This window comes from Rhipicephalus microplus, chromosome 3, assembly GCF_043290135.1.
Source record: "Rhipicephalus microplus isolate Deutch F79 chromosome 3, USDA_Rmic, whole genome shotgun sequence".
NCBI classification, from domain to species: Eukaryota; Metazoa; Arthropoda; class Arachnida; order Ixodida; family Ixodidae; genus Rhipicephalus; species Rhipicephalus microplus.
The window spans coordinates 23,368,579-23,656,936 of record NC_134702.1 but is presented as its reverse complement, the minus strand read 5'-3'; the positions used below and the strand labels follow the sequence as shown (position 1 = coordinate 23,656,936).

Sequence of the window (288,358 nt, the reverse complement as noted above, 5' to 3'; positions counted from 1 at the left end):
CAGCAACTAACGTATTGACAATAAGGGCTGCAGCGCGAGCACGAAGGTGCTGGAAGAAAGACGAAAGGCGAGGCACGGAAGGCAAAGAGGACAACACGAGCGCTGACTACCAACTGAATTGTATTATTCGCAGCACACATGATAATATATACAACAGGCAGCCTTTTAACAGCAAACGTGAGCAACGTGACATATTCTGGGGAATGGTCTGATAAAAAAAGGTACAATGATAAAATGGCTAAACCTTATCTAAAAGCGCGAACTCTTTGTCATGCAAGGCCACCGAAGGTTGGCTCATGCATCCGTCACTATGTTTTCTAATAAAATACGCTTCAGCTGTTTCACGGGTTAACTTATCCATGGGGCGTGCCAGCACACTCATGCCCGGAAATCGAGGCGCTGCAACCCTTATTACCATGAATTCAAACCAACTAGCCCAAATAGCCATTCTTTTTTAACGTATTGACGGTGCGCCTCAAATATGCGTAATCTTCGCTTTTTGATTGACAATGTTCACAAGTATGACCGCAGCCACCAGACCAAGATAGTTAAGCCAGGCTTTAAACCTTCGCCGTTCCAACCTAGACACCAAAACTTCTGTGTTGAAGTATCCCAGAAAAAAAATATTGTTTTTAAAATAGCTCTGTGACGCGTGGCAGCCTCGCCTGGTCGTAACACCGCGTTGCCCGTTTACTCTGGCCTCGAGAAAACTGGTGGCCGCGATTTTTTTAGTTCTATAAAAAGATGGGCTCTGACTGGGCTAAACAGAGAAGACGCGCGTTGCGTTTGCCTGTAGTCCGGCCGAGGTGGTCAGTAGCTTGCCTCGTGGTGACGAACTTAGCGTCCAATCGGAGCAGCTTTTCTGGCTGCGGCGCCGCTTTCTTTTGTTACGCTTTCACCGTTAACTACGGCCGCAACGACAAAGCCTTGTTTAATCATCGGTCACGTGTGTTATAGTCGTCGGAATGGAGATGTACCGACAAGCGTCAACGTGATTGCATCCATGCTAAACGGTGTTACAATTGTCTACCACTGGGCCAGACATTGTATCTTATGTCTGTACGGGACTGTTTCACATATTCTAGGTTTTGTTTTTGTTTTTATTTCTTGTTTTGTGCGTGCGTTGTGTCGTGCGAGCGGCCACTTGAAGGGACCTGCCTCCTTGTTTATGGGTAGCTGCATGCGATCGGCGAGCCTCCCAGTGCTGCGGGCGCCGGGTCGGGACAAAGGCGGCAGCCCCGCTTCATTGCACTTTGCGAGTTCTGATGCAAGAGGGTGGTGGTGGTGGTGGCTAGAAGATGAGAAAAGGCACCTAATTTCTGCATCCCGGTCGGGAGCACGGCGCAGTGCCTGAAGAGGGAGAAACACGACACTTTGCGCATTCGTGGCCTGCAGGACGTTCGACACTGCTTCCCCGAGTGGGGAAGCGAAGGACCTCATCCTCTGACTTCGTGGAACCATTAGTGCACACGTGTGTGTGTGTGTGTGTGTGTGTGTGTGTGTGTGTGTGTGTGTGTGTGTGTGTGTGTGTGTGTGTGTGTGTGTGTGTGTGTTGTGTTGTGTTGTGTTGTGTTTGTGTGTTGTGTTGTGTTTGTGTCAGCGTGTGCGTATGTGTGCTCGGACCTGTGGTCGAGAGAGCAGAGCGAAAAAGCGCAGGAAGAACCAGAGACGGAGCGAAAACAGCGAGCGAAGTCTTGCGAATCGCGAGCGACTTGAGCGGTTTTGCGTTGTGCGATGTGCGGTATAGAGCGGTTGTGCAAATAATATTGTAACCTAGTTTTTTTTAATTAAATACAAGCATCTTTTTACATGTTTTAACAATGCGTAAGTTGTGTGTTGCGTCTTCTATCATATTTCACCTTTTTTGCGGCCATATCTGCGACACTAATATTTAACAAAAGCGGGATAGAGGACGCTAACATGTCAATGTACGGGAAACATTCGACCACTTTGAATTTAAAGTTTTCGTCACCCCGCATCTGCAATGCAGCGCAACCGCAATGGATCATAACGTCTCGAAAATTCAATACAATTTTACTGGGTTTGCGAAGTCGGCGTCCTGCGTGCATGCAGCCTAAATCGCAGAAATCGCTGTCGGACTCGCTGGACTATTCACTTATGGTTGTTTACGTGAACCCAGTGCGGCCGACAACAAAATGACAGAGCTGGTGCTATATAGCACAGAGTTTCCTAAAATTAAGTAGAGTGGCTCTGGCGCTGCGATCGTCCAGCGACCATCCGTGGGAATGATGGGTATAGTACACGAGTTTGCCTATAGTCTTGGTACTTGCGGGCGGCGAGTCGCACTTGCGGCTTCGTTTACTGCGGTGTTTCGGTTTAGTTTCGAAGGAAAGAACGAACCCTTTTGAACTACGTGACCCGATTCGAAATCAACCTGAAAGAATAAGGTGGTGAAGTGCAACCGCTGAAAATTTGCTGATTTTTGTTTGGTGAGAAAGTAGCTCCAAGCTACACGAACATACACGGAGCCAGAAGAAAGAAGATTAGACTACTGTACATGTGTACTACCCATCATTCCCATGCTCGCTGAAGCGCCGTGCGTTGCAACTTTCGTAGGCACTAGCGCCAGAGTTCCCTCTATAGGAAACTCTGTGGGTGCTAGTACTTGGCAGGTTGTAGTCTCCTTGTGGCGTCAGACTTATGTTGACACGTCACTGCGAAGCGGACCCACGTAACTGAAACCGAAAGTGCTTTCTTAATATCAAAAATATTCTAAATGCGTTTCCAAGCACTACAACACTCTTATGGTTCTCGACAAGCGTGTTTTTACTTGGAGCAACAAGCCAATGATATCGAGATTTCGTGTCAGTACTCCTCCGATGGTAGTTAGACCTGGCACACAATGATTATATCGGCTGTTGCAGTAACATATTTTTCGTTCAGTCGCGACGCACTATGGGCGTTGCACGTGACGTCAGACAGACAGCCTCCCACCGTATACTGTCGATCCAATATGGCGGCTGTAGGATCGTATGTGTATAGTGCGTCATATCCGACGGCACCAGCAGCCTGCTTTGGTGCTGTCACAGAGACGCAACGCTGGTGGCTTGTTGCCGAGAACTTATAGAGCAGAACGGAAGCGCCCGACCGCAATACAACCAACTTACTGACATTTCTGGTCCTCCAACATGGCGGCTGACTTCAGTGCAAGACGCTCACGTATACACAGACTCGACAACATGAGTGTTTCTGGTCCTACAACATGGCATCGGTGCAAGGCGTAATAGCTGGTAGATTTAGAATATAGCGTAAGGTAAAGCTTTGTGGTCGCTTGCTAGCTTGATCACTTTACGGGAGCCCACAACATGTTAGAGCGCGATGCATCCGAAGTTGCTGCAAGCTCAAAAGCAAGGCTTTGCGTATGCGCCATTCTAAAACTAGAATATTCTGTTAGACACAACGTGAGTTGGTTTACTCATTTCAATTTATCTCGGAACAGGGGGTCCTGAAGTTTTCAGTGCGTGCGGCAGGAGGTGGGTTGTATACGGTACGTGTTGCGATTCTCGTGGCGCTCACTGAAAGCAACCTTTGTTGTCTGAGTCTGAGTGGTCCCCCCTTTGCCCTTCCATCGATCAAGCCCCACGTTTTGCCACACGCGTGAGGACCGTCCCAGCACTGTAGAAGTGTGAGGAAGCGGGCCCGCTCCACTTATTCTCAGCTCGCCACGAGAACAGCCTTCTTTTACCGCTTTGTTGGTTCTTTATTTAGGTTTTTCTCCGCTGCACGCGCGTGTAGATAAGTGCAATATGTTGTTGTTAGTGGTTCATGAGGAGAAGGAAGAAGGCACCTAATTTCTGTCTGCCTACAGGCGACACGGCGCAGTGCCTTAAGTACTATATGGGCCTGGAAGCGTCTACATTCTACACCTGTTCCCCTCCCTTCGCGTCGTGTCTGGACACGCGCGCCCATATTTCTCTCAGTTGCCCGTTTCGGTATCACACGCCATCGCCCTATAGACAATCGTTATCTCTCGGCCTCATCGCGCTATCTATATATACCAGAACTGCACGACGCACGACTAACTATACTACACACTACCCGGACGGTCTTCTCGCTCGATGAAATCTCGCCCGTGGGATGGATCGCGGGCGCCGTATGCACCAGATTCGGTTCGCCATATATTTTATTCCCCCTCCCCCCTCCTTGTTTCTCCGTGTACTTCTCTTTTAAAGACTGACCTCCAAAGTGGGCGCGTGCGTCGGAGCTCGTGTACTTTTTGAGCAACGCGTGCTCTGCATCCCTCTTCTTTAGATATGCACAGTTTCCTTCGTGCACGGCGGCGTCTTGGTCCCTTTCTTGCTCTCGCTTTCTCCTCTCTTGCTACACTGCTGCGACGCAGGGCAAAACGGCGAAACCCAGCCGGCGGCAGGTCGGGCTGGCCGATGCTGCGCGTTGCCCAAACCGACCGCTCTCTCGCCTGTGTCTGCGTTGTCTGTAATCTGGTTTTTCTAGTTGAGAGTGGATAATTAAGGCGACGAGCACCGCTGCACTGCACTGACATCCCCCCCCTCTACATTTTTTTAGTCACTGCCCCTGGGCCACGTGGCTCGTGGGACCGCGGGACGTGGCGAGCCGCCACTGCTGCTGCTACTTCGGCGGCTGTGGCAACGCGCTACATTGCAAGCCTATTTTCTTTTAGCGGAGGCGATCGTCACGGCCGCCAAGCCAAGATCCTGGTTTATTCTTTGCGTTCCCGGCTCGTCGGAGTTACCACTTTTGTCGCGGTTTTATTTCGTTGCCCACCCCCACCCCATATTTTTTTTAAAAGGCCACATGGTTAGATGCTTTATGAAACACGAAAACTGACCGTCGGCGTCAACACGAGTGATGAAAACAATAGAATCGTCTGGTGACGTCACCCTGTGACGTCGGGGTTGCGTCACGCATCGCCCGAAATTATCTCGTCGTCGTGCACGCACGACGCCATCGCATATGACTTCACGGGTGGCCCGATCACGGACGCTTTTGAGGTGCTGGTGCTGATATAGTTTCCGAAAATAAACCAGAGGGGACTGCAATCGTTCGGCGACCGTGGAAATGTTGGGTAGGACATCGATTTGCTTAGTTTTCGTTCATCCGGGCTTCGAACGCAGTTGTGGATTCGTTTATTGCACTGTTTCGGTTTTGTTTCAAATGAAATAACAACCGTATTGAACTTCGTGACTGGATTCGGAATGGCGATGCTAAAAAATGTAGGTGGTGAAGCGTAGCTGCCGAACATTTCCCAATTGTTGTTTCGTGACAAAGCAGCTTCAAGCCATGCGAAGCCAAGCGGAGCGTAAAGAGCGAAGACTAGGCAAATCCATACACTACTCATCATTTCCATGCTCGGTGAAGCGCTCATGAACGAAATATATCCTCGGTGTACTGACCGTTTACTGAACGCACCTATGAAACCCTTGCATTAGATGCTAGGTACTGTAGTTTCATCTACATGTCGATTGCCTCGTATTAAACAAAGAAGAAAGAGAGAAAGTAAACAAAAACAGGGAGAGGGAAGTCTCACATGATGCGCTCTAGGTTGGGTTATCAAAACATATTGAATCAAGGCTACCAGCGCCAGCCGCTAGTTAGTAAATTCATTTTCGAGTGTAGACTTTTGAGCGCGCTTTCGCGAGTGTACCTGAATTGATATCTGAAAAGGAAAAAAAAAAGGTACACTTAACCGTCACCCCCGGAAAATCTTTTCAGGCCTGCGCCCAGCAATTTGACGTCATTTCCGGCCGGCCGACTCTCGGGGAAGCCGCAGCGGCAGCGAGCGCAGCGCGGGCGGCGGTGGTGACGGTTCGGCGGCGTGGTGTTGACGGTGTTTCACGTTTGTTGCTTTCCGTTGTTGTTTTGCGGCAATTTCGTTTCCGTGCGTGATGCTGGAGTGATGCGACAATGCCGAATAAGTGTTGTGTACCCGGATGCACCGGCAACTACAAAACAGGAAAGAAGATACAAGTGTTTTCCTTCCCTAAAGACGCCGACGCTCTCAAACAATGGCTACGCGCCATTCCTAGGAAGGACTTCGTGCCGACTTCGTGCACTAAGGTAAGAATTTGAGATGCTCCTGTTCTTAGCTTGTCGTTGCTTGTTCGGGTAGAAATCACCTATGATGGGAAATACTTGAGCGTGTGGCCGCCGGGCCTCGCGAAGCGCTGACGCCAGCAGCGTTCGCAGCAAGGATGGTCAGCTGCGCTTTGTTCACTAACAGTGCCGTGGTGTCGTCCATTCTTGCAAGCTCTCGGTGGAAGCGCTTCGTGGAGTGCGGTGACATCACGCTCCCGTGTTTCCTTTCATGTTGCTTGTACCGCTTAGCGCAGCGCTTTTATTTAGATGCTTGCGAAACGTAGGTAGACTTTGTTTTAGCTACACGGACTGTAAACGCGGTCATGCAAACGGGAGCGCATTTTTTTCTTTTGAGAAGTGGCGTCTCAGACGTTCTTGAAACGTTTTTGCAGGTGTGCGCGAATCATTTCGACGCTTCATGCATTGAGAAGACGACATCGTAGACGGATCCAAGGACAGGGAGAGTTATTGAAGTTGCACTCCCAGTACCACGGTTGCGTCCTGGATCTGTCCCAACGGTATTTTCCGGCTGTCCGTCCTACCTATCAGTACGAGACCAGAGCACGAGAGAAACCCCTGACGCCAAGAGGAGCCGACAAGAAGCCTCCCAACTCGCCCGTGCTGTAGAAAAGTCGCTGGCGTCATATGAAGCGGAGCAAAAACGAGACCGGTTTTCGTCCCTCGAAGAACTAAGGGCTCGCCTGCAAGGGGTGTCAGTGTCTCCAAAGTGGACTGTGATTCATAAAGAAGAGTGCTCCATGTTTTTGAACATTATCGACTATCGTGAACCTTGTTTGAATGCGTCATTGACCGTGTTTGCAAACCTTGAAGTCTTTGCCTGCTATCAAGGTTCACCAATCAAGAACCTTGGTAGCGCTGTTGTACCAGACTCAGTTCAAAAAGTAAGTTCCTTGTTGGAAATTTTGAACAACCTGTCGATGCTGTCTGAGGAGCGCTGCACTTATTGCCACCTGGCTCAAGCAATACATTCCCTTGTTTGAGCCTTGTTTCCAGTTTTGTATCTCTTTACAAGTTGTTAGCTTTTAAAGGTGCTGTACTTTTTTCTTTTTTTTTTTAACTCGAACTGCCTCGGTGCCCACTGTAGCAGTTGTACAGTCCGTTTTGGTACCTAAGTTGTGTACACTTTCCTTGCGCACTCTGTGTACAGACATGTTGTGCACTGTGATTTGTTTTTTTCTTAGATTTTTGTTTGATTTTTTTCCCTAGGACATGCACCTACCTGTGGCAGTACAATTACTTTTCTTTCTGTCATTTATCATGCTGTGGACCACAATTTAGTCACCAGTGTTCTTTTGTATTGTATTTTTTGGCAAGTGTTTGAACCTGATACCTTGTGTTGCTACTGCTACTATGATAAACGAATGGTATGTTTTCCTCTAACCTACAATTTAAATGAAAGTGTGCTTTTTCTGTTCCAAAGCTCGGGGATGTTTTTGCTGTTACAATCTGTTTTGTTTTCTGAGTTTTATGTGGCAAGATATTGTGTTTTGTACTTTTGGCATATTTTCAGCATTAAGGGCAACATCTTGTGTTGCCTGTCGTCTGCCTGGACCGAGAACAATGTGCACTGTGATATTTGTACAGACGGCGTCTGGCTGTGATAAATAAATACGCATTATTCCATTCACGATATTCATTATTTCTTGATACCTTGATAAGTTCCCCCGCAACGGTGGCTCAGTGGCTAAGGCGTAGCGCTGCTGAGCACTAGGGCGCAGTTTCGATACCCGGCTGCGGCGGCCGCATTTCTGATGGAGGCGAAAAGCAAAAACGCCCGTGTGTACGAGATTTCGGCACACAATAAAGATTCCCAGGTAGTAAAACTTGATCCTGAGCTCTCCCCTACGGCGCGCTTCATCGCCTGCGTTGCGTCGGCGCGTTAAACCATACAATCAATGGATACCTTGATAAATCGTGCGGACATGGTGTCAAGGAACCTCGCCCGAGTCGGTAGGCGTGAAGGGCGCTCGCGGCTGGCGCAGCCACCCAGCGAAGGGCGGCCGGCCGGCCGGCGCGATGTGACGTCGTCGACGTCACGTCACGTGACGCGTAGGCCTGAAAAGCTTCCGGGGGTGACGGTTTAACAGGCGTGAAAAAAAAAGAGAAAACTAGGAGGAAAAAAAACAGGACACAGCGCTGTAAATACGCTCGATCTCTCGCTCTCCATTTTTTTTTTAATCGAACACATCTTTATGTGGTAAATGCCTGCGCGCTCTCGAGCGATCAAGGGATTGTTTCGGCAAGGATACACCAAGTATGACACGCACGACAAACGAAGCAAAACCCGGGCGTCGTATCTGAAGTGCTTTCTTCACACTCGCTCGCTGGATTCCGTGCCGACCGGTTGTGCCCCCGCGATCTCCGGACGACAGCGCAGCTCTGGCCGACTGGACTCGCCCTACGCCATCTCCTGCCGCCGACATGAGCTCTCGATGAGTGGTGACCCGTGCTCGGGACGCCTGCGACCGTCTCCATCTTTCCTGTCTCCTCTTGACTTCCGTCGCTCGCTGTCCCTTTGCCTCGCTCTCTCCTTCCTCTCTCTGTATATACCTTTTAATCCCTCCTTACCCCCATCCCTTGGGAGCTACTGTTGAGGTGTCGCACTCTGATTCGGACAGTTATGGGGCTCACTTTTTCTATTCTTTTCCTTTTAAGAATCACATAAGAAGAAAAAGTCTCCTGCCCTATCTTCAACGTACACAAGAAAATGGGGGGGGGGAAACGTCCAACTTTCGCCCAAGCTACGTGGGAATGTGAATCGTGGCCCCAGAGCAACGATTCCCCCCTTTTGAGGATATCATCTCGAATACGGCCGTGAGAGACCTGGCTTCTTAGCAAGGATAGGGGGAGCCAGATGTCATGGGTGTCACAGGTGGTGGGCACTCCCCCAAAGTCACGCTAACACTTGCCCCCATGAAAGATTCCCTGTCGGTTTTCTTCACATCGAATGAATGGCGTTCAGCGTCATTACGTGTTACGATGTATGGCAAACGCTGCCATACCATGTCACTCAGCGCGATTCGGTATACGTCTTGGTAACGACGCCGTAAAGTGGCCGATGGGAACCGAATTGTTGTTGTTTACTGTCCGCCTCGGTGGAACAGTTGCTACGGTGATCGGTGGCTGAGCCAAAGGTCCCGGTCGCGTTTCGATGAAGGCGGAATTGTAGAGGCCCGTGAACTGCGTGACGTCATTGTACGTTAAAGAACGCCAGGTGGTCGAAATTTCCGGAGCCCTCTCCTGCGTTGTCTCTCATAATCATATCGTGGTTTTCGGACGTGACGGACGGACAGATGAACTGTATTTGCGTCCTGGGAAGAGAAGGTTCATAAGAACCCACCGAGGGCGGAACCCTCGGCGGGGTCGGGAACGCGGAGTTGTTGCGTAAAGTCTGCGATGCATTCAAACACGAGCCCGGATATTATCATTATTGTGCTGTTGTTGCTTGTCCTCTCGCCACGTAGCTCATATAACCATAAAGGGTGACTGGTCACAGGGGAGGTGATAAAAAGAGAGGATGCTCCTAACGAGGGAGGGGGTACTATATAAAGAAAGGGCCTTGCGCAACACGGGCTCAACGTTCCATACGTCTTTCTATCGCTTGTTTCTTCGTTCTTGTCGTTCTGTTGTTTCCGGTTCTTAGCCGCTGTCTTCCTTCTCGTTGTTCTCTTAGTAATGGGACCACGTGAGCCTGTATATAGAGATGAACCGGCTAAATGGGGTGAGAGGGGAGGGGGTGTTTGATGATCGAGGGCGACTAGAAAATGCCAAGAAAGGAGGGGGCGGGGTGACCGTTAACAGCAACGGGTGACCATGCTTCTGGTGGAGATGGCTTGCGGAGGGAACGCACACGTGGAAAGTGCCAACACTACCACGATGGAAAAAGATACTACCCGAGGGAGGGATTCAGCACCTTTCTTTCTTTTTCATTCTTTCTCTAATTTTTAACGGTCGACCGTGTCCTGGTTTATTGCTTCTCTTCCTCGACCTTCTTTTCTTTTGTCACCGTGTTTTTTATTCTTTTTCATTTATATAAACAGCTTTCGTTTGCTGGGACGGTCGACTGATGCGACACACTGACGAGGCGATGCGAGCCCCCCCCACATCAGCCCTCCTGTCAGCTTCTTTTACTTGAAAAGGGCCCGATTTTCCGGCTCATCTGCTCGGGAACATACCCTAGCCTCGTAACCTATAGCCATTACTCCGATATTTCAGAACTTTGTCCAGACTGCCAGAATCGCAGTGATTTTAACCACATGCTCTGGAGGTGCCCCTCTTTACAAAGAAAAAATGAAGAATTTTCTGAGAACTCCTTTCATTTAATGCTCACGAGTCCGGTTCTCATACAACAACTCAAGGCTGTCCAGAAGGCCCACGATGCGGCGGTGAGGCTGGGCCTCCCCGTCCCAACGTGGGAGCGGCCCGCGATCCTACCCCTATAAAACGGGGGTGGAATCCTTCAGGACCCCAATAAAAGTTTTTCATCCATCCATCCATCCATCTGCTCGGACAGCGTGTCCCGCCATTGTTCATCATATTCGGGGACCTTGTTCCCCGAGGCATAGAAGCAATTACTTTTTGTTACGTTCTTCTTCTTCGTAGCCTCATTTTCTTTCTTATTTCTCTATCAAGTTCAAGGTTCTGCCACCTAATTGTTACGGCGCCCGTTTCCATCGGTGCAGTAGGAAGCTTACTGGCCGTATATACCTCACAGCACGGAGACGCGAAATGCGGCGTGAGGCATTTCCGATCAGAATTGCTTGGTCTGCGACGACGGCGAACTCATTCATGCAACGCATGCTACAAACACTGGTGGATGAGCGCACTTTGCACGCTCTGCAGCTCGACATGGTTCCACTTGTGGTGTTGCGGAAGGCAGTGCCGCTTTTCAGCGTTAACTCCCTTTACTTCGTAAAAGGTGTAGATAAGCGGTGCTGATATATATATATATATATATATATATATATATATATATATATATATATATATATATATATATATATATATATATATATATATATATATATATATATATATATATATATATCGAAACACGACACGAGAAGCGGCTGATGGGGGTGAGGAGAGTGAAAAAGGAGTTTATAGACAAAGATGGAGTCTCCTTTTTTCAGTGGTTAAGTGAACTTTGACGATCCGTAATGTTCCGCCTTCTTCGTTCAGCCAGCGAAGGAGGACAGCCTGGTCCAGGAATGTCTCTTTCGCGCACAAACAAGGCTTGTACGTCTGACGACGTGACGTGCCCGCCTTTTGCGACTTTCAAACGCAATTCAAGGACACATATCATATTATAATCGGGAGAAACATTCTCGATTATGCTGCCATAGTTCTGTCTTTCTACGTCCAGCAGTGTCTTGTCACGTATTCTATAGCCTGTAGCGCTCAACACCTCCCCTCTCCCCCACCCTTACTATAATTTTCGTTTTACGTTTTGTGTATGTGTATATACGGGCTCGCATGCAAACAACGCGTAATGGAGGTTACATTCACCCCCCCCCCCCCCCCCAAAAAAAAAAAAAAAAGTTCTGGCTACACCTTTGGGAAAACTGGTACCCTCCGTGGTGTTGCGCGCTACAGAGCGAGAGGTAGGACGATTCACGTCACACGCAACGGCACAATAGTGAGAGAGCGAAAAGAGGCGCCAACGATGCGCAGTAGCAGCCTACAGGGAGCTTTATTCTGACACCGTGCTATACAGGGCGGCCAGCAGTGAAAGAAAGAAATGGTGGAAGCGGTCTCCCTTGAGCGCCCGCCCAAAGCGTCTCCCGCGTTTGCGTCTTTTTCTTTCTCGGAGCACCTTCTCGCTGCTGGGCGATCGTGTAGCGGCGCGCCTTTCTACACCGACTGCCTCGCTGTCCGCGGACTCGGCTCATTTGTTTTCACGGCGTGTCGAGTGCTGCCGACATTTCTGCCGCTGTAGCGTGTCCCTCGCCGCGGTCTGTCGTCTCCGGCACACCGGCCGGCCGGCCGCTCTTTGTCTTGGGCGAGCTGTGACGCAAAGCTGCTGGCTTTATTTCGCGCCGAAGCGGGTGCCAGCGCGAGGATGACTAAAGAAGGGCGCGACCGGGGCATTTTCTGTGGGAAAACTCGGAAAGCAGTTCGGTATCGTCGTATGTGCATATGTCGACGTGCTACGTAAAACCTGATGATGTGTGGGGTTTAACGTCCCAAAACCACCATATATGATTATGAAAGACGCCGGTAGTGGAGGGCTCCGGAAATTTCGACCACCTGGGGTTCTTTAACGTGCACCCAAATCTGAGCACACGCGCATGCAACATTTCCGCCTCCATCGGAAATGCAGCCGGGATTTGAACCCGTGCTACGTAAAACCTCTCGTCGAAATGCAGGCGTAACTGTATGTGACTCTTAGGAGCCGTCTACACGGTAACTATCGAAGCGTTGTCTTCAACGACATCCCGCGGTCAAGGAAGGGTCTTTAAGGCGAAGACGCGAAAAAATCAAACTCGCAAAATTTACCGTCGGCGGCGTCCAGCGGTGTCGGCTTCAACGCGGGTCGCGCGAAAATCGCCACCTGTAATGACGTCTCCGCATTACGTCGTCATGATGTCGCATGCCGTCAGAAATCGTGGCGACTTCGTGACGCCACAAATCACCTTCTGTGACGTCACACGATGGCGTCATTGAATGACGCCCTTGCTTGGTCATGGGTGGGCCCTATCACGGAGGCAATGCGAATTTTTTCCCGCATAACTTTTGGGTGTAGCGCCGCGTACAACGAACTGAAATACTAACTAGCTTGCATAGAAACGCTTGTTCAGCTATGCAAAACTTGGTAAAGTTGAAAAAAAAAATTGCGATGCCTCCGATGCTTAGGCCAATAAGAAAATCACGTTGGGGGCAACCATTTCTCGCAGGGAAGGGGGAGTTCGATGCACAGACTGAATAGAAAACGAAAGTGGCTTTATGCGCGACCCTGAGAATTTTTCGTCCGTTGCCTCCGTGTTCCCCTGACCTTTTGCCTTGTGGGGATTTAGTACGTTGTTATGCCACAGACATGTTCCTCGTTCGGGAGCACGTCTCACGAGATCGAGCGCTGTTCCGACGAACTGTCTCCCCCCCTCCCAGAGCCGCCTTCCATGCAGGAGAACCGTGCAGTTCCGGGGATAACGTCGCTTCCTCCGCCGAACCACCTTGCAGTTCCGGGTATGGCTAGGTCTCCCCCTCCGAGCCCGAGAACTGGTCTTAGAGAAAGGACCAAAGACGTTATTTAAGGCCGTGCCGGCCCCATGTTAGAGGATTTTGCCCCAGCCGACGTTGTCGTGCTGGACGGCGCTGTACACACGACAACCTGCTACAGTAAACGCTCCTTCTTGTTGCTGTTTTCAAATCGGATTGCCTCCCTGCTTCGCCTTCGGGCAAAGGCTTCGGCGAAGTCCGCTCGACGGCTCGCCGCTCTTCGCCACCGCTACCATCGCGACACAGTAAATTCCTAACAACGTCGGGCATCGGCAGTATCAAGGAACCGACAAATTGTCGTTGCAGAACAGCCAGAAAAAAATAAAAAAGCCCGTCTTCTGGACAGAAGTCTAGGCTTTTTTTTTTCTTAATGTAGTAGCTGCGCACCCCCCCCCCCTTTTTTTTTTTCACTTGTTGGGAGCCTTGTTCGAGCGTTTGTGTTTTGTGGGCGCGAGCCCTTTGTTTGAACACCTGCCGAGGAGCCTTAAGTTGAAAGGTGTGTAGAGTCGCTGGACCGTTTCTCGGCGAGCTTTGCGTGAGCGCTGCCTTTTCCCGGAATGCTATGCCTGAGGCGTTTGCCGCAGCCTAATTCCCCCCCCCCCCCCCCTATCTCTGTTTGTCTCGTTCTTAATAATTGTTCGGTGCTTTTTATTTGTTTCAACTTCGTGACCTGCTCTCACAATACCGAACAGTCCGCGTGTTTGTTAACGCAGAAAACCCCGCGTGTTCCGCTTCCCTCGCCCAGCACGTCCCCTTTCCCCTTTTTTTTTCGAAGGTTTTATTCGTGTTTTTTTTTTTGTTTCACCCGTGTTCGTGTATTAGCCGCAGATGTATGATTGGAAGTTACCATTAGACGTCACACCGCGTGCATGGTTGTCTTCAGCAGCTATGTGGTGCGTGACCAACCGTTCAGTGCGGAGAGGTGACGTCACTTCCCGTGCTGAGATAAAATACTTTACACACGCGCGTACGATAGTAGAGAGAAAGACAAACAAATCAGCGGAACTATATTCGCGCTATAATTCCTTCAAGATTAAATTTCTACAAGAATTTTCACTAGAGATTGATAGGCTGCTGAAGTTCTTTTTGCTTTCCCTCCCCCACCCCACCCCCACACACACACTCCTGCCACCAACATTAGGAATGGCTGCTTGCGTGGAATGAGGCTGACGTGCGCTTCCACTGTTGCCCGTCGTGAGCATTCGCAACGTGAAAGCTTATACAAGTCCACACAGGTCTTCAGAGAAGCCTCCTCCTTTGCTTTACGGCAGGAGCCAACGTACTATAGCGAGTACCGGTGTCGTGAACTTCATTGACTCTTGGGCAATGCGGCGACAACACGTAGGCCGCCTAAGCTAACGGCAAAGGCGAAAAAAAATTCGGCAGATCCCACGTACCTTGGGAATCGACGTTATGCGAAGCATGCAGACGGAAAGTGACCGTTTTACAATTTTTTATCGAGTGACACGTCACGAAATGGCGCTAAATATATTTATAAATGGTGCGGGCACATATATATGTGGAAGGGTTGTAGGTATTTACATAACTGTAGTTATTTGCACTTGCGCAACGATGCCAACAGGAACATGAGTATTATAGCAACACAATACAGAAGCGATAAGCTGATATGTAGCGCTGGCGCTCGCGAGTGAGGTAGCCCTTGACGCTGCTACATTAATCAACTTCAGCGCGTGGCATCCATGGCACCTGTAACTGCAATTGACGTCCCGACGTGATGGCTGTGTCATAAGAATACATAAGTAATGTTTATTAAATTGGAGCAACCTAATTTGACGTTTCACAAACATTAGGCTCTATTTGAAAAGTATAGTTCCGAGACCTCGCGTGGCTCTTTGGTGGAACGCTCGATTTCTACGCAGAGTGCTTGGGTTCGATTCCTGCAGGGACCTTGGACATTTATTCTCAGCATTCATCGTGTCAACGCTGCTGATAACAGGTTTTCCTTAACGCTCACATTTTTATATTGCGCACGTGTGTTCTCCTCGTTCCTGGGTATATACTGTAAGTGTCAACCATCGGTTACCGCATACAAGTGGCACATACCCACCCGCGGGTATGTGCCACTGCTTGATGGGAAGTGTTTGACGACTTACGCGACGGCATGCCCCGCCGCGGTGGTCTAGTGGCTAAGGTACTCGGCTGCTGACCCGCAGGGCGCGGGTTCGAATCCCGGCTGCGGCGGTTGCATTTCCGATGGAGGCGGAAATGTTGTAGGCCCGTGTGCTCAGATTTGGGTGCACGTTAAAGAACCCCAGGTGGTGAAAATTTTCGGAGCCCTCCACTACGGCGTCTCTCATAATCATATAGTGGTTTTGGGACGTTAAACCCCACATATCAATCGATCAATCAATTACGCGACGGCATAGTGGCATTATCCATGCCTTGACCAGCGCGTCATATTCGTCACACCAGCTTACCCACCCAATCTAATTTCGGTTCAGACCAAGTTAAGGCGGTGACCACGAGAGCACTCAGATGCAACCGGGCGGATGGGTGGATGTATGGAGGGATGGCAGCTAGCTTACTATACGCGTTTTCGTAATGCACAATGCACGGGAAAATATCTTTCGTACTAAACACGATCGAATGACGTTGCGTCGTTTTCACGGTTTCGCAATGGCGGTGCGTGATGTGCCAAGGCAGGTGTGCGCGAATTCCGTTATCGGTGGTGGCTGCCTGCCGAGTATCACGCCGTTCCATATACCTCTCTACAGGGCCGGAACCTGCGCTCCTTAGAACCCACGACGCAGCACCCCCTTCTCGAGAATAAGGGTGGGCCTATTATTGCGCCGGCTCCGAATGCGTGGGGATTTCGTCCTTTGTGTGGTCGCCACGAACAAAGACGACGACGACGACGCTTCTTCCCCGGAGACCTCCTCTCTTTCCGTTTTTCTTTTCCTTCTTAATTTCGAGCCCACGCGTGCTCTCTCGGGCCTCGAACACGCGCACGCTGACGAAGCTCGGGCTTTCTGAACGCCCGGCCAGGCAGGCAGGCGGGCCCCGGCGCCAGGCCAGGGTAGGAGTGGTGCGGGCGGTCGCCCCGCGGTGCCCAAAGCAGCGCGAGGGGAGAAAAAAAAAGGCAGCTATTCTTTCGTTACGTTTTTCTTTCTCGGCGAGTGTGAGTCATGCTCGTTTTCAAAACCAGCGCTAAAGGGGGTTGATGCAGAGGCTTCTCGCGCGAAAGTGGTAGTGGCGGCGGTGAAACAAACTCCCTCCCTCCCGCTATACGAGCGTGCCTGTGCGTAAGCGAAAGGGCTACACACACGACGCCGGGTTTCAACCCCGAGCCAGATCTCTGCGAGAGATTTGTGTGTGGACTCGCCGTTGTGTGGCTCGGGGCCTTTCCTCCTTGCGGGGTCGGAATGGGACGCGCAGAGTGGGTGTGGAGTGGAGTGGAAAGGAGAGACAAAAAAAATCTCGAAATGAAAGAATTTGATGGTGAGGGAATGCAGAGAGAAAGGTGGCGCATGGCGCGTGCGTGTATATACCGTCTTGTTCTCGCTTACAGCCCGCGTCCGTATAGTGATTTAGGCTGTACCCCCTGGGCTGGTATCGTTGAGGAGCGCTGTTGTGGTATGCGCGAATAAGAAGCGTCCAGAATTTTCGTTGATTTCGGGACGGGGACGGGGGAGTGGTTAAACTGCCCGTTAGGTATGTTTGTGCGTGTATATGTGCACGTACAAAACGAAAAATTTTCGTACCCGAATGTGTAAAAGCGGTTGCGGGACGAGCTCTTTGTCTCGCCGAGGTTCTTCGGTGTCATCGTTTCTCGTTCTCCTCATCTACTTTTTTTTTTTCATGCTCTCCCCTCATTTTGTGGGTTTTCGTTCTAAGGCTTGCGCAAACAGTTGTTACACGAACATGTTGCGTTTTGCAATAGCGTTTTTTGTGGGACTTGGAAGTTGTAGTATCTCGCGAGAAAGTGCCACTCTCGGAACACTAGGAGACAAACACGGTCGAACCAGGGCAAGACCTATAGGGCGGTTTTCCATGGCTGGCGTCGGTGGCGTGATAGAAGGGCTCGGTTGCTGTTCTCGGCGTCGGCGATGTTCGACTCACCACGAGGGATCCACGGGAGACGACTTGCGGTGTCGTCTACTGCTCTGTTTGTTTGTTTTTTACTCGCGCCTAAGTGTTGCCCGGCTGGTCTTTCTTGATGAGGACCCTTTGTCAGACGCTTCTTGCTCGCCACATAAGCCTCCGAGATGGCCATCCCTTTAGCGTTACTTAGTGGACGTCAGTTGTTCTCAGCCATGGATGGGGACCGGGAGAAGCCATGAGGGACCCCTTGCTGTGAGAAATTAGGGGAAAAAGAAGGGGATAGGGGGGGGGGGTCATAATCACTCGTTCTACATGCCGCGTGAAGTAGGTTCCTTTATTTTTCCCTGGCAAAGAATGATTCGAACTGAAGTGTTACGTGGAAATTCGATCTCAACAGCTCGTCTTTGGGGTTTGCGGCCACATTCACCCTGATTCTAGATATGTTTGCTCTTAAATTAAGCGAGTCTGGAAAAAAGTGTGCTCGCGTGCTGATGTGAAAAACTGCAACAAACGTTTTCCAGACATCTCATGAAGATGGGAAAATATGTCAGCTCCACCGCGATTCAAATGTGTTATGCCGTGAAGCATAATGAACTCGAAAGGGACCGCTGTCGCAGAACTAGTGTACCCCGCCCCCCCCCCCCTACCTCCAAAAAAAACGTGTTATTATGATTTTTATTTGTGTATTGATTTCACGGACCCGCAGAAAGGGCTTCTTGTGCTCCCTAGGGTCCGCGAAGCCCCATTTCAGATCTACTTCCCCAATTTTATGCTAGTTCTTCCGTCCAGTGGTCCATGCCACGTTTCCAAAGGCCCGCGAAACGTCCCATCTTCTATCGCTCCGTGCCATGCGGACGACTGGACAGCTGCTGTGACGTCTTTGTTACGGTTACAGGGCGCTTACGATAGGCTATCCGTATGGCCATTATGTTCTGTCAGCACTGGCAGAGCCATACTGCTCCTTGTCGTCCACTTCGTTTCACTGCGCCCCCAACACGGATAATTGGCGCACCTGACCTTAAACTATGAGCAATCATTGAACAGGTGACAGTCGCTGTAGCCCTCGTTTCGATAAGAGAAGTTGCCCTCGCCAAGTATTGTTGAAGCATTGCCTCCAGCGACATATCCGCGGTTTAACTGACTATCTCTCGTCGCTCCAAGCCTCTTGTCTTCCTCTGAAGTTTTCTTTTGTTTGTAGTTCTGACCTCTGACGGGCCCTGCAACACTTCTTCAGCATGGTCAGAAAACGCTGCCGATTAGCTGACAAAACGTCAGCCAAACATTATAGTGCAGCACGCCACCCAGAATTTACAATTTTTCTAGAAGTCAGCCGGAAATCGTCCTTTTTTTTCTCTACAAATGATGTATGAAAGCAGAGAGAAAGCGCTTCAGGCGTGCAACTGATTCCCGTGATTCTGCTCGTACTTCACGGATTCTAAAATTGGAGAGGATGAAAGGGGAGGGGTGGCAGCCGATTTAGGATGCAATCAGCTTTTTTATTAAAGCCATCCTGTAATTACTTGGGAAAGTGATATGGGGGTTGCTTTAAAGGGACACTAAAGTGAAAGTAATCGTTAGGGCTTTTGCAGTAGTCAGAATGCCACCTTCACGAAGTCATTAAGGGCTTCCTCAGAAACGCTATATAGCCTCGAAAACGAAAAGCCGGTGGCAACGACTGCCATACGTTGCCGGCGCTACCGTTCACCGTTTTGCGTCTCATATATTTTGTTCACCTTGCACTCGGTTTTATTAAACCTGTTTGCGCCTTACCTTACCGTCAGAGCAGAGTCGCTTATTTGGTAAAAAAGCGAGGACTTGTGTACCTAGTTTCCAAATACATAGGACCTACATGGTGCGTTTTACTTGGAGCGCACCATGCTCCCCCTGTTTGCCCGTTTCCCTTTAAGGTATAGCTCTGCATTAGACACGTAGCACGCTGGCGTAAGTGGGCGAGACCCCCCCCCCCCCCACTCCCCTGACTTCCGATGTATCGCAGGTGTATATATAGAATGCAAACGCACAGACACGCACATACGGCATTGTTGAACACCCCCCACCTCACCCCCCTCAGAAAAAAAAACACGACTGGTGGCGCTACCGAGCCCCGCCGCGGTGGTCTAGTGGCTAAGGTACTCGGCTGCTGATCCGCAGGTCGCGGGTTCGATTCCCGGCTGCGGCGGCTGCATTTCCGATGGAGGCGGAAATGTTGTAGGCCCGTGTGCTCAGATTTGGGTGCACGTTAAAGAACCCCAGGTGGTGAAAATTTCCGGAGCCCTCCACTACGGCGTCTCTCATAATCATATGGTGGTTTTGGGACGTTAAACCCTACAAATCAATCATCATGGTGGCGCTACCGACGTGGTGTTTGGAAATCTGCGAGTGCATGTATCTAAAGGCTGTTGATCGGCAACTTCTTACTGACCTATTGTTCGCCGAAATAGACGGTACCCACTGCCGTCGCTGCTGGGGCTAACGGGAGCAGGCGGCGGTGGAGGAAGCTGCAGGATGGAGTGGGTGGCGCCGTTTTCTTTTGGGCAAGGAGAGAAAAACCGGTTCGTTGGGCAATATTGATTTCTTGGAGGGGGGGGGGGAGCAAACGGGAAGCAGCAGCGTCGTCGTGTTGTGCCGCCGCGCTCCTTCCTGTCTGCGCGGCCCTCCTCCTCACTGCCCAAGCGTCCCTACACGAGGGAGAAAGGAGTACCTCCCTTCTTTTGTCCGGAACGTTTTTTTTTTACCTCCTCCGTCGTCATTCTTTCCTTCTCGCCCTCGGGGGTATTTTTCATTCGCGCGTCCGCTGATGAATGTCCGCCCCAGGCACCCTCTCCTCGTCCGTGCTCGGGCAGATCGGTCCCTTCGCGCCCGCTTGCCGCCATCACCGCGCTGTGGCGCTGCTGTTCTGTAGAGCTGGCTACTGATGCGGACGCGGTAGGCCTGCTCGCCTCTCTGTTGCCTCGAGCGCCTCGCTTATTTTGCCGCTTACCTTTTTTTTTTTGTTTCAAATATCGGAGTCGCAACTGCGTGGGCAGCTGATAAACAAAGAAGCCTACTGCTCCTCCTCTTCCCCACGTGCCTCTCTCGCCTTTCGCATTGCGAGCGGTAGATATGGGCGGCATAATGGCCGCGTTTCCCGCTTGCTTGCCTGCTTGTCGTGGCATTCTAGCGCCTCCTAACGTGACTCCTGGAGCCTGATTGTGCTGCTGGGAACGTTGTGACTCACTCTTCTCGCGTTGCGCATGCACGGTTTGAAAGTCTGAAAGAAAAGGGCGTGATCTTTTTTTTTTTCTTTGTGTGTGTCGACCGTTACGTTCTCGTAATTAGAAACAGCGTTCCTCGCACTCCCTTTCCCTCTCTAGAACTTGCGTCGCTTCCAGCTGAACTCAAATGTGCATTGTGATGATAAATCTTCGGATGTACGTCGAGCGAATTCGGAATTCTCTTATCTAATTAGCCTGCAGTTCTGTTCTGTCGCACTTTTTTTTTTATTTGATCGATCGTGTCAGTGTGTTCTGCTGTTATTGTCGTAACTGACTCGGGTGCCTTGCATTATTAGATTGGAAGCGATAGGCTACCTCCGCTATATCGACCGAGATAGTCTTTATATATATATATATATATATATATATGTGTGTGTGTGTGTGTGTGTGTGTGTGTGTGTGTGTGTGTGTGTGTGTGTGTGTGTGTGTGTGTGTGTGTGTGTGTGTGTGTGTGTGTGTGTGACGCTATGATGAATGGGAGACGTGGCCTGACCCATACGCCATAATATTCTATTCTCTGACTTCTTCCTCAGCCTCTACCTTCAGTCATTACCTACTTACGTTGCACGATTCCCCTCCCCCCGAAAGAAGGCATGAATTATGAACAAGAAAAAGTAAAAAAGGAGAGGTTAGAAAGTCACGAATGTCAAAAGTCACAATTGGTTCTATGCTGCAGAGGAGTTCCGTAAACTTTCGAAGACTTCAGTGGAGACTGCAGCAGTCCGGTTAACGCAGGAGTTCTGGTGGGCGAGGCTGACTGTTGCGTTCTGGATGGCATAATCACACCTCTGTGATCTGCACTGGTGGTGACATGGGTTGAGTTCTTGCGAGGAACGGACAAGAGTGGGAGTCCCTGTAGCATTTGAAGTTCGGATGTTGAAGGCGTCGAGTTGCGTCTCGTGACGGGAACAGACGGTGTGCTTCTAGTTTGCATGTGCGATGGTCGCAGCTGATAAAATCAGAATGATGTCTTGGTCTCTGCGTTGTACATATGGTGCCTTCTCGTCTCTTTCGTCGTTTTCTGCTGTTTCGGAGCTGTATTCGTAGGCGCAGTCTTGATCTCTTGCGCCAAATGCGTTTCTGGCGCTGATCCCTTATGCGAAGATGCCTGACGTCTTGAATTTGTTTTAGGAGGCTTACTTTGCGTCGTCGTCCTTGTCGGTGTATCCGTTGGAGTGTCTGCGATTCTTGGACTTGCTTTTGCTGGCGTTGTTGATGTTGCTGTGGAACACATTGCGAATCCCTTATTTATTTATTTATTTATTTGTTTATTTAATACATACTGCGGACACTAAGTGGTCCAAGCAGGAAGGGCACGTCACGCATACCACAGACGTAATGACGTACATCATACGAAAAACACACTCTGTTTTACCCGCTACAATACACGTCGTTATGTAACAACATCACGCTTCGCTCTATACACTACAATACTTCTTGAACATCGCGCTGGTTTTCTTCACAACTTGACGTGGTGCCCAGTCGGCAGCTGGTGGTCTGTGGGCTGTTGTCATGCGCTTCGGGCAATGAATATAATGCTTCAGAGTTGGTAGAAAGTTCTTCAGAAGCTTCTTCTACCCTGTTCACTACGAGAGGCTCTTGCGCATTGCAGCGTGCGACGTTCGATGCGTCTGAGCCTTCGGTGTTGCTTCCACTGTCGAGTGAGTATGCATCGGATGGCGATGCATGAACCCGTGCGGAAGGAGCATGGCTCGACAGGGTATTTTCCCGATGCGCCAGGTCATCTACCATGAATACGGCGTCCTAAGGCAAATGGTGAGCGTTAGGAGCGCTTGAAGAACCGCATGATGAAAACCCAGGTGGTTGAGCAACGTCTCGGGTCATATGCTGAAGCGATGTCTTCGCAAATGCCGACTTTCGTACAGAAGGGAAGCGTGCTCGATGGCTGTGTTTTTCCCAAAATACGCATTGTCGTCTGCCACTGAACTCGTGTGCCACTTCGTCTTGTGCCAGAGGTCGAATCTTGTTGTGCGTTCGAATGGTTGAAGACTGCCTGTAAAATTGACTACTGAGTGCGGTTGTCTGTGGATGGTGGGTTACAAGCAAGTCTTCGTCGTAGTCGTCATTGTATTCTTTAAACCAAACGATCATTTCTTGTTTTATCTTTTCCCGTGACTCGTCGTTTTGAAATATGTGGGTGAGGTAGAATTTGAAGGCCTCACCGGAGACGTAGTCGGTAAAGTTGGCGACCATCTCCCGTTCCGACCATGATGCAGCGGTTGCATGGTGCTCGAACAGGTCGAACCGGTCCTGTACAGGTCCATCGTCCGCTGCTCCGGTGTACATGGGGATGTCAAGGTCGGCCGATGAATCAGTCATGGTGCTGGTCGCTGTGTGCGGTCAGGAGACGATTCCGTAGTCGATGTATGGTCAGGGCGTCTTGTGGAGAACTGTGTCGACGATGAGACACTGGATGAAGTGGCTGGGAGGTCTTCATCCTGTCGGCTCGTGTGACGCTATGATGAATGGGAGACGTGGCCTGGCTGATGCTGATGCTGATGACCTCTGATGGATGGCGCTTACCCACAAAGGGGGATGGGCCAAGAACCGGGCGGCAGGATACTTAAATGAAACTAAAATGAAAATGAAGCCAATCTGAAAAAGTAGCTTAAAATAATACTACCAAAAAGCAAAAATGTTGGCTGAGCAAGCGGTCAAACCATCTTTTGTTTTTGAAAGACATAACTACGAATTATAAACTAAAGATCTGAAAAGGTAGGGGTTCACTAGCATGGTAATCTTTTAGTTGCGTTGATGTAATCAAACACAGCGGAGCATACATCCCTGTGGCAGTAACCAAATGAAGTTCCGCCAAGTGATAAAATTACTGGTAGATTTCATACCGCCATGGTTATTCTATTCTCCGACTTCTTCTTCCTCAGCCTCTACCTTCAGTCAATACCTACTTACGTTATATATATATATATATATATATATATATATATATATATATATATATATATATATATATATAGTCCAGCCGTGGAGTCCTATACAACCTGAGATTATGGAGTAATAGCTAAGCGGCTCAGCGGGCCTAGCGAACGAGCGGAGACGCAAGCTGCGCGGCACGCTAAGCGAGACAGCTATTTTACGGAGCGAGCCGCTCGGCCGCTCATTTTGTCTCCTCAGCGAAGCGTGCCTAGCGGACCAGCATGCGAGCGCTCTCCAGACAAAGCCTCTGCTCGATCCATAGCCTCCTAAATGGCGGGCGCGCGGTGGATCTCGGAGGCCATGCTCTATCTACAGTAACTTCAACCGTGCTCGACAGGTGGCGCAACCATGCGCTCCGCTGTAATGCCCCTAGAACTTTACGCCGCCGTCTTCGCTGAAATAAGCGGAGCGGTTGCTCGGCTTTTATTTTATTGTTCATTGTGTCTTGCGCTCCACTGGCTCTTCCGCAGGGCCCGCGGGCCGCTCAGCTATCACTCTCCAATGAAGCGCAAGCTCCGCCCACAGTCGTCGCGATGCCACCGCTAAAGGATTTGCATCCAATCACATTCGCTCGTTTCTGTGACGTCGAATTTTTTCGCGTATTTCAGGTTGGTCAGGTGCCCGCGTAGGCACATGTTGGCGTCGCCTGTTTCCGGCCAGAAAACTTCAGCTCCCTGCCAAATTTCAGTGATCATTCTGACATCGCATATATATATATATATATATATATATATATATATATATATATATATATATATATATATATATATATATATATATATATATATATATATATATATATATATATATATATATATATAGTAAGGAATTTTTAATGTTGCATAGTAACTACATTTACACTACCACCGAAAGTGTGCTTACTGTTCGAATCAAAACCACTTTTTGCATTTGTTCGAATGCCATTCAGCAGTTCAATGGCAGGCGCGGCGCACGACACCGTTCTGGCGGAGGGGGGAGGGGGGGGGCTATGCCTTCTTAGCTTGTACCGACATTGATTGAATATGAAGTACAAAGCTTCAACCCCCCGAAATTTGCACGTTTTGTATTTTAAGTACGCAAATACGGTAACTTGCAAAAAGCCTCCCCCCCCCGGTCCGCCTTTTCTGCTCCAAATAATTTAATCGTTCCGCACCGTGGCCATGTGGCAAGAACCTCCGGCGTCCTCAGTTTTTTTTTTCCCCTCGTCAGTGTCAATATAATATATTCAGACTGGCATTATATAAAGTGGGGGAACATGATTCACACTGACTATAATAATAAAGTCTGCAGAAGTCTCAATGTAACCGCCTGTTGCCTGTTAAGTCTAGGACTGCGGGGTTTCGATTTATCGTAGTAAGTGTGCATGGGGGCTTGCTCGGTTTAGAACACATTCTCTGGCGCTGCTCGGCAATGGCCGGTGCGGCATCTCGCGGTGAACAGTGGTGGCAGCGAATGCTGCACAGTGACGCGGTGGCGGACCAACTATGGGCTCTCCAGAGCGCCCGTGCGGTGGCAGAGGGGCTCGGTCTCTCTGTCCCGACGTGGGAGCAGCCAGCATCAGTCCTGGAATGATCCTCAGGACTTCAATAAAGTTCTCCATACCATACCATACCATATAATAATAAAACAAAAAAAAAAAAGGTTTGGAGCTCGCGAAGGCCACCGAAGGCGGATTACACTGCGTAGTCGCCGGTTCGGTCTGTGCCGGTGGCAAGTCATCTTGTCGTCCGCTTTTCTTTCTTCACATTTGCATTACAAATACTTCTAATAACATGCCCTTTTCCTTGGCACAGTTGTCTGTTAGCTCTCATTAATATTGTGTCCAGCAAAGAAAACGATTTATTGATTATTACACTTCTTTCCTTCATTGGCGTGGTGATAAGCGACTTCTGGGAAAATGTATAGGGCGAAATTGAAGCTTCTGGACATGTGTATTTAACAAAGTATTACTCTGTTCTGATGCGCACGTTGTAATGGATCGCTGCTCTCTGGTTTGTCGGGAACAAGGAGTCAAATAATGATGGTTTAGTTTGGCCGCGTTGTTCGTTGTTCGGGCTTCCGGCTCATTCAGCTGTTCGATGAACGAAGGGAAAACAATATCAATGAACGTAAAATAGATGTAACATCCGGTTTATTATTTTAGCGCTTCGATCAGCGAAGCTTCGACGACGTGGCGGTGTAAGCGATAGCGTTTCTCTCTCTCTCTCTCTCTCTCTCTTTCTACGGCACTGCTGCTTTCCATTGCGTATAGGCCGTTTGCTGCTGCTATAGCCTTCGAAAAAAAAAAAAAAAAGAAAGACGTTCCGCTGTCGCATGCAGATTGCCTTCGCTCAGCGCACTGGTTAACGATTTGGCAACTCGTCACGGTTCTCATAAACCATTTTTTCTTTATCTTTTTTATGTTTACTGTAAAAAAAAAGCACGAGAGGAGTTCTGTACTTGTTCAGTTTTTCATTCGCTGCAGTTGAAAGCTGTTAACTTGAAGCAACTCGTTCATTTTTTTAAATTTATTTTGCTCGTATCCTTCGGTGCTTCTTTATCGGTGGGCTTTCAACTAGAAGTAATTCGCTCCTGTTTTACGCTATCAACTCTCCGAACTTGTCGCACGCATTCGTATTCCATCGTTTTTTTTTTCTCTCTTCGCGTTTTTGTTCTTCCAAATTTATCGAGGAATTCCACTCCCGTCTGAAATCGGTTTGTTTGACCATTTCTTTCCATCAAATTTGGTTCGTCTAGTCGAAGTAGTGATTAGGCTATAACGTAATGTTATCTCGAATGTTCTGCGCTTTTTCTTATTTATATTCGTGTGGCTGTTTTTGTTCCTTAGGTTTTGACACCCATACGCAAACTTCAAACTTTCTTTGTCAAGTAGGGTGAAATAGGCTATACGCGCGTTTGAGAAGCGTGGGGCTTAATATTTTTTGGGACTTTGAAAGTATACGCACCTCAGCTCACCTTTCTAAAGGGCATAGATGTGTTATATGTTTTATTTCTGTCCTTGAAACGTATTAACGTTGAATGAACACTCACCAGTGGTGCATACTATTCATAACGTGAAATCAAAGTTTTTCTCTATATAATATATATGTCGCTTATCATGAAATGGCTTTTACTAAGCACAATGCGTCGTTTATCCGTAACTTGTACAAGTGTAAACGCTCTTTTGTTTATTTTTTTTTTTTTTACTAAACGGGATTTCGTCGAACCCTGTGTTTTCAACCTGTTCGCCGCTGCTGCGCCTTTGACGCTCCTCGGACGCATTTTCTGCGCTCCCAGCAGGTTTCAGCGGCTGCAGAGAGGGAAAGGTCGGCTGTAAAACGTTGACTGTCGCGCCCAGCTGACCTCAGAGGAATTTACGTGCATACGAAATTTAATTCGAAGTTTTAAGTGAATGCTCGAGCTCATTTTTAGGCCAGTGTTGTGAAAGGCGACGCTCGGTCCGAGCGTGATCAGTCAGTCCACTCTCCACTGTCGTCATGAAGGAGCAGATGTCTCTTTTACGCTATTGTTGGTCCTCAAATCGAAGTGAAATGGCAGAAATACTGCGACATGCGACGGAGACCTTATCGTGGTGATCGCCAAGAGTATCACCTTTTAGTTCGACGGTTCGTGAACTCTGTGAGTTTGATGCGAAAAGTAAAATGTACAACGCAGCCAATGAAGCGGCTGAAGTTGTCGCCTGCTTGGCGGGGGCAACGGAGGTCAAAATGTTCGCCGCGAGAATCGTTGCTACCGTTACTTGAGAACTGCGAGCTCTAATTCTACTTTCGCAGGCGAAAAGGAGCATCAGCTTTTCAAATTTATCGGGAGTTATGTCTGCAGTGATGAGTGAAGAAGAGGATAGGAAATGGTGCCGATACTGTCACAAAAGGTCGCACCAATTGCACAACGAAGAACGGACGGGCAGGCTCAGCATCAAGACCAGTGAAAGTGTCCGACACATGGACCGAGAATTGCGTTTGGATCACACCACTGACAATTAATTAGTAATCTGTCGAGTAGATTTCCTTTTTGTTGACCGCTTTACCGCTTGCACGATTGTGACTAAAATGTTGGGAATTCGCATTGTGTACTAGCTGTATACCTAACATGCGTACCGACAGCTCAAGCAGCTAAACATTTACAGGCGGCGAACTTCTATATATGCAGAGATACTAAAGACATTGGTGCAGTGGTACGAAAAATGGTTAGAAGTGCAGGGTGATTAAGTAGAAAAGTGAACTATGGTTTTACTAAGCTCGCCAATAAAGACTTTTACTAACGAATATTTATTTTCTGGGGACCAAACGGCCTTTACGTTTCGGATGGCCCTCGTATGTCTGCCTTGGTGGAACACTGGCTATGGTGCTGCGCTGCTAACGCAACACTCTTTAAAAAAAAAAAGTTTGTAAAAAGCTTGTAACCACGAGCAAAATGTTAGTTACTGCAGCTGTTACTAACCTTCTTGGGCCATTACTAACATTTCACGATCATTTTGCTACCAGCGTTAGCAAATGCTGGAAGGTTGCAATGATTACTACGTTTTGCGCACGTTTAGTACCTTTCCGTCATGCATGCATTTGATAAACTTGTTAAACAAACCTTAGAGGTTGGTACTACGACTGTCTAACAACCTATTTAGTAGTACGGGCATGCATTCAAGTTCATTGAGACAATATATGTAAGCTTACTGCCCAATCTTATGTCTTGTATATTAGACTATGTTGAGGAGGTATTATGCAAAATAGACATAACTAGTTGTTTTTTCTTAATATGCTTGATTAAAAGTCCTACACTATGTTACCTCGCGCATCCAAAAAAATACGTTTTACATATGAAGCAGTCTAACTTAAATTATACATTCTACAGCATAGCCGCCCACCGGCATCAGGTGCATTCCCCAATGTTATGGCTATAAATACTCCGGAAATCGCTTATATTTGTGTGTGTGTGTGTGTGTGTGTGTGTGTGTGTGTGTGTGTGTGTGTGTGTGTGTGTGTGTGTGTGTGTGTGTGTGTGTGTGTGTGCTGTTCTCCTTTAAGACATGTGCGTAATTACTCAGTGATTCATCAAAGTGTTGATGTTGCCAATACGACCGTTCTAAAACAGGTGATTCGTGAGGCAACGTGATCGCGTCTAGTACTATTTTTTTTTGCTAGCAACCACGTTAGTAACCATTACTAACTGCGTTAGTAACGGTGGAGGTAGTAACGGTTACTAAACTAACTTCACTTACTAATTGGTTAGTAACATATGTGACAAGTACGTAGTACACGGAAGTTTGTAAGTACTACAACCTTCTTTTTTTTTTTTAAGAGTGAAAGAACGTGGGTTTGATTCCTGCCGCGGCGGTCGCATTTCTATAGACGTGAAATGGCAGAGGTCCGTGTACTTTAACCTACCAGTGCACGTTAAAGAACACCAGATGGCCAAAATTTCCGGAGCCTTCCATTTGGCGTCTCTCATAATCATATCGTGGTCTTGGGGGTGTTTAACCTCGGATAATAAATTATTAATGTCCTCGTTCCTTCTTTCGTTCTTTGTTTCGTTGGTTCTTTCCTTATTTCTCTTTCTTCTCCGGAAACGCAAACGGTAGCTGCGTGTACCGCTATGCCGCACACGGCACGCATGTCGCGTAATTTATTTTAATGGAACTGTGCTACACGGGCCGCGGTTTGAACAGCAAGCAGCCTGCGGTACCGCCTCTGTTTGTTGAGGGAGAGAGTGCACATGTCTCGCGAAGAACTATCCCCGTGCGCTCCCCGCGATGTGGCCTTTCTGTGCGAAAAATAAGAAGCAGAAAACGGCACAGAGAAAGCTTATCGCTCGTGGCAAAATGGGGTACGAGTGATTTCGTGGGCCGTCTTATACCATGCTGGACGACGGGGCTTTATTATTTCATTCATTTATTGCATCCTTAAAGGCCCGAGGGCATTACATAGGGGGGGGGGGGGCAAAAAATACGCTGTGAGTGTGTATAATTCAAGTTGAACAAATTATTATAAACAGTACAGTTCTAATATGGTAGTTTGGTAAAAAATGACAACAAAAATTAATCAAATAACACACAAAGGAAACGCTTTGGCTGGGAATTAGAGATGGTTCACCGTTGGCCCGACGTGACGTTCAACCTGCCAACTCCAACCGGACGGCATCCCATACTGTGAGCTGATTTAGCTCGATCATTGACCCGCAAATAGATGGTCAAGAACCCGGCCCCGGTGCGACTAAAACAGCTGCTGCTGCGTGGCGTGGGCGCTTTCAGCTGTGTATAGAGATGGGTGCGTCATTTGCCGTGACGCGAGCGCCGCGGCCGGAATGGATGGACGTGTCGTGCCGCGTTGTATGACTTCGTTGCGTCATCTTTGAACGCGTAAAGGCGACGTTTAAGCTAAGGTTGGGTGGCTATAGTACCATTCAGGTTGGGCACGTAGCGGTGATAATGTGGACGCTTTCGAAATTAGCCATATTGACAAACTGCATAATGGCGGAACTTCAAGCCAATAAGAGAAGCTGTAGCAGCCGTCTGGGCCCATCGGAGATGGCATCACAATAATGATATGTGGTGTTTTACATCCCAAAACCAAGATATGATTATGATAGACGTCGTAGTGAAGGGCTCCGGAAATTTCGACCACCTGGTGCTCTTTAATGTGCACTGACATCGCACGTACAGAACACACTCCTTCACCGTTTCGCCTTCATCGAAATGCGAAGGCCGGAATCGAACCCGTGACCTTTGGGTCAGCAGCCGAGAGCACCTTAGCCGCTGCTCCACCGCTGCGGACGGAGATGACACCAAGTGGATCATCCACTTGTTTTTTTTCGCGACGCGATTGCGCATGCGCCCTTCCCCTAGCGGCGAAGTCGCGAAGCGCCTCTTGATCTCGGAGGCTTTCGTTCTGGCGATAGCAGTTGTCTCGGCCCCTTGGCCAGAACTGTAGATGGCAGTTTTGGAAAATGAAAAGGGCGGATTGGACACGATCCCAGATTTTTGAACGTGGCGTGCACGTGCAGGAGTCTCTTTTAGACTTGAACAGGTATGCGCCCGCCCTCTCTGCCGCGGCGTTGCGTGCGGAGTCGAGCGCGAGACGCGTCCGTTGCGTGACTCGGTGAAACAGTTTGACGAATGTCCGTCCCCTCGCCGCAGACGATGATTGCTAGTGCGAGCTGCCCTCCTTTCGCACTGGCCCGCCCTAACGAGACGGCGTACCTATTTACTATATATCCCAGGACATAACTCGAAACGTGAAGTGCTGTTACGTTAACGGGTGGTTTTGCTAAAGAATACTGCCAATAGTGTTTTGCTGTCAATTTGAAAAAAAAAAAGATTCTTGTGAATATTATATCACTGAAGATAGAAGCGAGAATGTGTTCTTGTGCGAACGAGCTGCCCCTTTACGTTATTGGTGGTCGTGAAATCGCGGTGAAATGACAGAAGTGCTGTGACTTATGGCCGTGTGTAACATGTGAAAGGTAGACGTGAATGAATGGAGCAAATACGTGTTAAGAGAACCCGATCTGAAAGCCTCGCCACGGTGGTCTAGTGGCCAAGGTACACGGCTGCTGACCCGGAGGTCGTGGGTTCGAATCCCGGCTGCGGATGCCGCATTTCCGATGGAGGCGGAAATATTGTAGGCCCGTGTGCTCAGATTTGTGTGCACATTAAAAGAACCACAGGTGGTCGAAATTTCCGGAGCCCTCCACTACGGCGTCTCTCATAATCATATGGTGGTTTTGGGACGTTGAACCCCACATATCAATCAATCAACCCGATCTGCAATTTCTAAGGATGCACATGCTCTGCGGTTCAGCTGCAAGCGGTGAAGTTTTTGCGGCTGACTAGTAGTCCTGACAAGCGACGGGCTGACAAATGGACCATCGAGCGTCTCAGTTTGGACCGTTTACGTCCAATATGAATATGTTATAGCGATGCTTTATTCTATAAGAGCTGAATTCTTATCATGCACCACTCGCGGCCGGCTAATCCCGTTCATAACGTGGACGGACTGTCGCTGTTCTGGCGACAAGCTTAGCACGCAAAGGCATCATATCAGAAAACACATTACTTCAAAAATTTCGGCTCAGCTCAAACGTGGTTCGACCCGTTCCTTTGAAGGCATAAGTGGGCGTGCTGTTCTCGCGGGCGCTGCAGCCGTGTTTGCGTAAGAAGCCACTGTATTTGCTCTGCTCTCGGGGTCTCCCCAACTGCTATACTCGTATACATCTTTTATTTATAGCGAAAAAGCACCTCCTCCTCGCTCTGTCTCCGTGCGTGTGCACGAGCAGCCGCCGTGTTTCTTTTTTTTTTTTTTCTTTTTTTGTATCGATTCGAGCCACGCGTCATATACTGCAGAAGCCCGGTCTTGTTTCATTGCGGGCAATGCGACCTCCGATTATACAATCCTATTTCATGTTTGTGAACATGGGTTGGCGCCGTGGGCATACTGAGGCGCTTGTAGCGACTAGAAGCGAAAGTTCGGCTAGTTGGTGGTTCATGACGGACGGCTCGTCCCCGACGCGCTGTGCTCGGAGGCAGTTTTGCAGCTGGTGTGCCAGCTGTGACGTGATTATAGAGGGTGGTGGCGAGCGTTGGGCTTGGTGGCGTTACGGCTTGGTGGCGTTAGTTAGCCACCGCCCGATCTAAAGGGTACAGCCATATCAATCAATCCATCCATCCATCCAGGGCGAAGTCTACGTGCCGCGATGTCGCTAGAAACGTCTCAGTATGCCTATGGTGCCTACGCATGTTTAAAAACATGGACTATGTCTATGTTTACACCCGAGCAGCATATTTGTACAGGCAAAAAACAACAAAACTGTGTGATGCTTTTATACGGTCTTCTGATCTGCTCTTATTGGGCAGTTTATGTATCGTATACATTAGGAAACTCACATTCCAAATGAATACAGAGGTATTTGTATTTTGATGAGGCAATATGAAGCCAGAATTTTTGTGCATATGTGATGATGAGGATGGCTATGAGGCAGCACCTTCTCTCTCCCTGCTTTTGCACTCCCTCCCCTTTCCTAACGCCGAGTAGTAGGCCATAAAATGGATGCAGGCCGACCTCGCAGCTTTTCTGCTACGATAAACATCTCTCTCTCTCTCTCTCTCTCTCTCTCTCTCTCTTGCGTATACATGACCTTATAAGGTTCAACTTGCATTCATGCATGGCAGCGTGCCACTATATTTTTGTACTCTTATAGGGTAGTTGCGGTTTTATATGGACCCTTGTGTAGGAATTATATACGTTCACATGTGGCTATATATAAAGCGCATAAGGAGCCATGTATGGTACCTTGGTATGGGTTGAGGTTTCTCAGTCCTGGAATCGCGGGCCTGTGGCATTGAGATGCGTGCGATTACCTGTTTGTATGCTCGGCACATGCGCTTCGTCTGTCGTGGAAAGAGTCAAATGCGAGCGTGTTGTGTTGTCTTCCTGCAGCCCGAGGAGCCGGAAGAAGAAGCAGCACAGCGGCGGAATAATCGCCTTCTTCTCCGGCGGCGGCCGCTGTCCACCGCCGATGGGGAGCCATGGGGAAAGGGGGAAGCCGGGCGGCTGACGCGTGCTTCTCGGACAGCAGCCCTCTTCTGGCGCCGGCCGTTCGCCGGTGAGAACCCCTCGCTCTCTCTCTTTCCTCCTTACTGATCGATGGTGTCGGAAATGGTCACAGAACTCAGTTTCAGCAATGGTAACGTAGTTCAAAAGAAGAAAAAAAGTGCCGCCATATCCACGAAGTGAATGATGATGAGTGGGCGAAGCTCCGGAGGTAAACCTGGTAAACCATGAATCCTCTGTACATTTTGCCCACTCGATTTTATTACATCGCTCCCCCTAGCGTACGTCGCCGCACTAAATCGAACGATTGCCTTCAACCAATGACACGCGCCATATGTGACATCATTCCTATTTTATAAGATCTCGCGTCTTTCATCAACTACAAGTACCGCTTTCTAGTTTATAACATCTTGCATCTTTTCATCATCAGCTACAAGTACCACCATCTAGTAAACACTACAAGAACTAAACAAGAGGTGGCTACATACAGGAGACGGTACCGCCATCTAGTGAACACTGCAAGAACTAAACTAGAGGTGGCTACATACAGGGGACGGTACCGCCATCTAGTGAACACTGCAAGAACTAAACTAGAGGTGGCTACATACAGGGGACGCACAGCCCACGCCCTAAGGAGCTTCGCCCCTAAAAAAGAAATGGGGCGGGTGAGGAGGGGAGGGGGCTGGCGTGAGAGAATCGGGAGGGGAACAGGCACGCGGAGTGCTAAACCGCTGGCTATTTAAGTCCTCTATAGAATGTATCCCAAAGCGGTGCGCAATTTCACAAAATATCGTCCTTCATCGGATCATCCCTACGATCCCATCTGATTGGGTCACAGAATTTATTTCGAACAAGACGTTAAACCTCTAATGACCTAGCGCAAGAAGGGAAAAAAGGGGGGCGGGGAAGTGGAAATGTAGAGATTGAAAAGTGGACGTGTAAGCGGAGCCCTGAATTTCGGACTGTATGCTTAAGCGGCCTACACAGTTGTGCGTAAAAACGCTCTGCGCAATTTCACCCGAGTCCCTCGAAGAAGTCGCCCTTCCGATCCCATCTTGCACCCAACAAAGCATGCCTCGGCTGGCGAGAGGGTGGCGTATGCGTCACTGATACATAAGGCTACCCGATAGCATCTTTACTTCCATGGCATTTTTTTTTTCGAATAATCCTCGCACTGTAACATCGTGGCTTACGCCCGTTTCGGTGTGCAGGCAAATGTCGGCTTCGTGTTTTATCCCGAGCCAGGATAATCGGCTCAGCCAAACTGAGCACGCCCACACGACGAGGGTGCGTGAGCTTTGGAGGGTGCCCCTTGTAACACATTCTACGTCCCTCGGGTGTTATAGTGTCAGCTATGTGCTCTGCTTGATGATAACTTTACGTATAAAACGATAACATGTGCGCCGTATTTGCGTTTCCGTGCTGCCGCTGTATTCACCGTCGTACAATGTGCAACCGGTCACTACCCGTCTACGCTGCCTCGAAGAGGCACTTGAGCTACGTTTGCCGGGATCATTCCTTGTAACACCTATTCGTTAGACACAGTTCTATCGCGCGTTCCGTTAATGCTCAAATCGCTCGTAAAATGCCGTGCCGTGCGTTTTCGGTGCAAGCTAGCTTCGCCACATTGTCTTTCACCATGCAGCGAAGCAACATTTACAGGAGCGTTGGCAGGCCGCGAGCGCCGGCACGTTTCGGAAACCCACTAACTTGCGCACTGTAAGGTCGGGAAGACTATTGCTGACGTTTATCGGTGTACACGAAAAGCGGGATCGTATTGAAATGCTAATAGATTAGTTCGGGATTTTTTTTTTATTTTAGCACTGAGTTTTGGCTTTCTCGTCGCCGTTTCAACTTTTGAGCCGTTCTGTCGACGCCTCATGCGTGCGCACAACGGGAGAGCTGCGTGGAACGTTACCGACTCCCACTTTTGGGCAGCCTGTTGTGTATCTATAGTTTTACAACTTGCAACTGGCTTGCGTGTACTATCTGTAAGCAGTCGTGCAGTTATCGTTCGTGCTGTTATCGCCCTTCAGCTTCTTATGCCATCCCCGGCACGCTTACACTTTTGCTTATGAACAGGCCCTGACACTAAACGGCCGGGAAGGTCGTGTTGTCTCTTAGTCACTGAGCTGAATATTCTTGTCAATGGCCCTGATGGATAGACGGATTGCAACATTTTGGAACGATGCGTGTGCTGACCGTGGTGTTGTGTGTTTTCTTTTAGGCACCATCCCGGCTGAACCCTGGAGCTTCCCCTGGAGCGGCGCATGCCGCTAGGTAGCGGCGGCGGGGGCCAGCCGCCGTCGGGCGTAGGCGGTGGTGGCGACTGCTACGGGGCCCCACCGACGAGCAGCGGTGGTGGCCCGGGGGCCCCCATGCAGAACGGCGCCTACTCGTGGGTCGGGCCGCCGGCGGCGCTCAGCCAGAAGAGCTGGCCGCCGGGCTACCAGGCGAGCCTGACCAACCTGTTTCTGAAGAAGAACCCGCTCCACTTCGGCACTGGCATCTCGCAGCTGGCGGCCGCGTCCTCCTACCTGGAGAAGATGTCCACACTGGGCGCCGCCGACCACCACCACAAGTGCCCGCACCCGGACGCCAAGGACAAGCCGTACCCGTGTGACCTGTGCCACAAGTACCTGACCATCTGTAACACGCTGCGTGACCAGCAGCAGCCGCGGCCGTCGCACGGGGCCGGACCTGGGGGCGCGCCGCCGCCGGGAGTGGGAGGGGGAGGTGGGCCGCCCCCCCTCGGTGCCGCCTCGGCACTGGTCGCCGAGCGCAAGGGCGGGGGACCGCTGCTGGGCTCCTCGGCATCGGCGCAGCAGCCACCGCCAGGACAACAGCAGCAGCAGCAGCAGCAACAGGGTGCAGCGGCGCTGACGCCGGCGTCGCTGCTGGAGCGTACCAATGGCCATGGCCACCACCACCACCACCACGGAACACACCACGGGGGTGCTGCTGCAGCGGGGACCCACGGCGGTGTGCCCCGGCCGCGCCCTCCGCCCACCAAGCAGTTCCTGTGCCCGGTGTGCCACAAGTACTTTACCCAGAAGGGCAACCTGAAGACGCACATGATGATTCACACGGGCGAGAAGCCCTACTCTTGCCAGGTGTGCGGCAAGAGCTTCACGCAGAAGGGCAACGTGGACACGCACATGAAGATCCATACGGGCGAGAAGGACTTTGGCTGCGAGGCGTGCGGGAAACGCTTTACCCAGAAAGGAAACCTGAAAACCCACGTGCGGAGCGTGCACACGAAGGAGAAGCCCTTCGCGTGCGGCGTCTGCGGCAAGTGCTTCTCGCAGAAGGGCAACATGCAGACGCACATGCGCACGCACAACAAGGAGGACCGTTTTCCGTGTACTCTCTGCGGCAAAACGTTCTCCCAGAAGGGGAACCTCAAGACGCACATGCAGCGTCACACGGGACAGCTGCCGCCCCGTCGCTACGGCTCACGGGGCTCACGCGCCACCCAAGCTGTCACCGGGGGTCTCCTTCACCGGCCTCATTTGGCCGCCGCCGCCGCAGCCTTTGCCTCACTCGCCTCCACGTCTGCCCAGCAGCAGCAACCGGGCTCGTCATCATCGCCCAAGCCGCACTCCGGAGGAGACAAGTCGCCCGCGCGGGGCAGCGGTCCTCCGACACCGCTCAGTCCCGACCTGCGCCGCGGGCCTTCCGAAGACACTTCGCCCGGCCCTCCCGGTGGACCTGACCCGCCGCGGCCTTTCTATTCGGCGCCGCCGACGCCGGCGCCTCCGCCGCCGCACTCGCCACGCTGGTTGGTGCACCCGCGCCACTACGACGGTGGGTTCCAGGCGCCTCCTTACCCGTCGTCGTTGCACCATCCTCCGCTGGCATCGCGGCTTGCCCTTCTCGGCGCCGGCTCACCGCAGCACCAGCCGCACAGCGGCGCCGCGTCACCCGATGACAAGGCGCCGTCTCAGCATTTGGGCTCCACCGGGAATCCTAGTGGGGGCGACTCGTTCCACTCGCCGGCCAACCCGGACTTCTCGCAGCTGCTCGAGTGAGAAGCCGGGTGATGACCAGAACACATAAGAAGCCTGCGCTGCGTTCGACCTCCGAACCCTTCTACATCTCCCGAGGAAGGCGTTCGCGGCCAGCCCTGCTCAACAACAATCGCCACACCTTTTCCCTGCCCACACTCCTCTTCGGACCGGGGTTTCTTTCTCTGGCCCTCCTGCTGTGGCCATTCCTTGGCACCTTACCAATCACCGCCACCACTACAACTGTACATACTGCTGCAGTGTGCCCTCCTCTCTCACTTCTTTGTACCTGTCTTCTCTTTTTTTGTTTTTGTTCTTCTGTCTCCTTCCTCAGTTACTGACCTTGTCCTCACGTTATCCTCTAAATTCTACTCTCTTACGTGTGTGTGTGTGCAGCAGTCTGTCTGTTGCCACATTTACAGCATTGCACCGTGTACTCCCATTTCTCCTGCGCTACCCGACTCAACCATCAACATGCTCACTAAATGGTGCAAGGGTCTCAAATACTTTAAAGGATGTCTTCGAAAGAAATCAAAAGAAGAGAATGCCCGGCCTGTCCCAATTTTTAATGGGTTTCACTTGCAAGCATACAGAGCTTCTTCGCACAAGTGCTTAGAGGTGAAACATTTCTAAACCACACAGTGGGGGCAATCAGTCTTTTGGCTGGTGTTGTTGGATGCCTGGCCTTTCAATCATTGAGTCATTCATTACTAGCATTAATTTTCGTAAGACACTTGCCAAATTAATTAGCCACCTTTTTTTTTTTTGCCTCACAAGCGCCGACCTACCGTGACATAAAATGGGGTGCTCTGTCTTGTCTCTCTGTCCAACACAACCGAGTTGCGATCCGCGAGGTGTTGTGTGTATGTGTATGTGTGTGGGCAGAACAAACAAACAACAAAAAAAAGGTGTCTGTGATAGTCTTTTTCTTCTCTTTACTGTCACAACATTGCCCACCATTCTACACTCATGCCTATATTTTTCAAAAGGTTTCAGGGTACACTCAACCTTGTTAGCCTTTCTCCCCGTCTTTCACTTTACTTCGACAACCATCTATTCATTTCAGTTGGTACTTGTGTGTGGCATAACGGTACAATCTTTCTTCAGCAGTAAATGACTTCCGGGAGCACTGGTGTACGTGGGCAGATCTCCCATTTCTCTAACGGCACATTGAGTTTGCGTATTTGTACGCATGGTCTCCTTGTGTGAAGGTATGACTTGTTTTTCTAATTCAGAGAACATGATAGTGGATGAACTGTAGGTGTGTTCCAGCAATGGACACATATGGAAAGTTCTTAGGCGATGGGTCACTTGGGAAACATATGCCGCAGAATGTGCTATGTGTGTTCTAAATACTAGAACATGCACATGGTGGAGCCATTTCTATGTTCTGAGCATTTGGAGGAAAACTTGAGGCACATCGTTTGCTTACCAGCTTGGGCAGCTGACTGCTACGAGCTGGTCTAAATCTTGCACAATGTGCTCCTTATTGAATATGCTATTTTATAGAGATTATTTCACTTGAGAATAAAATGAGCAGTGTGCAGTCCAATTCTTTGTAAAATCAGTTTATTTATGTCGCAAGTGATGTGTGTGTGTACACTGTGTGAAATCCCGTAGTTGGGAAACTTAAAGCTTGTCACTGTGTATCGTGAAGCTTGGTACGCTGCATCGTCATGACGCTGCCGAAAGCACCGTTTGCCACACACAACTGGCTTTGTGTCTTTAATTTAATTTCCTCTGCTCTGGAGTACATGCTGACTTTGTATCGCTGTCGTCTTGCCGTAACTTGGCGCTGTCACAATAATGTTCCAAGCCACAGCACTCTTTCCGATATTAACGCGCACCTGCCCCTGTCACCTTATCGCTTTGTTCTTGCATGCTCAATGTGCGCCCTCATCCCCATCTACTGTGTTGTAGTCTGTCGAGCCACTTTTGAGCTTTGCGTTCGCTTCACTTCATCCATTGCTCTCCGTCAATTCAATCTGCGCCTCGGTTCACTTTGTGCCTCTGTTCTCAGACTATCAGTTACATTTTCTCGCCCTAGTTATCTCTCTTGGATTCCTTGAACACTTGAGCTTGGCCATTTTATTTCCCACTCTGTTTCTTTTTTTATTCATCTTTATTCCTCTGCATTTTTCTGGTCTCCAAATGCTCTCTCTATGGTGCTCTCTCACACTTTCTCTCACATTGTGTCCTGCATACGTACTTTTGGATCTCACAAGTCATGGCACAGACTATATTTTTTCCACTTTTGTCCTTTATAGCATGCTTCTTGGCTTGCTGTTTTTTATGCTTTCTGCCGGGGTTTTAAAGCGGTGGTGTTCTTTATAAATTCCAACTCCCATGCTGTTTTATGTACATACAGGCTTTGTTCATCGCGGTTGTCACTTCATGGCACCAATAATATGGCTTGCTATTTCTTCATCTTTCTAAATTTGTTTGTTTTTGGGCATCATTCCTTTAAATCGCGCATGGTGTAACAAGAGTTACGGCCGTGTTTTGACCACGTCTCCCGTCGTAGCTGAATTCAATGTCCCGTACATGTCACTGTTGGTGTGCATATTGGAAAAAAAAAAGAGAAACAAGAAGTGGCGATCAAAATAAAAAATAGTATCGTAAGATATATACATACATATATATTATATATATTTACATATAGATTGCATCTCATTGTTTTATGTGGCCCATTGTCAGTCTTCTCATCTGTATCACAGTGCACCTAGTGTCATTGTTTCTTTTCTTTTGTTCATTTCTGTTTTGTTTTGAATCCCTACCTTATTCTTTGTGGGAGACGATTCTCAATCGTTCTAACAGTAATTTTTTTGTAGTATTTAGCAAATATAAGGCTCAGATCTCTTGCGTGGCTTTTGTAATAACTCCACGGTTAGGTTATAATTTGTCACCTTTTTTTCAGTCTTCTTTTTGTAATAGTTTTTCCGGCCTTCTCATGTATGAATCTGAACCAGCTCGTCCAACTTTCTAGTGTGTTGTATCTAAGTTAGCCATATGACCTTGTTGAAATCTTGAAATTTTTGCTTTTGATTGGTGTTTAATTGGTTTAATTAATTGGTAAGCTGAGTGCTTTGTTGGTAACATCTAAAAACTGTGTATTTAGCATCAATTTTCTGTTTGTTTTTTTTTCCTTTGTAGTATTCAGCCCAAAGGCAAAGAAAGAGCTAATGAAATAGCATGTGTAAATTTGAGTAAGCTTTATAGCGTGAAGTCTTTTAACATAGTTTTTTGCTAGAGACATCAGGATCATCCAGATGCAGCATGTGAATAACATTACTTTCTGATCTTACAATTAAAGGTTGTTGAGCATCGCTCACCTCAATAGCATTGTCTCCTACCTGTTACTAATTTTTTTTGTATTCGGTTTTTATAGCAGCTTTTCTGTTCAACATTCATTTCAAGTTTCTCTGGCCTTCTGTACACCATTACTTGTTCTGTTTCTTTTTCTTTTGAATTTGGTTTTCGTTCATTTCTTCGTGTGAGTGCTTACTGATGTCAACATCAAGCGAGAAACCTGTTCCACGTAATCACAGCTGTCCGTGCAATGTGGGAAAGCGTAAATCTGTCGTGTGCTATCCTTCCTCATAGCTAATTCAGCGGCACATCTTTGAACTGCGAGTGTTCTCAGTGTGCCAGGACATGAGTTGAAAGACCTGCACGTTTCTGACTTGTCGTAGGAAATGAAATTGATTTGCGGGGCGTTTGAAAAAATTTTGAGGTCGAGTGAGAACTTTTGGGGAGGAAGTGTTCACAAAACGCAGATGGAAGGTAAAAGTTTCTACCCGGAAGCAGCGCTGTTACACCTCAAAGAACAAAAAAAAAAACAACAGTGAAATGGAAATTTTGTTTCCATTCTTAGAGCGTAGTTTTGCGACTCTGTCCAGCATTTCTTTCATACCAAAAAAGTAAGATCTTACTGCGGCAGAAAATGCAAGCAAAGTTTCACATTTTCAGTTTGCGACCAGATATGCGGCGCTGGCAACGTCACTACAATGTCGCCTAATAAAAGATATACTTTACTTTAAAGACCCAGACTAATGTTGGTTCTTAAGTTTGCATTCAATGCAATATCAGTTATCTTCATGGCACCACTGCTCTTCCAAATTGTCATTACATTTACTAGTGTGTAATCATTCACATGATGTAAACGTGCTCGGTAGTTTGTGTTCCTAGTTGCAGATCGAATGAGCTAATGCATTCATCTATCTGTATGGTAGACATTTTTGTACAACTGAAATTAAGAGCTTGAGCTGCCGAATTTTCTTTCATGAGATACAGCAGACTCTCTGTAAACAGAAATACTTTAAACAGGAACTACTGCCTAAACGAAACTATTGCCTCTGCAATGCTTGGTTTCGGGCTTGTATTCTGCACCCATGTTCACCTCTCAGTAAATGTAACTCCTGTTAAATGAAAAATATTTTCCCGGTCCCCTTCAGATTCCGTTTAATGAGAGTCTACTCTACTGCAGTATATAGTTTCTTATTATTCATTCTACTAGATGATTGCATTCTACATCTTAATTCGTTATCACATAGGTTTCCATATTATTTCATATTTTCAATATTTTCATATTATTATTATCTTTAATATTAGCCCAAAATTTTTTTCTAACAACATCTCTAAAACAGTCTACATGCATCTAAAATTTAAATTTAATTAACTGAGCACATGATAATAAAGGGAATCAAAAGCAACCAAGAATATGTTCATGCAGCAAAACGAAAATGCTCAATGCAAACTGTCATCACTTTTGCAAGTAAGTTTTCATCTTGCAGCTTGTGCAAATATGGCTTATCTTTAACACATGGATACAAAGTGCAATGACATGTCAGTTCATTCCTAGCGTTTAGAAAGCTTGAACACTTCACCTATACTGCAGTTCACAATAAAAGAGAAATTCTTGCCTTATTATGCATTTATTTGACTTTGGACAAGCTGGTCATACCCTGCAAGTGTCAGTTAAAAGCTTCATTGCAGCATTCCACATGTACTTGGACATTCTTATGGAGTCGCATTTATTAACATGCCTGGTTGGCTGTTCATTGGCAGCTCAGTCTCATAGCCAGTTGTCCAGTCTATAGCAAAAGGTGCAGCAGCGCTGTTGACCAAAAAATGGCCACTGCGATTTGCAGCAAGAGTTCAGTGCTTCTGAAGCGAAACCATATAGACATTAAAATGCTTATTGAAGAGCCACATAATATGATCACCGTTTGCAGTGCATCTGTCGCAGGCCTGCCAAACGCATGGAAATACAGCTGACTTAGACTTGTGTGGACTTTTCTCCGAGACCATCATGGCACACTTTTGAACACCCGTCACATGATTGTGTGTATTCGTGCGTGCCCCTGTGATGTTGTGTCTGTGTGTGATGCGAAAGGGAGGAGGAGATGTCTTTTGATGGTGATGATGATGAAATGGTTTAGTTGTGCTACTCCGCCGGGCGCGCGGTGGCTTAGCACAGCAAAGCTGTCATCTTCTCAATATCTTCCTTCCCTTTCGTTTTTCTGGCGTACCGAATGTATTTTTCATCGTATCATTTTTTTGCCTCCTTCGACAATTTCCAATTGTCAGCCAAGTTTGTTGTGAGAGAAGCAGTACAAAGTTTAAGGGAACAGTCATGGCGCTGTTCTGAAAGTTGTTTTTGTTTGATTCTGCGATCTCTCCTCTTCATGTGCGCACTATGGAAGCACGTAGCACGTGGACCTCTCCAGCGGGGCTGCGACGGAAAAAAATTAGTGCAACTCAACTACGTTCACAGGAGACTGTGAGCCGAGGATGCAAAGTGTAGAAAACACGCACGAGCTTATACTGATGTGTGTCCTCTCGGTTAATTTCAAGCGAAGTCGTCTACTGCGCTGCCTGTCGGATGATCCAGTCGCGCCTCGCAGTTGCCCGCTGCTGCATCAGCTCCTGGAGATTGGAATGTGCACGTTGCTCTCCGAGTGCGTGCATGAAAGCAACTTTCAACCTATAGATGGATTTTTTTCTTTAGCTACACTCTCTCTCTTGAAATGAGCGTTTCTGTTGTAAAGGGACGAACTTTCAATGGGTCTACGCTTTATGGCCGGTGTCTCGCAGAGCCATCCTCCTTGATTGCTATCAACTTATGGGTCCTCCCCGACAGGCGGCGCCCTATATTTGAATTTTACCACCAGCGACTTCGATTGAACTCAACGTGCGAATGTTTTCTACGCTAGCTGCGCAGGCTCTGTGTGCCCGTCAATTTCCAGGTAACCTTTTTTATTTCTTGGTGAGCCACAATCGCAGACTCATTGAAAATTCTCTCTTGTCTGTCTTATGCTGTTTATTTTGACTGCAGTGTTCTTGTTTCTTGTGTAATTAAGCGCTTTTCAGTTTTCTTTTCAGAAATTTTGTCGCTGTGCTCTCCTTTCTTCTAATCTTCATTTTTATTTTTATCATTCATTGGAGTATGTGCAGCATTGTGCTGCACTTGGGATGCCTCACGATTCCATCCCCCCTCTTTTTTTTCTCTCTCTCTCGTGTGACTTGATGAAGTGGCAGAAGGTGATGCAGTTATTTTGCTTGTGGGGTTACTCTGGTGTTGGTGCAGCATTTTGTCTATGGGGATATTGTACCGATTAACTGGCCCGTTGAAGGGCAATGTGCGTTAGTTTGTCGAAGGGGCGGGCCATATGTCAGTGGTTTAACCGGGCATGCTTTGTCGTCGTCTAGGCATCCCTAGGCAAGGAGCTAGGTAAGCAGGTGGCGGAACGACACCGTTGCTGGTGTAATTAGGTGTTCTAATTTACTTTATAAACAAGCATTCTTTCTTTTTAAGGGTACATAATTCTTCACCTCCCCTTTTTCCAATGTCACGAAGAACCTGTGAGATAAAGGAGAGGCACAAGAGTATAATACAAGAGCTGCACATAGCAGGTGAGCTCTCGCGAGCTGACGAAATGCAATAGCCGCCCTGGTGTGTTGGGTGGCCTGTAGTGATGCGCATGTGCTGGAGCGCTGATGTGTGATGTGCACTTGCTGGTGAGGAGACCTTTCTCTCTCTCGGACGAATACCTGCTGGTTGTGCTGCTGCTCCGTACAACGGAAGAAGTTCGTCTCGCTGTGGACGACGTCGACCACCAGAAGTTGACAAGCAGAAGCTAGTGTAGGGTGGTGTCTGTGAGTGCCGCGGTCTGGTGGCAGGCGGGGACTTGTTTGGGCTGCCACGAGGGTGTCGGCACGAGGTGGGACTCTCTTTCCCTCGTGTCAGTGAGACGCTGCCCTCGTTCCTCCACAAGAAGAGTGCGAGGGCAATGGATTATTTGCATACGTACGCGGGACGTGGCGGTCTGGCGACTGTGCAACGCAGATGTGGGGCGGGGAAATAAGGAAGGGGAAGAAGAGGAGCTACAACATTGTGTGTGTGAACTGTGAGTTCGCGCTGCCACAAAGCATTGTGTCAAGAGTGTTTGTTCGCTGTCTTTCATATACAACACGTGGTTTTCTTTCTTTCCCCATGTTGTTATCTCACTTATGTTAACACGGTTGTTGGGTGGCTGACCTAGTAAGACTAGGCTTCTTCCGTTGGTTTCTTTACCCACTCTCTCTCTCTTTTAAAGGATTTTTCTTGCTGTGACCGTCTTTTTTTCTCTTTCCGAACGTGTGTCGTCCGTCAAGAAATGTGTGTGTCGTGGGGGCTGCTGCATTAGCAGCACTTGTTTCCCGTGTGTCCGGCCCGGTGGTCTTCTCAAAGAAGGAAAATGAAACAAAAAATGAAAAAGTGTGCTGTCAGTAGTTCTCGCAGAAGCTGTTGTCATTGTCTGCAGAATAATAATGTGCGCAGTCGCCACCGAGTTGCGTATCAGTTCGTTCTTCCGCACCCTCTTTTCATTTTTATTGAGAAAGCTTTGCCCGCTGAGGACAAGAAAAATCAACCCCTTGCACTAATTAGCACTGCAGTGCCTACTGTCTTCACCTAGAGCAGATTCTGCATTGTTTCTGGTTAACAAGTTGCTGGTAGTAATGTGTTTATTGGTCTTGTTTTGTTAATGATGTAGGTTCTTTTTTTTTTGATCACTAGCATTTGAGATTTATGGATACTCAAGCCGTTTGACTTTCTAGTAGTATTTGTTAATATTCAACTGATCTTTAATTCGACTGAGCCCAGTCACACACAAGCTCCTGCCTTACTTTTATTGAAATGATCCCGGTTTCTTTTTCTTTTCTGTTTTTCCATGTCCCCTTACCCCCTCTTGCTGGCTTTTTGTGTATTTTTACGTCCTTCTTTTGGCACATGTTTTCTCGTTCTGGTTTTTCACCAGGTGGTATGCAGAGACAATGTTAAAATGACTTTCTTTTAACCTAAGTTGAATGTATTTTAAAGAAAGAATAAGAGCAAAGCATCAAGGGTTGGCCCTCTGTTTTCTTCTCGGTTCGGCAGTTCCTATCGAGCCAGATTCTGTGATAGCCGCAGCAGCCCTGCAATTTTTTTTTTGTTCACCTAGCATTTCAGTCAATGATGTACAAGATAGAAAGTATTTGCTAAAATCGGCGAGGCACTGTGCCTTGTCGGTTGCCGGTGATTGTGTTCCCTACAACATAATACAAGCGAAAAGGGGCTGCTTGCGATTCATTCCAGCAAAGCCGCTTCTTTCCTTGATTACCCCTCTTCTGTGGAGAGGTTACTTCCCCTCTCCCTCCTTTTTTTTTTTGTCTGTCACTGCTCAGTCAGTTATTGCGAGTAGTGACTGCTGGTTTGGGTTTTTTTTTTTTTTTCTGGCGTCTTTTCGGATGACACTATGCAGGGTATAAGCGGTAGTAGAAAGGTGCGTCTCGAAGGAGGAGAGACTTTGCAATCTAGTCTTGTGACGATGCGTTGATTCTCCGACCGATCCCTCGTGGATCGCCCCTTTTCTTTGTTTCCCAAACCTTTTTTATTGCTTTTTATTTTACTTTTTTCTCTCTCCCCTTGGGCAGTCACTCGCCCATTTTTGATCTCTTACGTTTTCGTATTTACTTTGTGGTGGCTGACTGGACAAGTCTGCTGACGACATAAACACAGATGCATTTTTGTGTTGTCTGAGCCTGTTGTGCCGAGCATGGATAGAATGTGTGAAAAGTGTGCTAAAAAAGTACGAGTGTTTTACCGTGCATCTGTTGTAGCTGGTTGCTTTGGTTAGCGATTTCTCATTTTCTTCACTCTTTTTTCTATATATTTGTGGTATCTTACACTGCTTAGGCAATGGTAAAACTTTTTATTTTGATTATTTAGGTAGCGCCCACTAGCTCAGTAGCCAGCCTGAAATTGATCAATGTGCCAAGAAATAAGTAAATCAGTTAGTTAATGAATACTGAAAAGGGAGGCTGATGTTGTGTGGAGCTTGCTTTAAGCTTGCAAAATACTATTATGTCGGCATTTTTTCTCTTTTTTAGTCCGTTTGCGAGTTAAGTGTACAAAAATTACATATGAAAGTTTTGGCCGTAGTCACACCAACACTTTCAGCTGCAGCTGCTAAAATGAAAACGTTTGTTTACAAGTACCAGACATGGTCGATGCGTGGTTATCCCATGCTGTCTGCCTAACAGGTTTCTTTCCAAGTCTTGTTCGGGCTTGGAAGCTACACAGTGTGGTTAGTTCTGTTTTTTAGCAGTGCTAAAGTTAGCGTATACAAAGCTATGTCCAGAGTTTCTTTGGGCTGACGTGTAGGACAGATGTAAAAACGTGCACCTCGTGTATCCTTCCATGTGCAGTACATGTTGTGCGCATTTTTACATTATTACATTCTTGCTTCACTGGACGTTCTGCGCAGCTGCTCAAACAATTCCCAACCAGCTAATCCGTGTGCTTTTGATCAATATCTTGGAAGCTCTCTTATCATTCCTTACACAAATTTAACCCTTCTGAATCTGTCTCTTTCTTTTTTGCTTAGTTTTTTCTAAACGCTCGTCTTGCTCGTGGAATGAATCCCACCGGATTAAAAAAAATGAGAGTATGGTTGTTTGTAAAGATGCTTTTGTTTTTACTAGAGTGCCCTTAGGCATGTTGGTTAGAGGTAAAGGTGACATACTGCAATCCTTGTCTCGCGCCGAGTGTACGTCTATGTAACAGACAGTAGGTGGTGAGGAGGACGAATAACAAATAAAAAAAGCCACTTCCAGTGTAACTAGTGGAAAGTATGCGCACGATGTGGCAGAGGGCTCGTCGTCAGAGCCTTCCGGCATTTGCCTCCTATGGCCCAACAGTGTGTTTGTGTGCATGTCTGTATGTGTGGGAAATATGCAATGGTACTGTCGGAAACAAAAAACAAAACAGGCAGTTGTTTTTGGATGGCCCGCCACCAAGCAAGAAGAAGACTGTGATGAAACAAAACAAAAAAGATACAACCAAGCGAAGCTGGAAAGCGAAGTTCGCACTAAAGAGAGAACGAATGTTTTCCGCTTTTCTGTTTTTTGCAGATTAAAACGAAAAAAAGGAGTTCTCTCTCTATCTCTTTTTTCTCCTGTGGTCGCCCCTTCTCAAAAGAGGGCGACCTCTTTTTTATGTGACTCATGCGAGCGGCCAAGCCGCACCCCAGTTCTTCTGCTTGCTTGCAACTTGAGTATCGTGTGTCTCTCTTCCATGCTCCCCGTAACGTGGTTGCCTCTCTTCTCGACTTAAAGAGCGCGGCTCTGACATTTGCATTCTATCTTCCCCTGCAAACTTGCATATCGCTTTCCTTTTGGGAACGCTCCTTTTGTTGTGACGACCGAGTCTGTCTGTGTGTGACCATGTATGACAAGAGGAGGAGTGTTTTCAAAGTAACGGTGCGTGCAAAAGAAACCTGTGACCCCGGTGCGTTGGTACTTGTCGATGTGTGATCGAATCTCGTTATGTCTCGAATCCCTCCTCATTATTTTTGTGCGATTTGTTTACACAGCAGTGGAGGAGTGTTATTTGAAGAACAGAGAAAAAAAAAAGTATGTGAGAACATGTGAAGCGTGAACAGTTATTTCATTTTGCTGCCTTTCTGCCTGGAAATGTTTGTTTTATTGCACCTCTCTAACCACCAGTGTCTTTGGTTCTTGCCCTGATTACGCGACCTGTCTTATTCCTGCTATGCCGTGGTCTGGGAACTCGAGAGGAAAAGGATCTTTTGCTCACAGTCATCGAATGTAGGAGTACCTGCACCTGTATATGCTGCAAGGCCATGATGTCATCCGGGAACGTCTAACTAGATCAGGTTTTCTGAGACCAGACATGCATTTCCCCCAAGAATGCCATCACTGCACCGAATTCGCTCCTTCCACCTTTGCACAGAAGTGCTTTGCACCACTGCACTGTCACTTTAAGGAATTTATCAGTTATTTCTTTGCCATGTTCTTTTGGCAATAGATGCTCTGGGAATGCGAGGCTAAAGCGAAGTGTATTATTCCCGATGTTCTTTCAGCGAGGTGGGAAGCTGCTCTGTAGAGCTCCAAGCTCGCTGACCAACTCTGGGCAGTCCTGCAGGCCCGTGAAGCGGCGGAGAGACAAGGCCTTGACGTCCTGACATGGGAGACTTGAGCCCGGGCCACTAATTTGCCGGACAATAAATAAAGTTTTTCCACCACCACCACCACGATAGATGTGGAGATCATGTAAAATTTTAACACCGTGACAGCGGTAGTATCTCAACCTTCCTCTTGTGGCAGAGTGTGTCAACACTAATTATCGCATTGACTCGCTTAAAAAGATCCATGTGAAGTCGCAAATATTACTTGTCCCTTTAATATAATGTCTATGCGTCGAAGTCTCAGTTGCCAAGCCTGCCTTTTCGCAGTTTGGTAACATTGGCTGTTATCAGACCATTTATGTCGCTGCTGTGGCTTTCGCAGCTCTGATGCTTTAGAATAAATGCTCGTTTGCGCAGGGGTTTCAGGGTTATCAAATGCGGTGATGTATACATGCGGTAGTGCTCGATGTTATGGATGGATAACACTTAGCCGTCACTACCCTCGGTTTCCCAGACCATGGCATTCTCAGAGGATGGAGGGATAGCCCTGCTTGCTTTGATCTGCATGTACTTGTCTTCACGACAGTTGCACGCGTGCACACGATTTCCGCAAAAGTCTACCAGTGGTGGGCTCAGAGATGAAGTTGGGAAGTGCATCACATCTCGCGTGCTCTGTTTGAAGCTGCTGCCCTGTGCAGTATCGGTGATGACATGCTTTGGTTTGGCTGCCGCGCTTCCACAAACCGCCGAAGATCTGGCTGCTCGCCCACCCCTTCCCCGGTCGTGCCACATCGCGGTCGAGACGGGATGGTGGTCAGGCGAGTGGTCCGTGCCGCTGCCCTCCATCTCTACACTTCTGTCATTTGTGTGCTTTGATGTTGCCGCTTGATAACTTTCTGCCCCCCACGCGACTCTTTGGCTGTTCTCATAGTCTCCCCATCCCTATTCCTTCGACGGAAAAAAATGAACTCATTTCAAATAAACTTTTTTTTAGTTGAAGTCTGGAACAACTTGTCATTGTGCCTTTGTTTGTCAGCTTCACAGACACCGTGTGGAAGGGTGAATGGATTTTGGCAATTGAACGCTCAGCATCTCTGGAGGTGGGAATACTCTTTAAGTTCATCGTCTAAGTTTGCCATGTGTGATGCCTTAAAACACTGAAAGGTGAAATAAAGCATCCAGTAGATGGCTGAGACATTCCTGGCACTTATGGAAAGAAAGAAAATAGCATGCACTTAAAACGAAAAATTCCTCCTTCAAAGCACTGGAAAGGCATCAATTGTCTACATAACAAAGTGTAGAATCGAACAGCGAGTGACTGGCAAGGCCAATCACATGGGATCTACAGATATGGGACTCTGAAGATACTATGGTGTAAAAGCAGGTGGCACTCTGTGACCTATAAGCTTGAGTTGCCAGGAGATACTGTGAACCAGGGGCATTGCCAGTTAGTGAAACATGCACATCTCTTCCTCCACCTAAATTTCTGCATAGGATAGGATGTTGGCATCAGGAATGCTACTTCTTCAGAGGCCCCTTCAACGTTCATCCAATCGCACCTTGAGGTCAGGGGCGTATCGAGAATTTTTTGAAGGGTTGGTGGGTGAGGGTTTAATAGTTCTTTATGTTCGCGCGTACGCCAGAAAAATTGAAACTTTGCGGGGCGTGAGGTGGGGGGGTCTAGAAAGCCCCCGGTTACGCCTCTGCCTGATCAGTCCAAGTTTGCAGTAAAGGGCCGCCTTGTAGATCGGTCTTTAATTGCAGGCAAGGAAGAGCAACTGTCATAGCCGTTGGGTAAAAAGATGAGGGTAGAAACGTGCGTTTACATTCAGAAGCCGTGCGCCGGCTACCACATGAGCCTTTTGCGGTGAGCTGCCGCGCCGTTGCTGTGCCAGACCCGTTTGAGTAACTGTATATGCTACTATAGCCCATATTCTTGCTCATTCTATATGCTACCTTTACAGTTACTCTACGTCATCCTAGAGTTACTGTATATAGTAACTCCACTTAATTCTATGTTGCTGATGATGATGATTTGAGGCTGATCCCTTTGTATCGGGCGGGCCAGATTAATCTGCCTTAGCCAGAGAAAAAACATTTTAAAAATAAATAAACAAAACACTCCACAGGCGTAAACACCCGCATCTGCACGCCTTCAGTTTTGTCCTCATAAATCATTACCGCTGCATCGCGCGCCACCACTGCACCAGCCTTGTCTTGGTGGTGCGTACTGCCGCATAGTTCACTGTGCCAGCTAACGTTTTTAGGTAAAAACGTTGGTGCCAGCCGCTCCATCGCCTGCGGGTGGCCCCGGGTCATCTTTGTGAACAAACCCCAGAGCCTCGGGCAGTGTGGTGCCCTTTCGTTGGTGTGGGCCCAAACACGTACAGCGTAGCACTAGATGGGGGATGGTTTCTTCTTCCTGCCCGCACACCCGGCACATCGCACTCGTGTCATCGGTATTCTCGTCGAATCGGCGACGGTGCACAAGGGTTCGTTGTGGCCCAGCCCGCTCTTCGAACAGAAGACCACTACCGCCATTGTTGTCGTACATGCGCTCCTTTTCCATTTCATTCTTGCAACTTCAATATACCGTCAAGGTTGCATTGGAACGCATCGCCCTCCGCCACTGCTCGTTCTCTTCCTCCCGTACCTATTCTTGGACGGCACGGGCCCATCCGCACTCTGTGCTTGCCTTCACGGGATTCGCGAAGAAACCAAACTTTCGGCGCAGGGTGCACACCCGCGCAGTCCACTGTGTCGTTATTCCAGTCAGGCTGGTGTATTGGAACAAGCGTCTTGCCCACCTGTTGTCATACATGAGACGCAGGCGGCCCTCGTAGGCTATCTTGCTCCTGGCTTCTCGTGCCTCATACGATCCATCCAACGTCTCCACAGAACACCTACAGAGTCGTTATTAGCCGTCTCCGTCTACTTGTTGTTGATGATGATTTGATGCTGTTACCTTTTTTTTAGCGGGCGGGTGTAGTGGCACCCTAGCATATAAATCGGTGAAACACACACACACACAAAATCACGCTCTGCTCGAGCTCGTAACCACTGCTACACTGCACTGCGCCACCCAGTGCTTTCGCTCGCTGTGAGACAACTACTGCCCTGCAGCGCTCGCGACGCCACATCGTCTCCTTCACTGCTTGTGGATTAATCACACCATCCTCACCCGCAAAGACCAGCGCTGTGTGCAATGGCTCTGTCCCCGGGAGGCCTATTGGGCCGCACTCGAGCACAATGTGCGCAATTGTTTCCTCCGCACTGCCACACGCGGACACAACACCGAAAGCACCGCGTTGTCGAACGTTCTTCTGTATGCGAGGGTTTGGAGCGCGCCTGCGCGAGCCTCGAAAAGAAGTGAGCTCCCGGTGCCATTGTCGTACAAACGAACTGTGTCGATGGTGTCCTTGTAGGTTCGGTATAGTTCGAGGGTGGCTTTGACACTCATTGCGTGCCGCCACATTTCCCTCTCCTTCTCACGAACCCGCTCTCGCACTTCCTTGGTATATCGTCTTGCGGTTTCAGCCTGTACAGGTTCCTTAAAGGTTATGTACTTCTGTTCCAGGTGATACACCCGGTTCCCCCATGTTGTTTGTACGGATGCACGTTGTCGAAAGGTATTGAAATACCCGCCGTGCCCACCGGTCTCGACTCATGAACTGCAGGTGGCCCGGTACGTTAGCTTGCTGGATGCCTCCCGAGCTTCAAAACCAGACCAGCTCATGTCCCCCTGGACTGCCTCATTTGCCACCCTTCCATGGCATGCGAGCGCCGTGCGGCCTACTTCTCGCTGTCGCCGCTCTAACCGTTCCCCAGTTGCTGCCGTCATGCAGACTACTGCATTTGCGAACGTCAAGCAGGTAACGTGGACGAGTTTCCATAAATCCCGGACCATGATGAAACAGTTGCAGCCCCACAATATGCGGCGCCGTAGGATGCACTGTGTCCGCAGCGCGACTTGGCGGACATAGACGTCTTGCTGGCCGTATATATGTCCTCGGAGCCCAATAGCACGCCAAAGTACTTATAGGCAGTGTCAGTGGCGATGCTCTCACCTCCTAGCTTGAGGTCTGCCGCCTCAGCCATGTTGCCCACGAATGGTACAGCCTTGGTTTTCTTGGCGTTGAAGCGTAGTCCCAGTTCAGTCATCTCTGTGACACAGATGTGCAGGAGAGCCTGCAGGTCCACTATGGTCTCCGCCATTAGAACTACATAATCCGCAAATGTCAAGCCAGGCAGCCGTCGATTTTCGTCGATTCCGCTTGTGCTATACTTCAGACGGAACCCCAGGCCGGACTCGAGCAATGCTTGTTCCATGCCCGACACGTATAGCAGATATAGAATCGGCAAAAGCAGACATCCCTGACGGAGACCCCTGCAGTCACCTACCGGCCGACTCTCTACATTGGCGAAGCGTGCAATGACGCTATTGCTGGCGTATAAGCGTCTGACTGTCGCCAACAGCTCTTTCGGCATTCCCGGTGGCTCCAGACGTGTGAACAGGATGTCATGTGGGGCGTTGTCGTAATCTTTCTCCACATCCATGAAGCAGCATAGAAGCGTACACCCTCCTTTTCTGGCGATCTCCACACACTGCATGAGGACGAAAAGGTTATCCTCAAGTCGTCGAGCTCTGCGAAAACCGTTCTGCAGTTTTGTCAGCCACCCTTTAGATTCAGTCCAGCCACTGATCTAGTCCTTAAGCACATGGGTAAAGAGCCCGTACATGGTGCTGGTGACTGTGAGTGGTCGGTAATCTTGAAGGTTCTCTGCCCTGCCTCCACGCTTGATGATGAGTGAGACTCTGCCCCGATGCCAGTCGTCTGGAATGGCCGCTCCCGCAACGATGTCGCTGAACAGGCCAGCTAGCTGTTCTTTCGCACCCTGCCCCAAGCACTTAAGTAAGCGAGATGGGATGCCATCTGGCCCCGAGGCTGTTTGGGCTCGGAGATGGGACAAAGCTCGGTCTATAGAGATATGACTGAATTCCCATTTTAGGGCTTCCTCTGGGGAATCCTGTTCAGTCCTCTATTAACCACACTGGGTTAATAGAGGGGGTCTCCTTCATCCAACTGGAGGTCCCTCGTGCACCCCCGTGAACCATACGGAGCCTCGAGGTGCCCCGTCAAGGCCTCCTTCATGTCCTGGGTAGGGTTGTCGTTGCTGTCTACAATGAACTGTACAGACTGCTCGCTCCGGCCCAATGTTCGAACGCAATTCCAGAATTTCTGGGCCACGTTCCCGCCCTCTGCCTTCAACTTCTGCAGGAACAACGCATTGAACCTGGTAAGTTTAGCCTGCACTAGGGCCTGCATGTCGCGCTTGAACTGAAGGTAGCGCTGCCACGCGACGTCAGTTTGTACAGCGTCCTTCGTTTTGACAGCTCGACGATGAGAGCGATTTGCTTCCCGCCGGGCATTCCATGCTGCGGTTACTTCTTTGTTCCACCAGGGCTTTCTGTGGTGGCGTGCAGGTCTTGTGCCGCCACAAACCTTATGCATTTCGATGATGCGACATAGCTCTGACACATACTCTTCGTATGTCTTAGCTTCTTCTCTTTTCGGGCTCGCCTCGAATTGCTCCGCCACTGTTTGAAGTGAGTCGCCCGGCAGGTACCTAGTAGGAGTCACCCTTCGTTCTGTATTTGGTGCTCGGTGATAGGCTTTAGAGAAATCCAGCCGAAGTCGATTGTGATTGCTCCCGATGCTGCGCGTACCCTCCTCATCTATGTGGAGTCGCTGGAGGACTTTCAGCAGTCCATCAGATGCCAAAGCGTAGTCGATATATGTGGCGCTTCCTCGAACACACCAAGTGGTTTGACCATGGCAACGCGGAATATTGTTCAAAATTTCCAGCTGAAGACGTTCTGACAGTTGGATGAACAGTTTGCCATTCATCTGTATATCCATCCAACTCGGAAATATGGCCATTTAAGTCGCCCAGAATGCGCACTTCCCTGTAGCCTGCAAGGCGCTCCGCGTCTTCAGGAACACACTCCAACAGTCGCTCGTTTTCTGCATAATGTGCTCCCTAGACAGCCATATACACCACACACACTGCCGATGGTATCCCCATCAAGTCGCCCGTCATCCACATATGGTCGGCACAGTCCCTGTCCTCTCGCTGCCATTGCTGTTCTCTGTGCCACAGGAAGCCCACACCACCTCCTTTTCTACCATGACCAGCTCTGTTTTTGCCCTCCCATCTCCACTCGGGGTGGATGAGTGACTCCTCAAGTTCGCATAGAGCAGCATATGCTCTGCGCATAGAGCAGCATATGCTCTGCGGTCATAGTACAATAGAGCTCTTCCCATTTCAGCGCATGTCATGCACCGTTCATATTTAGGAAGCCCACTCTACAGAGCAGTTGGTGCTTTCGATTCTTCCGTCGACATCGCACACGCGGTCGCACCGCTCCGTCGGCCCCCTGTACGTCATTCACAGAGTGGGCCATTTCTTGGAGAGCACCTTCTCAAGGGTCTTCTCGATGAGCTGGGTCAGCCTTCCTTGCCCCGGATCTGTCCTGTTCCCTTGTCGTCCGACACGGCAGTGCCGCGATACGGGAGTTCACCGCAAAAGGCCCTCACTCTAGCCTTGCTGTTCTGTGGGGTTACAGTGCACTACCATAGCCTCCATAACCTTGGCACCTCGTAGGAAGGAAAGACCTTTCCTTCCTCCGTGGACTTTTCCTTCCTGACGGACCTTTCCTTCCTCCGTGCTTGGTACACTGTACCTTGGTGGCCATAGATACAGTGGCTGTATCTATGGCCACCAAGGTACAGTGTACCATAGAGTGAATTTAGGAAACTCTATGACCATGGCGAAGTGTAACGTTGGCAAACAGTGCATTTTACATGGCATTCTACAACACTTGCCTGATCAGCGCCCCGCATCCCACTTTCATTTTTAGAAAAAATAAAAAAAAATGGATTTGGTATTTTGCAAAGCGCAACCTAAATCTAAATTGCCAAATCTGCGTATCAGTCTGGAGTGTATTTGCATTATGTAAGAAAGTAAGCTGACGTTGCCCGTGCAAACGTAATGTAAGCACACTCGTTCCTTCAGTAGGGTGCCGTTGCTCTTTTACACACACCGTGAGTGGCAAAGGCGTAGCTTCAAACTTTGCGCCAATTCAAGTTCCATTGCAGTGGTATCAAAGTATTTAAAAATTACTCATTACTTTGCGTCTAAAGTTATAAAAACAAAAATTAAGTAGACTTACGACGTTTGTTTACTTTGTTTTTGTGCCATGACAATGCCTTCTGCCAAGATTACCTAAGGACTGTCGTAATCACCCACATTGCCAGTGCATCACCTCGCTTCGGTTTGTTGTCGTTTTTTGTTTTCTACTAAAGTAGATCATCCGTGCTTATTTGTCCGTCCGGAGTTGTTCGCGGAAGTCCCTCTTTTTCGCTGAACCAGTCCCTGCTGCAGGCCTGGACCTATACATTTAGAGAAGCAGCAGCTACCGAACTGTGTAAGTACCTCCTTAAAATATGTATTCCGCTCGCGAGCACCACTTCTCCACAAGAAACGCCAAGTCCGCAACACGGGGTGTAGTTGTAATGTAATCGCAAACCTTGCTTCCTGACACGTTCGTTTGGGAGGGAGCCGTACGTCGTTGAGTTCTCTCAGTGACAGCAGAATCGCTCGTGTACTCGAAGAAGTCGTCGGTCGCTTAATAAAACCACGGCTCGCGATCGACCGCGATGTCGAAATGTTGCAAACATGCCGCCGACTTCCTTTTGCTTAGAGTTGGTCAGGCAGTTCGAACGTTGTTTTGCGCTACATAACGGTGCCACCAGTCGACTCAGTGCGAGGCAACACGGCGAAACGGCAGTTCTCGACACCTGAGAGCCGTGATCGCGGCTGAGAGACGGCGCCGATTCGAGCAGCTGTGTCGTCGCCGTCGCTTCTAGGCGTCAAAAACAAAAGCATAATGTAAGCGGCTCTGTTCGTTCTCTCTCGCGAAAACTCGCTGTGGCATGCGCTGAAAGCCTGTAACCAACTTGTGATGTTTTAGAGAAAGCGGTAAATAGTGTTGTGAGCTTCGTTTTTCGCAATGCTTATCTGCGGTTCGTTGCGGTACCTTACGGCAATCTCGGGAACGAAAATCGCTTGCTCCGAACGAGTCTACGGAACACTTTCCCTCGAAACGTTCTGCTCTAGTTAGTACACGGCTAAGGTTTGCTTCTCGCTTCCGAAAAAAAAAAAAGTAAGTGTTAATATGTTGTCGATGCGATCGATTACGCGAACATAACTGTCCGCCACGCATAATGAATTGCCACTTGGCTTAATGGTTGCTCGAAGAGAGCGGTGAGCAGTCGTCGCGGTAGATAAATAGCGCACGCCCACGTCAGAGCGTGAGCCTCCCGGTGTCGCATATTCGAGGTGTACCTACGTAAGTACGACATGTTTGCGCCGCTCATTTCCTGTTCGCACTCGTCGGAAAAGAATCGGAGAATACCTAGAGTTTGACGACGTTTTCTTCTCGAAAACGCGGTGCTGGGAATTCGGAGCATTCAACAGGTGACTTTGGCGCCTTGTATTCCCTGTTCACTCGACAAGTGTATGTGTGCGAGATAATGCTGTTTTGGCGTGAAAACATTTTTTTTCTGTAGCTGCGTTATCCAGAAATAATGGTGCATCTCTCGCAAAGGCTTTTAGCTGATCTGCACAAGAAGTGTACTGATGTCAAGTACAAAAACTTGTTGATTATAAAACCCAACTATTGCGACTGTATAAGCACATCTCTGGGGTGCATGTATGGGGTGCTTTGCAGCCTGGAGACCTTAAGCACTTTTGTTGTTCTGATTAACGACCTATACCTCCAGCTGCGGTGGCTGCATTTCCGATGGAGGCGGAAATGTTGTAGGCCCGTGTGCTGAGATTTGGGTGCACGTTAAAGAACCCCAGTTGGTCGTGTCTCTCATAATCATATGGTGGTTTTGGGACGTTAAACTCCACATATCAACCAATCAGTCAATGACCTAGACCTGCAGCCGTATTTCAGAGCATATAAATGTCAGTTTTCTTTTTGTTCTTTTTAAGGTGTTGCTCTTTTTGATGGTAAGGTCAGTATGTCTAGCATGAACACAAAGTAGCTTTATGTTGCTGAAAATGTTCGAGAGACAGCGCACTGTGTCAATTTCATGCCACTCTTTGATTTCATAGTCACAGGAAACAAGAGTATGGCATGCTTGCGCCTATGGCTCTACTGTGTAAATGAATAAATTATTGTAAAAAGCTGCTGACATGCTTGAATTCGTAAGATGAAATGTTGCCATTTCTTGTCGCTGAAACATTTGCCATGGGAGGGAAACATAAAATTCTTTGACATCAGCTATTTCGCTGTTTCTTCCTTGTATTGCAGCCTCATTGACAAAATAGCCGTCATAAAACTTGCTGTGGTGTGTCTGTCACTCCCTTTGAGCACTGTGTCGTCAATGTACTGGTAAAACATTACATGGGCCCTTGTAGGCACAAGTTTTTTTGTGTGAACCTCAATGCAGCATTGTAACCTGTATTTTTTCTTGATAGATTGTCTTGCTTACTAATTGTCTTCTTGTGGCGAGAGTTGCATTTTGATAATATAGAATGGTCATTTTGGAATTGGAGAAATGTTTCTTTTTTTTTTCTATTTACTGCCCCTTTAAATGTCTAGTTCAGCTCACGCTTCACATACCTGCAGTGTCACGCCACCTTTCCCATAGATAATGTTAGCCGGTATAACTCGAAGTCTAAAAACAAGATGGCAGTCTCTGTCTAATTACCTATACTGAGTACCCCAGTACCCTTGTGCACTATTCGTACAGTACAATTTCCCTTATCTGTTTGGGTGATATTTATGCATCTGGTATCAAGAAACAGGTCAACTGCACACGTTTGACAATACTCAATTTTCTTTCTTATATACAATAATGATCTTGTGCTTGTGAATTTACTGCCAGAAGAGAACAATGCTGATGGTAATTCACTTAATGCTAACATCGGACTACAACCACTGGATGAATGGTGTAACTGGTCTACGGACATAGAACAAATACTAAGCTTCAACTATCACACATTATGATATGATGCTTGCCTCAGTTATGACGAGGATTTATTTTGCTTCTTGCGGTTTTTGGTGTTATTGGAGTCTCAGTGTTGTTCCTGCACTATATACAGTTGGTGTTGTGCTCTATAGTTAGCATACATGCCTTGATTTCTGTGCAGTTTGATATCTTATTAGAGATATGCATTCATTTTGATATCAAACCACCAGGGTCACGATCCAGATAACTGTTTTGAAAAGTATTCTGATTACTTTCTGTGATTTATTGCTGTTTCTTATATGAACTCTTGCCTACATTACATGTTGCTATCAGTGCCTGTTTTCACTTTGACCTAGGCAGTTTCACCTTTATGTGTACAGGACATGACTCAACTCAGCTTACGGAGATTAGATTTTATCAGTGCTTTCGCAACTGTTGATTGGGGTGTATGCCATGGTCAAGCTTAGTATTGCTCTGCTCAACTTCGGAGACGCTCACTTCAAATCATTGCATCAGGACAGCCATTCAAGGATACAGTGTAGCGGAGAAGCAGCAACAAAACAGCTTTGCACATCTACAAATCTTTTTTCCGGATTGTCAGTGGCAGAAAGAAACAAAGAAAATACAACAAATTTCACTTGAAGCTATCGTTCATCATGATTGCAGTACATGAAAAGCAATGAAAGAGCGTGCACCAAGGTTATCAGTGAGTCACAAGTGTTGCGTGTAGGCTAAAAGATAGCAGGCGTTGTAACAATAGCCTCCCGGGCACATGAGCTCGCTTTGCAATTTCTGTTTAGACCACATTTTCTGGCACACGTGCATCTTCCTTGTGGTATTAACTAGAGCATCTATGCCACACTTTCTAGTTCTTTCTCACATTTTCATTTCGTGCCACTGCTTTTCATAAGCAACTTGTTTTGTTGGAGGAACCAAGAGAGCTCTCTGCTTAGTACACATTGCTGATGAAGAGAGCATACAGGGAAGCATGGATAATGGATCGAAGTTGGCATGGCAAAAATGGAGGTTATGAAGTCGTATAGAAGTGTAGATTCGTGATGATTGGACGTATCTCTTGTTGAACTACTTTTTTTTTTGAAGGTCGTGTCATCATCTGCGCACTATAGTGTGAAACATGCTATGGCAGTGTTGACGTACGAAGTATAGGAAATCGGCGCAAGCATTGGCATAATAAAGTACTGCAGCACAAAAAGTGGCACAGGAAAAGGCTTTGTATAGGGTATGTGCAAACACCACACAGGTGTACACAGGCAAATAAACAAAGGCCACATATCCTTGAAAAAGGTCTGGGATCATTTCAGAGGTAACGGAATTGCCGTAGCCACTGGAAAATAGAAAACTGACTGTCGTAACATGCCAAAGAAATGCCCCCCCCCCCCCACCCCCCCAGGTGAACAATAATCCGACCAGATTTCGAAAGGGGGCACTTGCTTGGTCCTAAACCGGTTATTAGCGCTTGTTTGGCACTCACTTCAGCTTTTCCCCCCGCCCTCCCAAAAAAGGGAGGGGGGTGCTTGCTCGGCATTTCACGGTAGGCAAAATCGAGGACGACAGGCAGATTTTGAAGAGCGCCTCAAGTAATCTTTGCAACTAGTGAAAAGAGTCGAGAGACGATCAACTGCAGCATGTCTAGCTGTGACAATCTTTCTGAGATCCAAACAGTGCAGAAGCGAGGAAAGATGGAAGAATAGATGAAAAATTCATGAACAGGGAGTGACTCTGGAGCCAAAGTTTTGACAGTAAACGCAATCTGGGTGACTCTTTGAGATTGTTGCATTATCACTTATTGGTTGAGTGTTGTGGCATATTGATAGAGAGGATGGTGTACGCAAAGGTTGTTGCACCAGCAAAAACTGTGCTGGTCCTTTCCAGATGGCACAAAACCCAAGTGGGAGCAGGTGTTTAGGGCTGAGCTGATTGGTGGTGACACTTGATGGCCAGTGGGCCCTTGGGTGAGGAGGAGGGAAGCCGATGGGGTGGCTGGGGGGGAGGAGGAGAGGAGGATGAAGATGCTGGCAGTGACATCACCATGGACAGCACAGCCACGAGCCTGGTGGGCTGCCGACCCCGAAATGGCTCTCTCAGCTCCGAGGCCCCTTCCGAGGCTGTCCCGGACAAGTATGGCTTCCTAGGTGGATCCCAGTACACTCGGCCCAATCCGTGAGTGCCTGCTTTTCTTACTGTCCGCATGCTTGCGTGTCTCAGTGAAACTAGGCTTTGTAAGCCTGCGTTACTTTTTATTTTAGGAAGAACCGACTTAGCTTTTTTTTTGTTTTTGCTGCGAATATATATCAAGCGAGCAGTGTCTCCACAATTATTATCTTCATCTTTATGTTGCATGTGTACCTTGATTACATTGTACTTACTTGTTATATTTCTGTTCCTGTAATGACCTCTCTAAGCTTAGCCCTATCAATAATAAACAAGCAAATAAACAGTTTGTTTAGTATTAATGCTTCCGTGTACTGGTAGAGATTTTTCTTCATAAGATTTGCTTTTATACCTAATTTCTGTCCACCAGTTGACATGCTTTGACCAATATTTCCCGAGTTGGTGTACGCACAGCAAGGACTTCGTGCACAGCACACCTCTATATTGTGGAAATTAGGCACATTTATTCCTCATTTTTTAATGCAGTACTCTGTAGAGAAATAGTTATCTCAAGTCGTGAGACTGAGAGGTCTATCCAACTTCATTTTAATTGTTGAGCTGTTCAAGCCAACTGTTATTCGTCTATTGCAAACAGAAACCTATCACCACTAACACGAACCAGCACGTGATCATTTCTTGTCTTCTTCATGCCTACGTGGTACCCTGCTTATTAGAGACATCTCATATAAAAGACAAGAATCGCTGCCCGGAGCATGCCTCTTATAAATGGGTACAGAGAGAGAGAAAGTCAAGATGAAGATAGACTGCGAAACAAATAGAAAGTGAAAGAAATGGAGATAAACAGGGTCAAAAAAGACATACACAAAACACACAGAGAAGAGAGAAAATGTAAAAAATAGTGGAAGAATGATAGAGAAAATTTGTATGACAGCAGCAGCCAGGACTCCATGCCCATCAGCTCCACTTTCTTTTTAGCATTGGACCTCCACTGCACACTCTGCAAACAAAAAAAAAAAAAAAAAAAATCATATGTATACTTTGCCCCGGGCTATCTCACATGTGTTGAGGCTCAGCTTGACATTTTCTCTGACGTGCCCTTTTCTGCGGCCGCCCTCTCTTTATTGTCTCAGCTGGCACAATGAGGTCAGGCTATGTAATCAAAACGGATCTACGTTGGTCGTTCTCGCACCCCCACGCCGCCATACCCAGTTCATTCTTAGGTTGGGGAAGCAACACTAGGGGGGCTGTTGGCTTTAACTGGTGGACCTATAAGGACGTTTAACTATACTGTATACCAAGGTTTATATAGATCCTCTCAATGAATTTCACTCTTCTAATGTTTGTACACAACAAACCCACCACATATACTTCATTTTGTTTGTAACGGAAAAACAAAAAGAGATATACATAGTTGAATTTGCCCTTATTATTAGTTATTTACTTGCCAATGTTTTGGGTTGCAGTTTTTAGTGTATATTTTAAGTTTTTATTGTGTTGTTTCATTTCTCTTTTGCATTGCTTCTCGTGAGGCCGATGAGGTATTCCTTAAAAACATAAACAAGTATTGACAGTACTAGCCTGATTCACCATTGGTCTCTGCACTGACATTATGTTCCTCACATACATCAGGCAGGGGTTTTCAACGTTTATATATGCAGATGCAATATGGAATATAATATGTTCTAATGCGATTGATTGTGTTAAAGAGCTCATTTCACAGAAATTTTGGCATCTGCATTGGTGACAGCATCGTTGGTTGTGAGCAAAAAATTATCTTATGCATGACCACGGTCACCTGGATCTGGCGCGCGCGGCGGTGTTTTAATGGTCGTCTCATTCGGACGGAGGAGGCGTAATTGCAAAAGGGTGCGTGGTCGCTCCGTTCGCGGCATGGGGGTGCGTGCCTACTACCCCTCCTTCCCTTTGCCATCTATAGGGGATGGTTTGCAGTGCTTGAAAATGTCGCTTTATAGAAACCGCAGATCGCTGGTTAGCTGTGCACTTTCTTTCCTCCCCCCCCCCCCCCCCCCACTGCCTCAAATTAAACAAATAAAAGAATTGATGGTGGCTGGCGCTATACTCTTTCTTTTTCTTCATACCCCAACTGCTGTCGTGATGATAGTGACCGAATCGAAGACATCCGTGAGCCAGTTTTCAAAAAAGTTTTGGTGCCCTCCTGTGCAGCACATGAGTAGAAAGCACACTGGAGAGTAAACTCACCCGGCTGACTTGTTAAAAGTTTTTTGTTGACTGCTTCCAGAAAAAGGAAACGATCCTAAGGATAGCTGAGCTGCATCGTGAATGTTGGCAGAAGTACCTTGATGTACTGAGGCTTTCAGTGCGCAAGCTTAGCTGCATTACTTGCAGACAACATTTTTCAGCAATGAAGGGAAAGCTACGGGCGTGGAGCTTCCTGCAAATGTGCTCTTACGGGAAGCAGTCTGGTTTGGCACGCGTCTCATAACTCTGTGGAAAATGATGGCTGAGAGCAACAAGCATTAATTTGCATACAGACATAGACCACGCTAGCGTTTGAGGTACACGTAAAAGCCGTTTTTTTTTTCATGCGTGGAAAAATGCAGTGACACAAGAACACGCACAAAAACACACACAAAAACACGCGCAAACACCCCCACACACACAGACAAATGAACACACTCACATACAAACACATTCGCACACACTCACTCACGAAAGAGCGCACACAGACATGCATTCGTACGCACAAAAAAAACACGTGCGAGCGCGTGCACTCCCCCACACACACCTGCACGCACTCATGCACAAAAGAACTCGCGCACACGCTCGCACTCGACTACACACACAAGTGCGCTCACACGGGCAGACAAGCGCACGCTCTCACGTACACACACATTTGCACACGCTCATGCACAGAAGAACACGCGTACACACTGCACGCATGCACTAGACCTCACACAAAAGCACACGCACACACATACACATATGCACTTACACACGGAAGAACACCCATTCAGTCGCCTCCCCAATCGCTAGCACGAAGCCCTCCTTTCTCGGCGGAGATCCACACTTTACCGTAAGGAAGGCCAAAGTGCAAACACCATCTTCATTGCCTCTACCTCGAATTTTCGCTCACGGCCAACGCAGCTTTTCCGCTCACACACAGATGCCGACGACATAATTTCTGCGAAACAAGCTCTTTAACGTCGCGCTTTAAAAGGACAAGATTCACCTAAACGAAAAAAAGTATTTTGGTAATGAGGTGACCGATCCCTGGCACCCTATAATTCGCAGGCGACTAGCATTGCCCATTATTTTCACTTTCATAGTCTCCTACATTCGGCCTGCGCTTAGATGAGAAAGTCAAATTCGCAACACTGTCGTACCGTGGGAACTTAGAAATTCCAGATGTCGTGCCCACAACAAAATTTCCCCGATCATCGTGCATGGGAAAACAACTGTAGCATTACCAGCACTACGTTTTAGTATTCCAGCAATGTGATGCAGTGACGACAGAGCTGGACTGCAAAACATAGCTATATATGCAGGATCGATGTCAAAATGCATTTCTTCTAAGAGAACGAGGGCGTCTAAATTGACACGCACGATTCAGGGGGCAGTGGGAGTAAAGATCCCTAAAACAAAGAATGAAAAGCGCGACAGGTCACGTAGTCAGGCACCTTAATACATGTGTCATGGAGGCGAAATTTGCAAACAAGCTGTGCCACACGAAGTCGCCTCACGCTGCTTGGCTCTGTCTCGATCATAGCATGCTACAGAGAACAACACTTACTGTGTCAAGCCCGATTAAGAACACATGTTAGCGTTCCTTTGTTCCAGCCACCACTTGAACGACGCCGAATGTGCATTTCTCCAAGCATGTCTACGGTGCGACGCAGTCGGCGTCGTCTGCAGGGGAGTGGGAGAAGAGCGTCGCGGCGTGACCAAAAAAGCGAGAAAGATGCAAACAAAATAAAAAAATTTATAAAAATATTGGTCCGAGTGAAGATCGAACCCAAGTTGTTTGCATGGCAAGCAGTTGTTCGACCATACAGCCACACGTCTGCTTGGAAATACAGTGAAAATAACTTCTACTGGGGCTTGCAAATACACTGCAGTAACTTTCATGCTAAACACGCGTTCTTTATACATGCTTCACAATATAACCTGTAATATCACAGTAATAATGTGTAGTACAACCGTACCTTGCCATCTGGCGATGGAACATGTGATTATCTCAATGACTTCCTGGTTTAAATCCGGTCACATACTACAAAAGGCACACATGTTACTGCGCCTATTTCTTTAAGGCCATGTAGCAGGTGCATAGCTAGTTCGGAAAGATTTCATGCACATAATTGCCCCTGGTTTAAAGCATGCTACTCATTACACAGAATGCAGCCATTTGCGAAAACTTCACTGGCACAAGCCACTTTCTAGTGGTTGAAGTACGCATTGATGACAGGACATCGCTATTGCATTCAACTCTTAAAGACTAGGATTAAGGGTCCCCCATTTCCGCTAGGTACCTACTGAAGATATCTGTGGTAATTTGGAAACTTCTGCTGTAGTGGCAACAAGGATTGGCTCTTATCAACTACTGTCTGAGGACCAAATATAGAAAAGTAATGTTAGTGTTGAGGGGATTTTCACCTATTTGAACTTAAATGAACATTTGTTGTTAATTTTGAGCACAGCTTAAGGATGTGCAAATGGTACCGAGGTGGCTGTGTGTTTTTTTTTGCTTGTTTGTTTTTCTCATGCACAATGCCATAATAATGGGCGGGAAAATGAAAGGAAATTTACTATTCCAAGTGTGTACATCGATATTTCTACTAGACAATTTGGTGAGGCCAAGTTTTCTGTGTGGAGGGTTAGGGTAACTTACGTGGAGTGAATTCCATGCCCCTGATGTGATGTGCACAGGTCATGTCGTGTACCCCTTCAAGTTCAGTGGAAGCGAGAGCTTAAGTGGAGGGACATGCTGGAGAATTGGGAGCGCTACATGACCAAGCACTTCAAGAAGGTGAGTCAATTGTCACATTCAGGTACATGTCACCTACTGTGGTGACACTGGTTGGTTGTTCAACTGGTGGGGACGAAAATTACTCATTTTCAAGGGACTGTGAACTGGCCAGAATTTGTGATTATACTAGTTCCTGCTAGGAATGAAAAGACTGTGAAATATAGGGACATATTCCAGCGTTCTTTTACAGTGAAAGCTGTTATGAGATCAGAACACGGGTCATGTGTGGTGCTGTATGTCTGCCACTGTCGCCGGTGTCCATAACAAGTATCACAAGAAATAAGAAAAAGAACTGTCAATAAAAACACTCCAAGGACACAATCAGATTCGAACCCGGGTCTGCTGCGTCCCAGCCTAGTATTCCACCACTGAGCCTCGTCAGTGCTTGGAACTCGTTTCCAAACTGGCCTTAGGCAGGCTTGATGTTGGGAAAGGAATCCTTAATATGAGTAATATGGTGTTTTAGAGCAGCAAAGGAACAACCAGGCAACACACAATGCGAATTGCGCAATGAGTGGGTCATCCAATTTTCCAACCCATTAGAAAACATTGTGCTTGATCACCTATTAACTGTGGCACATGTCCACTTCAGGCATCATTCTTCATCGTCGCCAGCCACTGCATAAAAAAATTGCCCGAAAGTCCTAGCAAGTGGGTGAGGGATCACACCTCTTTGAGAAATGGGGAAAGATAGCATAGTGAATGCCGGCCTACTACACAAAAATTATGATTACTTATGGTGTAGTGGGTCCCCAGATAGTGTTCTTGTAGCTGTTACCCTAAGAGTGTTCTGAAAAGGCTCTGAAAGGCAGCTCTTCCAGCTTTCACTGTGACTGTGCAGGCTTTGGCAATTATTATGTTGTGACTAGGATTTATGTTGTTAATTGTGCTTAAAAGTAAAAAAATAAAACATTAAGTCACACAGCCTAGTGGAAGGACCTTGAAGCTTCATTATGGAATATGGAGTCTATCGCTTTGCTGTATGCAGTCGCGTAGTCTAGTGCTGTCATCCAGTGATGGAAGTGCTGCTCCAATTTCTGCAAACTGCTCCAAAAGAGAAATGCTGCTCCATGCTGCTCCAAAGTGCAATATTTGCTAGTAACTGCTCCAAACCTGCTCCGAAAAGATGTTGGCAAACTAAAGAAAAATGAAATTCAACCATAAGACCATCCTGTGAGCATAAGCGAAACCAAAAGCAAGCTGTATACACTATCGTCCTAGTATGCTACTCAGTGGCGTAAATCCTGAAAAATTTCAAGGAGTGACGTATATCAGGCCTTGGTGTCCATAATTTTAATATAGGTTTTACATTTATTTATATAGGAATTAAGTCATGCTCTCAAATAAAATTAAAAAAAAAAACGAGCATGGGGTCTGAGCTCGAGCAATTGCATAGTTCTATTCAGTCTCTTTTTTTTCACCTTTTTTCTATTTCCATAGTTCACACAGCTGAGAGGCATTTAACACAGGTATGCATGAAGATAAAAAGCCTTTAAAAAAGCTGATTATGGTATACTTGACTGTTAACGGTTATATCACATGCTAAAGCTAAATCTGCAGTGGGACACTTGCAAGGGGTGCCCTCCCTAGCCTCAACATACTCTCTTGACCCCCCTCCCCCCATCCATGATTTACGCCAACTATACTGCTTGTATACTAGCTGCACACTAGCGTACGGCATGTTTAATAATAATTATATTTATTACATGCTTAAGTGATGTTTTATACTTCAGGAGTCATTAGGAACATGCATCTGCTTCGAAAGCACCAATAGCAACCCTAAGCTATAGCATTTTTTTCTGTTCCGAAGACACTTAAAGCTGCTGCTCCGAAACATCAATTTTTCTGCTCCGAAAGCTGCTCCAAAAAGCAAAATGTCGCTTTCATCACTGGTCATGCGAGCCAGCCCTCAAAATTAGAGTATGTATGTTGTTGTTCAGCCTCGCTCATTTGTGCTGCTTATGATGCGAAAGGAGTTGAACGATGTAGAAGCACGGCGTTGCCTTCGCGACCGTCGGGCACTAAGTCGAGCTGCAGCGCATGCCTGCAGAGTGCATGCATGTATAGTAAGCCATTGCGCTCGAAAAAACTGCCCCCACCGCCACTGTTTGCAGCATGCGTGTATACGACTTCATATTCGCCACAAATAGAAATATGCTGTTTACAAATACTTCACTGCGTTTTCCACCTTACCATTCCGGTAAGCTTTCTGTTGTGCTAAAAAAGCTGACACCATGAAAATTAGTTGTCGGTTCCTTTCATGCAACAAAAACAGCTTAAAAGAAACAGACAGACGGGGGACCAATGAAAACAGCTGCTCAAGTGACAGCGTCATACCTACGTGCCCCTTCCGCACTGCTTACGTAGCTACAGAATATAGGCTAGCCCAATCGGACACCTTGCTTGTTTTAAAGGTCACTGAGCTGCAAGTTGGCAGTGGTGAGTCGAGCTTTTGGAGTTGAGGTGGCATTGAGCCATTTATTTGTGGAACAATAATGCTGCATTTAAATGGTCTATTTCCAAAATTTTTAAAATCTTTATTGAGTACTCTATTTAGTTTATTGAACTTGTACCACATTGGTACATGCACTAATGTGCATATGTGGCAAAGGTTGATGAGATAAAACCTGCATTTAAGCTGTCTCATGAGCCCCACGACATCACAAAACAAAGACGGACGAGGGCAGCAGTATAGTAATGCGCAACGTGCAGTCAAGCTATGTTCTATCATATCTGACAAGCACTGTTTACATAGAATATCTAAAATAAGCACTACGCTATCAGTTCAGAAATATGGGACCAAAAAAAGAGAATATTGTGTTAACGTACGGAAGCTTTCAGCGACTTCTATTCTTATACATAGTTTATTTCATTGCATTGTTTGCTGCACAAGCTGCTTGTTTTTGTTCACAGTATATACTAAGTCCGTGAACGATATGGCTTGTCTGCATGCTAGCGTATTTATGATTCTGGGGGTATGGATTTCAGGTTCGTGACAGATGTCGCAAAGGCATACCCTCATCAATGCGCTCCGTTGCCTGGATGAACCTGTGTGGGGGCCGGTTTTTGATGGAGAGCTATCCGGGGAAGTTTGCTGTAAGTGTGCTCAAAGCTACTCGTTGCCAAAAAGTTCAGTATTCCCCTGTTATGTGTCTGTGGTTGCAAGAAGATTCCATTTCCACATGCTTCCCCTATTGGCTCTGTCAACAGAGTAGCAGTGAACTCTGTTGCAAAACTGGTGACTGGCTGTTACTGTCTTTGAAGTGCTAAGCTGTGGTATACATGGACAGCTTCACGCCATGACAACCTCCTCGTGTACTGACTATAGAATGGTCAGAATTTCAGACGCCTTACAGAGTATCACTTTGCGCATTATGTTTCACATACACAACATATTCTAGCAATGGGCGAACAGTAGACTTGTAGTTCGAAGTGAATTTGAAGGGAATAGTGATTACGTTGAATAATTTCGAATCAAATAGCATATATCACGTATTGTAAAAAAAAGACCTTTTTTTTTTGTCGTGACTCAACTAACTTCGACAATATTTTTAAGAATTGGAGCTATGGGTCCGAATGTGTGAATGTGTCACTTATCTGTAAATAAGTGGGAGCAAGATCAAATAATGGCATGATTTAAATAGTTATAGCCCCCAAGTGATAAGCGATACAATAAGTTGTGTTCTAAAATTTGCTATACTTCATGCATATAAGGCCTCCTAGCATGCTTTTAAACTTGAAAAAAGTTGATCGATGTGCAGATAGTTACATACTATTAACTTTGAAGTGTGGATTTGTGGCAGTGTGGGTTTTTTTCCTGGAAAGATGGTTTCACAGTTTTTAGAAGCCCCACGGTGCTGTGAAATCACCTTTTCAGGGAGTCACATTTGGTCAAATTTGCATATTTTGTTTATTTCAAATACTGCAGTATTCCTTCCAATACTTGAAGCACTCAAATATTCGCCCATTCTTACCACATTCTAATTTGGGTACCGAATTGGTCTATTGCAGCAGTATTTTATACAGTTTAATACATTGTCGGCATGATTATTGGCTGTGTTGGCAGCAAGTTAGATTCATGTCTGTCCCTGCAGGAGCTTGACAAGCATCCAGGTGATCCACGGTGGGTCGACGACATCCGGAAAGACCTGCATCGACAATTTCCGCAGCACGAAATGTTTGTGAAGGACCACGGCCATGGGTAGGTAACTCAAAGCAGTGTCTTTGCCCAATGATAAGTTAGGAGAGTTCTCTTGTATTCTCCTTATCTTATTGGAAGAACAAAGGAACGCAATGGTGTGTGTACGCTTTGGGGTCTACTGCTCTGAAACACTCTAGTGCCTTCTCGGACGCTCAGTGTTTGATTCCATCTTTGTATGGCACTTTCGTTTGTAGGCAGGAAGACCTCTTCCGAATACTGAAGGCTTACTCTGTGCTGAATCCTGCAGTGGGCTACTGCCAGGGCCAAGCGCCCATTGCAGCCGTTCTGCTCATGCACATGCCAGCTGAGCATGCCTTTTGGTGTCTCGTGGCTGTCTGCGACAAATACCTGCGAGGGTACTACAGTCCTGGACTGGTGAGCGCTGTGCATTGTGGCACCAACATGGTCACCCAGTTGGCACTCTATGTTTTGAACTGTCTTGGTGCACTTGGTCAGGTTTCTACATTGTGGCTGTCATAATTACTGTTAAATGGAGGCCTTTGTAAGTGGTTTCAGTTCGATAATTCAATTATGTGAACTTGACTGTCCGTCTTCAGCGATGCTCCTCCTCTCTGGAACAGTTTTTTATGTAATCAGAAAATGCTCCTGGTTGGTAGTTGAAGCTTGTGTAAACATGTGCGCTAAACATGATAGCGCAGCAAGTGGCCGGGAATTCGCAATTAAACTTTAAAGTCTGCTAGAATTTGCTCGCTCGTTTCTCGGCAAATATCGCCATGGACTGTCCAGACTACGACCTGCTATGACACAGCCATTGGCTGATTTCTGCATTCGTGCGGAGCATGTTTATTGTATCTGATGTGGGATGTCACCACGTACGCACGCCACGGTTGGCGACGCTAGAACTACATGGTGTAGAATGATACTAGACACAAGCGTGCTCGCAATCACACTGAAAGGGAGCTGACACATTTAAAAGGAGGGGGGAAGAAGAAAAGAAAGTGGTCAAAGTCACAGCGTACACTGCCATGCTTTCACCATGCTTGTTTGGGACAAAAGATTACAGAAAGCGCTTTAAGCATGCAACTAATACCTGTAACTCCACCCGTAATGGATAGATTCTAAAATTTAACAATTTATTCATGAGGCAATAAAATTCAATAGTGATTTTTAGGCGTCTGCAGATATTTGAATTCTTCGATTTGAACTTAAAATGCTGAAAATTTCGAAGTATTCGAAATGAACAAATAGGGGTGTATTAGTCCGCATGCAACCCATTGTGAAGGTGGTTTCATGGCAGTGGAGGAGTGCTAAGCTGTGAAAACATCAATACAAAAGAAAAAGAAAAGTTCGTGTTGCCAAAAAAAAAAAAAAAATCTGGTTGCCGCGAAGTTTCTTTTCAAGGTTAAATGAACATATTACCCTCTCAGCGATCCATCATTTTTTGAGCTTGAAAGCTTGTTATACCGGCTTAAATGCTCAAAGTGTAGTACTAAATATTAAAACGACATATTTTACAGGTTATTACTAGCATTCTAGTGAAAGTCAAATCCTGCTACTTTTCAAGGTTGTTTCCACTTCCTTTGAACCAAAAAGAGTGGAATTTGCACAGGTCTTGTTTTAACTTTGAAAAAATATTGTGCAGTTTAGTTGGGTCATGACAAATATGCCCATTTTTCTTTTATAACATTTGACATGTACTATTTGACTTCGATTCGCAATTATTCTACCAAAATCACTCTTTGCTTCGAATTGCACTTCGAACCTAAATTTGCTATTCGCGCAAGCCTAGTGATTTTAAACCTTTTAGTTGCAAGCGAGTGGTCTGTGTGTGTGTCATTTTCTGTCCTTGTGGTGACGTGCTATGCAATTTAAAGAGATGATTGATTGATATGTGGGGTTTACCATCCCAAAACCACCCTATGCTTATGAGAGACTTTGTAGGGGAGGTCTCCGGAAATTTAGACCACCTGGGGTTCTTTAACGTGCATCCAAATCTGAGCACATGAGCCTACAGCATTGTCGCCTCCATTTAAAATGCAGCCACCGCAGCTGGGATTCGATCCCGTGACCTGTGCGTCAGCAGCAGAGTACCTTAACCGCTAGACCACCACGGTGGGGCACTATTTAAAGAGGCACTGAGGCACTGCAACACTTTTTCAAGTAGCCATGGGATGGATTCACTAAAGGAGGTTATTGCCTCATGAATTTGCTGCTGGGAAAATTTCAGAATCTGTTCAATTCGAGAGAAATTGCAAAAATTTGTCCCACGCAGCAATTGCATTCTGTTGTCTCAACGAAAGTGCTGGAAGCTTAGTAGAGAGGGATGGCACGGGGGGAAAAATTATGTCATGCACGCCTCATGACCTTGAGCACTTTTTCTCTCTCTCTTTTTTTTCCCACAAATACGTGGCTTTTCAGTGTGATGACATGCGCACGCTTGGACAAGTCACGGCCTTCTGTGGCGGCCCCACTAACGACCGAGCGCGCCATGCTCAAATCAGCCAACGGCTGGTACAGTGGATGTGACGAGTGATTTCTGAGCATGTAGTATCATTTGTCGAGAGAATAGAAAGCAATTTTTAGCTGACTTTGAGAATTTATTATGAATTCCAGGCTGCGTGCTGCGCTATAATGTTTGGCTCGCGTGTTGTTGGGAGCCTCTACTACCGATCGGCGTTGTTTTCAGACCACGCTCGAAAAGTGTTCCGGGGCCCCTTTAAAATTACGATTCTCAACCAACTAGCCCGGCAACATGCCTTATTCAATAGTGATGTCATCATGTGATTACTTTCAAAAGTGTTGCAATGCCTATTTAAACTTTTGGGGTCTCGAATTGGCGAGAGAGACGCTCTTGGAGTGAACGAACACAGCAGACGCGATCAGTCCAAACCAAACGATACACATTTATTTAACTTTTTGAGCAACGATATCGTCAGTCGAATTATTATGACATCAACCGTGATCAACACGGTAGGACATCATTACACAATAGTAAACAACACTCAACAACATGACAAACAAGGTGGTGTCGCTAACGCCTGGCTCACCACACGGGCCCACCCCAGACAGCCCGCGGTGCTGTCCACAGCAGACCCACCGCTGGAGGAAACCGTCTGCGCCACCGCCCGACGCCAAATGAGACTCTCTCAACTCTCTTGCCCGCCACCAAGGCATGCCTTCAGCCAGTGGTCACCGCCGGCGCTACCGCTCTACCAACCATGATGATGATAGTGGTGATCACAGCTCGCGAACACACCACCACCTATGGCTCAATAGTTGTCACCCCCGAAATACGGCTTCTGTGCAAGACACGTGCGCCACGCGGCGCAAACAACTTTACAGGGAGTGTCAGCACCCCCACATTCTCTTAACCTTGATTCAAACCATATTTCAAAAAGAGAAGAAATTTGCCACACAAGCTCTAACAAAACATGGCAACCAATGTCCCTACATAATGTCCGTGCACAACACCGCCTCCTGTCGACACTGCTGCACTGTCTGGCTCAACGACTTCACATCAATACCGGTTCCGCAACAGCAACATTGCCGTCGGCGCGACAAACCGTCACTCGCGCCGACAGGTCTTCCGGATGTGACGAGCACTCACGAGCCTTCCGGACTGCAGGCAGTTGCGCAGGTCCCAGGCATGTCCATCGCCCAACCACACGACCGCATTCCTGGCCAGTGGCGCTGACGATGTGCAGAAGACAGCTTGACAATAGCTGCGGGTTACATCACTCCCGCTGCGAACATTCCAAAACACTCGAAAGAACAATGCAGTAGGCCAAAGAGAAGGGAGCTTCGGGCTCCTCGCCTGCATGGTACGATGGCTAATACATCGGCGACAGCGGAGACGCCTATCAATTAAACAAAAATCACTTTTTCTTCACTCGTGCATCACGAGATGAGAAAAAAAAAAAGTGAGGGAAGCAAAGTGCAACACCTCCACGCCACGATCCACCTAGTTGTGTGACTGGCGGCTGCGCAGAGCCTTGGGCCTAATGAGTCGTTTGACAACAACCGGCATCCACCCAGCCTAGGCGCAGAAGAGGCAGCCGCAAGGAGACATCCACTCCTAATGTGGCCCTATCACTCGCCGCACACTGCAGCTTACCGAGCGATCGGCCTCTACCGTCCCGGACAATGTCACGATGCCCCGGCGTCGAGCTGCAATACTGGACAGCAACGACGCCCGACTCCCTGAGTCCAAAGAGATAAAAGAAGCTATTTACTGAAAATAGGACCACCCACGAGGCTTCCGTACTCACTCGCTTCGGGCTTGGCCTACAATCCACGTGCTCTTAGCCTTGCTCACACCAGGATGCAGACCACATGGCTCTCATACTCAACTGAACAACATTCTTAAAAACCAGCCACAGCAACAACAAAAGCACTTGCAAGCAGAAAAAAAAATACAAAACTCGTCAGCTGACAAGTTCAAACATGTTACCAAAGCCGATATCCTCACTCTCAACAAAGCACACCGCCGACACTAGCAATGAGAAGTCCCCCTAGGCCTACTCTACCCCGGCTCTTAGAAAAGCTTGTACCGAACCACGAAAACTGTCGTCCGATGCTCCAAGAACTCCATGTTGGGCAGCCAGTGTGGGGTCTCGAATTGGCGCGCGCCACCACCACGCTCTTGGAGAGAACGGACGCAGCAGACGCGGTCGGAACAAACCAAAGAATGCACATTTATTTTGCTACTTTTTGATCGACGATATCGTCAGCCGAATTATAACATCAATAGTGATCAATCCCCTAAGACATCCTTACACAATATTACTTCAGCATGTAGCCCCGCCGCGGTGGTCTAGTGGCTAAGGTACTCGGCTGCTGACACGCAGGTCGCGGGTTCGAATCCCGGCTGCGGCGGCTGCATTTCCGATGGAGGCGGAAATGTTGTAGGCCCGTGTGCTCAGATTTGGGTGCACGTTAAAGAACCCCAGGTGGTCTAAATTTCCGGAGCCCTCCACTACGGCGTCTCTCATAATCATATGGTGGTTTTGGGACGTTAAACCCCACATATCAATCAATCATTACTTCAGCACGTAACAACTTAACAAACACCAGAGAACACAAAAAGCGCTGTCGCCAACGCTTGACTCACCACATGGGCCCCCCAGCACATGGCCCACGGCGCCGTGCACCGGGACACCGTGAGAGGCAACCGTTCGTGCCAGACGCCACGCGCAGAAAGAAAAGAGACTCACTCAACTTTCTCACCCACCACCAAGGCTTGCCTTCCGTCAGGGGTCACCGCCGGCGCTACTTCTCTACCAACCATGATGATGATAGTGGTGATCACCGCTCGCAAACACGCTGCCTATCACTCAATAGTTGTCACCACTGAAAATACGGCTTCTGTGCGAGACACATGCGCCACGCGGCGCAAACAACTTTACAGGGGGTGTCAGCACCTCCACAAACTGATGTTATCAAAAAATGAGTAAGTAAACAATAAGCTTACATCTTCCAGGTCACAGATTCTGCTTTGCTTGCCAGAGATGAGTTGGGGTCACCAACTTGTTTGATTCTGGCCCCTTCTCCGATTTTTATTTTTTGTATTCATTGCAATTTTTTGCTCTTGGACAATGCTTACTTTTCACCCACAATCAATGCTGCCAACACTGACACCGGAATTTTTGTGATGCAGTTTCCTTAATTATGTCCAGTAGATATTATTGTGTGCTACTTAATGATGCATCATTGCTGTGTCAATTAAATGTGAAATTTCATATGCTCTTGTGTGCATTACTGGTAATAATGTCGAGCCATGTGCTGCTACTAATGTTGTGTTAGCTGGAATTGCAAAGCTTCTGTTTAATGCTTCTTTTTTTGTCATTGCAGGATGCTGTCCAGCTGGACGGTGAAATACTTTTTGCGCTACTCAAAAGAGTTTCACCATCGGCACATCGTCATTTAGTGAGTATCAAGTTGCCATCTGTGGGTGCAGGCTTTAGTGGATTCTAATCTTGCATCGAAACTTTCCTTCAGCCGTCTTTGCCGCAAATTATAAAAATGCACCTTTTTTTTTTTCCTTTTGTGCAGAAAAAGCAGCGTGTGGATCCTATCATGTACATGACTGAATGGTTCATGTGTGCCTACAGCCGCACTTTGCCCTGGGCTACTGTGCTGCGTGTGTGGGACGTCTTTCTCTGTGAAGGTGAGAAATCGCAGTCACGACTTTTCTCATATGTTTCATTTCATTTACTGCTTGAAATGTATGAGGGAGCAAACGTCAGGAAGCCTGAACACAGTGGAAGATCCAGAGGGTTTAGGGGGGGGGGGGGGGGTGATTTTCCCTTCTACTCCCCAAAGCTTCTGCCAGCAACCCCCTCTCTGCAGTGCTTGTCGTCCACCTCCAATCACCGATTAGGACAAATGAGTGGGGCCACTGTGAGAACACGTTAACAGTATTTACTATACAATGGTGGCATTTTTGTACTAGTAAAGACAAATAAATATGTCATGACCCTGCCTCCTCTCCAGTGTTACCTCAAGCACCCCCCCACAAATGAGGGGGTACTAGATCCACCCCTGCCTGAACATGAACATCACGTAACAGGTAGTCACAGGACTAAAAAATTGGGGGACGCTTAAACACCGCCTTTAAGAGTTGACCACGATACGACATCTTTACTCTAGTGTGTAGTTCAACTACTCAGGGCATACTTTTTATTGTATGGTGTTAAATTGTGGAGTACTAAAATGTAATGAATAAAGTTGAAAATGTCTTCTGTCAGAGAAGCTTTAGCACATGGCTGCATTCTGTTTAATGGGTAGCATGCTTTAAATTACGGCGGGTCTGCGGTGGGCGGCACCGCGGTACGTCTGCCGTGGGCCCTCAAGGCGGGTCAAGCATTGACGACGACGCCTTGTGTCTGTTATGTTGTTGAGTGTTGTGGACTATTGTGTAACATTGTTTTAGCCTGTTGATCACAACTGACGTATTTTGATGCAGCTGACGATATCGTCGCTGTAAAGGTAGTTAAGTAATAATATCTTGTTCGGTTCGGTCCGACCGCGTCTGCTGTGTGCGTCCGTGTTCCGAGAGCGGCATGCCTCATTTCGAGACCCCACACAATTAGTCACTCAAGTAAAACCACGTAATTTCACATAAAAACTATTCTTGTGACATGGTCTTGTCAAAAACCACGTAACAGCATTTTATGCGATTAAAATCGCATCACGTAGCAGCTAGTCCTTGTGACCTGTTCTCGCCAAAAACACAAAAACACCTGTCTAATGTGGCCAACCGACTGAAACCAGAGTAGAATAACCGAGCCTTGCCACTCCTACTATTACTCGCAAAAACTTTGCATCTCTAGCAATAGCTTGGCATTATTAGCAAAACTTTAGAATAAGTAAGGTTTAACACTGGCCTCGCTACTGGCTCCACCCTTGCACCATTAGTACAAACTGCACACATTTTCTTTTTATACTTTGCAAGCTTTCTTCAGAGTTTAGAAAGAAAAATCAACTAAAAATGTTGTGTAAACAGCTTCACTGAGCATATTAATTACAAAAGCATAATTGCTTCTCACTTTAGACGTCTGATGGTTGTTTTGTTATTTATTATTTTATTAAAGTGGGTGTTCCCTGGTTTACATTTTTTACAGCAAATTTAAATTTTAGAGGAAAGTACTTTTTTACATGCGATAAGATGCAATAAGAAACTTTAGACATAAGCAGTTACATACTGGTTATACATACTGGCTGTTATCTCACTTTTTTCTAGGCGTGAAAGTGCTTTTTAAAGTTGCTCTGGTGCTACTGCGAGGTGTGCTTGGTGGTGGAGACCTCGGCAAGCGCTACCCAGCCATGTTCGAGACCTTGGAAGCCCTGCGGTCTTTGCCCGAGCCACTTGTTCAAGAAGACTATCTCGTCACACAGGTATAATGACTGGTCCCTTCTCTTGATACATTTAAATGCGAATGCATTTGTTAGTCGGCACATGTCAGGCATCTGTCAGTGTCCGCACACCAGCAGGTGTTATCTCTCCGCTCTCACTCCCTCTCCCATAGCAACAGCTGCGGGCACGCGCGCTTGTCCTCGTCCCTAGCAACTGCAGCAGGTGGAGTAGCGGAGAGTGAGTGGAGAGAAGGAGAGCGCTTTGGCGTGAGAGGGGGCTTGAATCGAGGGAGCTCGGCAAAGCTCCCGTGTGTGTGGAGAGAGTGTAGGTGCTGTACTTTGCCGCTCGCTCTCTCGCCATTCGCTTTCTCTCCTCTCTGCGTCCCACTCTCTTGTCTGCTTGCTTGTATGTATATTGTATATATGAATGAAGTAAAGCGCACACCACACTCTCTACCGTTCACTGGCTGATGATTGTGTAAATATGCTTATGGTACAAATCCTCGTCTTGTCATTAATTTACGCCATTGAAATTACTATGCCGTGTACTCTCCACGCAAGAAATGCATTCGCATTTCCTCGCGATTCCCTTCGGGGAGGTGGGGGCAATTTTTTTTTGTCTCTGTGAATAACGAGCTTTTTCTTCTTCCCCGTCTTCCAGCGATCGGCCGCTCCGTCGTATGCTCTCGCTAACTTGCCCTAACATGCATTCACACACATGCGCATAGTAAATGGCTGTCTCATGGTAACGCGTTCCCACACTTAATATCATTTCTTTCATTTCCTGCATTGGTTTGTTTTACGTGGCTGCGTTCCATGCTCTGCTGTTTAAATCCTTTTCGTGCGAAGCAAAATGTCTCTGTCGGTGTGGCCGCGGAACAAGAAGCAAAAAAATGACTTGCGTAACTCTCGCATCTCGTTCACATAATTGGTAAGGTCATGGCATCACTAACGTGACGTGCTTGTGATTTGCGTAGTGTCTAATGGTAATAATATGGTTTGTGGCACGCAAAACAACTTTCTTCGGTCAGAAATAGTTCTGACGATGCGTGGTCTGATGGTTTGTCTCCACCAGGTGTTGAAAACGTGATTGGAAACATATCAGTTTCGAGGTTTAGGACTTATCTATACATAGTGGAGAAATGATGTAGGTAAAATACTCGAAAATACAATAATGAAACTCGTAAGGTCCCTTAATTGCATTCCCCTAGGACAACATTTCACGACATAGTTAGAAGTCCAAATGAGTTATGAGTTCTTGTTTCGACTTTATTTAGTTCTTTTTTTTCTATGCATTTGCACACAACGTGCATTCTCTCAGCTGCGTACGCTGTCTTTCTTGGATTCTAGCTTGTTCAGCTGGACGTCACCAGCCACGACATGATGAAGGAGCACCAGCGACAGATTGCCAAGAGGCGGCTTGCGCAGCTCTCCAAAGTGAAAACCTAGCGTAGGAACTTGTAAGAGAGTCATTGGTGCTGCAGCTACCTGTTGGTACCCAGAAGCCAATAGCCACCCTGTCTAGAGAGAGAGCGAGGCTTTCTTGGTGAAATATCGTTCTGCTTTCTCTAAACAAAAGAAGAGAGAAGAAAAAGAAGCGCAATATGACAGGGTTGCCTAAGGCAATTCGAGACTTCTCACAGCATGTTGAACTACATGAAAGGGGATACCTCGGTGTAAGGGTCGCACATCGGGTTTCACCAGAAAAGTGCCTCTCTATTCAAAACTTAATGCCGTGGCTAGCCTCGGTCAGTCACTTTGGGAGCTGTTTTTTTTTAATGCAGTTCACCATGCATTGTGATGTTGCACTGTAGCGCTGGGCATCCAATCGACACGTTGGGGAATTTTTCCAATGCGAGAAAAATGCAGCTTCAAGGTATAAGATTTCCTTGGTCACACCTATATCCACCTGGTGCAAAGTGGTGCACACAGATGGCCTGCAAGGAATGTAGTTCCGGTTATTTCCTAGCTGTACACGATAGGTGGAAGCATGCAGGAATTTTTTTTAGCGAGGGAAAAGCATTGACAATAGCTGAGGATTTGTGGTCACGTGGCACTGCAGCCAGCATAGTACTAGGTTGTGGAGGTCAGTGCGTAGCTTAACAAGAAATTTGTGGTGCAAACAGAGGACTGAGAAAAAGAAAAAGACCATATAGGATTTCTTCTTCTAGTTCTTTTTAATTTTCAGTTCACACCACAAATCTTTTGTTTAGCTGTAGCAGGCGTATTATAGATGGAGAGAGAATAGTAATGCAGCAGCATAATTCTTTGTAGTGAGATGTAGTGGGAGAAAATGAGAAACTTTTGTGGAAGAAACTTCGAAGGCGTTCACATACCTTTACTGCACTACCTCTGTTTTAGGCACTTTCCACCCTTGCGCATTCTAGATTAGCTGTACCAGGTGTGCATGCAATGTGGCCTTAGCTCTGTTGTGCATTCAGAGTTGTGCCATCAAGTCCAACTGTTCACTGCGACTTAGCCAGCACGTAAAGCTGGCACTTGGTCAAAACGGTAGCACATGAAGCAGAGCGATAGTTTTACAGTAAGACTTTGTGTTGCGGCTGAAAAGTGCTTATAGCTGTAGCATTTGACCAAACAATAAGAAGTGTTTTTCGCTAGAAAGAGCCCAGTAACGCACTCCCAGGAGGCTGCTTTGAATCATGTCTGGTTTTTAGAACTTCTACAGAACAATAGCTTAGCTTAATATCTGTGAATTCACTGCCCATTACAGTGAATTCAAGACTATAGTATCACTTGTGTACTTTTGCAAGTGATAGGTGCAAAATATTTTAAATATATCACTTGTTGCCATTTATTGAAGTCAGTAGAAGACCATAATCGAGGCACAGACTTTGCCAGGCAGGTGCCCTTTACAACAATCCAGCAGCTTAAAAGTCTAGTCATAATAAAAGTCGTACAAATCGTATCATATATTTTGGCTGAAGTTCCCATGTAGGCATGGATAACAAGCTGTATCTGTGTCTCCGTTTAATATTTACCTCGACTACAACTTGACGTGAGCTTTAGTCCTTGGAGAGTTTCTTGGAACATGCATAGTGTATCACTAGCTAATAGCCTGAAGAGTGGTTAATAATGCCTCTGATAAAGGAAAGACGGTAACACAGTGTGTCTTACATATTTTATGTTCACACATATAACCTGCCTCGTGTATAAACTGCATAGCTTATCATGGCTGTTAAGGTCTTTAAATTTAAAAGCAAGTAAAGACCGTTCTGCCAGCACAATAGCCTGCCACTGCAGTCCTTCATTGAAACTGCAGTGTGGCTTTGCCGTTAAACACCATATTTACACACAAATTTTTCCTGCAGATGCGAATTCTAGGCAGCGTTTCAGCATTGATGTGAATCCGCTTGTGCAGGCATATGTAACTCTCGTATTTTTGTTTCTTGTCGTTAACAAGCTTTGAGCCCCTGTTTCACAAAGCAAAAGCATCACCATTACATACCAGATGCTCATCATTGGTGTGCTGCAGCTGCATTTCCCAAAACACTGAATAATTCCGGATTTCACGTCCACTAACCTGTTGGGGTAAACCAATGTTGCGAAGTTGCACTCTAGTCTTAGCCTCACCTTTCTCTCTGGACAAAGTTGGCATTGGCTGATGTGGCAGCATTTTCAGAAGTTATGAACAAAACCGAAACTTACTTCGGCAGCAGCTGAAATGGGGACCCGTGAACTACCGTGAAGGGACCAACTCTTCCATTGCCTTTCACTCTAGCACTCTTGTAAGAGGGCAGCAATACAGAAAAGTACTTTTCATACAATCACGCTGGTGTTGAAGAATGCCTGGTTGTATGTGGACATTGATGAAAGTACTTTCTCTCTATTTCTTTGTTGTGTAGACCGTTTATTGTAAGTTGACATTGGTCGTACCTTTCAGACACTTCAAGTGAGTTGTCCTGTTCTACGTAGATTTCAATCATAGAAGGCCCTCTTTAATGGAATGGAAATTTCTGTGCGATGGCGATGGGCCACTTTTCTAAACATGCAACATTGTTTGGGTGAAGTTATTTTCCTTGTGACTGTGGGGTGACATTTGCCTGACTGGTACACCCATACAATTGTATTACTGTGACCAACTAAACTATATTACTTACCAAGTTCCTGGTAAATATTAGTATTACAGGGTCAGCAGAGGGGCTGTGGTCATGTTCTGACTGGAGTTCCAATCTATTTCATTTTTTGCACCGCATCGCCATTGTTAAATGACAGTGTTCCTCGCAGTGTTCTTTCAGTGTCTTTTGTGTGGCTATAAAATGGTGGTGCTTTCTGGAACAATCACTTATCTGAGATTTTTGACCTAAAAGATGCTGAGATTCTGCCCGAGCATGTGGACAAAATTTCACCATGCCTGATGCAAACTTAACTATTAACACCCACACGAATTGTGCCACCGTACTTAGCTCTGCTTTACCGAGTGAGATAATGCAGCACACAATGATCAATAAAGACAATGTGCACTGTTAAGGGGTCCTGAACCACTTTTACAAGTGAATAAAAGACACAGATGCCGAGCAAAAAAAAAAGGAAAAAAAAAACAACGTACTGATGTTTCGAATTAAATTTGTGAACAAGGCTCTTATTTCGGATGCCAGAATGTCAGTACATTGTTTTTCTTTCTTAGGGTCGGCGTCGTCTTTTATTCAACAACACTTCCCAACCAGACGGGTGTCCGTCAAAGCCTTAATATCACTTTTCCAAGTAATCATCGAATGACCTCAGTGTCGGAGCTCATTGCCTCACGAAACGCTGCCGCAGGAATTTCTCGAATCTGTCGGCAACTAGCAAAGTCACAATTGTTTGTCGCACGCTTCAAGTGCTTTTTCTGTTCCCGACAAGCACGCTGGCCGCTACGCAGGTAGGGATGGCAAGGGAGAAGGAGTTGCATCAGCGTGCATCGTAAGCACGCACGACACCCGATCGCTCCCTTCCGCTGTGGTGTGTGACTAGTAGCTCACTGTATTGACCTTGGTGCTGGCGTATGGTGGCAGCACAGGGCTAAAAGCGCATCTGAACTAAACGCAGCTCTTCATTCGTGCCCACTGTTCGTTAATAGCATGCTGTCAGCTGTTAGACGTCAAAACAGTAGCTCTTCCCACCAAAGAGTGAGGACCGGCCTGTGTGTGAAGATGGCTCACTTGAAAAAATGGTAACTTTCACTCTGCTTTTCAGTTCTCTTTTAAGTTTTCCAAGATTTGTTTGAGCTTCTCGTAGTAGTGTCTGCGTTCCGCAGGATGTGGTGTCCCACCAAGCCTTATGGGCGGTTCATGACCCCTTTAGCATTTGCATATATTATCGCAAGTATGATCCACTCTACTTGGTTACAACTTATCTTGGCAGTGTCGTACACTCTACTTGATTACAACTTATCTTGGCAGTGGCATAAAGGCTATGAAAACAGGGCATCTGCGCATTGGTGTTACTAAGCGAGTAGTCCGCCAGTGAAACTGGAAATGGAATCCACAGCAGTGATTTCAGTTGCAGTTTTGGTTTTGCTTGCTCACAGCACTCGTCCACAATTCTGGTTGACGACTTCTTACCCAGCATAGACGTTGCAGATAACTTGCTTGGTCTGTTTAGACAGCCACTTTCCATCTCATTTTGGCTATATCTTACTCGGAGAATGAAAGCCACACATGGCTTAGCTGGATTTGGGGACATCATGTTCACTGCGAGATCAGGTGTGCAGAAAAAGTGGGGCTATCCGAGAAAAAAAAAAAAGTTCGTGTGCAGTAATTTTTTTCCACAACAGCTTCCCATACTTGTTTTTTTTTTATATAATGAAGAAAACTTTATTCATTTGAGCTATGTGACTGAACATATAGAAAATAAAAATGGGTACTGTTTGTTGAGCAAACTGGGAGCGTGGCAACACGCAACAGATGGAGGAACAGCGCTCGTGCAGTGTGGTTTTTCCTTTGTGTTGTGGCGCCCCCAGATCATTGAACAGATATGAACTACCAACTTGACCACCTTTCTATCCTTTTAAAAAAATTGGTGCGTGCGTGCAGGCCAGCGTTTTGGTTTTGTAGCTTCCCCAGAGCTTCCAAGAGAAGTTGTCGCTGACTATAGGCAGCACACTTGCGCAAATAACTCTCGGGCATCTCAAACTAGGCTATTGAAAACCTTCTGCCAGCAGGTGTCCTTTATGGAAGTTGGTTCATCGTTATAGAATGTGCATCATGTGGAATTGCCTCCAGCAAAAGTGTCTGTTCCAGAATACACAACCCATAGTCATCATATGGCAGCTATAACATAACACATGGAGGGAAACTACTTGGGTGTCATTTGTTACGAGTAAAGTGTGGATCAAATGTGTGCTTTGCAGACAGTGCAGCGCCAACTGCACTAGGCACGAGGACATTAGATAAAGTCAATATTTTGAGTCTAGTTGTTGAGTGAATCTGTGACTTGTGATTAAAGGGACACTAAAGAGTGAAAGTAAATTAGCATAAGCAGGTTGGTTTATTACAGAAGTTCTGTTTGTTTATACTGTGAGAAGAGAAACTGAGGCAAAGTTTTCTGTGGGTTCTTTATGCCCAATTGACGTCTCAACCATCTGCAGTGCTGTTCTCACATCTTGTGCTTGTCATGTTTTGGTCACTTGATGTTGAAATATTTTGTTGAGCTGCTGCTATGTGGTTCTTCAGTCTTGATACCTTTTAAGAAATGTTGCATAAACTTTTTTCATGCACAAGCAGAGATCTACCTGCAGAGTGCTGGTTCTGACATATCAAGGCATTGTTGCCACCCGCATTTCATTTATGCATCATTGTTGGCTTGTCAGGCCAGAAAAGATATGTGGAGCAGCACTGACCTAGTTAGTAATTCAATATACCGACCTAGTGTGTAGTGGCTGTTTGCCTGTCCAAGCTTGACCTATTACTCCTCTGTAGTGTCCCTTCAGCACTTCAGGCCAGCTCGATTCAGTCGTTCATTATATGTAAGCCTCCATGCTGGTTTGCTCTTTCATGTTGTCATTTGTGAAGAATTAACTGAAGTCATTTTGGCTCGTTCTCACTCTATGGTTACCAGATGTCTCGAGATATCTTTGCAGGTGCTTGTTATGCCTTGATGCTTCACAGTTACAGATTTCCCTGGCTGCAATTGTCCTTGCTGTAAGTGACGGAAGTGAACAGTGATGGGAAGTGGTGCTTTTATGTGCACAATCACTTTTTGCTGGGATATTAAGCCTAACCTAACCAATGGCTTCCTGCCGAAAGATGGTGTGCTGCTTGAAAAAATGTTTTTTCTAATGAAGCCGAGCTGTCACATTCTGGAGCTTGAAGCTTATTGGCGTTAGCTGTGTCTTGAGAAAGCACTCGATTAATGCTTGTACAACCAGGAAAATTTGCTGTCGCAGCTGGGCTCATATCATAAATTAGAATGCACTTAGGTGGCTTTCTTAGCACGTGCCGAAGCTTGTCAGTCCTGTACCTCTCTGAACATAATGCAGGACGGGTTGCAATTCACGTAAATATGCTGGTGTACTGCCGTCTTAGTCTCTTTTTAGACCGCTAGAGGGCACCATAGTTTGCACGTTGTCTCTGCTAATGTGCATTCATCTCGGATCTTTGGCTACATTTAATTCTCAAAATGAACAAAGATACATACATCGTCTAGACAGAATTCATGATTAGTCAATATGTCAGGCCGACCAACTCATTAGCAAGTTTTCCCTCTTAAATTTTCAGGGTTAAAGAACAGGTCCTTGCTCTTTGTTTTAATATTATCAGCCAGCTATAGACGTGTGCAATGGAGAAGAAGATCCCTTATTTTCTGGGCTGTTGCACAAGAGTACAAAAGCTGACGTCACAGCTTCGGCCCTGCATTTCTGGGAGGGGGGGGGGGGTCACGCATGTTAATAACACTGGTTAACAACAGCCCAAAGGGGCTTATGGCGGCACCCAGGGAGCCTTCAGTAAAAAGGTCTATACATACAACATTTTGTATTCTACACTTAATATGAAAGTTGTGTTATGTCGAGATCTTGGCTTACAGATGATATGTTAAAAAAAAAACTTTATCGGTGTGGGCAGCAGAGTTTTTAAATTATTAAGTGTATGTGTATTGCTTCATGCTTTCCGGTGTACTATATTTGTTGTATGTATTGTTTCAACACTCAGTAGCAAAGATCTCCGATCTTTTATGCTTTTTTTTTCGCACACTGGTTTTGTCTGTTTATGATGACACTTTTTAATTTTTATATTCTTGTGTTTTCTGTTGCTGTTTTAAGAATGTGCCCATTTTGTTTTTCCTCTTCTTCTTCATACATTTCATGTCATATATCTCGTTTATTTATGGCTTACGGGCTTTTGTTGCTGTTGAAACTTCCCTCAAGTTGTATTTAATACGCAAATTCTACGTTGTTAGCTTGTCGTGGTTTTTGGGGCCAGAATTAGCCAGCTCATACTCTTTTCTGCTTCCTCAGCACATTTTGTTCATTTATTTAGTATCTGCACTCTGTAGATGTCGGGTCATATAAATTACTAAGAAAGCCACTTCCGTGCCAGAACCCATTTTAAACATTTTGTGGTGACGGTTGAAATTATGACATGCTTTTGGAAACTCGCTGCTCCTCTCGGTGCTTATCTAATGCCTCTGTTTTGTGCGCACTTTATCGATGCTGCATCAATTTTCTTGCATGTACTGCTTAGCTTTGCATCGTTTTAAACTGTTGCTCTTTTTTTTCTTAAGGTGCTAGACGTAATGTCTTTGCTTTGTGCGACTCTGGTGATGTTTCGCATTTTGGCCACAAGTGCAAAGAACAACTAATAATAATCGCACACCGATTTTAAAACTGCTTCTCCCTATCTTTTTCCCTACATTCCATTTGCCCTGTTTGTATTTTTCAATTTAGGGTACAAGCTCTTTGGTATTTTAATAGTTTTAACCGTCGCAAAAATTCAGTTTAAATTCGTATTGGAATGCATAACAATTTCCTTCCGCTGCATGCATATGTGTAGGGTCTTGATGGTTTACGGTCTTTAATAGGGACATCTACGCCGCAACCTGCCTTATCTAGCCTTGATTGGAATGTATACTTCACCTTGCCTCCTGAATTATCAGACCTCAGTCTAGATTTCTGTTGATACTTAAATGACAAGTGCATCATTGTTCTGTAGAACTTGCCATAATGTAATATTGCATTTCTATATGCAACACTTGCAGCATCTCTTACTTTGAAATAGCAAAAGACAAAATTCAGTTTTTCTCATCCATATGATTTGGCACAAATAGGCTATTTGAACATTGTCTTAATAAAGTAATGTCCAAGTCTGTAAACATGGTTAAATTGGAAATTTTCCATGTTGCGCTTGCATTGGGAGGCTTGCGACATTCATGGCAGTGAAATTTTCGTTGATACACTTCTGTATAACATAGCGAAATTCTTTTTTGGCACATCAAAAGGTGCCACGAGAACTTTTTCAGTCTATGTGTCCTGACTAGCATGCAGACAAAATGGCAATCATCCAGCGACACAAGTCACATGTTTCGTGAAACCATGAAACACATGCATTGAAACAACTGTGTGGTTCTTTTTATGCAGGGAAGTTTTGAGAATGTCTGTAATGATCAGTTTTATGGCCCACAATTCTGCCCTGGTGTATGTCATGGTGATATAGAATCTGCTGATTGCAACATCTAAAGCATATGTAATTGTTAAACATTATAAACTGTCTCGGGCACGGGCCATTGTTTTGAGAATGGCATTTTCGCAATGCATTCTTAAAAGGTTCATTGATTTCACTATTTACTATTGGTATGCACATCATATCTGTCTGATTTGGAAACATTTTCTGTGGGCAGTTCAGTTAATTTGTGTTGTTTTTATTGTAAAGTGATGTGGTGCTTCAGTTTCTCAGAATTTAACCAATATTTGAAAACCTTGCTAAATTAGAAAAATAGGTTTCAAATCAATGTTCTGCATTCTACATACAAAGGAATAAGAATATAACTTACGGTGATGAAACAAATCCGACACCAGTTTGATATTATCTTAAAAATGCACTTGTTTCGCAGGTATTTTATTCGTAAGAAATATTTAGTTAAGATTAAGGTAGTGGTGCTACTTCCGAGTAACCTGAATGAGATATTGATGCAATCGCATGAGCCGATTATTTGAAGCGATATGGAATGTGTGTGCTGTAGTTGACATAGTTTCAACTGTGCACTTCAGGAGTCTGTGGTGTGGAAATTAACTGCTTATAAGTCGCTATGCCTTTTATTGCCTCGTATTGTGAACTAGGAAACTTATCTTTTAGTTATTGGTTTGCTGATAGGTAAAATCTTCAAAGCATGGATGTGTTTGACATAAGCTAGTCACAATGGCTCCACTAGCCTGCTTGCATATGTGAATTTGACAATGCTCTGGACCACTTGTGGCGCAGTGATGAAGTAGCTAAAATATTGTCAATTTTAACGACTCCTACAACCAGTCTTGGTGCAGAAAAGTCTGCAACATAAAATTTGAAAAATGGGCGACACTGTGTCGCTTGTTTTGAACCTGAGCCCTATTGTCCCACATGATCATCAGACAACTTAGTGAAGAGATGAGTCAGGTTATACCTGAGAAAATGCAGTATTTGAGTGTTTATACAACACATGGAAGGACTGTGAGTATAAGGGTGCCATTCTGATGTATTGTAGGCCTCTGGAACTTATATTTATGAAATCATGTGGTGAGCCTTACATTGAAAACTAGCTAGCCTGCCTTTAGAAATTTAAGGGTTGTTAAAATAATGGAATGTATTTAACCATCTGTCAGTAGAACAGATAACCAAGCCTAAGCGTCATCATGTCAGGCGTATGTTACAATTGTGATGGTATTTTTGTTGCTGGTCCCGACTTCCTTTAAAGGACCCCTGACACCAAATTTGGAAACTCGAGATGGTTGTGTGGTTCGACAGTCCTGCATGCGGGGCCACCTCTGAGCGATTATTAGCGGTGAGCGTTGCCTAAAAGATATTTTAATTTGGTTCTAAAGCAACGGTGCGTGCATGCTCCTCCAAGTATTCAGGTACAATGACATTTTCTGTGGTTTCACATAGACTGGGGATCCCCTCGTGACCTTATAGAGGTCAAGAACATTTGTGGGGCGTAGACAATACCCTTATGGGCACCCGGGGAGGACTATCGTTCGTCACCCCTCTCGCTTTGCTGTCCGGCTGCTCTCCAGGTGGTCTTGGCTGCTTACTCCACAAATGCTTTTATTTTTTCTGAGGGGAACACGCTCAAAGCACCCACATCGTTTCATTCTTCAATGCCCGCGGTTACCCTCTATTTGAAAACTGCGTGTTTCAGTGTCACCGAAGCTTGGGGGCACGTAGTCTCGGGCCCTGCTCCGCTATGGGGTGCTAGTTCCTCATAATATTTAGGCGGGCGTTTCGAATTGGCGTGAAATCGTTCTGAATTAAATTAACGCCACTAGCATTAAGTATAGGATACGTTAGAGCATTAGCAATATAATTTTGGCATTACCAGACGCAAAGCTACAAATTATTGTAAAAAACTTGCAAACACAAGTTTTGCTGTCCGAGGTCCTTTAAATGTTCAAATGTGCTTCAGAACTTCATGATGTCAAATATAACCAGCGGCCCTTACCAACACCTGACACCTCATGTCGGCTTCAGGCACAATTGCAGAGGGCCAGCTACTTTTTTTTTTGTTCGGTATGAATGGTAATACTGTATGGACGGTATCGGAATTGACTGCTACGCACTCAGTTACACTGCAAGTAGGTATATTGGCTCATATCAGGGGCCATATTCCAAGACATTTGAAATTTTACATTAGTGACAGTGTTGCCAAAATTAAGAGACAAGCCGGATGTGCTCTCCATGCCTGTAGATGCTGCAGGCCAAAACATTGTCGCTTATAAAGGTAGGCATGCTAGAACTTATGACGTGATATCTCGCGAAGGAGTTGCCTAAAGTGATTGTTTCATGATGGGGCCCAGGATGATGTAAAAGAGGAAGTTGTGCACATATATATTACCACTCCTCTCTTGACAGCCGATACGGTATGTACACTTGACAATGACACCCTGACATATCGAGTCATTTTTCTCGGGCCAATATTTGCACGCGTGCAAATGCCTTGTAAAGCAATCTTAGCAGAGTATTATTTTTGTGTGACCCGGTCTGCCTGCTTGGAACGGGTGCATGCTGTTGCACATTGTACAGAGTCTAGTGCACCGAGTATTTTTGTATGTAGATGCCTCTCCTTTTTGAGTCCCTGTTAAATCCATGTGCCTCGTGTTCTTTTGCAATGGTGGCAGTAAAGCTTCTCTTTTATTTGTCAAATCTCTGTATTGTACTTACTGGAGCACTACACCTTACAGCGATGTCAGTGTTCATCATAGTTGTCCAGTGGCTGCACCGTTCTGCTAGAAAATGGGAGCTTGCAGGCTTGATTCCCAGCTGGGATGGATGACTGCACTGCACTTGGGTGCCCACTGAAATCTTGCTAATCCTAATTATTTCAAGACTTGCTGTGTTCCTATTCTATGTAGAACTTGTATCAATAAGTTCAGATATTTAGCCTCTTTTTAGTGTACTTAAGAATAGTGACGTTCGGCAATGGTGTGCAGATTTAAATCGCAACGTACTGGGGCAACAAGGCTTCTCAACAAACCTACTTCTTTACTTCACAATATGATTGATGCCCTCCCTAGTGGGTACCTTGCAACTGTGCTTGAAGTAGTCACTCTAAAAGAGAGTTTACAAGTTTCCATGAAGGCTGCTTCTCCAATTGACATTATAACTCGGCCAAGTGCTACACATGAAGCCTGGTGTTCTCTAATAGGTTGCAGGCTTTAGGCGAGGCATGCTTATATCACATTAAATACTTGAAAGAGCACTACAGGGACGTGTGGTATGTGAAACAGATGCAGAGGAAACACTAAACATTATGCCTGATGCGCTTGAAGTTACCTACATTGGTGAAGGTATATCACCGAAGCCTGGAACTTCGAGCGATATACTTTAAGTGATGGTGGTATGTGAAATAACGTAACCTCTGATGACCAACTATAAACACTTTTAAGTAGGCTTGTGCGAATAGTAAATTCTAGGTTCGAAGCAAATAGACTATAAAGAAAAATTAGCATATTTTTCATGTCCAACTAAGCTGCCCGATATTTCTAAAAAATTGAAATAAAGCATGTGCAAGTGCCACTCTTTTTGGTTCAAAGGAATCGCAAGCAACTTGGTATAGTAGTGGGATTTGACTTTCAGTAGAGTGCGAGTGATTACCTGAGAAATACGTTACATTTTAAATTTACTACACTTGAAGCACATAAGCCTGTATTAGGACCTCTTTAACATAATGAATAAAAAATCATTAGAAGGGTACCGTAAAGTGGGGTTTCGTGGCAGTGCAGATTTTTTTTTTTTTATAGGTATGTTCACCGTGCAGCATTCCTTCACTGCAGTGAAGCCACCTTTACAGGGGAGTTGCATGCTGACTACTATGCATTTATTTGTTCGTTTCGAATTCTTTGAAATTTCCAATAATTCAAAATCTTATCTAAGAGAAATGGAATACTGTAATATTTGTTCTAACATTCAAAGTTCTCGAATACTCATATAAGTCTACTTTTAACTCCTTCACCGTCAATTCCTGTTATACTTGTTTGGCCTCTTTGGATCGTTCTCTGCCACTCGCAAGACACATCTTGCTAAAAAAAATTGGGTGCGTCCGGTTGTGTATGGAGAGATCATAAAAATGTGAAATATAGGCAACAGATGGAGTGCATGCTTGCGCATCAGGGTCGGTTCACGTCCTTTTGCCAGCACCTCAGCAGCACAGCCATGGCGAGTCAGCATGCCACATGTGCATGCTATTTGACTAAAGAAGGAATTCGGAAGGTCTTCATGAATTTGGACTTAGAATAAAATTTATAATTAGTGTCTCAGTGACTTAATTAGTTATTACTGCATAGTTGCATTATTTCGTTAAAGGGACACTAAAGGCAACTATTAAGTCGACGTTGATTGTTGAAATAGTGGTCCAGAAACCTCTTAGTGTTACTTATGTGCCAAAAAAGTGCTTATTTTGAAACAAAATCACATTTTAATGGTACACATTGCGTTAGCGCACTTCAAATCTCTCGCCTGAAAGCGGTCAGTCTCGCGTCACTGTTGCCGTGCACAACATTGTCCGACTTTACTAGCCTGATAACTGCTCGAGCCCGGTTTACCATTTTACAGGAGACTCCTAAAGCTACATGCTGTCACTGACAGCACTGTCACATTGAAATTCAAGGCAGCAGTTTATGCTTTCAGTATTTTTTCTGTCAACGGTGTGGTACATTCGAAAGTGTGACATAGCTGTACAACTGCCTGGCACACAGCCAGTAGCACTGGTGGACGATTTGGTAAATTTACTGTCCTGTCATTGGCTGGACGGTCACTAGTGCTCTCTATTAGTGGCAGAATTTAACCAGCATGCAGATACACGAATAGAACTTTTCAAAACCTTTTTTTTTTCTCTACAAAATTTTGAATTTCAAAGTGGCGATGCAGTCCTCATGTAGCCAGACCAGTAAAATATGGTGAACAGCAAGCACATATCAGAAACACAACATCCTGGTTCCAATGTTGTCGTCGAGCTCGTTCCATCACCATGAAGATTCTTTTCGCAACCTTAGCAACAGGCTGGGGCTTTTCTAGAGTTCCCCACAGTTGTCTGGTCTCGTGTGTTGTGTGCCACACGAGGCCAGACCACTGTGGCGACATGCTGTCAGTGGGAAAGAAGAGAGGGATGACTTTTGGACATTTTAATGCGACTGAAAGAACTAGCATTCAGGAACATCCAGGTGCATCAATGCTAGGTAGACTGTTAAAAACACTTATTAAACAATGCATACATGTTGAGCAAGCGAGGGGTCTCCTCTCATCCTGCACAAATGCAGGTCATAGTTTTCTTTTTCTAAATCGATTTAAGGTCACATCACTTCTCCGCTTCAAATTTGTGATTTAGGACAATATGTGCGAATGACAGTTACACATAATCGCAAATGCTTTTCAGTTATGGGAGGAGTGAAATGACAAAACGTTGTTGCAGCTTGGCAGCAGAGCTTTGAATTTGGAACCGTGCGTTGAAGTTGATGCAGATAGAAATCATCGGATTCATACATTGGCTATGAGGAACCTTTGTTTCTATCCGCAACTCCCATTCGCAAACACTTGTGGTCCATTGTTGTATGCGCAAGGCAGCCCACATCTTACATAAAATTTACAGCAATTATTTTTATGCCATTTATCACACACTTTTACTGCTTCTTTACAAGCCCAAACAATAAGTTTGAAAATTTTTTTCCAGCCTTAATAATGACATCGCTCAACTTATATGTAGCAACAGTCTCCCCTCAGCAATATGAGTAAGGACCATCACAAAACTAAGTTCACAGCAACGTGCAAACAGCAAGCACATCGTAAAGCTTGGCAAAAGAGTTTTGTAACTGGACATGTAAAGAACACACACCGTGCTAGCTGGTGACTGTTCAGCAGTCTTTGCGAGTTTACCTTTCATATATTTTTTCACTACAGCATTAACCTGAAAGCCTCTACGGTAAACACCCTTCAGGTGATGCTTTAATCACAGTACGGTTGTGACCGAGAGGTCATGTTGAAGCCTCGATCGGGCAGGAAGCATTCATTTCTTATCCAAGACATGCCAATCTTGCATCCGCTCTACTGTAAGCTATGCACACTAGAGGACACAAGATCTTTTTTAACAGCATTCGTCGTAACACGTTATTCAATTTGTATTCGCTCACGAAAAAAAAAAAAACAGCCATCGAACACACAGCTGTCTCGAAACAACACACTTCCACATGGTGTGGAAGTGCACAGCGCAGAGTAAATATTTCGCTGCACAACAATGCCCCTCGTCAAAACAGCAAGCACGCGCACCTCGATAAGCTCTGGTGTTTCGTTACGTCGATTGAGAAACATTCATTATGTGGAGCAGTGCGAAATGGACCACCCGTTTTGCATTGTACACCATCAAAGGCAAACTGCAACAAATTATTGGGGCTTGTAAAGGTCCAGATTTAAATAGGAGAGACACAAAGTGGTCTGCGTACAATGTTTTATGTTTAGAATACGAGTGCATCACGGGAGACTCTCAAAAGTAAATCGAGATATCAACACTTGGAAAAATGATGCCACCATGGCTGATGATCGCTATGGTAGTGACTGCTCACCGATTACAAATTTAACCAAATAGAAGTTTCATTGCAGTAAGCCTTTCAGTGTCCCTGCTTTGTTAAAGTGAAAACTGTGCGCACGCATCGGCCAAGTGAAGTTGCTGCACACTTCTTCAGTAATCGTTGTTCGAACAGTATTCGTTAAGCAAGTACATATAAACGCTTATAAGGTGCCCTAAGAAGGCTGTGCAGGTAGCAACACAATCTTTGTACAACCATTCTCATTTACCTATTTTTCAATGAAGAAGCACTCTCGTCAAAACACCAGATGTGTCCCGAAAACTTTGTTCGTGTTTAAATGCGGTTGTCCCACTAAATGCCAGCTCCACGAGTTGGCACCAACCTTTAGTCTGTGTGGCCATAAATTACCAATAAGTTCATATTTTCGAGGCTCATTGTTCTGGAAGCCTGTGAACTGCACGTGGCTATGACAAATTGCGTTTGAGCAAAATGGGGAAAACTGCAGCCCTTCTTGCGATGAGCCTGCGGCCACTTTCAAATTTCACAAGAGCAGCCGCTGGCCATTACTAGCGAGCCTTTGGAAGTGAAAGCCGATGACAGTGAAAACAAGCAGGAACTTTTGCCTACTGCCCGGCCCCACATAGCGGCAATTCTTGTGGGTGTGATGCTTTTTCAGGTTCGGTGCATCAAATATTCCTGCAGATCATCCTAAAGCTTCTAACAGCGTCAACATACAACACCATGCAACTATTTTTCGATGAATCTGCTTGGGATGATGGAATAATGTGAACACTGACAAGTACAGACTTGACTGTAGAAGTCTGGCAGAATTCACATCAACATGGAGAGGGAGTATTTGCTTCAGTAGCAGAACACACACTGCCAAAACTGAGTAGCTGCAAACTTATTCACAATTTGTCCACAATTAAAAGTACCAAAATTTGGAGCAGCACTTGCAAAATATACTTGTAACGTTGCCACTACAGTACCAACAGGAGCTTTCGTAACACTGCACTGCACAAACAGCAAAAGTCAAATGCGCATCCGCTTCACAATTGTTCAAGTGCATTGCGAACAAGCTCAGCTTGTTGCAGATGGTAAGACGTCTCGACTTACTTCACCAGCAGCAACCACAAAGCACGCAATGCGTGCAGAACGAAGAAACTGGCGAGTTCCTTTCGTGTTTCCCCAACACACTTCAGAGTGGCTGGAAACGAAATCCAGCTCCAGGTAAAAGCACATTTAAAGAACCAGTCCTGGCATTTCCGAGAAACACGATGACAGTGCCAAATGCCTTTCAGACGAAGGAATAGGTATTCTCAACAGCGCGGCCGTGCGGCAAATGGGCAGCTTGCAAGTTGTCCAGCGAGGACGAGTGAAGGCGCACAGAGCCGCCATAGGTGAGTAGCTCTCCCTCATTGCCGCCAGTCGCACCAGGGGCAAGCACAAAGTCCGTCAGCGTCACGTCCGATGAGCCACCAGACTCGAGCGGTATAGGGTGCATCCGGAAGTACTCCAACATGTCGAAGATGGTTTCGAACCACAGGTGCTGTACCCGACACTGCTCTTCCGGGTTCAGCGTCATGCGCAGGTGCTGTGGAGGAGGAAACTCAATGATGGCTGTGTCTCTTGGCCACAAATACCACACAGCACTATTAATTTTGTAGTAGAGACTTCCAGCTTGACTGCTAATTTTTACCATTTGCATAATACCAGCTTATCAGAGATTCAAACACGAGCAACCATATTTGCAGGGGCAGCTGGTGGCACAGAGCCAAACTAACTAAACGCAAGGCTATTTAAACATGTGCACTGTTTCCCATTGTTGTCAAGACATGCTCACCTTGGCCCTGCCCTGGAAGTTGAAGGTGAGCACACACTCTCCCTTCCGCGTCTCGCTCTGCCGCACAAGGAACACGCCGTGGCCGAGGGGACCCTCGCGCAACACCAACTGGGCAGCATCGCTCCTCGACAGTGTCCCATGAAACCAAGGGTATTCGCGTAGTGACTGGTACAAGTCGCCACCTTCTCCGCCAGACAAGGACGCACCGCCATCAACGGCGGGTGGCGACGTTGCCGCGGTCTCCCCACTGCCACTGCCGGTTCCTCCAGCCACGGCTACGACCGGGGTGACGGACGGTGGTAACGCCGTGACGCCACCGTCACTCCCACTTCCAACGGCACGAACTACAGGAAGATCGCTCGGAGTGACAACGGTAGTTGCCTCGGCAGGGCCTTCTACAAGGAAGGGCAGTAAACGTCTGCGTGAGGCTCTTGTAATACAACAAAATTCTTTGCCGATGGCCCTGGTGATTCAATGTAGAAGTGTCAGTATAACAGTACTTGTATTACTACCAGTGTGCATTTGATTTTGTCCTCATTTAAAATTCTGTGCCATACTTGAATGTTAACCAGCACTTTCTGTCACTTGTAGATGTCTCCATAATGTTCCCTCATTTTGTACTGCCTATGTCCCTTGTCTTGGCACTGATACCACGAGAATAGTCAAATGCTGGCAATAATTTACCAGCCTTTGACTGGCAATGATTATGACTGGCAAAGACTGGTAATACATTTGCAAAAATTTGTAAAACTCGGTTAATAGCTCGAAATGCTAGCAAAACAGCCATGCAGAGAGGCATGGAATGCAGGAACAGTTAGCAATGCAGTAAGTCGTGAAGCTATAATTTCAATGTTGACATGCCACGAAGCAATCGCGTCGGCCAGTATAACATAACTTTATACCATTTTGTTATTATTCCAGATCTGCAATCAGACAGATATGGAATCAGACAACCAATTGTCTTGCCTGATTGGTCAAGTTGGTAGAGAATTTTGCAACGATTTCTCTCACGAATAAAGCGGTAACTAGAAACCACATGAACCCATGACCTCAAAATGACGACTGCACATAGACTGTGCTAACTTATGCCAAATGAAATTGAAAAATGTTTGAATAGCTGTTGACTGCCCGTGTGACAAAATTGAGTAGGAAACAGCGATGAATTTTGAATCTGGAATAACAAAAACAGCTCAATGGCCATAATACAAATATAAAAATTACAGATATACAGAAGTAATCTTGCTCGCGACACCGGCTACGAGTACCCAGCACCACAAATAATTGGCAAGTGGGAATCTTCTACTTTAGTTCAAAACAAACCACTCTCGAAGTACTCCAGAAAAGTTTGTTTCACTTGGCACATTAATGCACTGTTGGACGTATTAATGTGGCGGAGCACTCTCACTGTTTTTGTTGCATCCCGTAACAGAAAGTGCCATGGGCATGAGCTAAAACACTTTTAACGACGACGAAGTGATATCGGTGGAAACAAAGTTGAACAAAACGAAAACAGTTCTATGTCATCATGCCCCTTCACTCACGGTAAAGGAAATCTGTTTAAAATGCAAAAACGACAACCATTACAGTGCTGCTTACTTTTGGTATTTGCATGCTGCTCTCGAAGCCTCGCCAATGACTCGGACGGTGATGTCGTCAACCTTGGCCTTCTGCGAACACAGCAGGACAAAATAATACAGCATGAGAGAAGCAGTATACTAGCAGCTCTCTTATCTTGACATATACATGCCCACTGGCACCATCGTCAACATGACAATCAATTTAAAGTTATGTTGGCCATTTCAATCGATCAAGTTTACTTCTAGTATAATAATTGGGGGACCCCAGTTGAAAAGCGGCAAGATGCAGCTTAACGTTGCCTGGTGGACCATACACAACGCAGCATGCATATACATTCATGGGCGACATAACCATACACAACAAATAAAGTATTTATAGTAGTACAAAGAAAAAGTACAGTAATGACACATAATACAAGTAAAGAGAAGAGATATATGTATACATCATATACATGTGTATATGTAAAAGAAAACATAAAGAAAAAGAATTTGCATATCAAAAAGTAACTACACCGAATTGCAATAATCACCTTGGTACATTTAAACATGTGCGAGATTAACATGTTTATGCCGCGTCAAAACTTACATGTTCTCATCAGCTGAATCACCTAGATGCTGCATAGAGTACCGGATCGTGGACAGCCATGACTTCATGCTTTCGGCATCGTGTGCTTCCACAACGTACTCAATTTGATGCTCAGCCTGCAAGAAAGAACACGAAGTGCAACTATCTGTTAATTATTTTTCACTAATGAGGTCAGAACTTGTAGAAAGGCAAGCATATTCATATGGCATGCCTAGTTCCCTCCTGCCTGAAGATAAGTACTGCAGATTTCACTGGAATCTCAAACCTGGATACTTCGAATAGTGGAAATAAATTATACAGTAATATATCAGTTACTGCTTTGCTTATGACTCGCACATTCGACACCAAAGCAATAAATTTTGTTGCAAATTTCACAATGCAGATTTATGACGCTGCCAAGTGAACTTTTGCATTTGCAGCTAGCACATGCGAGCTTTCAGAGGTTGCACTAGCAGGATTTTGAGTGCAAAACCTCCACATGTAGATGTGAAACTGCCATTGATGATCGATGTATTATGGTCAAGTCTTGAATGTCTAAAACATTCAATAGGACGCCTAAATTGATTTGGGTGGCAAACCACTATAATATAAAAACATGGAGATACCTCGTCAGAGAGAACAGGGAGAGGTGGAACAATTTCTGGCGTCTTCTAATACTTAAGGTCTTTTGTATCATGCAGCATAACATACATATGTTCTTTACTGATCAAAAACAGTCGTGCTGAATATGCATGTCACGCCGATTCTTCCGACTACCAGTGATACAACATGTATGCGTCTTTTTAGGCACTTTAATGACACAATGCTGCATCCACATTTGCTAAATGTTGCCTGTAAGTGCATCTGGGAGAGTAATATACATGCTCCAAAGGTCAACTGTGCTCTTCACAGAATACTAAGGAAGTTTTATATCAAGCCAGTGGCTACTTCAAGGGCACATATCCTCCGTGTATATTACTTCCAAAATGTTACAAGCCTGTTTCATAGGTATACTGAATATTTGTGTGTGCCACGAAATTTTTTTAGTTGCCACAGAATTCTCTGTGTAATCTTCTGACACCCATAGATATAACCGATTTCCAAATCAGCACTTATTGTTGCCAGGTGTGTTCCAAAATGAAAGATACATTATTGGGGTGAATAAGCGCTATGCTTAGCGATAAAACCAGAATCCGAGACACGCAGACACAGTAAAACGTTTCATCATGTTATAATAAAACCGATAAACTAGTGTCGTGTGATGGCTTAATATGTAGGTGTTACATCCTACACTTTACTGACATCTTACGGCAGTTTAAATACATTTAACGACAACTTTTTGCTAACTGTAGCAAGAATGGTCTGGATAAAACTGGTGCTTTTCTTGAAAGGCGACAGCTGAAACACAATTATACAACTTTTAAACAGCAAATGATTTCATATTTGCAGATACATATGTCTGATCTAACCACAAGCATGATATTTGCAATGTGCTCTCTGCAAGAGCATCGAGAGGGTAGTTGCACAGATTGTTGTTGCCTTTAGTAAATGATTAAAATGCAGCACAATTATAAGAGGGCTAGACGCAATCGCTCTGCAACACACCTTGAGCACAAAGGTGTTCTCGTGGTCCGGCATCTCGAGAGCAGTCGTCTCCCTGGCGTCGTGGATCAGGTAGCAAAACACACCGCTCCGTGGCCTTAGGGACTGTAGCAAAGCGAAAAGCAGGAAGCACAGCATGTACTACTTTCGCAAATCAGTGTCCCTAAATTACTGTCTTTTGAGTCAACCGGCAAAAAAAAGAAAAGAAAACGTTCGTTTTTAGCGTTTCATAAACCCTGGCATGAAAATTTCGTGGTGTGCATCTGCCAAGTTATGTGAAGTTTTGCAGCTGTTAGATGACTGATATAGTCACACCGGTGACTCATCAGTTAACCACGCCACAACGCAGATGCACATTTTTGGAAGCTGGAATTTGTTATTAGCGTGTTTTTTTTTTAGTTTCTCGCAGTAGGTTAGGGACAATTTAGGCGTCGTGTTACTCCTAGTGCCTTATCGCCGATCTTTATATCGAAATGCTTTTGCCATACGCGGAGAGGAAGCAAACATAGCGATCAAACTGAGCTGGTTAACCGGATCGCGACTCGGCGCCTGTACCGTGTTCTTTTCAACTATCCCTTGTAGCTTGCGCCGTTCAAGATCGCGAGGAAGTATTTTAATAACGTGTGCGCGAAAGATACGCTCCGACACGTAGTTTCTTCACGACGACGCACAACTTCGTTCCGGATCTGACAGCTTCGACCTAGTGTGGTGTCGCTACAGCAGGTTGTTTCACATATTTATCTGGCCGGACAAGCCAGACCGCGAATAACGAGTGAAGCTCGCACCATGGGGTCGGTCAACAGTGGCCGCCGGCACGCAAAACGCAGACAACTTGGTCCAAGAGATAACGTCCGACCCTGACGCGCTCATTTGTAACTCTGCTGTTTCAGCTCATTGCCACAGACGGACGAAAACACAAGATATAAAAGAAAGAAAGGAAATGGTAAACAACCCAATGCGACACCACACGTGCGCATTGCAACTTTCGTTTCACTCGCGCCAACAGTCAAAGCATCCGACACTCGGTCACAGCACGTCCGGTGCGATCTCCATGTCTCCACGGTGATCTGTTTTTTTTTTTAATAACTTTGCGTTTTTTCCTGCGGCGCCCCGCCACCGCTTGGTTAACAACTGACGCGAGGGCAATCGCGTTCTCACAGGCCGCTCACCTTGGGCGGTGCGTAGAATTCGAGCAGGTATCCACCGACAGTTTTGACGAGCACCAACCGGCACTTCTCCCACTTCTGACGGCCGTCTATGTTTTCGCCGCTCACGTAGTTGACGAGCCCTTCCTTGACGTGCTCGACGATAATCTTGCTCAGCTTGGCCTTGTCGTGGTGATGTTTGTCGCCTTTGCTGCGTCGCTCTCCGTGATGGTGGGGCGGCGCGTGCGACGATAACTCGAGCTCGTCCGAGTGCTGCTTGTGGAAAAGGCCCTTGCCACGCTTCAAGCCCTTGAACGAAAGACGCCGAAAGAAAAGCCGATGGTGCGCCTTGGGCGACGCTTCTCCTTCGGAGAGATCGCTGTAGTCCTCGTGGTTGACGGTGGCGAGCGAGCGCAGGTTGTCTTGCGAAGACGTCGCGCTGCTCGGCGTCTTGGCCGCAGCCCTGGGCGCCGCGGCTGCACCCAGCGGCTCCTGCGAGCCGCCGCCGTTGCTGGCTGTGCTCAGCGGTCTCGCTCCTTCGTCGATGCGTCTTCGCACCTCAGCCTCGAAGTGCTCTTGGAACACTTCGGCGAAACGGCGCCCGAATGCGGGAAACTCCGCCGACCGGGCCAGCTCTTGGTGATCGGCCACGAAAAGCTGGTAGTTGTGGGCGAATTCGGCGGCGGCCACTCGGGCGTGCTTCTCGCAGAAGTCCGACCAGTGGGGCCGATCGTCGGCGCCGCTCGGTGAGCTTGCCATGCTGCTAGCGGCATGCTCCCTGCGCGTGTAGTCCTACCTGTCGCCCGGTCGGCCGCTTCCGCCGGTGAGACGAACCGCCGCCGAGGCGCAGGCTGCACCAGTTCACCGCCATTGTGTCCGTCGTATGTTGTTTGTGATGATTGTGAGGAGACGCTTCTGAAACCCAAGAGCGAAACACGCGCATAGCGGAGCGGAACCGAACCGCAAAACAACTCGTGAATCAGACTACAAGCACCTCAGCGCCAGTTGTAGTTCAAAAACTTCCCGTTACATGCATGAAGGCTATGCTGTGGCGCTACAGGTTAACCAAACCGCAGTCAACTTGTAGAAAGTGTTACTATTTAGAGCGCTACATTGTATTGAATAAAGTGCATGCTTATTACGTCGCGGCAAAAAGGGGAAACACATTAAGCGCAAATGAAGAGGTGGCACTTGCATGAGTGGTATTTTCCGCAGTGTCGCGTCGCGCGCGTCATCAACGCTCGTCGCGCACTTGTTTCTTCGTTGCTTCGCTAAAAATGAACCACCCGTTGAAAGTTGTTAGTTTCTTCGCAGAGCCATGTGGTTTTTTTTTCAGTAAATAGTCAAGCGGCAGGTTCCGGCCGCGTGCGCGGGAGTATTTTGCGTGCGTTAAACACAAGACATGTCTAAACACAATCGTTTTTGGTTTCGATATCGAGTAGGGTTAATGTATCAATTGTTTACGCTCAGTGATGCTCCGCGAGAGTGCAGGCAAAGAAAATGTGAACAAAGAAACATTTTTTTATTATTTTAAGTGCCATTTTTGTGAAACCGGCTCCGTGTTTGTCAGTTATGGGTGGTACGACCGAGCGGCGCCTGTCAACGCTGTAAAACGACTATCACGTGACGTATTTCCGTCTGCTGTTTCCGTTCTTGCATGTCGTCGATTATCCAGCCTCGTCAGAGCAGTTGGCTCGTGAATTAGCTGCTTGCATGCAAGAATGGGCGAAAACATGGCTACTCATATGAGTGTGGTAAGACTGAGTGCACGCTTTTCGAAAGAATTGCTTGAGCAATGTTTTCTTTCCTAAAAGGCTGAATCAACAGGTGGTCCCGTTGAGCGGAGGCTGCCGCGCCCATTTCTGAAGGCCTCGTGTCTTTGCAAATGGGCGTTGCGTATCGGCACCTGTTCATCATGCTGTAATGATTTGCGGTAATGAGTCAATGCGTTAAACACATTGGTAAGTGCGGTGTGTGTGTACTCGTGACAACGCTGTCGGATTAAGTTTTTTTTTTTCTTTCTTTCCGGGGCCCCTGTGTTGCGCAATGTTTTCGTGTAGAAACTTCCACTGCGCATGGCGCTAAAATTCAAGTTGCATGATCGTGTGCATTGTTGTGCGTGTTTTGGTTTCAATTAAGATGGTTGAGCTGGTAGCACGACAAGTTGCTACTGTATTGTTCGACGCTTCATAACACGCTCGCGTCAATTTAACAATCGCGTGTCTTGCACACCTTAAAAAACGTAGAAAATAAATATGTTAAAATTAAGGGCTATCGCGCGCAATGAATATTTGGTTTGGTTCGTGAGTCCAAAGAGCTATGTCGCTTGAAAAGATGTGTGTGTTCAAGCAGCCGTTACGAAGAGTTAACTTCAACGCGGGTGGCACCACAATCGCTTTTTGAGAGACAGCTTCTACGCGTTGTCGTTGTGCTATGCGACGAAACACGCGAATTGTATTGCGGTGAAGCACGTGTGTTGTACAGTGAAGCGTCTTGGAAGTTGTAAGAGGGACACGGGTTTTGTGGAAAACCGCAATGTGGATAAAAATTCATGTAAGGGAAGGACAATCACTGATAAAAAAAAATTGCGAAGCCGTATGAGATTTTTGTCGAATAAGAAAGTTTCTTTCTGAGAAATACGTGAGAAAAATGGTGAGGGGGCCTCTCTACGGGGACTAACACGTTAATTGTGCACGCTGTCGCCTGTCATATCCTACAGGGTCTTATTCGTAATATTGATGTGGTGTGGGGAAGGGTGGTGCAAATGTATAAGTTCTCTGGTCAGAGCTCGCTATTCCTAGACATGCGCCCGTTTGCACTGCCTTTTCTTCTTTTTTTTTTCCCTGCAAAACGTCACTCTATTGTGGCGAAACGCTGATGCCAATGCTTCGTGTACTTGTTCCCTAGCTCCATCCGTGATTCAATGGGAGCTGTGCGGACGTGCATGTTGTGTCTGATGACCTTATTCGCTATTGCCTAAGTGCCGCATGCATCATCTGTAACACCCTACTAAAAAAACAAAAAAAAAAAACCAACTACGTCATTGACCTAAGACAATTCCGCACAAGGCTGCTTGCCCACATTGTGTAAATGCGTGCGGTGAAGCCAACTTATAAAAAGAAAACGGAAGGTTGAATGGTTGGATAAAGCTTTTCTTGGTGCACGGGACTTACTTCGAAAATATGTTAGTTGAGGCGTAGTTCCTCATCTTTGCTGTCTTGAAATTGTGAGAAATAAATACAGTTCCTTGTATTTGTTTTTTAAAAAACACGTCACCCCAGAATCGCGAGGGCAAGCGCTAACAGAAGTGTTTCAGGTATCCAACTGCTTGAGCACTGCCAACGAGAACCATGCTATTATAATCGTAAGTTTGTAGCTACGCATAGGAGTTCACAACATTTAGAAGACGCTGATGGTATCTATCGGGGCCCTTCACTGCGGCTTTAGTCTTAACCCAACTAGTGCTGATGTGGTAGAGCATCGGCTTTTAATGCGGGAGGCCGACGCTTAGTGGCAGTGGTGAGAAAGCATATTAGCTACTCACTGCGCCATATATATCACTTTCATCGCGTGATTATTTCGACAATATTCTTCTTTGAACTGCATCCACTTCTGCCGTCCCATCTAAACTCCCTGGTCCCTGTTCCACCCGTAAGTGGCCTCCGTAATTTTGTGAATAAATGAATGTCCCACGGGGTCCCTTATACATTTGCCTAAAATGAAATCGAAGCCAAAAGCTGTCGTTCAGATAAGTTGATATCTGCGCCAGTTGGTTCATGATACCAGAAGAAAGCCAGGAAAAACGCGGGGTGCGGAAAATGGGCAGACGCAAAGACCGCTGGAACTGACAACTGTGACTTTATTGATAGGTCAGTAAGAAATCCGATAGTGCACTCTATCATAACCCGGGTGACGTGATAGGCGATGTGCTGCACGTGCGTTCTGAGGTTTCCTGGCTAAATGCTTCCGTTCAACTAAGTCACAGTTGTTAGTTCCAGCAGTGTTCGTGCCTTCCTCCTTTTCATGTCCCGTGCTTTTGCTGGCTTTGTTCAAGCAAAAGCTATCGCCTTTTTTTTTTGTCATTCGATTGCATTGATCGCCCCGCTCCCTCCCTATAGAGCTTTCTGCAACTAAGCGTGTTTTTGCTTCCGAAATCGGAGACACTGCAAGCTTTCTGTACTTCACGTGCCTCCGGGATCGGCCCGCCTAACGCAAAGCGACGATGTTGTGTGATGACGTCACCATGTGACGACACGTTATGTGACGTCACTAGGATGACGTTATGGCGTCACATGTCGCGAACCTACGACGCCACAATGACGTATAGGTTGAAGTCACCGCAATGTCACTTTTTTGCATCACTCGCGTTGACTGCCGACGGTCACTTTTTGTCTTTAATGTGCCTTCTCCTTCCGCCTTAAAAAAACACTATATATATATATATATATATATATATATATATAAAGTGTGAATACACTTTATAAGCGACCCCAAACCATCTACCGCCGTCGGCGGCGTCCGCAGTCCCCCTCTCTCTCTCTCTCTCTCTCTCTCTCTCTCTCTATATATATATATATATATATATATATATATATATATATATATATATATATATATATATATATCGGTGTCAGTAACGCGCCTTATATCCAGATGGTAGCGTTGCCTCCGGGACATCCATCGCACGACCCGCTCTCGACGGGAGACTGAGAGAGAAGGCGGGTGCGCGAGAGAGAGGGGTGCGCGCGCAGCTGCAGCGAGCGAGGAGAGCGTCGCGCTGCGGCCCGCCAAGTCCTCTTTCTTTTAAAGATAGAGAGAAGACTGCGGACGCCGCCGACGGCGGTGGATGGTTTGGGGTCGCTTATAAAGTGTATTCACACTTAATAAACGTTATCGGAATCGAGTTGTTGAAGCGCACCACGACAACCCGCAGGTGGCGCTCAACTTCAGCGACGACGTTCGCACCATCGACCGTTGCGGCCCTTCTCTGGAGCGGAGCGTCAAGTCGCGCCTGGTGCTGGACGGCCGCGACCCGCCGCACTTTCGAACTAGCGTCGAGCTTCGGCCGCGGCACGTGGAGGCCGAGTACGGCGTCACGCTCGTGCTGGACACGGCCACCATGGAGCCGACGGCGTACCGCGAGCACCTGCTCGTCGTACCGCGCACCGTGGCTGTGAGCCAGGGCGAGTCGGTGTTTTGCTTCCCGCCGCTGCCCTCGCACACCGTCTACAAGAGCGCGCTGGTGTACGACACCCGCCGTGCTGACCTGTGGTACACGAGCACCGTCGACCTCGCCGTGGTTGGTACCCTGGGCCTGCCCGTGGACGACGAGGAAGACGAAGTCGTGGACGACGCTGCTTCAGCTGGCGACGAATGCTTCGAAACTCTCAACGGCGCAGGCGTCGACTCTGATGATGATAAGTCGTCTTCGAAGCTGTGATCTACCCTTAGGGTGTTCTTGTGACACCGCCGCCCAAATATCGCACCGCCGTGCTCACCGGGACGCTTAGTCGCTGCGTTGATTGACCGAAGCGGTGTCCCTGTGCGATTAAATGAAGATGCTATTAGTTAACCAGGTAAACGTTTGTACAATATGGAGAAACAAGACAAACGAAGCGGGGGCGTAATCAGGGGCTTGCTGTCATCTGCACATGATCGATAGATGCCTCATTAAATGTAAAATTTGACCGTTGGCAGCGTCTACCATCCTGCAATGTAGAGAACAATAGATGCATGCAAAAAATAATCACCACGAGATGACGTGTCATTATAGCGTCACATGATAAAGTCATATTACATCGCACCCAATCCTGGCTGACTGGCTGGCTGGCTGCCTGGCTGGCTTATTGGCTACGCAAAACGGCATCTTTAACCGGGGAGGCAATGCATAACCACATTAGTTGCAGAAAGCTTTAGGAGGGCGGCAGGATGAACACATAGACTGATTGGAAATAAGAAAGGGATGGCTATCACCTTCGAGTTGTCTTACGTGAATGCATAAGAGACCTTGGATTATTATTATTATTATTATTATTATTATTATTATTATTATTATTATTATTGTGTAGCTGATTTACACATTCTCTTCATGTCAATGTTATATTTACTGAAACATGATCGAAAAATCTATGGGAATACAAACTGTTTAGTGTTTTATATTTCCGAAAAACAACATGTACGTGAATGTCGATATCGCAAGTAATTTAATTAGACTTAGGTGCACGTTAAGTAATCACAGATCGTTGAAATTTCTGAAGCACTCCACTACGGCATTCTTCATAATCATATAGTGGTTTTGGGATCTATAATTCCCGTGATTATTACATTTAGTAGTAAGAAATTGAGTTTTTGTTGGCTATAAGAAATTAACGCAATTTTTTTTTCATTGTGATGTGTTTTGACATTAGGACAGGCACTGGAAAGTCTGCGTACTTTGATCATCAGAAATCCTGGTGCATGTTGTCATCTGAGTCCACACCTGATGCTAAGAGACATGAGGCTTTGCAGGTCTAATGTCAATTTAGTGACTCATTAGGTGTGCGTTAGCTGCACATTAGACTCTCAAAATTCATTTTCATAAGGGTATACACTGCCGGCTGCTCTTCAGGACTCTGAGCCACACCATGCATTGGAGATGCTGGGGTTCTATTCTCTGCATTATATATGTGTACCCAATAAGGGTGTACGCGGGGCTGCTTGCAGCGGGTCATTTCTCATGTTCCATTGCAGCTCGGCAAGCTGGTGGGTGTCCATGTGTGGTGGCGTTCGTCACCTTTGTCGCGCTACAGCGAGACTAGGCGCGCTGTCTGTTTCAGGGGACGCTGACTGGTTTGCCGACCTCTCAGCTCCGACTAATCAGCGCGTGCTGAATCACATGCACTAACTGCACGTAGTAGATGGGTCGGGGACATTAACGTTCAGTGAAAGTGGGAGCAATTGGGGTACATACTTTTTCAGAGTTTGAACAAACGTGCCCTACAACAAGCACTTTAGTGAAACATTCCATGTCTTGATTTTTGAGAACATATAGATTCTGCAGCTTTATATCGAGTTTGAGAGTGCACAACGCATTTGTTTACAGAGCGACTTGTTACAAAAATGGTAGAAGATAAATATAGATATGTGTGTGTGTGTTCTATTTCGTACATTTACACTGCCCGACCGAGTATATACTCCACAAAACGCGTAGGCGGGGGTTTGGTTGGGCATTGCACATGTTTTTAAAACTTTATACCCTTGCTATCGCTCGAACGTTACTTGCTTGGCACATTCCACTAAATCCCTGTGTGATGAAGGCGAGGCTTCTTACACGTACAGTTACCTGCTTGCTCTTGCACGTTTCTTTTTTTTAAACAACGAAGATGTTATATTTGTGTTATGTATTTTTTGGGATGCCTACAAAGCTTCATTCGGAGTTCTGCCCTGTTCAACTGTTGTTATGTTGTCGTTATTTTTATTCATGCGTGTGCTGCAATCGATAGTATACTTGTCTCAGCTGGAGGCATTTGTTGAGCATTGCAATGATCAGATGTACAAATAAAGGCGCTTCTAGCTTTGTTTATTTTTTATCTCTGTGTTCTACGTTGTCAAACACCGCAATGTAAAGACATACAAGGCAACTTTAGCTCAGCCCAGACTTTAGTTTGTGCGTTAAAGTATACTTTTAAATTAAAACTTAAGCTGAAAAACGACAATGAAGAGTTTAAGTGTATGTAAAACTGAGATGGGTGAGGGAACTGTTCGACCGATTTAGATGAAGCTGGCTACTGCTGAAAAAATTTAGTTCTAGTGACTGTAATGCAGAAGTTTTGTTTAGTTCCTGGATTTTTTTTTTTAAACGAAGCTTCGCAGAATATTGGTGAGCTTAAAGAAACCGTGAGCATCACGAAGCCGTTCGTCTGCTTCGCAAATTGAAGGTCAGACTGCGCAGCAGTGTAGGCGAGTAAACTGACAACCTCAACGATCTGCTTGGAAAACCTCACAGAGAACACCACAGGAAGAAACGTCAGTGACCCGAAAAACCGCAAAATTGGGAACGCCGGGGTTTCAGAACAGCTCTGAGTGCGACACAGATGACAGTGCCCATGCATGCTGTTTGAGCAAACATCGCTGCTCTGCCACAGGCGAAGAAGATTACAGAGGTAAAAACGCTGTAATCTATATGGAGTCACTAATGGGTCATCTCACTACGTCAGTGCTGTCGGATGTCGGTCATGAATAGCCGTTACTAAAATGTCGCAATATTTCAGTGGAATGCCTATAGCCTTCGCTTCAAACGTGGTGACCGCCCCGCCGTGGTAGTCTAGTGGCTAAGGTACTCGGCTGCTGACCCGCAGGTCGCGGGATCGAATTCCGGCTGCGGCGGCTGCATTTCCGATGGAGGCGGAAATGTTTTAGGCCCGTGTGCTCAGATTTGGGTGCACGTGAAAGAACCCCAGGTGGTCGAAATTTCCGGAGCCCTCCACTACGGCGTCTCTCATAATCGTATGATGGTTTTGGGACGTTAAACCCCACATATCAATCAATCAAACGGGGTGACTTTCGCAAGTTAGCCGCACCCTTCACTTTGTATGTGTGAGGCTGGCATATGTGATAACTCTATAGGCTTTCGAATTACTTAATAGATTAGTCGACTAGCCCAGCTAGAAACATTAGAACAATTTAATTCCATGTACTCGAAAAGATTTGCATCCTCACCTCAACTGAGTGCGTGACCCAGTCACGTTCCGCAGGACAAAATAAAATTACTTTTCTTTCTTCTCATCTCATTTACTCAAGCAACTCAGATTTTACCTAATATGTCTGCCTTAATACGCTCTACGGAACTTACGATGGTGCGGTGCACTCCGGTGCATTCATCCTCTTCAACGAGATAGAAAAAACAAGCAGAAAACAGTACAGAAACAATACAGAAAACAACGAGAGCACGCATAGAAAAGTTTATTTGCTTTCACCGGACATCTTTATTGTACACTACACGTGTAGTACAGTACAGACGAAGCATGGCACGGTTAGATGGCACTTATATGGCGAAGACTGTTCACAGCAGGCACGCGTGGCACGATATTTGGCTGTTTATGTAGAGTCATGTTTGCAGTGGAAAAAAATATGGCACTTGCAACAGGACGCGCAACAACACAAAGCATTTCGTACACGCTGTTTCAATTAGATTATAACAAAAAGTATTAAGTTCACATAGAACACAAGCGTACAATAGTTGCCGGAAACTATATTTTAAACCACGCTAGCGCACTTATGCTTTTTATCTTCGAAAGTTGGTATAACATAGTTGTTTATTCCTACTCATACGAAGCGCTTCTATTGTGGCACATTAGATTTTTGCCGTGATGAAATTTCGCGATTTTGCAACTTCGTTCAGTGCACTGAATAAGTTCTCAATCATGAAGGTTCGCTCACATAACAGATTTCAGCGTGATCAACTTGTAACGGTTGACTTGTAGCAGTTCTGTGCTTCATAATAGCATTTGGCACAGTTCAAGTGGTGTCCTTTGAGAGTAATCGGCTCGTCAATTTCATACCAGGCAAACATAAAGTAGGGACTGTTCTGCTGGCAATCATGTATCGCAGCAGCCATTAATTCTAAAGCATATAGGACCCAAATACCTCTTGTAGTGAGTATTTATTGGCAAATAATTCTTTCAAAAAGAAAATTACGTTAAGTACTTTAGTGAAACTGAACAGTGTAGCTATACCTGACGTAACGAAATGCAAGATTTTGACCGAGGTCTGCTGTAAAGATGACTACGCTGGCTTTAATAAGGCGTGCATGATATACTATGTCATGTACAGCTTGATCAAGCGCACACGAACGCACTTTATAGCTCTAGCACTGCAGTTAATATAGTAGTTATCCAAGGAAACTGGCTGGAGAAGGCGGCAAAGTGGAGGCGAGTGGAAGAAGAGGCAGAAAAAGATGAGCGGAACGTAAATAAATGGATGATAGCAAAGTGCTTTAGTTGGAACTTTATATTTGGCGCAGTCGACAGGATCCGGAAGATGTGGGTAACTTTCTAGCTCACAGAGCGGGACGGTCGTCGGCTGATTGCAGGCTACGAACTGGACAGCGAGAGCTTCGTTGCGGGGCCGGAAGAGATGACAACACGGATCCGAATCGATTCCATCGCTACCAGCTCCAGGGAGCCAATCAGCAACGTCATCGCCAGAGGTACTGTGAAGATTAATATACCTCTCTCGGATTTCGAAACCTGCAAAAAGCCAAACTTCAACGAAAAGCAATTGTCAAGCCAATCCGGTGCAATCGCTGGTACGACAAGTTGGTCGAACGCGCTTTGTCAGTTGGCTATGTTGCAAAAGCAACAAGTACAGCAGCAACAAGCCCTCTTGACGATGCTGGCATCAGACAGAACCAATCACATAACGGTAAACCCAGACGCCTTTGACGGCGGTTCAAGTGTGGATTGCTGTCTGAAAGCATTCGAGTGTGTATGTGAACAGAATCGTTGGTACAAAGATTGCGACAACATACGAAATATGCGGGCATGTCTTTCTGGCAATGCCAAACATTAATTTGACTTGCGTTTTGCTAAACATAAAACACGATAAATGGGAGTCATGGAAGGACAGCTTTGTCAGCGTGTTCAGAAAATGGTAAAGTCTGGTTTAGTGGTCAAGATTATCCGCAAGAAACAACCTATGGCGGAAGAGTGGAAAAAAACGATATCACTATTTAATGAAAAGGAACTTTGATACACGTCATCGATCAGAGATCCCCGATGTGCAGACTGAAAGCACGGCTCTTGGGCGCAAAGGACTCGACTTGAAGTCTTCATTTGCTAGTCCTTACTTCGTCACGAAGATCGCGAAGCAACAAGGTATACTGAAGATCATATATTGCGAGGGACCTCGGGGCAAAGTCGAAGAGGTGTCCCTCTCAAACGTACTTCCACACCATCTATGGAGAGATGGAAACGGGAGCCTGGGATGATGTAGTGATCCAAGGGCACCAGCTGGAGGAGGCGGCAAAGTGGAGGCGAGTGAAAGAAGAGGCATAGGAAGATCGGAAGAACGTAAATAAATGGCTGACAGCAAACTGCTTTAGTTGGGACTTTATAAATATCAACGATGTCTTGGAGATTGTGAAAGATATATAAAATTTCTATTCGTAATTTCAACGTCAGGTCGAATATAAAAGCAAAGCTCCCCCCCTAGAAAAGTTAGTAGGGACAACGGACTATGAGAGCACAACCAAGAAAAACTGTAGTTAAAACCACTAACCTTGAATATTTATGACAGGACTTTGCGCTTTGTGGCCTTCATGTAAACCCGTAACGCCAAGGAATATCACAGGAACGTACTTACAGCATAATGTCTTCTTATGGAATGCCCTTCGGCGACTTTATAACGATTGACGCCGATCCAATAGGACTTCAACCTCCACGAATTTGTTTGCCTTGGATTGAAGTAATATGTGCGACAAGGGTTAGGGGGTGATTGTCTCAGAAATAGTCCTCTTCACATATGTGTACGAATTTAGCTAGAATGATGTCCAAGCATTAAGTATTGGAATTTACCCGTTCTTACTGACGTTGGAATGAAATAGCCTTGTTCCTAGATATAGGAGTGGGGCGGCAAAGTGCTACCGCAGCGCCCCCTTCTCCCTCCAGCTTTTTCTACCTCCTACTATACTGTGGCCCTTACGAAAACAACGCATTGTAAAGACGATGTATTAAATTGGGTGGGGATGCCGCGCCATCTCGCGCCGTGGGCCCGCATATGTTCGGGCACGTACATCCCTTGACTTTGTTGAACAAGAAACTGAAGGGGTTGATGACCTTTGTAATAGTCAGTGCTACGAGATGGAATTTCGCAGCCTTTTTTCTAATGGGAATTGTCTCCAATTAATTGCGCGCAGTTCAAGGTAATGAAGATATGTGGGCAATTTATTCATTGCAATGTACTGGAAACGGCACCTGCATTCCCGGCTGCGTAATTTAAATGTCATAGTCCCGCCGAATTACGGCCAGCGTGCCTGAGTTGACGGTATTTAGGATTGCACACATTTGCGTCAGCGCAGTTTGTGTTTGTAGGAAAGTTTGCGTACTGTATTCGTTCGTTACCGTACCTTTCTGTTCTTTCGGTAACGTAGGGCTGTTCTGTCAAGTGCGGCTGTTATCATGATTTATAAGTACTTATCGATGTTTATCAATGTTATCACGAGCATTGAACAATTTGACAATGAACAAAGGCGACTCGCTTTTTGTCAAGTCTGTGCATAAGTATTTGCGGCATGCAAAAAAAAAGAGAACTGGTACAAAACTAAAAAAATAGTAAGCAAAATGTACAAAGTGAGATTTGTTATTGTCAAAATCAATAAAATTGAGCATTTGCAGAAATGTCAGGTAACTGCAGGAGTTTAGAACATCGTGTTCGTGTGACCACCAATGCTGCAACAATCTCATCGCATAAGTACAAATTTTCGTTGGCTAAGCCTTAGTACACCTGTAGTATAACACAAGACAAGCATTCACACAAGAACTTCTAAGGCACGGCGTTACAGAGAGCATAATATTATAAAATAATATAGCACCCTCTTAAAGTACATTGTGGAGTATTGTATAGTGTTCTGACATTACCTCGGAGGTTTTCGCTCTTCTCATTTCTGGAGAACCTGATGACGTCTAAGTAACGCTTTTACTGCGTACTGACAATCAGCAGAACGAAGAGTACGGAAATATGGAATTGCAGCATAAGTACTAGCACATATGAATGTTGTTGGAGGGTCAGCACTCACTTCGGATTAATTACCTCACTGCTGCATACTTGAGGATATGCACGCAAAAAGAAAAGAGAGAAAGAAAGGAACTAAATATGAATAGCCATCACTTGTGTGCACTTTCATCAGGTGCTTCTGTACATCAAGAGTTAACTGACCACCTCGAAACAGTTAGCCTAACCAAAGAAGAACCAATAATGGCTTCACGTCCGATTTCTCGTTGGCGCATTAGTTTAAGAAGAAGAAGAAAAAGGTGTTTAATGAGGAGAACGCTCTATGCTAATTTTTTTCGACAGATGAGAGGCGTTAGCATTCACTCATTAAGAAGCGCGTACAAAGAATTGAACAGTTCAGAAAGTCAACCACACGATGTATCCACTATGCTTTCTTCTGGTCCCACTTCTTTTGGGCAACAAAAGGCACAGTTAAATACTAAAGTTATAGCTTCACATGGGAACACATAACAAGGTCTGTCAAAGCAACGATTTGTATATGCAAGCAATTTGTTAGGAGATTCGCTGCAAACATCGTGAGTCCCTCCACTTTCCGTCCGCTCGGCACATTTTCGATACCACAACTTCTTTTTAATAAAAAAGAAAAAAAAAGAAGCTTCCGAAAGCGTCTACTTTGCAAACGAAACGCCGTCCGTCTCTTTGAATCAGTACATAAACGTCAAACCACGCATTTGCTTCTGATTTTTTTTTCTTTTCCTGTTCTCCTTCACATCAGTAACATTGGCACTTGAGCACATAATGACAAGAGAGACAATCTCGTAAGATAATGCTTCCCTAGCAGGTAAACGAAACACTACAGCAAAAATTTGCCATACGCGAAACCCATGGCGATGATAAGATTCACACCTGTTTGTGAGCAGCGGCTAACGAGCTTGAGCCTCGGAATTCGCCAATGTTGGCACAGTGCACACGCGATTAGATCATACTCGACAGTATACGTTAGCGTGCGTAACATGGCACGAGGAATCGTAGTGAAAGGCTTGATCAAATGCAATTACACTGCTGTGTAAACGGTCACATCTTTAGGGGACCACCTAGCGTCTAAGTGAATGTTGTACGTCTGCAAAACATCCCTTATAGCGTCTTGTATCCCGTGGTGTAGGCGGGAGTGCTTTTATACACATCGCAAAGCTACAGACCTTAGGCTTCCGTACCATCTCTCAGCGTTAAGGATCCCCTTGAACCGTACTGCACATGGTCATAAAAGTACAAGTAAAAAATAAGAACACCCTAGAAAAATGAAACTAAGCTAAACGTTTTGCATGAGGGTGTGGTCTTTGACGTGGGGACGACGGTCGACATTTGGTGAGCGGAGTTCACTTCCTCTTTCTCTGCCCGAATGCAATCAGCTGGAAGTATCCGGTAGCCGGGTTCTCGTACAAGGACGGTGGCGTCGTTAGGTGTGGTAGGTCCTGGAAGGCGTTCCAGATAGGCGCGCACACGCGGCTGTGCCTCGGCCAGTCAACGAAGGAGCGCACGTAGTTGCAGCGACGGACCACCTCACCCACGCCCTGGACCAGAGACTCCACCGAGGCCAATTCCTGCGGCCATCGGGTAAACAAGCAAACACACACAAACACAAAGGCGTACGCACATGTAACCTTCCATGCTCAACGCGTACTTGGGTGCCACAGTCTGTCATCACATGCCATAAGAGTAAAGTTCAGTTACCACAAGAACGCTTTGCTGTGCTGATCACTTCTATTAAAACACCTTTTAACGGTTTAAGGTTCGCGTAGGATTCCAAGTGTATTTATACTTCCTTTACAACTGTCCATGGTACAAGTTGGTTCTCTGTTACATCTCGAATGAGTCCAGATACCTTTAGCACAATTGGATATGACACGAGTAGTTTCCAAGTTGATTCATTAGTGAGTCCATTTACATCTAATGCAACATAATAAAAGAACAGAGCAATCAGTCATAGCACCAATAGGTTTCAAGTTGGCATGTAACAGGAGCCAGCTGCTTCGATTGCTGGGATCTGTTGGCCTGCTGGAAACAGCTTGGTTTTAGCTGGAACCAGTTGCAACATTTTCACCTACAGGGGTCTCCACGGAACAATCACTTTCGTTATTTACCCGGAAGTAATAGGTACAACACGTGACCTCTGAGTACCAGTCGATCATAGCTGTAGGGGCCATCGTAATTTATCATGCAGTGGGAGTGTGCTTTGACTTGGATATCCCGCGTCGAGACGATATTTCTTAGCTTCAGTGTGGTCGCGCTATGCGCTGCCACTTACTTTTCCCATTCTTCTACGAAAGTAGCCGCCTGCTCCTCTTGAGCTCAACATAGGTTAATAATTGCCTATCTCGCCTTCACCTTCAAAGGCTGACTCGCTTGTTCTTCCAGTATACTGATACGAAATACTTACTGGATGCCCTAATAGTTTTTCCTTTCGGGCAACCTCCTGTTTACACAGAAGTACTTAGACACGCATATCTCTATGTCATGCTAATTATTAAACCACTGTCGTATGCTAGGAGAACTATAACACGTGGAACCTGGAAAAAAGATGGTTCGAAGTGTAGCTCCGTGTGTGTATACGTCTTCAATGTATCTTAGTTTCTGTGCGCTACAACATTTTCTAGAGATTCCATACCAACACACCCTCATCACAACACTAGCCGATCTCAAAGGCTATGTGTTTGCGGGCAGTGTACACCGTAAGTGGTTACGCAACCGAAAAAAAATGTTATGGTAGCCGTGTTTTTTAAGTACCTGTTAAAAGTCCTTAGTTCGCCGGTTCCTAATAAGAACTAGAATGATAAAATGTCACATTCAATTTTGATTTGGCCACTACTGGTTTGACTTCCACAAAATTGCGGGGCGTAGGCATGTGGTGGCACATGGTGGGCGGCCGTGGAACTTGCACTGTGCGGAACGCAGCCCCCGAGATTATCAGTGTGGCTCGCTGCTCAAGAAACACTAAATGGCTTTTGACTGGCCAAGCAGCTCCTAAAATTCAACTTGTGTCTTTATATTGATGTAAAACGACAATTAAATATTATTGTAGGTATAAGCACGACGTCTACAATTCAATATGACGCCCTCAGCCTTTGGCGTCAGTGCAAAGCTGTGCATATAAACCTGCAGTGACGAGTTCGGCTTTATTTTCCCAGACTAAATGTTGGATTAGATTCGAGCATTCTTATAGTGTTTTTGTTTCCAGTCAGACACATTTGTTCTGTTTCTGATTTACAATGCTCCGTGTTTGCTCTCATTTGGGTATTGCAGTCCTGTCTTTACAAAAGAGTGAACAAACGTCATGCTCACCCCGGTGGAAGTTGCCAGCTGTCCTATGCCCTCTTTGTCTTCTATATTTGTTTATATGTGTATGTCTTCATACCACGTAGTAACCCCAATAACCGAATGTAATAATGCTTGCATTCGAAGGTATTCGACAGGAAGTAATTCGACAGGAGTAAGGTATTCGACAGGAGGGCACATCAATATAGGGGCTTTCAATGCCACACTGAGGCCAAGATAAAGTACGCAGTGAAAGCTCTTCTTTTACTGCGTGCGCGCACATTGGTTTCACTCCCTTTACAATCTCTCCCCGTTTTCTTCCTGTCATTTACGTGCTGCTTATGGCGGGGAGTCTACGAAATGAGTATTTCTACAGTTCTACAAAGGCCTATGAAGTGTGACATGCGACTTCCGTACGTTTACAAGAAAACTATCAAGTAGCTGTTGTACATCTGTTTCCTGCGAGGCGTTCTTCTAGACAACCCTAAACCAAAGGTTCTTGTTACTGTGGCCACTTATTCCTAAGCTAACGCACAAAAAGAAAAGAAGATGCCATGGATTTTCACAGTAGTGCTGTTCATTGAGACATGGGTAACCGTTAGACTTCGTGTACTTGTCAGGTGTGCAGTGCCTCCCAGCTTTCCGCGTTTCGTTTGTTTGCGCAGACGGAATCACACTTGGAGCACACGGCTGTGAGTTTTGTTGCTCTCTGCAGCGGCTACCTCACGTTATAGCTAAAAGCTTCTTTTTATGCTTGAAATATAGCAGAAGGACCTAGCATGTAGTATACTAGCATGTAGTTTCATTACGGTGCCAGTCTTGGCATATTTCCGCTGAAAACGGCAGCTGAAGCCGCCGGCTGGGCGCTCTAGACAATTGTGATTCCGTCTGTACCTTCTTGTATTGTGAAATAATTCCTTCCCTATTTTCAGGCGTATTTACAGGGGTTGCAGGCCGAATTCACGGCCGCGCTAGCCGAATCCACAAAGGAAGGTCACATGGGACTCCCAGAGGGAAGGCATTCGAGGTGACGGAAATTTTGTCATGGTCCGGAAACAGAACCCAACGCTTATACTGGGCGGATTCAAAGCTACCAGAGCTAACCATAAGAGGCTAGCAGATGTTCCGTGTCCTTCGAATTTTTGATCAATTCGCATTTGCGATTCGATTTGCTAGCCTCTCGGTCAGCTCAAACGAAAAGATAGCAGGCAGTCCTGTATAGACGTTAGTCCCGGAGCAAGATTTTTTGCGAACTAAGAAGATTTTGTTCTGAGAAATATCTATGGACTTTGTGTAGCATGGGCCTACTTATATAATCTTGCAAGAAGTGTCAGCCTACCGTCTGGCAACCCCTGGCCACGGGGGAACTCCTGGGGACGGGACAGCCCTCCAGTACGCGAGGTCTGCTGGGAACCTCCAGAAAACCCTTGGTCACGCGGAAACGGTTGTGGCTCAGGAATTGGGAAGACTTGCTGGGGTCCGGGGATCAACTGCTCGGGGCCAGACAGCTGGTCGGGACCTAGGTTACGCTGGGGGCCTTCGGGATAGCGTCGCTGAGGGTCACGAGACTCCTGATTAGTGGGGAAGCGCTGGGGTCCTTGGAAGCCTTGGGTCGGTGAGTTGCCGCGTGGCCCCTGCTGGTTTCCAGTGGAAACTACGAAGTCCCCAGGACTGGGCACACGTTCGCGATGAGGGAATTCTTCGCGACGATTAGTTCCTCTGAGAGGATCACCAGAGTTATGGGGGCCTCGGGGGTACTCTGGTCGACCTCGGAAGCCTTCTTCGTCACGACTGCCCTGACCTCGAGACGGGTGCTCGTCCTCGTGTTGCGGACGATGTCTGGAAGAGGATGAACCACGATCTCGATCCCGAGGACGCGAAGCCGAGCCACCGGGGGAATCGGATGGACCGCGATCGTTTCGGGAAGACTCTCGCCCATCGTCGTCATCGCGCGGGATGTCGTGAGGACGCGAGGAGCCGCCATCACCGCGCGGGAAGTTACCGTGCTGGGGACGACGCCCGGAGGAGGATGAACCCCGGTCTCGGTCTTGGGGACGCGAAGGTGAGTCGCCGCGTGACTGGGAAGGACCACGATCGTTTCGGGAAGACTCCTGCTGATTATCGCCATTTCGTGGAAAATCATGAGGTCTCGAGAACCCGCCGTCCAATCGCGGGAAGTCATCGTCGTCGTCGTCGTCATCATCATCGTGTTGAGGACGACGTGCGGAAGAGGGGGAACCACGGTCTCTGTCATGCGGACGCGAAAGCGAGCCACCGGACAACCGGGAGGGATCACGATCGTTTCGGGGAGAGTCTCGCGGGCCTTCGTCATTTTTCGGGAAGTCACGTGGGCGCGAGGATCCAGCATCACCTCGAGGGGAATCTCTGCCTGGGTTCGGTCGGGAGCCTCGGGGACCGGAAGAAGAGGGAGAGGAGCCTCCGGGTCGCGAACTTCCTTGGGGCCTGGACGAGGGACGACTCCCCTGCTGCTGGCGCCGGTTTCCTCCTAGGTCGCCACTAGGTTTGCGATTCGGCTTCTGACAATGATAGGGACGGGGGGTTTGGTAAAAGAAAGGTGAACAAGGGTGTTGCACCAGTGCTTTCACTTTCTCTCTTTCGTTCCCTAAATCTCTGGCATGCAATCAAGTAGCCATCAACCATTAATTGAACATAGCAGCATTGCAGCATTGAGTTGCCGGAAGATGCCAAAGGAGCCCGAAGAGGAAATTTCACCGGAGGATCGATTGGTATAAAGAAAGGAGAGTGGGACGAGTAAAGGGACTCCACTCAATAAATCGAGAAACTAAGAATGCATAAGATATATATATATATATATATATATATATATATATATATATATATATATATATATATATATATATATATATATATATATATATATATATATATATATATGTATATATATATATATAGATAACTGGATAGATAGATAGATAGATAGGAAAGTCAACCAGACGCCGAATTATGGCTTTCTACCCCCTTGTGCAGTATAGAAATAGGAGTTGGAAAGGTTACGAATAGTACCGCACGTGAAGGCAAGACACGTGTCGTGGTTTGTCGTGTTTGTGTGTCATGTTCTTTGATTCTATCATTTTACTGTTTCACTCAGATGTATTCAGCACATCACAGTGTCATCTGCATTAATATTCAATTTCTTTTTTTTCTAAGTGTGGATGAAGCAGTTCAGTATGCCTCAAAGAAAAGCAGTCATAAGAGCATCATTAATCGTACGCAGTAGATGTTTGTTGTGTGGCTTGAACTTGTGATAAGTAATGGACAAGCTAAACAACACGCCCGTTTAAATTGCGTGTATCAGCACCGCACGCATGGCGCATTCGAGCCATCTGATTATTTCACTTGAGACACAGTTTACTTGCTTGCTCCGGAATTTATTCCTTCATTGTCCATACCTTGAGCAACAATCACTCGTTGCCAGTGCCACGAAGGGCAGCGGTATGCCTGTCAGACTGCAACGCATTGGCTCCACCTGCATCTGGAGCAGGTCACACATACTAGTACACCGATGCTGTAATATTTATGTGCCAAGTAGCGTAGTACAATCAAGTGAAGAAGATTTCTAGAAATCTCTGATCTCTAACGAGAGCGCATGGCTACACAGCGCACCGTTCTCGCGTTCGCAAAATGCCACGCCACCGGCGATAAGCCTGCTGGGACGACTTCTGTTCATTGCGTGAGTTCACCACGTCAGTACAACGTAACCACGCTCTCCCCCGTCAGTGTGCAGTTAGTGTTTCTCTCCCAGTATTGTCGCTTAGTTTTTGTCGAAGTCAAGCCCAACGCGAGGTTGAGTTGAGTGTATCACAATGTCCTGTCATCTTTCCCGTGCCGCTTTGTAGTGCTAAAAGGTTACTGTGGAAAATGGACAACCAGTCCGTCGACACATATTGAACACGGTGTATTGCGTTACAGTGTCGCTTGTTGTACTGTTATCGTCATAGTCGTCGCTGTCGCAAACGTTTCAAAAAGAAAAGAGAGAAAGGAAACTAGAGCCATCACCTGATGCGACGACTATACGTCGTATCACCTCGACGTCACAATACCTGGACGTCCGTGGAACACGCTCGGTCGTAGACTACACAGACGCGGACTTACCCTGAATCGGTCGTCGAAGCCGGATTCGCGGAGGATGCCGTACGAGTCGTCGGCGTCCTGGAGCTGAAAGCCAGAGAAAGCGAACCTTTCGAAAAAACGCATCCAGAAATAGAAGGAAAACCTACCTATAGTGCACGGTTTTATACCTTCCCATGCGCTTTGATATGGCTCGTTAAAGTGAAACCATTGTTGGCGTACAGCTTAAATCAAGCCTCTGTGTTCACCTCGGAGACATAACGTCGGATGAAACCGTTTTACTCAGTTATGGCGAGCATTTGTTCTCGAACCAGTGAGAATTTCTAGCGCGACATTTATTGTCATCACTGACTATTGCTGTTGGGCTAGTCGGCAGCTCGTATATTGAAGAAGACTTGGCGCAACTAGGCATTGCGTCACTCACGCACACATTCACGCACGCTTACACGGAAAAACGCTCCCCGCGACAGTGCTGTTTGAGGTGTGTTCTTACGTGCACGTGTATGCGTCTGTGAATGTGTGCGTGAATAATGCAATGCCAAGTGGACCTAGGTTTTCTTCAATATCACTAATAGCACCCACTTTAGGGCAAAGGCATCTCCTGTGTTCCGCCAATTAGCACAGTCGTGTGCTTGCCGCAGCCACTCTATACCTGCAAGCTTCTTAATCTCATCGACCTTTCTGTTTCCCCTTCGCGTGTTTTTGCCTTGCCTTGGAATCCAGTCTGTTAGTCTGTATGAAAGGACGTCATCTTGCCTTTGTTTATGCCCTGCCCATGCCTATTGGTTCGTCTGGGTATCGACGTGATTAATTTGTCAAACTCAAATTTTTGTTACAAGTTCACTCTTACTTCTCCTGGGCTCGAGCGTCGTCCTGGGAAGGTGAGGGAGTGACTGAGTGAGTATACGCTGTGAGAGATCGTAAACTGGTCGGTTTGATTGACGCTGTATTAGTGGATCACCGAAATTTTGCCCTTACTCTGGAAGGTGTGCTCAAAACACGACTACGGCGGCCGAATTTCGATGAATGCAGAATGATAGAGGCCCGTGTACGTATAGATTTGGGTGCACGTTAAGAAACCCCAGGTGGTCGAAATTTCCGAAGCCCTTCGGTACGGCGTCTTTCACAATAACATTGCGATTTTTTTTTAGATGTAAAAGCTCCCCAGTATACGAATTACCAATTTAGTCGATTCTACTCCAACGCCCGATTCAACCCGAATCCTATACACCGTCGTCTTGATTCATCGGCCACTTCCTTCATGTAGTCACGTGAACCCGCCACACGCGTCGCCTTGTCGCAACGGGCTTTGATGGATGTAGCACGTAGACGACGATCACTGTGTCACTTGTGTCACGGAGCACATTCGCGACCGGATGTTTCACGGGGCTCGTGCGACGTTTCTTTTTTTTTTTTTCTTCTCCGCGTATCCGATCGGATTTGTCGACCGGACGCATGAGACGACCGCAGTGTGTACGTGTCCTCTGCACGACCGCAGTCGGAGAGGAACGGAAAAGCGATGCCCCGCCACCATCTTTTCCTTTTCATTTTTTCCCCCTCATCAACAACGATTGAGACGTGAGCGCACAAAGGTGGCTGGATCACGGAAATCCGTGCACGCAGTCCCGTGGCCCTGATCAGCTTGTCGACACCTGCGCTGCAGGTGGTGTAACATTACGCCTTTCTAGTGGCCGCGAAGGGAGCATCGAAAACACTCTGTGAATCAGTGACGTCAGTGAATCAGCTAGTTGTGGCATGCGTAACTCCATTTTAGTTGCGTCCAAACGGATCGCATATGTAGATTCAAAGCGCGGGTTCACATAAAGGCGCCGGTTAGTGCTTCATTAAGACAGGAACTAACAGCGGGATGATCCTATAGAACGACAGACAGGCCCTGATGTCTGTCGTTCGTTCTATGATCGTCCCATATCTGGCGCTGTTTGCTCTCATGCAGATTTAGGGCCACTCTAGAAATTCTCGTGTGATCAACGAAATTATTCTGGTGTGCCCGAGTGCGGCACGTCTGGTAATAAGATCGTCGTTCTTACAGAGGATAAACAATCGTGATTTCGCATCTCGGGGATCTCTTAAATGGGGCTTCCTTGAAACTATCGGCGTTCTCTGAAACGGAGTTGCTCTAAAGTGCACCTATAGAAATCGATACAAGAGTGGTCTTTCATTGCCGACTCATCCGAACGCGGCCACGTGACAACGTCGCGAGAACCAATTTAGCGATCAGCAGAACTGCAGACGCGTTCACAGCTGGAAAATTGAATATCGACCATGTCAGCTATACATATCTTCGTCAGCCTACAGCGAATTGGAGTCCGGATGCTCCAGTGGCGTAGCATGTGAACTCTGAGTCTGCTGAGTTTTAAATGAAAAAAAAAAACAAGAGCACTGTACGAGAGTTGCTTTTTGAACGCAGCTAGGCCTATTTAACATCTGCAACTTGACACGCGGATTAACGCCTGTCGCGCCACCTGTGGTTCGCTGGCACGACAGACCGTTGACCCCGTATTTGCGCGGTAAGAGGTGTGCAGCAGGAAATGCAATGGCAGCACCGCGGCTGCTGTAGTTTGTATTACGACTCCATTTGTTGCATTTTCCCCTATCCTCACACACCTATACACACACAGAGACACTGTGCGTAAATGTTGTTGAAGTGGCTCAGCCTGCGACTGTCAGTGTATTTTTGCGAATCCAGTTCACGATGTCGAGCACTGTCACGTTAAATGTGCAGATCTTCCCTATTGAAACGATCCGTATGCGATGTCCAATAATTCCGCATGTTTCCGTAAGAATCTTACGGAAATATATGGAAAATATATAGGAAACATATGTATTCATACGGAAACATACGGAATTATTGGACATCGCATACGGATCGTTTCAATAGGGAATTGAGCAACCGATGTGCTGCCGTCGAGGGAATCGCGATTGGCAATGGAGCTTAGCATTATGCGCTGACGGGCAAGATATGCTTAGGGGCGAATGCTTAATGACAAAGCAAGACGAAAATTGTTTGTGAAGAAGGAATTGATTGATTAATTTAAGAGAAGATGGACAATAGCAACGCTTGCCATGCGCTCATTACGGAGTCGTTATCTTCGCTTTGTAATATTTTTTAGTGAAAAGGTTCTGTTTTCTGCACTTCATACACAATCTATCCACGAAAACCGAAAGCGTGTTGAACCTAATGTAAAAGTAATTCCTCGCTTCAATCGCAGCGACATGCATATGGGACACGAGTCGTAAAACTAAGCCATGCGTCTTATCATGTCAAGCACAAACAACACAAAAAGGGGAAATTCTAACAATAATGTACATTGCAGGTACGAACTATACAAAATGCCATCGTGCTTCAAGTTAAAGAATTAACCGCAACCTGTTCCGTCATGCCACAGAGAAAAGAAACCCAGAGAAAAGATGACTGAGCAGTATAGAACGGAAACATTGAAGATGGTTAAGTTTGAGAGACGCGCCGTAACAGAAGTCGCGTGCAAAGCAACCGCATTACTCACCGCACTGCAGAGCACTGTCTTTGCAGAAGTTGTTATCGGCAGAAAGGCAGCAGAGAAGGTACTTCACTCATGAACATGAGACCCCAAGACATGCTCTCGAGAGATGCACCGGAGGGGCACGCTTCTTTCAAGAATCCCCCAGGACTCGTTGAGCATGACAAACGAATCCGTCGGGTCGCTAGACATTGCTCTCACTAATATTCGAGTCAAGCGTCATTCCACTATGCACAGCAGCAACCCAATAATATCGCTCAAAAAACATCCTACCCTTGTAAGAAACTGTAGCAACAACAGTTTAAGTGCCACTTGGTGAGGCATATTCGAAAATTTGCTTAAAAGAAAACTATGGTAGCTACCAAAGTGGTTTTTTGTTGCCTAAATCTTTTCATGGCCCATAAAACCTTGAACGGCCCCTTTGAATGGGACGTTGGACATTATGGCTGACGTTCCTTGTCACAGTGCACGGCGTATTGAGTTTAACGATGCAGCAGCAATTTTTTTTTTCATTTTACAGCTGTGGTCCTTTACAAGAAGTATACGGCTTCACTGCCATCCAGTGTCCAGGACAGCCATTATGATCCATTGCCATATATTGGCTATATAGAGTGACACACGCTATCTATAGATAACAGTAAACCTATAGAGCTGTGACATGACCTTCACTGCAATTGAGGATGTTTTATCTATGTCTCAAGGCGTACGAACGCTCACAAACAACACTACCAAAATACATTTCCGTCAGACGAAAAGTGCCGCCGCATTGACCCTCCTTAATTAGAGCTAAAGGAAGGCGAGGAAGAGGACAGTGGTTTGAAGTATGCCGCATATCATCGCATACAAGCCAACGCATTAGCTATTCCAGAACAAGGCTATCACAGACGCAACAAAAGTAGGAGATTAAAGTGATAAACAGGCGTCTAAAGTGTTTGCTACTTTCTGCTTTTGATCGAAAGACACTGTCTGGAATGGCTGCTATAAGTTGACTTATAAGCGACGACGTACAGAGTGAAGAAGAAAGAGCCATGGACGCAGGCATTTCGTCAAACGAACATGTCCTTTATTGAGGAATAAATATAAAGATTGCTATTTTTATTTGATGCGATCTTATCAATCTGTCCTTTCTTTTTTCCCCCTTGTTGTATTCTTTAAAACATTTTGATGCTCAAAACGATGAACAGCGAGCGAACAGGCACAAATGGAGGACCGGCAACCACGTGGCATTCGTAACAACAAGTTCAGTGCGGCATGTACTCGTATTTTGACAGCCAGTCATCGATAGCTTCGAGCAGGTAGGCGAGCTAACCTCAAATCGAATCGTTCTTGGTTTAGCCAGCTTGTACAGCGAATGCATCCGGCGTATCTTGCAGACAACTTCAGCGCCCAACAAAAGCATCTCAAGCTCTTTCATGCTGTAGGCCAGACTCCTAGGACTACTCGAGTTGGTAGCTTACACGTGACGTCACGGAGGCAAGCTTTTAACGTACTGCTGCTCCCACGTGGTGGCTCTGATGACGTCAAAGCCGCCTAATCACGGAGTGGTTAATATGGTGTAACGTGGAAAGGACGCCGCGGGAACGTTTTTAGCCCATGTTCACGCATAACAAAAGTACAGGGGCCGTCAAAAGTTTTGAGAACGCTATCCCATGTACGACTATGGCAGCGTGGCCTGGGAATTTCTGACGGCCCTTTTACCTGCATGCGATCCACTGGTAACATCTCGTCTCAAACTTTGTGTATCAGCATGCTAAAGCCGACATGGCGGTCTCAGCGATGTCAGCACAAGCCACCCATAGCGTGTTGCGAACGCTCTCGATTTAGGGCTAGCTCATCATCGCTTCTAGCTGTGCTCCTCGGGTGTTGCTGCGAAACTCGCTCAATATTTCTATGCGGTGGTTGCTACGGCGACTCACGCACTCAACAACATCTTAACTGCGTACACGTGAAAAACAACAACAAAAAACCGCGCACTACTCTATGCCGGAACGTGTAATTAAATAACCACTACAAAGTTAACAACAGCAACAACAACGATATAACAATAATCAACACCGGACGAAGTACGATCTGCAAGGGTAAAACGAAACGACTCGCGAGGAAGACGTCAGGAACTGAGAACACCCATACGTATGTATAAACACGGCACCGTTTCTGCGTTCACAACGCGCCGCAAAAGCACGGAAAACTCACGCGTGCGTGCAAAAACGAACAGCACGCAGTCACATGGCATCCGGAAAGTCACGAACATGCCTCGCTTTCATAGACCACAGCTTTCTCAAAAGTTATCGAACGTTTAAAAAGAAATCTGGCAAGATAACGCACCATTTTTTCACGCGTTATGAAACGGATGACATAATTACCTGACGGTCGCGCTTTGTAAACTGTGAAGAAACAAACATTTTAAGCACACTATATCGCAACTACGTTGAGGTTTCAAGAACGCTATGAGTTTAGTTAAACGTGCTTTTAACATTCTGTGAGAGGCAACGACGAAACATTCAAACATTCAGCTGAGCTTGCCTTCAGGTTTCCACATTCACATTTATATCCTATCGCAACATCAAGTTATATAGCCGTGTGTGTTCTGTTAAACAAAAAAAAAAACAAAAACAAAACAGGACACGAACTCAGAAAAACTACACATGTAAACACATTCTCGCAGTTCCAAAGGCTTTACAGGAGAATTAAAGCGGCAGGAACAAAAAAGTTGGACAGTGATATTTCCCATTCTCTCAATCGCACAACCCATCAGCTTACCACGAACGATTCAAACGTGTTAACTTTTGCACCGGGAGACGTACGACAAAGTGAAATAGAAATACGACAAAAACATATGACTCATTGACTATAACTCAAGCGAATGCCTGAAACTTCGACCCCAATTGTTAAGCGCCGTAACTTAAAAAAAAAGGGGGGGGGGGCATGCAGGTACAGCTTAGATAACAACGAACACATTATTCAAGCAGGCACCTCAAACTTGCCGCCGAAAATACCACGTTTTCTGGAAGTTATGTTACATGTTCTGGCCCTCCCTACCAACTCCGCTTATACAGCAGTAACTGGTTCGTATACCGTTGAATAGGCTTGCTCGTCAAGCTTGTTCCGTATATCGGATAATTCGATACAGCGAAGTTCCTTCGACGTGTTTGTTATATATACGAATCTGTTGTTTCCAGGAGGCATTCCATTGATGCCGGAAACAAAACTACGCAATATAGATAATTAGACAGCAACCTTTCTTTACCTTTAATCCTTTCTCATCGTCAGTGAGATGATGCACGGCACAGTGTTTTGGTCTGCTTCGATCGGAATCAGAACATGTACTGCATCTATCTCTGAGCGACAGTCTTGAAGTGTTGAACGATAAATCCGCAGAAGTGTTGCAGGAAGTTCTATGCATCGGATGTTCCGTTCTCCATCAAACAGTTATTATTACATTAACACTTGCCAGCAAAATTTCGCGCGTCTCAAATAGAGAGTAATTCGCTTTATCCGGCTTCGTTATATTCAGTCCGACTGCACAAATCTCGCCCACTTTATCTCTCCGTATATTCTACAGTTACAAAACCCCGTTTTATGTGGAACATTCTACACGATCAGCGGACAGCGAAAGCTAACGTATTCGAATATAAAGGCTTTACAGCTTTATCCGTGTTCGTTATATCCGACTTCGTCTGTATATAGCTTCCCAACGTTCTTCGCTACGTTTGTATGCTTCATTTTGTGTTTAAGCTCGTATCTATAGGTATACGCAGTGGATAACCCACACGCGTAAGCGCGCGCTGATCTTGCTACTCATATTGATGCTTTTTTTTTTCTTTTGGCACTACGGAAGTGCGCATGCACGGTGTTTTGCTTCTGGAAATCCTGACGCACCTTTCAGCGTATATGTGCATGCAGCAGCATAGCCTCCTAGATTTTCCTTGCCTGTCGGATGAGCGCGAAACGCCGGTCATCTATGGCGGCGCTGCCTACGTACGGATAAAGGTCTTTGTACTCAGCCTTTGAGATCGGTAACTTCGACATTTGCTACTAATTTCAGAGGCTATGCCTCGTATTGAAGGAGTTGTCTGTTGAATGACGGCGTCACTTACGTAGGGTTAATTATAATTACGTTTACGCCTTCTAAAATTCTTTACGTTATTTTTGTTGCATATAAGTTCGAAAAATGTAAAAACTTATTTGAAAACACCCCCTACTTAGGTGGCGCCACCACCATAGTTCCGATGACGGCCGCTTTCGAAGTGACCGCCGATAATCCGGCAGGCAAGGGAAATCTAGGAGGCTATGGTAGCAGTGATATGTTGCAGAATAAGTGTGATGTGAACGCACACTAATGCACGAAATTGTTTATAAGATATATACGTGTTCATTGTACCCTATACGCTATAGCTCATCGGTGCGGCGAGACAGTGACGGGAGGACGGGAATCTATTGGCAAGCAGCTGAGTGGAGGATGCTAAGGAAGTGGAGAGATAGTGAAATAGCCTTCCTTCCCCAATCTTCTTTCCCCCAATTTTGATTGAATTATCTCACCGATTTCACTAAGAACATGTGCCATTGTCGAGGTTCGTGTTACGATAAGAGCTGTTGTGATGATGATTCTCCCTTTATGAACTTTACTTGGAATATAAAGACAAAATTGAAGAGGTAAGGGGGTGGGGGGGGAGAAACTTGCATGACACTTTTTTTCTAGCCGTCGACGCAAGAGTGCCAACTGCATCAAGATTGCACTTACTTCATAAAAGCACTCGCTTTACCCAATTTTAGTGTCTTAAAAGCCCGTGAATGTATCGTTTGAAAGCCTGATAAATCCGCCTTTCGACGACAGATAAAACTGTAACAGTCATTATTTCTAAGGTCATTGTAGGGAATAAGAGTTTTCGAAGGGCAGTGTGAACTTCGACAAGAGAAGGAAAATGAAAGAAAAAAAAGATCATGAAATTCTTGCAGTGATCAACTATGCCTGCTATGGTTAGCTGCATGGGAGCACCCGTGGCACGTCGCAAGAATAGAATCGCGGGCTGGTTGCTTCACGATGACGGCATGCAAATTTCGGTCTATAGCGCGGTTTATCTGGGGTATCATTTCATGTCCTGTCCTGTATGGCGTTGCTGGTTGCCGTGATTCACGACGGCGAATGATTTTGTGGCGAGTTTTCCAGTCAAGAATAGCTTTCCCGTTGATTAAAAATTGCGATGTCAATCTATAAAACGAAATAGCATACAATAAACATCGAGCCGCGCTCTAGATCTGAATTTAAAATTTTCTGACGTCACAGCACATGCCGAAAGGCGCATTAAAATTTCTGAAGTGAGTTTACTACACAGGCGTCGTTGACTAGTCTGGGAGAAAAAAAATTAAGTGATCATGCTATGCAAAGTAGACCATGGTTATGCTAAAAAAAAACAACCTCACGCCTGTTCAAAAGAAACAACAGCCTCCCAGAAAAACTCGTAATTAACAAAATACGCCAATATTCAACAGTATTATGCGCACGTAATCTAAACATATAGATGTGCACGAGAAAGTTCTTCTTTTAGCAGTCCAAGTGGCATGCAGTGTTTCAGCGTTTGTCCACAACGAAAGGGCGTCAGACGCGATCCTGGCCGCATTCCAAAGACGTAGAGCCGCGGTCACGTCTGTGTGGAGCACAGCGAGCAGCCGGTTCTTGCTGTGCGGGGCGAAACCTTGAGGCAGTATCGGGCCCTGACGTGGCCAGCCTGACAACTAGGCCGAGCATGCCCCTGATACACGACGTCAGAGCCCGAAACTGCCTCGAGGTGTCACGCCGCAGAGCAAGAACCGGCTGCTCGCTGTGCTCCACACGGACGTGACCGCGGCTGTGCAGTCGCGTTCACCGCGACCTGCAAGACAGGAACGCGTGGCCTCACCGGACGAAAGGACGCGCGCGGCTTCCAATATGGCCACTATTTCAACAAATGAACGCGCTGCGCTCATTTGGAGATAATCTCCAATAATAATATTATTTTTTTTTTACAGGACGCTACGTTCCAGTGGCGAACAATTAACTGCGCCGGATACGGGGAAAGAAAGAAAACGGTACCGTTACTCGCCAACAGTTTAAAACGCGCCGTCGTCATAACCAGCATCTGGAACAAGTGACGTGGCACGGTTCGTCACACCGATCCTCGTACACACGTATATCACAAACTTTTTTGACGGGTCGACCGAGCATCCTTGCACACGGCGTCGTTGCAGATGCAACGAGATAGTGTTAGAAATTGCCTAGGCAACCCGAGCAGCTGAAGCAACGACGAAGATTGCCTCAACGAATTGCCTTGATTTGGGCACCATCGAGTGCCTGGTCGATGACGTGCAGCGGCCGTCGGCTTATTTAAGGAGCGGAAAAAATATAACGTCCCGAAAAGTGATTGGCGCTTAGAACTTCCATGTTCTAAGACAGGCGTACGCAACACGTCACAGCGCTGTATTATCAGTGTTCTTTTGCGAACGGCATGGCTCGGAAAGATCGACGATGACACTGCGAACGACCGTAGAAGAACAAGATCTGCGTTCACGATGGTGGTGCCACCTACTGTACGCGAGAACAACTATTAACGCTATGTCCTACGAAACAGTCTAGCAGGTAGGCAGGTCTGCCGCACGCAGAGCGTCTTTGCGTGTTTGTTGTGAGTGTTCGTGAGTGTGCGAGAAAGCGCGCGGATGACCAGATGCGAATTGGCGTCTGAGGAGGAGGAGGAACAAGAAGAAGCAGCGGCGGCCACCGCACCCCGAGCAGTAGTTCACTTGCGCAGTAGCAGCATCCGTCCACCACCCAAGGCAAGGAGACAGACCAGTACCGAAGGGAAACCCTCGGGTCCCAGGCCCGGGGCCGACGAAGGGAAGCTCTTGAACACGCGTCGACCGTTCAGCGGGAACGTGGGCCGGAAGTTGTCCACCAGCTGCGACGAGTTCTCGTCCTTTCCCGTGCGCAGGAGCCGGACCTGCTGCAGCTGTAGGGAGGCAAAGGTAGTACGAAGGAATGCATCGTGTCTGGAAAGGTATGTACACGTACTGCATGGCTTGATTAATGACGCGGTTAGGAGAGGCACCGCTGCTTTAAAACAGCCAGAAACTAAGAAGGTCGGTAGTTATGGAGGATTGGCTCCTTTTACTTTCATTTCATTTTGAAATCGAAAGACTTATATGCCTCATGACGGAAAATATAGCAATACAGACGTAAAATTAAGCGCCCTTGCGGGCATCACATAGCAGATACTGTGAAACCTCGGTGGTACTATCACGGCTTATTTGAATTCTAGGGTAACACGAATTTCGCTGTGGTTCCGGTGAAGGCTCCTTAGCCTCCAGTGTAATAGAACGCGGTTCTTGCGAACCTTTTTCGCCCCACGAAGTTTGATACGAACTTACGCTACCGCGCAGGTTCGAACAGGTGCTGCCGAGGAAGACACGTCGATTTCGCGGGGCTGCAGAATAGGCAAGCGCAGACACTCGCACCGCGCAGCCAGTTAGTCACGATCCGCCATGACCAGCGCGTCTCGTCCTCCGAGATCGATGCAACGGGTACATGTGGTCAGGTCTTAATGCGTCGTTTTTTCCTCCTTAATTCCCGACGCGAGTGTTGTTGTTCTCGAGGCAGCGATGTTGTACTATATTCGCACCTTCCCGCAGTGTTCTCGCAATCAGAGACCCCACAAAAGGCGGACGAGGGCTGAAAGGGGAAGGGAACGGTCTAAGAGAAGGAGCGAGGCCTCGCAACATGCACCACTGTTGGGAACGCGCGCGCCTTCCTACAGCTCTCCGATTTGCTGCTGACCCGCAGGTCGCGGGTTCAAATCCCGGCTGCGGCGGCTGCATTTCCGATGGAGGCGGAAATGTTGTAGGCCCGTGTACTCAGATTTGGGTGCAAGTTAAAGAACCCCAGGTGGTCTAAATTTCCGGAGCCCTCCACTACGGCGTCTCTCATAATCATATGGTGGTTTTGGGACGTTAAACCCCATATATCAATCGAAGCTCTCTGATTTGCACGAGGTACGGAAATTTTCAACGAACTTCCCGATAGTGGCGGCACGGCTGTAGAGCTCCCGAAAATATTTGAGCACCATCGCGATAACAAAACGACAACAAAGAACAATGATGATCATTTTTTTTTGTATTCATTTATAATGTGCAGAACGCTCGTTGGGTCATTTTCCTGGCAGAACTGTAGCGTCATGCAAAAAAGCGTACCAAGAATAGGAAGGGGTTATCAAGATAATTCTGCGCATACACCGTTTGTGTACGAGTTACAAGGACGATCGTTGACGCCTAGAAACTTTACAGGCAATTATTGACAGCTGTTCATGATGTTTATTTGACCACGAGAAACAGTAAGTAAAAATATTGTTACGCCAGCTTCCTTTTGTTGCACACTGATTTATCATGTTTTCTTGTGATACGAATTCCGGATAATACGAGCATCTTTCCTTACCCCGCGAGATTCGTATCACCGAGGTTCCACAGTAGTAAGAAGAAAAAAAAAATCCCATGGTCCTTTATGAATTTGTCTAAAATGACTGAAAGGCGAAGGCCCTCTGCTCACTTTTGTTCTCGGTGGATGCATATTTATCATCCCCCGGTTCCCTCCTAAAGATTTTTGGTTCTGCAATACGTCCACTGCACCCAGGATCTTAGAGACCGCGCGCTATCTGCACCTAACCTCATTTTGCATTGCCTCCGTGATAAGCGCACCTTTGTTCAAGCGACGATGCCACGTGATGACGCCATAATAGGACGTCATAGTGACATCATGATGAAGTCACAAATTTCGGTGATCTCTGACGTCATGGTGACGTTATATTGTGACGCCATCTCATGGCGATCATTTTTTGCGTCCTCGGTTTTGACGCAGATGGTATATTTTTGCGTCTCATAAGGCATCTCAGGTTTTATATTTTTTCTATTTACATCTTTCCTGAAACTCAATTTGCAGTGGAATTACTGCAGGAGGGTGCATATACAGTCAGTATAGCCAGTGACATTTCAGTGATAGTACACCAAGACATAATAAAAAGTAACGTGTGACGACATTTAACAATTACGGTATGCAAACAAAATTTAGGCACATGGAAAACAGGTACAAAACGTTTAATACCCGAGTCATAATTTCTGAACGATGAGAAAAAAAAGCACCGTTGTCCCTCAAGTTTAGCGTATCCTTGGGAAGTTCATTCTGTCCCGCCGTGGTGGTCTAGTAACTAAGGTACTCGGCTGCTGACCCGCAGGTCGCGGGATCGAATTCCGGCTGCGGCGGCTGCATTTTAGATGGAGGCGAAACGGCTGTAGGCTAGTGTGCTCAGATTTGGGTGCACGTTAAAAACCCCAGGTAGTCGAAATTTCCGGAGCCCTCTACTACGGCGGCTCTCATAAACATATAATGGTTTTGAGACGTTGAACCCCACGTATCAATTAAATCACAATGAAATCAAGTTCATTCCACTTTCTAATTGTTTTTAAAAGGAGTTGACAAAACTAGTGGTTTCACAGGAGTATTTTTCTATTTTACGTGCTGGCATCTCTTAGAGTGATATGTTGGTGCTAATAGGTATTTCGACTTACCAACTCCTGTTTGGTTACAATAGTTGCTGTGCAAAAGTTTTAATTTATGTTTTCGTCTTCTAGAGTTTCCCAGCCTAATGTGGCCTTCATTTCTGAGATACTTGCGAATGGGTCGTAGTTATTGCTGAGGAATCGGGCAGATTTTGAACCTTTTCTGTTGTTTTTGCGAGATATATCTGAGCCAGGTCCCAGTTAACACACGCATAGTAAATTATTGATCTTACAAGCAGGAAGTAGAGAGGCTCCTTTACCTTTTTTTTTTGTGGCACAATGAACGTTTAGGCGGATAAGAAACGATATTCTGCTAGCCTTTAAGATCATTTGGTCTTCGTGTCTGGAAGGGATGAAGGCAAACTCTTTTCTCCCCTTCGTCCCTTCCCCAGTACAGGGTAGCACACTGGATGTGCATCTGGTTGACCTCCCTGCCTTTCCTTGCATCTTTATCTCTCTCTCTCTCTCTCTCTCTCTCTCTCTCTCTCTCTCTCTCTCTCTCTCTCTCTCTCTCTCTAATGCAATGATTCCGTCAAGTTATGTTCTGCATAACGCCGTTATGCAGAACACATCACACATGCTACTAAATATCGACTCGCGCGTACCTGCTCCTCGCTGATTGGCACCGGGGTGGTCATGACCAGGAAGGTGACGGCCTGCGAGCACGGCGGCGTGGTTAGCGAGCCCTGGTACCGGTAGTAGCTGCTCGTGACGCGCGGAAGGAATCGGTTCAGCACCACCGGACTCGCCATGTTGAATCCCTTCTCGTCGCTCAGCCGCACCTGCTTCAGGGCGTCCATGACGGCGCTCAAGTCCTCGTTGGGCGTCGGGCTCACCTGCGCACCACCCGAGCAACGCCGAATTAAGATCTCGCAGCCCCTTACGCGTGCGCTTGGGTGAAGGATGTGGAGCAGGGGAAGGAAGGGTCGGCTTGTAGGGTTGCGGGTCATCGTGAGACGCACGTCATCGCTTCATTTTTTTTTTCTATTTATTGTCGAGCATGTTGTGTTTTGGACGAAAAAAAAAAATTGCGCACGTCCGTGGGGAATAACCAAACACCGTGGAACTGACGATAGTGTTTGTACGCGACAAGTTCAAGTAAGTCACCCGAAATAAACACAACGTGAAAGTGCAAAATTAAAAGAAACAATAATAATAAAAAAACGCGTGTTACCATGAAGGTGTGTTTTTCACAATATCGCGAAGCAATACCGTGAAGCCAACTTGCGCCCAAAATTTTTTATTGAAAGTACAATAATTTCAATAGATGCTGTGCATCGAATCGTCCTATATATCTTAATAATTCTCCCCCTCCCCCCCTCCGAATTCTGTAAGTGCAGGCTCGACTGTACTGTATATGCAAAGTCAGTGCTCGTTAAAAAAACACCAGAGGAACAAAATTTCCTGAGCCTTGTACAGTGTACTACTTCATGCCTTATAATAATATCGTGGTTTTGGGACGTTAAACCTCAGATGTTATCATTATGCGGTCATAGTTGCTGCCGGTTGCTTTGGGGGTTTCACCGTGTTAAGATATCTGCGACTGCATTGGTCGCGTTAAGCGACTGAGCCTTCTCACGGCAGCCGGATGCCACGACGACGACACAATCAGAGGAAAGCATGCACGAACGCACGCATTCACAGCACCAATTGGACCAACCTCAAAGAAGACGGCCACGACAGCGAGTCCGTCCTCGTACTTCATGGATTCGGCGGCAGAGCCGTATCTGGCGTTGAAGTGCACAAAATGAAGCTGTAACAACAACAACAACAAAAAATATTAGCAACGTGTGGCGATTCAGGAACAGTGAACATTGCAGCGTAGCTTCATCAAATATGGCTGACCGTATTGCACAGTCACCTTACTATATCGAAATACGGCTCACTGTTGCGAAATTTTCAAAACACCAGGGGTGCGCGTCTATGACGTGACAAACGCACTGTGATAACATGTATCGGGATTCTGTAAGTGTGTTAGTTTATATGTGCATGGTAGAAAATAAGAAGTCATCGCGATAAGAGCAATAATCCATCGTGGAGTCACCCGATTTTTTTTTTTGCGGCCATTCGGTAATTGTTTTGTCTAAACAAAACGTACAGTTGGACCTTCTTGTCTTTTATGCAGCAAACGTCGTTAAAATCGCCTATATGGTACGCCAAGCATTACGACTTGAGAACTCTGATTTTTTTCATGCATTCATCTTTCTTTCTTCTTTCTCTATTTTTCTTTCTTTCTCTCTCTTTCTTTTTCTTTCTTTCTATTTTCTTTCTTTTTCTTTAATTATCTTTCTTTTTGCTTTGTTCGTTTGTTTGTTTGTATGATTCTTTGTTTCCTTTCTTTTTCTTTGCTTTCTATGTATGCTTAAAGATATAGATAGGATGGCACCTACCTCTAGCGGGTACTGGAACCCACGGACCGTGTGTTCGGACCCTCTGCTCGAGTTCGCACCCCAGTGGAGATGGAACTGGGCGAATTGGAAGCGGCCCGGAAGCCGAGCCCCCTCGATGAATCGGTTCGAGTCCTCCGTCGCGGAGATTTGAACTGGATCAAGAGAGAGAGAGAGAGAGAGAGAGAGAGAGAGAGAGAGAGAGAAGATGATAGAAAAAAAAAAACACTTGGAAATATCCTAATGAATTTACATAATTCGCATCGTTCGAAGCTGGTGTCAAACATCATTGACTCTTGAATGACCACATTTCTAGCGTTGTTGAAGCGAGAGATGCAACTTTCTCATCAAATGCTGGTTTTGAAAAACGTGACCTCTGACGCCTCTGACCGTGGAAAGAGGGTTCGAGCTAGCGTAGCACTCTGTGTGGAATTCAAGAGTTCGATAACACAGTCATGCCAGTGATTGAAACCGCTGTGAAAAAAAAAAGAAAAAGACCCTACGTCGTTGTCATGTCGGTAGAGAATTGACGTTACAGACGTAATACTGCGCGGCAGAAGCGTACAGTTGCACCGGACCTCACAGAGTCTGAATTTCGTCACGAGACAGTTCTGTAAAGCTTCTCACCCATTACAAAGCACTCGCGATAATTCATCGTCATCAGCCATAAAATCAACAAAAATGGCCTTTCAGAGGCGTAGTGGATACTTCGAAAGGGTCCGCATTCTTTTGAAAGAGACATAAGCAGACAAAAGCACAAGGTGAGGAGCTCAAAGGCTCGACTCAACAAGACACGTCCTTGCTCGTTGCGCCTCAAGTGCAGCCAGGCTTTCGCCTTCTTGTGTCAGAAGATCGCAAGGACTGCCGAATTTTGTTTTTTCTCGAAGGCGCGTATACCTGTGTGTCCATTGTTGACGATGTACGGGTTGTACAGTGGCTGGTCGTAACCGTTGAAGCTGATTGCCCCAAGGCCGGAGTCGAACTCCGCGTAGCGGTCGTCCAGGTCCACGGGCGACTGCAGCTTGTCTCCGCATTGGTTTACGTTGGGACTCGTGTCAACGTTGCGCCAGTTGTAGGGCCCTGCGATCAAAACAACGATAGACTGCAGGGCGGGTGGTGCATCAAGGCTGTTTGCGTATACGCAAGTCGTTACGTTCCTTCTTAGTCTTGACATGCGGCTGGGAGCACAAAAAAGCGCAAGAGCATGCTCACTCTTACGTTATACGCACGCTCTTGCGTAACATTGCAATCTCCTTGTGTGCGGCTAGCGAAGCGCGAAACAACGCGAGGATCCGGTGGAAGTGCCCGCGCTAAAGCTCTCTGTAGTATTCTTGCCGCTGCGCTTTAGCGGCTGTGACGCTGCGTTGATAGGCACGAAGGTGCGCGTTCGATTCCTGGTTGCGTGGAGAACATTTTGATGCGTACGAAATTGTAAAGCATCAGAGCCATGACAACTAAATGTCCATCGCAAAGCAATGAAAACACTACAACACTTCGTGTGAAAAGACTGCAGCATTTCCTGCCATTCGCAATGAGTGCCGACTGGAAGACGTCGTGTGCGTATCGTATTTGCGGTTCTTTGACATTGGCGAACTTTCTTGCACAACCCCTAATTTACTTGCGTTTGGTTAATTAGTTTATTAAGCTCCCATGATTTTAGCACGCATTAAAGGGGCCCTGCAACACTTGAGCATGGCCAGAAAACACTGCCGATCAGTAGTCAAAGGCTCCCGACAACAAGCGAACCAAATATTACAGCACAGCACACGGCCTGGAATTCACAATAATTATCGAAGTCAGCTAAAAATTGCTTTCTCTTCTCTCAACAAATAACGTTATGTGCCCCAAGAGCAGACGTCAACGACCCATCTATCAGCCATTGGCTGATTTAAACTTGGCGCGCTCACTCGTTACAAAGATCGCCACGGGAGGCCACTACTTGTCCACCGCGATCACTTTAAAAAAGACGCACATTAGAAGGGGGAAAAAAAGAAGAAAAAGCTCAAGGTCACGAAGCACGCCTGACGTTTTTTCTGGGGCCCTGTCATCCCTCCCTGCTTAGCTTCCAGCGCTTTCGTCGGGATGAGAGAAGAGAAAATGTAATTGCAGCACGCGACAAACCTTTGTATCCACTCGCACTGGATGCATGGTTTCTTAAAATTTTTGCGGCGTTAAAGTCATGAGCCAATAAGCTCTTCCAGTGAATTCATTCCATGGTTACTTGAAAAAGTGTTTCAGGGCCCCTTTAAGATGCCGATGCAGTCCCATACTACGACTACACCAGGCCTCATATTTATATCTTGATTTAAAATTCCAGAATTCAAATATTTAATGCGTCTTAACATCACACTGCTTTTGGGACGTTAAACCCTACATAACAATCAACAATAACACTACACTGCACACCAAGTAACTTTCGTTGCCAGGACCAGCTGAAACGTTGGTTGGCAGCGGCCTGAAACCGACGTGCATATTACGCTCTACAGAAAGCTTCGCATCGGGTGCAGCCGACACGAAAGACATAGTTGTTGCTTTGTCTGTGTCCATTGAATAAAAAAAAAAAGAAACTGGCTTTACTGGCGCACCAAATAATGCAACCTAATACACCTTACACGCTTAATAAAAAATGTATCCAATGATTTATACAGACTGTTGGCACAGGTCTTCATTTCAGTTGTAACTGTTTTTTCGAGGTTCAAACGTATTAAGCTTGCAACTTCTTAACTTCACAACAAAGGCGGAAATTGAAAGTATGCAAAGTGCTTGAAATATAAAACTCGCGGGATCGAATCCCGGCCGTGGCAGCTGAATTTCGGTGGGGGCGAATCGATAGAGGCCCATGTGCTTAGAAACAGGCGCTAGTCAAAGAACCCCAGGTGGTCGAAATTTCCTGGTACCTGCACAATGGCGTCTCTTTTGGGATGCGAAACGCTCACACTTATTGCTATATTAAGTCTGAAAACTACATCTGCTCTCAAATGATGAAATCTGTGCTTTGCGCGTAAATATAGGCCAACCGAACGAAAGAACACTCGAGAGAGAGAGAGAGAGAGAAAGTGAGAGCAGGAGAATAGCAAGAAAATTCTCGTTGCATTTATTTATTAGCGTGCAGATAATAAAGAAAAAAGGGATGGGTGGCGCGAAAACACGAAATTATATGCGAAGATTTCACTTAACACACACACATACCAACGTGCATGTATATACATAAGCTCATACACACATCTCAGCTGCGTTTGCGCCATAAAATGGCACCTGCTTTTCTGCCACACAAGTACGAACGCTCAGAAACGTCGGCTTATCATTCTTACCTGCCAACCTATTTTCCGTTCACTTTCAATAACCACTATCACGTGAAGAGCTCCAGCATTTACCATTATTATCTTCGTCACGGAAGTCAGCGAATCTCCGCACGCGCTATGGTACGTCTATCTTTATTATTATTATTTTTTGCATCAACTAAATGCTGCAGGATCTCACCGTTTCGACTATTCGCTAACTAACACGTTGCGACTTGCTCCTCATCGTCGTGTATATATAATGGCGCCTGGATGTTTTTCAATTGATAAAGGACCTTGGTATAGCGCCAGTTGGCACGAGATAACCAGATAACTGCGCACACACATCAAGACTGGAGCCTGGAATTATACATACCAGACGTGCTTTGTTTTTAATAATTTAATTATGTTAAAAATATATGAAAAAAAAAACATAAACGTCAGGTGAGGCATACTACACAATTCCACTTCCGCGGTTGTATTATTTGCCGAGCTAATTGTTACTTGAAGTACGAACAGGCGCTACAGTATATTGGTCAGTTGGCCGCATGAATATTTATAAATGAAAGTTATGTTTAATTTGCTCATTATCATTCAATTTAGTGCATGTAGGTTTTCACAGCTGCTGCAAGTCCCGTTCATATGGCGGCAATTATCAGGCTTAGCCTTGGCTTTGAGATATGTCCATCCACAAAACATATTTGGAACCCGGAACTCCAACATCTGCTCAATACTACTACTACTACTACTACTACTACTACTACTATATGTTGTTTTAGCCAAACAGCGATTGTAACCCATGTGTACAATATAAGTATGATTTATTTTTATCTGTGAAATGTCTCTTATTTTGATAACAGATTAGTGCGTCTTAAAATAAACTAATCGCGAAATACACGCTGCCTTGCGCAACTAATATTCGAATTTACGTGGTCGTTAAACTGGTCTGTCACATGTGTATCTGCCTTTTTTGTGCATTTTTACACATGCCTGCGTCACTTTCATTCTTCTTCTTCTTCTTCTTTTAATCGATTAGTTGGCCATAGCTTGTTGTGCCGCTGCTCTTCATCCTGCGGAGCGGTTCCGGAGTGCCCAAGTGATCTCTTATCGTAGACTCCGAGATCGCGGGCGCTTCCCGTGGTTTTTCGTCCTGTTGCAATAATCATCATCATCATCATCATCGTAATGATCATCATCATCGTCATCATCATCGTCATCATCATCATCATCGTCATAATCATCATCATCATCATCATCATCATCATCATCATCATCATCATCATCATCATCATCATCAGCCTGACTAGGTCCACTGCAGGACAAAGGCCTCTCCCACGTTCCGCCAGTTAACCCGGTCCTGTGAATGTTCCAATGATGAAGGAGTCCAATCCGCATCCTCCTATTTGTCGTCGCCCGTTGAACGGCGCGTGTGTGCGCCGTACGACATGCCTCCAGCGGCGCGCACCCATTTGTTCGCCGCGCGGAGACGTGGTCGCTGACGCAGGAGGAGGAGGAGGAGGAGGAGGGGGGAGGGACTGTTTGCAGTGCGCGCCGCCGAGCAACCGCAATTTATTTGTCCAGCCTGTGGACGCAGCCTGCGTCGTGTGTGCGTATACTATAGCGCGTGGTCACTTCGTGCAAAGACCGCGCTTTTGTGCACTGCATGCACACGCACACTCTGGCGCACGTTGTTTGGCCGAAGCGAAACGCGCCAGAATCAATCGACGTCGAGCACGACACGACATCGCTCATTCGTGGGCAGAGAGAGAGAGATAGAGAGAGAGAGAGAGATAGAGAGAGAGAGAGATTTGCCGAGGCTGACGCGCTTCGCGCTCTCTTGCTTACGCAGCGGAATCCATTTGGAGGTATGCACAGAGCACGCTAAGTGCTCGGAGCTTAGCTACAGAGCAGAAACCTGGAGACTTACAAAGAGGGTTCAGCTTAAATTGAGGACGACGCAGCGAGCGATGGAAAGAAAAGTGGTAGGTGTAAGCTTAAGAGACAAGAAGAGAGCAGAGTGGATTAGGGAGCAAACGGGGGTTAAGGATATCATAGCTGAAATCAATAAGAGGAAATGGACATGGGCCGGGCAAGTAGCGCGTAGACAGGATAACCGCTGGTCGTTAAGGGTAACTAACTGGATTCCCAGAGAAGGCGAGCGGGATAGGGGGAGACAGAAGGTTAGGTGGGCAGATGAGATTAAGAAGTTTGCGGGTATAAATTGGTAGCAGCAAGCACAGGACCGGGTTAACTGGCGGAACATGGGAGAGGCCTTTGTCCTGCAGTGGACGTAATCAGGCTGATGATGATGATGGTGATGACAGAGCGCGCGGCTATACTGTACGTCGTTTCTGATGTTGCCCAGCGCACCGACAACGCGCTTACCACGCGCGCTTATCGTCGACTCCGCGTTTCTCACGAATGCTCGGCGCATGCGCTTTTTCCCCTAGCGGGAAATTCGCGAAACGTCTCTCTTTATTTAGCAGGCTTTCGTTTTGTTTCGGTGGAGGCGAAAATGCTATAGACCAGTGTGCATGCTCAGATTTTGGCGTACGTTAAAGAGGCCCAGGTGGTCGAGATTTCCGGAGCCCTCCACTACGGCGTCTCTCATAATCATATGATGGTTTTTGGTCGTTAAATCCCACACATTAATCATTCAGGCTTTCGTTCTGGCAAAACCGGTTGTTCCGGTCCCTGCCAGAACCGTATTAAAAGGGTAGCGCGCTGCACAGCAAAGTGAAAATGGAGGATTGTCGCGTATGTCAGAAAGGGATAAAGTGCAGCTCCGAGTCGTCCCATGCACTAAAGAAGTATACATCCCTCCAAAACTGTATGGATTGCGCCAATTAAATGACTGGAATCAATGCTGCACCGAGAAGTAATCGATTTCTCGGTGAAGTTGATGCACATCAGGAAAGAGAGAGAGAGCTGTAGAGAGCGAACAAATAGTCATCTTAAATTAATTTTATTTAGTTTTATCTTGTTTCTCTGTTCATGGCATTTAAAACAGTGTTTGTTTTGATGACTGAGGATGTTTGGAATGTAGTCATTTACTTCTGTAAACTCCATGATCTCGAAATGTGCCAAGATATCCAAGGAAGGAACGAGAGAGAAAGGAAAAGCAGGGATGTTAACCAGTCTAGAAGGACTGGCGTGCAGCTCAACACTGAGAAAAGGGATCGACGAGGAAGTTTTAAAGACGGAGATGTCTAAGCGTCGTATTCTTGTTAGTGCAGCCCATTCAAGGCAACAAACATTGCAGCTTCGAAAAACACAGAGGGCATAATTTTTACGTAGTTTCAAAGCGCAATGTTGCAGCTGACATAAACGCAGTTGCAAAAAAATGGGAGAGGAAAAAAAAAAAACCCTGTGCCGTCGGTGAAGCACGAACCCACCACATTGGAATTACTCGTGTGGCTGCGGGCCGCTCAAATGAAATGAGCCACTCGCACCCCCCCCCCCCCTTTATTGTTGAAGGTGAGTGATGTGCACTTGAGACTTCGTAGATTACTTTCTCCAAATATTCATGCATCACTGCCACTTCGTCTTCACAGCAGACACTGTTCAGCCTGACTCTTTTGTTTTACTACGTTTTTACTTTTAGAGGGCGGGGGAGACGACGCTGAGTTTAGGGCGCCACTTCAAATAACAGCCCCCCCCCCCCCCCACGACCAGGGGCGTAGGTAAAAATAAAAATGTTCTTTTTGGGGGGGGGGGGGGAGGGGGGTTACCTCCTTGAAATAGTTATTTTTTGTTCTGTATGCCATACAAAAAAATTCGGCGGGGGAGGGGGCACGGGCCAGTCTGCCACTGCCCCCCGCGCACACACCCGCGGAAGCGCATTTATAAATGTATCTCTGACATCTCACAGAGGGAATATCTTTGAACCCATGGCGCAGTTAGAGCCAGCGTTTTCGACAAGTGGTCTTGCTGTCAAAGCAGAAAACAAGGCCACTCGTAGAAACGTTAACTTCATCGCCAACCCGGGTTCGAGAATCTTCCAGCCTCCATCTTCTCCTGAATTCTGCCCTTTTAATTAAAAAAAAGCGAATATGTGCGCAAATATGAAAAAAAAAAACAACACAGGCATACGAAGAGACCAAATTCACTCACGGTAGTGCACGCACCAACGATATAATACCGTATTTACTCGATTGTAGCGCGACCATGATCGTTATATGAGGGGTGACTATTTGTTGCGTCCAAGGAGCAAAAAAAGGTTATTCGAGTACTAGACTGTAAAATGAGGGTCGACTTTAGACAGCATAATTCTGAAATTAAAAAAAAAACGAACTAGCGTTACATTTGAGTAAATGCGGCAGTCACGTCCTCAATTTTTTTGTTTTTTTTTGTCGTAATATGAAGCGCTGTTGTTTCTGTACTCACCGAATGGTCCACTGTAGCCCCATTTTGCATTGGCAGAACCTGCGCGAGAGAAGACAAAATATATATACATATTAGCAATACTAATATCCATCGTTTTATCGTTTTACGTGTCAAACTATACGATATGAATATGAGACCCTGTAGTGAAGCGTTGTGGGAATTCTGACCATCTGGTGTTTTTTTTTTTTTAACGGGCACTGACATCGCACAGCAGACGGGCGTCTAATACTTCGCCTCTGTCGTAACGTGACCGCCGTGGCCGGAATCGAACCCACGACCTTCGAGTCAGCAGCTTAGCACCATAACCACTGCTCCACCGCAGGTGGACAAAGATGCACATTAGTGCACGATCGACTATAGGCAAAACGCAGTGACAATAACTGCTCGAGTTCATCGTTTTGTTTTTATTGACACGATATATAGGGAGATGTTGGCGCACAAATATGGTGCCGGCTACTCCTTAGCCCTCGAGTGAAACTTGAACACGTATCTTGAAGTAAAACATACAAAGCAGTGCATGAAAAATAGAACACTCGGGCACAGATATGCAAAGATACACTAATACGCACATATCACAACAAAATGGTAAGAAAATGTTCGAAAGTCAAAGAATTAAGTCTCAGATAATGTTGCTCGTTAATATTCGGTCCAACCAGCACAAAATATTCGGTCCAACTAGCACAAGACAGCAGAGCACACGCCTAGTCCTTATGAAGATGTATTTGCTCGTGTGTACATAATAGTCGACATGATTCACTTCAGTACACACAAACGATGGGTGTAACGTGATACTGCACATAGTGAGTGCATGTGTTATACAAATAAAAATCGTTATTTTTTAGTACTTGTAAGAAACGTGTTAATGCTTTTAAAGCGTGCGACTGTAAAACTCCAGTTTGCCACGGGCCCAAAAGTTTCTTCATGCTAAATGGTCTGCGGTCTTAATGTGAACAGTTTCGATTTAAGACTGCGTCTCGGCGTGTCATGATGTGGAAAGTCTATGGGAAGGTGACATACGTCTTCATCTATAAATCCACATTCACATTCGGGAGTTTCAGCTCTGACAATTCTGTGCAAACAATGTTTTGTGTATGCGGTGGCTAGCCTCAATCGGTGAATTAGAGTTTCCATACTTCTATCTGTTTGTCAGCGTAATTTTGAATTCAATAAATGGATCGATGTGATATAAATCACAGCTCTTTGTACTTTGTTCAAACCAAGCAGTTTTGCTCATTCTGAAAGTTGTAGTCTTTATAATACTACGCAATTTATTTTTCGAAATTGGTAAAGAAACAATAACGACTTTACGATTCATCGCTTATAAGACTAGTGACAGGAAGAATGTCCAGCCCGTCAACAACAACGGCAACGATACATCAACGACAGCTACAACAACGACGACGACATGAAAGACAATGACAAGGAAATACGCAATCCACCCGTTAGTACAGTTTTACCAATACTGAATTAACGATTCTTCAAAAAAAATCAAATGTACAGCCTTTTATGGTTTCGATAAACCTTGTACATACATATACATGATACTAAGGAGATGCCAGGAAAAGGAAAAAAAAGGATGAAGGAACCAATGAAAGAACTACACCGCAAAGACATGTAGGCGGCTCGAATTACAATCGATCTTATATTCAAGAAACAACTTTTTTCTTTAGTATTACGAAGCACGAACTTGTCCGACAAGTCACCCTTACGAAGTATACAGGTGCTATGTTGGTCTCGATGGCAACATATAGGTGAACTGCACGGACATGGGGCAAGAAAGTGCGCTCGTCTGTCACCTTACTTTCTCGTCCCGTCTTCACGCAGCCCAGCATAGTCCACTCTCACTAATTATGCTTGCTTGCGCATTACTGAACCTCCGGTAGTTATTCTCTGGTTCCCCACTAATCATGCGGGTACACAATCATACCTGTGGGGCACAGCCTCGTGGGCAGCGGTCAGCGAATTCTTCTTCACAGCTTGGCCGAAACGGGTTGAGTGTCAGTGAAAGTTAAATAACAGAAACCTGAGTTATTAATTTGAGGTTCACGTTGAAAGCCGGGGTGCGCAAAAGCGGACACACGAGAAGTAAAGAAAACAGAAAGGCCCGCGTTTGAATTGTTCTGACTTTAGTGGATTAGGTGCGGGGAGCGGGAGGGGTTGAGGGAGTTAAAACCTCCAGAAATCTTCCAATTTTGAATGCGTACATTCACGCACACATACAAACGCACGCGCGAACATATATACATAACGTATGATTAAAATACGCCTGCCCTCTTACCCCTCCATTTTTTTTTGGGGGGGGGGGGGTGTACGCTACTGGTGATTTATTTTGTTGGATGGTTGTTCGCATGCCCCTTTATTTCAACAGCAAACTTCCGTTCAAACCAGGCAGGCCTTTACAGAACGGATAGCGCTAGCAACGCGTTCCCACTGAGGAAACAAAGCAACTTCATTGGTGTCGAACCATTTTCTGCGAATGTATACACAAAGCCGCCCGAATGGGCCAAGTTACAGAGGTAGAGGAATAATAAACAGACTGCCCATTTACGGACACGAGCGAGTCTATGGGGGCGTTTCTCGCGATGCTAAAACAAGCGAACGGACCGAGATCGGAGAGTATAACCGCGAACAGGAAGAGTTTGAAACGGTCGCGTATAACCTATACACCGCCCTGGGGCCGGATCAAAAATAAGCAGTCGCCTTCGAAACAAACATCGCCTTGCTCTCCTGATGACTGCTCAGCTGCGTATACTCTGGAGCACCCCGTCGGCTTTGGATTCGGCTTGCTACGAATACATACAGCGATATCAGCGGCCGATTGGAGCGTTCAAACCAGCGCCTCCCGTCCGCCTCGAAATAGCACCCGGACTGGCAAGCCCTGCATGCCGATGCCAGCCGGCCCGTCTAGCACGGTAAAGGGCGGGGGGGGGGGGGGGATTTTTGCGAGCTCGTACGATACTGGTCACGCTTTTTAATTTCGGAGCAGGCACGATTGCCACTGCCATAACATTTGCACCAAGTCGCCCACAGTAATATGTCATAGTAAATGTGAATCGTTGGGCGATACTGACCCCCGTATTCTAGAACCTCCCTTCACTCAACGCTTCACCTTCACTTACGAAAGCCAACGGGAGCGCCATCTCTAGGTACGGCAAGTCACTGCATATCCGCGATAGTCTGCTGAGATTCTTGAGTAACGCAGCGTCATTTTCAGCCGAGTGGTGGCGCAGTGCTCAACTCTGTCAAGTGGAGGGTGAAAGTCGAGTCAGGAGCGTTTGTGAATACGGTGGTAAAGCAACAGAACAGACAAATGCTTATCGGTAGAATAGGTAGTCGCACTTCTGTTAAATGCGAGCTGTCTCCCACTACGTCGACCTAAACGGCTGTTCCCTCAATCTTTTACCTCTTGTAATCAGGCTGGTAATTAGTGCGCTAAAATCAAAGCGTGGCGAAACACCGCAAACGGGTAATAACGTCATAATCGTGACTGCGGGGCACAGCCTCGTCGGCAGCGGTCAGCGAATTCTTCTTTACAGCTAGGCCGTAATGTGTTTGTGTCAGAGCAAAAGCTTTTTTTATTTTTTTCTTATTTAAGCCTAATGACTCATTTCAGCCGCAATTCTTCACAGCTGCTTTACGCGTGATGCACTTTATCACTCCGACTGAATAAATATACGTAAACCACTCAGACACCAGCCCAGTAGGCCACTTCCAGGGAAAAAAAAATAAAGCTACATAAATATGGCAGCAACGGACGTCTGCATTAAAAGATTGAAGCTGTAATAATGACACCTATAGTGGCTGATTATGTTCCAAATTACTAGATGAGATATCTAGGAGGATTCACATCTCGAGGGATCATAAGGGGGCTGTGGTGGCTTGATTGATATGCGGGGTTTAACGTCCCAAAACCACCGTATGGTTGTGAGAGACGCCGTAGTGGAGGGCTCCGGAAATTTCAACCACCCGGGGTTCTTTAACGTGCACCCAAATATGAGCACAAGGGACTACAGCATTTCCGCCTCCATCGGAAATGCAGCCGCCGCAGGCGGGATTCGATCCCGCGACCCGCGGGTCAGCAGACGAAAACCTTAGCCACTAGACCACCGCCGCGGGGTGGGGCCGTAGTGGAGACCGCAACAAAATGAATCGCACATTTGTAAACAGTCAATGGCGGGCCCTATAATATAGGTGCAAATCCGTCCTCTACGTTCCTCCTCGGAATGCGGCCTCCACGTTCGGCGATCGAGCCCTGCAACCTATGATCAGGGACGGGGCATTGTAGCCAGCCACTGAGTCACTATGGCGGATTGGATTGGATAAACTTTTATTTGAGTCACTATGGCGGGTCACGGCTAAAATAGGTAGTGAACCTTGAGAGTGATCGAATGGGGTGAGGGGATTAGGTATTATAGCCTCCATGTTGGGTTCGTTAAGCAGCTGCCTTTCCTTGCTGTAAAGACTAATTTCAGTCTTCTTTTGACAAAGATAGCGGATGTATTGCTTGAATTTGCTGCCTCTCAAGCAGCTCCACTCCGTCCGACGCCTGGTATAACATGTTCTAAATTTCTTGAGCCCTCCACCACAGCTTGTCTCACAATCATATCAGAGTTTTGTCACGTAAAACCTCGCGAATAATAATAATAATAATAATAATAATAATAATAATAATAATAATAATAATAATAATAATAATAATAATAATAATAATAATAATAATAATAATAATAATAATAATAATAATAATAATAATAATAATAATAATAATAATAATAATAATAATATCTGTCCTCCTGGTGTTCTTGACGGCGAGGAAAGAAATGATGGCGCACCTAAGTTAGTGAAAAATATGGTAAGGGGTTCTTCTCGAGGCTGTTCGACCGTCGTCTTGGCTTCGTTCGCTTCATCAATTGTACTGGCGCTGCAGGTTAATTGTCATGCCAAGCAGCGTCCATTTTCGTATGCTCAACGATCCGCGCCAGACGTCTAGCCGTCTCGCTCCCTTCCTGAGAATGGGCGTCATCAATTACGGACACAAGGAAAAATATAAATGTTTTTTTTTTTATCTTCGTGGTCGCGTTTCACTGTCTTCTCTAGTCGCTGTTAGCCATCTTAGTTCTCGCTTCTGGCTCGTATCGTAAGGTCGAGTATTTGGAACGAAGCTCCTGTTAAAGGTATAGCTTATACTTCGTACAGTTCATCTCACTTTTTCATCGGAACTAAATATTCTCTCATTGCAATCACGATCTGGATGACGATAATCTACCCTTGAGACGATTTCTTAGACGGAGGCCGTTCTCTGCTTGACACGGCATACAATTGTTCGGTTGCCGTCAGGGTGTCAGGGTACCTCACTCGCCAGCTATTCGGGTTAAAACAAATAAAATACTATAGAAATGGTCAGCAACGACAGAAATTAGTGCCTGACGCTGTGACTCTCCCGTCCATTTCTCACTCACTCACTTACTCACTCCCTCACTTGCACACACTAGTGAGAAATACAGCCACAAATTCGGCAATAGAATATACTCTACGACACGAATATTATCTCCCCGCCATATCAACACAAAACGGAAAGGAATAACTAATCTGCGGTGAATCAATTGCAGAATGGCCTGGTGCGCAAGTTAGGTGGCGGATTAAAAGAAGAGCTATGTGGCGACGCTTTTCCCCCGAAACGAATCTTCAAGGTTAAAACTTCCTCTGTTGCGCGTTGAGATGAAACGCGAAAAAAAAAATATATATCAATTCAACTCTTGCGTAATCTTACGCGTTGGCAAGCACGCCAATAGCGCATGCATACCCACATGCGCGCGCACATTGCGTGCCGGGACTCTGTTAATCTTGATTATGCCACACGGTGCGCAAGTGCAGACGTTGTAAGAGTGCGTATAGTCCCGACAATGCCAGACTGGAAGGAGGGGGTAATAAAGAGTGTTGAACACATTTACTATTACTTCTACCCCCTCGACACCCGCGTTCGTATATACTATTTTTTGCGGACATATAAATTAAAGACCGGCCCACAGATATACGGCGTGGAATTCCCAAACCGGAAAATCCGCAATACAGATATCGAGCGCGAAGGAGACGGCGCCAATAGGTGAATGGCGTGCCCTGCATGCATAATCGATGCCAAGGGCACTGGGGCGGTGACTTCGCACAGCCTCCCCTGCTGCTGCATTTGCGTTTTGGAATGAAGAAATAATAAGAAAGTAACACTCATTTAAGGAAAAAAAAAGCAAATCAAATGATGCGGGAGAGGAACAAAAGTGGCAATAGCTTTCCGCGATGTAATCCTCGACGGTGGTCAAGTTTCAGAAAGAGATCAGGATTCGTTTTGTGGTATACGCGAAATTTCATTGATTCGCGTTCGTGCACAAAACTCCGACTCGTGTTGCTACGTGGTCAAGATTTCACTGTGCAGTTTAATGTCACCCTATATGCATGACTTGGATGGGCACGAAAAAAAATCAAAACCATTTTACGGGGGCTCAAAGAACAGTGTTGCAACCGAGGAGGACTCTGCAGGAATGACTGTCTCTCCGTTAAAGATATTGCAACCCACTACGGTGATCATCCGAGAAATAGTCAAATTTCTTTTTTCTTTCAACATCTCTCGCATCTTTGGTGGGCGCGCACAAAAGCACGAAAAAGTGTGTACTAGATCCGTGCACCAAAGCATTATGGCGCTTTATGGCACTATGCTATGCATGAACGTTGAAGAGTAGGCTATATTTTAAATTTTCAAAAAATGTGGCAGCAAAATAGGGAACTGATTAGCACATCTGTGAAAGCGACTGTAGTAACTATATTAAAATATTGATTGATAACCGATCAAACGTAAGAAAGTCGCAACTGCCTCACAGAACAGAAGGCTTGCGGCACGTGTCATTGGGTGTTGTATACTCGAGGAGTGGTGCAGCGCAAATTGAAATGACGAAGACAACAAATTTTTTTTTGGTTTAACATTATTTATATCCTGGTTTTCTTGGAACAATTAAGTTATGAGCGCACTCTTGTCTGCGTAGTAGCTTGCCTTTCATTCCGTTTTGCTTTTTCATCACTCCTTACGCTCTTCAAGGTTCACTGTTTGCAGATCAAGGGTCTCGTTTTTGTGTTTTGCAGAGGACGTGGCAGTGTCAGCTAAACACTGCACCCAATCTGTTTTTCACGTTCTGAAGTATAAGAACCAACGACGGAGCGAGTGCGCACTTCGCGTACTAATTCATGCAGTATCGTCATGCATATAGGATGGATTTTATTTTGCTTTATCAATACGAAAGAGCGAGCGTTATTTTCCTATCTGCATGGTTGCCGCGCCAACGTTTAGCTCAACAGCGCTGTGGGTGGCTATGCTCCGAGCTTCTCGAATAGGCCAACCAAACAGGTCGTTGCCTTAAACAGGAAAAGAGCCGGAAACGTAGCCGTGATGACGCACGAGATCGAGACGAGACAAGTCGATAAAGCGCTCATCGCCTCACGTATAGGCTTCGCTACGCGTTATCGCTCGAAAGCGCGACCGGTCTTGTTGACTTGTTCTTCCATTGGTAAACAACATTGTGTACCGATGCCGGGGACGCTGCGAAGAGGCGATTGCATTTGCAGCGATGGCGCGACAGGCTGGCATATACGCAGTGTCTTCTTTGCTTGTTGAGTGCGTTCAGTGCACGGACACACGCAACGAGTCTTCACGAATGCTGGCGGAATACAGATTGCATACCGCTGTGTCTAAAGCCGGATGACGTACTGCGATCGGCAGGCTTTATTAGGAGTGCTATCACTGATTTGCTATAGTGTAAAAAGGTACCATCGTAAATAAGATCGCAGGCCGTGGTGTTTGGCCGCGGAATTTCCAAGGAAAACCATCGTAACTTCGAGAATAACAACGTAGAGTCAGCGAAGGCAACAGAAGTATCCGGATCATACTGCAATGCCGGTCCATAATCGAAACGTTATCTCACGTACGCAGAGTGGCTGGCTCGATTACGAGAGCAATGACTGCTTTGCAAGTAGTGTGAAGACATACAATCTAAAAAAGGTGGCGCGGGGCCGAGAAATGTTCAAGGATCATGACTTGGAGAATCACAACGGAGAACTTACAGAGGCGGCAACAACATCTAGACGTTAGAGCGACGTCAGGCTATGATCGCAATGTTATCTCACCTCTTTCTATAGCGCTGTGTGTATCTTAAGCCGCTGACAGGAGGATTCTCCTGTCTTTAAGAACAAGGTCCACGTGCGTTCTGTAAAGGTAGAACCACCGTGACGTCTTCCTTTCATTTCCGTGAAAAAAAAAACAAGAAAAACGATTGGTAGAGCTAACGTAGTAGGTATATCGACATGCGGCAGGATCCTAATTTTGTTATTATTATAAGCAGCATCACAGAATATATATAAGAGCAGTCGTGGCAATGAAGTTGATGTAATCACCATTGTAATCACGCTTAATCAGACTGCTTGACCAAAACATCGGCTGTAGATGTGCGTGTTATCTTAGCCACGCGTCAACTAAAGCAGGTTTGTGCCTGCGGTTATTTAAATACCATCGGATGTATAGAGAAACGTGTTTTAAACAGTATCGAGTTTAACATTAGGAAGAAAGAAAGGAAGAAAAAAGAAAACCTAGAAACATGGAGCAGCTTACTGGGTTGCTCGTATACGTTCCATCGTCAAGCACCGTGCAACATGGCCACATCGTAACTATTTGTTACAATACTCGCGTTTTTTCATCTCCGTTACCCAATTTACATATAGCACGTGCTTCAACCTATTTAGTTATGCCTGAGCCTCCTTCTGACAAATCTGTTGTCCCACGGGAATAGAAACATGTACACACATGCGTTGCAACAGTTGATAATTTTGACTGTCTGTGTCCGAAATGAGTCGGAAGCACTACTCTTCCTCGAGACTTTCTTCCCGGAAGTATGTGTGCTTTAGCGTTCGTACCTGACATCCTGTAGAGCGAGAGAGAGAGAGAGAAAAAGGTAAGGGAAAGACGGGGTTTAACCAGAAGGCTCCAGTTTGCTACCCTGTGCTTGGAAATGGGAAAAGGGGTGTAAAAGAGTGAACGAGAACAAGAGTTGGTGACTGTGGGAAAAAATAGGTAGTGACTGGGGCACTACCTATTAGCACTACCTACTATAGGTAGCATCGCTGCGCGCGAACAGTCACAGTTTGTCTCTAAGTCCGGTTGCTTACAGGAACCGCAGCAACGCCTTCAAATCAGCTCGTGATGCAGACCGGTTAGGTCAGGAACCCAGGATTTTGTTCTCTGTCAGGGGGTGGTTGTCCAGCTGTACTATGTCCGCGGCTGAGAGGGTCGCTCTTTCGCAGTTGAAGTGGGGGCAGTCACAGATAAGGTGCACGACTGTTTCGCTGCGCCCGCATATTTCACACAACGGGCTGTCAGCCATTCCAATAAGAAATAAATAGACATTTGAGATTGCCACTCTGAAGCCACAAACGGGCCAGCAAGGTAATGTCACGTCGCGATAGGCAGAGTGGGAGACGTAGCTGGAGCTCAGGGTCCAAAGTACGTAGCCGTACTCTTGTGAAAGTCGATGAATGTCATAAGTATAACGCTAGACGACGGGCTAGCCTACGAAGTTCTTTTGCTGCGTTGGATCTTGAGAGGGGAATGGCGACACCGTTCACATCGTCATGGGCGGATCGGGCAGCTGCGTCCACTTGGTCATTGCCCTAAATGCCACGATGACTAGGCAGCCACTAGAATATCAATTTGTGCCACTTTTAAGTTATTTCGTGGTGGACTTGCCTGATTTCCGGTATGCGATCTGCTCATGAGAGCCATGACGTAAAGTGGATGGTAGACTTTGGAGGGCTGATTTGCTAACGCTAAAGATGGCCCACAAATTAGGTGTCTGCTATAGTAAAGTGAAGAGCGACACGGAGGTTACTATTTTAGCTGCTGTAGTTGAGGTTGCATAAAGCCTTTTTAGTTGTATTGTAATGGATCTTGCTGCATTTATTACAGCGGCGGTTGAGCTTGTCGCCATAACTCAGTCATTAGCGTAAATATATGGGCGTGAGGACTGTACGCCTCATGTAAATACAGTAGTGCGGCCTGTTTAAGTGCAACGGATGACATTCTTGATTTTTTCATAACACATGGTACACTGAGGCGCACCTCAACCTTTAAGCTCTCAACACGAGTGTAAACAAAAGCACGAAGGAGAAACAAAGAAGATATATAGCAGGGACACCAAGAAACAATAAGAATATGCTGTCGTCGTAACTTAGACGCCTTTCCTCAGGGACAGCAGCTGTCACCTCTCTTACGACGCCCATGTGGAACTGCTCAATCGTCGGCGCTCGAAACAAAAGGATGTCACCGTAAGCGATGGTTAGAAAACTTTTCCGACGCGCCCGGCACGAGTCAAGTTTTGTTTGTCGTGTGCGTCGTCTGCGACAGCTTCCGTGCGCCCCAGCGCTGTCGCGTACGATTGACACCATACCACGAAGAATGAGAAACAGATTGTAACTAGACGAAGGACTGCGAAGAAACTGCAGCGAGAGACATCAGTCGCTTGTGAGGCTGTATTCGTGGAAATTCATTGCTGTGTAACAGCATGAGGGCAACGGTAGCACTGACAGTAGGACGAGTTGGTGTGGTTTCATAGTTGAGGACCGCGCAAAAGCACGAGACACGAAAACACAAAGACGGTGCCCGTCCCTGTGTTTTCGTCGTTGTTGTGTCTCATGTTCTTGCGCCGTTCTTAACTAGAAGTACAACAGCGGAATACTCTATTTAGGTGCGGACGGTAAACAAAAGAAAAAAAAAACTTTTGCCATGAAAGCAAGGAAAGGAGAGTTGGCAGATCCCACGTACAGTGGGAATCGATTGCATACGAAGCACGAATAAGGGAGGTTGATATGTCACTTCAAAATCTGCACAACGTTACGAGGCGGACGGACACAGTTTGAAAATTACTGCTCTGTTGCATATTTTGTTGTATTGAGACATACAATATAGCCAATAGCTTGAACTTTATGTGAACTATGAGTAAGCGCGTTGCAGCCTGTTTTCCTCGTGTGTTTGTTCGAGTCGGCAAATCCCTGGAGTGTACAGTTATGTTGTATTTGTTCGTTTCGTTTTGACCTGCATATCTGCGGATTTAGGCTTTATATATATTGAAACTAAAAATCACGGGCATCAGCAATGAGGCCAACCAGCCTTACACGCATAATAACAAGCATCAAAGCAGACACATTGAATTACCGGTAAATGACAACCTCTGCGCGTAGCAGAAGCAAGCATTCTGCTAGCATATATCGCAATGGCGCTTGTGATTGTTTCAAAGCTTTGCCGTTTCGTAATCTCGCAGTATTACGTATAGCATACCACCACGGAACAGCATCGTGTGACCGCCATTACCACGAAATTGTGCAGCGAGCGAGCTTCGCATGAATCCGTACACACACGATTTCAAGATGGGAATGTAATCGAACGTGCCTATCTCCCCATGGGTCCACCGCACGTGCACGCGATTCGTGAAACATTCTTCGCGAGCACGCTTTTGCATGTACGCTTTAGCGATTCATAGCTCATGACTTATGAACACCCCCAATCCTTGCAACCTGCCTATTTGCCTTTTCATCCGTATGGTCAATAGCAGTGGATGATTGCATTCAAAGAAGAACAAAGATGCTGAGCAAATATAGACGTTACACTCATCATCGGCAATCAATACTGCCGCGCCCATTTACTCCGAAGACTCATAGGGGGGTCTTGGAATGCAAGGTGTACTTTGACCAGGCGGTGACATGCAATACAAGGCGTTCAAAGAAAGAAAGAAAGAAAGAAAGAAAGAAAGAAAGAAAGAAAGAAAGAAAGAAAGAAAGAAAGAAAGAAAGAAAGAAAGAAAGAAAGAAAGAAAGAAAGAAAGAAAGAAAGAAAGAAAGAAAGAAAGAAAGAAAGCCTCATCGTTTGCGGAGTCGAGTAGCTTACGGAGTCGAGCAGCTATCCCCAAAAATCATGGGTTCCTTCAGTAGGAAAGGGAGTTCGAGGGTGAAGCCAGGAACTACCAAGATGATGATTTACGATAGCTGTGTGTGAAGACGCAGCAATCATACTCTGAGCTAGCACTCATTTTTTTATTTGTTCATGCTGGGGCAGATAGATGTGAGCGAGATATATCAATGCCAAAATGGTTTACGTCGAATGGCAAGAAAGCATCTGGTTAGATGGCCGGGGTTGCGTGCCCACGGTTTCAACCTCGACGTGCAGTAAGTTTTCCAAGGTACTACATAGATGACGTTCGATATCGGTCATTACGGGCCACTTGCGCAGGCCGATTTGCTCTTAAGCATGCCATAGTGACGAGGACGCGACGAGAGGTAAGTTGTAAACACAGTCATGCGAACGGGCATCGAGATGCGTGCTTCGGTTTAAACGTCGCAAATAGTTGTGCACGCCCCCCTCCCCTCCCAATGGTCCCATCGCCTTGTCCAGCATAAGCGCAGCTTCGGGAGGCGGCATTGCGTGCGCCGATGCGGCCTTCGAGTTGGAGGCAGTGGCAGGCAGTCGAATGCGTAGGTATGGAGTAAGTGCATCTCTTCGCAGAGACAAGGGAAATAAGCGTGTCTGTGCATGTATGTTCAAGGTGGCCTTGGGAGTCGAGCTGACTACTTTGCAATGTATGTAGACGTCAGACTCCGGAGTTTTGCAGACACCCAGTGCCACCTGTCGGAGCAGCTTCGGGTAGTGCAAAGCCCGACTTTCTTGCACAGTTTGCTGCGCAACCAGTTGCAGCTATAGCGCGAGCGCAACAACCACTGAGCTAAATATTAGGCACCTTTGAGCATTCAAAACTGATAAAAAGATATACGAATTTCTCTCCGCTGGTTGTCACCGAACCGTGCTTGCTTATTCACTTGCCAGAACGACGGTGAAAACAAGAGCAGACGCAACAGCTCCGCGCTCTACGAAGAAGGACCTCTATCAACGCTACTATTGCATTGTGAATTTCCATGGAGGTGAATGACTTCCGTTTTGCCTTTTTTCCGTAGCTGTCACGAAGCACAACGGCGAGAACGCTTAATACGGGCCGTTGCGAACGTGTTGGGTAAACGAATTACTCGCGTTCTCCATAGCCGGTCGCATATGAGAAACTGCGATAATGTAGGCCTCCTGTCATTGTTATGAGTAGCCTTGACGGAGAACTAGGTCTAGTGGCTAAGGTACTCGGCTGCTGACACGCAGGTCGCGGGATCGAATCCCGGCTGCGGCGGCTGCGTTGCCGATGGAGGCGGAAATGTTGTAGGCCCGCGTGCTCAGATTTGGGTGCACGTTAAAGAACCCCAGGTGGTCGAAATTTCCGGAGCCCTCCACTACGGCGTCTCTCATAATCATATGGTGGTTTTGGGACGTTAAACCCCACAAATCAATCAACTTCGGTTATGCAACTCAACCGAGCCTCTTACCGCGGTGCGCGTCAGGCAACAGCTGTAGACGTGACGCGCACGGCAAACGTCGCACATGCAGCGACCGCCGATAATCTCTATAGTTACCACCGTGGGCAGCATTCTCACACGTAGGCTTTGAATGTTGTAAGTTCCGTATTTAACTAGCAAATGCGAACACGCGCATTATACAGGTAAATCGCAAAATGTTGGACGTGACCACAAGCAGGTTTTTTTCTTGTCATTGGTCTCTGCGAATGCCGGTGCAATTTCGGAAACATTGGTTTTTGTCTTTCGTTGTGAACCGAGATATAGGACACGCATGTATTCTCATTTGCAGTATATACGAATGGAAGACAACCGTCAACAGAACATTCTAGGATGCGTAATAAAAAGTTCAACGCACCGAAAGCGAGAGAAGGATGGAGAATGCAGCTGCAAAAGGGAAAATCACCGAGGCCATTCGTGTCGCATAAAGCGAGCTTGGTTCCACTGATCGTTTAAGATACGTACTAGTGCATGCACTTCATCGCTTTGGCAACATGTGTATTCCTATTTTACGCGTTTGGGCGTTGCAGAACGCACGTGCTTGCTTCGAACTCGACGTCATGCGATGCTCGCTTGCACTTAAACTGCGAATTGCAGCAAGCCTAAATAACTGAAACATCTTTTGCATTGTATACGCCGTTCACTTTGATGAGCTTCCTACTTTTCCGCAGAAGCGAGCTGTGAGATTGACGGAAGAAGCCTGCCTCGTCCTTGGTTTTCAGCAAACCGTGCATCAACGCCAACGAAAAAGAAGCGTCTATGCACGTTCATTTGCGAACGGCTCTCTTCGCACTACCCAGTTATGGCCAGCGCGGCGATGAGGGCGCTAGTGGCGGCGTTTTTCGCAGCGCCGCCTGGGCAGTCTGATGTCTATAGTGTACGCGGACAGCCGTAGCATGAGTACAAAGCATAAAACTTACAGTTTAAAGCAGCATAAAGCTTTACAGCTTTGTCAGCGTGTCCTTTTTTATATTCACTATACAAGCAGACACGCGTGATGGCATGTCAAAGCAGTACATAGTGTCTATCATGCTGATGATATCATGAACAGATGGATGTTAATGATATCACGCACATGTACAGTGAGAATACAGTTACAGTATCGTGTATTTTACAGCGAGAAAAAGATGTTGCTGAGACAAAATGTTTTTAGGTACGAATTGTTCTAAACGTTCCTAATATGCTTTTCATCCGCAATAAACACTATCTAAAACTCATTGTATATAAAAGAAAGCTTAACATTACACTGTACAGAAAAGCATGGAATTCGTGAAATGCATTTTTGGCCTGCATCATTATGCCACAATCCACTGAAACGCACACGGTGGCGTTTTCGAGTGAAGCACTACGATGAACTAGTCAAGCACATGGTAACAAAAGCAAGAAGAGAGAGATAGACATCGTTCACGTTTTATACTTGAGTCGGCATTTGCTTTGACGAATAATAAATACGACGCTGCAGCGATGCATTTATGGCGAAGAAGAACAAAGAGACCAGAGGGTGCATTCAAGCACTCGGCGCGCTATAGTCGACATCACCACGTCGATACGTCTTTGCACAAAACTGATAGTAATAAAGCTCACTATACAATAACCTTGAGATCGCGATCTGTCATGTCCTTCCGGAGTAAGCCTCGTTCGCGTATCGAGCATACATTCGAAACAAAACGAACTCGTACACCTACCTCCCCCCTCCATTCCCGCCACCCCACCATTGAACAAAGCAATAAAGTTGACAGAGAACACAACCATGTGCTTATGTACAGGTAGGTATCAAAGGACGCGACGGGTGTGTGTACTTGCCGAATGTGTGTGTGTACATGCGCGTTCGTGCGTGAGCGATAGACAAAAGACAAGAAAAGAAGATAGACGACTAAGCGTCGTCGTCACGACAGCGTACCGGCTGTTCCCTCTTCTGTTCTGTATTGTTTGTTTTTTATATTTCTTTTCGTTTCCTTGTTTTCGTTCGTTTCTCTTTTATGTTCGCTACTGCACGACGACGAAGACCTTTGTGCAAGCGGAACAAACGAGCGGGCGTAGTGGCCCCGCCCAGGAAATGTCGAGCACTAAACGACACATTCGCAGCCGCTTTCTGTGTGCCTCTTTGATTCATGTCTCTTCTCTTACTCCCCCTCTATCTCTATATCGTTCTGTGCAGTATACGCTCGCGTGCAAGTTTTGGATGGAACGAGATGGGAAAGACGTCAGAGATGGAGTGAGAAAGAGTGAAAAAGAAAGGGAATCAGATGAATAGGGGAGAGAGAGAGAAGGAGATAGGGGGAGAGAGAGTAGCAGTATAGTTTAACATTGCAGTAGTTTAGTAGTCCTGTTGCGAATGGTCGTTCAACTCAAGGTGCATGTGCACCCACCGTTTCGCATGCACGTTGAGCAAAGAAAACTAGGTGAAAGGGCGGCCGGTGGTCGCCGCCTCAAGTTCATTAGGGGAGGCTCTGTACGACAACACGAGGCATCGAAACACGGGCCCCTTCGAAAACAAAGTGGTTTACTCTTCGGAGAAACCGAGTTTTGCGTCATCAGTTGGAAAAAGACTCGTTTAAAGTTGGCCGAAAGAGAGCAAAGAGGAGACACTGTTCGGCTTTCTTTGCTTCGCATGCTGTACAGTTGATGGGGGGGGGGGGGGGGGGGAATCGGCGCGAACAAATGATCACACTCGGGCAAGAGACAAAAAAGACACTAGCACTTTATTTCGTTCACTATTTTTTTCCTCTTTGTGTGTCTTTTCATTCACGCTAATTACCCAAATCGACTGCGAGAGCAAAAAAAAAAAAAAAAACGCAAGCAGAGCGTCAGAAGTAGATTTGTTTTTTGGGCAGGCACAGACGTCCTCAACGAAGTCTGCTTTGGAACCTGATTGCACTTTTGGCTAAAAAATGCGCGCTATATATACCCCTGTGTATCTCACACGACACAGTAGCTTTTGATAAGAAACTGTGGCGTTGTACTAAGGACGTATTCCGCGGGTGTTATTCCTTTCTCAGTATTCATCACTTAATTAGAGCAAAATGATAAAAAAACGAACACGACACAGAATTCATGATCGTAACATGAGCTGGTACGACGGTTACAGTATAGACATTCTCCATCTATGAAAGGCAGCCCGCTATAATGTCACTAAAGCGGAAAGTGTTCAGAAATCACATTTTTTACAGTTCTAACATAAGGTGCAGAAACTTGAAGAACGACGAAAAAACTCGAGTAGAAGTAAAACGCCACAAGGTGCGCTGTGCAACGAAAAATTACGGGCGAAACACTAAGAGACAAGAAACCAGCGAAGTGAATCGGAGCCCAAAGAGCTACGGCAGCTGACATCCTGGATCAGGTGTCTCAAGTATGTCGCCCGTGGACCTCTCGCTAGCGGCTCACGGCTTTACACATAGATAGTTTCGTTACTTAATAGTGCCCGCATTATTTTCTCGCTTATACTCCAATCAATAGCACTTTGTTCGGGTAAGCTACAAAGACGGGAGTAGACTCAAGCACTTTTTTTCCGTGAGGCACACCACGCGCTCGAATGAGTTGAAACGTCACCACGGGCGGAACAAAAACACTTTATTTCAGAATCGTCGTTTAGATTTTAGCCGTTGTGAAAATTCGATATTGCTTTGTTTTATTCTTCGAAATCTGGCGTCAAGTCCTCTTCAGTAATGACCCATCTATGTCATATCAGAAAGGCCTTCTTTTATTCTAAATAGCAACGCAATAGGTGACATTTTTGTTTCGAATTCTGAGCCTCCCCTACCCGATTCCGCACTCTTGTGCCGACCACACTTCGTGTTTTGTGACGGCGGCCCGATAGCAGAGGTGGGCCCCAGACCCACGTCCCAGTTGATAGATGTTGAGGTAGAAACAGTGTATTGAGGCTAGTCAAGTCATGAAAAGGACAGATTACAGATGGTCACTTACAGCAGCGGAGTGGACACATGCTGATGGGATGTGCGTCCAAGGACGGTATAAAGGGTTAGGTGCGGTGACGCAATTAAAAAGAAAAGCATACATAAAATGGAACCAGCTCGCACGGGACAGGATGAGTTGGAGATCACTGGGAGATGCATTTGTCCTGCAGAGGACATGAGATATGTTGGCGATGGTGGTGATGATGCTCATGATTCGGCCCCGAAAAACTTGAGTCCACAATATTCCATTCACCTCGTTCTCTCTCACTAGTTTCAGTATTTTATATTTATTCTTTAACGTGTAGGAAAAGCAATCAGGTTGTTGCGCGAGAAATAAATGTGCGCGCGCGAGCCCTATTCTGGGAAGCACGATTTGAAACTCCGTGAGTTTAGGCCTGACAAGAATATATGAGCTGTCCGTATCCTTTTTGTATGCTACTTGATTCCTTTATAAAAAAAATGAAGTAATGAGTTAGCTTTTGTACTGAGCGAACGTCCGCTTATATGTTAGACTCGCTGGTCCAAGAGATTAGTAGAGCTAATTTACGTACGTAACCCGTAAGGGCCCTTCCTCTTCATTCCCATGCGATGTTCCGATAAAAAATATACACATGATATGTGCAGCATCAAACCTATGATAAATCTTACGAGGGCTGATTTTCGAAAAGGTATCATTAACCTTTTTCAACCTCACGTGGGCGGGCAATTCTCCCGGATAGCGTGCTGCATGCAATTACTTCCACACAGACCGCACGATGAGCAAGCCGATTAATAATAGCTCAGTCGATAACTGATCGCGTATTGGTTATGAAAGTGCGCAAGACGCCGCATACAAAACAGCGTGCGTGGTTTGCACGCGCTGGCATTGCTTCAACCACAACACGCATGCTCGCACGCACATATATACGTACACGCATAAATACAGTGCACATTTATACGCGTACCCAGGGACGCAAAAAGCGATTAACGATGTCTTAGTACGCTAAGGGAGAGTGTGGAATCGCATTTTAGAATCTAAAGATAAGCTCGCATTATGACAATGCCTCCTCTAAGTCAGTGCTTCAATGTCCGCTGCGTGCATGCTCAACCTCGAAGAAAGTTTTGTTCGCGGCAATCGACCGTCCTGCAGTATGCCTACTTTTGCGTCGTCTAAACATGGAGCAATAGAGCAATGAACGAGAAAAGAGAACACAGTATGTTTCAGCGTACACTTCGGTAGTGGTGGGCGGGGCTACTGAGATTTCCAGACGAGATTATACGCAACAACCACCGAGCTTATTCCGCCGGAAAAAGCGCTCCCGCTCATGCTCGCTCTTTTATATTTTGTTTCGTCGCGAATCACGACAATTTGCGTGAGACATTCTCTTTTGTGATTTAACGTGATGTAATCTACCAAACTCTGGTTAAGAAAAGTCGGAAACTTCTCGTATATGTACATACTTGCTCGCATGCGTGAGAACCTGCGTGGTCTATCTAGTTTAAAAGATTATAACATCTTACCCTCCCCCACCTTCCTATATAGAACTTTCCGACATCAAGAAGGCAGCTTTGTATATAGATTTAGCTCTGGAATGGGGTGTTTTCGAAATATCGTTTTAAGAACGTGAGTCATGTTTGAGCTGACACTCATATGGAGTTGGTTCACTCGATCAGAGTCATATAGAGCTGTACATGGTATACAGTTGGCTGACTCATACTCACATAAAGCTGTACACGGTATAGAGTAGACTCCCTCATAGTCATATGGAGCTGTGCACGATCTGAGTAGGTTTACTCATAGTCATATTGAGCTGTCCACGATCTGCAGTAGGCTCGCTCATAGTTATATGGAGCTGTACACGATATAGAGTAGGCTCCCTCATAGTCATATGGAGCTGTTCACGAGATCGAGTAGGCTCTCTTAGTCATATGGAGCTGTGCACGATATAGAGTAGGCTCCCTCATAGGCATATGAAGCTGTGCACGATCTAGAGTAGGCTCACTCATAGTCATGTGGAGCTGTGCACAATAAAAATTGGGTTTACTCACATGGAGCTGCGCACGATATAGAGTAGGCTCATTCATTGTCATATGAAGCTGTGCAGGATATAGAGTAGGCTCACTCATAGTCATATGGAGCTGTACATGGTATGGTAGTATGGACTCGCTCATAGTCATCTGGAGCTGTACACAGTATGAAGTGCACTCACGCATAGTCATGTGGAGCTGTACACGGTATATATCGGCTCACTCATCGTAATGTGGAGTTGTACAAGGTATACAGTGAGCTCACTCATAATCATACGGAGCTGTACGTGGTATAGTATGGCCTCAGTCATAGTCATGTGGAGCTGTACACGGTATGGAGCGGGCTCACGCATAATCATATGGAGCTGTACACGGTATAGTATGGACTCATTCATAGCCATACGAAGGTGTACACGGTATATAGTTGGCTCCCTCATAGTGGTATGGAGCTGTAAACGGTATAGAGTGGGCTCACTCATAGTCATATGAAGCTTTACACGGTATTGAGTGGGTTCGTTCATAGTCATGTGGAGCTGTACGCGGAATAGAGTGGCCTGGGAATGTCCGGGGTAGTGGGCTACACGCAGTTCACGCTGCGCATTGTTCAAAATGTGCGCTAGTAAACTACAATTCCATTGTGACTCATGGTATTTGCACATTAATCCGTGAATGAACGTGTTTCATGGCGGCTGAAAGCGTTAAACGGTCGACGGTCAATATAAGCGAGAGATATTTAGTGAATTGGTAAAGCAAAGTCGGGGGGACGGGGCTGATATTAGCGGATTTGTTACAGCGTAAGGTGTAAGGTGTAATTGAAAAAAATTAAAAAAAAAACGGAATGTTGTAGCGCAGGAAACGAAGCAAAGCCTGTCTGTAAAAAAAAAAAGAGGAAGGCAAAAGTCCATTCGTTTATTAACTTTACGGTAAGATTGGGCCTTCCAACGTCTGCAGCAGTGCTGTGTCGTGGACTAGCCAATAAGGCTATGCAGGTATACTTACCGTTGCATGTAATTTATTGTGTTTTAAGACTTATAATCTATCAAAATTTAAAATGAGAGAAAACAATCTTCCAGTACGCTCCCCTTCTTCATTGTCTGTCCTCAAGCCCTTATCTAGGAGTGTAGGGCAGTAAACCGGACATGTGCTACGGTTCACCGCCGTAATATTTCCTTACTAAGGCGAAAGCCTCCGCTACTTCTTCAAACGCTGAAATAGACCGTCTTCGTCCCGTGTCGGCGTCGTCAACAGAGTGACACAAAAAAACATCATCGGGCTATCACGTCACAGGTCGCCGAAATTCGCGGCGTCATCGGGGCTTCCCGTAACGTGACGTCACACGATGACGTCGTTACACGACATCGTCGCTAGGCCAAAGGTGGGCCGATCCCGGAAGGAATGCAGTTCTGGTATGCTTTTTTTTTTCATTTGAGACATGCATTTTATTTAATGTAAACATTGTTATTCCAAAGCTACATGCATATACTTGCGTTGCGCAATCTCTTTCGGATATACACTCATTGAGGCCCTCTTCGTAGAGCTGAAGCGTCTGTTAATTTTAAAGACGACAGTTGTTTTTTTTTTTTTTAGGGGGGGGGGTGTTTAAAAAAATTATGTGTTTAAAAAGAGTTTTCAACGATTGAGAGTATTTGGCACTCTACTATTGAGAGCATACGCTATCTCTTAAAAATTCCGTCATAACCGGCCGGCACCGAATTCGGTCTTTCTATCAGTCTGTCGGTGTCTGTACAACAATTCAGCGACCCGGCTAAAGTTTAGGCACTTGCTGAACGCTCAGCCATCATTATCTGGTGGCTGCGTTCCTACTTGTGAACATTGTCGATTAAAAAGCAAGCATTACGTAACATCTGATGCTGAACGTTAGTACGTATACATATTAGTTGGTTGTTCTTTTTACTAGAAAATACATAAATATTTAATTATAGAGAACCCAGTGTTTCTTACGCTGCGCTGTGAATGCGGCGCTAAGCACGAGACAGACGGCCGGCAGAAGACTATCGTCTTGGACGACACTTGCAGCGAAACACGCTGGGACGGGGCCAATTTTTATTATTTAAATGTTCATCTCACTAACTTTCTTTCATCTCTTTCCCGAATTCCTTCTCTGTTTCCTGAAGAAATGATTTCGGGTCCCTTGTGGCCAAGAGCGGGTGTGTATACGTACACGAGAGTGCAGCTCTCCTTGCGTCGCGTGTTTTGTCGTCCGCGTGGATGGCTACAGCTCGCCCCGCGGGCTCACACGCGAGTCTCGATTGGCTCAATAAGATTACACGCATATACGCACGCCAGACTTGTCGCCTCGCCCGATATGATTTGTGACCACACGTGGCTGCTGCGGGTATACGAGGCGTACACTCGAATATCGCTTAATCTAGTTTTTTTAAACGATGGCGTTCCGTATAAGTCGTTTTGCGACAAAATCGCGAAACACGGGGATGTATATACTCGCCGCCGCGTTGTCAAAACAATCTGCAACATTTTAGCCTCCAGCGCTGTAAATTTGTCAATTGAGACACGACGCAAGGTCTTGTTTTGCAAGTAAGTAGTATATGTATATACGGAGAGCATGTGTATTAACAAAATGACCTGTGCTGGACCAGATGGCCGGGTCCAGGATAAAAATAAGAAGAAACATTGAAAATCATGAGCTTTAAATAAATGTCCCACATATTGACAACTACCCGATTTTCGTGATCTGTCAATAAAAAGAAACGTTTTTACTATGTATGTATGTATGTATGTATGTATGTATGTATGTATGTATGTATGTATGTATGTATGTATGTATGTATGTATGTATGTATGTATGTATGTATGTATGTATGTATGTATGTATGTATGTATGTATGTATGTTAAGAGACGAGCAAATGACCCAGTTTGTCTTTATGTGTCTCTTCTTGTATTCCATCAAAACTTGGCCGTGAGTTCAGCTATGATGCATAGCACGATTCGTCAACACCTCGAGCAGTAGACGCGAGGCGCGTTACAACACGTGACGTGTTCCATTGGTGTCGCAATTCGTGATATCTCGTAAGATTGTAAACAGAGTGTCCTGTCCATTTCCGGCGAGGGCATTAAGCGTGTTATCCATGCGGTGGCAACAGCGTGGCCCGATTGACGCTGCTAGTCGCGCACACTGACGCATGTATCATTCATAATCGACAATGGCCTGTACAGCGGCCTGAATTGATTGACCGCGAGTCTTTCACCCTCCTCCTCAATTCGATACAGAAAACAGCGCGTCGCCGCACGCATCATGACGTGTTCAACGCGCCCGGCAAACGAATATAAATCGACTCTCACCGAGCTGTCGAATCGAATACGGACACGGGTCGTAAACCATGTAGGCCCATCCAAAAAATAAAAAAAAGTGTGGCAATGATTATGACACAGCATTTGAACGAGGAGACGCGCTAATTGATTCTCTCACTCGGGGAAATATACTATGCGAGGATGAGCTGCATAGGTCTTACAAAGGACACGTAATCGGGAAATTATGACTAATTAGATAATGAAGGAGGAAAGAGACGTTCGCTTTAAGCGGGACGAATAACGTATACGCAGTGACACGGAAGAGGGGTCATGGAACAGACGGACTCCAGGCCCGCGAACGGGAAAGACAGAGTAAGCTTTGTTGAACATAAACAGACGAAGGATTTAGTCGTCCCCGGTATAAAGGTCCAACACTATGAAGAAACTCGGGGTCATTCCACTGATTGGTACATGCTCCAACATTATATCTTCGCTATAGTCTTACACTAAGAGGTTTGTAAAAAATTTTCAAGAAATGATATATATATATATATATATATATATATATATATATATATATATATATATATATATATATATATATATATATATATATATATATATATATATATATATATATAAGCTTCATATAACAACACACACGCTCTCACAACCTAGCAACGTGATAGTTTCACAGTGCTCGTGCACCAATCAATGAACACACATGGGCGGTGGCGTCATGTGCACCAGTTATAACGATTGGCTAGTACGTAAAATAAGAAACTTTGCCCGAAGCCAATGCTTCGGCATGGAGTTTTCGCCGGTAATGCAGTTAAATGTCATATATATGCGCTCTAGATTTTAGCGAAAGAAGCAGAAACATTATATCCATGGGTCAGCCAATTTACTCATGAGCCGGCTCACTCGCTCTCACTCTACTCAGAACGAGCCGTTATCGTGAAGTTGAGTGAACCTGGCTGAGTAATATTTCGGTTAACTTGAGTATTAGTGAGTGCTAAGCGAAAAGTATGCATGTCTTGCATAAAGTATGGGGCGCTACGCTTTTTGGGGCGCTACTACACTACACTACACTACACTACACTACTACACTACTTTTGGGGCGCTACAAGGAAACAAAATCGATGAAGAAAGAACGATGAGGGACAACGCGAGCGCCTGTGCACGTGTATGTTGTAGCGTATCGTTTTTTTTTCTTCATCGGTGTTGTTTCCTTGTAGCAACCAAAAATTTTACGCTATGAGCAGTCAACTGGCCCCTACCTACCCTGAATTTTCTCTAGCAGATATTTCTTAGGCGAATATGAGAGAGCTCCATTAATTTGCCGGCCTGTGGTACACTGAAAGCATACCCCACGTTTTCTCTTCTCCCCACCCCTCACCGTGCACTTGCTATAGCGTATATCCGTTTCCATTCCGAGATGGCGTTACGGATGGCTCCGTGTTACGGTTAGCGAGACTTCCTCGCGTGGCGTGTACGCAGGATGTAAACGATCCGTCGCCCCTCGCGTGGCTCTAAACAAAGAAAGTGTCGCCCTTCACGGGCGCCAATTTCATGCTCGCCGGCGAAAGGAAATCTGCCCGCGTATGGAAACGTCGGTCGTGTTGCACGCGATTCCGTCGTGATTCTCGCGACGAGCAACGTCGCGAATGTACTCGCAAGGCAAGCGTACGTGATGAGCACGGTTGCATAAAGTGCACGGGTATACAGTGCTGCAGCTCCGCTGCTTAACCCTGGCCCACTGAGACTATGCCTACCTTGACCAGTATGCAAAAGCACACTTTATGCATCAGGGTACACTGAGAACACAGACAAACACCGTACGTGTGCGTAAGCTATGTCGACCAAGACAACGGTTGCGAAAGCTGGCACGCAACCGGGCGTGTCGAGTGCGGCACTCGGGGTAAGACATACCATATGTCGAGAAGTCCGGGATCGCTAGCCTGTGAAGCACTTTTGAGGCAGTAAGTGTGGAACAACTTATTGTGACCTACCAGTGGTAGTTCGTGTTGTGCGGGTTCACGTTATAACTGTTCATTAATCCTAGTTATTTCTTCCCTATTTAAGCTTTGTTCTCCTCCCTGTCGTTCCTTTTTGTTTTATCTCTCTCTGTCTCTCTCTTTAAAGAGGCTACACTCCCGGTCACTTTCTCATGTTACCTGGATTATCGTCGCATCGGTGCTGGTCCGTGAAGGAGCTTAGCTGGCGCGAAACATCATTGGTGAAATGCGAGTGCCCACGCATGCGTGAACGTGATTGACGGGCGGTGACGGTCCCTTCAAATGAGCATGCGCTGCGAATTTTCATGTGTTTACTGTTTTTATTGCGATATCAATTATATGGACACTCTCGGCTAGATTTTGCCACTGGCGTCGCCATGGTCATCATTCACCTAATACCTATCTATCTATCTATCTATCTATCTATCTATCTATCTATCTATCTATCTATCTATCTATCTATCTATCTATCTATCTATCTATCTATCTATCTATCTATCTATCTATCTATCTATCTATCTATCTATCTATCTATCTATCTATATATATATATATATATATTAAAACACAAGAAAGAAAAATAATTCAGAAAAAAAAGACTGCAGCGTGCGGAATGGAACAGCCGACCCCTGAATTGAGTGTGAGGAGTAGCCACTGAGCCACGAAGGAGCACCTCCTTCAACGTTCAAATGGCAAGCTATTTTATATCTGCCAGTTACCGATGCCGACGGTCATCTCGGGGGAACTGTCGTGTTTTCAGCACCACTAGCGAGATGGCGCTATGAGCGCGCGTCGCCCGATCGTCATGAGGCGGCGGCACGCGCTCTCATCTCCCACGCGCATACTTTGCCCCGCGAAGAGGAGGGGGGTGGACGCTCACGCGCGCGCCCTTGTGTCGGGGTGGGGAGTATCGTACGCCTTGGGCTCTCACCGGAACGACTCTGTTGTAGTTACCGGGAACACAGAGGTCACTGCACTCGTCGCCCGGTCTCCGTTTGCGAAAAGCGCGGGCTTTTCAGACACAGCGAAGTAACGACTGAGACGCTCATTCGCGTTAATGGGTACCTGTGAGTACGTTTCGTGCGTCATTTGTGCGTGAGCAACGCGGGGCACGTTTCGATATGCTTGTCATTCTTTGCGTTACCTTCCAACTCGTTGCTATCGCGTTCATTGCTTCGCCTTTGCGGCGAAGCAGTGACTTATTTTGGTTGCGCTGTGACACACACACGCAAACACAAACACGGTGCGCAGGCACGTATACGAGCGCACACACGCCCTAACACGTTTTCTCCTGGAGAGTATACTTTAAGAATGCTTAAATATAAAAAAACACAAAAACACGATGAGGCCCGATACTGTCATCCAGTTTTATAGTAGACCAGGGTTATACTCTGCGACGTGTATTCCACGGCCCGAACATTTTCGCATTGGCGGGGTTTCTGTTTCTTTGAAAGTATAATGCACGGCTCCTCTGATACGGGCGCCATCAGAAGTTCTTTCCCGTCGCAGGCGTGCTAGTAATATGAAATAGAGAGAAAAAAAGTTTTACGACGACGATGAAAGTTTGGAAGAAGGATAAACGTTTCGGGCTTGGGCCAGCATGTGAGGACTGAGCGCGGTATCTTGAAATTGATTTGAGGAAAGGGGCGTAACCGGCGGCCGAGTTGGAGTAATAAACGAAAAAAAGGAAAAAAAAGACAGATAGAGAGACAGAGAAAGCGGGATGACTTGCCCACATGAGCATGAAGGAAACCGGACTCACAGGGACGTCCACCTGCTCTATTTCCGGAGTAAAGTGATTTCATTGGAAAGCGAAAAAAAAAAGGAAAAAAAAAGAGAAACACAAAATAACAGAGATTGAAACAGGTGTTGCTATCTGTGTCATCATCATAATATAGCTCGAAAGCTTTTCGGTCCTTATTGCTTTTCAGTCTTTACCGCAAAAGCTATCTTTGAAAAAAAAAAAAAGAAAGCACCCCGCAGTTGTTCGGAGTGTCGTACAGTACACACGAGGTCCGACTCATTCCAAGTTTGTATACGTCAGATACATAAAACACACACACACACACACACACACACACACACACACACACACACACACACACACACACACACACACACACACACACACACACACACACACACACACACACACACACACACACACACACACACACACACTCACACACACACACACACACACTCTCTCTCTCTCTCTTCCGTAATAAAATAACAAATAAAACGAAAGTATAGCCCTAGCCAAAGGCGCTGTCGAAGGAAGGACACTCGGCAGAACACACACACACTCTCTCCCTCTCTCTCTTTTCCGTAATAAAATAACAAATAAAACAAAAGTATAGCCCTAGCCAAAGGCGCTGTCGAAGGAAGGACACTCGGCAGAAAGCTGCTTTTTTAAAAATCTGAGTGATAGAGTTGTCGGGGAGGTGGGAGGTATATTGAAAGTCGGACAGCGCTTCGCATATACAAGAAAGCTAGAGGTGAAGTCCGGGCAGGAAGGAAAGGAGGAAGCGTGGAAGAAGGTGTGCTTGAAGTTTGAATGCTTTTCCGCTGCGCCCGAGGGCCGGCAGCGTCCATGCGCTCGACCGTGAACTGAAAGTGCTGTTCCTCGCTGTCCACCGCTAACTCCGGACTCTTATCGGTCGGAGAACGCAATCGAAGGGTTAGAGGGCGTGGCGGCGCGCCCGTTTTGACCTTGACCGTTAGCGTACGTCCCCTCGAGGTCAGCTCTCCCGCGCAGCACTCCTCAAGAAGGAAAAAAAAAAAATGGCCGGTAGACAAATTCCGTAGTTGTAGTTGTTCGTTGTAAATGATTGTCATGGCTGTGTACGTAGGATAAGTTGGTATTATGATGCCAGTTCTTTCTTTTCTTTTCCTGTTTGCCTCAATATGCGCCCCTAAAGCACCTGCTACAGCGGAATTAAGAGGGCACTGACACGAAATTTTTCATTTGCCCTTTTCGTGCGTCGAACTCTCAAGAACTTAGTTCACCCTGAAAAACAAATTAAATCATGTTCTTTACCCTTTCAGCCCTGGATTTTTTTATTTCGGTCGGATACACTTTTTGTGCGCGTTTTTCTCGTAGTTAGAACCTCAGAAGACCGCAAACAAAAAATCGAGTCGTTGGTACAAGCATTTTCGAAATAATTAACGTGGCATCAAATTAGGTGATTAGGGCCCAATTATTGGAAAATGAAAAAAAAAAAATGGCTTCTTTTTTTTCTGGCAATCAATGGTGTACACAAAATGGAAACCAGCGTCTTACTTTTCAGCCTAATACTCACTGAAACAGCTTCAGTACGTCGTCCCGAAAATGGCGCTTACCCGCCTCAACTTACGCGCCTCGGCTTCACGGAAGACCTCGGTCACGCTTCTTCTTTGTGGCTGCTACCTCCACAAACGTGCCGCAAAATTGGTGTCAATTGCAGTGGGCATCATTGAAGAACTATGCCCCCAAGAATGAATAGTATTGGTTACGTTTCCGAGATACTAGGGGAAATGTTGTGCGGTGGTGTCAATTGACACCGCCAGGGCCAGAAGGGTTAAGAGGCCTGTTTGTCTTCCTACTCTACCCTGACGTCAGGGCACGATGTAAGCTTCTCGTGACGTGTTCGCACGATTAAATCGTAACGTTACCCTGGCCTCTCGTTCCGTTGCTCTCTTGGCAATGCACAAGCGGCCACGTTGAATGTCTTGCTAGCTGACGTCGTCACAACTATAGCCATACTGATGCATGAACTTACACTGTAGCCTGACGTCACGCAAAAGTCAGTGTCAGTAGGCACGCCATGCCAAAATTGACTTTAATGTCAAATTAACTTATCAGCACTTTCTGGACATCACTCTTGCTCAGAGCCGTCTTTGTATAGGAGAGATTTTTATGGCGAAGCAAAGTCAGCTTCGAAAGTTGGCGTCAGTACCGTTTTAAACAGCAGAACCTTTAATTGGTTTGTCGGGATTTATGGCAGAATATAGTCAGACCTCTGGACACGAGCAACAACGACGACAACGATGACGACGACAACGACGACGACAACAACAACACAGACAGGTTATTATTCCATATAATAATGTATCCACGATGATTCTACTCGCGCACAATCGTTCACCCCTGCCCAGAGCCCCGCGGTAGAGCCCGTATCAGAGGCGAGCTCCAATCATTGTCCTCGAACAATAGCGCACCACTGATTCGATAAATAAGAATGGTAAAAAAAAAAGCCAGCACCACTATAGAATTAGGTAGCTAAATGAGACGTAATACCGGATCATGAGGTCACTCGAGTGCATCATGTGATCCCGTATACAAACACGAAGAAGGCCGCAGACACAAAAGAAGAATGGAACACAGTCATCCAACAATGATATGTCATTACGTCGGCCAAGAGAACATGCTGCTTGCCCGTCAGCAGTCAGTAAACGTCACCGAGAAGCTCAAAACACCCCGCACCCACGTTCTTTCCAAGTTTCTTTCAATAAACATAGGTATAGTAAAGAATGTCGGAATAAAATCAAGCGACGGCAGTCTTTCAGGATCTCGGAACATGTGTGCATTCGCCTCTCCGTGTGGCATATGCATAAACTGCTCGGAATTCGCAAGCAAGTGCAAGCGTCAGCGGCGCTGCTGCGCACACAAGTAGCGCCAGGGTCTCACGCAGAGACACGCGCGTAGAGAGAGGACGTCGCTTGTGTTTGCAGCGTCGGCGGTGCTGGTCGACGGAGCGTAAAACAAGCTGCGGCCGGCTTTCTCGCATCCTTCACTCCTGACGTTCCACGCCCCCTCGTTGAGCGCGCGCGCGCACTCTAAGAGACCGAGGGAGACGCGTACTCGAGGGCGCGTGCAGAAACTACCTCGCGCTCTCCGAGTCGCACCAGTCTCATAGTCTTCTTTATCCGTGACCGCGCGCGCATTACCCTCACGCACGTATGTATATGCACGGAGACAACCAGACGCACACACGCTCGCGCTTACGCGCATGCATGCAGCCACAGGCATGAACGTACGCGCCTATACAATGGCGTAAACACAAACGCACACACGCACAGTCACATATATGCACGCACACGCACAAAGGCTATAGATTCATGCTCGCTCACACACACACACACACACGCACACACACACACACACACACGCACGCACGCACACACACGCACGCACGCACGCATGCACGCGCACGCACGCACGCATGCACGCGCACGCACGCACGCACGCGCGCGCACGCACGCACGCACGCACACGCACGCGCACGCACGCACGCGCACGCACACAGACACACACACGCACGCACGCACACAGACACACACACGCACGCACGCACACACACAGACACACACACACAGACACACACACACAGACACACACACACAGACACACACACAGACACACACACAGACACACAGACACAGACACAGACACACACACACACACAGACACACACACACAGACACACACACACAGACACACACACACAGACACACACACACAGACACACACACAGACACACACACACACAGACACACACACACACAGACACACACACACACACAGACAGACACACGCACACAGAGACACACGCACACAGAGACACACACACACAGAGACACACACACACAGAGACACACACACAGACACAGACACACACAGACAGACACACACAGACAGACACAGACAGACACACACAGACAGACAGACAGACACACAGACAGACAGACACACAGACAGACAGACACAGACACACACACACACACACACACACACACACTTAGAAACACTACAAAAAGCACACAAAGCAGACGGGCACACATGATGGGGGCGAAGACAACCTCCTGCTGCGTGTAAGAAAAGAATCCTCTTCGCATTGGCCCGCCTGCATTCATTGTGCGCGGAAGACAAGGTGAATGTGTGTCTCCCCCCTCCTAATCCCGTGTTGAGTTGGCGTAATTGCGGCAATGAAGGAAGACCTCTCTTCCTCTTGATTCGCCCGTGTTTGGCGAGCGGTGTCGCGTCGCGTTGACCGGTGGCGGCACGTCCAAATTAGAAGTTCGCGTGTCAGCAGTCGTGAGGACCCTTCCACGTTTCAATCAGCGCGGAAGAGAAAGACAACGACGGTAAAGACGTCGTGAGAAGAGATGTACGTGGGGTTGCTTGTCACAGCTTCTCTTGTTAGTTGATTACCTCGTGAGCAATACAGGGAAGGTGGGAGAAAGTCGAGGGAGAGAGAAAAAAAAGAAATTCCCATTGTACGCGGAGTTTCTTTTATTTAATTGGGGCCATTCTTAGCCGTTGCGGATAAGTTGAAGCGGAAAGGAAAGTCAGAGAGAATCTAGAGAATGAGTGTTACCCGAACTCGCTGAATGCGCGTAATGCAAGAAAAGAAGGGTTTCCAGCAGAAAACACTCGCACGGATAGACGGGGAAAGGACACGGCACAACAGCGTTAGTGTCGATGGAGAACAGTGTCTACCTTTAAAAAGTATTTTTAAAAAGAAAAAATAAACAAAGGTTCGCGTACGTTGAAGTGGCTTCTGCAGCGATTGCGCCGCGAGAATTGCACTAACGCTTTTCAAGGGTGCACACTTGATCTAATTAGCATTGATTATCGCTGTCAAACTAATTGAACAAGATCAAGAAACGAACGAAGAGCGCATGCGCTCGCTGGTCGTGAGGAAACCGAAACCTTCTTAAGTTAGCTAGAGCTGGTTGTTTAGTTCGAAAGTTTGCTGGAATGGTCTTGTGACGCTAAACACGAAGTAAATTTCGAGGACAGTTGAGCACGCGAAGTTCTCGTCTTATTGTGCAAAGCAGAAACAATGGAAGCGCTTTATAACGATAACGTCAACCAAGTGGTTCACCTGACACGTGCGAGCAGGCCATGGGAGTGGCAATGGTGTTTTTTTTTTTTTCAGGGGCGAAGCTCCTTAAGGCGTGGCTCAGTCATCACTTGTATGTATGCATGTTTGTAATAACCACCTCACTGCATATCCACGAAGTGAATGATGATGAGTGGGGCGAAGCATCCGTCAGTCCATCCGTGCTTCCGCCCGCCTGTTCGTTCTTGCTTCCGTCCGTACGCCCGCCTGCCTGCCTGCCTGCCTGCCTGCCTGCCTGCCTGCCTGCCTGTCTGTCTGTCTGTCTGTCTGTCTGTCTGTCTGTCTGTCTGTCTGTCTGTCTGTCTGTCTGTCTGTCTGTCTGTCTCACGGACGGACGTTTCGCCCCACTCATCATCATTCACTACGTGGATAGGCTGTGATTCTTTTTTATTGAAAGGGCACCCGCGACAAGCGAGTTCCTTCAGGCGCAGGGAGGCGGGAAAGTTAAGCGTTGTATTTTTGACAATGTGTTTCCTCTTGGGGCGGGGAGGAAAATCGGTGCTGGCAAAATTTTTTGAGGAGGGGGGGGGGGGGGTAAGGTGGCTAAGGCGCGTGCCCTATCCCTTCCCCTTTCTGAAGTTATCCGAGAAAACAGACTCTAGAGTAGGAAACCAAACGTGATCTTAAATTACGTTCTTCAAAAAGGAAGAACGTCAGTTTCGTGAGTAAGAGGGCTGTCGCCATTGAAACTAGCTCGCCGAGAAATGATCAAGCAAAAAAAAATGGAAAAGGGTTGAGAAGCAATTTCATTTAAATAAAGTTATTGCTCAAGCAAGTTGACGTATTGTAAGGTTAATCTTAACGAAAAGGCGAACACTGAAGGTACCCGGCACACAGAATTATAGCGGTGCTTATATTAAAGAGGATTACAGTGGGGAAATAATTGCGCTCCAAATGTTTGATGGGATGGGAGAGATACTTAGGCAAACGTTACTGGTGTAAACGCCGAACAAGAACAACAAAAAAATGGTCCCACGAAGGTCGAGTTTAGCTGTGTGCATACATTAACAGTTTTTGTTCGTATTTATGTGATTACTTCTTCGTAATAATATAAACACTCAACGAAGACATCATTCAATGTAAACCAAATCGGCTGTACTTTTCAAGCCTGAAAGAACGCTATCAGGCAAGACCGAACATTCGAAGCAGTCCGCCTCTACACCAGCTAAGTATAGCGTTGCGGTTAGGTTTGCAACGGACTGTCTTCCTGCCCTGCATTTCGCTCACCGCAATGTTTACTCAACTTTCAAACCTCGGCCGACATACATGCATTGCGCTGTCTCTGTTAATTAGGTCAATTAACCGAGAATTAACCTAAATAACCGAAGAAAATGAGGGCGTATAGGCTGCGTGCCCGTTCATGATGATCTTGTGCTCACATAATAATGATTGTATTACTAATGAATCACAGAATAAATTATTTATGCTTATTTAAATACTTGCCCAGATGAAAGCCGCCATGATTCATTCGAAATTTTTCTATCGCGGCACAGAGATCCCCGTGACGAAGACCTATTGAAGAGGCTCCCAATGAAAGAATATTGGAAATAATTAAATTCAACTTAATTCGATTAAACACCGCTTTGAGAATGTTTCTCCTCAGCAGATTGAAACGGTTGCGTGATAAGAAGTAATTTTCGATTGTTTCATGCTTGTTACAAAACGAGCGAAGACTGAAAAGAGCCAGACCAGCTCGGTGCGTATATTAGTTCGATTTCTAAACTCGACAGCGTAATTTTGTAAAAATTTTCGTGTGAAACCCATCTTGTTATTCTGCTCATTCGATCCGCAGATTCTCCCTCGCCCCCTCCTGAGAGCTGTCTGCACTTGACGTGGCTCTGCAGAGCCTCCGAGATCCGCGGCATTGCAAGCTTTCTGTACCTAACCTATAGTTTCGCATTGCCCCCGTGATCGGTCCTCTTTTCTCCTTGCAATGGCGCCGTGTAAAGACGTAATCATGTGACGACGTCACGGCGATGTCAAAAAAAAGATGTCACAAGTTTTGGCCATCTGTGATGCCATGATAACCTGCAATAGCAGACAACCGAGGTAGTTGGTACTGAATTGTAAAATAGCGCAAAAGACACTAAAAGGAAACAATAGAACTCGTGTTGTCTTCTTCCTGTGGCATCGCGTTTTTTTTGCGCTATTTCACAATGCAGTCATAATGACGACGCATACGACGCCATCATCATGTAATGATGATGATTTTTGTTTGTTTGCGTCACTCGTGTCGGCCACGACAACGGTGCACGCCGAAGGTCAATTTTCACTTCTTATAAGTCACCTTTCGCCATAAAAAAATAAAGAATATGAATTTCACACATCTGTCAGTTCTGATTTGCCACGTATATAACTCTGAAGAGACGCGTTCACTCTCTTTCGGGTGTAACGTCTCTCCGACGAGACTATGATGGTCTCGTTGTTCTTTTTTTTTTTTTTCAGAATATAGGCACCGAAGCGATAAAAGCGTTTCTTTAGCGTCCATCGATCTGTCCGTCCGTCACATGCCCCCTCTGCGACGAATCACACGGGCACTTAGAGTGAATCACGCGCTGCCCTGACAATCGGTCGCGTCGGGCTATCGCCGGCATGTCGTGGAAAAATACTCAACCGTGCACTCTCGCGTGCTTGCAAATCGCACTATCGCAAATACCCACCCGCTTTGCCAATACGCGTCAAAACACACGCGCGCATGTATATATATATATATATATATATATATATATATATATAGTAAGAATTCATTGGACGTCATCTTCCTCATGTGTCAATAACCTTCATCATCGGCGCCATCTTGCTGTTGCTTGAATAAAGCGTCAGCTGAACCGTTGTATTTCAAGTGGTGGAAGGTGCTTCCAGATCTCTTCGACCTCTCTTCATCCAAAGCCAGCTCCTGGGGCTCCTTTCGGGACGTCGCTTACACCAGCAGAGCACCATGGTGCAAGAGCAAGCCCAACCAAACCACCCACCAGCGCAACCACCCGCCGCCAACCCTAGCCCGGTCAACAACCCCCCTCGGGAGCCTCCAATCTTCTCCGGTTTGCCTGGCGAAGATAACATATATATAACATTAGATAACGTTAGATTACCTGTTATGAACAGGGTCATGTAGTTACACGTGCGATAATCTCGATATTGTTAGGAAGGATGAATGGAAAAACTTTATTTCGTCAGAAGGCAACTGCGGATGATTCCGTGTTGGATGGCCATCAGACACGCCGCATCGGGGATAATGAATTATTTGTGAACAGCTAGAAGGCGATCTTAATGACTACATGTACACTGAGAGAGGCATACAAAAAATAATGATGCCACCATCACTGCAATCAAAGTATTGAAGCTTATTTATATTACAGCCGAGAATTTCGGTGCAGTGGTTTCCAAAGGGGACGCACGCTCTTCACCACCCTCATCCCCCCTCCCAGTACCTTGGCCGAACTGATCCCCGCCCTCCACCGAAGGGGCGCAACCAGAATGTATTGAAGAAGGGGGTGGACGACGTTAAATATTTTACATGGGTGTTCTTGCTTGTGTTTGTATACGCGCGCGTTCATACTCACGCAAAATTGAAAAATTTTCGGAAAATTGGTCAATGACTGCGTATTCGTGTGCGTTTGCTGGGCAAAGACCAAGCTCCTCCTTTCCTTTCCCTTTATTGAATACGGGGTAGTCATCCACGCTGATCCCGGTTCACATCCTCGGCTTATCGATGTAACTTCTCTCTCTCTCCCTTTCTCCGGTAAACTTCGATTAACCAGTTACGTATATCGTACTTCGAGTGCGCAGCTAAACCACAAATCCTTACTGCCTTACTTGATGTAGACGTAACAAAAACTAACTGTTCAGCCATGCATCTCATATCATCGTCGAGTACAGAGCAAAATGTTACTTTTGACGTCGATTTCTTTTTTTTTTTTTGCATGGCTATTGTATAGTATGCCCAAACTGGTTGTTCTTACGGCTATATAACGGAGGCGTTTCTTTTTTATTACTGATTCTCAACGAAACACTGTCAAACGTATTCGTAACAAGCTCGCGTATAAATGTGCACAATGCACAAACACACACACACCATAATGGAGAGAATAAATAGAGACAGAAAAGGAGCTGCGCCAAAAGTCCGGGGGGCAAATCAATCAACAACTTTCGCGACAAGCAGTTTCGAAGAGACGTCTACTCCAAAACCACCGGTATTCGTCACTATATATATGTTCGCTGGACAACCGCCAAGATATGTCTTTATCGGAAGACGGCCAATTAAAATTTCCTAACTAAACGCGTCCTACTCGACCAGACAACCAGGCATATATATGCGGGGGTCGCGTTTCGCATCGAGACACCGTGGGCGAATACGTTGTTCTCAGCGCCGCGAGCTTCGAGAAAGAGAAAAACAAACAAACAGAAAAGAACGAAAGCGATCAGCCGCAGTTGTCAGGGGAGGTCTGAGTGCTTCCCGTTTAACGTCGCTAGCGTCAAGACGACGACAACGACGGGGCGTCCCGTCGCGGTGACCTCAAGGACGTCCTTGCCGAGTGCCTAGCTCTGTGCGTCCCGTTTCAAGAGCGGCTCCCGGGATTCCAACAACACCTATCCGATCCGAGGTGGGTGCCCCAGGTGCAAGCAATGGACATCCCGCACAACGAGTGCATATATACGTCAGCGAAACCGTGCAAGGTAGCGTCATCCAACCAATAAAGACCATCGCCCGTGCAAAAAGCCCCCCCCCGAGGAACGCTCTTGTACTGCCCCGCCGCGGTGGTCTAGTGGCTAAGGTACTCGGCTGCTGACCCGCAGGTCGCGGGTTCGATTCCCGGCTGCGGCGGCTGCATTTCCGATGGAGGCGGGAATGTTGAAGGCCCGTGTGCTCAGATTTGGGTGCACGTTAAAGAACCCCAGGTGGTCGAAATTTCCGGAGCCCTCCACTACGGCGTCTCTCATAATCATATGGTGGTTTTGGCACGTTAAACCCCACAAATCAATCAACGCTCTTGTACTGAAATCCTTCGCGAGAGAAAATATTTCACCCAGTTATGATGTAGGACAAGTGAGTACCTAATACGGGTATGACCATTACGCGTATTATATATATCGTCCTGCTGTGCATGTGCACTGCGACTGCGCAGTTGTTTCCGTCTGTGCCTTTCCGATTTAAGTATACTGTTTTTGTCTATTCTTGCTTATAATTAATGCATAATTTACATGCCACGTTCATGGTGCTTTTGCAGCCGGTTCGCTGGCTTGATATACACCTTAGTAGCATCGAGTTACGTCACTGTATTGCGAACGTGAATTACAGGTCCTAACATGCGAATCACGACATGCAACGTTATAGTGGTGCCATCGTCACGCGACTATAAACAACATATTTGGATCTTATCTAGATACGTGGGTGGGAATAAAATTTACACTTGTATATATTGTGTACTACGTCCACCCACCTCGTAACGTTGTGCAGATTTTAAAGTGACATATCAAACATCCTCATTCGTGCTTCGCATATCGTCAATTCCTTCTGTACGTGGGATCTGCCGTTTTCAGCTATCATTCTGCTTTATCAAGGGGCACTTACCTATCTATGTCCAGCTATTTTCAAGGTTTTCCGTCTGTGTCCCTGACATCAGATTGTGTATTTATGTGCACGTGTGAGATGACTCGGAGAGCATATGCGAAGGACGAAATTCCAGGATTCCACAGCAGAGGCCATATTCGCAAAAACCTGTTAGGTTAGGATCGGCATAAACTTCTGCTGATTCTGAGTGCGCTCATGCCAGAAGTGAACGTTGTCAGCCAATGGTAAAGATGACTTAAGCATGACAACTCTTGGCGAATTTCGGCCCTGGAACAACAGGGCTCCTTCATAGAGGCTTGAGCTTTGCCGCTGACAGAGACGCTTATGCAGTGGAAGCTCCGCCGAGTGATTATAAGCTTGCGATGGGTAAGCCGACCTCACTTTCTTGAAGCACACGTATACATTGATAGCCACTTTTTGTTCGTTATCACTGTAGCTAACACCATCCCGTGGCACCCGCTGTATACAGCGCACGGAGTTGGTGATACAAGTGTATTTTTTCGTGTTCCTTTGGTAATGGTGGGAGGAAAGTTGTACAGAAGCCCGAAAGGCTTGTTTTACGCAGAAGTTACACATAGATTGAGTATACGAGGTTTCACTTGTAGTCATCACTTGTAGTCGACAATTTAGTTCTCATAACAGCCCTGTGTGCTTTCTCACGGATGGGTCACGCTAAAGGACGCGTGTAATAACAGTGGCTCTCATCAGCGGGTCGTCATCTCCGTTGGACGGGGTCCCTATAGATGAGATGATTTACAGATATGAACGCTAGAGCTGAGAGGTTCTTGTAAAGAAGATCACGAGTCCGCATATGGGCTCGCAGTCGCCTCACCTTTACCTCTCTATACCCACATTATATCGTCTTCTACAATACACGAAGAGGACACCTCAAAGTAATACCTGCCGCGCTTTGGCGAAGCTCCCGGTTCGTGGAAACTATAGTGAATACCGTTGGAAAAAAACTGAAATTCTAATCGCCGGCTGCGATCACTCGTGGGACTTCATGCGTGCAGCGCCGCACGGCGCTTCCCGGACACCTTCCGTTTTGGCGCCTTGTGCGTCTTCGCGAGTGATATTCGAGACGCGCCTCGAGAAGACGGCAGCGCGTCGCATTCCTCGCTCTTAACGGCCGGCCGGCACGTTCACTACGCGAAAGCAAAATCCGAGAAAAACCTCTCGCTTTTTCCGTTTCTGCGCTCTCTCGGGCGCGCCGCCGTAATAACAATCGTTGAAGCCTTGGAACACCGACGGAATAAGCCACGGATGCAGGGGAGGCCGAACGGGTGTAGTGATTTGTAAATGTGTCCCGTTGGCAAATAACTCCTCGTCGCACCTGTGACAGCGCCAGTCTACCTACCACCTATGAAACGCGTGCGTGCCTGTGTCGAAGTGAGATTCGCTCTGCGCGCGCAAGAGAGAAGCGGCGCGTGCCGCATGCTTAAATATCGCCCGAAGGGATCTTTTTTTTTTTTCATAGGGCTGGAACTATAGAGCGAAAACACACACACACACACGTATGCGGCAACGCGCCATCAAGGTCGACTTCGAATCAGAAATTCAGCGCCACGAGCTAGCGCCTTCTTCGTCTCCATCTCATCTTGGTCGTAAACAGGGCCTGGTGCAGTTTCGTTTGACGTCTCGCGCGATGTTTTCGCGCGCGTTTTCGTACGACATGGGCAATCGACTGCGCGTGTCAGGTTTTCGCGCGTATCGGGGATTTAGCAACGGAAGCAAGACAAATACCTGGTTTATACTTCCAAGTAAACAAGGCCACAGTGCTTGAATGTTTGAAGAGCTATTGGTTTCATCATCCTTATTTTTAGCAGAGTGGTTACGCTATGCCGGATGCATAAGATAACGTAAGCGCTATGACATCAAGCTGCTCATGACATCGCATTCTTTGCTGCTGACTTTGATATTTGCTCACTACAACTTGAATTACAAAGATATATAAACATGTTGGAAATTCGGTTGCAGTCGATTGCGTAGTCGTTAAATGTCAACAAAAGTGTGCTATTGGTGTTTCCGTTTGCAGACTCAATTTCAATTCTATATCAACAGGAACACGTACATACAGCAAGTAGACTCAATCATTTATCATGAAAAGCTTAACTGGAGTCCACACATATAACTGCCAAGGCACAACGTGCCTCAGTCGTACTGCACAGGCTGTGTAACCGTAAATACGGGTTACGGAGACACACCTTCATAATGTTGTACAAGATGTACATGCGCCCAATCGTGGAATTCGGATGCGTGCTATTCTCGGGTGGCCCTGCTTATAAAACAAAACATCTAGTTGTCTTGGAGCGAGAAGCACTGCGAATGTGTCTGGGACTTCCCAGGTTTGTGGCTATCAATGTACTGTACCAGGAAGCGCGCCTGCCTACAGTATACGTTGTCGATTTCGCATTTGGACAGTACAAGCATATTAAAATTTTTATAGATTTCCGGCAATAAGATATCAATATGCTGTTATCTCAAACCCAGACGCCTTCTTTCTTGCTCATTGGCCACGGTTTCACACACCCCAAATAATGTTTGTACAAAAGAAGCTACAAAGAATAAATGTGAACACTAGAAATGTAATTGAGACTAATGACTCGAATTGTAATGTAATAATTGAATATGACAATAATTCTCACTTAAACGCCAAGTTACATTCTCTCAAATGTTTAAATAACTTATTATTAGATTACTTGGAGCATGTAGAAACAAAAAATATAATAGCCACAGATGATTCAGTGAATAATCAAAAGGCAGGTGTAGGCGTTGCCTCTGATTCGCTTGACTGGTCCTTCTCGGTGCGAATACCTGATTTGACTCCAATTTTTGAAGCTGAGCTCGTGGCGGTTATTTTAGCTCTTCGAAAACTTCCGTCAAATCAAAACAACGCAGTCATAATGACGGACTCCCTTTCAGTTTGTGCAGGTCTGACAGCTTCTGAGAACTCTCGAACTTTAAGGACGTTCAGAACTTTAGTACCACCGCAGTTGAGACACCTGAGGTTACTGTGGGTTCCAGTACATTGTGGATTAAGATTAAGTGAACTGGCCGATCCCATAGCACGAGCCGCACTTGATAGCACTTACAAAAGTTGAATATATTACAGCAATAAGATATACAAAATCAGCAATCTGCACTGATATGACAGAGAAAAAATAATTACATAACAGAATATAACCACCTCAAGTTTCCATGGCAACCCCAGTGGAGTCAGTCCAGAAAGCTCGAAGTTTTAATTACTAAATTTCAATGTCGTGTCCCCCCCCTAACCTGTGTCTACACAGAGCTGGTCAGATGATATCACCCCTATGTGCATTCTGCGGAGAAATGGAACCAATTGAACACTATTGTTGTATTGTCGTCGATACGCTATACTTAAAAAAAAAGACTTCTAGTTATTCCGTTTCTGAAAATAGGCGTTACGTTGATGGCGGAAACTGCACTGAACTTTGGTGTCTCGGTTTTGGGACATTGCCATAGAGATGCTTTCAATGGCGTTCGCGATTATATTCAGGCATCCAAACGTATCCCATTGTGATCTCCAACCAAATAATTATTATTTTGATTCGTTAAAAGATCTTTATGGTGAGGTGAAACACCTAAAATCTCAAAATCTCTCAAATTGACTTTTCTATTTTTCCTTTTACTCTCTTTTTATGTGGTTTTCCTTACATTAGCCATATTATAATACAAATTCATTTTTACACATAGTCATAATGCTCACAGCAAAAATGCGCTACGCTTTCTTGGCCGATCCACCTGAGTGTGTGTGAGCCATGAGTCCAAGGAGACAAACAACCACTGGATGCTGCAAGAGTTAAAAAGGCGGTGAGATGTACGATGTGGGTGGCTGAGGAGTTTACCACGAAGTTGCGGGAAGTAGTAATAAAGCCTACGGTACAAGCACAGCCTTGTAATCTTACGACGAAATGATAACAACTCGAGTTCCAGGGATGACTTTGTGGCACTGATGCTCTCGTCCCGGCTGTACCTGGAAAGATGAATCTGGCCGCACGGCTCTGTATGCATGGATTCTAAAACGTTATTGAGGTATGCTTGGTGAGGGCTCTAAACATCAGAGGAATACTCAAGATTACTACGTATAAATGTTTCATGTGCCAGTTTTCGCGTTGAAGAGGGACACAAGAAGAGGAAACGCCCAATGTAACTGAGTGATTTAGAAGTATCGGCAGCTAATCGGAAGCTGAGAATCATGCGTTTTCTTCGTAAAACGTTCGAAATTTTTGTTGCTTTAGCGACGAAAGTCTCGGTTACGACCAATAGAGACGTTTTTTTTCTTATTTGATTTTTCATAGATTCATATATCGTTCCTTTTTCTTATACTATTGTATGAATGCCACACAGCTATCCTGCTTCGATTGACTGATATGTGGGGTTTAACGTCCCAAAACCATCATACGATTATGAGAGACGCCGTGGTCGAGGGCTCTGAAAATTTCGACCACCTGGTGTTCTTTAACGTGCATCAAGGAGCTACTGCTTCGTGCTGTTGGACTAAGGAAGCGATACATGTGCAGATTCACCCATTAAGTCACCTCTTTAACGCAAACGAGACAAAGAACTTAACAGCTACGTTAGTACGTGAGTATATACTCAGAACACTGAGTGATGACTAATAGTTTCTGATGTGTTTAAACTCTAGATATGCAATTAAGATATCCGTGAACGGATGTTCTTCGTTCCCTCTTGTAGAGTATAGAGTAGATCGAAACTTTGGAACCATGGCAAACACGCACAAGCAGGGGAATTGGACAGAAAGTCGGCAGTTTTAAAAGAAGCTGCTCAAGTTAAACGTCATATTTTGTGTGTTAAAAGACGGAAGAAGTAAAAATGACACAAAAACTAAAATTATTAATAATAGATAAATAAAAAAGTGCGTATATAATTCATGAAGCGGAAAAATTGAGCTAAAAATAAAGTAATCTTAAAAGAAGAAAAAAAAAACTTGAGTAAAGATTCATTCTATAACCCATATCTGAACCTTTAAAAAGCTCCTGCAAAGCGTCAACAACTTCTCCGTCCCTGTATCCAAGGGACAAAGCACATAGAATACTTTTGGGGCATTTAAATCTGCTTTATCCTCTACACTTACTTTTTGTTTTCTTTCTCCTGTTATTCATATTTGCGTGATCACATTACCGCTTGCATATATCACTGCAGATATCTGGTTTATAAGTATTATAAGGCTAGGGATATTTGGTTCGTAAGAATGATAAGCCTCCAGATATTCGATCCGTAAGGATTATAATAGGTTCGTATAACTTCATGTGTGACATACAACCTGCCTGTAAAATTTGTAACGTAGACCCTCTTTTCCGCTGCCGTTCGTTCTTTTGAGACCAATTAGACGACTATTGAAACGGCCTTTTTGCTTGACCTAATTTTAAAAGATGTAGCGTGGTATTTGGTTCGTTCAGTACTACTGATCGAGTTAGGTGCATGGTCAAACAGTACTGGTTTAATTATCGGTGCTGGAATCACTGAAAGCCAACAACCAGTAGAAGAGAATAACACCCCCGCACGCACGCGTACGAGTGGAGTTAAAAATCCTGCTACAACGATTTAAAATAAATTCATCTCTACATCGCGAACAGGGCAAATAAAAGGCAGAGTCTCTACATGTGGTGACAGAATTTGAACATTGTCACTGGTTTATACGTTGTTCACAGTCACAAACAATCAAGCTATAGACGCTGCAACGAACAAGTAGCGGTGAATGCTGCGCCCAATGACATCTCGGGTAATATTAACTTCCCCGTATCTATACCCCATATTTTCCTTCCTTAAAAAAAAGAAAGAAAAAAACGGCCACATTCTTATTCGCCACAGTGTCTCCGATAATCCAAGCCCGCTCCCCACGCGTGCGGTTAGCAGCTCACTGCGGAATAAATTTGGGAGTGAGAAGTGACTAATGGAGTGAAAGTTTCGATGTGAAAGCGAGTCACAGATAGAAACGGTAAAGGCTCGAGTCGGGAAGCCATAGGACGGTGGAAAAAAAAAAGAAAAAAAAACGAAAGCAGAAAAGAAAAAAGTGATAAATAATATTAAAGGAAGATATGACAGAACCGAGCAATCATGTTCAGTACCTCCATTTCTATTGGTATTTCTTCATTTTTACCAAGTGAGAGGGCGGTGGGAAAATGTGACAGAGAAAAAAAAATGGATGATGGTGTCTTAACGAGAAAGGATGAAACCTGGTCGGAGAAAGATGCCAGGACTCCTGCTTTTCGAGCTGAGGTAACTCGAAGGAGGCGCGCTGGTATGGCCGTCAAGACGCGAGAAAGGAGAGTCGTTTCTGAAACAAGCCAGACTCAAATAAGCCGCGCACTTCCCCCTAAGCGTCCTTTTTTTTTCTCTACCCACAGACCCGCGCGCGCCAAGAATGAAACACCTCGAAGAATGTCTGGACTCGGGGTCGGGAATAAACGAGCCTCATCACCGGAAGTGATGCTACCGGCATCTCTAGAGAGGCAAGGAAAGAACGAATTGTTGGGTCGGGTCCAATTTCTGCGGTCGTTTACACCCGCTATCTGTTGTTGGTGTTGTTTCGTTTATCAGCGTACACTGTTTCTTTGCTATTCGTAATTCAGTGAGCGAACGGAGAGGCATGCTTCAGATCGAAGACCAGTAGACGACTGCACTGAAGGACAGCCTGGTCATCTGATCTTTCACGATAGTGAAATGACCACTCTCATTTTCTATTTTTTCCCCACACCAAGAGAGAGATCCTGTGGAGCTGAAGCTACAGTGACGATGAAGGCGTAGTTTTCGGTTTGTTCTTTTTATCGTTAAGCTTAATGAAGTCGAGTGTACTAATTCAAGATGGGGCAGTGAAACATTGCTAATTCAGATCAAAATAAACGTACAGAAGACGATTTTGACAAAACCGAAAAGATAAGACGCCACCAGCAAGTGTACTGTCACGTTCTTTGCGGATGTTCATTGTTGAGGATTGATGTGCAACGCAGACCCGCACCGAAACTCAGAAACACTTACAAAGGGCAATCCATACCTTTTAAGGTAATTCAACCCAGTTGGCGCACAAAATAAGGGACCAATAACTTTGCTCCACACAGGACCCGCGTGGAACGGCGTACTCCTAGGCGGGTGCCGAGAACGTGGAACTGGACCGTCCATTCGAGCTTTTCGAACTTCGGAAAGCCCTGACTAAAATAAAACGTGGCACCGCTCCGGGTCGGGACAAAGTTACTGTGAAAATGATAGCTAACCTTGCCGACGCGGCTTATGAATCACTATCAGATCATGTCCACTCAATTTTGTCAGGGGAAGTGCCACTCCCTATACAGTGGAAGACTGCCCTAGTCACAATAATGCCGAAACCTGGAAAGGCCGTGAACACAGACAAACTTCGCCCCATTTCTCTGACATCATGTACGGGCGAACTAATGGGGACGATGGTGCGGGATCGTTTGTCTGATGTTATGGTAAAAAAAAAAACATATTTTCGGAGATTCAATGCACGGCTTTCGCCCGTACAGACCCGCGCAAGACATTCTCCTTCAACTTAATCTGGATATTCTGGACCCTGTCGAATGCCCTCACAACGACAAGGTTGTACTCGCCTTAGACTTGAAGGGAGCGTTTGACAATGTAGCGCATGAGGTAACTTTAACACACCTTTCACAAACTGGCTGTGGCTTGAGAGCACTCGGATGAATTCGCCAGTTTTTAACCGACAGACAATCCTACATTCGTATACAAGACAAGGAACACGGCCCTTTCCTCTTAGAAACTAAGGTACATCACAAGGTGCGGTGCTGTCTCCTTTATTATTCGATTTGGCCATGATGCACCTGCCGGCTCAGCTGGCTGATGTTTCCGGTATACAACATGCGTTGTATGCTGATGGCATCACCATCTGAACCACGCTGGGTGCACTCGGAGATACTGAGGCGAACCTGCAGCAAGCCGCGAGCATAGTCGACCGCTATGCCCGCCAGTGTGGCCTTCAGTGTTTGCCATCCGAATCAAAATTCGTGCACATACGCCCCTCACCCAAGTGCCCAGCCAAAATTGAACTCTCACTGGAGACAGGTTCAATTCCTGAACAAAAAGAAGTCCGGGTACTGGGGCTCTTTATTATTCAAAACAGACGGTCAGATACCACATTGGCCAAATTCCGGAAGGCGGGTGACCAGATGGGCCGCATGGTCCGCCAGGTCTCTAATATACGCGGCGGGCTACGGTGCAGAGATGTCTTGCGGCCGGCACGTGCATTTATAACCAGTAGAATATTGTATTCTACACCATACATCCACCTGCGGAAGCAAGACGAGGATGTACTTGAAGTCCTCCTTCGCAAAATTGTAAAACAAGCCCTCGACCTCCCCTGAACCCCTCTAACTAGCGCCTTCTAGGCCTGGGCGTGGTGAATACGTTTCGGGAGCTTAGAGAGGCCCACCTCACAAATCAGTGCACTCGACTTTCGCAGACGATAGTGGGGCGCCGCCTATTAGCCCGCCTACACATACAACACATTCACATCACGGAAGATCGCGTTCAACTCACATTCGAGTGGAGATGCGCCCTTCAAGTGCGTCCTCTTCCAACAATATGACAAAAGAAGACCACAATGGCCGGCGCGGGCGGAAGCCCTGACCCGCTATTATGGATCAAAACCAGGCGTTTCTACGTGGACGCCTCCGGCCCAACCCCTCGGGGCTAGTATACGGCTGCTGTCGTACACGAGAACCAAACAGTTAACGGGCTCACGTTTCGAGCCCGGGACATAATTCATGCGGAGGAAGTCGCCATTGCGTTGGCCGCTTGTCACCCTAGGTCGCAAATCATAATCTCCGACTCTCGAGGGGCCTGTCGAAACATCGTGAACGGCCGTGTCGCATACTGTGGCCTACCGCTTATTGCAACGTTCAGACTGTCAGGGGATCCCTGCACCCCGCCGTATTGTCTGTGTTCTTGCTCACATGGGACCCGAAGGGAATGAGGCAGCAGACGCCGCCGCCCACGCTCTCTCTCTCTCTCTCACAGGGCATTCCCACTCACCTCCCCCGATAAGGACGACCTTGAATTCAATACGGTGTAATCGTTACGCGAAATTGTGGACTATTGTACCAATTCGATCACAGCCTTTATCCACGCCCATGCAAAGGCCTAAATAACGCGGAGGAGCGGCTTTTACTCCGACTCTTCACGAACACTATGCTGTGCCCGGCAACCCTCAAACATTTTGATCCCATCTTTTCCAGCAGCTGCTCACACTGTGGGGAGGCGTCTTCGGACATCTACCACATGGTGTGGGCCTGCCCGTGCAACCCAGCTGTACCCCCTACACCCAACCCTACCGGGGAGAAGTGGAAGACGACCCTGCTTGGCTGCTCTAACCTTCTGGCCCAAAAGACCTTGGTTCGACGAGCCCAGGCAGCAGCCGACGCCGATGGGGTCTCGTACGAGGGATCCCCACCTACTCGTTGTGGGTGCCGCCCTCTTATGAGGCGGTCACTGCATACTTCTTGTTTCTTTTAATGTTTTTACCGCCACCACCAAATGTAGTCGGAAGATGATAGCCTCCTGCCGGCCTTACTACATGAGTCCCGTTTTCGTACGCGGCCACCCGTAATGCTGTTCTAGTACGATTTCCGTGCTGCCAGGTGGCAGCACCCTACCATCGACTGAGGCCTTTTCCGAGCATAGCTTCGCACTTTCAGTGCCACCTAAAAAAACACTAGGGTCTTTAGAATTACGTATGTACGTAACTTATAGTAAAAGAACGCACCACTTAACACTTTCGTATTGATGTTGCGCATCAGATATGCGAAATATTCGCTTTTTAATCGGCAATGTTCACAAGTGTGAACGCAGTTACCAGTTCAAGATGGCTGGGCGTTCAGCAACTGCCTAAACATTGGCCGGGTGATAGAAGCATGTGACAGACAGACACACAAACAGACAGAAATTTCTATCGTCTTTAAGAAAGCGAAGAGGCGTCGAAGCGTCAATGCTTATATGGGCAGCGGAAGCGGGACCACGTAAAAAAGGACGATGCATAGAAAGACATGCATCAATCCAAGAAGGAACATCAACTTCTGCATTATGTCGCAACGGATAAACCAGCGGACAGGCGTATACAGCAGTAACGCGAATATATAGTTTCACTGGCAACTCGTGCGATATTATGCCTGGTTCACACTGAAACATCCGCTTTCTACAGTGACCGAAATTCCCCTGTCGCCGAAACGCAGCGTCGTTCGCACTGGACGCGCCCCGCGCCGCCGAATATGCCATCTACCACGGGGCGAACGCGGGATGGATGCGCTGTCACCCGGTTGTTGTCGCGGCTCGCAAACGCCACTACGCTATCTGATGGCGTATACTGCGATGATTCTCGTACGCAGGAAGCAAGAAAAGACAGTGTGGCTTACTTTGCTGGCAAGTGGCTGTCTTGTAATGCACGAAGAGTAGAAAAAACCACCGACGCCAGTGGCGTTGGCGGGTTCGTTTTGCTCTGCAAGACCGCAACAAGCTCGGTCACGCCAACAGCAAGCTCGGTCACCTCTTCCACGAAATACGGACGCGAAGTAGGCACAGAGTAGGTTAAACTCCCGTTGGTTTCAACATTCAGTTACGTGCACTGCGGCATAACAAGTGAGTAGGGCTTGGCCGCCATTTTTTAAAATTACTTGACTAGCGCTCCTATTGGTCCGCGGTGACCGATTCGGCGGCTGACGCCGCAAAAATCGGCCCGAGAGCGATCGGCGCGGAGAGGGCCCTTTCGACGGATCTCACGGCCGCCGAACCGGATTCGGAGCACTTTCGGCGGCCGGAATGCTCAGTGTGAACGCGGCGTAAATGCTGCAGCGTAAAAAATAATTAAGTTCCCATTCTCGCTACTTGAGGCACGGTAATACGAGAATTAGTGTTTAGAGTTAACTCATGGACGCACACTAAACAAGAAGGGCACGTTTTAGAGAAAACAGTCCGAAAAAAATTGAAGGCATGTTATCACATTATCAAAACTTGAAGGCAGCCGTAATTTATTGTCGAAGAATCGCATGACTAGTGAAACGCGCCAGATAGTGAACTGGGTCACGCACGAATCTTCTGACAGCAGGTGATATGGGTCGCGCTGCATATCTGCACTGCAACCAGACTACTCGATTGTGCGATATCTCACTTTTAGCGGCGGTAAATCTACCGCCATTGTTAACGAAACAAGTGCCCGAAGGTCTCCTGAATGGAGTGACACTCGTGGATAAAATACTTTCAACGTCGCCCCTTTTGTCCTCGCACTATGCCCCGACCCATCTGTGCACGCCTTGTGGAATCAGTTGTCACCAGATTCATCATTTATATTTATGGGGTTGCGTGTCCGAACATGAAAGGTTAGAAAAACTGACAGGGTCGCCTAAACATTGGCCTAAAATAACTCAAAGGCTTGAGCCAACATTTTATTTTTCTTATCAGTCGATGTCCTGAACGTCCATAATCTCCCCTCAGAAGCTTCCGCGCGAGCCCTCCTTCAGTACTTGAAAGCGACATATGATACGTGGGGTCTAGCGTCCCAAAACCACCATAAGATTATGAAAGACGCCGTAGTGGAGGTCTCCGGAAATTTCGACCACCTGGGGTTCTTTAACGTGCACCAAAATCTGAGCACACGGGCCTACAACATTTCCGCCTCCATCGTATAAATGCAGCCGCCGCAGCCGGGATGAAAGCGACATCACTGAGCGACCACCAGTGAAACCCCGCACTGTGTGTGTGGTGTGCAAGGTCTTTTCCCTTCTCTCTTCCCCTATCTCTATTACTCCCTTATTCCCCTCCCCATGAGTAGGGTAGCGAAACAGACAGAGTCTAGTTAATCTCCCTACCGAGTGACATTTCTTCCTTCTCTCTTCTGCACCTAGGTGGCTCTCCATTGCCTCCTCTTTTTTTTTTTAATAATTGTCTCTGTGATCGGCCACTTTCGGTAAAGCGACGACGTCATGCGATGACGTCGGACTATGTGACGTCATGATGTCGTTATAAATTTTGCCTATAGGTGACGTCATAGCGACGTCATGACGTGATAATTTTTTGCGCAAGGGTTGACGCCGGCTACACGGGACGCCGACGGTTAACCTTTGATCGCCACGGTTGTTTAGTGGCTAAAGCACTCGGCTGGTCACCCGCAGGTCGTGGGTCAGCAGCCGAGTGTGGTCAAGTCCCGGCCGCGGTGGCCATGTTTTTGACGAAGGAGAAAAAAATCTTGAGGTCCGTTTACTTATGTCCAAGTTCACGTTGAAGAACTGCAAGTGGTGAAAATTTCAGGGGCCCTCCACTACGGCGTGTCTTATAATATGGTGGTACCGAGTTGTTAAAACCCAGTTATAATATTATTATAGACGGTCAATTTTCGAGTTAGATGAGGCACAGAACGCACGTCACAAGCAGCCACTTTCGCATAAACGGCGACAACACTTAAACGTAAGTGATGGTCAGGCGCGGACGGACGGATGGACGCTTTACTCCACTCATCATCGTTCACTCCGTGGATATGCTGTGCATTCTTTCATCCCTCTTCTGTGTAATATTTACGCATCGCGTGTACTTTTCGGGAATGTACTGTGTCTTATACCCAGCGGCCGTGGTCTTATATTCTTTTAAACCAGGCGTGAACCTGTACAATTGTCCGAAAATTTCCACTTTCTCACTGCTGTTCAGAACTAAGGGATATTTTCCTTTAAAAAGCTTTTCTATCAGTGCGTAAAGAGTGCCTGTAAAGGCGTCGAATTCTTTTCGCTGTACATCTTTGTTTATTATTTTTCCACTGTACTAAATATATAGGTCCCTGTATGGAACCTATAAATAATTACAGTGGAAATATAAATTTATAGGTCCCTGTATAGGTCCCTGTATACATTTACAGGTCCCTGTATGAGACCTATACATTATAGGTCCCTGTATGGGACCTATAATACGCGTGTGGGTGGTTTTGTAGGTCCCTGTATGGGACCTATAAAACCACCCACACGCGTAAAGATTGCGTGAAAAATAACCACGGCAAAATGCGGGAAGATGGTCGATTTAGCCAGCGTGACACGGCACGACCTTTGCGCACCGCAGTGCATTCCCTGCACACGCGAATGTTCACTTCCACGGTGCGCAATCAATTCTGACACCATGCTCTCCGCCGATCAATGACGTCGTATGTATCGTACAAACGCAGGGAGAACACAATCGGAACGCGCTAAAGCTAACAGTCGCGTCGTGTCGCGTCGCAGTTCACGTGAATTCCGATGCGTTCGCGGCGCCTTGGCGATTAATACTATAGCCTTATTCAGTATACTATAGCCTTATTCAGAATAAGGCTATAGTATACTCCTGAGAAAGAAGTAATAGCACAACACGATGTTTCGCCCCTGTCGGAGATAGAAATTTCAGAAGAGCCTTCTAATCACGGGTTATAACCACGTGTGGTTATAACTAACCTTCGAACACGGTATGGCGGTTATTCGCGGCCTATTTGTGCATACTACAGTTGGCATCGTATTGACGTGACCGGGCGAATCGATTAGTTCCAGCTGCATGAATGACAAGTGACAAGCGCACGCACACGCAAACACAATAAAGCGCCGCGCTCTTTTAAGGCGTCATTGTACGCATTTCAGGAGCCGTCGCGTTCCTCCCCCTTGCGCTGAGCTCACTGGCTGTACGAAAAAGAAAGAAAAAGAACTAGTAGGTAAAATAGAACATCTGTACCACGCTGCGACTTTTGTTTCGCAACTCGGCAACACAGACTTTAGGGAAGATTAATACAAAGCTTTCCTCTCTCCTATCGTATCTGCAGCCATAGGGTTTGATTGATTCGGCGTCCGGAAAGGGCGCGTTGCAAGGAGCTCTAATCTTTGCCGCTGTTATTGCAGGCGCACGTGACAATTCGCGCGGCGGTGTGACCTTGCTTCAGGGAGACTCTCCGCCTCCTCCGGGCAAGTTGGCTTCGTTGCTTCTAGTTGCGCGCAGCGCCACCGACGCTCGAGTAAAAGCTCAGTGCGTGAGATCAAGGGAAGCTATGAGGAGTGGATTGCTATCGTTTGCGTATGACCCATCATATCTATATATTCCGTTTCATACATCAGGTGTAACGCTTTGAAAGCTAGTGCCACTTCTTCTAGTAGATGCGTTCGTGTCAAGCAATAGTTCAATAATATTACCACTAGTGATGCGATTTTTTTTTGTTTTTAGACCTAAAAATATATTAGGATGGTTTTCGCTTTAAAAATAAACAAATAGCGTTACTTGTACTGTCATCAATAGGTTGTCCGTGATCGCCTAGCAAACGGGAAATTTTCTTCCTGTTAAAATTCCTGTTTTTCATCTTTCTATCTCTCTCTTTCTCTCTCTTTGCGTCTTTTTGATTTCATCCTGAGGCCTCTGTAATTGGTTCCGGTAGCGCGCAGCCGGAGCCAATCGCGGAGGCCACGTTTACAGCGACGAAACACGGGTGCGAGACGCGCGGACTGGCACTTTTTTGCTAAGCGAACATTTCGTATAGCTTCCACAGCATTGCACTTGATGCGCGATGTGTAGTAAAATATAGGTGGCTTTCATGGACGTCACTAATCCTCCATGCTGTTGTACCGGCACGGTGGAAACGTAAGTTTGTGACTTGATGGGAACATTATTAGTAAGTCACGCAGCAGGTTATTTCGTTATTCAAACACAGATGCCAATGACACTCCAGCCGCGTCTTTATCACGTTCGATCAGCTTAATCGCGGCAGCAGCGATTATGTTGGCTTGATGGTGTCGTAGCTACTATGCTGCAGTATCAGTACGTTACGTATCTGCACCCTTGACTCCACGTGTCAAGAGGGCCGTATCGGCGACTACGAGAGGCGATAGATTAAAGCGTCGCATGTCGCGGTCTTCGAAAGCGCGGGGTGCAGGCCAGTGTCATCGGTGATAGCAGCAGCAATCGTGTACAAATTAAAACACCGTGTCACGCGCGCATGTGCGCCAATTTATCGCGTTGACGCAGATTAACACCGTTGATTTATTTGTGGGGTTTAACGTTTCAAAACCACCATATGATTATGAGAGACGCCCAGATTAGCACCGTGATACGTTCCAAGCAAGTTATGCCGATTAAGTATACATTTGCTAATCACATAGCGTCCGTTACCCTCTGCATGCAGACTTGCTTTTTTTATTTAGCTGCGGTACGTCAACGAGTATAACTGTACACGATTTATACGATATCTTAGGAATGGTGATCACTGCACTGCTACGGTATAAGCAAGGGCGTGTTATCTCCAATCTGTTCCCTGCATGAACAGATCTTTATATCAACACTGAGCAATGAAAATCAAGCTCAGTGCGAAACGGATGCTTCCAAGAAACCAACAATATCCCGTACATCGCCAATACCCAACTCCAACCGCAGGGGGCGTTTCATCTTGGCAAAGACGGTGGTGTATACACGCATACGTGCTCCTCGGCCTGGTCATCTTGTATCCCGCTGCGCCAGCGCCGCAGACCCATGCGGACGCCGGTCTGTGCATATCAAGTAAGAGGCGCTAAACCGCGTTGTGATGGAGTATACCTGCCAAAACTCGCCTCGCAACTAACGGATGTGCATTGGTTGTCGCAATGTTCACGCGATTCTATTCAGGTGCACGCCTTGTTTACGTATGTATACTCGTTTAGTAAGCTAGTCGTTCCTATTTGCGCAGCGTGAGCAGTTGAGAACGTTCGCCATGATATTTTGTGACATCATACAGAAGTGTGCTGCGGTGAAAGCACTAGTGTGTTCCCTAGTTGCTGCAGGACTTAATGAAGTACTATGGCGTGTTGTCACATTTTTCTTTCTCCTCACCTTTCCTGCCCGCGGTTGTATCCAAGGGAGGGGAGGGGAGGGCTCGAAATATTTTACATTGTTGTGTACACAAACACATGCAAACACGCACGAACTTGCATGAAGAGTTTTGAACCCCCTTCCCCAAAAAATGTCTTTCTCGCTACACCACTATTCCTGTTTTTACCTTATCCGGTCGCCCAGATTGACCACACGTATACTGCTCACCCCGTCAACCTCTCCACCTGTAACCTCTTGTTTTCGCCCTTTCTATATCTCTGTCTGAAGTTTTGGTTGAACATTCCGAAAACGAAGCTTCGACTTTTTGCTGCGTGAACATGGCATCACGCCCACACATACGAAATAAAAAGAAAAGAAAGAAAACACTCATTCAGCTTGAACTGCGTTATATTGCTGTCCGTGTGTTAAAATTTTACCAGAGCTTTCTCGATCAATTCCTCCGGGTCGGGCCGTACTGTTGCAGGAGCGAGCGATTTTCAACGAACGGCTACAGGCAGCCCCCACGTGTTTTCTTTCTTTCTTTTCCTCTTTCTTTTTCTTTCTTTCTTTCTTTCTTTCTTTTTTGGCAGTTTGTCTTTGGGCAGTTAATGTGCGTACACTAACTTACAGCTTAGGCAACGACAGTGGAAAGGCACCGGTTATTTTAAACTATTGCCCCAACCACTCGAAGAGGCATGTCGAGATTCTCTTCGAGGTGCCCGTCTCGTCTTACTGTGGCAATGAAGAAGGTAGGCCTTCTTGTAATACATGTGCAAGAGCCAACTTACTGGATCTTTCTGTCCACAGTGACGATAGCATACGCGGACGTGTGACGCGTGGTAAGTTCTTGAAAAACCCGATTAGCGATTAAAATTGCATCGAACCGACGTGTGGCCTCAAGGACGAACTGGCTGAGAAAGAAAGAAAGAAAGAAACGAAGGAAGTAAGAAAGCAAGAAAAAGAAAGAAAGAAAGAAAGAAAGAAGGAAAGAAAGAAACGAAGGAAGAAAGAACCCACGTACAATGAGAATTAATGCTGATGAATCAATCGTGATGAATCAAAGAGTTTCTTCAAATAATGATGACACGTGGTTCACGGTAGGGGAAAGAATTGGCACCTTCAAAATGCTTATACGATTCCACGCGTGTCTGTTATCACTGCGCACTTTTCGTACAGATCCTCCCTCTCCATTATTTTCATCCCAGCGGCTACGACTGAACACATCACGCTCGATTAGCCACGCGTCAGCTACAGCAAACATCAATGCGAACGGAATCCGATCACGGCGTCCCCCGAGCGCATTTCTTGTCTGAAGTAACAAATTCTAATTGATTGATTTGTGGGGTTTAACGTCCCAAAACCACCATTTGATTATGAGAGACGCCGTATTGGAGGGCTCCGGAAATTTTGACCACCTGGGGTTCTTTAACGTGCACCCAAATCTGAGTACACGGGCCTACAACATTTCCGCCTCCATCGGAAATGCAGCCGCCGCAGCCGGGAATCGAACCCGCGACCTGCGGGTCAGCAGCCGAGTACCTTAGCCACTAGACCACCGCGGCGGGGCGTAACAAATTCTAGGCACACACACTCGTCAGTCTCGCTCTATATACGTCGAAGTTTAGCGGCAACCGTACTGCTCGGACATGCGTCACCAACGACTGACGCCTGTGGATTCAGCGTACGAAGTAACGGATCCAGCTTGTTACCCCGAAGCGAGGTGCGCGCCATGCATGCCTCTTACTTAATATGTGCAGGACTACGTGCGTGATGTAGAACAGGCATCGGCTCGTCGTACTTGAAACACTCCGCCAGCCAACATAAAGTTTCGAACAGATTTTCGCAAACTGAATAGGCGTTCACAGAAGATGGGGTGTTCAAACGGGTATTGAAGGCACGCTACAGAGAAACAATTACTTGGCTTGTATTGATAAACTGCACTTTGAGAACTCCAATGCCCTAAGTTTCACTGGCATGAGTTCATTATTAGCGAAGAAAATCAAGGTTGAATTAAAATTTTTAAACTTCGCACCGAGATTTGCGCGCATGACGTAACAATTTTCAAGATGTATTTTGTTTTTGCTTTTTTGTCACATTGGCTCGACGAAATTTTTTGAAACTTATGCTAGAATCATAAAACCATCAGATGGCAATGTACTTCAATTTTATCTGTTAGAAGCTGGGTAGAGACGATTCCATCAAAATGTATGACGTCACGGTGTTTATTGCAGGAATCTGAAAGTGGTGTCTCTACACGCATCTTCTTTTCGCGCGTTTTTTGTCGCTAACCAGGCGTCATGTCACAGTAAGAGTTTGGAATTGTAAAATCGTACTTTACCAATACGCGAAAAATTATTTTACTTTCTAGTGTCCCTTAAGGGCATATTCAAAATCAAGAAGAAATGGGCATCGGTGGCGCACGTAGTGCCCGTGCGAGGTGGCCACTGGTCATTAGTGTAACAGACTTAATTCCAAGAGAAGGTGAACACGTGAGAGGTAGACAGGAAGTTAGGTGGGTAGATGAGATAATTAAGTTTGCGGGTAAAACGTGGCAGCAGCCAGCGTAGGACTGGGTTGATTGGCGGAACGTACGTGGGAGTCGTCTTTGTCCTGCAGTGGGCGCAGTCTGGCTGATGATGATGATGGCGGCAAGGATTGATCGAACCATATTCTAAAGACATTGACCATTCGCACAACCACAGCATTCCCTGCCCTCCCCATCGCAACGTCCGTCCGTACGTTATTATTATTATTATTATTATTATTATTATTATTATTATTATTATTATTATTATTATTATTATTATTATTATTATTATTATTATTATTATGTGAAAAAGAGCAGCTGTAGCCAAAGAAAGCCGTTTCTTCTACACCTTGAAACACACGAAGTACGAGCTTGTTTTTGTGTGGAAATTTTATTATGCTAAAGTGGGTTCACGTCATGACAGAATGACATTTGTTTACTAGACGTACGTTTGTGCGTACAGCATATGTGTTTGAAGATTCAGAGTACTTCGTACTTACTCTACTATATGAGAGAGCAGAAAGCCGTCTTAATCATGTGAAAAGAATATAGTGTGTGTTTAGAAAAAGTGTTTAACGATATTGAGCACTTCGTTTTCAACTATGGGGTAGCAGTGAGCTGTCTCTATTATTTCGTCTGTCTACGGCAAACGTGAATAATAAGTGTTTCGAACTAATTTTCGACAATTTAGAGTACGGTGCACCCTACTATGGGAGATCAATAAGCTGTGTGTATAAAAAAGGTGTTTGACAATTTAAAGTACTTGGTACTCTATTCTATGGGAGAATGAAGCCATCATCGTTACGATACGTTAAGCATTTAACATGCTACCAGTCAGCATTAGCGTGTGTTCAGAAGTGTTTGTTTAGAAAAAAAAGTGTTTGATTTAGAGTACTTGGTACTCTACTATGGGAGCGCATAAAGTCGTCCCATATTAAGTATAAGCAGAGTAGTCAACGTTGCTTGACTTCAAGAGAGCAATGCGTGTGTTCAAAACAAATGTTCAACGATTCATAGTACTGCGTATTCATGACGAGAAGGCAGAGAGCCGTCCCAGGAATAAAACCTAACGCCTGTGGGCCCTAAACCTCCTGGCAAAGATGCGTTTAGAAATGACGTTCAACGATTCAGAGTATACTTGGCACTCTACTGTGAGAGAGCTTAGTCTTCTCTATATACCGCAGTACTTCCAAGAACCCTGTCAATGCGTTTAGAAAAAAAAAACAGTCAACGATATAATGTACTCAGTACTGTAATATGGGAGAGGAAAGAGCCATCCGGTGGGCCTCACATTCCACGAGGCCGTGTCCACAGTTTGATGAGTTTAGAAAAAAAAAGTGGGTAACGTTTTTGAGTACTTGGTACTCTACCATGTGAGAGCATGAAAGAGCATAAAGCCATCCCGTGGAGCTCACACTTGATGAGGACGCGTCGACAAAAATCACGCCGTAAAGGAGCTCACGGCATAAAATGTCGAAGAAGAACATATACAACACAAGTGTCTAGAAAAAAATGGCTAATGATTTAGAGTGCTTGGTACTCTACTATGGGGAGCATAGAACCAACCCGTGGACCTCACACTTCCACGAACAGTCCAATACAGCTGTGTGTTCCAAAAAAGTTGTTAACAATTTAGAGTACTTGGTACTCGACTGTGGGATAGCATAAAGCCGTCCCGTAGGCCTCACATTTGATATGTCAATACAGTATGTTTAGAAAAAGAGGTTAACGATTTAGAGTACGTGGTACTCCTTCATGTGAGAGCATAAAACCGTCCCGCAGACAACACAAGAGGCCGGCAGTGTGAGAGCCTGTGTAGTTTGAAGAAATTTAACATGTGTTAAAAAATTGGTTAACGATTTTGAGTACTTGGTACTTAACTATGGGAGAGCAGTATGCCATCCCTAAATAACAATCAATATTGCTCTGGGAATATAACAGGTTCGGGGGGGGGGGGGGTTAGAAAAAGGGGGTAACGATTTAGAGCACAGGGTACTCTACTATGGGAGAGCTTAATGCCGTCCCGAGCTCTAGAGCTGACGCCGCAATAGGGACTAATATAACAGGTTCCGTTTAGAAAAAATTTATTGCCACAAACGTCAATAACACTCAACAGAACATTTCCGTCTTAGACATACTCTAACGATGATGACAAGACAGTCGTCATTTACATGAACATGGATATGAGATGACGTTGAAAGAACATGTACATTCGATGGTTCACACAAACACAACCACAAAATACTTCAAGGTAAACAACAGACAAATAAAACATAAATATGTACATTTTGCATATTTACATGTTGGCATGCCATTTCTGCCGGCGCATCGACAGATCAGCCTACCAATACCAGGCCGGCCGAAAGACAAGTTTCACCCGTCCGTCATAGACCGACACAAAAGGGCAAGACCAGTGCCGAAGAAACTCCTCTTCACCGAGGAAGAAGAGCTCCTCCGACAAAACAGACAGCTGCAGCTCCGAGTACAATCGTTCTAGGATCGGGTAGAGCGCGCGGCGGCGGCGGCGGCCCGCTGCAACCGCGTCGCAGCGGTTGCGCCAGAGGCAGAAAGAGCCGGCAACAATGAGAAGACAAGCGAAGCGGCCTCGCGAATAACGCCCAGAAGAAACGAAGCGATTTACTCTGAGGCAGTGAAATCCGGCATGTACGGCTCTCCAAAAAACGCGAGCAATGATACAATGCCTCAGAAAATGCTGATTTGTTTCCCGAAGGGAGCAGTTCGGACATGTTGCTGACTGGACTATCCTCCACCTTTCGAGGCGGTCGAGAGTGGGAAGTACACCCCATCCCAGGCGCCACATGAAGTCCCGAAGGTGTCCAGGCAGAAAAGAAGCCGTTAAGGAGCTCCAAGACACCCGTCTAGAGCGAGCACGGCGGGCTGGCGGGACCAACGGAAGCAACAAAGCAGCAGTTGTCTCAACTATGTGGTTGTTCAAAACATCTATGCCAGGACAGCTCGACTTGACATGGCGAAAAAATGCAACAGTTGTTGCATAAAACGCAGGAAGTGTTATTGACTGTGGCCCCCTGTTAAGTTGCACATTAGGCATTAAATGGCGAAGGTGAGTACCCAGAAAGTAATATGCAAGCGTTCGTGCGGGAGATTCCTCCCCTTGCACTAGACGCAAAAGGAAACGCAGTGCCAGCAGCCGACAGCGTATGGACACTGAAGGGAAAGCAAAGCCTCCTTGAGCACGCTGCTGTCCCAGTGCCGCGCGAGAGACCAACTCAGTGCCGCCTGACCAAAAAAAGGAACACAAAGCAGACTGCAGTGATCGCACGATACGTAAAGATGGTTGCACGACGTGAGAAAGGTACCAAATGCGACCACAAAATACCGTCTGCGCAAGGTACCTCCGCTCAAGAAGCGGGAAGTCAAAATCCTGTGCATCCTGAATTTTCATTCTTACTTCCTCGAGAGCGTTTAACCAAACAGATTCGCAAATGCCATAGTGGTTGTATAAAATACCTAAAATACGAAGGGACGCGGCCGGCTGAATGGGAACACCGTCGCTAAGCCTGGAGTTTGGAGAGCCAGTGAAGAAATACCGGGATTTGGAGATGTTCAACGCTGCACCTGAAGTGTCGCCATACTGGGAAAAAACATGCAGGCTGCGTGAAAGGCTATCTTCATCTGAAAGGTACAAGGTTATATCATCAGCGAAAGCTGTGACTTTCACGACACCGCTACCAGGAAGCGCAAGACCCCGGACACGTGAATCCGCGTCAAGAGCATGCAAGTATGGCTCAAGGCTGAGGACAAATAGCACAGGAGACAATGGAGATCCCTGACGGACCCCAGGTGTTATGGAAAAGGCGGCACTTTCCCAGCCATCCAGAACTAGTGTGCTTTTCAGACCAGTGTACGTATTTTTAATTATTTCCACAAACGAATGAGAAAAGCCGAAGGCTGTGAGCACATTAAAGATATACGCGTGCTCTAGTCGGTCAAACGCTTTTTCCTGGTCTAAAGATACAAGGATACCACGCGCAGATCGCGACGAAGTATAAGCTATGATATCTCGTGAGGTATATGACAAGCTGTGTATTTCTCGTCCAAGCACTGATGAAGTCTGGTGATGACCTACTAGGTAGGGTGTTCAACCGACCCCTCAAACGTAGAACGGCTACCGCCGCGAATATCTTATAGTCAACGTTGAGGAGCGTGATAGGTCTCCAATCTTCAGGATTAACAGAGGAAGCATCACCCTTTGGAATAAGCACAATGCGTCCATCTCGAAAACTTGATGGAAAGACACTGTCCTCGTAGCATCGCCGGATTACCGCGGTAAATGTAGCACCAATCTCATCCCAAAATGTCAAGTAAAACTCAACAGGAAAACCGTCTGGCCCTGGGGCCGTTCCACGTTTCATAGATTTCAGTGCCGCCTTTACCTCTTCAGCTGACGGAGGGATGTGCAGGCAATCCGCAGCTTCTTGAGGAATACGGGGCGAACTTCTAAGCATTGGCGGTGTTTCATCACAGTTAGTCCGCATGGCCGAACACGACATTGCTTCAAAATGCGCCAAGAAAACAGATCGATCACGCGTAGGAAGCCGCTGCGCAGGTGGTATTTGTGCTGTCATAGAGACAGATGGCTCTGATTGCCCAAAAAAGGAATGTCTCGCGTAGCGCAGCACCTCGGGATGTGCACATGGGTTGTGTCTACAGCGCCATGCTGCTGCCGCCAGGGACGAAGCAGCAGTCAAGCGCTGAAAGCATTCACGCAGTTCACGCTGCCACGCTTGCATCAGAGGAGAAGGCGTCTCGGTGCGCAAAGCAATGCGTAACTTCATCGCGGTATCAGCAAGCTCTTCAGAAACGCGTCGACGAAGCGAACGCCCCTCTACTGCGCAGCGCAGGCGCCACTGTGTTTTAAGCGCATCCCAATCTTCAGGACCAGACGCCGTGAGCGACGCACGTATTGCGCGTGACAAATCTGATCTTGAGCGCGCGTCCTGCAGGACGCGAACATCAAGACGTCATGGCTTTTCCGAAAACGAAAATGGAACTTCGATCTTCAAGACAATAGGCCGATGATCAGATACGTACACAGGAGAAGGTGGGAAGGACGGAACGCATAAATCGGAGACAAACGCCTCTAACGCTCGTGGGATATAAGCCCGGTCGAGCCTACTGGAGGATCATCCACGTCGCCATGTCCAAACAAAGGTATTTCCGTGCACTACATTGTGCGCGTCTAGTAATGAAAAGTGGTGGACAAGGCGACGAAGCTCGCGTGAATTCCAAGCAGACCGGCCCCAGCCAGGACCTTGTACATCGGTTCGCGTATTTAGAACGCAGTTGAAGTCGCCAATCAAAATGACATCGCGACCGTCAAGAAAAAACACATCCAGGTCTCTAAAAAAGTCATTAGACTGTCCAGCTTGCGCTGGCCCATACACACATAGTATCCTTAATCTGAAAGAAAAGTAGCTACAGTCTAAAGCCAAAACCCTGCCCACGCCATCGTAAAAAGCATGATGATCCCTTAATAGAGCTCGGTTAAAAATAATAATACCTACTCCCGTAAAACGAGATGTAGCAAAAGAGAAATAACAATCTAGGTTGAACTTTCGTTTAAAAGCAAGCACGTCGGATAGCGAGAAAAAATTTGTTTCCTGGAGGCACAAAACATCACAATTTGCAGCGCGGGCGACACTAATCACTTCAGCCTGCTTTGCCGGACTGCGAAAACCCTGAACCTTCAATGAAATAATATGCAGTGTAGTAGCCATAATAAAAAGTAAAGACTAACCTGGACGCATAGTTCTAGACGGTGTCCTGGAAAGTGTCCAGAGGACACTTGCTCAACCAAATTACAACGCACTGTTCGACCCTCCAGAAGAGGGTCGAGGTTTTTTGGACCATTGAGATTTACCACGGCCATCACTGCGTTCATCGGAGCAAGAGCTGGAAGTGTGCCCTCGCTTTGTTTCACGTGGAGCTCCCATTTCGACGTCAAAATCGGCAAGGCTAGACAGTCCGATGCTACTATCCAGTCCCAGGCTGAAGCCGTCTTCCGAAGACGTGTCCGGAGGAGGTAGGGACTGAGCCGCCGGCAAGCTTGGATCCACATTCTTGATGCTGGCAGCACTGTCCGCGTCTCGGCAGGCCGGTGTAGGCACCCTTTGTGTGGGCGATTTTTTACGTGTACGACGCGATGTCGAAATAGTCGGAGCGGCCGCAACAGAAGAGGCTGTGGTGTTTTCGCCACTGTTTTCCGAAATAACAGCGGTCGTAGGGCCAACTCCAACAGCAGCAGCCTGATAACTGGGGTCATTTGTGCACTGAACATCAAGTGGCGTCAAAGAAGAGACGCCGACGCCGTTTTCAGGGCAGTGCGTTGCGTCTTTCGAAGCGCACGGTTCCTGCACCAGCGGGGAGGCCGACGCGCCAAGCGTCGCATCGACAATCGCGCTTTCGTTGTGCGCTTCGTTTGAAGGAACTTGTAGGGGTGAGGCCAGCACAGCGTCGGTGACCTCCTCTGCGTCCCCCGAGTCGGTAGTTGATTCCGTTGCCGGTGTCAGTGATGGAAAGGCACCAGCGGCGGCGTCTGAGTAAGAGCGGCGGACCGGGCAAACCACAGTTGGGTGGCCGTCCCCGCAGCGTCGACACGGGCGGTCACATCCTTCACTAACGTGACCGTGCACACCGCAGCGACCACAATACGGTGTTGTGCACTGGGCTCGTAGATGGTCCCCTGAGCCGCATCTTCGACATACACGCTGGAGACCACGGTAGTCAAACGTAGCACGGTGACCGGAGATGCGCAGGTAGTTCGGCACAGGATTAGCGGCGTTCATCTCCATTCGAACATACCGCGTTCCAGTGAGTACGCCGCGTCGCCCGCTCATCAAACCACTGGTGACAGTGAGCACCTTGCCATATGGGGATAACGCTTGGACGAGAACTTCGTTTGAGACGAACGATGGCAAGAACAGGCAGGCGACGTTGGTCACTTGAGGGCCAACGGGAACGACTTGAACACGCTCGCCGCCAATCACCAGGCAGCTGCAGCATTGACGATTAGAGACATGGAGGCCATGCTCTTAACGGTGACTTGGAAGTTTCGAGCTCCCTGATGCTGCACGCAGTATACCTCTGAGAGGCCGACTATTGAGGCCGTCGCATCAACGACGGTCTCGGCACTAGTCCCCGTAGGGACAACAACGTCGAAGACAAGCGCCTTCGAAGGCGTCCAAGACGCGACGAGCACCATGACTCGTACTCACGGACGCCCCTGACGTAGAACGATCAGGGACGTCCTTAGCACTTGCAAACAGGGGTCCTCGAGACGAGCGGGCCAGCGAAGTCCAGAGAGATGGCTTAGATGGATGGTGCTTGGAGCTGTAACCGACGGAAAATAATAGCCAGCTTTTATCGGTTTTGTAAGGCCCTTGTTTCAACCAATTCCTACTACGTGCTCCAGGTCATGGCGCGCGCAAGCTATACGTAAACTGGAGTTTTAACTAAGACAAAATGTTACTTCTGCATTGGAAGGCGTATTTCAACAAAGTGCACGACAGCTTTATGCAAAATTTAGATTATGTTGATTAGAGAACTAGTTATTATCGCATACTAAGTTCTCGTTATGGATTGGTGCTCCAAATGAGGAGCTAAATGAACAAATTTCTCTGGCATTGGGGAGTTATCATAAACCATCCATTTCTGAGGCACAAAAATATTTTTTGTACTTATGAATTATTCCGACCGAGCTGCCCTCTCAAGTGCCGCCCCAACCTCCTCCGGTGATTACGGCGTGGCAGACGAGTGGGAGTGGGAAGACAGAATGACCAGATACAATGAAATTACAAAGCATTATAGATTACAGAGGGGCATATTCCCGCCACCTCACCCAAAATTAACAAAAAGACAGTCTGTCGAATGGCGGCAGTTACAAACTAGGACATATCCGAATCCTGCACTATCGCACATTATATATCCTGATATATACAAAACGGACAGGTGCAAGCGTTGCGACTCCAGAGCCACTCTGGAGCATATGTTATGGGAATGTAGAGGGATTAATACTCATAACAAGTATGTGGCCTCTGCTGACAGCCTTCGTGCGCTGGGAAGCCGCAATGCTCAGTTCCGTCCTCGAAGACCAAATGTGGGCCGTCCAGCGGGCCGAGGAAGCCGCCAGGATTCAAGGACTCCTGGCCGTAACCTAGGCGGGGCCAGTCGCCCACCCCATCTACTCGCCGGACTCTGAATAAAGTTCTTTCCTCCTCCTCCTCCTTATGAATTACTTATTTTTATTTAATTTTTTTTATTTAATTATTATTTATTTATGCGAGCTCTCAACGAAGTACACTTGCTCGAACACGATATTTTAGGACGGAATTCCATTCAATCCGATACAGCAGCTCTGTGCCGTTCCGACTACGTATGCCGCTAGGGACGTATTTAGTGGCCGCTTTATTCGCTTCCAGGTCCACGAAACAACTTTCCGAATGCTCGGACTCTTTGATTACCGCACGCTATTCGCTTTTAGCTGAGGTGAGTGCGGTGACTAATCACAGACGCCACCGAATAGGCAGAAAATAAGGAGGAGAGACGACGGTGTCGTCAGAGTGGGAGCACAGGTTTCGCAGCACGAAAGCAACGACAACAGTATACAGAAAAAAATGTAGGCCCAAACAGCGTCTTAAACAAACCTGCGCGCACTGACGCATATCAAACGCTCAGAGTGCGTGTGCATAGCAAGAAATTTCCAGATGAAATAAAGCGCAGGACTGGTAGTTGGGGCTGGTTAACCATTGGGACATAGGCTGTCTGCAGGTATCGTTGTGTATGCATGCGAGGCCGGTCGGAGCGGTGGACAGAGTGCGGGTTTTCGCAACGGCGGTACTTCTTGGTACGAGCAGGAAGTTTGGAAACATGGTGTCTATTTTAGACTGCCAATGTGAAACGTGGTGAAAAAAAAAAAAAAGGCAGATTCCACGTACAGTGGGAATCGATGATATGCGAAGCCCAAATAAGAAAACTTGATATGTCACTTTAATATCAGCACAACGTTACGAGGTAGAAGTAAATGGTGCCTTAAACGAACGACTTCCGTGTCATGATTATCGTGTTTGGATGTGTCGTTTACCTTCGTCATCTATTCATGTCACGTGATACCAAATTTAGTATGTGTGGAGCTAGCGAAACGGCTGCGAGCACGTTATGAGCGTGGTATGTTGTCATGTTCTTACATGACACGCGTCTCAGGATTATCATGTTTGCACCAGTCATATATTTCGTCGTCCATTGACGTCACGCAACACCAAATTTGGTTTATGTGGAGCTAGCAAAACGGCTGCGAGTGCATCATGAAGGACCCAATATACTCCACTATGGCGTTGACGCGCGCACGCTGGGCACAGCGACACTATACGTTGGCAAAACGCGAGCACTCTATAGTGTGACGCCAGGCGCGACGGACGCGACCAGCGTCCGTCGGCACGGCCCGACGGCAACCGGCGCGAAATTTGCGCCGATGCGTTACCCAGAAAACACTGCGTCTCCCACTTTTAGTGACGGAGGGGCGCCGGACGCGCTGAAATGCGCATGCGTCAAAGCAACGCAGCGCAGCGCGCGCCTGCGAGTATATGGCAGGACCGGGGACCGGGACTGGGGATGTTGTGTGAGTATATGGCAGGACCGGAGTGGCGCGACAAAATGAACGCTGGCGAGCACGCGCACCGCGTCACGTCGAAATGTATTGGCGCCTTGACATTGGCATGCAGTCATGTTCTCACATGACACCCATCTCATGATTATCATGTTTGCACCAGTCGCATACCTTAGTAATCCACTGACGTCACGTAATACCCAGTTTGGCAAATGTGAAGCTAGCGAAACGGTCGCGAGCGCATCATGAGTGTGGCATGGTGTCATGTTGTTACGTGACACCCATCTCATCTTTATCATCTTTGCACCAGTATCGAGTTTGGCATCAGTACCAAGTTTGGTATCAATACCATTATTGAAACGGCCAGGAGAGCTAAAATTCGTAGGCGGCTAGATAGATAGATAGATAGATAGATAGATAGATAGATAGATAGATAGATAGATAGATAGATAGATAGATAGATAGATAGATAGATAGATAGATAGATAGATAGATAGATAGATAGATAGATAGATACGGTCAAGGTCGCCGAAGTTCGCTAAGAGATGCTTCGCATTTAAAATTAGGTGGTGCGTTATCATTGTGGTGTGCGCATGCACTGCCACAACCATTTTGTTCTCATAATTTCATACCACTGTTGTTTTTTTTGTAGTTGTGCGTGCATGCGCGCACGTGTGTGTTTGTGTATGTATGTGTGTGTGTGTGCGTGTGCGTGTGTGTGTGTTCTGGGAGGAGGGCAAACACTGCGATCGAACAACGCGTACAGCATGCGCGTTCTTTTTTCATGTGGTAGCGCTTCTTTATACACGCGTACCACAGTCGGGACACACTCGACGCTAATGTAATCACATCGTTGTTGCACCGTGCTTAGTACCCGCTCCCACGAACCCTTTTACGGGCAGCACTTGAAGCATATATTTTGGGAGGGAGGACAGAATTCAGTGGCATGATGAGCCTGTCTCGTATGTCGTAGTAATTCGGAACCAATACATGTGCCACAACGGTACACCTGTAATAAACACAGTTTCTGCGTCTGAAATGTTTAGAGAGTTTTAGCGCCGGGGACCCTTGTAGCCGCTGAGTCCGCGAATTCTCGCGTCAAATCTGTCCGCTCTCTGATGTTCTTCGACAGCACCTAAAGTTGCGCGTTAAATTTGCGCAATATTCGCGCTAAGTTTATTTTTTTCTGCCTTTACATTCCGATCAGGTGCAATTGCGAAAAACGCAAGGCATTGAAAATGTTGTGCAATCTCTAAATATAAAAAAAGCAAAATAATAGTGAGCAAGAATGGCGCGCGTGTGCGAGGAAGCGTAGCAACAGCGTCAGCTTGCAGTGACACGAACCGACTCAGGATGTATATACTGTTCACCTCGTAACCAGCAGCTTTGTCGTTTTTTGTTCGTTTCTTCTCGAACGGAAGTGTTACCAACCGAACTGACGTATACGCAGGCATGCGCGGTCACATTTTTGTGTTCCGTCGCGACAGTTGTTTCCGCCAATCGTCACGCAGCGTCACTGTACCAATCGTATGACAATAGACTATTTTGTGTAAGACACTCGGGTGCCGCTGCCTTGGGCTGTTAAACGAATGTTGTCTCATTTTCATTTATTTATTTATTTGTTCATTTATTTAACACTGCAGACTCAAGGTCTGATTTGATTTGTGGGGTTTAACGTCCCAAAATCACCATATGATTATGAGAGACGCCGTAGTGGAGGGCTCCAGAAATTTCGACCACCTGGAGTTCTTTAACGTGCACCCAAATCTGAGCACACGGGCCTACAACATTTCCGCTTCCATCGGAAATGCAGCCGCCGCAGCCGGAAATCGAACCCGCGACCTGCGGGTCAGCAGCCGAGTACCTTAGCCACTAGACCACCGCGGCGGGGCAGACTCAAGGTCTAAGCAGGGTGGTAATACATATACAAATATAATTAAAATAATTGCGAAACGAAACGTTAAAGGGTGAAAAAGGTTGTCCGGTAGGGTAATCCATTCATCACATGTATTAGTAAGACAGTTCAAATTCACATATCGTTTTTGTTAAGTACAAATACTTCAGTAGGTCGGTGCGATCAAAATATGGGGTCAAGGCCTTTGGGTGGTGGTGTCGGCTGGGCCGGCTACTAAGGGGTGTCAAACACGGGGATGGGTATACAGCTAGTTTTTTGTTCAAAAGTTGATCAAGGAATTCTAATCTAGCGTTTTGTGTCAGCGTCTGCAATAAGAAAATGTTGTTGGCTAGCATTAAATCTGAGGGTGGGTATATCACTATATTCTAAGTATATATTCTTGTATATCACGGCTCGAAATGATTAGACAATCAAAGGTGGAATGTTCCAAGCCAGCCATTTTAGTGCGCGCGCATTCTTCCGTAGCACCGTTCGTTTAGGTGATCAAGGGGCTGAGCTGCAGGGTTAACAGCCCGGTGTGGCGGCACTAAAGACCATCCGTAAAAAGATCATTTTTGGAGATTTAGCCTTACTATCTCTTTCAGTGCACGCTGGTTGGCTGGTCTAGGAGAGGCGGGCAAGCAGTGCCTCCAGTGATTGGGCATGCGAGATTGTATGCCACGAAAAGTGCACACCATAATCGAAACTACTTACGGCCGAAAGGCGATTTGAAAGGCATACCTGAAACTGGATCTTTATGCAGAAGTTGATTGATTTATTGATTTATTGATTGATTGATTGATTGATTGATTGATTGATTTGTGGTGTTTAACATCCCAAAACCACGATATGATTATGAGAGACGCCGTAGTGGAGGACTCCGGAAATTTCGACCACCTGGGGTTTTTTAACGTGCACCCAAATCTGAGCACACGGGCCTACAACATTTCCGCCTCCATCGGAAATGCAGCCGCCGCAGCCAGGATTCGATCCCGCGACCTGCGGGTCAGCAGCCGAGTACCTTAGCCACTAGACCACCGCGGCGGGGCAGACTCAAGGTCTAAGCAGGGTGGTAATACATATACAAATATAATTAAAATAATTGCGAAACGAAACGATAAAGGGGGAAGAAGGTTGTCCGGTAGGGTAATCCATTCATCACATGTATTAGTAAGACAGTTCAAATTCACATATGGTTTTTTGGAAAGCACGAATACTTCAGTAGGTCGATGCGAGCAAAATATGGGATCAAGGCGTTTGGGTGGTGGTGTCGGGTGGGCCGGCTACTAAGGGGTGTCAAACACGGGGATGGGTCTAGAGCTAGTTTTTTGTTCAAAAGTTGATCAAGGAATTCTAATCTAGCGTTTTGTGTCAGCGTCTGCAATAAGAAAATGTTGTTGGCTAGCATTAAATCTGAGGGTGGGTATATCATTATATTCTAAGTATATATTCTTGTTTATCACGTCTTGAAATGATTAGACAATCAAAGGTGGAATGTTCCAAGCCAGCCATTTTAGTGCGCGCGCATTCTTCCGTAGCACCGTTCGTTTAGGTGATCAAGGGGCTGAGCTGCAGGGTTAACAGCCCGGTGTGGCGGCACTAAAGACCATCCGTAAAAAGATCATTTTTGGAGATTTAGCCTTACTATCCCTTTCAGTGCACGCTGGTTGGCTGGTCTAGGAGAGGCGGGCAAGCAGTGCCTCCAGTGATTGGGCATGCGAGATTGTATGCCACGAAAAGTGCACACCATAATCGAAACTACTTACGGCCGAAAGGCGATTTGAAAGGCATACCTGAAACTGGATCTTTATGCAGAAGTTGATTGATTTATTGATTTATTGATTGATTGATTGATTGATTGATTGATTTGTGGTGTTTAACATCCCAAAACCACCATATGATTATGAGAGACGCCGTAGTGGAGGACTCCGGAAATTTCGACCACCTGGGGTTTTTTAACGTGCACCCAAATCTGAGCACACGGGCCTACAACATTTCCGCCTCCATCGGAAATGCAGCCGCCGCAGCCAGGATTCGATCCCGCGACCTGCGGGTCAGCATCCGAGTACCTTAGCCACTAGACCACCGCGGCGGGGCCTTTATGCAGAAGTTTGTAGCAAAGAAAGGTGTTCCGCTATGCGCCGAGAATGAGCGCGTAAAAAAGCCGTAATTTGTCTAAACAATTAATCAGACACGTTGCCATTCAATAACACATCAGTGCCAGCCACTAAATCTCACTTATTTCACCTCAAATGACCTTAGAGCCAGATTTTCTGGTTTTCTTCTTAATTTCTTTTCCAAGTTCTACACAGATACCATGATGAACGTCACTCGCGCACGTAGGCGTGCAGGACGTCACAGAGGATGAAGGAAATAGTCGCATTCAAAAATAAAAATAAATAAATAATTTAAAAATCATACTTTTATTACAGAAACCACAAAATTGAGATCACAGAGAAATGCGTTGAAGCCACGATAACTAAGTGAAACGCTATATAACAATTCGAGAAATGTTGAAATTAAAAAAAAATACCTCACATGGTCTTCTACGCATTCGCCTGAAACGACAAGGAAGCGAAAACCTTCATATTTTTTTTTCTTTAGTCGATGTTCTGAACTTGCCCCGCCCCCTCCAAAAGCTTTCTGCGCCTGACGTAATTTTTGCACGGCCTCCGTGATCGGCCCACCATTCACCACAGATATGAAAGTGGTGTCGTAGTAGCGCTTAGTGAAATTCGCACGTGAGAAGCATATGGCGTACAACGCTCTGTTGGTACTGTCAATAGTTGAGTTACTCCTTCGCTGCGTGAATACGTCACTACGAAAGATCGGAACAAATTACTCCGGTTATTCTTTTTCTATCTCGCTTCATTAACTGTACATTTGTAAAAATAGAGTGCCAAAAACGTTATGTGAGATATCGTTTCATTTTTAATCTATCGTTTGCAATTATACTAATACAGAATAGCCTTAGATAAACTCTTTTACTGGCGGGTCGCAGTGATGGTTGCAAAAAGGGCGAGGTGATGCTGGATCAGTGTAATATATGCAGCAGCGGTACTAGCAAATGGCATCAGTTCTAGAATAAATAGACTGATTACAGAATGGCGCTATATTTGCATTTTTTTTTCACTACGCGTATATTATACCATGCAGTTTCACCCGGCTTATCGTGTGTTTATTTGATCAGCCTGTTATAGCTTCGTTCTCACGTTAACGAGCGTAAGTCATATTGATTTACTATTTAATTATTTCTCATCTGAAAGTATTGTTCGTGCTCTGTTGATTATTTTTCTCTTACTTTGTTATTCCAAAGAAATATAGTATTCTGCGTGGCATCGTTCTAGTCAATGGACTAATTAACGAACTATCAAACTGACTAACTGAAGAACTGACTGACTGACTAACGAACGAACTAGGTAAATGTCTATAACTAATTACCTAACTACGACACAACCCTGCCAATTTCCGGGAGTCCTCCTCCAAGGCGTGCCTCGTAATCACATCGCAGTGTTCTGACGCGTAAAGCCCCACAAATTATCAGCCCTGCCCACATGAGGTGCCTTGGGTCACTACGTTATTGCGTCAGGAACGAAAAAGCCATAGGCTCTCGTCGAGCGTTGTTTGTGTGTGTTTGGGGGAGGGGGGGGGGTCTCGGTTATTTGCAAAAAACTAGCTGAGAAAATGAGCTGCGTAAGTGGGCGAAGCTTAACAGCGCTAAAAGAGGCCGGCCTTCCGGTTCACCGCAATTTCATCGCGCGGATGGAACCCATTTTTTCCAGCCCCCTGCCATTTCCCCCAATGAAGAAGAGACTACTTTTCACGAGGGCAACTCGTCATGAAAGCCGGGTCAATATCTGTCCTTGGTCTCGCCGAGAGTCGGGTGCGAGCAATTCCGTACAGCAGGCTATATGGGCTGCTCTGAGACTGTGAGAACCCTTACACGCTCGGAGTAACGGTGATTCGTTCAGGCGAAGCCGTAGCGTGTTATAGAGGATGCCGTGTTTTGCGCAATATTTCTCAAAACGTTCAGAGAGAAAGAAGTGGACATTTATTTCTCTTACTGTTTTCGAGACTTGTTTTTTTTTTTCCTAGACGCAACCTAATGCAACAGGTACACTTGGCCTAGTTCTCTGTTCGATTCACTACTTTAGGAGGTTATTCCGCCTTCATTCGGGAAAAAAAGTCTTCTTTAAAAACAAAACAATAGATGTATGAAAACGTTGGTCGCTCGACAAGGGCGCCAATCATCTCTCCACTTCAAAGCTTGGTAGTATATAAATGTTTTCTCAAAAAATCTAAGCCGTTTCGACATACAAAGAGCTCAAGGAAAAGTTAACGTTGCCTAACGAAACGTGATGCCGCCAAGAAAACCAATGCACTCAACCAACGCGGTGTCCTAGCGGTTATGACACTCGACTGCTGGTCCGAAAGCTGTGGGATCGAATCTCGGCCGAGGCGACCGCGTCTCGATGGGGGCAAAATGCTGGAGGCCCGGGTACCATCGGACATTCAAGGAACCCAATTTATGGAGCCCTCCACTGCGGCGCACTTCGTAATCATGTCGTGGTCTTGGGACGTTAAACCCCTACAATTATTAAGGAACCGATGCCCCAGAAAGTATGAGTTTTTTCAGCTATCCTGGGTGAATGATTGGCATTGTATATAACCGAACGCATGGGCGCTATACTTGTATATATCTCTCTTCGTGCTCTCATTCTTCCCTTCATATTTTCGTCCACCACGCCCAGTATAAGGTAGCAAACTTAATATTTGTTGTGGTTAGTATCTATCTATCTATCTATCTATCTATCTATCTATCTATCTATCTATCTATCTATCTATCTATCTATCTGTCTATCTGTCTATCTGTCTATCTATCTATCTATCTATCTGTCTGTCTGTCTGTCTGTCTGTCTGTCTGTCTGTCTGTCTGTCTGTCTGTCTGTCTGTCTGTCTGTCTATCTATCTATCTATCTATCTATCTATCTATCTATCTATCTATCTATCTATCTATCTGTCTATCTGTCTATCTATCTATCTATCTATCTATCTATCTATCTATCTATCTATCTATCTATCTATCTATCTATCTATCTATCTATTTATCTATTTATATATCTATCTATCTATCTATCTATCTATCTATCTATGTATCTATCTATCTGTCTATCTATCTATCTATCTATCTATCTATCTATCTATCTATCTATCTATCTATCTATCTGTCTGTCTGTCTGTCTGTCTGTCTGTCTGTCTGTCTGTCTATCTATCTATCTATCTATCTATCTATCTATCTATCTATCTATCTATCTATCTATCTATCTATCTATCTGTCTATCTATCTATCTATCTATCTATCTATCTATCTATCTATCTATCTATCTATCTATCTATCTATCTATCTATCTATCTATCTATCTATCTATCTATCTATCTATCTATCTATCTATCTATCTATCTATCTATCTATCTATCTATCTATCTATCTATCTATCTATCTGTCTGTCTGTCTGTCTGTCTGTCTGTCTGTCTGTCTGTCTGTCTGTCTGTCTGTCTGTCTGTCTGTCTGTCTGTCTGTCTGTCTGTCTGTCTGTCTGTCTGTCTGTCTTTTCCTTCTTAGATGACACATCCACATACTTTCTACAAGCTGCGCGGAACTCACTGTCCACATTGCTTCGTCTAGACTGGCATCCCTGCCACGACCGTTAAGAAACGTCCCGAAAACGCACTCTCTCCGGGAAAGCATAAGCGAGATTACTTCCTATCTCGGCGCCTTGAAAGAATTATAGCACCACGCGGCCCGTTTTTATCCAGCGTTTACTCCACAAGCACGCGAAAAAAAAAACTAAACAAAATGAAAGGGCCACAACGGCCGACGGGCTTCGCGGTAGACGGTCGTTGCCCTTGCGCAAGGCCACTGGCTTTTTGCCTGCGCAGATAAAAACACGAACCAAGAACGCTGCCCTGCTGTCATCGCCACGCTTATTATATGCACGCTCGAAGTGACCCACGCCAGCTTTAACACGTGACACCTACCGTTAGTTTGACACCGATGACTGGAAGTCTCACCATCTCCGCCTCCGCCCTGGTAAATTTAAGATGCCGATGCGAGCGATGTGGAGGGTTCGATAACCTAGCTGCATCTCATGACGAACACGGCCAGGTAACCGCCCGGTGTGACAGAAATGCTTTTGTGGGGGTCATAATCGATTTTTCATGGTTTAATTACTTAGTTTTTTCGCGGTGTGATCGGCCTTCCAGGTGTTGGTTTTCAGCAGCGTTGTGGGCTGCCGAAAATAACGCCACATTTCATTGTCGAACAACGAATGCTCGAAGTTTCTAAACACGGGTAAGGAAGTCGTTAATTGTTTCTTCACGGATTTCGGGCAGTCAATACAAGTCGGCAATTTAATTTGCGCTTTCACATTCCTGCGTGCCATGAGAAGGTTGCCAACGCCAGGACACACGTTCATTCGTGTCAGCTTGAATTCCCTTAGGTCAGTCTACCAGGGCTTAAAGTTCGCGTACACTTATGTTTGCAGCCGCGTGGTGCTGCTGCGGTTTTCTCGCATTGTGAAGCCATCAGTGCGCACGTGTATGCAATATACTAGTATGCCCGACTTCTATCATAACCGAAACGTCCCTGCGTTAATTAAAGACAATGACAGGCTGAACGTGCACCATCGTTCCTTCACGAATCACGTTTTCGCTCTAGCGGAGCCGTTAGTTTCAAAGCTACGGTCCACAAGCGTGGTCAAGTTAGCTTTTAAGCGAGCCGATATATACACCATTTTACAGGAGGAAAAAAAGAAAACCGCCATGATGGGCTGCGAGCGGGAGTATATACAAAGGCTAAAGGTGCAGCCTTGTCAGTGCATTTTTCAGGGGTCAGGCCAATTTGCGCAGCCCAAAGAGTAATATGGCGGCGCCCAGGGAGGCGTTTTTGAAAAGGTCTATAGATGCAGCGCCAAAAGCTAAGCGTCATTACGTAACGTTGCGCACAAGTGGACTTGCTTGCTTGTTGTGTGAGTGTGTGTGGTTGTGCGTCTAATTGTGCTCTTTCTATCTCTCTGATCTCTGCTGTTGATCTCTGTTCTTCTCTCTTTCTCAGGGGCGGTGCCAAAGCGAGGGGAGGGGGCTACGGGGCTGTTTCACTCCCCCATATTCTCGCCTGCCCTAGCCTATAGTCCCCCCCCCCCCACCTCTATCTAAGGAGCAAGCATAGTCAAAACACAAAGTATACAGGTGAAGTCTGTGTCAGACAGTATAAATATACATGCAATTTTGATTGATTTGTGGAACTTAACGTCCCAAAATCACGCTATGATTAAACGTGATGAACGCAGACGTGCGATTTCCCAATTGAAGTTGTCGAAAGTTTAGCGTTCGTAGTCCGCATTTGTGTTCCTTCCATCCGTTGTGCTTTTTGGACGAAATTGTGCCAAAAAAAAAATAAAGTCAAGTTCACCGCCTACATACCCCTCCCCTCCCTCTTCAACCAATGAAGCACTGCTGGCACCGCCCCTTGTGTGTGTGCGTGCGTGTGCACGCGTGCGCTAATTCGCACGTATTTTCACTCGCCCTCTTACATGCTTTACGTGATAGATACACACCTGCTGGGGCACTGCGCCGTGCTCCTCGTAGGGCTGCAGAAATTATGCGCCGGTACCTTTTCTTTCCAATCACAACCGCCACCAACAACAACATCACAGACCAGTAGCAGGGTCGTTTCACCAAGCTCTCTAGTTATCGTTCAACTTCATTTTTCTCTTGCGGCCACCACACGCTAGAAACGCAAAGGCACGTGAGCCTTATCTCGTACGGTCAGCGGGGCGCCCTCGGGGCATCAGAAGGAACTCCGAAACCCGAGTCCCAGTGCCAGACATATCTGGAACGAACATACTCGGCATGCCACCACGGAATTCACACGCGTGGCAGTGTCCCCCCTACCTTGTACCTCTCCAGACTCGGGCGCAGGCTCCCAGTTCTGTCCGGTGCTGTCCCGAAGCCCTACGGATCTGTGGAATGTTCCCGTGTTCTTATAATGTCGCGCAAATTAGGTTGAGCGTCTCGGCTCGAGAGAGTCGTAAATAGGAGGATGCTCGAACTGAACGCATACCTTACTTATATTGGTATTGGGGGTCATGGGAAAGGAATGCGTGGCACAGAACTGGTGATATCTGACATCAGATCAACCGTTTTCCATTTAGTCGCTAGCGAACAACGTGTCCCGGTTTTGGTAAAGGTTACGTGCTTTTGATTCCTCCCTATCCTTTTTTAATCCCTCCTTACCCCATCCCTTACCACATCCACGACCGAGGCAGTAGCGGAACTGCGCTTATTTCTCTCTTTCTCGATCCCTTTCAAAAGTCACTTATATCGCACTTTTATAGTAATATTTACTATGTTATTTTTATTTTAGTATTATTAGATTAGCTTGACAGCAGATCATGACTCGTTTTTATTTACAAAGAACTTTTTAACAAAAAACAAGAAAATGGATAGGCTACGTTATAGCCGTCTGTTCCGTCAACATGATTGATATGAGTAGTACTAAAGAAACGCGCCAAAAATTTTCGGTGTGCTATGTCGTGTGTGTGCGTGCGTGTTTTGATATAACATTTCCTACGAAATGTACTTTATAGCCACACCATATTCCGAACTAGTTCTTGCTATATGAGCCTTCAATCAGTGAATATAATATCGTCCGCCTGTGATCGACCGCACAAATTCGATAAAATTAATCAGCGCCACATAAACTCACTTTTCTAGACGGATGAAATATGTGCAGATATCACCGAAGAGTTGTCGAAAAATTATCGCAAGGGACGAGCCGGATATGCTGCTTTTGAAAACAGCCAGCGACTGCATCTGTGTCTCCACTCGCGGCCATCTCTAGGCCAAGCATTTCTTTCATGTAGTGCTTCTCTTCTGCAGCTCACTATAGTCTGACGTCAACGTTCTTGGATTTGACTCTCGTTCTATATAGGAAGTGCTGGCCGTACTCGATCGTTGTGCAGGCAAGATGAGACGGCGCAGCTGCCTTCTGTCACGACCGTAGTCACGGCACCCTTCTCTCCTCCTCCCCCTTTCTTTATCTGCTAACGCGCGGGACGTCGACAGCCAAGCACGAGAGAGAGAGAGAGAAAAGCGTGAAAACGAACGGTGTTCGGTACGGAGCCGACGCGAATGCAAACGGCTGGAAATCTTAGAGGGAACCTCAAATAAATAATCAGCCTCACGAGATTGTTTATAGCAGCAGTAACATAAACGGTACACAATCATCAGGACTTCATGTAGGACTGCTGAAGAATACTTTCCTGTGGTGAAAGAGATATGGTACCTATAAGTTACACTAAAAATACGTAAATAAATAAGATAACACACATGGGAAGTCCGCTAACACCTTGGGCTTCCAGAAAGCAACTGCTCCCTACCCTGCGACCGTTGAAGCTACAGCCCAATAAAGCGTCGAAGTTAGAACCTAACGAATTCCTAATTTCTTCTTTTCTGGGAATCGGGACAGTGAAAGAAAGTTCACCACGGGAATATGGCGGTCACCTGCTCGCAGTTATCGAGCTTCTGCATGTGCTGCGATGAAAGAGGTCAGTCATGCGTCAGCCCGGTGCCCAAGAAGCTCTCAGCTAGTTCCCCTTTTTTTTTTTTTTACTTGAGCCCGTTTCGTCGACCACCTGCAAGAAGCCTGAGGAGTGGATTATGCAGACGTATCGGGGAAGCCCTGACAAAGAAGGATACGACTCTGACCCTCCGCTAAACCCAATACGGTGGGTGCAGTGCGTATATATAATGTTAAACTAATACTAAGATAAGCTATCGCTCCTTTATTTTTTTATTGCGATATAGACTTGCCTTTAAGGCATGATATATTTTGCATTATGCTCATTCTAATTTTCAAATACTTCCTTAGAGTTCTGTATTCGCATATTGTTAGAAGCACATGCGTATCTGTGACTACGTGTAAGTCAAGCACGGCCGGCATTTAGGGGTGGATGGAAGCTTGGAGATCTGAACAAATTCTTGAACGGGGATGTTTCTGGAGCCATGGACAGCCCTGTTCAATTATTTTTGATGTCTGGGACTGGGCGGGCTGTCCGTACGTTTACGTGATTACGGTATGTACCACAATCACTTTTAATGTGTCGCAACCACGATAGGATCAGGAGTCATGCCGTTGCGGGGCACCGCTTATTAGCTGACCACCTTAACGCGCGGGGAAATTCATAGCGGGCATATTATTATTATTATTATTATTATTATTATTATTATTATTATTATTATTATTATTATTATTATTATTATTATTATTATTTGTACTTTCATTTCGCCTCTATCAATCGAAATGTTGTCGCCGCGACCAGGAATAGAACGCTGAAGCCTTTGCACAATTTCATAGCCAAAGTACGAAACTATGGCAGCCACTACTTCGTGATTATTACACTATATTACACTATGATAGCCACTAGGTGATCACGGCACGCATCACGTGATATCCTGTATAGAGCTAGAATGCGTGCGCCACCATTTATTATTTATATTTTATTAGTGGCACGATCGACCAACGAGCGACTCTCTTGTTTCTCTTCCAAATAGTTTTTGGTCAAGCACTTACTTTCGGTGTTTTTTTTTAATATTCAAAAAACTCTTCTCGAAAATAAAACTTGTAGTTACGGTTAAAAGTTATATCGGATAGCATGACATAGAGCATAATTTTACTTAAGAGCCAATTAGCTGCCCCGATAACTATTAAAATTTTATTGAAGCTATTGAAATGACTTATGCCTTTCTTGTGAGCAGTTGGGAACGTTGCGGCGCCTGGGGGAGCGGATCTCAACCATTACTTTCTTTTTACGTGACCTCCGATATGCGCGTCGGTACAATTAACCCAAGGAACGGGAGGTAATACGCCGTTGTAATACACCAAGAGTACACCGTCAGTTTTCGTGTACCAGGGCACACGACGCGCGCCTAAGATTGGGGTCGCCTTCGCATTTTATTTCTCGTTTTTGTTGCCAGCCGCAGGTCGCGGTCGCGCAGGTCGCGGGATCGAATCCCGGCTTCGGCGGCTGCATTTCCGATGGAGGCGGAAATGCTGTAGGCCCGTGTGCTCAGATTTGGGCGGCACGTTAAAGAGCCCCAGGTGGTCGAAATTTCCGGAGCCCTCCACTACGGCGTCTCTCATAATGATGCGGTGGTTTCGGGGCGTTAAACCCCACGTATCAATCAATTTGTCGCCAGCCGTGGTGTAAGGGGACACCACGTAAACCGACGGTCCAGAACAGTGCACATCACGACAATAATATTACGGCGACAAATTGGTTTTTTTTTAGTCTGTGTCACCATATGTGTTGGCGACGGCTAAGTGAGTGGAACTGGCTTATATAGCTATTTCAGTCGCCTTCGAGAAGAGTGGCCACTTTGTCCGGAAGCCACTCCATACGAGTTGCATTCGGCCACGAAACGCCACCGTTCGTTCCACGTGCGGAAAAGGAACGAATCTATCATACAGCGACACGCGTGGCAGGCAGACGGAAATGGCACAGCGCTCTTCAAGGACGTCGCTTCTCGCGCTTAAACAAAAGAAAATGCTCAAAAAGTCTACGTCGTTCAAAATAGACTGTCATCGTAGTCGTTGTTGTTATTGATGATGATGATGATGACGACAGCGACGACGCCGCCGTTGTTTATAATAATGATGGTGTTATTGCTCATTTGCTGACGATGGCGATTGTTGATGCCATTGTTGTTCACGATGATTGTTGTGTCGTCGTCGTATTGCGAACCTGTGCGAACCTACGTGGTAAATTCCGGGACCGCCATATATTGGTATTCCAAAACGGTGGTTTGAATAACTTCACTGCAAGCTACCTATTCATTGTTCTGCTCGACAGAACATGCACGAGGCCTAACTGGGCGAAGAGAACGCGTGATCGTTAGTTCCGGTGCCGACCGGACGTCGCGACCGTCAAAACAACTTACAATCGTATCGCCTGTTATTTCTTTCCGTTTTGTTTTCTTTTTTCGTCTCTATCGGAAAGACACGTCGAAACACCCCTGAGGCGAAAGGGAAATTCAAAATAACAAAAGTAGCAACAAATAACTTCTTCGATTCGCTGGTGAAACACAAAAATAGCACCGCCAAATGAGCGGAACAGAATTGCTAGTTAGTCAGGAGAAGGCGTTGCTAAGCTATAAACGGCTTGAGAATCATTCTGACCGACACAAACAATTTCAGTAAGCTTCTCGTAAAGCACGCATCTGCATTTCTCGCCGCTACACATAACTGTCCTCGCCCTTTGCGTTCCTCTCTGTAAAAACGAGAATGAGAATACACGTGTCGTTTTAAAGCACGAAACATCCTTTGTAAATTACGTGAAAAAAAGAAAAGAAAGAGAGATAACGACCTTCGGGGAGTCGCGCAATGCCGAATTCAAAAACAAGCAAACAAACAAAAATAGCAACAAGATTGCTTGAACTTTTTCCGTGAAGTTCGAAGCGCTTTGATCTTATAAAACATTGGAGGGGGGGCTTACTTTGTACATGAGCTAAAGGTTACGTGCATTCACTGCGCCTAAATCGCTGTTTATATCGCTGTTTTACGCCGTAAACAAGTTTGCACCGTTAAGGGTGCTTTTCTGTGTCTATATCTAACACCCTAGGATAAAAGCATGTCGCACCCTTAAGAATGTTTTCCCTGTATATAGCTAACAGATTGGTCAACTCTACGACTTCAACGAGACTTAGAAGCAACCACAGGACAACTCTTTGCTTTCCCATAGTAGAGCACCTCGTGCTCTAAATCGTTAACTACTTTTTCTAAACACACACATAGGACAGCTTCTACTCTCCCATAGTAGAGTACCAATTACTGTAAATCGTTAAACCCTTTTTTTCTAAACTCACCCTTTGTGATAGCCCTCATTAAGGTAGTGACGCCCATGGGACGGCTTTCAGCCCTCCCTTAGTAGAGTACCGAGTACTCTAAATAGTTAAGCTCTTTTTCCAAACACACAACCTATACGAAGGGGGTGTTTTAAAACACCGATAAGGGTGTATAAAACCATTACCGCCGAGTGTTATACACACGTAAAAGCACCCTTAAAGGTGCAAACTGGTTTACAGTGTATGGAGCGCACTCGTGCATCCAAACATTCTCATATTTCTTGTTCTCTTTATCGATTAACTTATTTTATGAGTGCGACTTTTAACATGAAATCTATGCCTTCTCCTTGTAGCGGCAAAATGTAGTGCTTTCGGCGCACAGGAAACGGTCCGGTGAAAGGCCGCACGGGAACGACGTGACGTATGTTCGCATAAATCAATGGCAGAGCAGATGTTGAAACGCGTTTGGTGTCAACTGCTCTAAAGCCCTTCGAGTCGTGTACCGTAAAGAGAGTTAGATGCAGTTCAAAGAAATGGGATGTATTGCACGCTGGTGTGAGAGATATGTTTTTGACACCGCAGGGAAACCGCGAACGACAGGTGCGTTGAACAGGTGCACCGCACAAGATCGTTGGCGGAGATAAAAGGGAGGGCGCGATTTGAGCTTGCATCCGGCGCGATCAAGCACGTGGCACGCATGCGCACACGGTGGTATGCGCGAGAAAAACGTTCCGCAAGCACGCCTAGAGCGCACATGTACTCTTTGCTCACTAAACGAGGCGAGTGCATTTGCGGTTACACTGTCGCCTCCACTGAACGCAGTTTTGCGCGAAATCGGCGAGATTTGCGCCTCGAATGCACGCATATCAGACTCGGCACATTTAGTGGGCGTACTTGCAGCCACGCAAGATGGCGTCATCGAATAATTGATTGATTGATTTGTGGGGTTTAAAGTCCCAAAACCACAATATGATTACGAGAGACGCCGTAGTGGAGGGCTCCGGAAATTTCGACCACCTGGGGTTCTTCAACGTGCACCCGAATCTGAGCACACGGGCCTACAACATTTCCGCCTCCATCGGAAATGCAGCCGCCGCAGCCGGGATTCGATCCCGCGACCTGTGGGTCAGCAGCCGAGTACCTTAGCCACTACACCACCATGGCGGGGCTTGCTTACGAGTTTCATTCAGTCAATATACAAAGCATAACGAGTGGAATGCTTTTCCGTCAAATATTGCAGGAATTCAATTTATTGACGACATATATACCATGCTTTATGTGTAGCAATGGATGATAATTCATGTAGTAATGTGTATATCCCACCCATTCACCCACAATCTGCTGAAATGCCTACAAATGGGGATGAATATATTGAATAAATAAATAGAATGAACACTTCACTCGTATTCTAGGGCCCAGTCGAACAACCCACCGAAACGGTTCTGCCTTCAGGGTCCCACCGCAGAAAGCCACACCAATACAGCGAGCGAAGGAAAAGGGGAAAAAAATAAGAAGTAATTAAACAAGCTTGGAGAAGAATGAAAAGAAGAGAGCAGGAGGGTCATAATGGCGGTCGACATGACAACATACACGCGACGGACTTACATAAGCCCAAAAGCGTGCGTGTGTGGAGCGGTGTCCCGCTCAGGCTGAGTTCTGTTCGCCCGTGGTATTCACTGCGGTACGACAAAAGGATCGAGTTGCCTTTTGCCGGCCGGAAGCTATACGATTCCCGAATGCAACGCCCAGATTAAACCCACGTTATTTTTTATTCCACATCATCTTTTCTTTTCATCGCTTTCTCTTTCTCCACGCATTTGTATATTATTCCGTACAAAGTTTTATTTTTTCCTTTCACCCGTTAACACGTATACACATTATCTCCCGTTTCGTATTCAGGTTCGTTAGGTCATCATCACTGACCAACTTAATGAAACAGTGGTTTAGGAGACAGATCATGAAAGGTAAAAAGGGATCACGTTGAAAGACCACATAATGTAGTAATATTTCGTTAGTTAGTTACCTGAATACACTTTTATTATGTGTGACTGTGTGTTTGTACGTGTGTATGTGTGTGTGTATGTGCGTTGTCATGTGTGCGTGCTCCGCAAAACACACCATTACTATATGAGAAGCAATAAGGTACTTCGCTGAAAGTGATTGATTTGATATGGGCATGGGGTTTAACGTCCCAAAACTTCGCTGAAAGTGATTTATGCAACAGGGAAAAAAAGCTATTTGCATGCGATGACGCATGATTGCGTAACTTGCGAGCGTGATGGCAGGTAATGCTGCTTTACTTATAAAAAATAATTATTTTATTACTGTACCTTTATTATTTTCCGTCTGCGCCCCTTCGGCAAGCGCCGTGTACACGTGCCATGGTGATTTAGAAGCTAGAAATTAGTGCCCTGCTTCCATTAACTCAAATGACGCGTAATAATTAAATGGTTACGGCTGCCGTGCAGATAAGTGCTCTAAGTGTGCTGATCTATAGCAGGCACACACCGGCTAGAAGTATAGGCGCTTGCGAAACGGGGTTTCGTTAACACTTTCTCTGGTTATCTGACTTCGCTCGTTGTATTACGCTAACAAGTATTCAAAACCGCTGTATGAAAATTTATCCAGTACTACACGTATCATCATCCCCACGTGCATAACTAGATGAATATAAAGTTAAGAGGAGTGTGACAGAATGAACTGAGGTGACAAATTAAGCGTAAGTACTGAACTGGTTTACTGCGTGCTTCATAAACTAATAGTGAGCGTGTGCTCCGTGTCTAGCTTTCCTCCTTTTGTGCTTTATTTTTTTCGCCCTCCAACGTTAATTTGAGCTACCCACTGGCCCAGCAGTCCGTGCTTCTTGATAGTTTAAGCTTTTTAAAACGTTCATTTGGGCGCTTTGACATCAAAGTCTGCTACAACGTCAATGGTTTAAGGCAACGTCATTCCGAATTAAGGTAGAAAAAAAGAATATGTATGAACATCATTAGTCTATATTTAGCTGAGTCGATCGCGAGCCCCTGCAGTGACGTTTTCAGCAGTTTTGTCGGCTTTAGCAAGTGTGTGACCACAACGCATTATAGTCTACCTACCGCGGTGGTATCGTTCCTACAGCTCTGAGCTGGTTGACATGAACGACGAAGTGGGTTCAACTACAGCCGTCTACACGATTTCGACGGTAGACTTAATGCAAAAAAAAAATTTAAAAATTTAAAGAAGGAGCAAAAAGAAACACCCCCGTGTACTGTTTTGACCTGACAGCTTTTTAGTGGAGACCGGACTGGACAAGCGCCTATGACTGACAGCCAGAGATGGGTATTATATAAAATGTGGTCATGTATATACTACCATTAGATTAGTAAGGTGTGTGTGTAAGTAGTTTATGACTGTGTGAACTGCGCGAAGAAAACTGTGTATTGACATTATATTTGAACTGGTTTCAGTGTGCTATTATGTTTTTATCTTTTCCATATTGTTAATTTTTGGGTACCGTTCTGTATTATTATTTTATTTTTCGCTGCAGAACTTTGTCATATGGAGTAGCCAAGGCAATAGGCACCTCAACCTCTCCACAGCAAAACAGTTAAAACAGAACAGAACAGAACTGTTTTGACCAAATTACGCATATAGGAGCGTCAGGTGTGGAGAATTGATCCGGAAGTAACTCAATTCGGCGTGTTTCGCAATCATCTTGTGGTGAACCTGAAGTTGGGATAACCACGATTCGATTTGAACAACGTGTCGCAGTGTCTGTGACCCAGGCATGCAAATTGCGAATAGCAAATCAGTTATATGATGCTCCACAATGTGAAAGAATCGCATGAAAGCGATGATCTTTTCAAACTCCATAACTGCATATAGGAAGTGACCTAGGAACCCGAAATTGGTTTCACAGGGAAACTTTCGCGGACCAAGAAAAACTGCCGTACACTCTATACCTGCAATTGTACACTACAGCGCCATATTTCCTTCTCGTGTCAGACCACGCCAAAGAACGTGATAAAACCGAGATAAAGAGTGTACAGAACCCACAAGTGGATACTCCAATGTGTTCTGCTAGCTCAAACTCCCTCTCTCCCCCCCTCTCTCTCTCTCTCTCTCTCTCTCTCTTCTTCTTCTTCTTCGAGGAAACTCCGACGACTTATCGCAAGGGTGTTCGTGTATGAAAGCGCTGACAGTGATATACGGGACGAGAGATGAAGGAAACAGGAGCTTCTAGGCACTCGTATGATACTCGCCGCCTTTCAGTGAAGCCACGAAGTGCACTTCTTTGTCTCTCCCTCGCTATCTCTTTCGCGGCGATAAAATCGTGCTACTCGTTCTATAACAGTACATGGGAAGAGCTAACTGGGAGCCTGCCTTCTTTGTGGGTTTCCATTTCAGCTCCTTCTATTTCCCTTTCTCTACAAATGATTGATTGATTGATTGGTTGATCGATTCATTGATTTCATTTCATTCACCCTCAAGGTCATGTGGCATTATAGAGGGGAGTGCTTACAAGTTTACAAGGAACAAAACACATCATGAAAATAACTTATTCAACAAACAAAAACTGCTAATTATACAATATTAGCTGCGTAAGGACAATGACTTCAATACAATATGAACATAATACATATAATACATAACATAATTCCTTGTACACTTTTTAATTATACTAAATTAGTTAATTATTAACGTAAAAGATGGTTATTAGTAATAGTTACTATGTCTTCGGGTAGATGGTTCCAATCTGCTGATGTACGAAGTATGAACGATCGATAAAAACACTGTAAGTTGCATAATGCAATGCCAACCTTGTGACGATGGTCGATACAATGAGATATGCACTGAGGATTGAGGATTAGTTGGTCATGAAGGGCGGGATGATGGAATATTTTGTGAAAAGTGGCCAGCCGGGATATTTTACGATGGGATGCAAGTGAAGGGAGGCCTAGGTTGAATTTCATTGAAGTTATACTGGCAATGCGATTTTAGTTGGACAGTGTGAAACGTTGGCAATGCGATTTTAGTTGGACAGTGTGAAACGGGCGGAGTTATTCTGTACAAGTTCTAGTGGAGTGATCAAGTTATCGTGGTAAAGATCTCACACAGAGGAGGCATATTCAAGTTTGGATCTTACCAATGTTTTATATAAGAGCAAATTTAATGCTGATTGATTGATTGAACAGTTCAATTACTGCAGAAACATATAGAGAAACGCTGTTTTACCCCTTCCCTCACGGTGCACTGTTATTACGAGAGTGAAAGACCGTGATGGCAGTGCACTTTTAACGTGACAGCCTTGAAGAGCTCGTTCTATCTTCTATTTTCTAACTTAAGATCACGCTTTTACACAGTGGGCACTTCAGTTCCCTAATTTAGTTGGCACGAAGTCAGTCAACGCACTTAGTCGCCTATGTGTGAAGCAAAATATATTAGGACGCTTTTGGCTTCATTAGTGAAGTAGCCATGCTTTTCACCTCCAGCTCATCCGGCAACTGCAGTGGTTACGGGAGCGTTGGAGGTAATCTTTGCTGTTCAACAACTCTGGTAGCATTCTTGTTGTCGGAATTCCGTCTCATGCGCATCCAATGATGCTATGTTTTGATGAGCCTATATCTCCAACATACTTGATCCCCCCCCCCCCCCCCCCCATCGACTACATTTAAGCGATAAAAAATAAATATGAACGCACGCTTTCTCGCTTTAACGCTTTCTGGCAGTCTACATAGCCATGTTTACACGTGCTCCTCGAACAATGATATTCACGTCACTGTCTACTCACTGATACTTAACCCCAAAACGCCATAACGATAGTATTTCTACTAGCCACTAAATGGGCTTTAACCTGCTCTCAGCGAAGTCACGTATCGAAGCCACGTAAACTTGTGGCTGAGGGGCCCGTTGCACAAGGCAGGCATGCAAGTAAATGACCACACCATCGAATGACCACACCATCGAATGATACACCATCGGATACCACACCATCGAATGATATCCATACGGATACAGCTATGTATATCCATATACATACGGTTATCCATATGAATATTCGGTACAAAGTTTACATATGTATATGGATATCCTATCAGTATCCATGTCGATATTCATACAGATACTGATATGGATAACTAAATACATAAGGATATCCGTATGAATATTCATATGAATGTTCATATGGTATCCATATCGATATGGATATCCATATAAGTATTTATATGGACATCTATAATAATATCCAGATGGACGTCTAGACACCATATGCGCATTGCGATTAATGAACAACTTTGTATATACTGTACACATGTTTTGTCACGTCTTTGCGTGATCGAGTGGGCATGGTACGGAGGTTAGTGATTGCCCGGAGCTTCACCCACTCATCACCATTCACTTCGCGGATATGCTTTGAATTTTTTTTATTGGTGTGCATGCTTCAGCGCTATGCCATATGCCGATTACTGAAGCCTATACCTTGCTCTTCTACTTTAGTAGACATCTTTCGCTGCGTTCGCCCGACATATCAGGATGCGATAACGTCGATGACTTCTTCATTCTTTTTTTTTATCTACCAAGACATCGAAAGTATACGTGCGCTCAAATTGCAATACTGCAGGCGCGGAGGGGCTCGTGACGCCTACACGTATTGCATGAAAAGTAATCCCCGCTGTACGAGCGAAGTTATCCGATAACCGGCCGGGCTCTCTCCCGTCTGACGGATAACGCTGCGATGACAAAAACGCGCCGACAGCGCTGAGCGTTCGGTACACGGAAGACGTGAAAATAAGTGCGTCCGGCGTCTGCGTGCACCTTTACTTCTCTAACACGCCATCTTCGTTTACAAAGGTCGAGTCAGGTTTCTATACTTACGAGGTAGAGATCGTTGAGAAAGCTGCGAGAAAGGCGGGTCTGTCTCGACCTCGCGTATAACTTACGGCCCAACCGTCTTTAGTAGAAATGCCGCACATGTACAGATCGCGTTGTTTTGGTACAAGTGGACCCCAGAACCCTTTAAAGGAGCTTGTCTTACACGTACAAGAATAACATGTCGTTACGTGCATTAAGAGCTATAAAATCACCACCCAAGCACTCACCACCCAAGCACATCGTAAAGAGGGTCGACATCCTGTTAATCCGTGTACGGTTCATTGAAGTATAGTCTCTCTCAATTACAGCTTACCCCTGTCCGCATATACTAAACTGTGTTTTTCGACCATGCGATCCCTTCAAGTTTAGTGGACCATTGGTCCGTGGTGGGGCTTGCCTGATTTCTGTGGCACATGCGCGCTAAGTGTTTTTGCGCGCATACGAACGTACGACGGATGAATTTTGGTTCCGGGAGACCTGTAACATCTTCCACATAGTGTGGACATGTGCCCACCTGCCACTTCTTCTGCCCTTTCTCGAGAGGAATGGCAGATTGCCCTCCTCAACTGCTCCTCGCCAGAGTCTCAACGGACTCTGGTGAGACGGGCACGAGTCGGGGCCTCGTCATGCGGTGTCCTAGACTAGGGACGCCGACTATGTAGCGGAGTCATACTCTGGCCCCCAAACTCTTTTTTTTCCCTACAATAAACGTTTACATCTCTCTCCCTCTCGCAATATGCAGCTTTGCCGTAAAATTGATTGATTGATTGGATGATTGATTGATGGACAAGACTTCACCGTGTGTTCCTTATGCTCCACAGATGCACTCTCTTCTTGCTCAACTCATGAACCAATAAGCAGAAATGCATACTTCCCACCACGCTTGTCTAGTGGTATATGGTATCCGACGGCTGACCTGAAGACAGCGGGATCGAATCCTGGCCACGGAGGCAGCATTTTGCATATAGATGCGACATGCTGGACGCCCGTGTATGCTTAGATATCGGTGAACGTAAAAAAACCGCAGATGGTTGAAATTTTTAGAACTCTCTAGTACAGCATCCCTCATATAATAATCATGGTTTTGGGACGTAAACCATCGACAATTTTAAGATGAGCACGCTTATCTTCTGCCCAACAGTGTTGATTAGCGAGAACAATAAAAGATATATCCTGTGAAGCTATCCAATACATATAATAAAAAAGTGCAGCGATAACTGTGTGCTCCCCGTGACAACAGATTGATAGTAGACAATAGATGTTCGAAGCCGGTAAACAACTCGCTATCGTAGGGCGTGCCTCCCCATAGCGTAGAAACCAGCGCGCTCCTATGTTCCTGTCCCTGTGGAAGTATATACAGACTACCGCGACGGAAACGAACGGTCTTTGATGTTAACAGAATTTCTCACCCGGGTAACTGAGTTGCAAAAGGACGTGCGAACGGACGCACAGTTTGTAGGCACGCACATCGTATTCCTAAATTCGGACGCCCATTGTCAACACGGCATATAGTCGGCACGTGCTCAAGAAGTATTTCCCTGGCCTGGACACTATAGGTTGCCTGAAGTTACGCAAATACAGTAATCTCATAAAAAAACGATATTCGAAGTTTTTTTTTGCTATGGTGGGGAAATGGGTATTGTAAAGCATTTATTTTCGTAGGCAGAGGTATTCTGCACATTGTTCCTTCTATACAATGTGTCTTGTCATCAGCGGATCAGTAAATCAAAAAAGCATAGCATGGTGCACCACATTATCTAGGATTATATTTCTTTGCAAGGGCTTCGGAGATGATATCTGCAGTGTCTGAAGCTTGAAGGCTGTTCGGGTATTTTACACATTGCATAATACAAAAATAAAAGGCGTAGGTTATAAGAGTTGCTTAAAATATAATAATTCATTTCAAATGAACCACTTAAGAAGTGCAAATATTGTAGGCGAAGCCGTACAAAAGAAGAAAAAATTGAAGTAACAGAAGATATCAGTGCAATATTTCTTATTTCCCTAGCAGAGCTCATCGAGCAGCAGATTTTTTCTAAAATGGGCTGTGTTCTGCGACTCCAAGGCATCCCTTCAGAGCTTGCAATCAGCTTTACGACAAAGGGTGCATCAACAACTAGTGAATGAACTAAGAGAAGTGCTTCACGAAGTTTTATCGAAAGGACATGACGTGGTGTTCCAGTGGATACCGGGACATTGTGGTATTGTCGGTAATGACCTTGCTGATAATGCTGCCCGATCCGCCCACGCGGACGCCTAGACAACCCCAATTCCATTGTCGAGAACCGACGCTGCAAGGGGCCTTCACTCGTTCGCTAACACCATGTCGGAAACTTGGCTGAGTGACCCCAGTGTCGGGAACCGCCGCCAACACAAATTGGACCCATCGAGAAAGCTTCAAGTTCTATCGAACCTCTCCCGCCAGGGTGCAACTTTACTGTGCCGCCTGTGGTTAGGAGTAGCTTTTACAAAGGCGTACTCCTTTCGCATAGGAATGGCGGATAGCTCCCGATGTGAATCGTGCGACACGGACGAGACAATAGAACATCTACTGTGTTCATGTGAAGGTTTTGCGAGCGAACGCAACTTGCTACGTGAAACGTTAGAAACACTAGACGGTAGAATTTTTTCCGAAGAGAAGATCCTTGGTTCATGGCTGTATACGCATCGCAGGCCAGCAAAGCGACGCGGGCATTGCTAAGTTTTCTAAAGACGACCGGACTACGCGACCGCTTATAAACGTGCAATGGCCAAGGTCACATCTACACACACGTTGCTTTTCACTGCTCTCTATCTTCCCCTTTAATCCCCTCACCCCTTCCCCCAGTGCAGGGTAGCAAACCGGACGTGCGTCTGGTTGACCTCCCTGCCTTTCATTTCTTCCCTTCCGCCTCCTCCTCCTTCGCCATGTCAATAAATTGTTCTTTGTTATTACGAGTAGCATATTGACAATTATATTTTTAAAACATTGCGAAGACAGCGAGAAAAGAAAGAAACGGCCTAGCAACTGTTTCCCGAAAGGAACAGCTAAAATATTGACGAAAATTTTAAATGTTTCCGGACTCCTGCTTTACATGAAAACACTGTTTTGAAGAACCCATAAATCGTATGATGGTGCTTAGTAGTACATTAAATATATTTTAATATATACCGTTGCCTTAAAAGAAAACTTTCCGTTTTGATATTGACAGAGTCGTTTCCTAGTGACATGTGAACACAATCTCACGTGTACGGGGGAGAGACACGACGCACTAGCCGCAGCTTTGTCATATCTACTTGCAGTTGCAGTCACACGTGTTGCACGTAAAGAACGATGGATGAATTGTCTTTCAGCAACGCTGACAGTGACACAGGCTGCATGCATGCAGGACGCAAAGTTGGCAAACCCAGTGAACTATGTTGATAATAATAACTAAGTATTTCGCGTACAAAAGCAAGGTATGCTTACGAGGAATGCCGTAGTGGAGGCACTGGAAATTTCGACCACATAGCGTTCTTTAACGTGCGCCTAAGTCCAAGTACGCAAGCCGCAAGCATTTTTGGTTCCATCGAAAATGCGTGTACCATGTTAACTCGTAGCGATAATGTTCATTTCTGTGGTGCTTGCTTGCACATACTAGAACAGCAAAATTTTAAAATTAAAGTAGAAAAGTATTAGGACAGTGAAATCTTGAAATTAAAGTGGAAAAATACATTTAGAGACGTTGTACGTTCTTGTGCCTACATTGTCAGCACTCCACACCAAGGAGACGAGAAATGTCCCTTTAGTGTTGTCTCGAGGGCGTGTCGCTACCGCTTTAAAAGGAACTAAGAAGACGACAACTCTGAATTATGAAAAAAAAATTATTTGAAAGAAACACTTCAGTAAGCTCATAATCATTAATAGGCTGCGTATACAGCATGTCGTAACATTGCAGCGACGACTGTCGAAACAGCGGGCGAACGAACGAACAAGAGAAACGTTCTCATTGGAGGGCAGGTGTTGACAGGCAACGCGTGCAAGGTGGCGCACTCTCGCTTCTTCATGCATCTGGGCCGACACGGGCGCGCATCCTTATCTCCGGTGCACCAGACCCAGTTATTATTGCATGCTGCGAGTATCAACACAGGACCACTTCGCGCGTCAATGTATTCTTTATCTATATAGGCATTCGTGGCCGTCCCCATGCAGCCATTACTATCCGTCCGCCGGTATAGTAAGCGTCGAAACGTGTTTACAAACGTTGCGTTTTCTGACGTGTCTGTTTTCCTTGTTCGTTGGGGGAGGTGGTGAACAGGGAAAAGCTATAATTTCGACTAGAAAAAATAGCCGTAATCGCTCGACAGACGTCGACGCGCACCGGTCTATTTTCGTGAACGCATTTTCATCAATACTTTCCTTGTGTGTTGCATAATTGTCGCGGATAGTATTAGTCTAGAACATATGCGCTAGCACGGGAGAAAACAAGGGGACCCCCCCCCCCCCCTCCCACCCTCACATTTGAGTCATTCAGATGGAGATGCCACGTTTGAGTCATCTGAATGGAGTGCCTTAACTCCCTCAGAGCTTTTACGTCATTTTTTTTATGGTGCAGGGTTACACTCTAAAAAGATATCGAGTAAAAAGGGTGTCTTTTTGTCCCACAACAATAATCGTCATCAGGCTTGCGTGGGCTTCCTTTCTTGAAAACTCCGCTCTGGCCACTTTCCTATCGCGAATGCAATGTAACCGTGATAATGGGCATGTCGATCGTGACCGGAATGTACCGGGAGCCGGGCGATAGCGCAAGGATGGAACGCAATATAGATGACGATTATTGTTGTGGGACAAAAAGACACCCTTTTTACTCGCTCTTTTTTAGAGTGTATGGCTACAGTATTTTTTTTTTTTACAATGACGGCGACGAAGAACCCCACCCTCCTGTGTTGCATTCAAAATCAGTTTCCTCCCACGGGGAATCGACTCTTCACGACAATTTATATCTAATCTACATTCAATGACTGACTTCCTTGCGAAGCCGGGTGCCGATGGCAGGTTTTTGTGAGAAGCATATTGTTGCTTTATTTTTGCTTCTGCATGCATCGTGGAGATAGTTCTCTTTCGAACTCGACCAAAGAATTGAAGAAGGGAGGGGGGCTGTGGTCGAACTTGGTCCCCTCGATTTCTGCGCACATCAATCATGTCAAATCATTTGTCGCCTCATGGTTACTTGGACGTCGTTGCCATTCGATGAACATTATCGAGAACAGCATTCGAACTCGGAAACCGAATTTCTGCGGAACATCGCCGGGTCACCTCAGGTCACTGCAGACAGCCCGGGTAAAGTTAGTTGTACAGCCGGCATCAGAAATTTACAGATCGCTAGATCTCAAAAAAAAATTTCGCATTTCTCAGCAATTTGAGATTGTATTCGGTCGAGAGAGAGAGAGAGAATAAATTGAAAGTAAGGCATGTCAGCCAGAATTGTAGCATCCGGTATTCGTAGGACGTACACAGTACACGTCGATAGACCGTTTTACAGGCAGGACAGTCCGGAAACCTAAATTCAAGGTTGCCAGCCCAAACAGCAGGAATATTCAGCTTTTTCTAAAATCTCGCGGTCCTTGAGCTATTACCGATGAGTTAACATGCCACCTCGAGCTAATTCTTGTAGTATTTCAGTATAGTCATATAACAGTGGTCGTTATTGTGACATGACATAAAAAACACACACATGCAACAAAGAAAAAAAAGTAAGCTGGGAAGGGGCAGGCTGAGAACTGGTACAGGAAGAGCACTACGATGGCCTATGCGTTTTATGAAGGAGACAGCAAAATGTAACCGAGTTGAAGATAAGAAGAAAAAAAAATTTTTGAGACGAGAGAAAAGTTGTGATGACAGGTCCCGAAGACTGCATACATATGGTAGTGAAAAATTATGTGGCGGGGCAGCAAAGGTGTAAAAAATTTTAAAAAACTAAATAAATCAAAAGGTGAAACACGCGGGTCACTCAGAACTAAGAAACGCTGGCTGATGCAGTGGTTGATGACGGCGTCCGCAATTGTTCGTGCCATCTTTCGCGCTATTGTCGTGGCAACAAATTTTGCCATAGGCCAAATCGGCCTATGGGCCAGGAACAAGCGGTTTCACCACGAGTTGACTATCGGAAAGAGAGTGAGAGAGAAACTTCACTTTACCAGGGGCAGCGCCACAAGAGGGAGCACGAGGAGACAGCTATCCCCCCCCCCCCCCCAAATAAAAGCAGACATGGTCAATAAAAGTGCAAAAGTTCTCAGTTATACGCCTTCCTATCCCGAAGGAACTTGTTGATAATTGGTGCATCCTTGATGGAAATTGACAAAAGAGCAAGGAGGTCACGTAAAATGACATCATACGGTTTGCTACCCTACACTGAAGGGAGGCTGAAATGAAAAGAAAGAATGGAGCGCGCTAGAGCGAACAAGAAGGTACGAAGCGGAAGCAACCTGGCCTATCGAATAAGCCACTTCCATTCAAAAAAGTTCAATACGACCTTCAGGTGGCCCTAACACCCTTCTTTTCTCTACCCAGCTCTTTCCCCAATCACCGCCACTAGTTGAATATGAGCCGCAAGGTGATGATAATCGAGGCAAATACAACATCAACGCCTTCCGGCATATGTGTCACGGTTGGGCAAACATTCGGCGTGAAAGGGGCGCAATGCACAGACAACGCGTCGGGAAGGCCTTACATTTAGGAACCGCGACCTTACAACATTGCGACCTCAGCGTTAGCGCTTCGCTCACGTACGTGTGGTCACCGATAGCAGAATTTAGACGTAGTCGGGTGCCCTTCTGTACACATTTCTCGAACGTGGTGTACACATCTGCGACGCGAAATGGAGACTTGGTGTGACCGATCGAAACGAGCGAAGACATCACGTCACAATTTTCTTTTCTTGTTTTTTTTTTCTTGTAATATTCAGCGGAGGTGCCTAATTGTCGTTTGATGTAAGCTTGCCTGACTAATACCGTGTGATTTCTGTTCTTTCTTTTCTTTTTTGCCGACCACGTGTATCGCGTATTAGTCGGACTGAAAAAAAAATGCGCGTATGTTTAATTTGGGTACTTCGTTTCTACAACTAATCATTACGCCGTAAAAAATTTGTCTCTTCCGAGATGGGGGGAGTTGTGGATTCTCCGTTCGGCTTCGCCGTCAGTCTTATAAGTGCCTCATTAATGTCAACTAAGGTAACACGTGTATGATTATTATCCGCAATTATACAAATCGTAAACAACTAAGATGCAGCTGCGTGCAAAGTGCGCTGGGCTAAGTGACAGTAAGACGAAAAATCCGGCCACCTTTTGTGAGAAATGGCGCTTGGTGATTGAATCGCATTGTCACACAATCCATCTCCTTGACACAATCATTGCTGCAGTCTCACCTGCAGGGTTTTTCGAAATGTCACTTACGCTTCGAGGTTCACTAATGTCATTTCGTCACTCACCACCACTCCTCAGTGAAGGTTATTTTCAAGTGTTTTCAAACACGTGTACCACACAGTGTACTTCAATTTCCGATCAAGCCAAATGCGAATCAAATTTCTCTCAGTCCGGGATGGCTGATTCCTGAATGCTAATCGAAGTACATGGCTGACAGCATTTTCCCTTCATCACTGTGTCATCCGTTGCAAAAAAAAAAAAAATGTTTCGCGAATCCAGCCTCTATGCACCGGTTTCATCGCGCGCAAAGAAGTGCCTTGGCCTCCTGGAACAGAGTTGCTTCTCAGGTGTGCTAAGTGGTACAGTCACACGTCTCACAGCAAGCCATCGTTTTCGGAGGGGGGGGGGGGGGGGGAGGCAACACGCGGCAGCGCACGCCGGACGCCCAAAGCAACAACTGACCACCGGTCTCGGACGTAAACACGCGCGCGTGTGCGAAACGCATGCATTCTCACCTCTGTCCACCAAAGTGACCACAACGGCGAACACTAGGACAGAACTCGGTGCCGGCTGCATGGTAGTCGCGTAAAGTCCCGGCACGGCGGCGGAGGTGACGTGAGTTGCGCTGCGAACGTCGCGCTGTCGTGCACTCGAAAGGGCGACCTCTCAGAGAACAAGCCCCGTGCGGCTAGGCTCGTCGGCAGCATGAAAAGCGAAACTGTTGGCAGGAATCCCCCGCGACCACGCTTAAAAAGTCGACCCTCTCGCTGGCGCCCGCTGGCTGCTGTCACGCTGCGGAGGGGCGGGAGCAGAGCCAACCGCCGGCAGTTCAGAGGGAGTGAGAGGCACCGTACTCTTCCGCCGCGAAAGCGAGTGCTGCGCTGACGGAGGAGGAAGGCAAAAACGTCCTGCGTTGCGTCGTGGGGTCACGAGACCTCGTCCGACCAATGATGAGCGCGAGCGCGTCGCGTGGAGCAGACGACGCCGTTCCGTTTGACGGCTGCCCCGAAGGGCGGCAAAGATAAAAATACCTACGCCCGGGACCTAGCTAGTTGCGCTGTTGCTTTCGCGCACACACACACACACACACACACACACACACACACACACACACACACACACACACACACACACACACACACACACACACACACACACACACAAATGACATATATATATATATATATATATATACATATACATATATATATATATATATATATATATATATATATATATATATATATATATATATATATATATATATATATATATATATATATATATATATATATATATATATTGAGCTAACTTGCAGATAGCACATAAGAAAAGGATCGTATTTACTAACTGTGGAGGTTTCACTGATTTGTGAGTGCCGTTTATAATAATAGAAGTCGTGTGCATGCGTGTGTGTTTGTGTGCGTGTGTGTGTGTGTGTGGGGGGGGGGGGTAGGCTAGGCTAGGGGTGGCAAGTAAGATAAAAATGTAAATAAAAGGGACAATAGTTCGCTAACAGTGCTACATATGTATCAAGCATGGCGTGAAATTATACCACAATGACAGAGGCCATACGAACTGCCCAGAGATCGCGTATACACTCAACGAAGATTATTCTTAAATGTTTAAGCTTACTTTGACTGCGAGGGAGAAGAAAGGGAAAGGGGAGTGCAAGAACCTTCCGGTCATTGTCGACGCTGCCTCGCAATCACGTCGCTCTCACCGGAAGTTCAGGTACATCGTTTCCTCCTGTTGTGGAGCGATGCGGGAAAACGTTACGGCATCTGCGTAGTTAAAGTCGATTGCGTCACAACCTGTCCTCACTGTAGTGCCACAAGAAAAATAAAAGAAGTAAGGAAGCTATTAATGGAAAACTCGATCCTTTTGACCTTGTTGACTGACAGCCGCGAAGTAGAACATGTGCGATGCGGGATGGTGGGAAAAAAAATAAATGCACTTACGGCTGCCTCTGCTGACAGAGATGTCTATTTAGGCATTGAAACGTTTGCGTGTTCTAACCCTTGTACGTGGGAAAACTTCGCAGATCGCATTAAAAAAAAGTTGTGCTCGTCCAGGAATTGAATCAAGAATGAACACCTTTCTAAAGTGGTGAGCTTGACACGGGAAAATTTGTTGGGAGGAGGAATAAATGAGGAAGGACAGGGAGGTTAGCCAAAATTTGTTGGGGAAATATGAAAGCGTCAATATACTGAATCGAAATACTTGAAACGTGAACACGCGGGCATGCGACCAACTGAAACCACGGAAAAGCAAACAGGAACACTCACAAAAATCCACATTGTTGCGCAATTTTCTCATTCCTTACTTATTCATGTTAAAGGCAGCGTCACTTATGTTCTCGAAACACACGAAAATTTACCAATAATCTCTTCCGAAAACATAGGGTAACGACGAAATTAACCGATTCCGCATGAATGATAGAGGGCTTCTCCTTAAACACACCATTGTTGCGGGAAAGTCAGCTTTGGCAAAACCCTGGGGGTAGAGTTTGAGGTGCCTCACAAGTTGAACAAGTTACAGCCCCGCATGGTGCTGTACTGCGTTCTGAAATCTGAAGCCTAACCCATGGTCCATATGTTCAAGTACAGACGTGGTACGACGTAGCCAAAAATCTCCAGCCAGCAAGTATAGACTATGGATTCCCCGTGGGTGATTTAAGGCCGTTCTGTACGCTTTATGGTTTGAACGATGATGATTTTGTTTCTAAATGCGAAACATTTCTTAGCGAACTATGACGACTTTCACCATATCTATCTATCTATCTATCTATCTATCTATCTATCTATCTATCTATCTATCTATCTATCTATCTATCTATCTATCTATCTATCTATCTATCTATCTATCTATCTATCTATCTATCTGTCTGTCTGTCTGTCTGTCTGTCTGTCTGTCTGTCTGTCTGTCTGTCTGTCTGTCTGTCTGTCTGTCTGTCTGTCTGTCTGTCTGTCTGTCTGTCTGTCTGTCTGTCTGTCTGTCAAGTCGTCTACAACTTTTGGCTCTCCTGGCCGTTTCGATGATGGGATCTATATCAAAGCAAAATGAGGTGTTGTGTTGTAATAGTTGGTTTTTCATGGGAGGGGACGAAAAAGAAGTGGACAGTACAAGCGCTTGTACTGTCCACTTTTTTTTTTCGTCTCCTCCCTAACTTCGCTTTCTGCAGCAATTGTAGCGCTATTTTATGGCGTAGCATGACTGTATGACGAGCGTGAGTTCCTAGTCGTAACATGCAAATCATGAGATGGTTGTCATAAATTTCATGATTTATATGCCATGGTCTTTCTTCTCTGCCAGTGGTTTCGTTCACATGACATTGCGAAACAGGTATGGCATGATATGACTGCATGGCGAACATAAGTGACCGGTCGTAATGTAGAAATCATGACACGTAGTATGTCACGTAAGTCATGACTACACGCCACGCTCATGGTGCGCTCGCGGTCGTTTCGCTATAGCTTCACATATACCAAATTTGGTTTTACGTGACGCGAACGGACGACGAAGATAAATGACACATCTGAACATGATAATCATGACCTGCATGTAAAGTAAACATGACTACATGCCTCGCTCATGATGCGCATGCGGCCGTTTTGCTAGCCTTACATATTTATTTATTTCGAATACTACCAGTCTCTTTCCGAGACTATATATAGCAGGTGAACATACAAGTTCAACAAGCATGTAAAAAACCAAGCAAAGACAAAACAGAAAAATTAGCAGAAATGTAGTTCTGGGATCTCATAGGTATACAATTAAGCTGTTGATAATAACTGACATACAATAACTGTCAAACGTATACAAAACTTTGTGCTACGTGTCGGGAATGGATGACGGAGATATGTGACTGGTGTAATGACGATCATGAGATGCGTGTTGTCTAGGAACATCACTGCATACCACGCTCACGATGCGCTCGCGACCGTTTCGCTAGCTTCACATGTACCAAGTTTGGTTTCCCGTGACGTGAATAGACGACGTAAGTAAATGACGCGGAAAAACATGATAATCATGACATGCGTGTCAGGCATGTAAAACATGACTTCATGGTACGCTCATAGTGCGCTCGTGGTCGTTTCGCTGGCTTCACATATACCAAATTTGATATTACGTGATGTGAATGAACGACCATCACAAATGCTGGGCGGAAACATGATAATTATGACGCTGAAGTCATTTACGGCATAATTTACATGCGACGCTCATAGTGCGCTTGCAGCGGGTTCATTAGTAGCCATCTAGTGACGTCACTGTATTACGAACACGAGTTACAGCTAGGTCCTAACATGTGAATCACGACATGTAACGTTAATGGCCCCGTCGTCACGCATCTATAAACAACACACTTTCATCTTAAAGATATCTGAGTGCCCATAACATTTCTACTAGTGTTTACTGTATGCTACATCCGTCCACCTCGTAACGTTGTGCAGATTTTGAAGTGACATTTCAAACTTCCTCATTCGTGCGTCGCATATCATCGATTCTCACTGTACGTGGGATCTGCCAATGTTTTTCTTTTTGTATTTGGTAAAATGGTTCTTCATTAACGATAGTTTTCGTATCGAGGAAACAAGGAAAGATTTTGTAGCAAGAATACGAGGAAAGAACCCTATTTTTTGCCTATTAGCGTCACGTATAGCACATTATCTTATGACGAGCTCGGAGCTGACCTAGAATCCCTGGCGTACAACTCGCACCTGAAAGTATCAAGACTATACGGCAACGAAACCCTCGCTAGTTTACGAGTTGGCTGGCCGTAATTTTTCGCTGGACGAGAGTGAGTGGAGAACGTGAAGTTACAGGCTAGATGACACAGCGCTATTTTTGGTATGGATAGATGATGTGAGTGCGGCCGACGCTATAGGGGTAATGTAGCCACCTGGTGTTGCAAAAGTGCATCGACAAAATGGCACTTCTCCGGCTCACGCAAGGACCGGGACGCAATCCAATGAGACTAGAGACTCCACCTATTAATAAATAAATATAATAAAGTTTTTCATCCATCCATCATATTGGAAACGTGTGGAATGGGACGAACGAGTGGAAATGACGCGTTGAAGAAATAATCGCAGATGTCACAACCGTGATGCATCTTTTCCCTCTACCGAGAGTGCTGTGAAGGGACTGCGTTAGATATAAAAACCCTGGCTATACGCCGCTGCATTGGATGGTTTCGCACCGCCTTCGATTGGCCCACATTTGACCGAGTACCGGTGTTGTGATGGCGTCCTCGAGTACCGTCACGAATTTCAGCTACTTGTAGCGTCACGATGACGTCACATGGTGATTTCATTATGTGACTGGCTTTTCGCATCCCTCGTGTTGACGCCAACGACGCGGGACGCCGACAGTCAGTTATCGCGTTTGATGAGACATCCAGCGCAGGTCGCGGGATCGAATACCGGCTGCGGCGGCTGCATTTCTCATGGAGGCGGAAATGTTGTAGGCCCATGTGCCAAGATTTGGGTGCACGTTAAAGAACCTCAGAGGGTCGAAATTTCCAGAGCCCTCCACTACGGCGTCTCTCATAATCATACGGTCATTTGGGGACGTTAAACCCTACACATCATCATCATCATCATCATCATCATCATCATCATCATCATCATCATCATCATCATGAGACATCCAAAGCTTTCGCTTGGAATAGGTAATCTGGCCAGCATATATAGGTTGACGAACTCACTCATGAGCAGTGGTGTCAACTCAGCGAGAAAGTCGCTGAATCTGGCGTCTTTTCAGTCGCGCTATAGCGCATCTGAGAGGACGAATTGTCGCTACAGCGACAATTTTGTCTCTTTGGAATCTTGGCGACATTTTGGGGGGACTTTCAAAGTTTGATGTGAGGTGCCACAAAGCAGACATAGGAAATTAGTAAACTGTGAGGACAGTGGAATGCTGGGAACGAGCTTCAATAAATAAGCCCAAAGCATACAGGATCAAGCTGCTTGTGGCGCTGCGATCTTTAGCGTGCATTGTGGCCGTTCCAAGCACTCTTTTTGTTCCATTTACAGATGGGCAAAGTGTAGCTCCGAACGGCTCGGGTTTCACCACAAACAGCTTGACTATATACAGCTGCTCACTGGTTCACAGTGGCGTAGCCAGGAGGTAACAGCGCAGCCCAACTTCGTTCGCCACAACAGAAATTGATTTGCAATATTGTTTAAATAAAAAAAATAACGTCTTCACGTGTTTTATCAAGTGGAAAACTGAGGACTCGGCAAAGAATTATCATCCTCGTCATTGTCGTTTAGCTGCTTTCGGCTAAAATTGGCGACTTTTCAGAAGCATCTTGGCGACTTCGCCAAAAAAAAATAACAAAGAAAGTTTTCCCCACTGCTCATGAGTGGATTCACTTTGACTAAGACTCTGATTGAGCCATGAATATGAGTCTAAGTCAGCCTGGATGAGTAATTTTGTTTTGTGAGTTAGAGCCTGATTGAACCGAGTGGAGGAAAATTTTCGTTAGTGCGAATCTTGGCGAGTCGGGCTCCGGAAAATTTCGGTTAGTGTGAGTCCGAGTGGGTCCGAAGCGCGAAATATATTTCACGAGTGAGTGTGAGAATAACCTCCTCCATTTTTGCCGACCTATGCTGGCTAGCGGACGTACTCCCTCTATAACCCTTATCGCTTCTGGTGCTTGCCTGTCGTTCATCTTGCCAGATGCGATTAATGCCGCAGCTGACGTCGTGACTACATCACAGTTGAGTAACATTCCTTCACAGGCTTGAATTCTCCAGGACACCGAAGACTACCTTCGGCTTCGTATTTGCGCATTTGTCGGTAGAAATTGCATGTATAGCGCTAATCTACAAGGGGCCAGGGACGTATGTCGTCATGAGCTACGATGCAATGCGCAATAAACGAGTGCGATGTCTACTCTCATGTTTACGCGCTCGTAATGTACCGCTCTGCTATCCTCATCATGACCACAATAAACATTGTCCCTTCAGTTCAGCAACTTACGTCCTTTCCCGTGTTTAGGAGAGCCTATCACACGTGTGCCTAAGCTAAGTTCATCGCCTCTGGGCACAGGGTAACGCACTCAGGCAGGCTCAGCTACAGCAAATAGTTTTATCGTCCGCTTTCATTTCCCGTTAGCTTATATTTTTTTCCCGTGTTCTCATCTAATTCACTATTCGATAGTATTACAAGCTCTTTTCTTCTGCTGTTGCGTTTTTTTTTTTTTTTGAACAAACGCAGCATCATTTTGTCGAGGCTCGGGGTTCACGTCAATTGCGCCAGCAAGTGTTAATTCTTTTGGCGGAAAATAAATGAACAAGCGAACGAACGTCAACTGTCGGCAATTCAGCCGACGTGGAACCGATACCACGAGAGCAAGCGATATGCATGTTGCGCAATTTCCGCACACAAGCCATAGCTACAGCTGTACACTGACCCGCAAATATACTGTTTTTTGAACCCGGGCATTTGATGATCATACTCACTTCCTGTGACAGCTGTTATCTCTTTCAACGACGTACAAAAACGATATATATATATATATATATATATATATATATATATATATATATATATATATATATATATATATATATATATATATATATATATATATATATATATATATATATATATATATATATTGGCACAACGGAAGCGTTGTCAACTGTTGGGAAATAAATATATTTATCCTTGTTGACAACGCTCCCGTTGTGCCATATCCTATATATATATATATATATATATATATATATATATATATATATATAGTTAGCGCGACAGTTGCCGCCACAGCTGCAAAAAAAAATAACTGCAGACAGCACGGACGCTTTCCTGCCTTGCATTGTGCATCGTCTAATTATTATGAAAGCAGAGGAAAATGACGCCAGCTTCCCGACCATACACGCCTCTGTGTGCGCGCATATGAGCATTTAACTATGAAGCTTTCCATATGCGATGGCAGCGCCATAATTAATGCGCAGCGGAAGCAGCATGATGAGTGATATAATGAAGATCCGCAATGACATGTTGAAATTTACGTTACGATGCAACTATTTATAATAATGGTAATGTCTGGAGTTTGGGGTTTCGCACATTATGCAACGTTTGCGCAGTGGTGGTAACAGCTAGCGCAGATCTTCTGGTATCCCATTCTAAATACTGTCCAATGTCGCCACATGTTATTCGTCCCCCAGGCGGCCTATGTCGGCAATACTGGTGTGATGGAGAAAGTACTACACATTGCAACAGAATCGAAAGTTGGGCTAGTTGGATATGCATGGTATAATTGTCGTTCAAGCGCGCGAATTCCTTCCTTTGTGTTAAGCGCTTGTCCTTACTTTGTGTTTCTTCGTGCGCTTGAACGAAAGTTATACCAAGAAGTATTGTACGTAGTGCCCTCAGATCTGTGCATGTTGTCAGTGTTGTTCGTCGCAATTAGGAACTATCGGACGCGATTTGAATGCACGGACCTCCAAACGGCATTACTTACCAGATAAACGCTCGAAGAGTGTCGAATGCATACTGAATGCTGTCGCCACCCGTTGCGCCAAAAGGAAAAGGGCTCGACAGCGTACCAAACAAGGACGTGTGATGAAACTTCGAATGAACGTTGAACATATATATATATATATATATATAAGTAATATTCGAAGGAATAAACAGCTTGGAAAATAACGAGAGCCATTTTGCGTGCAGCGGCCAAACTACAAAACATGTTTGGAAACTAAAATGACTGCTTGACGAGCACATTAGTTGCATCTTTAGTGTCTTGTTTTACGAGATGGCGATTACTATCGAACTCTCTCACTGAGATCAGCCGCCTATGGTGCATTACTTCATAAAACATCGGAAAGCCACGCGCACTAGCGCCAGCCTAAAAGTGCTCAATTAGTTTAGATGGTGGAATGTCTAGATCAGCCATCACTGATGCCGTTTGCGGTTCCCTGACTTCTCTCTCGTGTCCGTGTTTGCGCGTGCAGTGTTTTAACGTGAGCACGTGCCAACTATGGATCAGTTCTTTGTTATTCTGAAATCTAGATAAGCACTGTTGGTTGCTGAATACCGCTCTAACACAAGCGCAGAAATACTTTGCAAACCATTCATTGGTACCTCGAATTGTATGCGACGACAAAGAACACGAACAACAAAATCCGTGCCACACCTTTAATTACCTTTATTTTGAACTGTATATGCAACACACTTTTTAAGCACTCCCAAAGCAGTACACTGAAGCAGTACGGAGCTCCTGGTAAGCCATGTTCAAGAACAAAAAAGAAAACAATACCACGGGCATAGAAACCTCGAGTTGCGCCACCCCCGTTCTAAGAGGGTCTTCGAAGTTCTTCCTCGTCACTCAGTGGTGAAATCAAGGATGAACTTTTGAACATCGAGTTGCGCCACCACCGTTCTTAGAGGGTCTTCGAAGTTCTTCCTCGTCACTCAGTGGTGAAATCAAGGATGAACTTTTGAACAGCCGAAGGTCTTCGTGATTCTTGGGCAACCTCGGGACGCCATTCACGCCGTGGAGCAGTGCTATAGCTCTTTATGGTGGTATCGACCAGAGGAGCAGTGTAGATACCGCCCATCAATACGAAGCAGCCATTTCTTTTTACATGTTTGTGCTTGACTTCGTCGTTTATAGTTGAAAAAAAAAACAACTATTGCTGGTTTCGTTGCTAGAACGACGATGGTGCGACGACGGAAAAAGCGGTGACAACGCCCTCAAACAACAACCACGCTGACAGCGATGTTTCATCAATAAGCAGCGTGTACAAAATCCGAAGGATCGTGCGCGCGGGACTAATTACAGCGAGCACAGATTTCGTGATTAGGAGAAAGTTACCGCACCATCTCCTCGGGCGAGCAGCTGCATCGGGTCGCGTCCAGGCGCGCACACCGACACGATGTTACGCGCGTCCCTTATCTCGCCCATCGACTGGAATTTCTCGGCAATGCAGCTATATAATCGAGGCTTCCAATCGTCTCATCACGGCACGCTGCACATAAGGAGGCAAGAAGGCCGAAGGGAGCGCACGAGAATAGCAGCGTTCTAGGGGGGATTCGTGGTATCTCCCGCTCGGTATATAGATGCGGGGTCGGGAGATGGAGAAGAGATAAGTGAAGTAAGCCGGAGGGGGGGGGGGACAGAGAAGTATACATGTATCATAAGAAACAATGTGGCTGTGGTAAGAAGATGGGTAATGTAAACATAAGCGTAAATGCAACTTGCGAGCGTCACAGTACCGGCCTCAACCACGAAGATGCAACGCGCTTCCCGCAACTTACGGTGCGCGACTTTAGTGAATTGCGTTCCCTCTCTTTAGTAATCTGGCAGAGCTCTGCCGGAAGTGAAACTAAATGGCTATAGAGGCGTTGTCGTCCATCGTAAGAATCATAATTGCGTCTGCATGTTTGTTGTCTGAAAATGAAAAAAAAAAATTGAATCGTTCTTCGGAAGTCGGAGTGAGTGAACAGGATCAGAGAGGGAGAGTGACGAGGTAGCGCAAGTGCAAGGCACATGTGACATAGTCGTGGAGATAGAACAAGCCATCGACTATAGTTCAGGACCACAGGTGCCAGAGACTGCGGCAGACCGACATTAATTAATGATTGAATAAGTGATTATTTTTTAAATAAAGGGCAAAAGAGAGAAGTATTTTTGACGGAAGGATGCGATACATTCAGTCTACCATTGAGCACACCGGATCATGCAGAACACTAAGGCAAACTGGATCAGGACGATAGTAGAGTGTTCAAACCATACTGCCATTGATCAAAGTAACACGGAGAGCTTGTTTGTATGTCATAGGGTAGGATTATGGGTATAGTTTACCTAACACAGAACAAACAAGAACACTAACGACACACACACACCTGTTGTTTGTTTTTGTACGATGGATGACACAAAACCACAGGAAAAGCGTCCCGACAGCATGCAACTTCGAAACAAGGCACGACCAGATGTGCACTCTGAGTCAGGTACGGCTTTAAACGATGCACATAACCTGTATAACTGGTTATATGCGATGTTTACAGTCGGAACTGACTAATAATGTACCTTTATTGCCGAGTGGTTGCTAGCGAAACGCGTTCATCGATACACTGTCGCCATTTTTTTTTTCGCCCGGAAAGCTCCGCAGTGTCAAGGCAGAGTATACAACTAAACTAAACAGTCCTATGGTATAAGGCTCTATAGCTAATAGTTAGGCTGGCCGACTAATGACGTTCGATCACGTACAGCTCGGTTTGCTTTCCTTTCTCCACAGCGAACGGCTTTTTAAACCTTCATTTATACATGCAAAATTGCGGTCTAATGGTACGTCACCACTGACGGAACTTACAGACTCATGTTACTGATGTTACATTTGGAAAGCGTGATTATGAAATGCTACCTATTTATTAACAAAAGTACCACCAAGCCTCAGCAAAGACACGGCGAAAGTTGGAAGAGCGGATTTGCGAGAACCTGTTTTTTTTTTTAATACTCTTGCATGGGGCAACTACTACAGGCAAACCTGCATGGTATCCAGGTTTTAGGAAATGAACCCGCTGGACGCGTCCTTACTTCCTGTTTATTATGTCATCAAGCATTCACTAAAGACATCCAACCAGCCACATTGCAGACAAATTGTTATGTGAAGGAAGAGTGAAGAATGATCAACTAGCCAAGAACGTGCTTTAGCCAGGCCATTTACAGCATATTAATACAATATGTAAAAAGGAAAGGGACAACGTATACGTGGTTCCTTTCCTGTTCAATAGGTGGCCATGCACGCACTCTATGAGAAGAGCGTCATGCGGCAATTACACTTCGCTGCTGCCGTCACAGTGGATAGTCAATCGCTTGCGTTCTAACGAGAGATATTTGGGCTCTCTATCTTGGGTAACGGTCAGAGACGAGCGTGCTCGTTGCCCTGTCTCTTTAAGTGCGTGGGCCATGAAGCGCGCCTGCGCCAGGCAGAGCCCGTCAAACCTGATGACCGAAGGACGACCAGTACAGCGGGTGGCGTCTGCTCTTCGACGAGCACAGAAGAGCAAACGATATTAGCGGCACGCAGGCTTGGGAGCACGCGCCAACAAAACGGGCTTCTTCTTACACTTTTACGTGAAGTCTTAACGGGATCAGTCGACGCGCCAGACGTGCCCAGCACTCGCTGAATGTTCTCCGTCGGCACGCCCATACGATTGGTTTCCGTCCGCTCGAATAAATATGCGAGTCACACGAGAGACGAGATGTCGGAGAAGAGAGGAGGGGGGAGGGGGTGACCGCATTCATATTCAGGCGGTAATGCCAGTGAATCGGCGGTACGTGTGATAGAACAACGGCTGCAGCTATTCTGTAGTATAACAGAAACGACGTGCATCTGCTATACAGTACCACGGACGTTTATTAACGCCCATGACTCGGACGTAACTCGTACTCAGCCGGCCTCTTATCTACCGCCGTCGGCGCTTCGAATAGAACGACATTTTGGCTCAGTGAAGGTCATATACTATATATAACGCACTAAGTGATTGGGCAGCGATAGGAAGCATTTTAACCATTATAGAGGAAATATATGTGGTGGTTCGAAAGATCCGCTTCGTTGAAATGTCTCGTCAGCCTCTGGTATTCTTTCTGCTTTTTCATACACTGTTTATACCACTTTATGATAATTAAATCAGAATCTTGGTGAATTAGGCAGCTTTCCAAACGCATCTCTTTTACGGCGTGCTTGTACTGAGGCTTCTTAAGAGAAGACGAGCCGAATTCGTATTTGCTTTGATTTCGAGGTGCGCGCATGCCCTTAATCCGAGGCAATGCCCATGATCCTAATACTCGAGACCAGTCTCTGTTACGTCCCTAAAGTATCACCACCGTCTATAAATAAGTCACTAGTGGTTTCTAAACCATGTTGCACCGCTTCTGCTTCTCGTTCGTTCGTTCGTTAGTTCGTTCGTTCGTTCTTAATTTTCCTCGTGCTACTTCGTGCTGCTTCTGTCTGTTCTATAACGTTAGTTGAATTTGTTACCTGTTACCTTTTATTGCACACTGACGCACTGACCAGGCGAAGGGATGCCTTCCCCGCTTAACCTAAAACATAATCCAGGGGGCGCTGCGAAGTTAGGCAACACTGGAAAAGTTGGCGGCGCTAACGAGTTTCACATGCGGATTCTCGCCGCTGAAAATACTGTGATTTATAGATTGCGATGCGGAAGCGCAGTGTTTTGTCTAAGATGAGATTGTGCTTGTTGTCGAGTACCTAGTTTCGGCTGTCGCGGAGGGCAAGGTTGACAATAAAATAAACGATGTTGCAACTGTTCGTGCAAAGATCTGGCTTTTGAATTTGTACGCACTAGAAATTCCAGTGCGGCTGCGAAGTGTTTTTGTTGCGACAGTGACCTCCGATGGACAGTGCCTGCACTGCGGGTTTTTTAGCGAAGAGCGAATGCGTATCAGCCATTCTCATCTCCTGCTAAGTAAGTGTTGCTGCGCCGTCACGGGTCGTGTCGATCGGCCAGGCGACAAAATGTTCGGCAGTGTTTTGAAGGCAGGTGCGATAACGCACTCGGTGGTTGCCGGTTGGTATCGTTCAACTCATTATTACCATCAGCACCACGGTGACACGTCAGTATTTTGCAGCGACTTTGTCAACCAGTTACTTCGTCATGTCTTTGTATAATTGTGTTCGAATAAAAAAAAATGAGGTGGTTATGGCACACCGAGCGAAGTAAGGTTTCACGTACAAAAAGATTGATTGATTGATTTGTGAGGTTTAACGTCCCAAAACCACTATATGTTTATGAGAGACGCCGTAGTGGAGGGCTTTGGAAATTTTGACCACCTGGGGTTCTTTAACGTGCACCCAAATCTGAGTACACGGGCCTACAGCATTTCCGCCACCATCGGAAATGCAGCCGCCACAGCCGGGATTTGATCCCGCGACCTGCGGGTCAGCAGCCGAGTACCTGAGCCACTAGACCACCGTGGCGGGGCTCACGTACAAAAAGAGGAGGAAGGAAGCAGACAGAGGGAGAAGGCATGGAGGTTAACAAGAAAGACATCTGGTTGGCTGCCCAACACTGGGAGAAGAAAACAAGATAGAGAGATGAGGGAAGAGAAGGAAAAGGGAAAGACAGACAGTAAATTCTTTGCAGCGTGTCGAACTCCACCGCAAGTCAGAGGCGTTCAGACAAACCCGTCGTCCTCAAAAAACACAAGATAGCTTTCACTGCGTTGTGGGCTGTCGAGGGACGTGGACAGTGCTGTAACAGCATCTGCACAGAAAGTGGCCGATCATCCATCCAGTCGCCGATATGCGTTGGCAAGTACTTGTCTCTCTGAGGCATGTGGAGGACAGTGGTACAGCAGGTGTTCGATATTTTCATCGGTGCTGCAAACATCGCTTGCCGTGCTGTCAGTAATTCAATCAGGGCTGGGTGGAGACCGGAGTTGTAATGAAGTGTCTAGTTCATCTGGTCTGGTACGTCATATGCTGGTGTGTTGCACTCAGTCAGAGCGGGCCAGTTGACGAATCTGCCTCAAAGCGTCCGCTCTTTAAATCGGGATCGGAACGCTGTTTGCTTTCTGATGTGACGTGCGAACAGCATCATCTGCAGAATCATTTTCACGGATGCCACAATGCCCAGGTAACCACTGCAAGACGATGTCGTGGCCTCTTTGTATTGAGAGGTGGTGAAGTTTCATGATTTCATATGTCAACTGGTTGTAGCATCAGCGTCGGACAACTGACCGCAGGCCCTGTAACACCAGTTTTGAGTTAGAAAATCATGGCCCATTAGTCTTTTTTTATAATAGATGAGTTCTAGTGTCGTACGCAGAGCCGCAAGTTCTGCCGCCGTGTACGTCGTCGCATGTGAAGCCTTAAAACGTAGAGTTACCCCTTGTAATGGTATATCACGGCTCCACCAGAACTGGACGACGTAGTCGAACCAGTCGTGTAGATGGGCACGTGGTTGCTGCATTTTTGGTCCAGTAGGAATAGACTCAGTTGTTTTAGGGCATGTGTCGGTTGTCTGCGTTTCTCCGCATTCCTGGAATCATTAAGTGAACTCGCGGCCGACTCAAGCTCCAAGGAGGAAGCAGTGGCTTTGCGTACGCCGCAGTAAAGAATGTGCGGTGCTTGCAGGCAGGGGCGCTGTATGTCGTGCGGGGCCTTTCAGCAGCGAGGCTCGCCAGGTGGTGGGCAGGGGTCCTGGCGTAATGCTTGATATGCATACGCATTGTCTCGGTAATAATATGTGTCTTGATTGAGTAATCTTGGGCGATGACAATGGTTTCAGCCGTGAAAGCACTGCGGGGTAACCCAGGGCATACTGCTTAGTCTTGCCAGTGTTATGTATTGCAGATAAGCTGTACCGCAAGAATCTGATAAACAACACCCTGTGCAGTTGTAGCATAGATGGTATGGGCACTCCCCATTCCTCTGCTGCAAGGAATTCAAACAGGTGTCCTGCGGAAATTGTGCAGTGGCATATAGCGTTCACGCGGAAACCAATGTCTGCGTACGGCATATCGATTAATGGCGAACACATCTCGTTCAGCAGAAGCCACGGGTTTTTAGGAGTCATAATCGGTAGAAACCTGTCATAGACTCCGTACGTGAACTGTGTGAAGAAGCGGCTGATCGCCGCATGTCACGTACAATAGGCGGAGAGAAAACCAATAACTACTAACTGCTGACGATATGATCACTTTTAAACCTGATGTATGTCACCCTCCTCTCCCATTTATGCGATGTTATCAGACCCTTTATTTATTTATTTATTTGTTTGTTTATTTAGTATTTATTAGAATTTTGTTTAATTGACTCAATCATTAAAAGGGAGCCTCATGGAAAAAAGGAAAACTGAGGAGAGTCCCTCGCAATCCGAGCTCTTGGGCGAAAAGTGTGGCGGAAGCTGCATGCTTTTGCAGGGGGGTTGTGGGATTCCATTGTTACGCCATCGTCTCGTGTTGAAAGCCGACCGAAGTTCAGAATGTGCATTTTTTGTGCAGATGTCACGCTTTGATGATGATGCAATGCGTTAGAAGCCTATACAGCGAGCCTTGGTCTTCACGGTTGCGAGTTTAGTTCATATCGCTTGTGGTCGTAAGCGGTCGTTTTCGAAGCTCGCGACCACTTCTCCAAAAAATGGCTGGCCCCACAGCCTCGCTGTTTTCCTTCGGCACTGTGCTGTAGCGTGCCTCAGCGATGAAAGGCTAGTAATTCCAAGACGAGAACTGCAGCGCCTACGGCTCTTATCGCGAGGGGCGATGGTGAGCCATTCACGCGTGTACCATAGAGAAACATATTTACATAAAGAGCGGACACTCCCGTAGGACCCTGCGGCCCAGCTAGGGCGCTGCTCTCAGCGCCCTGAGGGGTTGGTCAGACCCGATAATGTCTTCAGCATACACAAAATAACAAAACGTTTTTCTTTCCAACGCTGGGATTTGGTGGTGGTGGTAGTGGTCAGAAGAGGAGTAAGGCACTTAATTTCTGCAGCCCGGTCGGGAACACGGCGCAGTGCCTGGGGTTTGAACTCGTGTCCTCACACTCCGAAAGCAAGTGCCTTTACCACTGCTCACCTATGCGTCCACAGGGGAATACATGTACAATACATTTGAACGACATGAATGTGCCTCTTTGTGCAAGACGAATGCGGAAAGACAACACTTTCTTGCCATGCTTTACTGTTTTCTGTTGTAAGGCATTAAATGACCCCAGTGGCACATGATGTAGAGCAGATATGAAGAATTGCATCAATTAATAATTTTTTATTTGCAAGAGATTGATGCCAAACTTGGGTATTCATTGTTCTCTTGAGGAGGCTATTACATGTCTTAAAAAAAGAGTAAGAGTGAGGATGGGTACGCCATCTAGCGGTTGGTCAAACCATTTTTTGCTGGGCCGTGAAAAAGCTCCAGCGGCCACTCTATATAATATGTTTCTCTATGCGTGTAGGATGGTCAACTGTCGGAAGAGCAGTGACCCACTGTGCTCATCGGAGCTTGCCAAGTCCAGAATCACCGTGCCTGAAACGGTAAGCTGATTTATTGCTTAAACTGACACATCCTGTTTACGTTTTGCGTGCGATAGCCTCATCTTTGACCAAGTGTTTTTTTTTTTTTTTTTGATATGGTCGCAGTCGATGGATTCGCACTGCTGCGAACAATACCGGTGCGCACGCATCGTGACACGTCACATGGGCAGAGAATGATTGCGAGGTGCTACATTTGGCTAAATAACAAGAGCTAATACCACTTCATTGTTACATCATCTTCGGCACGTATCCCGTACTTACGCTATCCGCAGAAAAAAAAAACAGCATGTTCGTGGCGATTATCCGTCCGATCGTGCCGTTGCTTTCTCGCGTTCAGTGGATTAAACACAAAGTGCAAAACTGCTAGTTTATTGTAGCCGCACAATGTGAGCCTTAATGGGGCTGCCAATGGCACACGGGCATTCGAGAAGCAAGTATCGCAGCACGTTTGCTCTTAAGCGTCAAAAAAAAGTTTCGCTTTTCTTCCAGCTCGTCTGTCGGATGGCTGCGGCTGCCCGGCGCGTCCGAGGGGGGAAGTGATTTTAAACGAAAAGAAGAGAAAAGTGAGCCCCGTAACTGTCTCTCAGGGGGAGGACACCTCAACAGTAGCTCACGAGGGATGGGGATAGAGAAGGGATTAAAAGGTAAAGAGATAGAGAGAGAGGAAGGACAGATCGAGGCGCAGGGACAGCGAACGATGGAAGTAAGGAGGAGACAGGAAAGATGGACACGGTTGCAGGAGTCCGAGGACGGGGCACCACTGGCGAGAGCTCTTGGCGGCAGGAGATGGCGTAGGGCAAGTCCAGTAGGCCAAAGCTACGCTGTCGTCGAAGATCGGCGTCAGGAGTTGCTGTAGGGCCAAACCAGTCGGCCAGAGCTACGCTGACGTCGGAGATCGGGAGGGCACAACCGCTCGGCACGAAATCCAGCTAGCGAGTCCTTTCGGCTCGCACGGCTCGCCTCCCTTTCGGTGGCACCGGCCACGCATGCGCAATTCACCGAAGCGTGGCCAACCTTGAGAGGATCATTCCTCTCTTCTTCCCTACCTCCGGCTTCATAAAATGTGAAGCCTTCCTCGATGCCTGTAGCTCTGACGTTTAGTCCTAACAGTTAGTCCTAGGCACTTCGCACTGAGCCCTGGAGAGCGGGAAAAGCGGCGCCAGGCGAGGTCGGCTTGTCGAAGCTAGAGAGAAGTCGCGTGAAGCTTCCTCCTATCGACTGTTTTACCTAAAATATACGGGCGCCGCCATATTGGGTTGTTAAAGGGACACTAAAGAGCAATACGTTTTTTTGTATTTGCTTTTTAGTAAAGTACAATTTCACAATCCCGAAAACACCCCTCTCATCACGACACGACTCTTGGTAAGCGAGAATACGTGCGAACAGAAAATGCTGGTCACGGCGACGCCACCTCCAGATTTCCGCTCAAAACACCGTGACGTGGGAAATTTAGAACGCGTCTACTTTATCTTACGTAGCTTTCAATCGATAAAAATAAAGTTCAATATAATATGTGGGAGCCGTAGACTTAGCATACCAAGTTTCAGAAAATTTTACCGAGCCAATGCCACGAAAATACCGAAAATACATTTGAAATTTCTTTCGTCACGCGTGGAAATTATGGCTCGAAATTTAAAAATGAAATTTAGACCTTGATTTTCTCCGCCAATAATGAGCTCATGGTAGTGAGACATGTGCCATTATAATTTTCGGAGTGCATCTTGTCAGTTCAAATGAAGTCATTGTTCCTTTTTAGTACTCCTTTAAGCCGATCCTTTCTTGTTCTGGCGGCGAAGATCTTTAAGCAGTGGGTCTGTACATGCATTTCTCTCTTGGTACGGGACTGCCTAGTTCTATGACTCACTCAGCAAGTGCGGACGGGCGGACGATCGGACAGACGGGCGGATGGACTGAAGGGCGGGTAAAGGATTCGCGGTTTACTGATAAAACCGTCTGAAGCATCAACCCACTCATCATCATTCACTCCGTGGATATACAGTAATTTTATGGGTGAAGCTCCTTATGCCGTGGGTCTTACGTTTACGATGTATGTAGTAGTAGTAGTAGTAGTAGTAGTAGTAGTAGTAGTAGTAGTAGTAGTAGTAGTAGTAGTAGTAGTAGTAGTAGTAGTAGTAGTAGTAGTAGTAGTAGTCGTAATAGCAGGTAGCCACCTCTCATTTAGTCCTTGGAAAGTCTACTGGATGGCGGTACTTCTCTATGGTGAAAAGATGCGAGATGGCGGTACTTGGAGTGTTCACTAGATGGACGTACAGACGCACGGACGGACAGACAGACAAGCAGACGGACGGACGCATGGACGAACACAAGGACGGACAGACAGATGCACGGACGTATGGATGGACGCACAGACGGCCGGACAAAAGCGCGGACGGCCCGACGGACGCTTCACCCCACTCATCATCATTCAGTCCGTGGATATGCTGTTATTTTGTGTGTGTGTGTGTGTGTATTGCCACGTGAATTAATAAGGTGATGAGACATCGTACGCGCCAACCCATTCATTTTCGTGCGTACGTGTCTACCGTAGCACTGTTCGTTTGGTGGTTAAAGATGAAAAAACACAGAGCAGCATGTAGGCACCTTACATACGCCAGCAGGTTTTTCATTGAAGAGCTTTCTTTCTTTTTTATAGCTCAACATGGCAGCCCTCAAATCCATCCGTAATGGAGTCTATGGCTTTTTCTACCATCGGGTTAGACATCGTCAGAAAGTAGTAGTAGTAGTAGTAGTAGTAGTAGTAGTAGTAGTAGTAGTAGTAGTAGTAGTAGTAGTAGTAGTAGTAGTAGTAGTTTGGGTTTAACGTTTCAGAACTACAATGGTATTATGAAGGATGCAGCAGAGGACAGGTCTGGCAGTTTTGACCACCCGGGGTGCACCTATATCCAAGTACACCGGCCTCAAGCATTCGTTTTCGAGGAAAGATTACTAATTGGTGTAAATTTTATTACGTTTTTTTTCAGCATAAATTAGTTTAAATTGCACTCAATGTATCCCGTAAAACGGAGAGCACAAAGACGTTCGTCCAACAATATATTTTCATGTAATGTTTGAAGCCATTGCTTCTAGCGCGCTTAGCTACAATAAGCGTCATTCTTATTTCAACGTATACGCACGGGACGGCTTTGAGCTCTCCCATAGTAGAGTAACTAGTACTCTAAATCGTTACCCACTTTTTCTGAACACACGTTCTGCTTTACCTGGCCTCAAGTGGGCCCACGGGACGGCTCTACCACGTACCCCAAATCGTTAACAACTTTTTCAAAACACACTTTCCATGGTACTTCGCACCAGTAAATCAGTACGGCTCACTGTTCTCATATGTTTGGAGTATACGACGAACTCGAAATCGTCAGATACTCTCTTTGAAAACACCTCATGGCTGAACTATTTCTGTTTGATCTTTGAGTCCATTGTAGCGTACGTGTAGCGCTCTAAAACATCGAAATGTTGTTGTAAACGTTACTGTGAATAAGCGCCACTAGGGAAAGCTTTCAGCTGCTTTAAATATCGTGTATATCTTATCAATCTTAAGGCGCTAGCATCTATCGTCGTACGTTCCTTGCGTCGTCCCAAACTATAGAGTGCGGCTTGCATGAACATTAAAAACAACAACAACGAAAATAAAGCAACATATGAAACGAAGAGCCGAAGCTCGTGTATGATATGACACAAGAGCATAAGTTTCGTACGAGAAAGGGCAGAGTAATTGTAAGGTGATAGGTGCGGCGTGAACGAACCCGGCTGCTAACCACTAGTTGTCGTCTTGGAACGAGACGTCGTCCCTACACGTCGACTGGCGTCGACGTCTTGTCAATCGCGTGTTTGCCGAGCCGCAATGCATTACGTGGGAAGACGGGACAACGTCGTTTCGATGTGGCAAGCGGAGCTTGGGAACGCCCTAAAAATTAAAAAAAAAATTAACGTGTATGTATCACACGCACAGGGCGTGGTTGAATTTCCCCGAAAATTTCTGGCTATATATACGCGCCCAGCTGCAACAAGCCACGGCGTGCACGCGCGAACTATATCCTCTTTAGCCCTTGTGACCCCAATTGCTTCGAGCAAGCGTATAGTTTATTCTGAAGCAAATATTTGTTACCTTCAACTTGAATGTCAGGTATCCGTGAAGCATGCATGGCAGCTTTCAAAATGACATTTCCCAAAAACGTTCATTTTTTTCGTCCACATGGAGCGTAAGTAGGCTGTTGAAATTTCGGCTTGTTGGTACATAGCGACGACGAGAAAGATAGCGCTGAACGAACGAGGACACAAAGAGAAGACACTCAACGCAGGCGCCAACTTCCAACATAATGTTTTTTGTTGTTGTTGTTGTTGTTGTTGTTGTTGTTGTTGTTGTTATGCGCACAAAATTTGTTAGCAACGGCAGTTCTTTTACACTGAAGTCTGATCAATGTAGTCCTTACGCACACGGAACCCAGGGATGAGGTAGCATCAGCCTCAACAACGACCTCTGTAAGCTGGTCATGCATCTTCTTGCTTACAGTACATGCGTTGAAGAGCGGTGTTCAGTCGCAGTACTTACACTAAAGGGCTAGTCATCCACCCGGGCCTTTTTTTTTACATTGTTATCACACGCTCCCTTAATCTACCATTTAGGCAACGACCTGTACGTCTGATATGTTGTGCAGTTTGATGCTTCTTGTCGCTTTCTTTGGGTTCGGCATCGCGGCAAGGAAGTCGACAAAGGATATAGCCAGCTTTTTGGGAGCTGAGAAAACTACCTTTACGTCACAAACATTTGCGACATGTGGCGGCATCATGTGATGATTTTTTTCGTCACGCGTTCCCGCCGCCGATGGTCGGATTTTCCAGTTCGATGAAGCATCTAAGGCCTAAGTAATATCTCGCGGACAACCTGAAGGCAGCAAGTCGGCCGAAACGACACCCTCGCTATGAATGAAGGAAACGTGGTCAAATTAGCGGCGCTTGCTCGCTGGATTCCGTGCCGCCCGGTTGTGTCCTCGCGATCTCCGACGTCAGCGTAGCTCTGGACGACTGGGCTGGCCCTACGTCATCTCCTGACGCCGATCTCCGACGACAGCGTAGCTCTGACCTACTGGACTTGCCCTACGCCATCTCCTGACGCCGACAAGAGCTCTCGAAAGTGGTGCCCCGTCCTCGGACTTCTGTGACCATGTTTCCATCTTTCCTATCTCTCATCTCTCTCTATATATATACCTTTAATCCTATCCTTTTAATCTCTCCTCACCCCATCCCTTGTGAGCTATACCGTTGAGGTGTCGCACCCTGATGCAGACAGTTACGGGGCTCACTTTTCTCGTCTTTTCCCTCTTATAACCACTTCTCTCTCTAGAGGCTCGTTTTTCTTCGTTATACCGTCTGTCGGCTCGTTTTGGTTGCACTACTTGCGATGATTATGTCCAAACACCAAGTCGCCCAACAACAAACTTTTGTGAAATGTATCATTGAGAACTTGCTGCTCCGTGTGTTAAAACGGTGGTAGGGGCTGCATAGTTCACTCGGTGCAAAGGCCTTGTAGCAAAAGGGGTGCCCTCGGGTGCACACACTGCTCGCGTAATAATGACGTCATCGTCGACATTGGTCGCGCCTCGCTTGCGCGTCAGAGCGAACGCGTCGCAGACGAGGAGACAGCAGCGGCGGCGGCTGTGGACGGTGGATGTCACATACGCGCGCAGTCATGCGAGGAGGAAGAGACGAGCGAACAGTGAGACGCCACTCTGCCTTGGAGTGCAGACAGCGTGCTCGTCTGACACTCGTCGTGGGATGCGCGCAAGACAGCACAATGCGAGGAATTTTACTACTGCTGCAGGCGTCCCTCCAAAAGGGGACTCGGAAGATCGTAAAATTTAGTCCTACATGTTTTTTTTTTTGGTTGTTTTGCCAGTGGCGATGCCTCAAGACCACATTGCAGAATCGGCCGAAAAGATAGTATTGGAATAGGCGATGGCGGCTTGTTTAATAAGAAAAGAAAGTTCAGTACATCAATCAGTCTTTATTATTACCATAATATTGAGAATAGAGTACAGGTAGTACAGGCAGGAGGTCCCAGGTTACAAACCACAGGCGGGACCAATCATGCTAATAAACTATAAAAATAAATGAAGCGAGCATATGATAAAAAAAAAGTTCAACATGTTACACCTAGAAAACACGGCAACAAATCAGCACCGACTCGAAACAGATTTTCATATCTAACGCACTGAGCTTTTATTCTTCACATTCAGTAATTGTGAAAGGAACTAGTGTGACACCACATGACACCAGCCAAATATGTATTAAGAATACCCGACGTTTGGAAGCCAGAATCGTTCGTAACGTCAGACAGCTTATAAGTAAAAGCTAGATTGGTATAGTGCTTGTATGATGAAGTCTCTACCCAACCTCACAGACACCTTTTGCATTCTTTAACATTACTCGGCAGCTCCGCAGAAAGGCCTCTTTTCTGCATTTACTTGCTCTTTTCTTTTGTTTATGCAATGCCATTCAGGCAAAGGAGAAAAAGAAAAACAAGAGGCCACCCTTCTCTCTCAGCTGAGCACCTCTTTCCACCAATGTCACCGAAGTCATTGGCAAAGCTGAGTTTTCTCTTTATTTTGTGCGTCCATATATTCAGTCCTGCTTGTTGCTGGGATGACAGTGGCCGCGCACCTGTATGTTAGCCAGGCATATCTTCTACGTAGATCATCGCCGATGACGTTGCGGCTGTGTAAGGTCGAAGCCCGTTGGACTCAGGGGGGAGGCGTAATGCTATCATTAGTTATGATGCCGAACATAAAGCATGGTCATGGGTGATGAACTATACACGCTGAACACATACGCTTGTCGTAACAGAAAACTACAATGTTGTGCGCACAATATGAAAAAAAAAAGAGATAGTGAGATAACGGCGTACCAGCATACTTTGTTTCTCTTCACTTCACTACTACTTATTCATGGCACGCCTCTAAATGCACTCTATTGTGAGTTGATTTGTGAACACTTTTTTGCTCGCTACAATGAAACAAAGCCGACGAAGTAACATTGAATCAACACGACACGTCGACTTTGTTTCACTATAGCGCGCAAAAAGTTTACACAATGTGCAACCAACTGTCCCCTACCTTGGCTATATACTTGATTAGTGTAGGTCTGTAGTGAAGGCGAATATGGAAACTCGAAGAGTTGAAAAACTTTTGCAGCATGGGGTGTTTTGTAACCAGCGTTTCGGCATGTGCTCTTGTCTCCTTTAAGGCTTCAACTTGTAGAAGACAGTTGCAGACAAGATGCTCTAGACAAAACGTCGGACAAGACAAGACGCTGGAATCCTTCTATTAGTCCACCTGGAGTGAACTGCAGGTCGCTTTTTTTCCTTGGAACTCCCGGACCCACACTGAAGCCTCAGTATATACTTGGTGTTCACATGCCTTCCAGGGTTGGCCTGAATTTTGACAACCTGGTGTTCTTTTTAACGTGCAACTATACCTAAGCACACGGGCCCTCTATAAGGCTTTGCTTCCACCGAAATGGCCGAAATTAAATCCTGAGACCTTCGTGTCAGTAGCCGGGTGCCATAAACACTAGACCACCAGGCAGCGGGTAGTCCGACAAGTGAACCGCAAAAACTGATAACAGCCGCATAATATGTACAAAACACACGAGGAGATGTGCTCGAACGTTTTTTTTTTTTTTACTGTTTAACATCTGTATTCAGTTGGCCCGTTTTATTCAGCTTGCAGCTAAAAGCACCGCTCTTACTTGCACCCACTCATTTTTATTATTTTTTCTTGTGTCTAGGGATTTCAGTCTTACAAGCGATCCGGTCATTCCAAGAAAATGAACTCGTTTTTACGTCTTAGTCAGTCTGACACGGGGCGACCTGGTAACCGAGTTCTGAAATAAAGTAGCTTCTCATAGACTACTAATACGGCAACGCAAAACCAATGGTGGTTAAACAAAACAGAACGAATAGAAAGAAAAAGTATTCCGATAATAGCATGTCTAATGACCTCGCTCGAGTACCCCTGCAGACATTACGACATCTGAGCGTTCAGGTGTTCAGGGACATTGGAACCGCCTCCATGGTGTAGGTGCATCGCTTTCACATCAGCGACCCTGCGACCAAACGGAGACCGTCGCAGCAGAGGGGGTTGGCACGTTTCAGCTTCTCTTGGTAACCATCATTACGGAATACGTGGACCGCAATTCAGAACGTGCCGGTTCATTTGATCATGATAAGTTTCTATCTCAACAAATGGCAAACAACGACCACAACAGCTAGCCTGTACAAAGAAGTAGAGCCAATTTCGAAAGTTTGTAATCCGAGTAAATAGGCGCAGCTGACAAGCTAACGCCACCACCGGGCGAAAGATGATTCAGCTTTCTTTTTTCATATTTCTTTCTTTTTATATTCTATTTCCCCCTTTTTTTCCCTATTGTTCATCCTCACTTCTTCTTCACACCCCTTGCTATGTCACACTGACCATTGCTAAACCATCATCATCATCATCATCATCATCATCATCATCATCATCATCATCAGCCTGACTACGTCCACTGCAGGACAAGGGCCTCTCCCATGTTCCGCCAGTTAACCCGGTCCTGTGCTTGCTGCTGCCAGTTTATACCCACAAACTTCTTAATCTCGTCTGCCCACCTAACCTTCTGTCTCCCCCTAACCCGCTTCCCTTCTCTGGGAATCCAGTTAGTTACCCTTAATGACCAGCGGTTATCCTGTCTACGCGCTACATTCTCGGCCCATGTCCATTTCCTCTTCTTTATTTCAACTATTATATCCTCAACCCCCATTTGTTTCCTAATCCATTCTGCTCTCTTCTTGTCTCTTGAGGTCACACCTACCATTTTTTTTTCCATTGCTCGCTGCGTCGTCCTCAATTTAAGCTGAATTCTCTTTGTAAGTCTCCAGGTTTCTGCTCCGTAGCTAAGTACCGGCAAGATACAGCTGTTATATACTTTCTTCTTGAGGGATAGTGGCAATCTATCTGTAATAATTTGAGAGTGCTTGCCAAATGTGCTCCACTCCATTCTTATTCTTCTAGTTACTTCAATCTCGTGGCTCGACTCCACGGTTATTACCTGTCCTAAGTAGACATAGTCTTTTACAACTTGAATTCAAATGTTTTCTTTACTCTGTTAGCAATTACCTTTGTAAATAGCTTGTACACTACAGAGAGCAAGCTGATCGGCCTGTAATTCTTCAAGTCCTTGTCATCTCCTTTCTTATATATTAAGATGATGTTAGCGTTCTTCCAAGACTCTGGTACCCTTACCGTCAGGAGACACCTCGTAAACAGGGTGGCTAGTTTTTCTAACACAATCTGTCCTCCATCTTTTAGCAGATCGGATGTTACCTGATCCTCACCAGCAGCTTTGCCTCTTTGCATGCTCTCCAAAGCTTTTCTGACTTCTTCTATCATTACTGGTGGGGTGTCATGTGGGTTACTACTAGTTCTTGTAGTATTTAAGTCGTGGTTGTCCCAGCTACTGTACAGATCTCTGTAAAACTCCTCCGCTATTTTAACTATCCTATCCATATTGTTAGTTATTTTGCCTTCTTTGTTCCTTAGTGCATACATCCAACTTTTGCCTATCCCAAGTTTCCTCTTCACTGCTTTGAAGCTTCCTTCGTTTTTCAGAGCGTGTTCAATTCTCTCCATGTTATACCTTCTTACATCGCATACTTTACGTCTATTAATCAACTTCGAAAGCTCTGCCAGTTCTATTTCGTCTGTTGTACTTGACACTTTCATGATTGGACGCTTCTTAATTAGGTTCTTCGTTTCCTGGGAAAGCTTGCCAGTGTCCTGTCTAACTACCCTGCCTCCAACTTCCACTGCACACTCCGTAGGGACACTCGTCAGATTATCATTCATTGTATCTACGCTAAGGTTGGTTTCCTCACTAAGAGCCGAGTACCTGTTCTGCAGCGACACTCTGAATTCCTGTACTTTCCCTCTCAGTGCTAGCTCATTGATTGGCTTCTTGCGTATCAGTTTTTGTCGTTCCTTCTTCAAGTCTAGGCGAATTCGAGACCGTACCATTCTATGGTCACTGCATCGTACCTTGCCAACCGCTTGCACATCCTGCACGATTTCTGGGTGTGCAGCCATTATAAAGTCTATTTCGTTCTTATTTTCGCCATTAGGGCTCCTCCATGTCCACTTGCGGTTTTCTCGTTTTCGGTAGAAGGTATTCAAAATCCGCAAATTATTGCGTCTGCGAATTCTAATAGTAGCTCTCCTCTGGCGTTTCTAGTGCCGATGCCATAATCTCCTACTGCCTGGTCTCCAACCTGCTTTTTTCCCACCTTTGCATTAAAGTCGCCCATCACTATAGTGTACTGCGTTTTTACCTTACTCATTGCCGATTCCACGTCTTCATAGAAGCTTTCAACTGAAGCGTCATCATGGCTGGATGTAGGCGCGTAAGCCTGTACTACCTTCATCTTGTATCTTTTATTCAGTTTAATTACAATAACTACCACCCTTTCATTAATGCTATGTTCATTATTGCTATGTTGCCAGCTATGTTTCTGTGAATTAGGAACCCCACTCTTAGTTCTCTTCTGTCAGCCAAGCCCCGGTAGCAAAGGACGTGCCCATTCTGTAGCACCGTATATGCCTCTTCTGTACTCCTCACCTCACTGAGCCCTATATTATCCCATTTAACACCCTCTAGCTCCTCGAATAGTACAGCTAGACTTCCCTCACTAGATAAGGTTCTAGCGCTAAACGTTGCCAAGTTCAGCCAATGGCGGCCTGTAGTCCAGAAATTCTTAGCACCCACTGCTGCGTTGCAGATCTGACCGCCGCCGTAGTCAGTTGCTTCGCAGCTGCTGGAGACTGAGGGCCTTGAGTTATTTGACGTGTGCATGTGGGAGGTAGTGGCCAGATACTGCACCAGGGTGGCCAATCCTTCTCTGGTGAGGGAGTCCCGGTGGTGGTTACCGGTGAGGCCGCACCCCAGGCCTCTTAATGCAGTTCCATCAACACGCGGATTTTTTTTCCGGTTGGGAACTGCGCGGCACCGGGATTTGAACCACGGACCTCTTGCATGCGAGGCGGATGCTCTAACTAGTGCACTACGCCATCGCCGCACCCGGATTGTTATGTTCTAAATGTAGGTTTCAGCGGTGTATCAGTCAAGTTTGTGGTTATTTTATAAAATGTTTGAATGAAATGAGATTTCTGCTGATTACCCCCTTAATTAAGGGTCTAGAGAGTACGAAGTTGGGCCTCCGATTAGCCTATGGGGTGCTGTTTATTAATATATTAAGCGGACAAAATATAAATTCGTTTGTGAGGTGATGTTACCAAATTAATCTTTTTAGTGATTAGGCTTAATTTTGGTCACGAAATAGTTCGGTACTATTACTCCTGTCCTGATGAAACCGAGCGGCGACAGGTCTACAACTAGGGCTTTACACTGTATGAGTTAAAAGTTTCCCGGTAGGTTATTAGCAAAGTTAAAAACAATCGCAAGGGGAAAAAACAAAACAAAAAAACACGTGGTTCAAGACTTCGATCTGACGGGCGTACCTTTCTCCCGAGCAGTGAGCCACCCTCCTCCTCTGAGCGAGGGAAGACGCGGGCGCCACACGTTTATTAGCGGTTCTCGTTATATTCTTTCGAACTCTATCTTCCGTTTACCTTAAGCTATCAAAATTATTCTTACACGGAAAAAACCGGACTGTTGTGTTTTAAAAGAAGATATTAGCTATTTTTCGGTGGCGTTTGTAGCTCCTTTTGAAAATTTGTTTTAATGAAATGAGCTTTTTGCTGATTACCACCTTAATTAAGGGCCTAGAGTGTACGGCATTGGGCCTCCTGGTAGCCTATGGGGTGCGGTTTATTATTATATTAAGCGGACAAAATTTAAATGCTTTTGCAAGGTGATATTACCAATTTAATGTTTTTAGTGATTAGGCTTAATTTTGATTGCGGAATAACTCGGGAACTATTAAACCTAGCCTGATCAAATTTCAGTAGCGTCAGGTCTACCCTAAGGACTTTCAACTTTATAAGTAAGAAGTTTCCCGGTAGAATATTAACGAAGCTACAAGCGATCGTAAAAAACACGTGGTCCGACTGTTGTTGTTTTCACAGATTCACACTGTTTTCCGCTCCTGAAATTTAAAATTTTCGTTTGTAATAGCAGTATTTGTAGCGGTTGAACTCCTTGTATCTTCACGAACAAATAGACACCACTCTGACCCTCCTAGAACCAAAATTGCTAAAGTTATAGGTAGATATGTGCAGAGCTCACTTACCCGTGCTGCTGACGCGGCCAGGTCTAAAGAGCATGATTGCTAAACGATGCATGGTTTAAACTTTGACGCTATTTTTCATCATCTCTTCTTATCCACATCCGATCTTTTACCCCTTCCTATAAAATACTATACAAGGCTACGCCATGCTTTACGCTCTCTGCCCCTTCATGTCACTGATCCCCGCAGGTAGCGGGTTCGAATCCCGGCTGCGGCGGCTGCATTTCCGATGGAGGCGGAAATGTTGTAGGCCCGTGTGCTCAGATTGGGTGCACGTTAATGGTCAAAATTTCCGGAGCCCTCCACAATGGCGTCTCTCATAATCATATGGTGGTTTTGGGACGTTAAACCCCACATATCAATCAATCAATCAATCAATCGTGTCACTGATCCTCGCCTTCATTGCACTTCCCCGCCACATTGCTATTTCATGTGTTTGTGCATGGCAATGCTATGTTAGGAGCAGCTTATCATGGGTGTCAGCAAGGGGGTGCAAATGAGTACTTGCCCCCTCTCCCATCATCCCACATCAGCACCCCCCCCCTCCAAGCTACACCAGATACCTCTCCTTCCTCAGCCGCAATGTAACACAGCCCCCTGAGACAAAATACCTGCCGCAACCATGCTTGGCACGTATCCGCTTTCGATGCCACATACCCATCCAGTTTTTTTCAAACACTTGCCATCACGTCCATCTACCCCAACAACAATGCCTAATGATTTTTAATGACGGAACATCAGGCTCCTACAGACCACCGCCAAACGCTCACTGCTTTGTCTTCAAGCAGCAGCAATTTGTTACCGCATGTGGAGTCCGTTGTTTTGTTCCAGACCACAACGCCCAAAAGCCGCGATATTCTGTTTCTCGCTTTTCGAGGCCGAGGAGAATTTCGGTTTGATTTTCGAACTTGTGCCCAACGTCGTTCGCCAAAACCAGCTGCCATAAGTCCATTCTTCCCAACTTTGCCATCAAATGCAGCTTAGATCAATTCAGTATGCAACTTGGTCAAACTAATTCACAACCTCGCTTTTACGGTTCCCGATAGTAGTTAGCCAGCGCCTCCGAAGTCCGCGAACGCCCCGGAGTTCACTCTAAGTCGGGGCAGTCCTCTTCGATGTGCACGACGCGCGCGGTGACCTGTCTATCGCGCGACGAACCTCGCGTCGACCGTGGCGGTGTTGACGGCTCCTCGAAGATGTGCACGACGCGGGATGACGTGCGCCGGTTGGCGGCGCCAACGTCGTCCACGATCCGTATCGTCTGCATGGCGGGACACGGCTCGGGGAGCAGTTGCTCGCAGCGCCGACCACACGACGAAGACGAGTCAGCCCGGATGCGCACTCCGGCGAAGTTGCCGCCACCGCCACCACCCATGGCGCTGCAGGTCGTCACGGTCGGTGGCTGGTAGCCGCCGTAACCGCCATCGCTGCTGCAGATAATCTGCAGAGAAAACACAGAGGTATACACGTGTCAGTCAATGTGATGGCTGTTATACGAACACTATCAGTGGTTTCCACCGTCAGCGTCCCCATGCCGCTCTCTATATGTATATGTATATGTATATGTATATATGTATATACAGCAGAGGAGATCATGGGCCAGAGCCCAAGCAGCTTATACACGGGGCCTTGCAAATAAACGCCGAACCAGATCATTAAATTTATTTTGCACTGGTTGTAGGCATGATTTCCTGAAAGCGAATTTACAGCCGGATACCGCAGACGTCCTTCTGCTTGATGCAAAAGCAGCCCGTTTTAGTGTCAACTCTAGCCTGCATCACAGGAGGCGTCCAGAAGTGATGCCATATATGCATCGCATATCCCACAGCCTGACAAAGATAGCCAGTATGGGCACGATGCGCCGATGGCCTTTACCGTCCCGCGTAAGCTGGCTGGGCTTAGTCCCAGAAACTCCTCTGGTGAGCAAAAAACCGGCAGTTGTAAGCACGTTCAGGATGCGCGACTGCAGCGTTGTCTGAGAGATGCAACACTCTTGTGGGAAATCTTATTTTGACCAAAGAGGGCACTGCGTGAACGAATGTGCAAGGTAACATGAGCTTTCAGTCAGAAATAACGAGAACGCGCATTTCACTGCGCATTGTGAAGCTTACACGTGTTTATTGAAAGCATTAAGATGTTGCATAGGAGCAGTGATACCAGAGCCCGTGACTTGAATGATTGAGGATTCTTATTATACATATATATATATATATATATATATATATATCACGCGCACTGGGACAAACATGCAGAGTACGATGATGGCACGAGCACTCAGCTGGACCCGGCTGATGTGCGCCACGTGCTCGGTACTTCTCTTGAAGAGGAAGAAGAAGGCGGACGTCTGAGGTGTTCGGCCGTCACGTTCTATGACCATAGACCCTTTGAGTTGTGGGCACATGTTCGCCCTTTAATAAATACGTTTTATTACACCCCCGAGTCCTTCAACATCGTTACATTTCTGGTGGACGTGCTGGGTCATGAATCAAAGCCCTACTAACGCAAAACAGCGTAGCCCCGACTTCCAGCGAGTTGATCCTGTGGAGCTGACACCTGTGCATCAGAGGAGCAGTCGCCATTTTCGAGGTGATTCACCAGAATTCAGTCCACTCCACTTCACGCCGAGGGGAACTCAGTCAATGGACGCCACCACCATGACAAGCCAGGTAACACCGGCACACGTGGTGACCAATCAGCCTCACCAGCCACCAGTATTTCATAACGACTCGTATGAAGACGTAGAAGATTGGCTGAACCTCTTTGAGAGAGTGGCAAGTTTGAACGGTTGGGACGAGAGAGAGAGAAACTTCTCCGCGTATACTTTGCTTTGGAGGACTTTGCAAAGACGTGGTATCAGAACCATGAAACCTCCTTTACGACCTGGGGTGAATTGCGGTGACAAGCTCTCGCTAGTTATGCGAGCACGGATCGCAAAGAAAAGGCGCAGGCTGCACTTGAAACCAGAAACCAACTCACCAACGAGAGTGTCGCAATGTACATTGAGGACAGGATCCACCTGTTCAAGCGCACAGATTCCCATATGACTGAAAATAAGAAGCTACGCCACCTCATGCATGGGGTGAAGCAAGAGCTAATCCCTGTTCTCGTCCGCAACCAACCACGAACAGTTGCGGAGTTTCATACGGAAGCGACAGCCATCGAGAAACCGTTAGAACAGTGGGCTCGACAGTACAATCGGGACATAAACTACGCACCTGCCAATGTCTTCTCTGGAGGCCAGAGAAGTGACATGGACGCCCTGCGAGAACTCATCAGGTCGGTGATCAGGGAAGAGCTCAGCAAGTTGCAAGCACCTCACACTACAGCAACACTGTCTGTCGTCGACGTAGTACGAGATGAACTGAGGCAGATAATACGTGAGTCGGAGCGTGAGCCACAGCAGATCCAAAGCATCCCAACGTACTCTGAAATACTCAGACAACCCGCGGCGCACACCAATGCAGCAGTTGCGATGGCAACTGCTGCATTGCTCGTCCACTGGAACCGACGGCTACCTACCTGCCACGAGCTCGTAGTGTAGCTCACTACGTGGATCAAAGGCCCCGGAAAAGTGACATCTGGCGTGACCACGAGCGCAGGCTTTTGTGTTTCCATTGCGGGGAATCAGGTCACCTGTATAGGTTCTGCCCTTACCGACAGGCAGGATTAAGGGGCTTTCCGCGTTAAACAAGCGCAGGCTTTAGATTATTCGGTGCCGTCTATGTCTGACTGTATTGTTGATGTGCCGCCGTGCCATGCAGCTTGACCAAGACCAGCGTTCAAATAAGCATTTGGCTTCGACTAAGAAATGCATCTTATAGCGCACTGAAGGCTAGAAAAAAAAAATCTCAACGCGCTCAATAAGTGTTGCGCTTCATGCCAATCGACTGACAATGTCGGCCGAAGCAGCGATCCCGAAATGAACTCTTAGCACACTGCTACAGCCATCCCCATCCCCTGATATCTTTAAAATGGCGACTTTTTATCTGCAGTAAGGTATCATACAATAAAAACTGTTTTGTGTATCGACTTATCTGCTAGCCAAAGTGACAGTAACCCCGAGCAGCCCAAAAGCATTGCAGATCATTTTAGTGCGGTAAACAAGTTTCCTGACCGTTCATGGCTTTCGTAGGTTGTCATCGTCACAGTCATGGTTGGCAAAAAAAAAAAAAAAACAACTTCTAATGCACTGACATTGCGCGGTGAGGTGCTTTTTTTCAACGGAGCAGTACAAAAATGCGCGCGTGCTGCTGCTGACCCGTGTGGTGCGTCGACCAGAAAGCCGTCGTATCCCACAGTTCCCTGCAATTGCCCATTTTACCGGTCACCCATTTACGGTTGATAACGGCGGGGGAAACAGTGTCGTCACTGAGGGCGTTGTCAAAGAGATCAACAGACGTGCTGTTTGGTGCATCGGTTTTGGTTTCTTCAGCTAAATTAGGCTCATCGAATAAACGAAAAAACTTTGACCTTTTTCAGTCTTTTCGTCTTTTTCTGTCCTGCCGCTTTCGTAATGCGCCCATACCACCTAGACCAGATGTCGGTCCTACTTTCCTTAGCCCCCATTCCAGACGACGCCGACAACACGAGCATTATAAGTGCGCGTTTTCTTCCTCCATACCAGAACCTAACACCGGAACGAGATAAGCGTGTTGTTCTCGGGATCTATAGCGACCACTGAAAGATCGACGCTTCAGACCAAATACGGTGGAAGATTCGCTTCAGCTAGCGGCAGATTCCTCACGGAGACTAGCGGCAAATTTATAAGAATAATTGCTGGGCTTTTGCGTTCCGGAACCAGAACATTATTACGAGCGACACCGTATTGGAGGACTCCACAAATTTCTACCACAGAGGGTTGTTTAACGTGCGCCCGAATCTACAGGTAGACGAGCCTATGATACACGATCCCACGACTTGTGATCAGCATCAGTGCCGGTGAATTCACGACCGAGAAATTCGTTTTCAACGGGTTGCAAGAATTCCCATCGGACACGGTGTACTACAGAGCAAGTACAGACTCACCTGCAGACCGGGAGGGCTACACCCTCTGCTAGAAGGCGCAGGTAAGGCACGGGGCTGAACCATGACCGGATTCCCGGGCTGCTCATTGATGACGGTCACGGATGTCAGACCGGGTGCTGTCTCCTGGCCGAGCGTTGTCTCGAAGCAGATGGGCAGCCGCTTGTTGGCCAAAAGCGACAGCGGGTCGCAGAGGCTTTTTTTCAGCTTGTCAATGTCAGGGGGCGGGCTGCCACCGGCAGTGGTGGCGGGGGCGGCTGCGGGGGCAGCGGCGGGTGCGGCGGCGGCGGCGCCATCTGCAGGGGCGGCGGCCTTATCCTTACGTTCCTTATCACGCTTCTCTTCTTCTTCCTTGGTCAGCGGTCGGCCAACGGTCACCTCGAGACGGCCATCGGGCGTGATGCGCCAGTCGAGGCGCGAGCCCTTGATCTTCGGGGGCGCTGGCATGCCGATCGTCTCCACGGGGCCGCAGTAGACTCTAGTGAGCGAAGACTGGCACGAAGGCCCCATTGGTACCATCTGCGACTGCTGCCCCGACGGGTTGACGGCGATCACGCGCACGCCTTCGTCCATGCAGGCCACGTCATTGGGATCGCCCAGCGAAATGACGCGAACGGACCTGCCTGCCATGGTTGGGACTGCTGGTGGTTCTACCTACTCTGCGGAGGACAACCGGAAAGCGGCCTTTGTGGCAGCCGCTCGTTCTCCTCTACGGATGGGCGCGCACACGTCACGGGGGGGGGGGGGGGGCGTAATTTCGAGGTCAGAACATACGGTCACCGAAAGAAGGCCCTTTTCAGCTGGCTACTTTGCGACTCCTCGGCAGTAGCCATTGCCGAGCTCCATCGGCAAGACGACGGCCTGCGGCTGCTGGTCCCTGCGAAGAACGCGAGCACGAGCTCTCGCGCGGTCGGTCATCGCGGTTGATGTACTCTGTTGGAGGAAGAAGATGTGGCTATAGAAAAAACCAATTTAACCACAGAAAATGTTCTAAATTTTGGTGCCTCTGTTTTGGGAAATTGCCACAGAGATTCATTCGATGCGGTGTGTAATTTTATTCACGGCTCTAAACGTTTTTCAACATAAAGCGCACGTTAACAGGTACTAAAAAAAAAAGACGGGTCAAAAGGTAATTTTCAAATCTGGATAAATCCGTGACATACCAAACTAATCGGGTTTGGCAAAACCAGCTGTCTGGTCGGCTCCCAAAATCAAGGTACAGCTATTAGTGTCTACTTTCTTGTTGATTTTTTCTCACTATCTGAATCTCTGGTTTCTTTCCTTTTTTTAATATACTGTCTTCACTCTACAACTCCCCCCCCCCCTTTTTTTTTTCGTTGTAAGCATTAGTGCAGTTATCGTCCATATGAGACTATAGGTTCACTTGGCCAATCCCCCAGTGTGGGTATGAGCCATGAATTCTAGGCTACAAACAAACAAACAAACAAACAAACAAACAAAAACCATAGTGATTTGTCCTTCATTGTAAGACTAGAAGACTATAAAACAACGGTGCATATAACAATTTAGTATTCAAGCTTTCTATTTCACCTAAACCTTCAATTTACTTCAAGCGCTATGGTGCAGTTACTTATATTCCTCCGTCATGCGAGGCTGACTATTCTTACACAACACGCTACTACACTTGTGGTCGGTTTCTTATGTGTATTGTTCGTTTACATTTTTTAATTAATACCAGCTCATGACTTAACAACCCTCCCCTTTCCCTCTTTCAGTTAATTTGTCCCATTAAGAAAAGGAATCATCATCGTCACAATCTTCTCATACGTGCGCTTCGTTGTGTTTTGCAGACGCTGCATTATCTATGGTCAACATGCGGCACCCGGATCCATGCATTTCACCTGAGTTTGCATTGCCGAGCATCCGCGGCCGGTTACCATGCCTGATTCTTTTTACCGCTATCGTTTCTCCCGCTGAAAAAGTAGGGTGCACAGGGTGTTTCTTTCTTTACAGCCATGAAGAAAATTTTCGTATTCTATTTCTGAAAACACAAATTTTCCCCTTGTCAGCAAAACTTTTTTTTTACTTCGTTTTACTGTAATTTGTGGGCTTGTATCGGGTAACGCTGAAGTCAAAATAGTAGATGCTCTGACGTTTAGTGATGATAATTAAATGCTTGTGTCGTTAATTGTGACCAATTTTAGCGTCCGCTCACCATGGTGGTCTAGTGGTTATTATGCTCGATTGCTCACCCACAGGTGGTGAGATCGCATTGCAACCACGGCGGCCGCATTTCCGAAGGAGGCAAAAATTCTGGAGGTCCGTGTACGCGTTCACGTTGCTTCTTCACGTTGAAGAACCCCATGTGGTCTAAATTTCCGGAACCCTCCACAACGAGGTCTCTCATAATCGTATAGTCGTAGGCACGGGGGCGGGTGCGCAAGGACGGCTTCATACATTAACATAACAAGGAAGGGGCACTGCTTCTGGGGGAGGGTGCAACGTCTGCCTCATACTGATTGTTGGCCTAGTGGGTACTAGGCACACTCTAAAGAACACTCTTAAAGGAACGCTTGTGCTTGTCGTTGAGTGTTCTTTTACTTTGTGTATGTGTTATTTGCGGCCAGAGCATGTCCGCCCCATACATTAACGTAATAGAGAAAGGGAAAGGGGGGCGCGGCGACGAACCTTAGTTCCCCTGTTCCCCCTAAAAGGTGAACCCTGCGCTCGCTTATGTTCATAATCCTATACCGTGGTTTTGGGACGCACGTTAAACGGAGCAACTATTATTAATTTTTGCAGTCCTTCAAAATGAGCGCTTTAAAGGCCGAAGTTGCAAGAAACTATAGCGTCCCGCACCGGGGAGCGCCCAAGACGTGCGCTCAAGCTGTCGTGACGTTTACAGCGTACTTTTCAGACCGGGGCCCCAAGCACAGTAAAAAACGAAACGTCAGCACACGTGCAGCATAAGATGTGTCTCTGAAGGATTATCTCCGCGTGTGCTGACATTACACCTTCTATGTTAATAGATGAGTTTGTGCTGTGTTTCTCCCTTGTGGTCGCCCTTTTTTTTTTTGCACTGAAAACTCCTTTTTCAGGGGTCACCACTTTTCCCTTGAGGGATTCCACTTGGTTATTGTGTTTTACTCCATACTAAGTGTGAAGAGAGTAAACATTTACTTCGCCGTACAAGACGAGTTCTTCAAGATGGAGTCTAACAGTGCTGGCCAACCGCACGAACTTTAACATATACATGTGCAGTTTGAAGGCACATCGTAGTTTTTTTACCCGTACATATCCGACATGCACTCCTCGTACATATACGAGGAGGGCATGTACGAACAGGAGGCGCAGCGCTTATCCACCATATATAACATGAAATGCAGAACAATTTAAAACGTAGCTGACGTGGCCATTCAGCACAACCTTCAATCGTCCTCCAGCTGAGACCTCTCGGAGCCTTCGAGACTGCCAGAAACGTCGACGTAGACGCTGGCCACGTTTTCAGTCGCATTGACCGCGGCTGAGCGGGTGACAACGTTAATACGGCACGGACCTCCCGATTCGGCCAAGCGTCGCGCGAGTTCCTCCACGCACTCGACGCACGGCTGCAGCGTAGGCGTTTCGTCCTGTTTGGCGGCGTAGTCCGGAACGCTGATACGTCGCCTCACAACGTACGCAGGTAGCGACGGGCGTCGGGGAACGAACGCACTTCGTTCAGGTCCTGCCGGTGGTATATCGACAAGACGCACCGAAATGGCACTGGGCTGACGCGTTGAGGGTGTCTTCTTCACACCTAACGTCACCTCGAAGCTCACTGGCGCACGAGGTCCGAGTCTGAACGACCACGTCTTCTCAGGCTTCTTGGGTTCTGTTTTGCTCCCGCATCCTTCTGAAGGTGTCACAGAGGTCGAGGCACCGGCTACAGGCGTCGTGGGGGCCGGCGTACTATTCTTTTTCTCTTCGACAGCCTTCTTGCTCGCGTCCCGCTGATCAGACGACGCCTTCGCTTCGACGACGTCGGCCTTTTTGGCCACGTCCTGCTGGCCCAACGGCGCCTTCGTTTCGACGATGTCGGCCTTTTTGGTAACGTCCTGCTGACCCAACGGTGCCTTCTGACCAGAGGTCGACGCCTGCTTGGCAGCCTTAGCTCGCTTGGCCTCTTCTTCTTCGGTCAAAGCCGGGCCAACGCGTACCTCGAGGTGGCCGTCCGGCTGGAGCTTCCACTCCAGACGCGTCCCAAGGACTTCACGGCCGCTTCCAGTTACCGCGACCTGCCTAGTTTCCGGCACTTGACAGTATATGTTCGTCACAATCGAGCCCTGGCTCGAGTCGGATTTCGCAAAACAGAAGCGGGAAGGAAACCTTGGCGGGGGTGACGACTGCTGGTGGGAAGTGCAAGGTTCTGCGGGGAGTACCTCGACCTCGAAGAGCTCCGTCTCCTGCTCCGGCGGCCCGGGCGCCTGCTCTGCTTCGTCGGTCATGGAGACCAGGCGAACAGCTCGTACCCTAGTCGACATTACGAAGTTCTTTTGCCCCCTTAGTGCTTTACGCGCGTTGACTGAACTAGCCACCGACACACGTATTGCGGGTCGCTGCGTCTCGTTGCGGAACCGTGCTCGTGGCGGGTGGCCATATTAAGAGGGATTTCTTGTGGCTTTGGTTTCGACTACCAAAACCTGCTTTATTGACACCCAAGGATACCTTTCCGTTCCACGTATATCACACTCACTAATAAAATTAGGTGCTTCATTCGGCAACCAAGCATTCATCAAGCAAGCATTGACTGAAATATTTTCTGATAGGCGTAGCGTACTTGAGATTCTGCAACGCGATGCCTAGAGAGCCCATAGAGGGCGCATTCGTCGTGCTCACTGTAAAGGGCTTCATGCTATAGTGCACGATGATGGCACAGAGTTTTTCAAAGCAATGGGGTTTAGGGACAGGGAGGGCAAAATAGACTTTAAGCGGGTAGAATTAACTAGAAGGAGGTTATCTGATTGGTGGCTAAAGTCAAAGCGCGAGTGAAAATTAAACCCTTCACTGCAAAGTACTGTCCTCAACTTTACTATTTAAAGAAAAAAAAGAAGATAACTCTAGTTGTTGGTTCACTAAGTATTACGGCTAGGTGGCGTTAGCCACCGCCCGATCTAAAGGGTGCAGTCGCATCAACCCATCCATACATCCATCCTAATAGACCTTTATTTTTTCCTGTTTCACTCTCTGGCGTTTTGGCAAGTGGGTGGTGCACTGCGGGCATGGAGTTTCATACAATAATACCTAGAGGGTAATCTAGCGCTGCCATCATGTACCGCCATGGGAATTATGGGAAGTACAGGCTTCGGATTGGATAGGGTTAGCTATAGCCAACTGTCTACAGGCTTATTAGGGGCGAAGCTCCTTATTCACCTTTTCATAAACGCCTCCCTGGGCGCCGCCATAGCCCTCCTTGTGCTGTGCAAATTGGCGCGTCCCCTCGAAAATGCACTGGCAACGCTGCACCCTTAGCCTTTGTACTCCCGCGCACAGCCCATCATGGCGATGTTTTTTTTTTCCTTCCTGTGAAAAGGTGTATAGCGGCACCCGTTCGTCCCTCATAGCCGTTGTAGTATGTAACAAGCATAACATTTTGACCTCCAAGGTGGTGCCGGTGGGAGATTTCTTCTTTGTGTTGTTGAACAATAAAAATAGTGCTCAATGCACATGCCCAAGGCTGCTAATGGGGAATGATGGACAGAAGCATTTGGCTTTTAGTTAACGCGCACGCTGCAACCCCCATTAGCAACCATTGGCATGTACATTCAGCACTACCTGACAAGAAAGGGTTGCTACGTAGTACTCGCTGGGTGTAACCTCCTTAGTTTTAGAAAGGTTTAGCGAGCGTTGAGCCGCAGTGCCATGAATACAATGAACTAGTATATACCATGAACTCGAGGTGGTTAAAAGTGGGAAGTAGACCCGAAACGCAAGCCGTAAGAAAGTGTGCGTGTGCTACCTCTCGTTTAATCCTTGGAATGTCCGCTGGATGGCGGTGCTTCTATATGGGGAATACATGATGAAAAGATGCGAGATGGTGGTACTTGGAGTGTTGAATAGATGGACGAACGGACACACAGACAGATGCATGGATGGACGCATGAACGGACGCAGGGGCGCATGCATGGACGAATGCAGGGACGGACGCACGAACAGACGCACGCACGGACGAGCGGATGGACGCATGGACGGTCACACAGACGGACGCATGGACGGATGAAAGCAAGAAAGAGTGGACGGACGAATGCTTCGCCCCACTCCATCATTCACTCCGTGGATATGCTGCCAATTTTTTAGTGCTCACTGAAGGACATCCCAAAACAGTATGGCATCCTTGCAGCTAACCGCAATGCAGAGCCCACCACCTCTTCAAGCACACACTTCATTCAAATGGCTATACATATCAAAACATTTACGACGAGCTAGACTTTAGACCGGACTGGTACTCCATCTTAGAAAGCTGTTTGACCTCACCCCTTTCTTGTTTGCATAACACGATGTGAAGAATTCTCGATGTGGAGAACTCACGCTGTGTTAGCCATTGAGTGTTAGCCATGAGTAACGCTTGGGCGCTTATTTTCGCCATTTGATTGTACTTTTTTGTTTGCTTGATTTTGTCTTTATTACGCAAATACATTATTAAATACCATAAAAAATACCATGAAAAAAAGCATCAGCGTGGCTCAGTGGTAAAATGCTGGGCTGGCGCCTAACGGACCCGGGTTCGCGCCCCACTGTGTCGTTGACTAAGTCTTTCTTTTTAATTTCACACGATGTGGTTACGGACACCGGCGGCGGTGGCGGACGACTACGGCGCCGCGCGTGACCCGAGTTTTGATCTCATAATAGTTCTCGCTGTAAAAAGTTTTGAGGGCCATTTGACAGGGTGACGAACGATTCTGAGAGCTCAAGAAATATGCAATAGCAAATACGTGAAACAACTGTATCAACAATTTCTCGCTCAAATAAAACTGTGATGCACTCGCGTATACTTACCTCAGTAAGAGATCTTGCTTGTAGTTTTACGTTCTGCTTCTTCATTCTTGATCTGGACCTGGTGAACAGCTTCCTGGGTCGGGACGTCCTGACTGCCGGAAGTCAGAGCAACAGTGAAGGAAATCACGAGGTGGTCACGGTGGTCATCATGAGCTTGCTGGAAGCGGATGCTGGACTATGGTGGACTGGTGGACTTCAGTGGAAGGCCGTGGTTCTTGCCCTGAAACACCCATTTGCACTCCTGTTTACGCGGACCTGTCACGAACCATTTCTCGCGTCGAACAGAAAAGAATACAGCATTTATGGACACTCATGCGAAGGCATTACATCTAGTCTGTATCCAGCCTGAAGTGTATGTACGTTACCGCACAGAATAAGTCACGCTTCGGTAAAGACCGAGCCCAGTAGGAAACATTTCAAGGAACTCGCGTCCATCTCTTCAACCGCAGTTCGCGGTAAGCCACGTGGCGTGCTTGTGGTTTTATTCTTCCTGTGTTTTAACAGTATATATATGCTCTGCTTCTATACAGTGATGTCAGTTGTTCTTCACTACTTTTTGCTCACAGATCGACGTGGGACCATCTCATACTGCCGCTTCGCAAGCATCGTTAAGATATACTCTATGCCCTTGCTGCACATTCCCTGAATGCGTGAAGTGAACGCACACATTTGGAATCGCAGGCCTCAGAAAAGGATTAACTGTGATGAAGCACTGCGCTGACAGTGGTACCGCTTGCAACCGGACTGGAGCACGTTAGAAGCTGCTTGTACAGTACTCGTAAAAGAGGCAAAACAAGTGTCTTATTTACCTCGTTTCTGCGTCGTCTCCTTTGCAAAGCGTCAGCCGATGTCCCTACTGTCAGTCCTCGAAGGCACGTGATCTGATGCGGGCTTTGGCTGACACCTTGTTGGAAGTGATAGAGCTACGATTCTGCAGACGCATCATGTCATATTCGATAAGTCTAGTCGTCGCAGCCGTGTTAGCGACATGATGTGAGCAGTGATACCACGAAATATACCGAAACACCACTCTACTTGCGGCAAAAGTAAAGGAAGTTAAAGTTGAGCAACAGTACGAGTCACGTTGTGTAAGTTTGAACTGTGTGCTTGAATCACGTTGTGTTTTATTCACGATGATATTAAGGACGGTCGTGGAGGCTTTGTTCGTGTCATAAATTCCACAAGCAAATTGAGATATATGCAGCCAACTAAATTGAGCGACGATTCTGTGTTCGCCACAAGGTTTCCATTAGCGACGGTTCTATAATAAAATATCGCAATGGCATTCCAAGGTGTATATGAGGAAAACCCGCGGTAAGTGTGCTCGTAAAATGAAAAACCGAATAGGCGAATGTTTGTGCCCAGATCAAGGTCATTTGATGAGGTCGCGATCTTATTGTTCCATGGCCCATTGTATTACATTTATTGTTTTTTTTTTGTTCAAAACACATATGTTTGAAGGATTATGACATGTTTGTTGCTGTTTTAATTATTCTTGCACCCTTGTGCCATTAAAGAATCGTCTGTTCGCGCGAGCTCCACGACGAGCAATTCTGTGACAGAAAAGGAAGATGTTTCTAATGAGCCTAACTGATCCTCGAGTGTCCATGCAATACAAATACAGATCTATCACCTCCGCCGAACACCTGCGACGCCGGTAAAAAAAAAAACTAACACCTTCTCGAAACGTGGGAGTCCAAGCTCGCTTTGGAGGACCTGGACCAACAACGATGTCTCGTCGCCAGGGCCAAGGAGGCAGCGAAGGCCAGAGGGTTCCTGGAATGAGGACACCTCCCACCTAAGGTGGACGCGGAACCTACACCGTTTTGAAAAATAAACGTTTATTCCTCCTCCTCCTCCTCCTCCTAACTCTGGGTACTCATCACACAGGTAACACACGACTCTGATTTGAAGCATTTGTATTTAGCGATGGCTTGGGCATTTGAAACTTCATTGCCACATGTTCACGTGGAACAGTACGCTACGAAGCTACCCAAGGGTGCTACTTTCTTGATCGGTGCGGCTATCACGGTGAGCCTTGTTACAGCGAGAAAGTTCTGCCGAATCCCGCAAGGTAGCCAAGACTTATCAACAAAAAATGACAGCCACACATTCTTAGCATGAGCCCACGAGGAAATCCGCAACAATTTCTCGGAACAAAGACCTTCAGGAAAATTCGTTCTGGTTCCCGGACCGGGACAAATTTTTCTTCAACTAGACTAATTTCGCCTACGCAATCTGGTTATTTTCTTAATGCGGAAGAAAGAGAGAGATAAACGAAGGAGAGAGGCAGGTAGGTTATTCAAGCTAGGACTTCAGCCATTAGGCTACCTACTGAACCAGAAATCTGTGGCAGAAAAATGACTCACACGGTAAAATATCTTCACTGAAAGAAGGTCAGCCGAACTTCTGCAACTGTGCTTTTTTATCCCAGTGGCCAATACACCCGACATTGAAGTGTGGCACTGTGGGTTCGAAACTCAGCACAGCCTCGAAGTTTTTCTTTATTTTATACGCCTATTTATCTTTCGCGCATTAATAAGGTTGAGGGATACACCTTTCTTTATTTGATACGCGAATTTATTCATGGTGCATTCACAAAGTTCAGAGATAGTGATGCTGTGCTCGCCTGGGCCCAGTGGGTAAGGCACTGGACTTTGGAGCGTGAGCCAGTAGTTTCGATACTCAACAGCCTACATGTTTTATTTTATTTGATATATATGTTTGTTTAGCGCGATTTGTGTTACGTGGCAGAGATATGAATGGATGGACAGACACATTTAATCATCGAGGCCGCTTCTACGCCATCGAATTAAATAGAAGCTCCGCTAACAGTCTGGTTTTCGAGTAGTGTAACTAAATCAAGCCATCAATCACTCTTTATTAGTCGAGTTAGAAAAATGGCAATACAGAGCAGGCAAATATGCAGGAGATACCTGAGGTTATAAATTGCAGGCTGGAGGTGAATAATAAGCGTGAAAATTATTGTAAGAAACTGTCTAATAGCGGCTCAACTTTAGTGCGACGTCACACCGTGCAAAGACGGACCTCCTGTGCGCGTAGGAGCATCCCTAGCTGAAGCTTCCCCTGATGCGTTTGCTTTCTCGCAATGCATGTTCAAAAGCAGTCAAAAATGTTGGGGCTCTTATCGCCCCTGATAAGGCTCAACTTTTGTGTGACGTCACAACTTGCAACGAAGGGTATACTGTGCGTTTATATTGGGGTCTACAGAGATGAAGCTTCCCCTGATGAGTTTGCTTTCCCGCGATTCATGTGAAGAAAGCAGTCGAAAAAGTTGAGTCCCTTGTCACCCATGATAAGGCTCAACTTTTGTTTGACGTTATCAGATTATTTTGCCGTTTCTGACATATCCGAAACAAAAATATGCAATAATAGATCTATTACATCAAGGTGTGACTTCAAACAAAAGTAGACCCTTATCAGGGGTGATCAGGGCCTCAACTTTTTCGGCTGCTTTTTTTTACATGCTTTGCAAGAAATCCACCGCAACAGGGGGAGCTTCAGCTCGGGAGAGACTACTAGAAACGTATAGTATAACCTTCGTTGCATGGTGTGACGTCAGACAAAAGTTGAGCCTTATCAGCGGTGATAAGGGCATCAACGTTTTCGGCTGCTTTTTGACACGCATTGTGGGAAAGCCTATGTATCAAGGGAAGCTTCAACTCGGGAGACTAATATAAACGTACAGTATAACCTTCGTTGCACCGTGTGACATGAGACAAAAGTCGAGCCTTATCAGGTGTGATAAGGGTCTCAACTTTCTCGGCTGTTTTTTTACATGTATTGCAGAAAAGCTGACGCATCAGGCGAAGCTTCAGCTCGGGAGACTCTAATATAAACGTACAGTATAACCTTCGTTGCATGGTGTGACATCAGACAAAAGTTTAGCCTTATCAGGGGTGATGAGTCCTCAATTTTTTTCGGCTGCTTTTTGACATTCATTGTGGGAAAGCCAACGCATCAGGGGAAACTTCAGCTCGGGGTACTCTAATATAAACATACTGTATAACCTTCGTTACACGGTGTGACGTCAGATAAAAGTTGAGCCTTATCACGGGTGATAAGGCCTCGTGTTTTTTGGCTGTTTTTTACATGCATTGTGGGAAAGCCAACACATCAAGGGAAGCTTCAGCTCGGGAGATTAACATAAATGTACAGCATAATCTTTGTTGCACCGTGTGACGTGAGGCAAAAGTTGAGCCTTATCAGGTGTGATAAGGGCCTCAACTTTCTCGGCTGCGTTTTTTACATGTAATGCAGAAAAGCTAACGCATCAGGCGAAGCTTCAGCTCGGGAGACTCTAATATAAAGGTACAGTACAACCTTCGTTGCACGGTGTGACGTCAGACAAAAGTTGAGCTTTATCAGCGGCGACAAGGGCCTCAAGTTTTTCGACTGCTTTTTCACTATGATTGCGGGAAAGCCGACGCAACAGAGGAAGCTTCAACTCGAGGGACTCTTATATAAACATACTGCATAACCGTCGTTACATGGTGTGACGTCAGACAAAAGTTGAGCCTTATCAGTAGAGATAAGGCCTAAAGTTTTTCGGTTGCTTTTTTTGACATGCATTGCGGGAAAGCCAGTGCATCAGGGAAAGCTTCAGCTCGGGAGATTCAAATAAATGTACAGCATAATCTTCGTTACACCGGGTGACGTGAGACAAAAATCGAGCCTTATCAGGTGTGATAAGGGCCTCAACTTTCTCGGCTTTTTTTACATGTATTGCTGGAAAGCTAACGCATCAGGCGAAGCTTCAGTTCGGGAGACTAATAGAAACGTACAGTATAACCTTCGTTGCATGGTGTGACGTCAGACAAAAGTTGAGCCTTATCATGGGTGATAAGGGCCTCAACTTTTTCGGTTGCTTTCTTGACATGCATTGCGGGAAATCCAACGCATCAGGGGAAGTTTCATCTTGGGAAAAAGGAAGGGAGCGTGAGGGCCATGGCTTTTAATGGTTGATTGATTGATTTGTGGGGTTTAACGTCCCAAAACCACCATATGATTATGAGAGACGCCGTAGTGGAGGGCTCCGGAAATTTTGACCACCTGGGGTTCTTTAACGTGCACCCGAATCTGAGCACACGGGCCTACGACATTTCCGCCTCCATCGGAAATGCAGCCGCCGCAGCCGGGATTTGAACCCGCGACCTGCGGGTCAGCAGCCGAGTACCTTAGCCACTAGACCACCGGGCTTCTAATGTGTTGCCAAGACTATAGTGACAACGCCTCCTAGAAAATTATGCCTGTAACGTGAGCCGCGATCGTGCCACCCTGCTCTCGGATTTTACCCTCCCTCTTCGGTACGAAGGCGAACGCCTGTGGCGGTCGGCCCCTGCGAACACAGCAATGCTCTCACAGTTGCCTCCGAGCAGCTGTGATGTCACGTGACAAAGCGACGGTAACATCACGTGACAAAGCGGTACGGAGGCAAGCGGTCTCACGCGGCGGACGGTCGCAACACGCGGTAGGAGGCATGGCCTCCAAGATTTTGTGCTGGCAGCAAGCTCTCAATTGAAGAGAGAGCCACGTTCCAGGCATAGTTTTTCTAAGAGGCGTTGATGGTGAACATTGCCAGTTGAGTAACGCACATCCCGCTTGCTCTTCTGTTGTGCCATTCATGTTCATATAGGTAACCGTTTATTCTAGGACTCATTTCCTCCCCTTTTTGTTTCATTTACATGTATTCACCGTAGCAACTGAACCCAAACATTTGGTTTTTTATGAAAGTTTCGAACCTTCAAGGGGCGCTTCAGGAACATAAGCGAGGAAGAAAAGGGAAGGCGTCGCTAACTTGGAAACTTCTGTTGCAAGCGCGGCGAAGCAACACCCTGCACCATTGAATGAAACCTATGAAACTCCATGCACTGCACTGCCACGCGGGAAAGACGCTCCGCAAATGAAACGCGAAACTTCACAACCCGAGTACGGGTGTATACGTTTCGCGCTCTTCCTCTACTGGAACTTTGGGCTGATTTCGCGTGAAACGTCGAGGATGCCTTCGTCGACAGCCCGGAATGTCTACAGCAAGTGCATTGCAGACTGCGAAAGCAACTTCATCAGGCTCGCGATTGAAATAAACGCGAACAGCGGAAAGCGTCGCTTTCGATTCAGTGGAACTGCTGCGAGCCTTGGCTGCGACAAGGCAGAATTTGTGCTATAAGCCGGCGTCAACTTAGTGCTAGAATCTCGCTCAAACCTGCGCTCATGCACCACACGTGTTTATTGTTTGCCAGTCATGGCGTTTTTCGTGTCCTTGTCTCTGTGTCGTCGTTTTGTTCTCGCGCTATAACTATCGTTATCGGCACTCGGAACACACACGCGGCGCTAAAGTGTCAGTCAGAACAAGATAGTAAAATACTACTGTGACGCCGGCCGAAAGCACAGAGTCGCCTAGTGACAGTTAAGGCATGTCTCAGTTCAACTAAAACCACGAGTTCCGCGCCGTTCACGTCTCTTTGGATCGCGATATAGTGCGCCGTTACAATTGTACTAAACGTGCACTGTGAGTGCATCTACGCGTGAGTCGTAATATATCCTATTATTGGCATGCCAAAGAGTACGGCAATGATTTGATACCGCATTCTGTATACAGGCATACTGCGCGAAAATCGCTGCTGTAAAGCGGAACAGACTGGGCTCGTAGTATTTCCTGCCGATTTATAGATTATATCCACTGACGGCGGAGCTCGGCGTTTTTCGTTGCGGATGGAAATCTGGGCAATCGCAAAACGCCGCACCGGCACGATTGCCGCATCGTGTTGTTCTCCTCACACAGTGCCGAGTAATATCTTACTCTTGCGTTAGTTGTTTTCGCATCCGAAGACGGTGCAGTGGTGCCTAGACTTTTTTCTAAGCGCGGCAGTTGGCGTCACACTTGAATACATACACGCAGTAAGTCTACTTACTCGTACATATTTACTAGGCTCGTAGTCTTTTCTATTCACGGCATTTATCAGTTGGCGACGAAGCTAGGCCTATTTGTTGCGGACGGAAATTGGTGAAAGGGAAAACATCGAACCGGTGCACGATTCCCGTGATGCGCTGTGAACTTCACAGGCAGTGTTCAGTAATCTCTTCCTCTTGCGCTGGTTGTTGTGGCATCCGATGACGGCGCAATGGTACCCAGATGACATTTTATAAGCGGGCGCAGCGTGAACAGGCACTTTCTTTTTTGCATTTTAAAGTCCCAGAGCCACTACTTGTCATGCTAGCGAGGCACGCCATGGCAGTTCAAACAAATTACTGAGAACACCTACCACTTAGGCGTGCTCCCATCTATAGAAACACTGATGCCACTGAAGTGTTGTGCCAAGATGATGTGTGAAGGCACAATGGTCTTCCAGATTTTAGTTGATTCAAGAAAGCCACTGGAAGTAAGACACAGTGGTGCTTATGATCGAAGTGAAGAGGTGAAGAGAGCAATTTTAGAGTTCAAAATCCACCTTCAGCAACAATAGTTACCCAAGCGGTTGATTGATTGATTGATTGATTGATTTGTGGGGTTTAACATCCCAAAACCACTATATGATTATGAGAGACGCCGTAGTGGAGGGCTCCGGAAATTTTGACCACCTGGGGTTCTTTAATGTGCACCCAAATCTGAGTACACGGGCCTACAACATTTCCGCCTCCATCGGAAATGCAGCCGCCACAGCCGGGATTCGAATACCCAAGTGGTGCCTGAATTTTGAGCATGGAACTAATTTCCAACCATCCACACACACAGTCAGAGAACAAGAAAAGCTTTTCTTGCAAGCTTTATTTGAAAGCTGATTTTCATTGCACTGCAGCTGTGAAAACCACAAATTCAGTTCATAATAATATACTGTTTTTTTGTGTCTCTTCTTTGAAGCATCTGACTGAAAATACGGTGTTAAACGTGCATGAGCTAAAACAAGACGTGAATCTTTGACAAATGCTCTGCTTGGAACTGCCTATGTACAAGGGCCATGAATGCCACCTGCATCCTTGCTGTCCAGTTTAAAACTAGCCCTAATAAATTGTTTGAGCCACCACAGGTCGGATTCTCACCGCTGCGAAACACACACTTGGCAAGGCTTCACATCAGCCAACTGAACCCATTTATTCAACAAACCAAGATAAAAATTACGCAAGCATCTTCACCTTTCAAATGTCAGCAGCAGCCAAGAGTCAGTGTGCACAAACACACATTATGTTAAAAAAAACGAAACAAACAAACAAAAACCCTGCCAGCAAGGGCTCTCTCTCTGCTGGTTTGTAAATCTATATTACTTTAAGTATGAGTGCTTCATTACAGCCAAACTCATTGTGTGTGGTGATGTGGTGCATACATTCTTTTCATGCACAAACAATTGCCTTGTGCAGTAGATGAAAGAAAGAATATAAGAAAGACAAATCAACTGTTAAAATGAACTTCACACTAATCACAACATTTACAGGTGAAAAAGAAAAGACCAACAGGAGTGAAAGAAAATGCGAAAAAAAAAAAAAAACAGTGAATGTTATTGGGCCCAGACTACACACTACTTGAAGTTATGCTGAACGTCATCCTCACACGCTTGCAGTGCAACCAACAGATTTCCTACTGCTCTTCGAATTGGCACTTTGACGAATAAATGATAATACTAGATCACAGGCCTCACAAAGAACACTTAGGCCTCTCTCCCTTCTCTTGCTTTTTTTTTTTGCAACACTACTTTTCTAATCAATTAAAACGGTAGAGAGAAATAGAAAAAGAGGAGGAAAAACGAGTGGGAAAAATGGCAGGGCTGAGCCAAACACTGCACTCAAGGTTGCCGGTGCACCAGGGAGGTCTCTCCAAGACCTGTGACATATTCACACTTATGTACAAAGTCGCGCTTTTAA

At 46.3% G+C, this 288,358-nt stretch overlaps 7 protein-coding genes across 12 annotated transcripts in view; 3 read left to right on the top strand and 4 right to left on the bottom strand.

The window, feature by feature from the left end:
• Positions 1-49,594, top strand: part of LOC119180454 (uncharacterized) — a 70,125-nt gene extending 20,531 nt beyond the window's left edge. For 2 of the 3 annotated variants that reach the window (XM_037431635.2, XM_075889090.1), the window contains exons 2-3: positions 33,014-33,179; positions 35,355-49,594. In XM_037431635.2, coding sequence (XP_037287532.1) covers positions 35,398-37,158 — 1,761 coding nt within the window. In that variant the 5' untranslated portion in view covers positions 33,014-33,179; positions 35,355-35,397 and the 3' untranslated portion in view covers positions 37,159-49,594. The remainder of the gene's footprint in view (positions 1-33,013; positions 33,180-35,354) is intronic. The other variant, XM_075889091.1, reaches the window with a different exon arrangement.
• A 6,309-nt stretch (positions 49,595-55,903) lies between these two features.
• On the top strand, positions 55,904-90,110 carry LOC119180470 (TBC1 domain family member 10B-like). 4 transcript variants are annotated; one of them, XM_037431636.2, is made up of 10 exons: positions 55,906-56,073; positions 60,524-60,811; positions 65,669-65,768; positions 68,757-68,864; positions 69,863-69,969; positions 70,164-70,344; positions 75,781-75,855; positions 75,982-76,096; positions 77,672-77,826; positions 79,135-90,110. In XM_037431636.2, the coding sequence occupies exons 2-10, from the start codon at positions 60,585-60,587 to the stop codon at positions 79,231-79,233; spliced, it is 1,167 nt and encodes a 388-aa protein (XP_037287533.2). In that variant the 5' UTR covers positions 55,906-56,073; positions 60,524-60,584; the 3' UTR covers positions 79,234-90,110. The 4 variants fall into 4 exon arrangements, with proteins under 4 accessions (XP_075745203.1, XP_037287533.2, XP_075745202.1 ...); XM_075889087.1 differs by lacking the exon at positions 55,906-56,073 and adding an exon at positions 56,135-56,997; XM_075889086.1 differs by lacking the exon at positions 55,906-56,073 and adding an exon at positions 57,107-57,125.
• A 2,462-nt stretch (positions 90,111-92,572) lies between these two features.
• Lnk (SH2B adapter-like protein Lnk) lies at positions 92,573-101,889 on the bottom strand. Its single transcript, XM_037431637.2, has 6 exons — positions 100,739-101,889; positions 99,573-99,674; positions 97,989-98,104; positions 97,422-97,492; positions 95,826-96,220; positions 92,573-95,576 (listed from the first exon to the last, which is right to left on the bottom strand). Exons 1-6 carry the CDS (start codon positions 101,471-101,473, stop codon positions 95,280-95,282), a joined length of 1,716 nt encoding a protein of 571 aa, XP_037287534.2. The 5' UTR covers positions 101,474-101,889; the 3' UTR covers positions 92,573-95,279.
• A 429-nt stretch (positions 101,890-102,318) lies between these two features.
• LOC119180502 (uncharacterized) lies at positions 102,319-108,275 on the top strand. The gene is made up of 2 exons (XM_037431638.2): positions 102,319-102,468; positions 105,648-108,275. Exons 1-2 carry the CDS (start codon positions 102,436-102,438, stop codon positions 106,152-106,154), a joined length of 540 nt encoding a protein of 179 aa, XP_037287535.2. The 5' UTR covers positions 102,319-102,435; the 3' UTR covers positions 106,155-108,275.
• Positions 108,276-109,638: 1,363 nt separating this feature from the next.
• Positions 109,639-123,653, bottom strand: LOC142803634 (uncharacterized). Its single transcript, XM_075889085.1, has 3 exons — positions 120,869-123,653; positions 118,074-119,271; positions 109,639-115,023 (listed from the first exon to the last, which is right to left on the bottom strand). The coding sequence occupies exons 1-3, from the start codon at positions 120,968-120,970 to the stop codon at positions 114,983-114,985; spliced, it is 1,341 nt and encodes a 446-aa protein (XP_075745200.1). The 5' UTR covers positions 120,971-123,653; the 3' UTR covers positions 109,639-114,982.
• Positions 123,654-125,403: 1,750 nt separating this feature from the next.
• LOC119180518 (carbonic anhydrase 2) lies at positions 125,404-239,006 on the bottom strand. The gene is made up of 7 exons (XM_037431639.2): positions 238,683-239,006; positions 143,990-144,028; positions 137,223-137,405; positions 136,329-136,480; positions 135,599-135,691; positions 134,544-134,774; positions 125,404-131,342 (listed from the first exon to the last, which is right to left on the bottom strand). Exons 1-7 carry the CDS (start codon positions 238,741-238,743, stop codon positions 131,133-131,135), a joined length of 969 nt encoding a protein of 322 aa, XP_037287536.2. The 5' UTR covers positions 238,744-239,006; the 3' UTR covers positions 125,404-131,132.
• Positions 239,007-268,165: 29,159 nt separating this feature from the next.
• On the bottom strand, positions 268,166-273,414 carry LOC142803635 (uncharacterized). The gene is made up of 2 exons (XM_075889089.1): positions 272,495-273,414; positions 268,166-268,910 (listed from the first exon to the last, which is right to left on the bottom strand). Exons 1-2 carry the CDS (start codon positions 273,119-273,121, stop codon positions 268,557-268,559), a joined length of 981 nt encoding a protein of 326 aa, XP_075745204.1. The 5' UTR covers positions 273,122-273,414; the 3' UTR covers positions 268,166-268,556.
• Positions 273,415-288,358: the final 14,944 nt, after the last annotated feature.

Coding starts and splice junctions, on each gene's coding strand:
- LOC142803634 (XM_075889085.1), bottom strand. CDS start 120,970: ATGCGTTTTTTCGAAAGGTTCGCTTTCTCTGGCTTTCAGCTCCAGGAC. Junction 119,272..120,868: donor GCTTCGACGACCGATTCAGG/GTAAGTCCGCGT, acceptor TATCATTGTCAG/AAGCCGAATCGCAAACCTAG. Junction 115,024..118,073: donor TGGCCAGGGGTTGCCAGACG/GTAGGCTGACAC, acceptor CGATGGCCGCAG/GAATTGGCCTCGGTGGAGTC.
- LOC119180518 (XM_037431639.2), bottom strand. CDS start 238,743: ATGCAGCCGGCACCGAGTTCTGTCCTAGTGTTCGCCGTTGTGGTCACT. Junction 144,029..238,682: donor GGTCACTTTGGTGGACAGAG/GTGAGAATGCAT, acceptor TCTCTCGCGCAG/GTTCTGCCAATGCAAAATGG. Junction 134,775..135,598: donor TCGTGGCCGTCTTCTTTGAG/GTTGGTCCAATT, acceptor GGTGGTGCGCAG/GTGAGCCCGACGCCCAACGA.
- LOC119180502 (XM_037431638.2), top strand. CDS start 102,436: ATGGGCGAAAACATGGCTACTCATATGAGTGTG. Junction 102,469..105,647: donor TGGCTACTCATATGAGTGTG/GTAAGACTGAGT, acceptor GACAACCCGCAG/GTGGCGCTCAACTTCAGCGA.
- Lnk (XM_037431637.2), bottom strand. CDS start 101,473: ATGGCAAGCTCACCGAGCGGCGCCGACGATCGGCCCCACTGGTCGGAC. Junction 97,493..97,988: donor GATTCAGCTGATGAGAACAT/GTAAGTTTTGAC, acceptor CTGTGTTCGCAG/AAGGCCAAGGTTGACGACAT. Junction 95,577..95,825: donor ACTTCCAGGGCAGGGCCAAG/GTGAGCATGTCT, acceptor CCTCCTCCACAG/CACCTGCGCATGACGCTGAA.
- LOC119180470 (XM_037431636.2), top strand. CDS start 60,585: ATGGCCAGTGGGCCCTTGGGTGAGGAGGAGGGAAGCCGATGGGGTGGC. Junction 65,769..68,756: donor TGACCAAGCACTTCAAGAAG/GTGAGTCAATTG, acceptor TATGGATTTCAG/GTTCGTGACAGATGTCGCAA. Junction 75,856..75,981: donor CATCGGCACATCGTCATTTA/GTGAGTATCAAG, acceptor CCTTTTGTGCAG/AAAAAGCAGCGTGTGGATCC.
- LOC142803635 (XM_075889089.1), bottom strand. CDS start 273,121: ATGGCAGGCAGGTCCGTTCGCGTCATTTCGCTGGGCGATCCCAATGAC. Junction 268,911..272,494: donor GTAGCCCTCCCGGTCTGCAG/GTGAGTCTGTAC, acceptor TTTTCTCTGCAG/ATTATCTGCAGCAGCGATGG.